Source organism: Drosophila melanogaster, chromosome X (assembly GCF_000001215.4).
Source record: "Drosophila melanogaster chromosome X".
Lineage (NCBI taxonomy): Eukaryota > Metazoa > Arthropoda > Insecta > Diptera > Drosophilidae > Drosophila > Drosophila melanogaster.
The window spans coordinates 3,979,553-4,209,361 of NC_004354.4; the positions used below are offsets into that span (position 1 = coordinate 3,979,553).

Genomic DNA, 229,809 nt, shown 5'->3' on the forward strand with positions numbered 1-229,809 from the left:
CAATTTGGATGTCTCGCCAAAAGTGATTGGTTAATAAAGTCGTTTTCCAAGCTCATCGAAGGAAACTCGTGTGCATTTCGCAAGTTCAATATTTGACTTTAAACAGAAGGACAGGTGCATATGGCCATATGGCCGTATGCCATAAAGACATTTGGTTTGGTGGCAGCAGACGGGAGACTACATCCAAGGACTGCCACAAAGGATGTTTGTTCCCTTTGCTGGAGCTCGTGTGTCTTTGAGAATTTTACTTAATTTTATTATGAAACCAAAGCCGGAATGGGGATTTTCGCTGGAAATTTCCCCTGCAGCTGATAAGGCAGCAGCGTCTTGTGACTTTGACTTTAATGACTGGATTTATAGGTCCTTGGAGATAATCTCGGGCAGCTCGGTGGCCCACACTCGCACACAAGCGCATACTACATATACATAGATAGAAAAATTTGTGGAGTGGAGTTCGGAATAGCTGCTGTTTTGTTTACCAACTGAAGAGCAAAAGCAGGCTGATGGGTAGTTGGGGTCGTGGTGGGTGGACAGAGGAAGACGTCGTCGTTGTTACAGGGTAATTAACATCAAAGCCCGACAAAGCTCATAAAAAGAAGCCAGCAGCTAGAGAGCTGGCGAGATAAACAAGCTCACATGAGAGACTTCGCCGGCGGAGGACAAAAGCGATTCTAGAGGGGGGGTATAAGTTGGTGGTAGTGGAGGTCATCAACTTGTCTGGAGTGACGACGTGAGCGTTTGGCGACTATTTCCCGGCTCCTGTTCCCCGATTTTCTCAACGTGAAATAATGTTGACAGCGCCAAAAAGGATGCCAGACACACACATTCACACACTCAGACGCACACACTTTTATATACATTTATACACACACACACACTGAGAGATAGAGAGACAGATGTGCGAGGTAGTGTGTGGGTGCGGGAGAAAGGACAATGATGTGGCACGCACATGTTTGAAGCAATTAAAATCAGATAAGTTATAGAAAATGGCCTGTCGTCGACATTTAGACATGGAGCCGCTCCAAAAAGGAGCAGCACCGTCGTAATGTATGTATGACGGAATGACACTGATGGGGTATATCACAAATTTCGGAGTTATATGGCAAATCTAGTGGCTTAGTATAAATGTAGTTGCCTATAAAGCTGTGCTTAGTATACATTAGAATAAGAATTGTGAAGTTGAGATCTTTAAAAGATGGCATATCATCAGCAAGCAGTGCAAGTTGTATGGTTGCTAACATAACAGCATAATCAGTGCAGTGTTGTGCAGTGTAGTGTAGTAAAGTATAGTGATGGGTAACAGCGGTCCGGTTCCTTTCCCTTGCTTTTCATTCGGATATCTGCTCCAGTCACACGGGTCTGTCCGTCCGTCCGCCTGTCCGTCCATCCGTCCGTCCGCCTGTCTGGTGTCTTCCGTTACGTTACGTTACGTTTGTCACGCTGCCTTTTGTCCGCCCAACGCCCACATACCGCCCCGCTTCACACCGAGAATGACAACCGCTTCTCCTTGCCTTGCCATAATGAATTTCAACGAGAGCTGCGAACTGCAAAGTGCCAGCGCAAAGTGACAGCCAAACGAGCAATCCACTGAAGCACATACACATACAGCAGAGGTCGAGAAAATAGCAGTCGAATTTTTCAGTTGTACTTAAATATGCCTTTTGCTATGATCATCATATGCGCATAAGCTTTCTAGAATAGGTTGCAACATACGGTTAATCGCTCAAAAAATGTATTTTTATTATAATATATTTAATATATTGATTAATAATATATTTATTATAATAATATACATAAATATGTTAACATTAACTAATACCGAAACCATTTCAAGACGAAAATATTTAAGCAATGCTAATAACTTGGCCGCTACTGTGTATATCCAGGTATAAATCAACTTGCTCTGTACGTGTGTGCATAGGTGTGAAATATTTTTCGGGTTCAAATGATGGTAAACATGGAGACATGGCATTTGTGCAATCCGCACAACACCCCCAAAAATGCCATATCCCCCAAACAAAAGCAACTCCCAATTGCAGACTCCAACTCGAACGAAAGGCTCCAATTGGAATTGTAGCGACAGTGGGCGGGCCGGTGGGTGGTGAGTGGCGCTGTGATGTATTCATGGCCTTGACGTTAACGGAGTGACAAAGTTCGCACCCTTCACTGCAGATGAGAGTGCGAAAGCAGCCGAGAAAAATAATGGCAAAGTGCCAAGCAATGCGAACATCGAATGCTCTTCATTGAAATTGAAATATAGAAATATTGAAATAGTTGTTTCAACTAGTTTAAATCCATTTCAAGCTGTGTGCTTATAGAGGTATGTTATAATTCCGAATATATTGGTAAATGACTATGACTCTAAATAGGCTAAAAACTGGCAATAATTATTAAATTGTCTACCTTGGCTGCTTTTTAAGTTTTTTTTAGACGAATTGCACAGCCCAGCTAATATACCCCACATGAGTTTAAATCTGCGAAAAGCAATAAAAACAGCCACCTTCGAAAATTCGCACGCTTTTTTGTGTGTGTGTGTGTGTGTGTTGGTTGTACTGCCCTCTCAACAACATTTTTTTTTAAGGGGGTCATAACCAAAGCCAGAATCCTTAGGATTCCTTAGTGCGCCATTTGGTGCACTGCGAAGGTGAGTTACTTTTCAATTTGGTTGGCCGCTAAACGATGATGTTCTGTTTAAAATGGTGTCCTTAGATTCGAGTTTGTCATAAAACTTCGGAACGGAGAAATGGTAAATCCGTTTAATAAGTAGTGGAATTTGTCATAAAACATAAAACCGATTCTATGAAATTTTTTGGAAATGTAGCTTGCATTTCCTGATCAGCAAAAGGGACAGCATTTATATATTTGGATGAATTTCTACCAAAAATAGTACGAATGTGGTTAATTATGCCAAGGACCAAATTAGTTGATTGGGTGATGGATATGCAAATATTCAGTCGAGTGAATAGCTGCATCCCCAACTGTATCCGATGGGGAGGCCAATCATTTCAAGTTCTTTTTTTCCCGCAGTTCAAGTTGCCAGACAAGCAGGATCCATTCCACCTCCTGAGCTGAGTGCATATGTGTGTGTGTGTGTGTGGGTGTGTTATCCTTACAGTCCTGGTTTCCATCTGCCGACTGCATTTCGCATTTCCATCTCCATTTCCATTTCTGCCACTTGAGCTGCATCGCCATCAGTGTTATCCACATTCGCTTGTTGGTTTTTCCAGCTGCTTAACAATTTTTCGTTTCTTTTCCAGCTTTCGCCCGACGAGCCCCTCTCCCATAGCCATTATCCTGACAGGCTTTTGTTGATTTCTAGCTGACTGGGTCCCCAGTTCGTTTCTCTTTTCGTTCCTCCTTCACTTCTTTTTTTTGGCCCCTCGGCTACCTTCTTTTTTCCTGCCGTTTTTTTTTTTGCTTTATTTGTGCCTGTGCGTGTGTGTTGTGTTTTTTTTTTGTCATTCACACAAACATATCCTGCGGCACTGAAAGAGAGAGAGAAGGACGAGAGCAAGAGGGATCTGCAAAGTCCCGACTTTGGCGAATGTGTGTGTGCCTCGATTCTGATTGGACACATCAGTGCGACACCCACACACATGCGACACCCACCCACATACACACAGACACACACTCACGCAAATACATATATCCTGGCCATTCGGAGGCTCCACCCACATCGGTATAGGTCTTGCCTTTATGTACAACTCACGCGTTCGGTATATAGGATCCACACCCCCTCGGCAAGTGAGGGGTTAAGGGGTGTCCTTCCGCTATGACGTGTGTGTGTGTGTGTGTGGAATCGTGGTAGGTGCTCCTCCTCCATACCACCATCCTGCAGCCCAATAGAACAGATAAATCGATGCCGTTTTCGGGCTTTAGCTGCCATCATCATCATCATCATCATCGCACTACATATATGTATGTAGTTTTTGTTTTCACATCCATGCGGTTGATTTGTAGCCAACGAATATAATCAAAAGCACATAATGAAATTAAACATATAACATGCGGTCATGGCATGCCATTTTGTTTTAATTAAAGTTGCAAACTTTTCCTCTTTGTCACAAAAGCCTTTCAGATATGAAGAGTTTGACTAATAAACGAAGGTATTTCATTCGTTTCAAAATAGATGAAATTGGTCTATCTATTGCATTAAACATAAAGTGTATTAAACACTTTTTTCCACCAGTAAACAATGAATGGAATGAGGTTACTTTACTTGCAGCTAAGTTTACGGCAGGATTCGTCATATTCTTACAAGAGGTTTTTCGAGTACTCCTTGTTGGCTGGCAGATCCATAATGAGTAGGATGGCCGCTGATGGCTGCCTTATGGATTACATTTCCTTCTTTGTCTTTGAGGGATGCCGCTGTGGGGGATATTGGGAGCACTAAGACTAATTTGGCATTCCGCTGGCAAACGCTGGCAAGTGGAGCACGAACACACAAAAACACACGGAGCATTCGGCACGAACCGAACTTAATGCGATCATGCACCAGAAGCCCAAGGTGCGATTTTGGACTAAGGAAACTCGACTGACTGGTGACTGGTAACTGGTAACTGGTAACTGGGATCTGGGATTGCCTTGGCCCCTCGGTTGCTGCCGATAATCCTGGTGAAAACTTGAAAAGAGCAAAAGGAAATGATTTCATTACCAGACACGTCCAGCTGCACTTTGAGAAACTAGAGTAGCAAAGGCTACTCCAATTGCGAAATGTGTGACCATGGTTGTTTCGCACACTCTATACATCTGAGGAACTACGAGCATGTTCTGAATGCATTACATGTATATTTCCATTTGTTTTTCTTCGAGTGCATCATTGCGAAGGGCGAAGTGTGTGCGAAAAGTCTTAGAACTGGGCGGCACGTACGCTTTTATTAAGCCCGTTGCGAGCTTAGCGGCATTGATTACCAATTCAGCGGTCATCTAATCACGGACGGAACGGCGGTCGCCACCGGAACGTGCCGCCTCCATCTCCGGCTCCATTGAGTGTATATCCTTACCGCTACTACCTGGCCCGATGGCAGCTAATTAAAACGCACTAAAGCGGCTGCAAAATGTCTTGTTGAGGGGGGGAGTTGGGGGGGGGGTTGGATGGAAAGAGGCAGAGAGCTGCGGCGTGTTGTGGCATACAAAGGCCAAAACTGTTTCAAATTTCGTCGGGGATGGGATGCGAAATGGGAATGGGTAGCAGCAGGGTGGTAGATAGTCGTCACACTACCCATGCGCGAATTATGAGCCATAATTTGTGTTAGCGCCAAGTGTCGCCCATCCCCAACACCACCACTCCCCCCTCTCCCCCCCCCTGTCAGCTGGCTGGAGAAGCGCAATCCAAATCCCCGATCCGAGCTCCTTTTTGGATGCGCGAGCAGCGAGGAGCGACAAATGCGGCGGCAATTTAGTTAATTGCCTGCAATTATCCTAATGAGCGCCTTGCCTTTAGCCGATGTCGCCGCCGCTGCCGCACCCGCCCCCCCTAAGACCTCCAACCCCCCCCTCCCCGCAAATCCCTCACCCATCCAATCGCTCGTATATCTTCCCCAAGCTGACTTATTGTATTTATGACCTTATGGCGTTTTGCCATGCATAAAACAATTAGTGCAACAACAACGGCGCCAGCGAGGGTACAATTACACGGATAACGTAAATGTCTGTTCAATAAGATCGAATTCACATATATCTCTAATAGTAATAGAGTGCATTTGCATCATATTTTTGGGTATATATTATATTGGCTAATCTAATCGGCAAATAGTAGTTCTTATCATGGTAATTAGCTATAATGGGTATGTATGTATGTGCCTTGTATTCAGTATGTACACATATTTTTCTTTCTGTGTACTTTCCTGACTCAGTCTGTCACATATTGCCCATAATTAGATAAGTTATGTCAGCACTGAATAGCATTTTGATTGAACTGGCATCAATCAAGTGCGGGCTAAAATCTGGCGCTTAAACTTGGCGATATATAGTGTCCTAATTTATATTCGCAGATCTGCATATTTTGTACTACACTATATACTATACATATATATATACTATAATAGTATTATGTCGATTTTTGTGCACTGTCCTTTGTACAGGTTTTCCACCTGTCAATGGCACGAGTAAAGCCAATTTCTCAGACCCGCGCTCAAGTAGTTTCCAATCGCAGTTCGAACAGCCAGCTGAAAATGCAATTTACTCGAATTTGATGATGTGAAGGAAAACCATTTAAAAGACACACACACACACGCTAAGTGGAAGGACATAACCGCATGGATTCGCATGTGCTCCTGACATGCCGTTAGTCATGTGTGTCGGCGGAGCTTCGTCCCAAATGACATGCCATTTAATGTTAAACTTTAATGTTTTCTTGTAAGTGAAGTCATAATTTTGTCAAGCGGTTGTGCCAGCCGAGAGCTGCTCCTCCTTCTGCTCCTCCTTCACGCCCCCATACCAAGCTGCCACCCACTGCCGGCAGCCTCACATTTGCAGCCACATCGAAGGCTAAGCACAGGTGGCATTATTTACGCAGTTCGCTTCCTGCCATCTTACACTGAAAAAAAAGGGTATACTTCAAGGCGCTCAAAATTTTGCCTTTCGGCTTATATGGTCATGTATTACTAGTACTAGTTTTTCTGAGTGCCTTCGCTGTTTCGTCTGAAGTCGGTGGGCTGTTGTTATTTATATGTTGGCAGTTAGTCCATTTCGTGGAGGTGTTCGGTGTTCGGTGTTCGGTGTTCGTAGTTCTCCGGAGGCCGGGGGGAAGAAACCGGGACGCGTTGACTGTAACGACCTCATGAAATAATGCGCCAAGTGGCGTCCTCGTTTTTTGTTTTCCTTCGGCGGCAAAGTGTTTTATGCCATAATATTTATCTGTGCGCGTGTGCCCCTCATTATGGAAATCGTGGATTTGCCAAATGCTTGCACGATCATTTGTCATTCTTTTTTACAGTCTCAGCCAGCTACTGCTGACATGGCACCGGATTTTTATCCGTACCTCATCTCCCCATCCAGCAATCTTGTAAATTATTGAAAACTGTTGGCTGGGCGATTCGGTGGCGGTAGCATCATGAATGAAATATAAGCCAAGCCACAGGCTGTCATAGCGGCTTTTGCCGTTAAGTGGCGAGTCCTTGTCGTCTCGATTTCCAGGGATTTGCAATGTATGTATGTGACAATGGCTGTTTTTCTTTTCTTTCTTTTTTTTTTTTGTTTCACGCTTTCCTTTGAGGGTGCACACAGCACACATGTACGCTTTTAATGGGCAGTGTGTGTGTGTGTGTGTGTGGGTGTTTTGGGGGAAAATTGCAATCGAGTGATTGATCAGGCGGGAAATGGCAACGGAATCTGTAGTTTGGGAATACACGAAATATCATTTCATGTAATGATGAACTCCAATTCAGAACACAAGTCCGTTTTAAGTTGAAGGCAGCCGTCGGGCTGACATATATTTATTCAATTTCTTCTTTTGATTTTAGAGTAGGCAGAAATGGTTCTGTCAGCTCAACGTCTACAGAGTCTCTCTGATTTTACAGTTTTTTATATATTTGGACTTAGGCTAATCCGCGTAGCTGCGCTGCCGGGTACGCCAGCAGCGGAGCGGCGTTCTTATGTATATCTTATATATCTAGGCTTATCGGGAGAGCGAGATATGTATGTACGTATGTAATATGTATTTGGTCGGCGTGTGAATGCTGACCATGCACTTATACTTTTTGCCTTCGAGTGGGCAATGCACTTATACTTTGTGGCTTTCGAGTGGGTGATCATGTTACATCTGCCCTGGCCTAACTGCGTGCATAAACATAAACATAAACATAGCAACAAAGTGCTGCCATAAGTTAATATGCTATTTTATTTAATTGTTCTTAATATTGCATAGGCACATACTACATCTCCCTCCTTTTGAAAAATAACGTAACCTAGTGAAGTTATTTTGATTATTAAATGCAAATTATTTTATTTTTATTTTTATTTTGTTTGTGTTTTTGTTTGAACAACAATAGTTGATTTTATAATGCAAAGATAAAAATATACGTAGTGTATGGAAAATTTGTATAAATGATTAAGGAAAATATAAGTTTAAATTCAATCATGAATGAAATTTCTTTAATCTATCTTTATGAACTATTTGTTTTTTGTTTTTATTAGTAAGTAGCGTAATATTGTTATTATCTCCTATGCTTTCTATCTTATAGGGCCCCGTATATTTAAAGTCTAATTTATGACCTACCTCATTTCTTAGTAAAACTTTATCTCCTACTTCTAATTCTATGTCTTTTACTTTTAAGTCATAATTTTCTTTATTTTTTTCTTTGTGTGCTTCAAGAAGTTTTCTTGCTCGAGCATATGCTACCTCTAACCTATATTTACTCTCCTTAGCGTAATCATCTATGTTATATATTGGTTCTATGCTATGTAGTTTATTAAAATGTTTTGGTAAATTACTTGTTCTACCGAAAACTAATTCATATGGACAATAATTATGTACCATAGATTGGGTCGTGTTGAAGCAGTATACGAAATATTGAAGCCATACGTCCCAATCGGTTTTGTCCGTCGATATGTAGGATCGTATATACTCGTTTAAAGTTCTATGACTTCTTTCTACTACTCCAACTGTCTGGTGGTGATGAGCTGTTGATGTTATATTTTTTATTTTCAAATATTTACACAGGTCAGTAATTATTGAATTCTTATACTCTGTTCCCATGTCCGTTATGAACGTCTTCATTGGACCGTACTTTAGAATAAAAGATTCAAATATAGCTTTTGCGACTGTTTTTGCGCTTTTATTTGCTATTGGTATGGCAACTAAGTACTTGGTTAAATCACATATGAGAGTGACTGCGTACTCGTTACCATTTTCTGACTTGGGTAGTGGACCAATTGTGTCCACAACAACTCTATCGAAAGCATGTTCTGGTGTTTCAGTTATCGTCATTGGAGTCTTTGTGTGCTTTGTTGTTTTTGCTTTTTGGCATTTTTGACATTTTCTTACGTACTCTTTTATGTATTTACTCATATTTTTCCAGTAATAATGTCTTTTGACCTTGGCCAAGGTTTTTGTAATGCCTGTATGCCCTCCTTGTATTGGATCATCATGTAATGTAGACAATATAGCTTCTTTTTCTTTTTCATTATTTATTTGGGTCACCGGGTTAAGTAGCGCTACTTTTAAATTCTTTAATATTTTATTGCCCATATTTTTAAATTTATCTATTGAAACGTGTTCAAAGATTTTTTTCCACGGTGCCATTTTGATTTGGCTGATATCATATATACCGGCCTGCAATTCAAGCCTTTGGAGAAATTGATCTAAATCAAGAATTCCATTAGTATAAAGATCACCAACATCATATCTTGCAATAATTTTCTTTCCATGTTTAAATAAACATATCGAGTCTTTCAATTGCAATGTCACTACTTTTCGTACCTCGTCATTTGTTATGACTTCGTATACGTTGGGCTCTGAAGCTATTTCTTTGGTTTGCTTTTGCAAATCCAATTGTTCTTTTCCTGCGCAGGATTTTTGTCTACTTTGAAATCTTGTAGTGACTTTTAATATATTTCCAGTTATATCTTTTAGCTCTTTGATGGTTATTCTTGATAACGCATCTGCTACATGATTGTCCTTGCCCTTTAGATACTCTACTGTAAAATTATATTCCTCTAGTTCAAGCCTTATTCTAGTTAATTTAGAGCCGGGGTTCACCATCGAGAATAAATATGTCAATGGTCTATGGTCTGTTTTCACAGTGAAATGTTTTCCGTAAATGTATGGTCTGAAATGTATTATTGCCCAATGAATTGCTGCTAACTCTTGTTCTGTTGTACTCTTATTGCTTTCACCTTTCGTAAAAGCTCTGGATGCATAAGCAACTGGGAGTTGGTGGCCATTATGGTTTTGAGTTAAAACTGCGCCACACGCTTGCTTGCTTGCATCTGTTGTTATGCAAAATTCTTTGCTGAAGTCTGGGTACTGCAAGAGTGTTGGGTTAATTAGCTGAGATTTTAAATGTATGAATGCTTTTTGACATTCATCTGTCCACTCGAATGGAACATTCTTTTTACATAATCTTGTTATGTGCCGCGAATAGTCGGCGAAATTTTTGATAAAACGTCTGTAGTAATTGCAAAATGCTACAAAACGTCTAGCGCTGTCCGCATCATGTGGAACTGGGTAGTTCTGAATGACATCATATTTTTTGTCATCCGGCAAAATTCCTTTGTCTGTGCATTTGTGTCCCAAAAATGTGACTTCATGCATGAAAAATGAACATTTTTCAGGATGTAACTTTAGGTTGTATTCCCTGCATTTACCAAAAACTTCAGTGAGGTTTTTAAGCATATGTTTTTCGGAACAACCTATGACTATTAAGTCATCCATATAAAGGAATGCTTGAGACGGTTCTATTCCGGAGAATGCTATAGTCATCATTCTTTGGAATGAATTAGGCGCTATTTTTAAGCCAAATGGCAATCGCGTGAAACGATATGAGCCATTGCTGGTTGAGAAAGATGTTATATCTCTCGAGCCTTCATCCAGTTCGATTTGATGAAAACCTGACATTAAATCAAGGCAGGAGAAATATTTTGCTCGACCAAGTTGGTCCAAAATATCATCTATTCTCGGTAGTGGAAATTTGTCAGCTAAAAGTTTCTTATTAATTTGGCGATAGTCTATTACTAATCTCCATTTCTTTTTATCAGAATTCGGGCTTGACTTTTTGGGTACTAATAGCAAAGGGCTATTGTACTGTGAAACTGATGGTTCAACTATTTTATCTTTTATTAATTTCTGAACTTGGGCTTGTATTTCTTCCACTTGACTATGAGGACTTCTATAATTTTTCGTGTATACTGGCTCATCATCTTTTAATCTCAACTGTTGTTTATAAAAATTATTAACTGTTATAGGTTCTGATTCTAATGCAAATATATCTATATATTCGCTGCATATATTTTCTAATTGTGATTTAAACAATTCGGGGAAATTTTTCTTTAATTGAGATAAGACAGTTTTATTTCTGTGTTCACTATTTGCCTGAACTACATTGTAGTTCGAAAGTGGCTCATATTTTAGAGTGTCCATATTGACTAATTGGTCGGAATCGGTTGTATTTAAAATTCGGACAAATGTATTACTTGATGTTGCGATTGTATTTGCAACATAAATACCAGTTTGAATTTCCTGGTTTGGAATTAAAATGTTATCATCTTTTGATGATACTATTAATCTTCGGACAACTTGGGATCTTGCTGGTAATAACGTTGTGTTAATACCAGAGCTGTATGCTATGGGAATATATATTGGAAATTTCAAATTGTTTGGTCTAATTATAAACCAATCTTCTTCTTGGTTTAAATCGATTTGGCAATTATATTTTTTTATGAAATCTATTCCGATTATTCCATCACACGGTATTGGAAAGTTTTTATCTACTAAATGAAAATCGTGTGGGATAACGTATTTACCTGTCTGTATCTCAATAAAAGTCTGTCCTCGAGACTGAATTTTCTGTTGGCCTATGCCTTGAATGTTTATTTTATTGGTTATTTGAATATTAGAAAATTTGTCAGAGTTCTCTTTGAGAATAGAGATATCTGCACCTGTATCAAGTAGAAAAACTAGTTTTACGCCTGTTTTGGCATGAATGAATGTAGAAAATATGTTGAGATTATAATTGATGGTGTATACTCTACGATCTTGATATATGTTGAATATATGTTGAATATGTTGAGATTATAATTGATGGTGTATACTCTACGATCTTCTTCTACTGAGTACCTAAAGGCTGTTGCGAGTTTCCCTGTTCTTGGATTACTCGTACATTGGCATTGTTTCTGTTGTAGTTGTTCTGACTGTTGTTACGGCCTCTGTTTCCATTATAACGGCCTCTGTTATAGCTATTATAACGGTTATTATTTCCATTATAGCGGTTTTGATAACCGTTATTCTGGTAACCGTTATTTTGGTAACCGTTATTTTGGTAACCGTTATGGTAGTTGCCTCTAATACTATTGTTATTAAAGCCTCTACCGCGGTTACTACCTCTATTGGCATTTCCGTATCCTCTATTGGGTCTGTTACCTCTAAAGTACATCACTTTATTGATGTCACCGGTAACTCTTGTACTCGTTCTTATGTATGCGCTTATCGCTGCATCCATAGTGGTGCAAGTCCCTGCTTCCAGTACTGTTTTGATACTTTCGTGCTCAGCACGATGTATCATGGTTTCAATTGCCTCTTTGGTGCTTAGACCAGTGGCATGTTCTAGAGGTATACCCTCATCGATATAGGAAGCTTCTAAAAGTTTTCTCAGGCTATCAACTTCAGCGGTAAATTGCGTTGCAGTTTTACCTCTCTGCTGAACTGTTGCTAGCTTTGCTTTGACATTACTGGATGTCTCACCGACAACTACTTTCTGCAATTTGTTTATAATTGCTGGAATTGTCGTTTCATTGTCAACTGAGTTCAAAATTGTGCCAACTATTTTTGACTTAATGACCTCAACTGCAATGTCTTCAAATGGTCCCTTAGCTAGGTCTACCAATTTGATTGCCTTAATGAATCTTTGTAAATGGATCTTTTGCCCATCAAATTCTGGCACTGTGCAGGCGACTTCCCTAATGTAAGACCTAATGGCAGCTGCTTCTTCTGCCATGGTTAAGTTATTTTCGGAGTCGGCTGCGTTATTTGTTTTATCGTCGTTCTTCAGCATTAATTTTGCTGGTATAGTTAGATCGTGAAGATCTTCCTCTTTAATGTCTTCCTTGACTATAGTCCTATCTTCCTCGTCAGAGTTAGTGCTGTCTTCATTCAAATTTATTCTTAGTGGGGTGTTTACTATGGTTGGAATTTCTATCTGGAGACTGAATTTATTTTTTATAAATATTAATTTTTCTCTTAATGTCACCAGTAGGTTCAAAGCCTTAGCACACTGTTTGCGTTCCAAATTCTTTCTATTTTGTTGGATCAACTCTCTGATTTCATTATAACTATTTACCAAGACTTGGGCATTCCTATTGATTGTTACAGCTTGTGTTGATCTGTTTTGCGTTAAGCACTTATAGGATTTTCTGAAATTTTCATTTTGATCTTTTATCTGATCAACAAGCTTTTCCCAGTCCATGCTGTGGTATACTCATAACTTCAAATTTATTCATTTGTATATATTTTTTTTTTTTTTTTTAATGTAGATAAATTCAATATTACGTTTTATATTTTTTTTTATTTATTATTTTTTTTTTTATATAATTTTTCTCATATTTTCATTCATAATTGACTTTATTAAAGATCTTCCTTAAATATTATCTATACCGTTAGCAGTGCTACGGTATCGTTTCTTAAGACACTTGTTATGCAGTTTGTATATTTTTATTAATGCATTGGATACCATAATTAATGCAATTACAATTAGTATTATGGTTATCCAGAACAAGTCTGCATTTTGGACTTCTACTTTATTTATTACATTGGCTGTAGAGTCCACAGTTTTAGTGTCTATTAGACCCATTTTGGGTATACTAATTTTATATTTTGGAGAATAGAATAGAAAATTTCCTTTGTATATACTTTTATTTTCAGTTTTACTTATTTCATTTGTCTCTATAGACATTTATGTTTGGAATTATCTATTTATAAAATCTTTCAATGTTCGCAAGAGTAAAAAAAAAATTGTATTTTACATTGTTGCCTGCCTGATTCTAGCTATGGCTTCACGGGCCATATTGGGTTAACAGGGCATAATAGTATATGCTCCGTTTTACAATATTTCTTACAATTTTTCTTATCTATATATATTTTATATTTACTTTATATTTATATATATTTATTATTATATTCTGCTGTTGATGATGCTCATCAGGTGTCAGCTGGGCGTCGCCGGGGGTGGCACGCTGACACTCCCTCGCTGCTGTCTATTTGTTCGCCGCTGAAGACGTCGATGGTCGCTCACAAGTCCCCAGGCAGTGGGGACTCCAGATTCCTTCGCAGCCAGGGGGGCAGGACTTCTTTGGTTTTGTTAATGCTGGTGCTGATGCTGGACATGCCTGGTATTTTGGAACTTCATTAATTGTGGGTATATTTTTAATATTATCTGAGTGAGTTTTCTCGAGCTTATGGGTCTTTAATTCTTGCTGATATTGCAACAAGTGGTCTAGCTCTGCATGTAGCTTTAGAGCTTTCGACCAAACCGGTGGCGTTTGCTGACCGTATATTAGCCACCTTACGTGGGCTATACGTTTATTCAGCTTAGTTTTCAAACCGCCACGGTGTTTGCCCATACTCAATAGAACTCTACTCACTCAGATTTTTCCTTGGTTTTTGCAGTTCCATTTAATTAGTCCAGTCTTCTTCCAGTCCAGTGTTCCTTTGTTCCTTTGTTTTCACCAGCTTTGGTCAATTCGTCCAGCGTTGGACGACTGTCACGGTCGCCATGTAATGATGAACTCCAATTCAGAACACAAGTCCGTTTTAAGTTGAAGGCAGCCGTCGGGCTGACATATATTTATTCAATTTCTTCTTTTGATTTTAGAGTAGGCAGAAATGGTTCTGTCAGCTCAACGTCTACAGAGTCTCTCTGATTTTACAGTTTTTTATATATTTGGACTTAGGCTAATCCGCGTAGCTGCGCTGCCGGGTACGCCAGCAGCGGAGCGGCGTTCTTATGTATATCTTATATATCTAGGCTTATCGGGAGAGCGAGATATGTATGTACGTATGTAATATGTATTTGGTCGGCGTGTGAATGCTGACCATGCACTTATACTTTTTGCCTTCGAGTGGGCAATGCACTTATACTTTGTGGCTTTCGAGTGGGTGATCATGTTACATCTGCCCTGGCCTAACTGCGTGCATAAACATAAACATAAACATAGCAACAAAGTGCTGCCATAAGTTAATATGCTATTTTATTTAATTGTTCTTAATATTGCATAGGCACATACTACATTCACTTGAAAGTCCCGTATTTCACCTAACAGAGTGGTTAAATAATGCATGCTGAAAAATTGTTGTGTTTCAAACTAATATTTTTGTAGTATACCACTTGGGATGATACACTTAAGCCATCTAAATTTGTAACGAATCCAGCGTTTATCTGATTAAAATATCTCTTTAATTTGTTGCCCAACACTTACGCACTTTCCGCCAAGTCATCGACTTTTATTGATTTTCTGCTGTGAGAACTCTCGCCGGGAAAACCCTTTTCTGATCCACGCCCCCTTATCTCTGGCCGCCCACTTTCGGGAGTTGTTGTTTTGCCCGAGTCGAGTTTGAGGCACATTGAGCAACTTTTCAAAAACACAAACACAAAACTTCTGAGGTCTATGAAACCATTGCCGTCGTCGCCGCCGCCGTTGAAGAAGTTAAAAAAAAAAAAAAACAAAATACAAAAAAAAAAACAAGAAACAAAAAGTGCGGCGAAACTTTTGCGACGCACTAAATGTTATCATTTTTGTTGCTGTTCTTGTTTCATTCGCGGCGGCGTCTAAGCCAAGCATAGAACCAAAATAACAAAAAAAAAAATAGGCCACGCAACTCTTTAAAGCGCCACGCCCCCTTTGGCATCCGCCATCCCCTGCGATATCAAAAAGTTTGCAATTAGGTATTGTCAAAAGTTTGTTCTTGTTGTTGTTGGCAACTTTGGCGACGGGTTCGGCCTAATAATAATATGGGCAAAGCCAACGCCGAGTGTGCTTAAGTTTCTTTTTAAAGCGAACGAAATGAAAAACGAAAATCAGCTGATCAGCCGCCATCAGTGGTATCATCAAAACAGCTGTTCGCTTGGGCTAGGTTCGGTTTTGGATTTGAGTTCTGTGGAACATGGAATGGAATGAAATGATGCGATACGGGTACGCGTGGTAATGGAACGGCGGCGAAAAGTTATATCAGGAGAGGGGGAGGGGGGGTATGCCCCTGCCCATCGGGTCGGTCGAAACTTTTGTCTCAACGCAAAGTTTGCAGTCGATTGGGGACGTGGAACTGGGATAAGAAGATGATAATGGGCGCGAAGTGGGAAAGAAACAAGGAACAAGAGCCAGAACAATTTAAGCCTTTCACTTTTACCATTATAATCACAGCTGGTTGGGGTTAATGGAATGGGGTTTACCAAAATAAGGCGGTTCCACAACATACTTTTCAAGGACTTTCGTTAAATTTACTAAGCTGAAAGGGGGGCGAACTTGCTCAACATAAAGTCTGATCAGTTGTAACAGTAAATTCTTTATCTCGAATTTCTATAACATTATTATTATTATCAATGATCTGAAGGATCATTCTAATGACCGTGAGCGATCGCATTTCGAAGGGTATTTACTGGCTATGTATGTGTGCGTTATATCGGGTACTTCCTGTTTGGTTAAGTCGCTCTTGTACGTTGCTTTTTTTTTTTTTGCGGCTGGCAACTTTTTGCCGGGTCAAAGTTCAATGCTCGACGCGACGTCGTCGGCACTTTTTGTTATTTTGTATAAAATTTTGCTTAAAACTGGCGTAAGTTTAATTTTTTCTTGCCCAACTTTAGAACAAAGTTTCCGCTCTCTCTCGCTCTCTCTCTCTTTCTGTTCATCCTGCTCGCACGCCAAGGCAGCAGCAGTGAGTCACTCAAAAGTTACGTCGTAGGGGGCGTGGCGGTTGGGTGATTCGGTATGGAAGGGGTTTTTGGCACGCCTTAAAGTTTAGTTGCTGGCCGCCGCCATACGCAAAGTTCTTTGGGATTTTTCTTTTACAGTTACTTTTCCCAGTGTCAAGGTCATTTCGAAGTTTTGTTGTTGTTCTTCTTCTTCTTTGACTTGTTATCGCTGTTTTTGCTGGCGCTGCTCATTAAATGCGTAGCAAAAACAAATCCAAATAGAGGCGGAAACTTTGCTTTTGCTTTGGAACACGGATCAAGGTCACCAGAGGCATTATAGCTCCCCAAACCCATCAAACTTTCACCATTATCAACTTTCTCTCGAAACGCCGCGAATATTGCACAGAGGTAAAGTTTGCTACACGCATAGTGAAACGGATGGATAGTGCATGGTGAATATGGTGATGAAATGTGCATGAAATTACATTCGAATAATCGATGGAGTGTACTTTAAAATGCCCATTGATACGTACGTAAGGCATTGAAGCATATTAAATCTTTAAAGTCTTTATAGAAATTGACCTGCTCGTATTTACACCCCATTTTCATTCGCTCTCTGGCTGCTAAGAGGACCAGAGATTAGCTGGGAAAGCAAAGGTTTTTCATTTCAGCTTTTGTGGCTGCTGCTGATGTCCTGCGACATTTTCGCCATGCTCCACTCAACAAGTTCCATTTGCTGGCCCACCAACAACAATAGCAACAGCAAGAACATCAGCATAATCAAGAGGAGATTATGTAATTAGTCTGCAGCTGATTGATGAGTCCTGGCAGCTGTGAGCTAAAAAGTGTCCTCGGCCCACAAATCCGAAGGCAATCAGGGGTCCTTGTGATAAAATTTAAATATAGAAAACCCCCTTACAGCCGACGTTCATTTTGCGGACGGTAAACAAACAAATAAAAACAAGATTTTCCCTTGGAGTCCTGGAAGTCCTCGGAGCCCTTCACGTCCTTCCCGCACTGCCCAACTCCTGCAGCTCATCAGCAGGGCATCAACCACCAAAGGCGCTGATGATGATGCCAGGCAGGTGGGGAAAAGGCATTGGCTCATCCACTTGTCTGAGCGAAATGTCACAAAGGACTCGTCCCCCCGTCCCCCCGCTCCCCAGAAGTCGGCTTTTGTGTCCGGTAAAACTTTATTAAGGATATGCAAATATCCTTAATTCGAAAATGATTTTTAATAGGATCGAATGGAATTAGTTTATTACTTTTAATGAATTTTTTATGTTCGGCCTTCGTCCGTCGTCCTTTATCGTCCTCGTCGAAGGAACTCTCAGCTTTTGTTGCGCATGAATATAATGCTTTTCATTTGGCCATTCCGGGCGGGGATATAATTTCTAAAAGCCAATCACGTGGTTTTAGCCTGCGAATCGGCCAGAAAAGGAATAAAAATCTTGAGGGTAAGAGAGCTGGCAAGGACAACTTGGGTCGAGCCGTGTCCAAGCAAGACTAATGGTCGGTATTTTGACCCACCACCCCTTTTTTTGTTTTTTTTGTTTTGATTCACCCACAACAGTCACCCAACTAATTTGCTTGCAGATGATTTATTGATTTAAGAGCCGGGCCACATTGAAAACCACCCACCCCACATCCCATCCCATTCCATCCCATCCCATACCATTGCCTCACATCTCATCATTTGAAAAGCCGGAGCCTTTGTTTATCTTGCTATTTTTATTTCTATGTGGATTTTTTCGTAGGCAGCTAATTGATTTTCCCTGCCAGCTAATTTCCATCCAAAAGAGTTTTTCCCTACTCCTATTCCCGGTTTTTCTGTCGCTTCTGTGGTAATTAAAATTTTTGCCGCAATTCGATGGTTCGTGACTCTCAAGTCGAACGAGTCAATGACTTTAAAAGAGCACTTGATATTATTACAAAAATGTAGAGAACACTCGAACTTAAATACAGTTTAAATACTAACTGTTGGCGAAGATGGACTAAGTATTGTTTTTGGCTGTAATTTCGATTGGCAATGCGACATGTTTACCATTTGATTTATAGCAAACCCATTAATATCCATCAGCAGGTCAATTTTGCATCGATTGTTTTTGAATTTCCATCGAAAGTTTCAATTTCCAAAGAAAATAGGGAGCCATGTGGCCCGCCTTTTGGTCTGCTAGTCACAAATTGTTGGCTCATTTCGATAATGGCCATACTAACCTAACCTAAGACCCTCCCCCCCCCCCCCCCAACCCCCAACCCCATCATCATCATCATCAATCGCAAGAGCCTTATGCTATTTTTGTTGATTTTCAAAATTCATTTGAAGAAATTACGAAATTTATTATGCCCGGGCCGTGGCTGAAGTGAAATTTGTCAAACAGAAATGTGGCCAAGTCGCTTTTGGCCCAAAGCGGATGGAAATTGGATCGGCTGGGAACGGTCCCTTTTAGCCAGGTCCACCCACTCCTTGTTGTTGTTTTTGCTGGCAAGCAAATGCCGCTGTCCGCAAAAACCCAAACACGTATTTTCAATTATTTCCGTGCCAACGTCAACGTCGTTGAGGTAGACACGTAAAACTCTTGGCCACCGCGGCACTACCACTCCAAAAACTACCAGAGTTGCAGTTCAGTTCTCCTGGACTGATATCGATGAAATGGCCGGGGCAAAAGTGGAGAAGCCATCGCCGGGCTTATGGAAATTTCGTATGCAAGACATATTTGGCCAAGAAACAAAAGCCAACAGGACAAGGCATTCAGCACCAACACGCAGAGAAACGATCAAATATATATTATAATTATATTATGTATATATAATTTTTAAGTTTTTTATTCATTAGCTGATTTTGAAACATTTCATTGATCCCTTTTGGATTTGCTATTTTAATATATATATCCCCATACATGCTATCTGGTTTCTCTGTGTACTTATATACTTACTTTCCATTCCATCGCCTCGAACATCTTCGCTGTCCTGTTGTCGTGTCATCAGCCTGTCGTCTTCTTGGCCAGAATTTAGTCATTGCAATCTACTTAATCATTTTCGAGAAGCAGCCTCGGATGTTCGATGGAATGGGGGCAATGCGACGGTGGCCTGGACAAATGGGGCAGACAGTTCCATGTGGCATTCGTAATTTGGTAACTGCAGCTCCGTGAGGACAGTTCTGGTTTGGTACTGGGCTCGGGTCCGGGTCCGGGGAAAATTCCTTAATTGTTCCGGTTAGCCGCACAATCCATTCTGTGCATTTTACATTTTAACCTCAGCATCTACGACAGCAGCAGCCGCGTCCAGGTGCCACTGACACTACTGACACCACTATGCCCAGCCAGTGATACCCATTCCCGTTTCTCGATTACCTCCCATCCAGTCGAGAAATGAAAACGGAAAATGGTAAATGGGTAGTGCGGCGAGACGAGGCGGGGGCAAAGGTAAACCACAGAAATACAAATCAAATTTTGTTGTGCGGCCAAAAAGCGTTTGCTACGTCGCCTCGGCAGCTCCTTCCATTTCCACTTCCTCTTCTAGTTCTTGTCCTTGTCCTGGTCGTTGTCCTGACGCTCCTGCTAGTTGCTGTGGCTTTTTCAAAACCCATCCAGGCCAAGGGAGCGGTGTCGACTTTTGAAAAGAAAACTAACATATTAGAATTAAATATTGTATGAATTTTTAAGTTCCAATATCGTATATAATGACGAAAGTGCGAAACATATATTATAGCATATTCTATGGCTGTCATGCCACTTAAAAGGATAACTATTAGTTAATGATTTATCTAACTTATTACATTTAATCCTGAGTACCCAGTGCTTCGAATCCCCATGGCAGCAACTGAATGGCATTTGGTTGCATCCTGCATATGTCCAAACATACGTGTGCTCGAGCTAACTAACTCACCTTTGCCCTTCCGGGAATGCGGTTGTGTGTAATATGCTGGGGTAGAATATGTTTTATGCTTTCGCATTTGGAATCTTATTTGGCTGCTCACCGATCTGGTTGGCGTGCACACAAGGTGTACATGTTTATGTAGTATGTTTTTTTTTTGTTTTGCTATTTGAGAGATGGCTTGCACTGGCCTTGGATGTTGTCCCCGCCAGCTAACCAAACCAAACCAAACCAAACCAAACCAAAACCGAACTGAACCGAAACGAAACGGGGACCGGGGCACCGAGAACTGACAGCGACTGACTAACGCACTGACAGCTGCCACCCGCAGATCCCCGAGAGGCAGGGCGTTTTTCGGGGACTTTCCCGGCAACGATTTTAGCGGAATTGGATGGTGGGAATGGTGGATGGTTGATGGAGGATAGTGGGTAGTGGGTAGTGGGTAGTCGGTTTTCACCCATCGACAGGAGCGCGGCTATAAAACCTCAACCTTAATTGTGCGGCGCGCATTCGGCGGTTAGTTTTACGCAATTCAATTTGGCTGCAAGTGCTGCGAGAGCCAAAATTTATGCAAGACGACAGGCAAAACAGGGTTTTGGTTCGCTTAAAGCGCTCTTAAGTGTATCCCAACGCAAGTTGTTTTGGCCTTTATGGAGCTCCTTTGGCTCGCAATTAAACGAGGTGCACATAGAAAAATAGGGATCCAATTAATAAAACCATTTTTTTTTTGGTTTTTGCAAAGTCAAAAGACGATTGAATGCGATTTTACATAAATATTCAGAGATTTATTTGATATGTCAGCGAATGTGCAATGCTTACTACTTATTTTTAGGCAAATATTTCAAAAAACTCATCGGATTGTTTTGCCAAGTGCATCGTAGGGGAGTCTTCGCTTGGCACCCTTTCTTTTACGTCATTTGCCCGTTGGCAATTGAAAATGTAGCCAGTTTCAGTGCTGGCCAACAGTTAGCGAGAAGAAAAAGGTCAGATAACTGGAAAATATTATTAAAAACGAGTGAAAAGACGCCGAGACTGAAGCTGAGGCGCCAATTTAGATTGGGTTCGAGTTGGGCAGCGACCTGGCTCGTCGGTTTTATCCCCGAGGAGTTTTGCTTTGCTCCCCAGCTCCCCCCCTCGCCCCCACCTTTTCACTCAACAAAATGGACCGGACTTGGCCTGGCCTATCCGCAAATGAATTAAATTTCAGTTTTATTATTAAATTAACTTGGCATGAACACCTAAAGATCCAACAACAGAAATTTTAACCCCATCAGCGGCAGGAAGTGGAAGTGGGCGGACCTGCAGGCTAAAGACTGAAGGACATTCACCGGACGATGGCTGGGGAAAGGGGATGGATTCTTCCTTCTGGATTTTAGATGCTGCCTGGTGTGGAATTGAATTTTGCCCAGAACTGAACTCATCTCCTGGCTCGCTCAGCTGTAAAGTGGAATGAAATGTAAATTTTTAATAAGCGTTTTCGCTAATGGCTATTTAAAACTTCGAATTCCCTCCTGCGCACCAACCCTACGCCAAACCCTTTCCATTTTGGCCGCCCGAGGTGGTGGCTGAACGGATTCGACTGATTCGACAGTTAGTTCCCGGGTTGGTTGAACATTTTTGGAACACCGAAAAAAAAAAAAAACAATGCTCTGTTGTCTTTTAAACATGATTCGAATTTTATTGGGAATAAAACTTAAAAATCTTACACATAAATTGTATACAATTTTCCCCTGGACAATATACTTTCGATTGCAAAATGAGTTGGCTTCGCAGACTTATTTTTTTTTTTTTCAGTGCAGCCAGCCAGCCAGTCAGCGTGCAAAAACTATAAGAAAGCAATTTTCTCATTTGCGTTCAGTTTGCTCAATTGAAAAACTGTTGAAATCATATTGGGGGTTCGGATGGGGCTCGACACGGGGATGTTGTATACAGGCAAGGGTTGCTGGCCATCAGGACCAACGGGAGCCAGGATCCTCTGTCCACTCCAATCCAAACCACTCCACGCTGACGCCAGTCCGGCAAATGCGTGCAAACAATGAGCGACTCAAAAATCCAAGTGGGGGTGTCGGAAATATGAAATATGAAATTCGAACGCCAAATAGTTTTCGCAAAAATTTTAATGGATTTCTAAAGTAAAATCACTAAAAGCATTCATATATAATACATTGGGGTGGGGCAGTTAATTTAATTTCGCTAATAGTATCATGAAGTATGCCCAATATTAAATACGTTTTATTTCATATTTCATTTCGGATAGTCAGCTTTAGTTTTTCAATTTCAGCCATTGTCCTTGGCAATTCTGTCTCAGCTGCTTGTAATTTAAAGTACCAGCAGATGTGGAGTGAGCATCCTTTAGACTGGAATGGGGCTGAAGTATTATCTCATTTCAGTATTTGCTGTATTTGCCGTATTTGCAAGCTCATTTTGTTGGAAAGGACCGAAAAGGACCAGAGAAGCCGAATAAACCGCGCACCCCTTCCCCCTCGATTTGCTGTTGACTCTGCTCTCTGGGATAATTTTAAATCTTTGGCAACATTTTTCATCATTTATCATTTCATCGAAAGCCAAACTCAAAATGACTGACAACGAGCTGATGCCACCGGAAGTGGCTGTGTGGTGGTGCGCTATGGTTGGGGAAGTGCTTTTGGGTGGTTTATTTGTGGTCGGGGGGGGCAACCTGCGGTGCGATGTGCGATGACTGACGACTGAATGGGAAGTGGTATGGGATCCCTCAACGTTTAAGCGCTGAAAAAAGTGTCGCGTATACTATGGCTACACAGTAAGAAAACAGGAAGTTTGGGGGGCAGATAAATTACCAAACACTTAAGTTGGATTTTCGAGATTTTTATCGCCCCTGCTATGGATTAAGTGACTACGCGGCATTGTCTGCTCCTTGAGGTTCAGGTTCAGCCCTAGCTTCGGCTTGAGGTTATATATTTCAGTTGTGGATTCGGATTCTGGGTTCAGATTTTGGCCCAAAGATTCCCGCTGCTCATTTGGGCTCCAGTTGCCGTCGAGCGGGAGCGGAGTGGTAAAAGTGAAAAATGTGCCAATTCATTTGGTTTAAATTAGCGACCTCCGTCAGGGGCGAGCAACAGTCTGTTCCGGATATATTCGCCCACCTTCAATCTGAAAAGCCGCTTGTTTTGTTATTGTTGGAGGTCGCGGCTCTGATAATGCCCATTCCAATGGTTTTGATTAATGCGCCCAGATAAGCGCGATAAATTTCATTAAAAATTGCACGGCAATTCATAAAAACCATCTACGAAATGAGTTGCAAATTATTTATCCTGCCACAGGAGGAGGTCGAGAGGCAGGGTCTAATTGAGGTCTGGCGTAGATACACAGGGCACTGAGAGAAAAGTTTCATGATCAATAGCGTAGGCTAACAATATAAAATAGTCGAAATATTGCGCATACGCCATGTAGTCTTCAAATAGTTTATTCTGAAATGCGAAATATCTTAATAGGCAAAGTATGCTGAAGATGTTGTGATTATTACTCATATATGCAGCAAAACTATTTTTTGCCGTGCACCTATACATACATACATGCATATGCATCACGTATAGGTGTGTTTTTTCGTGTGCACGTGTGCCTTTTGCATGCATGTGTGTGTGGAGCATTAAATGCTGTAGAGGAAATCAAATTTAAAGCCGAGCAGAGCGCAACAAAAGCATCAAATAAACTAGCAACAAAAATGCGATGCCCACACATACAAGAGCTAAATGAAATGCAGAGAAGAGAAAGGGGGAGAAAGTGTGAGATGGAGAAGTGCAGCCAGTGGGAGGAAACTCGGAGAGAAAGAGAAAGAGAGAGGCAGCTGTGCCCCCACAGAAAGCGACAGCGAGCGAGAGGGAAAGCGCATTGCATGCAGACAGAGCCATCGAAAGAGAGAACGAACTGCAGACGCAGTTGCCGTCTCTGTCTGACGGCATGCACCCCTCTCTCTCTGGACTGCATGCTGCAGGCGAATGGCCCGAAAGTTCCAACGTTGCGATAGGCGAGGCCAGAAAAAGAAGGCGGGTCCATTGCCACGGCAACGGGAAAATGGGAAAATGGGAAAACCAGAAAGTGCACAAAAAGCCGTATCAAAAAAAAAAAAAATAAAAAAAGGGAAGAAGAAAAAGCCAAGGCGGCAGCAGCGACGTCGACAGCAAAGAGCAGCATACAAAGAACTAAAAAAAAGGAAATGAAAAGAAAAGAGAATAGGAAAAAAGAAGCTGGCCATCTCGCTCTAGCCCCTCTTTCTTCTCTCTTCCTCTGCTTTCTTCTCGGGCGTGTTGGCCGCCATTTTGTGCGATTAGCGGTATTTTTTTTTTTTTAGTTCTCTTCGCAGTCCTGGCTTTCTTTCCACTTTTTTTTTTTTTTTTTGCCTCGCATTTCTTTTCTGCAGTGGTTGAGTGCAAATTGCAGTGTGGAGAGGGTAAAACGAATGGGAAACAATCGGGTAGACAGAGAGGCAGAGAGTGGGACACGGTGAAAGGGAGATAGAGTTTGGGGCTGATAAAATTAAAGCTTAAAAATTTGACAATTGAAAAACAATCGCCGTGATCGCTCGTTGCATGAGGGATTATTGGAATTTCAGCTTAGTGGACAACAAATCATATCTATCTCAATCTTTTTGTATATAGTATTTTTGCAAATACTATATGCTAGAATTTCACGGCCTAAAGTAAATTACTTTTCTACAACGTTTCCTCGACAATCATTTCAGTTGAGAAATCAACTACAATTAAGCTGCCCCAAAGTGTATGCTATTGTAAATGTTGAAAATTCCTGTGATTTTATTGATTGACTCGGCAGCTGCCAAAGAGCTAATTGTTATGGTAGAAAAGTGGAAAAGCCCAGGCGGCCCCGCCCCTTGACCCGCCGCCAACTGTGACGGAAAAGGGGGCGGGCTGGCGGCTGCAGAGGCACGTAAATCGCGCCAACAATTGCGCTGAAAAGTATGTCATAAATTCTGACGCTTTCGCCAAGAAAAAAGGGTGGGGTTAGAACGTGTGGGTGAGGGGGGGGAGGGTGCTCCTTTAGGGGAACGGGGTCCGGGCAACAACAATGGGGATAATAACTAAGGCCAGCCGAAGGACCAGGCCAGCAAAAGCAGCTGCGCCAACGACAATTGCTGGCAATTAAAATGTGGCGCGCTTTTGGGACAACAACGGAAAATTACACGGAACAAAAAAAAAAGTGAAAAACGAAGTGAATTTCATTATAAAACGTTTCAATGGCTAATATTTGAACAATCATAGGTTACCTACTTAATAAGAGTCAACTTTTTGCCAACTCAGTCAGAAATATTCCTGTTCAGAACACAGGTATTTTTCGCAGTGTACCAAAAATAAAAACAATAAACACAATGGCGATAAGCAGGACAATGGACAATGAAGCAGCGAGGCAATCTTTGCGAGTTTTGCCTTCGCCTTCGCCCATCGGTGGTTACAACACCACCCCCCCCTTCCCCCTCCAACTGTCCAAGCCACCCAACCACCCCCTCAAGGCCACACCCCCACAGTCCATTTTCTGTTCGCTGTCATTGCCATTGTTAATGAGAATTTCTTGTTTTAATGAAAACAAATCATTGAGTGTAAAAGACTTGGATTTTATTTTTCATTTCCGTGATTTTGTTTGTGCATTTAATTAAGAAAATGGAATTAACGCATTTGCCACTACTACTCTCGCTACCACTCGTTGCCACATTTCTACCCATCACCACCCCTCTGTTGCGTCATTCATTGAAATTGAAGTTCAATTTCGGAACAACGGAATTTTTCTTTTGCGCCTTTCGTCCTTTGTCCTGGTTCTTATTCTTTTCTCCCCGGCATTTCCCCTCAGTGTCCATTGTTTTTCCTATTTTTCGGTGTTGACGCGGGGCGTGTTGGCTTATTGGAACAATAGTGGGCCAATAAAGGACGAAAACCCCTCCCAGAAAGGCGGGTTTTGTGGTTGCAAGAGATCCGAATAGAAAAAAAATCATACAACACAGGCTTATAACATTCATGAGCCATTTGTTTATTAAACTTCTTGGTCTCTCTATTTGTAGTTGAATTATTTCCTAAACTCGCCTTACCTTAAAATAAAAGAAAGTCTTTAATGGTAAAATGTTTTTCAATGCAGCTCGTTACAAAACGCGAACTCCCCCAACCGAATTTGTTGACTCCACCTTGGCCGCCAAATGGTTTGGTGTAAAACGAGATTCGCGCATAAAATTTGAGCCGAAACATCTGCGCCGCGAGTGAATTAATTTGAATTAATTTAGCAGCGGGATAAGCGGTGGCAGTGCTCGTGAAGAAAGTGGAAGGGGTACTTAAGTAACTGCCACAGCACTTGTGCACCCACCCAACACATTGAGACACCCAGTACACATCCTTGGAAAGAAACTCAATAAAATCTGCGCTTTTTCGAGACTCGATTTTATTTGAAGAGGTGCGCTGGCACAATGGTACTATCCCAATGCTTGGAAACATGTTTGAAAATTGCATTAAGCAGAATGGAAATTTTCAAAACATAAAGTCCTTAAACTACTACTTGAACTCCTTGTTTGTGCCACTGTGCGTAATCCGCGCTTTTCTTAAGTATTTATTTTCCAAATGCGGTAATTTGGTTTTTCTTTCCCCTGACTTTTTTTTTCGCCAGAAAAAAAAAGGTGGGGCAAAAAAACAAAGCAGATGCAAATGAATAAAAATCCAGAGCAACAACAACTCGAATGCGGCACCACCTGTCTGAAGATTGTTTTTGGCTGCTCTGGCTTTTGGTAATAATTTCAAATTGGCAACCGAATGTGTGTGCATATGTACGAGATTTATGTCATTAAAAAAAAAAGAAAAAAAAAAGTGTGGCGGCAAAATCGCAAATGGAAAAAATGTTAATGAATCCCAGAAAACGAGACACAAGTTCGGTGGAAAATGTGGGGGCTTGCCAAGTGGATTTGATGTGCGTGTTTGTGTGGAAAAACAAATGCCAGACACATGAGGCAGCAAGGCAGATTTACACTTTGGCTTTTATAAATGAGTGCGACTTACGGAGGAAAATGTGCGGCTGGAGGGGCAGGGGAAACACCCAAGCCATGCAACCTCAATCGAGGTTTTCACGCCTGAACATTTCGCACAACTGCAGGCGGTTTTTCAATTTTCGGTCACTGAAAAAAGGCCCCCTTTTCCCCCATTTGCTGACGCCACCCCCCCCCCCCCCCCCCGTCTTCAGCCACCCTTTTTTTACCACACGCTGCGTGCGTCCCAAACTGGAATGAAATGCGAATTTGAATAAGGGGCTCTCTCTATTCTCCGTTTGCATTGTAAGTGTTACTTAATTTGTGTCTATGTGCCTCCAACGCCCAGAAAGCTGACCAACATGGATTTCGACCGCAAAACAGTGGCAGTACCACCCCCAAGTCCACAAGCCCCATGCCCCATGCCACATGCCCCATGCCCCAGGAGCAGGCGGGTGGTAAAGGGATGGTGGGCTGGGGTTCTCTGGCCACAACCAAAGTTAAATGCAGCATAAATAATGTGCGTGAGCCCGCCCGGCCAAAAGGTCAGGCCCCAAAAAAGTGGCCAAAAACTTGTCTTTAAACGTATCTCCGACTATTTTAAACATGATTGTTGTGTGTTCGAAAGTTATTTTAAATGTAAATTCTTTATTACTTATTTACCTTTTTTTTTTATATTACAAAGATGAAATAAGACCAAACGTAACTTGTTAAACTCTCCATCGTTTTTTGTATCTGCCCAAAAAAAAAAAACGTTCATTCGGCGTCTCGCCACAGTCCAGACACTTTAATTATTATTATCAAGGGGATAATCGATTTTAATCATAATCGCTGTGCCGCTCTCTTTAATGTCATGCAAATGTCTGGCTTAAATGGTAAGAAGAAGAATACAAGGAAGAAGAAGAAGAAGAAGAGGAGCAAAATGAAGAAGCTTTGGGAAAGTTGAGAGCCAAAAGCAAAGCAAACCGAAACCAAACCGAAAACTGAACCAAAACTTGACGGAGGCCTTGTCCCTGACCTTGCCCGATTTTTGGGCTATGGGTAAAGTCTAAGAATAAGAACCGGGAACAAGTACAAGAAGAACAAGTTAAAGTGGCTAGAAGAAGAACCAGAAGCAGCAGCGGCTTTCATATGGCAAAAACCCCAAAAACCTAAAACAAAGTTATACTTTACGGGCGTTTAAAGCGGCCAAAAGTGTGGCGGGGAAAATCGGGGAAGCGCCGAAAAACTTTGCTTTAAAACTTTGACGCTCCGGCCGCCCTACCCTTCACCCCTTTTTTACCCCGTCTGTCCGCTGTCTATCTAACCATCTCTTTCGCACGGCCCTAACTCTGTCTCTTTCTGTCTGTCGCCTTTTTTAAGTTTTGCGCCTTTTCGACAAAAGTTTCGTAGTTAATAATAAAAATTAAAACTTTCGCGCCGGCAAATAATAACAATGAAAAGAGACAGAGCACTAACATAGCAGGCAGAATGGAGAGTGCGAGCGAGAGAGTGAGCGAGGGGGAGCGGCAAAGTTTAGATGTGCTCACGCCATCTCTGTCGCACCAACTTGTTGGCCCAATTTTCGGGGTCAAAAATTTGAGTTTCCTTAAAGAGTCTTTGGCCGGGATATTCTTGATATGTGTGTGACTCGATTTCTTCGCAATATTATATGGAGCTACTTGTGCCATAATTAAAGTTTGCATATATGTACATACATACATATGTACATATGCAAATAAGTAGGAGAAGGAGTTTGTTTGTGCACACATAAATTAGCAAGAAGCTAAAGCGAAAGTCAGCCAAGCGTAGCGCCAAGTTCTCTGGTAAATCCCCCCCATTGGAGTGGGTTTCCTGCACCAAAACGACAACTTCCGCCTCTGTGTGCGCCCCTTACGAAACTGCATGCACTTCCGTTTCCGCTGACATTGTGACTGCACAAGAAGGATCCTGTACTCCTGTACGATTGCCCCATTCCAATGTTACCGATTTCGCCTCCAATTTTCCCATACCTAGTGCCACCGAATCCACCTGCGAACCGTTAGCGGATTCATCTTACCGTTAGTTATGGCGTCTGAAACAACTATCTCCCTCGCAAGAAAAACCCACCCCCCCGCCGTCTGGTTGGGTTGCATTTGCATGCGGAGCAAACAAACTGTTAAAATTTTGTATCTGCCTTTGCTACCTATATACTATGTACCCCCTCCCACATCTAGCGATGACATCGTGAGTGGGTCATGCTATCGTCTCGAATGCAGTTCATCATATATCCAAAGTCTAAGCTCGATTACGGTTTTCTTAAAGCTATATTCGCAATCAAATATCTAAGCATTGGAAAGGTACATAGTTAACACCTCTGCGTAAGTGCATATTAAACGTAAACTAAAACTACAAAAGCAACTTAGATCACGAGTCACGATTTCATATCCTCGCGAAAATCGCACAAACACAACTAAGAAAGCGTCGCTCTGTATGCGCATAATTACCCAATTAAACTAAAATTACGTTGCGTGCTCAGACATGTTAAAAACCTTTTGAATCAGTGCAGACAGAACTCGTGCACTCCTCCGGAAAAGACCTACACCCCCCCCCCCAACGTTTTCAAAATTAACTTTAGCCCAAAAAACACCATCCACTTTCCACAATTATTCGCTTGACAGCGGCGAAATGCAAAACACGAAATTCGTTTTTAGCCAGTTTTGGGCCAAAAAATGCCCCAAGATTAGATGGTAACAAAGTCGGGTGGAATGTTAAGGGTTGGCGACCGTTGCCATTAGCTGCAACTAATAGGAAACATAACTATAAATAATTGGCAATTGGAATGCGGTTGTTGATGGGAAGGGAAGGTAGTGGGTTTGCTTCCTTCGCAAAACTGCTGTAATTGTTTATTTATGAGTGCTTGAGTGCGTAATAAAATTACAAATATTTGCACACGCAATCCCCGCCGCGCACACATGAACATTTCTTTTCGAAGGGCCAAAGATTACGGACTAATAAAAAAATCACTGGACATGATTTCGTTTCCGGGCAGCAAGAAAGCCAAAAAAAAAAAAGAAAAAAATAACCACATGAGTGGATAAGAAAGTTGAGTGCGTAACGCTACATAAAGCACGATTACACATGGAGAAAAAATGGGGCGGTGGCCAAGTGGGTGGACATCGTGTTACAAGGACATCAAAGCGCATTTTGCTTCAATTTACTAAAACACCAAACAACAGCAACAATGAAGGAAAATCAGTAGCTACGACAGCAATATCAACAACAATAAAAACATGAGCCCCGCAGATACAACAGCAACAACAACTCAAGCAGAAAGAGAAAAAAGGGAAACCGGATAAGAATGCTTATAAAAAATACAGTGGATACAGTGGAGCTCGCTTAAATGCGATAACGGGCTTGAGTTCCGTTCTTATATTAGAGTACTGTCGAAGTCGAAATTTCTGCAAGAATGGCGTACTTTTTTTTTTTGTTACCTTATACGATGAATACCGAGTCTTCACTGTAGCATAAAAAAGGCATCCATTCGACGGCGCCTTGATAGAGCTACAACAATAAAGATGGACAGATGTTGGCGATATGGAGTACTCGTTGTACACAGGGATGAGGCTTATAAATATATTTGCCTCACTTAAAGTGACCAAATTGTTATCATGATGATATGTGTTAAGATTAAAAGGACTTTCTTGTCCCTGTCCGTTTGCTGCTGGCGGGCATGAGGAGGGGATTCAATGGACTTACCAGAAGGGCGACCGGCTCATCTTTTCTTCTTTTATTTATTTTTTTTTTTCACATGCTGATTCCATCTCTGAACAAGTTAAATCATCCCCAGACCCCCCCCCCCCCCTCCGAAAATTTGCCTTCGTCCTGGATGGACTTTTACGCTGATTTTTATTTCGTGGCAATAAATTTTTATGTGCACTGGGTCACTTCATAATTCGCTTAAGCGTAAGACACATGACCAAGTCGCCCTCTCGTTTTGGGTTGTTGCCTTTCGCTTGTTCTGTACCGAATGCACTGGGAGAAATATTATCATAGTAACGAAATCAATAGTAAACAACAGTAATTGGCCTTTGAGTTGCGAACAAAGCTAAAAGAAATATTTTCCCAATCAAAATCATCAAAATAGCACGAGACAGTGAAGCATCATTTCGCGCAGTGTACAAACCGCCTTTAGCTGACTTGTGCTTACTCTTGTGCCCTGCTCTCTCTTCACTTAAATCGCTGCCCGGCGGTCAAATGCAGAGTAGATTGGAGTGGGTGGAGATGGTTGGTTGGTTGGTTGTGTTTTGGGCGTATGGTCTCTGAAGTGGCGATGGTGTCCCCCCCATTTCCATGGACTGTTCTTTATCATGGGAATTTGCCTGCTTGAGTGTTACTTAAGGCAACAGGAAAATGCTGGTGGGTTTGCGTCGTTTCCTTACATTTTTCGATAGCCATATGCAAATGGCGAAGCGTTTAAAACTATAAACAGCTTGACGGTCTTATCGGGGTCTCAGTGGACTGAGGTTCTGGTATTAAGTGGTATGATGATGGCATGGCATGGAGTGGGCTGGGATGGGTCTACAGTTACCGGGATGCCTTGGCAAGTGTCATTCCACGCAGCTCGGTGCAAAACCTTCGCACATTTTCAACTTTTGATTGCTGTAAAAGCTTTTTAATTGCCAGGAAATTGGGAGGGGGGTTTGCATATGGGGCAGCTGCAAATGTGTGCAAATTTAATTAATTTTCGAGAAGCAGCGCGCATAGAAAACCGTGTGCATGTGTGTGTGTGTGTGTGTGTGTGTGTGTATTTGCGTGTGCTGTAAATCCTTTTTTACTCAGCATAATTAAAAAATATGAGTAGCACACACACAAAATTAAAAATCCTAAATCAAATTTCTGTACAGCACAAGGGTTAAGGGGGTGTGCGTGTGTGTGTGTGTGTGTTGATCTCAAGGGCATAATGTCGTCGGGGTTAAAAATAATTCAAATGCTTTTGCAGCTCATTACGAAAGGAAGTGATGAGAGGGGATTGGGGGCAAAAGAAAAAGAGGCGGGGGCGGTGCTGAAAAAAAAAAAAAAAAACAAAACCCCCAAAATTCAGCCCAGACCCGTAGGTTCGTTTAGCCTTAACCCATTCATGCCCCAGTCCCACACTTCTGCCATCTGCCCACCATCCCCAACCCTCGCGACTCATTTTAACATTTTCCAATTTTCAGAAAACCCTTATCATAAATTAAGAAGTGCTCGTCAAAAACTGTCTGCCCAGGATTCCCCAGAGGAGATTTTTCAAAAGGAGAAGAGCGGTGGGCGTTGGGCGGTGGGCGTGGCCCGCCCCACGCATGAGGCGTGCGTGTTGTTTGCTTTGGATGGAAAATTAAGATGCGGGCTCGAGGCATTGATGATGAATGTTTGAGCGTTGGCCAAAGAGGCCACGAGCAGGAGGCAAAAGTAAAATCACACACAAATCACAGATCACAGGAGCTCAAGATGAAGACGAAGATGAAGATGAAGCCGGGCTCTCCACACAGATACATATGCAAATTGTGGTATCTCTTCTGGTGGAAAGGGTTGCGGCCACGCGTGCCCTTTAAAGGGATAGGTTTGGATACACGTAGAAAAAAAAAAGAAGAAGAATTATATTCGCCATTGGAAGTTGTCTTTCAAAATTAATGGATATATTATGTTACTAAAGAAATTGTTCATAGTGAAGGTGGCAGACACGATTAACTTGTGAAACTTATTTCCGATACAGAGTGCATGGGTTAATTATGATGGAATTTTTTTTTTATTATCTCGTGAGGAGGGGTGACATTTTACGAAATAAGGGGTCTCCTGTTTGCCTTATGCTCGCTTGTCGCTTATCAAACGCCGAGATGCCGCTAATGTTGCTGCGGGTATTCGTGCGGGAGCAGAAAAGGGGTTTAGGGGAGGGGTAGTGAAAGAGGGGGGCAGTGGCAGTGGCCTCGTCTGGCGGTCTAATCAGGAGGCGAGCAAACAGCCGCCGCCTGAGATAAAGATACTCGAATACCCAGCCATCGCGCTGTCAGAGGCAACGGAAGCAATGCACTGAAAGAAATAGCAGTGCCAATAGTTGACATTTAACAGAGCCAAAACTGATGCTACGATCTAACAATCTTACTGGCATTTAATTGAATATTATAATATTATTTGTAATTTTCGATTTATGTGTATTGCCAGTATTGCTTCAGTGTATTAGGTCCTCACGCACAATGAACTGAGCTCCGCAAAGAGCCAATCCTTTTGTCTTTAAACAGCAAACAGAAGCTGAAAATGTTGGCAATGTTCTGGAGAGGCACACGCATAACCCTTATCGGGGCACCAGGCACTCCCATACCCACACCAAATCCAAATCGCTGGCGGGGGGGGGATGATGGCTGATGGTGGAATGGGATTGGCCAAAGAGAACGGGTTGTATTATTTATGAAAATCGTCGACGTTATCGGGCATTCTCAAATATTTACAACCAAAAGCTTACGGTTGCCATAATTAAAATTGTATCCGAAATTTGCAACCCCTCAGACCAGAGATTTAAAGCGCCACACCCCAAACCAAATTTTCGCCGGAGGGGGGGGGAGTGGGTAGTTGTTCGAGTGGCGGAGGTAAGAATAAGATTTTATGGCTTACTTTTCATAATTTCAAATGGGCTGCGAGTGCCAAGCATTTGAGCTGGATTGTGGGGGTTGCCTCCAAAACCAACCGCCCCAAACTCCAGTGATTTTTGTATATGTTAATCGACCTTAAAGCCTGTTTGGCCACGTTCCAGGCACAAATCCATCAATTCAATTAACCCGAAGGGTTAAAGTATCAGACACAGAGAGATTTGAAGACGAAGCACTTAATGTGGAATGCAAATTTCGCAGGGGGCAGCATGGCGGCAAGGGGCAGATGGTTGGCTGAGCAGCTAATTTAAATGCCGGCCGAAAGTGGACTACGAAAATCGTTTCTTGCAGGTGTCCGGCTTCGTCTGTTGTGGTCGTGGTCAGGACAAGGACGGAAGAGCAAAGGATGTCCTGCCAGCACTTGACAAGGGTTTTTAATGACTGAATGAAAACGACAAACTAAACCGGTGCAACAGGACAGTGCTGTCCTTGTCGTCGTCGTCGTCGTCGTCGTCATCGTCTGTGACTTTGAAGTTTTCCTGGCTTTCCAGGGCCTCAACTCCTCTCCAGGAAGCCATTGGTGTCAACAAAGGTCCAGTCCGTCCAGCCTGTCCCGCCGGCCTAAAACATCTTGTTCACACTTGTCCAAATGGACCACCACCGACTTGAGTTTTTACACTCTAGCTTTTCCAGGGGGCAAATTATTTCGGCAGGATGTGTTGTGACACTACAAGGAAAACAAGCTGCTCGGCCACGCTCCTTGCGTCCGACCATTTTCATTTACCATTTTCCATTTTCACCGTTTTCACCATTTTCATCGTTTTCCCCCCCGACCGTAAAGTGTCAAACATTCAAAGTAGTCAAATCAAGTAACCTTTTGTTGTTCACCGGTTTGAGGGGCCATCCTCTAAAATCCCACCCACAAAGGACTCCATGTTTGGACACTTAAGGTAAACTTTGCTGGCTAATTGGTTGTTTTGTGGAAATTAATTGCCTTAACTTGATTTTTCCACTGACCAGACTGGAAAAACCAGACCCCAATTCCTGCACTTTATGATGCATGTCCTGGCCGCAGACGCCCATACCATTTGGGCAAGCAAAAAAGCTGCCCCACCGAAAATATTGATATTTACTTGGTTCTCCAAAGCCGCAGACGCCCCAAAAATCAAAAGCAAGGAGCAGGGGCGTATGCATAGAAAAAAAAAAAGATGTTACGAGTATCTTTTTTACTTTGCACGGTATTTTAGGCAATATATTCTAATTCATCAAAAATTGAATAAATGTATAAAGGTTTTTTTTTTTTTTGTTTAAGGTGCATACCATGAAAGTTATCCATCCGTTGTTATGCAAGAGCAAAGCTAGAATTGGATTGGCACTCTGAAATGTAGGGTATTTCGAAGTCTCCACACACCCCACTATTGTTATTAGTTCGTCTTGTTGCTTTCGTTTTTTTTCGGCAATGGTCAGGGCCTTGCAAGTTATTAATATTTGCTTTGTACTTCTCCGTCGGCCCGCTTGGCGAGGCTTATTAAAAAATTGAATGTGTGGGCTGGCCGAGAAATTTTTTATTTCTACTTTTTGTTAGGGGGGGTGGGGGGTGGGATTGGGGCTTGGCCATAAAACAACGGCCGACGAAATTGAACAGCCACAAGTGCGCCGAGCGCCGAGTTTCCCCATACCGTTCGTCCACTTTTTGGCTTTTTGGCAGACTTTGACTTCAATGAAGGGACAGCCGTCGCCGGCTGTCAATATGGAAATTCATATCAGTTGCACTGCAGCAGTTGACTTCCAAGTGGGAGGGATTGGGTTTGATTTGTTTTTTTGAAGCATTTTGAGCATTCACCTTGACGAAGGTTCCGATCTGTGCGTTTGCGGCTTTAAGATGCTGGCACTAATTGAATTTCGTTGGCCTCTGCCAAGTCGGAGCACAAAACTAGATTAGTGCTCGAAACTAGCTGGCAAGGACAAAGTCCTGCCAGCAGCGGACGAGCACGTTCCACTGCCCCCACCATAATTTGACATTGGCAAATTTACTTTGTGGATTGATTGCCTGCTAGCTGAGTTCGTAATCGAAACTATTCCGTACTTTCAAGACAATACGAGTATGTGGCTTGAGCGGAGAATGGTTCAGGTAATGCAATTTAAAATTAATTGAAATTACGGACCACATTGATTGGCCATTCGCTTAAAACCGGGCTATAGACCAGTGTGCAAGATGCTTATGTTAGGATTCAACAGTGTCCTTGAATCATTCATATTTATGTGTAATGCTGATCATTGCCAATCGAAGACATACATGTATTTTACAATTTTACACAATATGTGTGTGTGTGTGTGTGTCAAATTTGTGTAAGAATTTGTAATTGAATATATGAAACCCATTCCTTCTGTACATAAAGGATATTTTGTCTTGGAAGAAGACACATTCCTTGTTCTCGCAAAACACACATGCTGTGCCGAACTAAAGTGCATTAATTGAGTAATCTTAAGGTTGAATGTAGACATTTACCTTTTAGCCCGAGCCACCAGCCTGGCTAATGCCTCTGTCTTCGTCCTGGCCACTTTGGCACTTTGGCAATGATGTGGTGGTTAGCTGTTGGGCTGCTTCAGGTTTGAACTTAAAGCCAAAGCCAAAGGCAGAGCCACTGTCATCTTGGCCACCGCAGTCATAACCATTAGCCCTTTTAGCCTTGGCGTGTCTCTTCCTAATCAGACGGCGAAAGTTGTCTGCCGAACTGCCAAAATCCTCCTGCCCGAAAACTGAATGGTGATCCTTTTTCTTTGGTCCTTGTATTGATTTTTGTTTTGGTTTTTAAACTGCCAGCCACATGGAGCACATTGCACAACAAATGACTTTTGCGGCTGCCAAAGGGAGAAATGGGGGGCGTGGTGTCTGGTTTACTGGGAGAGGGTTAATTTGCTTTAATGTCTGTTGTAGGAGGGTGTTGGGGCTATGGTACAACCATTAGTTCGCATATAACTCCTTCTGAGTACGGGCGAAACCCCGTCCTCCTTCCTCCTACCACCGCTTTTGTTCACCACTTTCGAAGAGAGCGCCAAAATTCAAGATGTTTACGCAAAGGAAATCCCACGTAATGACCGTAATAATCGCAGTTAATTAGTCGACGTTGTCGACGGTCTTTGCTGTCTATGCAAAACACACAACAGCAACAACAACAACTAAAAAGGGGCGCAGAGCGTCTAGCGAGGGGCGTGGCTGGTGTGGAAGGCATGGGGTTTTGGGGGATTGGAAGATGGGTGACTGGCAGCTGGAACAGACAGCGGCGCCGGAGTCCGGAATGCTGCCCATTGCCCGGAAATGGCAACAAAACGCACTACAAAACGCCAGCCAGCCTCTGTATATCGCCCTCTCTTTCTAGACTCCTTTCAGTGTGTGTGTGTGTGTGTGTGTGTGTGTGTATAATTGTGTGTGTGTGAGGGTCCTGCTAGTGGCATTCCTCGTGCCTTGCGCCTGCTTATGACTAACTGCAATCGCAACAGTGGGCTTAACGCCAAAAAGAAATTAACCATTTTTATTAAGTTTTAATCAAAGGAATAGAATTCAGTTTAGAGCTCTTGGAGGAAACTAAATATGGCAAGCAAGGATATAGATATAGATATATAATACATTTAATATAATTTTTTTTTAATATAATATCAGTGTTGTGTGAGTGTTTGACCCACTGTAACGCTGTTGGTGCCCCTTTTTTCTGGTCGAGCGCTTTCGCTGATGGCGCAGATAGTCCTGCCTCTCGTCTCCTGCCCAATCCGTTACTCCGTTCTCCTTTTCTGTGGCCAGGACACTATCGTATACCCCGTCCCGGGAGGAGATTCCACCATCGTCCGACTTCACGCCCCACCCCCCCCCCCCCCCCCCCGGGCGCTTTTCTTGCTTCGTTTCGTAGTTTCGCCGTGTGAGAGTTTAAAATTTTTCGGTTGCGTTTATTGCGTTCATTACCCGGGGGTTAAACTCTACGGCAGGAGGAGATTTCTGTGGGGGTAAGACTTTCAACCGATAGCTAACTGACTGTCTGTCCACACAGCACAGCACAGCACAGCACAACCCAACCTCCCCCGAAAAACAAAACTGCCTTTGATTATTTTCGAAAACTGAAAACTGAATGCCGAAAAAGCGAAAGAGCCAAAAATGTTGGCGTTATCTTGGGCGAGAATGAAAAGTCATTACCGCCATTCGTTCCAATGGGCTCGATGGAGCGGGGGTTGGGGGAGAGAGGTTTCTTTGGGTTGGGGAAGGTCCTGCCATTGAAGCGGAAACGGAAATGCGTTGGCCTAGAAAGGAGGGTGCGGGCATTGAGTGCGACAGCTTCTCGAGGGCTTTTCTCTGGCCAAGTTGCTGTGCATTAATAGATTAATGGTTTACCAGCCTGTAATTAGGGTTGGGGTTACTGTTTCGCTACCCGAGAACCTATTGAAGTACGCGCTCTAGTCCACAAAAACATCAGAAGCCAGAGGGATAGCACGATGAACGGTTAATAATCAGATGCGGGCCACATTTAATGATAGCATTCAGCGAGCGCCCATTAAAACAAAGTGGTCAACATGCCACGCCCACTCTTCGGTGTGCCTAAATGTGACTACACAGGAAAAAATCACAAGGGATATATATATATAGGGATATATTGTATTGCTACACTCTTTTATTTATTATTCGAATATATTTTCTTTTACGTGTGGGTAAATTTGTTTTAGAGTTCATTAAATTTGCTGGCGGCCAGTTAGCGTTTCATTATGGGCCAGGTACCGGTCCCAAACACACGCAGCATTACCATTTCCATTTACATTTACATACGTGTACATGCACATCCTTGCATGATGTCCTCGTCCACGGGTAATTACGACTTCCGCCAGGAGCAGCGAAGTGACCAGCGTAATGATACACGGACAAGGATATCGAACAGCGAGCGAGGCGGGGGCGATGTTTGCGGCACTTCCTGTCCGGGAGCTGACCTGTCCGGGAACTGTGGTGAAAAGTACGTCAAATTCGTAAACAATTTTGTATAAAACATGATTTTTGTACAATAAGCTAAGTTTGTTTCAAGCAGAGAATATGCTGGCCAATATACTTTGCAGATATTTTAGAATTATAAACCACGGCGCTCCTGTTTTGATCGGTATTCGATCGATACCATGACCAGTGTGCAGCGTAGCAGCTCCTGTGCCCAAAAGCAGGTCCTTCAAACATGCCCCCAACTTCTCAAGGACCAGTGTCCTTCGAACGTTTCGTTGGGGGGCGCACTCTATTAACAGCTGCACGCGCCGACTGACCAAAGGGTCCGTCGTATTATTGCATTTATGCATATCCTGTGGCCACCTCGTGTCCTTTTCACCGCTCCTTTGCAGTTTGTGTGTGTGGCTGGTGTGCTGGTGTGCTGGTGTGCTCTTTGTGTTGTATTACACATTGAAATGTTAATTGTTTTAAGCAATAATTAGGATTGCAATCAAATGGTGCTGCAGCCCCCTTTTATACACAGAGAGAAGTTTTCTTTGCTGATCTGCTTGGATTTGATATTGAACATACTATTCACACACATGGTTTTTTTCTAGTGTATCGTCACGGTTGCTGGCCATACACAGTTGTTGTTGTAATGTTTGCTTAGTTACCGTTGCCGTTAAGTAGCCACACATATGCACACATACACACGCTTTACAGCACAGGCCCATTAATTGTATTTGTATCAATTAACAAAAGGGTTAATTTATGGCGCTCAAGGGCTACTGGCACGACCTGTAACCGCCTGCCTGAAATCCCCGGACAGCCCCCGCATCTCGATTGCATTGTTTTTGGGGGCTCCGTATGCTGCCATTAACCCTTTGGCCCCTCGTGGGGCTCTATTTGTGCGAGTATGTTACCCATGACTTGGTGTGGGTGTGGGCTATGTGTGTGTGTGTGTGTGTGTGTGTGTGTGTGTGTGTGATGCCCGGAGGCTATTGCATGGGCTGTTGTGTGAAAGGGTTGAGCAGGCTAAACGGTTGCACGAGTTTGACCTGCAGTTACACTTAAGTTTGCCCCGACTATGTATGTGTCGATGATGATGATTGCGATTACGATGATAATGTGCTTTTATTATTGATATCCAACACTTGTCACCAAAAACGCACACACGCAAACACACAGAGAAGACATTGGATTATTAATGTTATTTGCTTGTTTACATGCACGCGAAATATATCAATAAAGGACTATATGGCCTCAAGGAAATAACCCTTTCTCGTCGCGTAGCCAAGAAAACAGATCATAAAAAATCTATTAAGCAACCACATGGGTAGCAAATGGGTTGCGTGGTGGAGTGGGGGAGTTTGCTGGCTTAAAACGGGCCATAAAAACGATAAAATATCAATCGTTGGAAAACAAGAAATCAAACAACCATCAAAGCAGCGTTATGCCAGAGCGACCCTGACTGACAAAACGTTAACCGTAAGTGCACATAGCCAACCCCTTTTGGTCGAACCACACCCACCATCGGCTTTGCCGTGCTGAAAGTGATTGAGTGTCCTGGTCGTACCCCTTTTTGGTTCTAGCTGTTGTGCCTTATTTTATTCCCGTTTTGTTTACCTCCCGCACTCATCTATCAATGTCAAATTATGAAGTGATCATATTTGGATTTATGCGGCCACAGCCAGTCGTCTGGCTTTAAGAATGTAAGCCAACCTGTCGCACGGATGTCCCACATATGAGCCGGCAATGAGATTAGCTCCCTTTAAAGAGTGCTTGCCAAGTGGTCACAGTGGGCTGGAATTGGATAAGCACAATATAGCACAGCAAGAAATATATATCATTTAAATGTATATAGTCGCATTAAATATGAAAAGAGAGACTGGTATAGAACGTATTCTGCAGAGTAATTTTTTGATTTTATTTGAATATTTTTTAATGATTTTGCACCCACTGTAAGAGCCGAAAAGACACACGAAGCTGGCATTTGTCAAAGGGGCAAACAAATAGCGAAAAAAAAGAGAAAAAAAGGAAGGAAGCGTGCAAAATGCGAAAGGGCAGGAAAAGAAAGCCATGGCTAAGCCCATAAGCGAACGTGTTCATAATATTTACAGTTATTGATATTTGAAAAGGCGGAAAATTTATAACGAGCGACATGTGTGTGACAACATGCCGATCCAACCGTTCTTCTACACGGAACGCGATATGCTGGCATATTTTACCGGCTGGTCGGTGGGCTAAAGGACATGGCACAGAAGGGTGCCAGGCGCAATATTCAATCAAAAATCGATTACAAGCGCTTACGTGGGCTACGTGTGTGTGTGTGTGTGTGTTGGATGCAGAGTGGGGGAAAGTCGGTTGAGTGTATTAGGGCGACCTCCTTGTGTGTTGTGCAATGCGAGGCCAAGAGCCAGCTCAGCTGGTTAATCTTTGCCACGGGCATTCCTTTCTCCTGATCCCTCTGAATTCCTTTTTTTTTTTCGTGTTTGGGGCTGCCACATGGCCATGACAATGAGTTACGACTGGAAGGGGATCCCAGTGGGTGGGTGGGACCTCGGACTGGCTCCTTTTTGTCAGGCTATTTTAAAACCTTAATTCACATGTGTAAATTGAAAGGTGCATCTGTGGCAGGACCAAGAAATGAGGTCGAAACGCAGCTGCACTGCTCAAAAAGTTTTCTACTCGCACCCACGAAAAATGGAACAGATTCGCCATTACGCTTTTATAGATTTTTAAATAAGTAAAGATAAATTTATATATTTTCCTATTTTTCCCTTGATTTTATAGCAATATATAGTTTTTCGTAGTGTAACCACACATCCTAACTTCCACTACCAATTTTTCGTCCTTCGCCCGAAATTTTGGTAAGCAGCCTGCTGCTGCGGCTGTCTATTCTTGATTTATGGCCCATGGGTGGCCAAATGGAGTGGGTGTTGGCTCCTGCAGATTGGGGGAGCGTAGATTTTTAGCTGACTTTAAGTTTTTTTTTTTTTTTTTTGTTCTTTTTGCAGAGGCATTGTCCCCCGTCGCGCATAATTCTTCATATTCGAGTGCTTAACTTCTCAACTGGCTGCAGTTGCTATTCCCAAAACCATACCCACATCCACATCTACACCCATTCCCGAACCGAACCGAGCCGTACCGGACCCTCATCCCGGTGCCACCTTGGGTGCCCAGCTGGCGTGGATAATTTGTAATTTAACCACTTTTCAGCTTCAGTAGCCACCTTCCATCGCTGTTCCGCTTCCGCTGGGCAACTTCCGGGTCGCAGGCGTACCTTTTCGCTGGCGGAATTTCGCGTTTTTTCCAGCGACCGCGATGTGTCCTTGTTGGTGGCGGTGGGCCTTTTTAGCGTGGGGAACGAGTGTTTGTTGTTTTTTTTTTTTTTCGTGGAGCTGGCAGTTCGGAGGCAGTTTGTCCCTGCCTTGGGGCCAAGTCAGAGTCGACTACCTGGCGTGTGTTGTCGTTGTTCTCATCGTGCTCGTCATCGCTGAGCAAATTAAATGAACATTTCTGCAGTGACACAAACTTGTTTATTTTGACATGCACACAGGCACAGGGACACATCCATGCCCTGGGGAAAGCGCGGTCTGCAGGCTGCGGCTGTTTAGCCATACTCTTTCGCAAAACGTTGACATAGGAATGCATGAAATACGAATGATTTAAAAGATCCTAGCTTGTCAGGATATAAATTCAATATTCTCGTGTTGTGGCGATTGAGTTTGAAGCGTTTTAAACTGATCCTTAAGTTAATTTCAAAGCGTTTTATGTTTTTTTTTTCCTTCTTATAGAGTATCACAGCTTCGGCAGTTATCGTTTCCTAAGTATTCAACCTATTCGCCTTTATCCTCCCTCAATCGTTAGCCGCGATTTTGTTTTCGTTTTGTAATTCAGTTTTTTCCGCGTCGTCCTTTGGTGTGTTTGAATTTTAATTCGCTTAGCGAAAAAAGCAAATTGGCAAATTTAATAACGACAAACAATGACGATGAAGGAGACCCTTCGCGAGTAGCAGAGTTATGGGAGTGCAAATCAAATCTAGCCACATATGCGTGAAATCGACCTACCCACAACAATCCCCCCACTCAGAAATATATATAAAGAAATATTTTTTTTTTTAATTTGCAAATTTCGCGATAATCAGTTTTTATTGAGTTGCGGTCTTCAGTCCTTGAAGGAATGCAAATGAGGAAGTCGTGCTACTGACAGCTGTGCTTCAGTGGGGTGGCAAATGGCGAAATGAAATTAGAACTGTGATTCGGTTAAGGGATTTCAATTCAATAATCCAAATGAACGCAAACAAATCAAGGCTGTGCGCAAATATAACCAAAATTAATATCGATTGGTGTCTTGATTGTTTCGGTTAGTACACTATACAAAAATTGAGATTTAAGTCCATCAAAACAAAAAAAAAATGAAAACTTTAACTATAGGTTCAAATTGTACCATTAGCATCTCAATCTCAAGCATATCTTCACGAATCCATCAAGCCACCGGTCATATCTGACCGAATCCATCAGCTCAGCAAACTTCTGGACTGCTGGCAACAATTTGTTAAATTGAAATGAAATTTAATCCTTGCAATTTGCACGGCAAATCTCAGACCGCACCGGATTGCCCTTAAAAATGTCTTAAGAACCCGAATGGAAAACTGCCCACCCTGTCATCCCATGTGTGGTCGGTGTCGTAATAGATGATGAAAGGGTCCTGGCCGCAGATGGGTGGGAAATCCAGATGGGGATGAAGGGGTGAAAGGTCCAAGGAACAAGGAACAAGGACCAAGGACCAAGGACTAAGGACCATGGTCCATGGACCAGAAGAAAAAACAAAAGACGACTGCATGCTAAATAGAAGGCGTTGGAGTTGAGGAAACGAGAGATGAGTGTCGAAACCCAAGAAAAGCCAAAGCCAAAGCCAAAATACATATTCCTCGGGTCCTTTGCATCTTTCGAGTCTTTCGTGTGGTTTTGGATTTCTTGGCTCAAAACTTGCCAGCCAGTTGAGGCTTTTGCCATGTGGCGGTGTGAGCCGAATGATGGCAGATTGGCATTGGTGTGGCCGCAAGTTGCAGTTTTTGAAGTGCTTTGTGGATGGTTTTTCTACCACCACCCCCCATCAGCTAGCTTCACCCTTCGCTCCTATGGCTTCCTAGAAAATTCTTTAAGATCTTCGACTGTGGTCGTTTTGACAACGAGACACGGAGATGGAGATGGTGATGAAAAGTGGGTTGCTGTGGGTCACCAACTGGACGGCAAATGCAAATATAAAGAAAGTCCACTTCATGCAATATTAAAAACGTGAATGAAACTGAACGGAACCCCTCAGTCTGCCAAAAAACAAATAAACCAAGACACACACACACATATGTGTGTGGCGACTCATCAAAAGAACTTCATTCGCCAGTTGTCAATTAGAGCAGCGGCCTGTCGATATATCGCTTTCCTATTCCGATCACGTGACTTGATTCAATTAACCGATGCCAAAAAGAGTTGTCGTCCCTCATTCCCTCATTCATTCTCAGCCCACTGTGCCACGGGCAACCGGGACGCCCAGGATATCCCCTAGACCATCCAGGAGTCCAAGTGGCTGGCCAACTTAATTGGAAGTGAACGGCCCCCGTTCGCAGAACGAACCCTTCCCTAATTCACAGGCTAAAGGGCGTTCGGGCCACTTAAGCTCGTGGCCTGGTTCTCCGCCCCTGGCGACGACCATGGTTGACCATGCCCGAAGGGACACGCGACTACCATTGACCATCGGTAAACGGAGACGTAAACTTTGGTGAAAAGTTGCCAAAAAAAAAAAAATAGAAACAATATTCAGAATCGCATTCCAGTTTATTTTAACTAATCATATAAAGCTAAATAATATGTTATATCCTAATGTATTTAAACATTTTGTTCGCACTACATTTGCTCCACTGTGCGTGACCAGTGGGAGACGGAGATCCACTGGTCGCTGGTCAGGAGTTCCTTTCTCACAGGGGCGCTAAAAAGGGTTATTAACTCGTCAGCTCGCCTAAATGTCAGTCAGGTGGTTGCGCTCGCCCGGAATCCCTGACAAAATCGTTTCTGATGCGTGGTCACGCACCATTATCGCTGACCCCTATGTACATATATATATATATATTTTATATGTATCTGTGTAAATATATGGTTGATGTGGGAGAGTTGGGACAACCCAAGTCCTGAGTGACCGGAACACTTGATTTGGCAGCCCTTTGGCTGCCGTCGCCTATCAATGAAGTTGTTAATTGTGTACTTTCAGCGTGGCCCCCCATGTGGGAGTGAAAAAAAAAGGGTTAAGGCTTAATTATTTCGTTGTTGTTCTTTCGGGTTAATGTGCATGGCCCCCGTGGGCAGGAACTGGACGACTTTAATCGGTGGAACGCTGGTGTTCCGGCGACCAAGGACTTAAAGTGTTTAATAAATATGAACGACAGCATTGGATAACTCTCTCATTATCTAAGCCCACGGTGCTTTTACAAGTTCTCCCATCACCACGAATCATTTGATTGGAATGCAAATTGCCCGGCCAGGTCATAAACCAAACTCCGGACCCAAAATCCCGGGTACGATAATAAATTTAAGTAACCAAATCTTAACAATTACAAAAGCGCATCCAAAGACGGGCTAAAGTCAAACACATTCACCCATGGCCACGTTTTCATCCACATGCACACATGGTAGAAAGGTGAACTGGCCGGATTTCCTAGCACCCTAACGCCATTCTCCAAGTCTCAGAAATTACTAGGACTAGGACTAGGACGAGGACAAGCACATGGACAGGGATAGGGACGGGGCATTTAGAACGCTTCGCAGGACCCAATAAGTCTACGGTAATAATCGAGCATAAAGCACAATTTATTTTCATAAAACCTCAGCAGCAGCAGCGGCCGTAAGCCGGGTGCTGATCAGACCATCTACATAGCATGCCCCAACTTCCAAACGGAATCCCTAAACTGCACCCATTCCATTCTGACCAGAAACCAGTGAGATTTTCAAGTGGCCAGATTGTCGACGACTAGGTGAATAGCCTAGATCCAATTAATTGCAATTGCTGTGGTTCCTAACATGTTGTTGCTCTAAAATTCAAATATTGTATATATGAAACATATCGTAATGCATGAAACGCTAATACTCCTTGCGTCTTATAACTTATAGGGTGCAGTCAGCGAGCGAAGGACACTCAGTTGGTCCTGCCCACCAACCCGTTCCATTTCGTTCCGCCCCGTGCCGTTCGTTGCCCAGCGTTCCGACTTTTGATTTTAAAACAGTGACGGCCATAAGTAGTTGTAATGGCAGTTTTGGCCAAAAGGTCTGAGGTCCGGGTCTACAAGACTGTCCCGTTGGACGCAAGCGGTGGCTGGCGGGGGTAGTCGAGTCTGGTCGGGTGCTAAATCAGGCTAACGCTCTCGCCGAGATGCTTGTCCTGCTTTTATAAATGTCTGGGTCCCAGTTCTGGGTCGCAGTTTTGCTACTTTCTCTGCTTTCTTTGCTCAGCTCTGGCACTCAGGAAAATTACACATGCAATCGTAATGGTAGCAGCTTTGATTTGAAAAGTATATAATGTACATTTCAATAATCTATAGAAAAGTTGACAGTTGGTTGGAGTTATTTCAGTTTAAAGCGAAACATGACATAACTGTCGAAAAATAATGATTTTTTTTTCCAAGTGCACAGAGCTCCTGTTTTTCCTCCTAGCTTATCCCCTGCCCCCCTGCCAATGGTTTGCATGGTTCTGCTGGTCTGGGCACAACTGTACAGAAACCGCATGAGCGCGACGACCGTCGCCATGTCCTCATCGTCGTTGTAATTTTATGGCCACCCACTATCCTGGAAAGCGCTCAGCTCCTGGTAAAATCCAAGTCGTGGCAGAGCTTAACGAACATTTTACAATGCCCATGATGCATTAATATCCGAGACCGAGACCGGCCGAACCTGTCGTCCCTCCACGCCATTTGTAGCCACCAACCTTCATTTCAGCAGGCCAGAAGACTCACCAGCCAGATAACAACAATAGTGGCGACGTACCTACCACCACCCACTACCCACTACCCACTTGCCTTTCATTTTCCACTATTTTGGATGTGCGCAAATGTGTAGCATACATTTTGGGGCCAAACTAAAAACTGTAGCGCTTCCGTGGGTTTAGTTTTTTGGGGTGGTGGTGGTGGTGATGGGGGGGGGGGTATGGGGCAGGACTCGGGGTTAGTGTCGTGCCACGAAGGCTTATCGTTGGAAATTAGCTACCCTTTTCCAAACAGTCACAGACACACCACACACATACACTCACACTCGTACACAAAAGCCATTCGCCTTCCTTCGCACATGGTCCGTATTTTTTCGGCTTCCAGACTCTAATTTTCGTTGTCTGATCCCACTATTTATTAAATTTCAATAAATAATTTCGTTGCTGGGGTGCCACCCAAAAACGAAGGCGGGTTGTAACACAGGGACAGGAAGCCTTTAAACACTCGTATCTCTTCTTCAATATAATTATATACATATTTTTTAAATATATTATAGATATATGTATTTTGTTTTTCTCCAAATAAAGTTTGAATTAAACATTTTTCTAAGTGAAATTGTAATAGATCGATCATATAACATTTTGTTTCTCCTTCTGTTGTGTGTGTTTGTATAAACCTAATTGTAGTTGGCCCACAGATTTATGATTTCGGCAACGAAATGTGGCCCGATGTCTGGCTAAAAAGGTTACTGGCGGTTTGTGGCGGGGGGGCTGGGTCCTTCGGTTGGGCCATCAATGTGCACATTGATTGCCATTTGGGCCTGCTAACTAAGCGTCTAACATTCTGCCACGCCCTCCCCCAAACCGACTACCCAGCAACCCTCCACCCATGCGAAAGTATACGGGTTTTCCCGCGTTTTGCTGTAACCGCAAACAAATCAACAAAGCAATCAACTTCTATTTGTATTTTCACACTCGCACATGTGAGTTTCCAAAAAGTGCAAATCAAATTCTCAGTTCCTGGCCACATTTTGCACCGAAATGAAGCGGGTACATAAGCCATTTACCAGAATGGTTGGGGTTCATTTTTTTCTCTTTTTTTTTCAGTGGCAAGGGAAGTTTGTAGGTGCCCATTTTTAGGACCACTCCCCCAAAATTCTAGTCAGCCTGTGCATTCCGATAAGCGTTTAATTAGTGCGAAACAAATGAATTGGCAAACTTTTTCTGCTCCAGCGAGAAGTTGCTCAGTTTCTAGTTTTGGATCGAAGTGGAAATATGGATAGATATTCGAGTATATACGGTATATAATCTATAAAACTACCTAGAATACATTGTGAAACTAATTTGTGGTAAATCGGAAATTGGTTCAGAGTATTTCAAAAATTCAGCAAAAATATTTATTCTTTTGAGATGATGAAATGCTGAAGAAAGCACTCATAAAGTTGAGTATTTTTCACTTTAAGTTGGATTTTCTTAAAATTATATATACAATAATAAATCTTAACTTGCCACCACCATAAATCACATATCTGCAGGCCAGACTACAAAACGCGATGCAACTTATTGAGTGTGAAAATATGCGGGGAATTTCCTTTTGCATTTCGCCTTTACTCCCCTGCCGCGAATTTTCCGGGGATTATGCCTCTATTTGTGCGAATCGCCAGAAACCAACATGAACACCAACACCAGAAGGACAACAAAAGGACTACCCAGGAGCAGAAGAAGAAGAAGAAGATGATGAAGAGGCTGGTGGAGAACAATACAAATTATTTCCGTCTTATTACGCAGCGATTGCATAAGCCAACCATAAGCAAGCTCATGAGGCTTTGTCCCCTTCACCAACTCCCCCAAAAATCTATATATACATATATGTGTGTATGTATGTTTGTAGTAGTGAGTGTAGAGGGTGTGGAAAAAATCTGAAAAAATAACAGAAATACAATAATAATAATTCCGCAGCTCGATAAGGGTTACGATTGCGGAGGGGCGATTATCTGGGCTTAGTTCGCTGGGGAGGCAAATAGCCGCGAGTGTCTATTCAATTCGAACCAATTGAATGGATATGGATGGAGCCACACATCCACAATCACACTCACATCCACATTCATATCGACATTCACATCCACATTCATATCCACATCCAAATGGTCAATGTCGTCACATATCCTTTTGCCCTGTCCTGCCCGTTTTCGCTTGCGATTCCGCAGTTGATGTCCCGCTGATGTTTTTCTGAATCCTTGCGGACTAGGGCGGAGTATGGGTTCCAGAGATTACGTAAGCGGCGCGTCATAAACTGTTGTTCAGTCCATTCAGTCCACATCTCACACACCCATTGAAGAGGTCGTATTGTTCGCCCTGCCATTGGTATTTCCATTCGCTTATTTATCTGCAAAGTGACATACCGAGGATTTGCTACACTTACACACGGATATTTTCCCTATTTTCCAGCTCTAATTTCGATTTTATATCGAAGCAGGTGTGCAACTAGCCTAAACCATCGAACGTAAGGGTATTCAAGGTCGTTATTCTTGCGAATATCTCTGCATTTTATAAATATTTTTTTATTATGCTGCCTTTTTTCCGATTTCTCCGACTTGTTCGAATTGTTCGACTTGTTCTCCGGCTGCTGGACACACTCGACATTTGACAAAAGCGGCGGGCAAACAACGAATCCGGGCAAATAGGGTCGGTACTGAGTGGGCGGGGATCCAGAATTGAGTCGTCCTCGTCGTCGTCGTCGTCATTGCCGGAAACACAATGAAGTGAAAAATATGATGGGGCGTCCATGTAAACCATTCCCGTGTATCGATGAACGGAATGCTACCTCCCCTTTTTGCTTTTTTTTTTTTTTATTATTTATTGTGATTTACAGTTGAACGCTTGATTTGATTTTCAAGTGGTTCCCACGCCGCCAAATCTGGGGGGTCAGCTCAATGTCAGCAATTTGTTTGGCAACCCGGGAACTGGAAAATAGCAACCCGGAGCGAGAATCCATGCCGGCTTAGTTAATTAGTGGCCATCAGTCAGTCGAAGTCCCGGGGTATTCATTGCGCCATCAAATTTTCTGGGTATATTAGACATCTCGGTTTCGAGTCAAGTGAACGGAAAGTGGTGGAGTGTCTTTGCTAGACAGCTCGTCGTTCTTCAGTAGAGAATGGATTCTGACTAACTGAAAAGTAAGGCATACAACTTTTAGATACATTTGGAATCCACCAGATAATCTATCGCAGTCAAATGAATGACATAAAGTCAAGGGTGCGAGGTATCAGCTCCACCGATCATTTTCCCCCATCTGTGACATATGATTGGGCCATTTTTCAGGCATTTCTCCAACTCTTGGACCTCCGATTCTTTGTCTGGCAACTAAAGGGCAAATGTCGATACAATAAAGTTGCAAATATAATGCGAACTCTCGATTTTTCGCAGGTTGAGGTGGGGTTGGCAGGATGCTGAAAATGTGTCTGCAACATATTCGTAGTGAATTTGCATATGCTTTCGTCTCTGGTGTGTGTAAATGTTTTCGCTGGATTCTTCTCCATAAATGGAATTTTCGAATTTTTGTCATTCACCCCAGAATGTTATATATCCCCTCCCCCCCCTTCACACCTCTGGTAGCATTTGGATTTTGGATTTTATCGATGGCACCCTGGGGACGCATACGTTAGGAGCAAAATGCCTGGACAACAAATCATCGATGGCAATGTGGAAATGTTGTGTGTGCCGCCAATACAACATTTTCCTTGGCTCTTTATTAGCCAAGTCTGGTTTATGCCGCTTTGATTGTCTCACGTGTGGACAATTTGTTGGCAACAACTTTCGTCGCTCCATAAATTGCAGCGCATTAACCTATAATTTTTTAATAGATTTTCCGACCCTTACTCTTCCATTTCTTTTCTTCTCGTTTTTTTTTTTTTTTTATCCCGTTAAGAGCGTCACAAAAATGCTTCTCACGTAGCGGCGTTCAAAGTGAATTCCGTTCAGTGTACAAGGACGAATGCATGTGTGTGCGTGTGTGTGTGATAAGAAGCAGACTTATTGGCTACGCGGCACGCACACTATCGCACACTTAATGGCTGGAGTGAGAGGACTCTTGAAAATATTTATTGAACATTTTAATTCGTTTGTTGTTGCGAATAAATTCTGATTTATTGGCAATAAAGCCACCAAATAGACAGGCAGCCAGTGCAAATAGCCAAATGGCCAAATGGAGGCAAACAATATGTTTCAACTGCCAGAGGAATCCCCTTCAACGCTCCTGTTTGTTTTTTTTTTTCCTTCTTTTTTCTATTTTCCAAATGGTCAATGGAAAAAGAGGAGAAATGAAAACATGTGCGGAATTTTGAGTGTTGCTATCTGTCCAGCCGGAATCCCAGTCCCATACCATCTTTAAAGCAAACTTTGGCTTTTTTGGGGGTGGCACTGCCATTAACCCATGGTCGCCACTCGTTTTGTTTACTTTACAGCCGAGTTCTTAACTAAAAAGAAGCTTGGTAAAAATGGTACCTTTGATTACATACGAGTAGTGCACTTTAATACCTTAATTCTAGCTCAAAATCCTATTTGAAATTCAATAAATTGTGTTTGGCTCAGTGTACGAGTGCACACACACAGAAACACATGTCGCCCATCAGTCATCGCACACCCACACTAGCACTAACACAAACACCACACACTGATGCAAAGCGTCTGGCATTGTCAATGCGGCACGTCGATTGTTGTTTCTGCCTTTTTTGCATAAGTGCCTAACGTGTGCTGTTCGCCGGTGTGTGTGTGTGTGTGTGTGTGTGTGTGTGGCAGGTTCGTCAGGTGTATGAGTGTGTGCTGCTGCTTCCTTCTTTTTGTTTTGTTTTTTCATACCACCTAATGCTTAAAAAGAAGGGAATATTCTTTTCCTTGCAGTTTTCATTTTTTTAATATATTTTACTTTGATTTAAAAGTATAGTTTCTGTAAATGGGATGTATTGAAAGTCCTGTAAGATTCACTTGCAGTTTAAATGTTGTTTGACAACTCTGAAAGTTTATTTTCTCCCAATAGGGTATCTTGTGGTCCTTAGACTTTTTCGTTACATTTTGATGCATGCATATTGTTGGCAACGTCTGCTACAAAAGCGGTAGCAGCGAGCACAGACAACAACGAATTTTCGAGGTTGTTGACGTCAAGAGCCGACGATGACGACGACTACTATATGATGATGATGATGATAATGATGTTAATGATAATGATGATGATGACAACTGCTGCCGCTGCTTACCTTAATGATAAGGCGCTTGTCACTCATACGGCGACGAAAAGAGACAGGTATACGGGGTGGGCGATAGAGACGGGGAGTCATCGTCAAATGTTGCTGCGGTGCTGCGGTTGTTTTATGCCATTTGAGGGGGATTTTGAAGACCATGGAATGGAGTGGTTCTGGTTTTGGTTCTGGTTCGGGGGTGTCAACATGTGTGCTATGCTCTGCCGTGCCGTGCTGTGTTTTGTCAAAAAACATATTTGCCTTGTCTCCGCAGGTTTCGTCCTTTTTTGTCCCGTGGCAGCCGCATCCGCACAACAAAAGCACATTCACAAAATATAATTATTAAACATGTTGCCAATTTTGCGAGCGCTTTTTAATCCTGTTGTCTGCGCTCTCCTTCCATCAAGGAAAACAACATAACACAAAAAAAAAAAAAAACGCGAAATTTATAATACAGTAGGAAGATTGGAAGGACTTCCTCAGCGGTGGCATATAAATAAAATTCTATTATGTGGTTGTGGCTTATATATGCTGTGATCGTTACCAAAATTTTCCACTACGCCAGCGAAATGGGAAGGATTTTTGCCAAACTGCGGTTTGGTTGGGTTTGTCTGCGGAAAATTTAGTAATTGGTTGGGTTTTCGGTTCCAGGTAAATCCATTTAGGAAACCCAATGGATGATAAGTTAAACCGAATGGGTATTCAGATTTTTTATATCCTAATAATTGCTTTGAATATTTACTCAACTAATATATTATTCGTGCAATTAAAAACAAAATATAATGTATATAAAGTGTAATACATTATCAACCACCAAAAACGGTGAAATTTGTAGGAATCCCTTTGGCATTCCATATAGGATTTCCCCTTTCGACCAAATTTTCTTTGATTTTGTACCAATTTACATTTGTTTTCATAGCAGTACATTTGCCGCTGCCATCATTCCAATCCAAAATTCCTCGAATTCCGTTGACCTCTTTGTGGTCCGGACAAAGCATTATATCAGTAGGGGGGAGTAAATAAAGTTGAGAAGCAGGAGAAAAAGCAGGGTGTTTATAAGGCAGCAGGAAGCATTAATTTTAATTTCTATCCCAGTTCTCTTTGTAACGATGTGAAAATCTCTTAAGTACTCTTGTCATTGACACTCAAACCTCCATTTTCCTCTCGTTGTCTGTGTGCCTGTGTATGTGTGTGTATGTGTGTGTGTGTGTGTGTGCATGGCAGTGTATTGGTGAGGGTAACCCAGGGCTTAACCTTAGTTAAGCTGTCGCCCGTCGACTGGCAACTCTGACACAATCTCATCAACAGATCACAGCGATTTCAGCGCTTCCATGGCACTGAGAAAAAAATGGAAAAAAAAAATCATAGAGAAAGCTTTGCTTTGCTTTTCCAACCGATCTATGGATGTTTACATAGTTTTTAAAGGTGTAATGGATTGCTATAACCTTGTTTAAAAATTATTTTAATAATTATGTTACATCTACATCGTGCACAATTTTATTTGCTCTCAGTGCAGCAGCATCTTGTTGCGCCACCGTCGTTGACATCTGTGGCATTTGGAACGTGCGACGTGACCGGCATAGCAGTACTTTCAGTTTCTATTTTTTTCCATCTCTCGTGTTTTGTTTTTTTTTTCCCTGTGACTTTTTTGGCTGACATTTGACACGCGCCGTGTGGTGCGGCCTTCTTAGTATGGCGGTCAGCTCTTCACGTTGGTCAGCAGCCCCTCCTCAGCTTCTGTTACAATATTAATTTTAGACTCTGGCACGTCTAAAACACACACACACACACACATGTGTGTGTGGTCAAGGGGTATCAGGGGTTAGGGGTCAGCGGTGCATTTGCCCCTTTTCGGCGCTTCCAGAATTCGCTGGAAATTGCCCCAATTAGCGCAAAACACAACAACTCAATTTATCACGCACAACTAAAGTGATTTGTTGCCAATGCCAACGATGCTCCTGCCGCGCTCACTATCCCTCCAATTTGATAGCAGAAAGTACATAAAATCCCAATTTGCGACTATCGAATACCCATTACTGCAATGCCAGTGGAAATTAAATCAGCTAAATTCTTAATGAATCTAAACATTATAACGAGCACTTAAATTAGATAAAGCTGATATTAATATGTATACCATTTTACATGCATTATCTATAGCAAATATACCCGCAACGTAGTGAATACCGCGCTTATGGGTGAAAAAAAAAACCAAACGAACAACGAGGGTAGGAAATTGTTTAATCAATTCATCATCAGACACAACCTGCCTGCATAGATGTGTGTGAAATGGCGTTTTTCGCGGCAATAACAAACAGGATATTAACTTGCACAACATTACCGAAACCTCCGAAGCCTTGACTTTGCCGCCCAAAAATTGAGCTATTTGACTAATTACCGCGACTGGGGCAGATATCAAACGTACCGTGCCCCTCAGAGATTTATACATACATACATACAGAGTATATGTGTTATGGCCGAGTTTACAAGCAATCAATTTGTCAAATGCAAATAGCCAAATAAACCCAAACCACAGGCTCTGCCAATTGAAAAACGATTCGAAATCAATCACAGCTGGCTACCCCAGAGCCAACCGCAAAAACCATCGAGATGGAGTCCAGTTGGGATAGCGACAGAGATCCATTAATAATTCCTGTGGCGTGTTTTGTTGTTGTTGTGGTTGGAGATGACGAAAGCGGGTGGACAGGGTAGGAATCCTTTCGAAGGACTTTCCATGCATGCAAACGTGACTTTCAACTGCTGACCGCGTGCCAGGCCAAAAAAAAAATAAAAAGGGAGGGAAGAGGGCACAACGGATGGATTTCGGGGCAGGAGCAGATGGATAAGGACCATGGATGACCATTTATTGGCATGTTTGTTTCCCGATGGGGCGTTGGGGTGATGGGGCGCAAGGTCATGTGGGCGGGGCGCCAGTGCTATCGCGCAGGCAAATTGATGGCCAGTCATCAATTTCACTTGTTGTTCGGCGAGCTCCATCTCCATATTTCCCCCCCATCATTTCGCTGGGCGTGCCAACCATTTGTCAACGCTGGAGTGCCAAAAGTGGCCAGAGCGCCAAGAGTGAACGCCAAGTGCCGGAGTGTGCCGAGTGGTTCGGTGGTTCGATGGTTCAATGGTTCAGTGGGTGTGTGTGCACTCAATTAAAGGTCAACGGCAGGTGGAGGTGGAAATGTGGCCCCCAATGAATGCTAATTCCCAGCTCATCCCCGGATAAATGAATTGATTTGTTGACACACAACCACCAGTGGCCGGCCAGTTGACTTCTGTGGCCAGACATTATAAAATGTTAATTTCGAATGATTTTTTTTACCGAAGGAAAGCAGAAATCCATTACTTTACTTTAAGTTTGAGTTTCCTGTTACCCAGTGAATATACTTAAACTATCGATTGGGCTTCCCGTTCGCAAAATTTCGTACACATTTTCCGCAGAGCCCTGACTTTGCCCCGCAGTCAGATTCGCATTAACTTGTCAAACCGCGGAATGCAAACATATTTTGGGCATTTGCAGTTCACAGTACACAGCGGGGTTTGGGCGGTGCATGTACATCAAGTCTTTTTTTTTTATTCATTTTTTTTTTTTTTTTGTTGGTGTTTCACTCTTTGCACGATTTGCGCACGATTATAAAAGCTTTTCGCGGTACGACCCCCATAATTCATATGATGTCGACTGGAAAATGTTTACAACACCAAAAATATGATTGCCACCGTTCGCGGGGGTGGCGGCATCCTTGATATCCTTGCCATCCTTGCCATCCTTTTGCCATCCTTTTGCCGTCAGCCTAATGCAGCGGCGCCCATTTATTTGGGCCCGCCTCATATTGGAATCGCAAACGCAAAACGTAAAAGGAGCAAGGCATAAGGAGCCGTTGGCAAAAGGGGATTTTCGCCAAGAAGAAGGAGACAGCGAAATATTCAAATGAAAATTTATGTTTGCATTATGAATTTTTATATAGTGTTGCTTGCGCTCTCCTTGTAGGCATTTTATGGTTCTGTCTATATTTGTGTCTGTCTGCGTGTTCACAGTGTGTACACTGCAAGAAATCTATCCGGAATCTATTCTCTATGTTTGCTAAACATAAACGAGCATCTTTAGCTGAACTTTCGTTTTTTTTTCCCAATGTATATGTGAGGTTTTTCCCTATACCAATCACTGCTTTCCAAGTTCGGCGAGACGGCGGCGTGTGGAAAATTATTAAAATGTCGTATATAATGGCGATGCTTGCGCCTCGTAAGAAAATTTATGCGTTTATAGCTTTCATAATTTTCGAATTATTATTGTTATTTTCTACGGCCGCGCCATCATCAGAGCTAAGTGCGTACACCCCATCTACAACCGCTCCATTACCCACACCCAGTTTTCTTTCGGAAAATGAGCCAATATGTAGGCAACGTCGGTGACCAAAAAAAAAAAAAAAGGCGAAAAAGGAGCCCAATCAATGAGGCTCCCACTGCCACTCCAACTCCACTCCGTTTCATTTATTTCAGCCCAATCCCAGGCACATGTTGCATAGTCGTAAAAATGAAAGGAAATCCATCCCCCAGCCATTTTCTATTCATCCATCCAAATTTTATTCCCCAAACAACGGTCCGCGAAAGTTCATTAAGCGGAGTTTGCATTGTCTGCGGATTTTATGACGTCCGATGCGCCATAAAGCAGGCAGGTGGATCTCTCGTCATTAGTCCCGAATTTAGTCGAGATACTTAGCCCGCAAAATCAACGAACGAACTGCCACTTCAACTGAAGATACAATGTTAGCACTAAATTTATGAAAAACGCTGCTTAAAGATGTGAGTTTTCTACAATAATTAGCGTATGCCTTTTCCAGCGAGAGCGTACATTATTGCTTAAGAATTAGTTCAGTTTTAGCTCAGTTTTAGAGGTGTTTTGGTTCGATATGGGATTACGCCAGAAATTTACCACCCTGATAAAATCTTCTATCGATGCACTGCACTTGGCAATAGATAAATCTTTCAGGCGAAGCAATTTATTTGTAAACGGAATCGATTAAAAAGCAATCGGTGCAGGGAGCAACCGCTGTCACTGAATGCCGCCCGATATCCGGCTCGAAGGACGAAATCCTGTAGCGAAACCTTTACCTACACATGCTGAATCCCCGAATCCGCCAGACGACACCTTTGTGGCGTCCGTTAGTCACGTTGGAGGTCTCCGAAGCAATTCGCCGAGTGACAACAGCACGGAACAGCAGGTGGCCCATTGGTTATTGGATGGATGGCAAGTGCTTGTGAGGAGTGGCAATCAGTGCCTCGAGATGGGACACCAACCAACACCCCCCGCTCGATGATTACATCATCTTGTGTGCTGTGTCTTTGGTAATACAAATTTCTTATCGAATATATTTTGTCGATTACCCCCTTGGGTAAAATTTATTTGCTTCGACTGGCAAAAAAAAAAAAGAAAGGGGGTGGGCCAGCGGTAGGGGAAGCGGAACGTCGAGCGACAGTTAAAGGATTTATAAGTAGACCAAACTGGGTTACGGCCCCATCCTTACCAGCGACTTGCCTTCCCTTACCATCACGTTTGGGTGAATTTATTAAAAAATAAACGCCCGGCTCGGGAGGCCGGAAGTCGAGTCAAGTTTGGAGTTTCCGCTACCCAGCCGGAACATCTTGTAAACATACTTAGCTGCAGCTCAGGTGTAATAAGTACGCCTTCAAGTGGTTTCTGGGGCGGGTCGGTCGGTCGTTCTGTGTTCCGGGATCCTGGGATTCATGCTGGCCTGGCTTTTTGGGCTCTTTTTTTGGGTCCAGAGAGTGGAGTTTCGGTCACGCTGCTAATTTCTTTCATGTTCGCGGTTTGCTAGCATCCTCGATTTACCGTTTCCTGGGCTTCTTGCTCACGCATTACACTGAGATGTAAGTTGTAAATGTAATGCACTCGTATAAAAATGAAGAAAAATGATATAAGAATATACTCCCGTGGTCCATTTCATTTGCACATCTATGTTATTACAGCGAAAAGCAAGTGAACTCAGTATTTTTTCTCAGTGCAGCGCACTTTGTCGTCTATCTCTCACATTAATTGTGAATTGAGAGTGGCAGTGGAAAAGCGGGAAAAGCGAACTCAAGGAGGTACTCTGCTTCCAGCTGAGGCCGCTGCTTTTTGAGCTGCTTCCTTATTTTTCGATTTTTTTTCATCTATTTTTTTTTTTTTTTTAATTAACTGTGTACATGGCAAAGTTGTGTTTGCCAGCGTGAGAAAGAGAAGAGGAGAGAGAAAAAAAGCAGGATAGCGACGCATTTTACCGGTTGCAGCAGCTCAGGTGGTCCACCACCCATCCAAACGACCATCACCCATCGAGGTTGTTTGACTCGGTTTTTTGGTTTGCATTGCTCAACAGCGCGTTAGCCAAGTGGCGCTAAATGAACAGAGTAGGTAATTAAACCCTTTGCCAGCTAATGAACTCGCTGTTCACTTGAGGCCACCCACCAGCCACCACCCACTTTCCATCTCTTACACCAGTCACCCACTCGCCCCTCGACACGTGAAAATCCAAGAAGGTTGGTCTCTCTGGGCAGCACGCGCACACTTTTATCTTGTGAACTGCAGATATAAATGTAAATATTTAAGTGCGCTGCTATAAGGGGGCATCCTGGAATTACTTAATTACCTGGGCATCCTTTGAGCAGAAATGGGCACAAAGTTGAACCGACCGCTAGTTGAAATCGTCGAAGGAAAGTCAAGCATATGACTTTGACTCTGTCTCCTAGAACTCGAGACTCCTTTTGTTTGCCTGTCATTATAATAATTTCTTAGTGCCAATCACTTATGCCAAAGATTACGTAGAGATTGAATGAAGTTACAAATTTGAAAGCCAATTTACGGAAGGAAAGGCGCTTTAAGGCGGCTTTAATGTTCCGGAGGGCGAAATGTTGAAAAGGTGGATGGGGTTCATTTGCAGTGGAATGGTGTGGAGTGGAGTGGAGTGGAGTGGAGTGGTTGGGTGATTTTGGCTGCTAGAGGACGAGAGTCATTTGTTTCCAAAAATTAGTTGTGAGCCCGTTTTCCATATCACAAGCGATTGTTGCTTTGTTGTTGCCTTTTTCTGTTGTGCCCATGGGTTGTTGTTGTTACTGGCAAACGTGTCTGGCCCATCGTCCCAATGCTTCCTGTGACCCTCACACACACACACGTGCATGGCAACAATGGTGGCCACAACAATAGTTACATGATTTATGCTCAGTCAAGACTTATGCTCTTACCAATTATAATCCTAGTTCTAGCTATCCATATTCCCGGAATACAACGATATAGAAAATATTCGGTATTTCATTAACGCAGCTATTTATGCGTAGTCGATTGTTTTTTCAAGAAGCTATCCCATTTTGGGACTCAGGCGACGTAATGAATGTGTGCGTGCCTGTGTGTGTGTGTGTGTGTGTGTGTGTGTGTGTGTGTGTGTGTGTGTGGTTAGCTACCAGTTGGATACAATGCGGCCCCGGACACTGCCACCACCACACACCACCCACCAAACGCCACCCACTAGGCAACCCCATCCGCCTTTGGCTCGCATATGAATATGAATTTTATCGAGATTCATGGCAGATGATAATTTTCCCTTGATAACTGTAAACTCGTCTATAGCTCGAAGCGAGGTTGCTCGGTTGGTTATACCAAGATTTTGCCATCGTCTGCGTTTGGGCCAACACACACACACACACACACGCGCACTCAGTCATTTGGTGTTGAATTTTTTGGCTACCCACACACACACATGCGAACACATGCCCGTTTCGTTCATTTCCTTGTGCATTCATTTGCCTTCATAAAATATAAACAGCGTATTAAAATGTATGAATATCTCAAGCGTCGCCCCCTGACCCCCTGACCCCCTCCCCCCTGAAAAGGACCCCATTGGCCCCATCGAAGGAACCCCCCACGCCCAGCCACGCCCCTGGCAACAGCTAATGTTGATAAGTGAAGTTATGACTTTGCCCGCCAGACAAACACACACCAGTGAAAAGTGAACTAAGGATGTGGAAAAGGGGCCGGGAGACTAGTGTGTTCCGAATTCTGGCTATAAGGGTTTGAGTTATTAGATCTATGCTGCAATAGTCGTCCTGAGATATAAACTTATACACATATGACTTAGCCAGCTAATGAAAGCCCGAAAATATTTGACAGAGTTCCGTTTAAATTATACTCTTTAATATTGATACAAAATTAATAAAATCCTTCTTGGTTAGTTTAATATTAATTTCTTGGCAATTTTCCGTTTTTAAATGCCGAGTGAAGTGTGCAAACACCCCTATCGTTACTACTACTACTACTACTACTTTACCCCTTGGCTGTCTGCTATTTCCATTAGCATAACAGGCACAAGTTTTTGATAAATTAAGTGTTTATCCATGGCCTGAACTCTCGCTGAGCTAAGCTAATCTAAACTGAACCGAACTGGCATGAATTGGACGCGACGGGATTGGATTGGATTGCCTTGGATGGAATGGGAAGTGCCGGCGCACTAATTTGACTCACTTGGCACACACTCAGCCCCCGGAACTTGGGTTGCTTTTTTTGCCTCTTCCGGGGGAGGTGTTGACAGCTCAAATATGCCCAGGATCCCCAGGATCCCAAAAACACGGTCCCTGGCCAACAGCGTTGACCTTTCACAAAAAAAAAAACGAAAAACGAAAAAGCCAGCTACAAAAGGTGGGACCGCATATGCAAATCAGCTTGGTTAGGGCCCATTTCCATACCCATTTCCATTCCCATTTCCCGACGAGTGCATGCGGTTAGCGGACTTTGAAGTTGAAACTCAATTACGCAAAATTCTCACACGTTGGCGCCTCGGAATTGGGGATGGTGACCGGTTGGTTCGACCCACTGGTGATGTGGGTGCACCTGGTTCCCGTTAAATTGCAAGCGGCCATTCACGACTATCAGGAATCATGTGCCCTCATCCCTAAGTACTAAGCTCATTCCGCAGCAGCAGCAGCTTCGGTTTCAGTTACGTTCTTCGCTTGCTGGCCATAAAAACAATTTGGCTAATTGGCCGAGCTTTTTTGGGCCGTGACTCAGGTGTCGCGAGCATCTGGTCCAGAAATCGCGTTATTTCACGGCTGCCAGCAGCCATAATCTGGCTTATTTTTGTTGACTGGGCTTATTAATGCGTAAAAGGATTCCAGTTGTGTGCCTGAGTTGGTTTATTTCAGATGAATAATTTCTAAAAATCCTTGATACATTTTAGCTTGATGCTTTTAACGAATTCATAGTTTCAATAGTTCCACTTGAAGTATATATATTTTTAGAAAGCAGTTCATATATTTGCATCACCTTTTTCCCCGCTTTCTTGTTGGCATTAAATATTTTTCTAGATAAAACCAAATCAGATCTGATTCTACTTGTTGAACCGCCGTCACACATTTTCTCCCAATCAGTGGGTGCTTAACCATTTTCTACCCCGCTTAGTGCCCCACTAATCTCCATCTGTTCCCGACTTCCAAACACTCCACTTTACATATCCAGCTAATTCCTGCGATGAGCACACACAATGGCCCACTTTGTGCCGCAGCAAAAGTGGAACGTGCCCGGTGAAAAAAATCGCATATCTAAAAAGGCGTGAAAATAATTTGCATAAATTTATGCCCTTTGATCGCTTCAATTGCTTCAGAGCCCGCGAGTTCTGGATGCTGGGTGGCAGCGTCGAACGGGGGGCAGTGGGGAGTGGGGTGTGGTTTCTGGGATGGCACTGAGTGCCACCTAATCGACGGCCGTCATGGGAACAAGACCAGCAATGGACGAAGGGGGCGTTGGCATCGTTTAGGGATGCGCTCGTTCTCAAGTGTTTACTCTACAGCTGCCACGCCCCCTTGGGCTATTGCAGTCGCAAAAAAAAAAAAGAAAAAGAAGTGAGAGAAACCTTGCTGCACGTAACAAAAATATTCCCTTTTTTAATTGCTATGTATTATAAAAATAGTAGATGTATTTTCCCAACTTCTTGAAATTTATGTATGTATTGGTAGAGTGTTGACCCAGGTAATTTCTTCGAAATTCTCAGTACAATTTTCCTTCAAGTGTATCGTTCTACATTCTAATTTGTCGCCGACTGCAACTTTGAAGTGCTGTGAACGCTGGCTGCTGGATTCTGGATTCTGGATGGGTCGCCACTTGAGCTGCCTAAAATGGCACTTTAGTGCCTTTTGGGGCGTGTGAAAACAAAGGCGCCAAGTGTCGTGTAGCGTCATTGAGTTTGCCGACACTTGCACACAAATACCGACAGTGCCGCCCATCTCATACTACTCTATATATAAATATATATGCATGTATATATATATATATATATATATATAAATATATATATTTGCCCCCTGGTCCCGGGGTTCCTGGCAATTTTCACGTTTAAGCATCTTGAAAATTGTGTCAATTTGTTGAAAATGTCGCTGGAGAATTTGCTGTGGCCGCCAGCTTTAGCCCCCCCCCCCCCCTTCCACTCCCTCTTCCACACTAAAGTAGGCTCATGGGAGGAGTGGGAGTGGACAACCTCCCCCGGACACACACACACACACACACACACCCACACATTGTCCGGTTTTTGGGGCTGGCCCAAAAAAGTATGCTACAACAAAGTAAATATCAATCTAGCCCAAAGTTTGTGGCGAACTAAGGGTCGGGGGGGTGTTGGTTTAAAAACGGGAAGGGAGAGTGGTTGCTGCAGAGAGAAAAAAAATATAAAAGATGTCTTTCAGCTAGATTTTGGATTTTCAATTGTAGCAAATTGCAGTTGCTTAAAACATCTAACTTCCAGGCAATCTTGGTGAAGATTCCTTTTATGAAGTAACAATTTTGTTTAATTGAAATGAGTTTTTTGTTTCGCTAGCACCGCAACGTATCCTTTAAAGTGGATGTCATGTCTTTTTGTCGAGGCATGGAGAACTCGAATTGGAAATGAGTTTAGATGGGTGGCTTTTGCTCCTTTATTTTATTTTATTTTTTTTTTGGAATCTGCCACGCCTCGAAAACAAATTCGGATAAGGGGCAGGAATGCATAGATGGAACAGCTGTGGCCATTTGCCTTCGACGGCTTTCGGCTTTTGCTCTCCGCAACATCATCCATCCCAAACGAAGGACAATGAACGATGGATGAGGTTGACGCACATTAACACACATTGTACTTAGCAATAAAGGATTGTATGGCGAGCATTCAGTCGACTTTGAGATACCTTTTATTGTCGTGCATATCTACGAAGTCTAGACCGCTGCAACTCTTAAGACTAATGTAGTTTTTAACATCAATTTGCAAAAAAAAAAAAAAAAGTCCTTAAAAATAAGTTGTAATCGTACCACAGATGAGTTATGCCAATCTAAAAATAAGAGGTACATAGTTCACTTTTTACCAAGTTCCCAAATGAAAATGTCCCAGAATTAAAAAAAAAAGAAACAGAAGCTGTTTAAATGCATATACGTATAAGGGGCGAGAAAAGGGGTGCTAACGGGTGGGTGTGTTTGTCCTTTTTGCGAAAATCTGATTAAAATATTTGAGTTTGCCTTTTAATGTGATTTCTGAGCATAATAAAAAGCCAGGCCCAAAGTCCGTTTCTATTTTTTGGATACCGAAAAAGAACTGTTGCCGTGTCCGGCGTTTGGTCAGCACCGGATAACGGCTGCAAGGGGTTGCTCTCCATCCGGACAACGGACACTGGTCTGCGGACACTGGACTGCGGACTTCGGACTGATTTAGTTGCCATTTGGCTTGCGGAATGGCCAGCCCTTTTCTCACCCAACCATCCAACTGTCCATCCTTTTTATTGCTAGTTCTTTTTTGATGACTCCAAATTGCCGTTTGGGCGGCTAAAGGGACAAAGTAAAATAAAACAAAGTAATTTGCGTGTAATGAGGGACAAATGAAGCCCTTCAACGATCGATTGCACTTCGATCGATGGGGAAGAAACGCCCATTTCTGCATCCCATCACCATCTCCACATCCCACCTGCTGCCCGCCGCCTCTGGTCATGTGAACTTAATTAATTAAGGCCCTCGGTCGACAGCTGGTCCGGAGACCCAAAAAAAGCGGTGGATTCACTCAAGCGTTCGTTAATGCAAATCAGTGCCCATGTCTTCTGTCTGTTCCTCTATCTCCGCCCCTTAATCGTAATGGTTAAAAAAAAACACTGGGAAAAAATCCCTAAAATTATTAATTATCCACAAATTTAATTACTTGAAAAGTACTCTCTCTCATACAAACTCAATTTAATGCAGTAAAAATCGGAAAATGCATTCCGCTGTTTCAATTTAATCACTTGAAGCCTATAGATTTCATTTGATTTAGATTTAGATTTCGCAGTGCCTATTTATTTTTTACATTTTACATTCTCATATTTTCTTTGCCAGGGCCTTTTCCTTTGGCCAGCTTTTCCTTTTCACTTGATGGTTGTTTGTTAATTTGCGAAAGCCCCCCCCACCAGCCATTCGAAAAGTGAAAGGGGGGAGGGTTTTTGGGCTGTCCGCCCATGTGGCTATAATTTGTTGACGTTTGACTTTGTGCGTCTAATTGTGAGATGGCCGAGTTCTTTGGGGAATGCACCACTGGACGGTGGCTTGGGGAGGGGAGCTTTAGGAGATTGGTCACTTTGATGTGGCGCCGCTGTGGGAAACGCGTAATTTACTTGCCCTCTTTCATTTTTTTTTTTTTTAGCTCTTCACATTTCTGGTTTTGCCCCTCGCTAATGAAGTGATTATGCATTTTTCAGTGGGTAGTGGTGGTTCTATATAGATATGTATATATATTTAGATATTTATATATTTTTATATAAAGTATATATTTATATTTTGTATATGTATAGAATTTCGTTGGGACTACCGCTTTCGGGTGCTCCAGTATTTACGGAGCGTAAGTAAGTGCCAGAAGTGGAATATTAATTTCCTCGGACGATCTTAGCACAAAGCTAAGGATGGCTAAGGCAAGTCCTAGTCCTTAGCCCAAACCGCTTTTCCCGTGGGCAGTCATGCGTGTCCTTTCGTGTCCTGGACAGTTACCAAAAGGGGGGCGTGGCAGGGATGTAGTGGTGGGCGGAATGTACATAGTTGAAAATTCGTTAATGGTCACTGCGCAATGTGAAGTTTCAAGTCAGGGGCAGTGCAAATGAATCTTGGGTCCACACAGAAACACCCGCACACACACACACACACACACTTGCACACTCGAAGGACTCTCTCGCACACATGCGTGTGTGCACATTTTGGCAAGTTAAAGTTCTTAGAAATCCTTGAGTGCACACAAAAACAAATAAACAACGAAATAGACAAACAGCATGAATGCCACCCCCTCCAAAAAATGTGGGCGAAACGGTGGGGGGGAGGGGGCGGTGTGTTCAGTGGGTGGTGCTCTGCCATGTTCTGTGGTTAATTTGTGTGCTTAAAAGCGCTTTACGACTTTGCTGCATTTATGCCCCAAGAATAAGTGCAGAAATATGGCGAAGGGGTCTTGCTCTGGGTGGAAAAGGATGACTTCTCCATGGAGTTTGGGATAGTTCGGGGGTCACGAGGTCGGTCAGCAGCAGTGACAGTGTCCAAAATTTATGTGCATTGCAAGTGTCAAACTATTTCTACTCACACGAGAGGAGCACATGCAAACGAGTCTCCAGATGTGTACATGTGTTGTGCTTGCCTAGCTAGAGATGGAAAATAAAATCAAATATATGAGTTTGAAAATAATTTCGAAATCGAAATGGATTTGAACGGGAATTTTAACTCGGCTCATTTAAGCAAATTGTGTTTCAATATGCTCTTTACTTTGAAAGTAAGTTACGCATAGATTTGACTATTTTCCAGCTTAAATACTTTCGGAACTGCGCAACAACAACATGACTTACTTCCGATAGTTGCCGACTGACTTTTCGACTTGGCCATCTTTAGAGCGACGTATGCCATGGAATTTTCAATTTTCTTAGCCAACCCATGTGTGTGCGTCTTGGGCGTTTTGGCTAGCGCCTGTTGTTTGGCCAGCATCTGAATGAATGACTTTAAATTGAAATGCGATTACATGACCAGGACACGCACTTAGAGCCGGCTTAGGACAACAGAAACAGAAACAGGCAGCAGAGGACAGGACACACGGAAAGGATAGGATAGGACTGGATAGGACACTCTGGCTGGTCGGGTGTGCAGGAGGTCAAACGTTTTGGGCCAACCAGAAACTGCAAGACGGATGGGAGACTTAAGAAAGGAGTCCTGGACCCGAGGACTCTAAGACTCGAGCCAGGACCAGCTCTAAGGATTCCTGCCCAGCTGCTTCGGCTGGCTGAATTGCTGGTATTTGTTGCCAAACTTTCAGCCAAGACGTGTGTGCGTCTCGAATGGTTTTAAATTTCATTAAGTTTAGTTTTATTGCACACAAGCCAGAAGCAAATTGTGTCCTGCCCGGGGTCTCTACGTTTGCATACCATTGCCCAGCCTCCACGGCCATCAATTCATCTTAAAGATAACTTTAAGAAAATCAAGAAAAATATAAAAGAAAACAGGGATAAATACCAAAAAAAAAAAAAAAAAAAAATGGGGAGGAGGGAAAATGTCTCGGCATAAATCGAGGGCGCTAGGGCGTCATGATTAAGGGGTTTGCTGCTTGTCGCTTTTAATTTTTTATTTTCGTTCTCATTATTCGCGTATTTTTTTTATTTTTTTATTTTGGTCCCAGATTCGGATCGAGATCCAGATATCCTGGGCTCCTTTGGCCGGCTGGTATCCCGCGGATACTTCCGCTTAACGGTTACATTTATAATTACATTTTAATTAGATTCATTCGGCTGTAAAGTGTCCCTTTGTGTGATTCTCTCTGGCTGCTTAATGAATGAGTCCTGCGCATCCCGCGAATCCGCGGATGCGAATGCGGATGCGAACGCCTCTCCTCTGTTACCCAGATATCTGGCCACAGCTTAAGGCGACCGTCGTCCTTTCATTCGATTTCCAATTTGTATTTTACCTTCACTCGGGCCAACCATGCTTCTTGATGAAACTTCTTGTTTGTTATAGCTAACGAAATAATACATTATCAAACTCATATTTGATGTCACAAATTTTAGTTGCAAGCTATAAGAAATGAGCTGAAAACTCGTTAAATTTTTAACTCGCTTTCCTTATTTTTATAGTCATATATTATAAGTCTAGCTTAAACTTGTAAATGTCTAAAAGAGTGTTTTTTAAAGAGTATTTCCAGTTCTGCGTTCTTCTGGCGGCGCCAGAATGTTTTTTTCCTATTACTTCGTTCGCTGGCCTTTTTTCCATTCACTGGCAGCTGCATTTTTAATGACTCTGATTTATTAATGGCGGCCGGCTGATTAAGGCCTACAAGCCCAGTGACCCCCCCAGCTCCCGGTTTCTGGTTCTCCATAACCACTGAGTCGTGCCCGCACTCCTGGAATCGTTGCTAAATATAAATTAGACAACGTTGGCTGCGTCTTCGACCTGGCAGCAAACAAAGGACCCCGGACCAGGACTTAACTCTTCCGCCGTGGATACGTGGATCTTCTTCTATATATACATATATATATATATATATATATGTATATAGTTATATATGAAAAGGATAAATATGTGTGTGAGTTAGCTGGTAAATCTCAGACTTGGCCGACCAAAACGCGACGACGTGCGACGCCGCTTAACTGTTTAATAACATTTGGCTGCTTCACGGACCCTTCTGGTCCTTGTTCTTATCCTGGCTCTTGGTCCTGCTGTCTGCCCTTGGTCCTGCCGATACCTTGTTTTCTCAGATTGCAGGGGCATATTGCGCTATTTAGTAGCTCGCACTTTTCCTTGTGGCAACTACTATTACATTTGGTTCATTTAATTAATAACTAATGTTTTATAATTTTGCTTTAGTATAAAGCGCATTTTAAGGGATATATAACTGCGATTGCTGGGTATATCTGCGTTGGTAAAGTCAACCATATCCTGGCGACTTGTTCCGGTTGTGGGAGCTGCATGTGAGACGTCGCCGGTGCCGCCGAACGACGACTCATTGTCTCTGGCTTTTGCCCTACTCCCCATTTTTTCTGGGCCGGTCCATGGGAACGGCTTGAAGTTCCACGTCGTTGATTTTATTAGTCTCCAGCGAACAATTCGAAAAATTTGTACGCTCTGCCCGAGAAAAATTTTGGGCTCTGGTGTTCTTTTATTTAATTTTTTTTTTTCTCTTTTTTTTTTTGTATTTTTGGGTTCTTTATTCGTCGTTCTGGTTCTGTTTCTGCCGCCTTTTGGTTTGATTTTATTTTATTTCTCTGTTCCGGTAAGCCTTTGAGCCTGGGAGCCTGGAATCCAATAGCAGTCGATTTTCTTTGGAATTCTTTGGCCTTCGTTGCTGTTGTTGTTGTTGTTGTTGCTGATGGTTTGGTTTTGGCGGCTCAGGCAAAAGGATTGCGAATGGCGGAGGACCAAGGAGCAAGGACTAACGACTTGCGCCGGGCGACGTCGTCTAATGGCAACTTGTTAAATTGTAAAATTGGAAAACAAGTTGTTTTCGTTCCTTTTATTAGGTTGCCGCCTCAATGCCTCAGTCACTCCCCCATTTTTCCGCCGAACATCAATTGCATTAGAGGAAGCAAGCCCATTCGAACCGAGAGCCAAGAACCCAACGCAACCCATCCATCCAGCCATCCAGCTATCCATCCAACCACCCATCCATCGTCTGCCGTGTTCCACGGGCCATTTAGCTTTAACCCGAGCACACGCACTCGCCTCCAACATCCGATATCCTGGCGAGGAGTAATGGAGTAATGGAGCTGATATGCAGATGTGTCTAAGGTATTTAAAGCATCAAAGTGAGGACATTAAGTTCTTCTAACCACTAGTTCTAGTTCTTTAAGCACTTCTTTAAAATCTATGCAAGACCGAACGAATTACATTAATTGGTCAACTTATGCAACCAAGAAGTAATATTTGATTATATCAAAAACAATAATTTACTTTACTTTAATCAAACGAAGCAAACAAGTCGCTGCAAGTAAGTGTACTTACTTGATTAATAAAGTCGCCAACGAGGTGTTCTAGTTTGCTCATTAAACCTCATCCGCGTGGCATCTCCAACTACGGGTTGGTCGTCTCCGGAACTGTCTGCGTTGTCCATGGCAACGGGCCGTGACAATTACGCCTGGGAACTTCAAAAGAGACATCCTCTCGACGGCTTTTTAATTTCCAGCCGTGTGTCAAATGGGTCGCCGTTGCTGCTCATTTACTGATTTACTCCTGGCTTTTGGTTTTCGTTCTTATCCTCGCCTTATCGCCCCGAACATCGCCCATCGTCGTGTTTGATTTCAAAGTATCATTGGAAAGTCCTTTATCCGCTCAAGTGCCAACTACGATGGACTACGATGGAAAGGGGTTAATGGTTGGGAGCATCGTCTCCACAGCCTGAGCTCATTTTCGTCTTTGAGGGCCGAAAAATTGAGGAACGCCCCGGGCGAAGTGAGATGTGCCCTCCAAGATATCAATGCCTTTTGTTGGCCATCCTTCAGGCCGGAGGATATTGTTGCTTTCGAAATGCTCTTCTTGTTGTCGATGACACCTGAAGGTCCTTTTGGTTACTTAAATGCAGCCGGGCGGCTTGTTTTGATCCCCTCCACATCAAGTGATGGCTGCACGTAATTAACTCAGGTAAATAAAGGCCAGTGGTGAATGGTTGGATGGTGTTTTTGGAGGGGATTCTCTTGATTCAACATTTTGTTTCGAACGCTTTCATTTCTTTGATTGTTAGCAAACGCCTACGTGTTTCCTATGTTGACAATGAAACCCCAGTGCACACAGATTGTGCGGCTTTTAATGATTAGTAAAATAAAGCCATAATGTGAGATTGTGTGCTTGGCTTAAAGCTTGATTTTATGAGTTACTATCTTTTTTTTGGGGACTGCCAGGCATCAGTTGAAAATTCGATTAAATGCTGCAATTTAATGCCGCACTCACACACACACACAGATGATGCGGTGCAGACACTCGACATTTGAGATAAGAACTTCTGCCAGGTGAAAGGGGAGCGTGGTTGGGTTTGATGCTGGGAGGGACATGGCCAAGGACGATGAGGGACGCTCCCCGGCAAAGTGAACGCATAATTAAATTACGCAGCGAGAGGAGCAGCAGGCAAGGCGAAAGAGTTAGACAAATAAGCTCAGGTATTAACCTCTGGCACGCTAACACACACACACACACACACACACACACAGATACATAGAGAGAGCAGCAGACGGAAGCCGAAGGAGCAGCCTCCAACCAACACTTCCCCTGGCCACCGTTTCGAGGTCGCCTCCATTGTGCGCCACAGCGTTCATTAATTCGATTTCCATAACAATTTATTCATAAGACAATGTCTGGCACCGTTATTTTATCTGGCGATGTGCGGTAACGGTAACGCCACTTAGCCACCCCCAACCACCCAACCCACGAGCCACCCATCGAACCGCCCAAGGAAAACCCAGTGCCGTCGTCTGCAATCCTTTCTCGAGAGGAAAGCGCCATAAAATATTTTTATGTGCGAACACTCTATAAATGTGTTGGGAGTCACCGATGGGAAAAGCGCGGGGAAATGGTAGCTGCAAATGCGGGAAAAGCGCCAAAAGCTGGGAAACCGGCAGCGGGAACCTTTTGGCTACCGTTGCTCTTTGCGGTTGCCATACACACGGCAAAAGGCGAAATGCACTGTCAGAAAAGTGCATCGATTACGATCCAACTTATAATTAAACAAACAAGATACTATCGGTATGAAAGTTTAGTTGTCTAAGCTAATATGCTTCAATCAATTCGAGATATTCATAAGTTCTCGCATTGAAAGAGTCAAACTAATTAACTGACATTTTCTGACAGTGTAATTAACATCATTTATGTGTGTGCGTCTGAGCTGGGACGGTGTAGTAGTGTGGGTGGTGCAAAAATTATCTTCAACACCTTCGAACTTTAAAATTAAATGAGGATTAGCGCCGACAACGCAAAGCTCCAGCTCCAGCCCCAGCCCCAGCTTCCCAACTCCAGCTCCAGATTGGGTCTTACCTATGAATCCAGGACGTGGCTGGTCCTGCGTGTGTTCACCCTTCCGCCGTTGCCGCCGCTGCTTTTCATTAAGGCACTTGGGATCCGGGATCTTTGCTGTCTGCATCGCTTTCTTTCGCAGCTTCCACTTCAGTTTTATGCCGCTCATTTGCATTTTTCGACTGCAGCACACAGTCACCAGGTGACAGGTGGCCAGCTGAGCAGATGGGCAGGTGGGCAGATGGGCGCTTAGAAGAAGGGACACAAGCGGAGAGTAGCTGGGATCTTTGGCCGGGTTAGTGCGTGCCGGATTTATGACAAGGAGCTTCACGGGTTTTCTTAAAGCACTCACCTACACCTTCGTTCCATTCGATTCGTTGTCCTGGGCAACCGGGACATCGGCTGGCTAAATGGAAACAAAAAGGCGAAACCAATTACCTGCATATCATTGCCACGCCCACCGTAAATTAACAATATTATGGGGCGGCTGGTGGTTTTGCTTGCTTTTCTTTTCCTTTCGTTTCGTATTTCTTGCAAAGCGCATTTCTGTGGCCATCCAGCCGCAAGTGCCTGGCACCGACAGGCAGCACCAAAAGTGACTTTATTGCGCCTGTCGATTGCGAATATTTTGGTTTTTGGTTTCCTGTATTTTTTTTTATTTTTTTTTTTTTTTTTATTTGTATTTGCCACTGTTGCATGTTGACGATGGGGACGCGGTGGAATGACGGTTGCAAAAGGAGGCGGTTTCGGGGCAAAACACTTTGCCAAATTGGTAAAGAAATGCAAAAGTACAATGTGCCCTTTATCGAAGTACCTAATACCCTGTAATATTGCTGTGTGCTAGAAAAAAAAAAACGCCTGCCAATAAATTATTAGCATTTTTCCGTAGCGCAGACAACACTTTGTAGTATCGCAATCGGTTTAACCTTTCGATTTTCGGGCTATTATGTCCTTGCTACCCTCAGTGAAAATAAAAATCAAGACCCCAGACATCGTCGTCGCGATTTTCCCGTTTGCCCTTTTCCGATTTTGGCATTGCGATTGTAAGATTGCAAAACAACAGGACGACCTTAGCTCCATTAGCCCGATCATAGTTGTAGTTGTAACTCATGTGGGTGTCTGTCCGCATGTCCTTTAATGTGCCCGTGTGTGTGTGTCTGTGTGTGCGAGGATATGGCTGCAGGCGCTGGGCGATTGGCTTGCGATTTGATTTGTTTGTTCAGCTGTTGCCGCTTTCCGTTTGTTAAATAATTAAATTAAAGTAAACGAAACAAAACGAAACGAAACCTGTCGTCCTCATCATTGTCGTTGTCATCCTGGTTGTCTTTGTATTGGATTGGCTTCACTGCCTTACATATGCGCCACATGATTCCACGAACTTAAGCAAACGAGCTCCTCAAGTTTCGCTGGCGAACCAAAGACGTGGAAACCTTAAAGACAAGATAGCCATGGATATCTAATTAGTTGGCCTTTTGAATACATATTGTTTGATATTATGAATATTCTACGCAATCAGCAATTTCACTTGGCTTTTCTAGTATAGTATATGTGTATCTGCCGCTGATTCATGCAAATGTTCCGCGTTCAGGTGACCATATCCATGAAGTCGTCCCCCAAGCGACTTCCATGCGAATCCTTTGTTATCCAGTCCGATGGACACGGGATAAACATGTTGCCAGACCACCCTGTCCAGCTACCACATTCCCCGATGGATTCCATTCAGCAGCCGAAAAACAGTAACAGTAACAGTAACAGAAACAGAAACATTGGCCAACGCGACGTCCGCTTCCTTTTCCGCATAGCTGCGATCCTTGACGGTCTGGCCTGTGTCCCAGGGAATTCTTTGTATTTATATTGGGTTCTCACTGGCTTTTTTTTTCTGGTCCGTGGGACTCTGTGCCTTTTGAAGCCTTTTCACAGCATCGGACAAAGGGAATTGCTGACAATGTCTGCACTCACAAGCTACTGGCTGGAATGGGAATCTCCAGTTTTGCTTCTGGTTGGGATTGGAGCTTAACAAATTTCAATTAGCAACCAACTGACGCATCTTGACCAAGTCAGTTGCTTTACTTCTTGGCAGGAATTTACTGGAATTCCTCTACGCTCTTCTTTTACGCTTGTGTTTATTTGGCAAGTGCTTAATTTTATTTGGGGACACCCATATTACACAAAAAAACGAAAATAGCTAAAGAAAATAATAAAAAGGCAGCTGTATTTTAATGCACTACTCAGCAGTGGCTTTTCCGCTCGCAGCGGGCGATTTTTCGCCAGTGGCAAAAGAAAGAAAAACAAAAAACGTATTTACCTCAAATTAAACATTATTATGCCAGGGGAGGCTGGTCATTTGAGGGTAGCCGCAGGGGGTGGCAGGTGGGTGGTTGGGTGGCTAGGTGGCTGGAGGTCGCGCGCGCTCTGGCTGACCGCAGTAAATCACGCCGTTAAATGGCGGCGACCGCTGGGCAGCGAAGCTCCCACCTCTGCCTTCTGCCCCCCATCCATCGACCTCTCGTACTTGGGCATATGTGAACGCTTTGAAGCACGTCCTGCTGCCGGTCCTTATACCCTTTTCATTTTGAAGAACTCTGGGTATATGTTGCATACACAACATATATCGGAATGCAAATTTTTATACAAATCGCTTTTAAGAAGTAATCCCTAAGTTTTCACTTGTAAATTGTTATTAATCGAACTAATTATTTGCGCTAGACAACTGGGAGGTATCTGCTAGTCGAGTTGAGTTTATATCCGGCGTCCAGGTCTGCACTTTTGTCCCGGCACTTCCTGCTGGTCAGCGAGGCGACGCAAATGTGTGCTTTGGGCGGGTCATTCGCAGCCATAATGACATCCCCCCACCGCCGTCCATGTCCGAGTCACATTCACACAGGAGTTTATTTTGTAATTAACGCCTGCCGACGTCGCCTGTTGCGCATTGTGCCCCTAGGAAGCAGAAGGCGTCGCTGAGAAGCAAGGTGGATAGGTGAGTGGTCGAGGGGTGTCGAGGGGTCCAGGGGTCACACACATGATGGGTGGTGGTTGGATGGTTAATGTGGGAGACGACTGACCCCGCTTTGTTCTGGCTTCAACCGCTGCGCTCCTTTTTCTGGTTAATGACGTTGACAGGGACACCCACTTACTTTGCCCCCTTTTTTGTGCACTCGCCGCCGCTCTTAATCAACGCCCCTTTGCTGTTGCTGTGTCCTTTCAACCGAGAACTGTCAACACCTTGCCACTACGACCACGCCCCCGCCCTCAAGTCATTAGCCGGGAATGGCAGTGCCGCCATGGGAATGTAAGGATCAGATCCTTGAATATCAATCAAATCAGATCAGCATTGCTCTTTAAAGATTTTAATATAAATCTACATTAATTCTCTATCATTTCTTATTCTATTTATTGGTTTCCTGTCGCAAGAGTAAAGAAGAGCACTATTAGATCTTACCACGCATCCTGCAGTGCTTTTGTCCTTATTGTCCCATTCTCTTGAAAGTAAGTTTGCAGCATATGATGTGAACATGAAATGAAAACGAACGAAACGCGAGGTGGCTGTGTCTGAGTGAGTGGGTGGGATGGGTGGAAAAGAGGCTGTTTCCAGCGTCTGGATGCCGCCAACAGGTGTAAATGTGAATTAATTAACCGCAAACACTATAAACAACACCTCAACTAGGTGTGGGTATATGTGTGTGTGTGTGTGTTGCCGCACGGCTTACAAATTGGCTTGCCGTTTCACTAAATTGAAATGAAATTCATTAGGCGACGACACGTTTGAAAATCGCTGTTGTCAATACACAGTACAAAAGCAGTTGTTAAACGAATTCAATTTTGTGAATTCTGCGAAACAATATGATTTAAAAGTTCTATTTGTGTGACCACTTTCCATGGCATTTAAATTGATACACATATTTCTGTTTGTGTAAACAACAGCGACACAAAAGGCAAACAATATGTCGCAAAAGTCAAACTTCAATAGATGGCAAATGAAAAAAAAAAATGAAGCGAATGAAGTGGTGGGAAATGAGTGCGGCTTGCCTTGATTTCGAGTCAATTCAAATCAAATCATTCGGAAGCAAATCATTTGATATGTGGGTGGATGGGTAGATGGAGGAACACACATTTACAATTGCTCAATTCGATTTCCGTTTGAGTGCGTCGCCATCATCCTCATCAGGACGTTCTCATCGTCGGCGGTTCAATGGCAACTTGATCTCTTGTTGATGACGGCGGCAAACTGTCGCAAAATTGCCGAAATTGCCAAACGACGTCGCGCTCGGAGTTTTCGAATTTTCCGGCACACAGGTGAGTGGCTTTAATGGGCTCGTTATTCTGGGACGTGGATTACGCGATTCCGCCAATTCGGCCAATTCCGCCGGTTCCATGCCTCCCAGAATGTCCTTATTAAATGGTCTAGCACTTGATTTGCTACTGCTACTCATTGAAATCAAAATAGAGGCCTACATGCAGCAATGCTATTCAAGCTTCGGCCTTTACGACTTAGGAATTCCTTTTTGTGACGTTCCTTTGGATAAAGTTTAGTTTAGGATCGTGGTAAGAAAACCCCTTTCACCAATCGATTGATTGATTCAAAGCGATTATATTCTTTGGTCTCAGAGATTGCTAAGATAAATTCTTTACGGCTTTACTGCTATTCTTTTCATCTGCAGCATTTTTAAATAAATATATGTAATTGCAGAGTATTAGTTTGTTGGCTAAACGAAATGCGTTGCCCAAATGTTATATAGCCCTTTTTGGGATCTGTTTGATTGTCATGCCATTGGTGGTCCTTACCAAGATGGAAAGAAAAAAATACCCTGAAGTGGCACTGTTATTTTTATTATTGGATAACATTTGCCCGATTACGCGCACTTGAATCGATTTATTGTTATTGAGGTTCCCATGCCAGGAACCAGGAACCAGGAGCCAAAATCGAGAATCCAGCTTCTACGCGCCGCGAAAGGAATTCGTTTTGCTGGCCATAATTACAAGTGCCAAGGGATGAGGAAGTGGAAGTGGAAGTGGATGTGGAAGTGGATGTGGAAGTGGTAGTGGAAGTGGCAATAACAAGGAGCACGTTTCAGGTAAAACCGCGAGGGGCTTTCTGTCGAATCCCATTCAGTTTGGAGCTGAAGAAGTTTGGTCCGTTGGTTGCCAATGCCAATGGGATGATTCGGTTTTCGCTTATTATTTAATTATTTGCTCAATGGCAATTCCTTTAGCGCATTATTTCCCTTTTCTCTATCCCTGCCCCCTCTAATTATATTCCTATTTCTAATTTAATTTCCTCTGGTTGCTGCCTGCCAACCTCAGGAAAAAATCAGCTGGGCAGGCGGAGATTCAATCACATTTGCGCCACATTTCCAGTTCATCATTAGCGTCGGACATTGACAGCATAGAGTGGGGTTATAATGCCTTCGGCCTCATCATAGTTTCGCAATTATTAGCACCACCACCCCCCCTGGTATCAATCAATCATAATTACAGTGAATTGCAATTATTGTTGCATAGTTTTCGTGCCTCTGACAGTAAATTGCAATTGACGCGTGTATCCCGGCTAATGGATTGAGGTGATTAGTGCACCCAGTTCATATAAAACCATTACGGATCCAATAGTATCGGTAATGAAAGACAATGTTTAAGTTCGCTTCTTTTAGTATTTAGATTAAATACGTTGCTCTACTGAAGAGTATTTCAGCAATGCAAACGTCTTTTGCTGTGCCTTTTTTCAAATCTAGCGTGTAGCAGGAGGTCAAGGGTCGGCCTTGTAAAAGGGATCCATAGATCAGATGGGGCGGCATATCGCCAATCGACTTGGCAGACGGCTACTGATACCGATAATACTTGGTATGCAAATTTGATTTGTTGGCCATCCAGTACGTGAGGGTCTCCCGTAGCAAAGGAGCTGCTAAGTGATGGTCGAGGCCGGGTGGCTTCTGCACTTTGTAACTGGTTGTGTAAACACTCCCAAAATGTATATAAAATGTACGCAAAAGTCTAAGGCCGTAGGACCGTAAAAGGATAAAATATAAAAAAAAAAAATATAAAAAAAAAATAAGGCATTGAGGACAGAAAGGGTCAGGATCCGTCAGTCAGTGGAAGTATTCGGGTCGCAAAATCAGCATCCAGAGCGCGTCACATGGAGCGGCTTGTCGTGGTAATTGCGTAGCATTTCCATAGATTAAGGGATTTACCCAGACTACCTACCGCCCGGCTGGCCCTTTGTGAGCTATATTACCACCAGACGGGGTCCAAGACAAAGAACCAGAACCAGAACCGGCACCAGCCGGAGCAGGGAGGAGAGCAGGCCCAAAGATGAGCAACTGAAACCAAAACCAACAGCAAAGAAACCCTCCGCTTTTCTTTTTTTATTTTTTTTTCCTATTTTTTCCACGTCGAAAAAGGACAGCTGAGAAAGAAAAAATAATGTTGAAGTGTAGTAAAACGCTTGTGTTAAATACTTTTATTGAGATGGTAAGCCTTTTTATTAGCTCAGACCTAAATAAACAAGCTGAAAAGCAGGGGGTTCCTTTCTTTTTTTTTTTTTTTTTACTTGGTTTTGGTTTGGTTTGGGGGCGCGCGCACGACTTTTATCTGTCCAAAGGGACCGGCGGTATGGGGTTAAGACCTGTGGGATGGTCTTAAATGGGGACTTCGCCGAGGTCGCAGCCTCATTTAACATACTTTGAGCATGTTATGGCAGCCCTGAGAACAGATCTAGAAAAAAAAAACGAAAAGAACGACACAAATCCCATAAATTCGCTAAGAAAACAGTGAATAATACAATGGGGAAATATGCAAATAAAAGAAGGCACAAAAAAAGTATCATTAAATTACCATTGGAAATTAAGCAATTTCCACTCTTTCACAACAGATGAGATTTGCTCCGAAATTGAGGTGATTAAAGGTGTGGGGCCTTAAATTGAATAATTTAAAGTGTTTCGCACTCAATTGGATTTTAATTCAAGTAGATTTACCATTTTTTTTTAAAGGATCTTCATTTGAATATAATTCAGAAGTTATTAATATATATAGTATTAAATCTTAAATATTTCACATGCAAGACTTTATGTTCTATATATGTAACTTCTCCGCCCGTGAGACCATTTTAAATTCAATGTTCAGTTGATTAGGGGTCGCACATGCTGGGCCTCCAAAGCTGAGATTTGCACACACACATGGCACACACACACACACAGCCATACCAACACTTAAGCAAATCGTATGGAGGAAAGTCATAAAGTGTTGTTTAATGGTATTTTTCTTCCATTACTTACCGTTATTATGCTAATGAGGTCGTTACGCGTATTTGTGCGTATATTTTATTTATGTATTTTGAATTGTGTGCGCCCGCGTCTTGTTTCGCATTCCTCTCCAGCATACACGGCAAAAAAAAAAAAACAAATGTATGAGAACACTCCACACACTTGACACTCGCATAAAACTCGAACTTCATAACTTTTTCGCACAGTGCCTGCTTGGGCTGTATTTTACATACTCTCGCATGTACTTCCTGGCATTTAGACATCAGCATCATGAACGAAATCAGCATAACATCCTTCTAATTCGGGACTATTTCATATAGCATTTAGTCTCAATCAGCAAAGAGCAATGAATTGTAGTCTGGTTATATAAGGTATACCTTGGTCTAGTCCTTAGAATTTTGGTTTCCTTTTTTTTCTGCATTTCTTTCTCCTCTGCTATGTTGCTGTTAAAGTTTCGCGATGAACTGGTGGTGGTGTGGTGGCAGTTCGCCAGCGGCAACTAAGACGACGACAACGCGTTATGAAGACGACAACTTGCCACTTGCCGCAGCAGCAAAGCCAAATGCGAAATGCAAACACAATGGGCACAAGGGGCATGGGGCATGGGGCATGGGGTATGGGGCATGGGAGTAGCTAATTCTAAGGGTTTGAGGCACGAATTCCGAGGGGGAGGAGGGGTGGTGGTCTGGGGAATGGGTTCTAGGGTGCTCTAGCCTAGCCAGTCGACAACAACCGCATTGACGGTGGCAGCCAGCAAACGCGAAGCAACAAAACTTTCCTTCTGAATACGTAAAATGTTTTTGCTAAATGTGTCCCAAATGTCGGGCGGGTACCGCAAACGATTTGCAATGGAGCGGGCAAAACGGAGGAGGAGGAGGAGGGTTCCCACTGCGGGCTGCGGGCTGTGGAGATAGGAGTGAGGAGCGGGGAGCGGGGAGAGCGCGACTTTTCATTCGATTCGTGGCTAAATAACTTGGTTTTCCAAAACAACCTTGGTCGCTGGTCGATAGTCGTGCGGTTGTTGTCTATCGCAGCTGTTTGGATTGTTGCGCTGCCTGCTGCCTGCCGCCTGCTGCCACTCCGCTGCTTTGGGTAAACCACCCAGAAGACCACCCAACACCACCCACCACCAGCCCCTGCAAGGGCACTTCTTAAGCGCTTTCTTGTCCTGCGGTGGTCGTTTGTTTGTCGTGCACATAAATCCTGGCGCGAGCTGTCCCAAAGGCACTGCCACTGGCAGCGGTGACAGTTGTGTACGTCTCCTGGCCCGCGTCCTTCGTCCGCAGTGCCGGTGCTGCTGCCCTGCCCTGCTGCTTGTGCTCCTCCTTTGCTCCACCCAATCCCACACCAACCCATCCTGCTGCACATCGGTGTGCGTGCTAACCGCATACTTAATTATGAAGCCCCAGTCGAAGGCAAGCCCAAAGGAATGGTATATGGAATAGACCGAAAGCCACCTGGACGGCATAGGGCTAAAGGACCAAGGACCACGGACCAAGGAGTCCCAGCCAAGAGGACGCAGCTGCGGCTGACTTTAAAGTCATTTTCAATATCTCGAAGTCCAATTGTGCACGTTTAGCGTGGTCTCAGGTGCACTGTGAGAAAATAGCTTGCCATTCCACGATGAGTGTACTATAGGAATTAAGGAATTAAATAAGCTCCATTGCATCGTAGTATGCTGTATTTCTTCGCCTGTATCTTAAGGATTGCTCCTTTTGCAGCCTCTTCAGCTATTCGAAGCCACTGGGCCTGTTGCTTAACAAGGCTAGGAAATCCACTTCTAGAGGAGTGGAGGAGGGGTGCAGCAATGGTCTTGTTTTTCTTTCTTTTTTTTTTTAACTTGCTGGCTGGCGTGGCGTCAGCTGCTCGACTGGAGATTTCTTAATCTGACGTTCTAATGAATGTCATAAATTTATGGCCAAGTGCTCTCGACTTGAATCTCGATTTTGGACTGTTTTCCGTGGGATTGGCTTCGTTTCGATTCGATTGGATTGCTGGCCAGTGATTTGCCCCATTGTCTGTGTCGCCATATTCCTGCTGCTTTTCCCCCGAGGCCAGGTTGTGCGATTTTTCGTGCCAGGAACAGGGTACATTGAGTGCAGGGAGCAAGGGTCCACGTCTGAAGTGGTCAAGTGAAAAGTTGAGTTTTGGCACTTGTCCGATCCCGGGACCCCCGAAGAATATATCAGCCCGAGTATTGTTTTGTTTTGCTTTCGCCTCTGACATCATCATTTTAATCATCGCCTGATGCTGGAATAACAGTTTACCCCCCCGGACCACGTCCCTTACTGCCTGTCAATTTGTTCGATAAGCCAGCGCAGAGTTGTCCAGTATCCAGAATCCTGAATCCTCGGACCGTTGTCCAAGTGTCCGAGTGTCCGAGATCCGGACTATACGTACATATGTGCCGCGGAATGAGGGGACAGACATGCGACATGGACATGCACGCTACAAGATAATCACATTAAAAAGAGAGCTTCGCCAAACCCGCACCCGAGTGTCCAGTCTGGGAATCGTTGACAGATAAGGGCGCTTGTCTCTGTCGCCATGCATCATCCATGCGAGGCAGGGATGCCAAATTGGCATCTTTATCAGAGGGCCCCGTTTGTACTTTAATGAATTAGAAAAGGCAACACAAGGGTATATTGACATCTTTGTACTGAAAATGGAAGATTTTTTGTTCGCAAAACTATGATAATTATTTTTCATCGATGTTTAGTGTTTAAATTTTCCGCAAGCAAGAAACTACCATTTTCTAAACTGACAACCATTCGATAGAATATCGAACTCGTTATTTAATATTCCCTTTTGTTGTGGGGGTTTTGAATAATATCCGAGTTTCTTCAAGTTTTGGCAGCACTAGTACTGCTCAGTCTTGACAAAAGTGGACACAGGGTGAAGTTCGCTTTTGTGTCCGTTATCTGGACAGCAAAATATTGGCAAATTGCTGGCTAACAATGCCCGATAGATAAGGGGGGCCGGCCAGACCCACTCGATCAAAATGCTTTTTTGCCCGCCCATCGAAGGGGGGCAGCTCCGCCCGAAAAGCGCCACCAGACTTCACCATGAGGTCCTGGCCCATCAGGAGTCCCCTGGCTCATTATTTCATTTAGGGTTTTTATTGTTTTTCGCATGCCATTAGTCAGTTTTGATTTACATGAACGGTCGAGAGGCTTGGGCAATAAAAATAATAAAAACAACTGTCGCTCAACTTAATAAGAAACACAAGCAGAAAGCCAACCTAAAAAAAAAAAATATAAAATCCAGATGAAAATAGGAAAAAAAAAAACAACAAAAAAATGAGAAAGCAGGGAAAAATGGGGAAGGAAATTCGGGAAAATTGTTCATTTCATTTGACGTTTTCTCGAGAGTGAGGGGCGGCCAGGAATCATTCAAAATAACTGAAAAAACAATGAAATTAGGCCGAGCCAGGGGACTCTAGCACTGAGAAATCTAATTATTCATCCCCTTGTTTTGGTATTTTCTTGAGTTTTTTTTTTTTATTTTTTTTTTTATACGTTGTTTACTTTTGAGTTTCTTTCGGGGAAACCCAGGCCAAAAAAGAATGAGGAGCCGCAGACATCTGCTCAACGCCTGTCCGTCTGCCACTGAACAGGATTCTCCGAAAGCGGCGCATTAAGTAGAACAGTTGGAACGTCAAGGATTCGGACTAGCGCGAGGTGGGGAGCTCCACCAACTGAAGGACCGGACCGGGGAATGAAAAACCCGATGAACGAGCCTGGCGCATGCGCGAATATTTCCCGACTTTGGTGACGCCTCCGCGCTTTTCCATTGGGAGGCGCCCCGTTTTTTGGCGCTGGGAGCTCCAACGCTTGCGCCTATGAGGCGATTGCCACGCCTGCAATTGCTACCGGGGGTTCACTGTACATAAGGCTCTCACGCTGCGCTCTTTCCGTCTCTTTCTGCATTCGTCTATTACATAAAATACCTTTTTGCAATCCATCAAAGCGGCCTTAACCTCACACTCTGCAAATCTTCGCTGCCCATTCTACCCAGAAAGAAGAATGAAAAAAAAAAAAAAACTAAAATAATCACCTGCAATCGCCTGCAGTCGCAGTCCGTCATCATTGATATTTGCCCGGGCAGTGTGGTTCAGCTCCAATTAATTAATAACCTGCCAGGGCTAAGCAAACCTTTCAGATAAACCGAGAACGATCTTAAAGTTGGCTCTTAAAGGCCTCCTCCACGTTGGGCGCCAAATTTTCAATTATGGCCTCAAAAGTTGCTTGGCCAAGGCGAAAGTTATCCGGAACAATTTCGGGATGGCAAACTTTGGAGCGCGACTTTTCTTTAATTTCTCTTTCGCAGTGTCTGAATGTGTTTGGGTGCCTAAACTTAAAGTTCTTTTACTTTCGGCGCTCGGAAAGTTGGCTCAGTTCATTGCCGTTGGTGGACAGGTGCAATGGCCCAATATATGGCGGTGGTGGGGGGGGGGGGAAGGGTTTTTCAAGGAGCAAGAAGGGCCATAAATTCAATCTAATATCGAATTAATCGATTATACTCGTATGTAGCCCTGTCGGCATTGCGTTTCCGTTTCCGCAACAGGAAGCCCCGGCACGCACACCCAATACTGTAGCTAAAAACAGTAACAGTAAGCAAAAACAGTAGCAGAAACATAAGGCAAAGGGTTAAAGATTTATTAATAACCTACCGTTCGGTGGGTAGAGGGTGCCCACTACGTAACCCCAACTCAATCAGGACTAACAGCACCGCGAAAAAAACAAAGCTGGCAAAGCTATTATTAGCCTTATTTTCAACCATTAGTTGAAACATTATCGCTTCAAAAGTTTCGAATTTAATTTGCTTAAGCGAAGTATGAAAATTGCAATTAAAACCTTATAAATTAAGGCGTCTTTGACCTTTCTCTTTCACTTCGAAAAGATTATAGTGTCATTTGCACACCAACCGCCTAAGTATTAAGTATGCGATAGAAAACTGTTTGTGAAAACTAGCACACAAATGCTTATATTAATTTTATTCTACAACCGCAAAAAGTTGAACGAAACTTTCGAAACTCCCACATTTAGTTTAAGTTCACACTACTCAGAAGTTTAGAGTGAACTTAAAGTCAGAAAGGTTATTTACTTCGCGAGGCATTGAATGTCGAACAAAAGATGATCCTCGTATTGAAATGATTGAAGCTCGTGCTCCGATTAAAAACATTTTATAATGTACAACAATTATTCTACCGAATCTACAATATTGGCAATTAGATACTGATTAGAAAAAGTGATATTTGTTTTTTCTATTTTTTTCGGTGCAAAACCGTTGACGTTGTCCTCATCACAACCGGAGTCACAGTCATTTCGTGCTGAGTTGGCGCTTCTGGTAACGAGCGGAACCAACAAATGTCCTGGAGACGGGGGGGCTGAGGGGATCGTTTCGGTTTTTATAACGTGACAACACGCAAGGTTGGGACTTAAACTGAGTATGGAACTGTGACTGAGACGTGGGCATGTCGAAGTGGGGGCGAACAGGAATAGCAGGACATGAACATGTCACCGAATATGCCGCCGCGAATTTGATGGGAGTGGAATTAAACCCTTGCACATTACCCTTAACTTCTTGCTGTTGCCATAAATTCGACGGGGACACAGAAATCAATGTATTTCATTAATGGCCCGAATGTGTGCCGGCTGTAATGGGCTTTATTGCCATTGTTGTTATTAATATTGGCATGCAACAAGGTCGATCAGGACACGCCAACTAAAAGCTATCAACGGAACACCAAGCAGATCCATACGGAATACGAGAATCCTTCCCCGGTCGCATTCGACGCATTTTGTAAATCCAATTAAATTCGTCTGGCAGCAAATCTTAATGAAATAATTACAAAAAGCCCCGTCAACAGAATGGGAAAATCAGGCGGGCTTCAGAAATAAAAAAATAATACTTTTTTGGGTAGGTGAAAGGAGGAAGTCCTTAAGAGCTTTGTTTGGGTGCACTATTAACTGATCTGTAAATTTATTATAAACATTTAGATTAGTCTCTCTGCTTATTGGATGTAATCCTTTCTTATAGTTATCTGATTTCATAGGATATTCCGCTACTCATATCCTTCTAGGGATCGAACTCCATATCTGCTGGCGAACAAAAATTGCCGGCCATGTCCGGTCATGGGTTGCTGCTTCATTGGGTTCCAATGGGGTCACAGGATGTGCTTGGCGATGGGCAGAAAAAAAAAAGAAGAAAAAAAAAAGGGAAAGGAGCGGGTTGCGCACTTAACAAACTCGTAAATAACCAGAACAATGAGTGTGGCGATCGAGTGACGAAGGCTCAGGCGGATGTACCACAAATTGAATAAAATGCAAATTGTATTTTTTATTTTTATTTATTTTTTCGCAACGCAGGCGTGTTTTTCCTGTTGTGCGCTAAACAAACAAAAATAACTCAATGTGTGACAATTTGGCAATGTCACAAACACTTATGGTGTGTCCGTGTGTGAGCACTAAAGAAAAATTAACTCACAAGTTAGTACAATTACCGAAGTGATCAGCTTTTGCAATATTTTCGATTGCGCTATTTAAACAATTGTGCTGCATTTGAGTAAAAAACCAAATAGTGTGAGAAAACAGCATTACGAATCATTTAAATTGTAATTCCTTTACAGTTTTGTAAAATCCATTTGTCACAGTGTCGGCCTGGTTGGCCTTTCTATTATTTAGATATATTTTATTCAATTTTTTTTTTTTTTATGGCCAGCCGACATTACGCCCGGAAATATTAACGCATGTGCGACGTCGGCAAACATCGACGACTGGATGGGTGTGTGTGTGTGGGTGTATTTGAATGTTTGAATACAAATTCAGTTTGCCATTTTGACACACATGAATGACCAGCGAGTGGACGGGGCCCTTTTTATTATATGTATATGTACGCTTGATTTTTTTGTGCGAAATTCCATTTCCAATGTCCGCCTCTCATATTTTTTTATGCGCACAATTTTTTTGTTTTTTTTTTTTTTTATGTGTCGCTTCTTTATGCTCGTATGAATAAAAAATTCGCCTGGCGACTGCAGCGAAAGGTCCTTGCGGTCCTTGCTAGACAAAGGACTATAGAAATAAATTGGAGTGGTGTTTGGCTTGGCTAGCTGGGTAGGTTAAAATCAATCGTTCCGTTTTAGCGAACGCATTTATTTTCATTTCGCCGAGATTCGGACCGCTCGATTTTCATCTATAACGTATTCAGATTCAGATTCAGAATCAGATTCGGATTGGTATTCCAGTTCCAGATTCGCAGATACCCCGATTTCGTATTCAGATTGTCCGAACCCTTGGCCTGCGGGTAATCCCCCAGCCTTTGGACCCCAGCTACCTTTTCATATTTGGCAAATTTGAGCATATTTTATCACCATTACCGAATGCCGTGACCCGCAGGCATGGGAAACCCAACCCAAGACAACCCCACCCAAACCAACTGAACAACACCCACTAGCCAAAGGACTCACCCACTCACACGGAGTCGCAATATTGGCACCCGCATATGAGGCTTTGTTTAGTAAACCGACAACCCTTTTGCCAGTCGAGCCCGCATCCCCACATCCCACATTCACATCCAATCAGGATTTTCGGGGTCCTTGCTGCCACTTAGGCAAATAAATAATATTGGACAGCCTGCCAAGGAGCAGCAAAAAATTTGTTTAAACAAACTGGGAAATTTATGAATATGTTGAAGTTTCTTGGTCGCAATATGGAGTGGCAGACGCTGGGATATACTTAGTCCTAAGAAATTGGTTAGAATCTTTAAGGATGAGTTAATATTGTTCTGAAGTATTCGTTATGTTTCGTTGTGAATCGCAGAGTTTAGTTTAGTTTAATCTGAGGGATTAACCTTTGAAGCTCTTTAAGGTGCGTTACTCACTTTTAAAGTACATATCACTTGAAAAATTCGTTGATTGACTTTACCCTTTCCGTGCCTGTAGAGCGACCTTTGATTGATTGCATCTCGTGAGGAGTCCAACCAGCGCCAAGAAATGATGGCAGTAACCTACTGCTTCACAGTCCCAAGCCAGAAAATTTTCCCAAAAAAAGAAAAAAAAAAAACAAAAAACAAGAACATAAAGTAATAAACACAGATTGGCTCCGGAGGACTTTGGAGCAGATGCTTTTGGGCCCAAGAACAATCTAAGGAGTGCTTTGTTGGGTCCACGGCAATGAAAGAAAAGAAATGTTATTTCATAATGCAAATTGTGTCTGCTTTCGTTTTGCCACTCCCCCCTCAAAAAAAGAAAAAAGGGCGGCGGGGGGCGATGGTATTAATGTCGAATGTCAAGCGAATGAAGTGACGTCCAATTGAGGCAACGAAGGTTATGGAAATGGGGCAGAAATAAGAAAAATGCGGTATTTAATGTGAATTACACCACTGTGACCACAAGGCTATTGCAGTGCCCAAGAATCGAGACCAAGACCCTCGATCATCGTCATCGCTGGCACAAATGTAAATTTTCAATTTAAATGCAAATATCAATTTGTCAATGCGGCGCTGTGGGGCGACTTCGAAGGAAAAAAAAAAAAATGGGAAAAGCGTCGAAGGAAAGGCGAAATCCTTGCATTTTAACTAGTCAGGCGTGGCCGGTCAGAGGAGAGAAATATTCCAGAGGTCTGGAGCGCTCAATTCCCACGTGGCCGTGACAGTCAGTCCTGGCATTTAGCCATCATCATAACGCCAGGAAGGCCCACGGACTCCATCCATCCATCCATCCATCCAACAATCCATCCAACAATCCATCCATGCCCATCCTCCCAGTGGATCCATCCTCGCTGAATGGCGAACAAACGGCGCTGATTTCCTTGTGGGTTGCTGCTGGTTGCCCATTGCCGCTGCTGTTTTGTGCCTAATTAGGAATTCACATCATTTTTTATTTGGGTTAAAATTATTCAAAAGTGGCAAAGACCCTGAGCCGCACTCGCATCTAGCCATCTTGCCATCTTCGAGGCGGCTTTTATGGCCAGTCGAGGAGCTAAATCTGCGTGCGGTTAGGACAACCACCCTCCTGGTCGACGGACGAAGCACCCAAGTTCTTTGCCCCTGGCCATCAAAGGAGCTCCTCAAATGAACTTCACCCAACTGGACGCGGCAGTTATGAAAAAAAAAAAATAATAACTGATGGTAGACCAAAAAGGGTATCTATTTAGAATTTAAGATACATCAATATTTGCTAAATCTATTGCGCTTGGCTTTCAAATAGTTTGCAGTTATTTGCAATATTATTATTAAAAAAAAAATATTTTTGTTCTAAACAGACCAGCATAGTCATGGTACCCCCGTTTCCTTCGCTAATGGGCCGATAAGAATATAGGTGGAAAATTAAACATATTAAAAGTTTTTACACCTTTGATGATGAATTTTTTGTTCTTCGGCCGCTGCTGGTGGGCAACCCTTTTGAGTTTATTTTTTCCACTTTTTCCCCCTCATAATATTTCGAAAACCTTGAAACCCTTCTGGCCGGGGCACTTAACAAACTGTCGCGGTGGCGGTCGCAACTGAGATGGTAGGAGTTCGTAACTGGAGGCTTGAGATGGAAGTTGTTGGCCTGGCCAAGTAATAAAAATGCAATTACACAGCCCGGTTAGAACGGCCAAAGACCACACTTAACCCCTGCCGCTCGCCTCAATTTGATTCACTTCATTCAGCAAGTAAACCGACGCATTAAAAAATATACCTATATATATATATATACAGCTTGCATGCAAAATGAGCCCCGGAGTAATAAAAACCGAAATAACCCAAAATGGAAATAAAAGGCGTTCGCTAGAAGCGGAGCGGAGCTGGAAAAAGGTGAAACCGTAACCAGTGGCCATTTCACAGGAGCGGGGAAGCGTTAATGAAAAGCGCCGAAAGGGTTAAGCCAACTCGCGTCGACCCGCCCACAGTATGAACTCTACCCTCCTACGGACTGTTCCGCCTTCGCTTCGCTTCTCATCCCTTTGTCAGTTGGACATGTGACACGCTCGCTTAACTTGGTCCAAACTGTCAACAGGTTGATGGTCGCTCCTCCCAACTGGAGCTGCAGGATTCAAGCAGCTCCTGTCCTGTCCTGTTCTGTCCACTCCGGGCCCATCGTCATCATTAACATTTCAAACGACGAGTCACGCAAGCGTCGGAAGCAAAGTAAAAAGTATATGAAAAAAAAAATATATATAAATACCCCCGGAAAAGGCAGAATTTGAATCTGTTTTTCCCGATTCGAGGTGGAGGGTGGAGTTACGGAGCGTGGACAGTCAGCCGTATCGCGTGTCAATTGTTGCCGAAAAGCAAAAGTCGTCAGTCAAAGTGAAAACGAAAAATTGAAAGCCAAAACGATCAAAAACAAAAAAAAAAAAACAGCGCACAGAAAGTTTGGCATTGCCGCAACGAATTTGTATGCTCTTTCCACAATATTGAAAATGAAAAGCAAAAATCCTTTTCAATAATATTTTGAAAATGCCAAAGATAATTTTCTAAATATCCATTTCGAACTAAAGCCTTACAGAAACAGTAAGAAAATTCTAACAGAACTTATAGTTTTTAAAAACTATATTTCCTTTGATTTGGAAAATGGAAAAGTGTTCATCCAAGGAGGATACCCCACTTAAATTGAACGTCATTGCCATGGGAGAAATACAAATAATTACTTGAATGTTATGCTACAGCTTTCACTTTTCACATTTCACATTTTCCACGATTTCCATGCATTGCGTGGGCAATTGCGTGGGCGTACTTTTCCAAAAAAAAAAGAGGCATGGTCGCGTTTTCATAGGCCACAGTAGGAGGAGGGTGGGTGGGGAATGTGGGTTCTGCCATGGACAGGTTGAGTTTCCCGCTTTTCTTTGCCCAACATTTTTCCGTTTATTTTTTGTAATCGCTGAACTTTTTTTTTTTTTTTTTGACTTCCGCTTGACATTGTTTGATTGTCGTTTAATTGAATTTAATTAGCGTGAGGCGCAGCAAGGACGCGGTCACCAACCCCGCCCCCACATTTTCCGTCCGCCTTAAGCGCTCCAGTTTCCCCCTCCTCTCGTTTCCACTTATTAATGGCAGTTTAACTTTTATGAGTATGTTGTGGCTGACAACCGCGATTCTTTGCTTCGCTAGTAATGAAACATTTTTATACTTTCGTGGGAACTGGCTGCGGTTGTCCAAGCCAGCCGCCACCCTAGTGTTAAGTATATGAGTCCTTTATCCTTGGACGACCCCATCCAGTTCGTTTGCCAGCCATTGAGATTGCAGCTTATCGCTTTTCAATCAACCGAAATCGCTTAAGTGCGTATTGTATATGCGCTTGCCACGCAATTTTCTTGTTACCGAAAGCTCCTACATACATACAATACAATACAATACATACCGCCCGAGCCTTAACCCCACAGTGCCCCCACACAGCCACTGGCGATGGCACTTAGCACCTTGGTGACTTAACCGCACTGGCGAACGCACTAAATGAAGCTTGGCACGCACCAACAAATACTTACATATGCCTTTTACTGAATACTGTGTACTGTGTACTCTGGCAGAACAACAGCCACCCTCGACTGAGGTGTATTTAAGTTTTAATTGCCGGCAATTAAAAGTACATAGATACAGTTAGAGCCGCCCAACCACACACGCACGCATAAAGGATGTGTGTTAGATGCAGATATGAAAACGCGTCCGTAAATGTATGCACTTGAGCAAAAAGCCATTCCCCTCCCCAGTTAATAATACAGAATTCATAGAGTATAACTACTGATGAAATGGCACAGCAATCGCCTGTTAACTATCCATTTAACTATATAGTTGAAGTTGCAAGTAGCAGGGATTTTCTTGCAGTGCACCTTCAGGCTTTTGTATCGCATTGAATAGCAATTGAGATCCAGGCAAATGTAAACACTCGATGGCAGGACTCCGCCAAAGTCGCTGGCAATTAACGTTTGCGATTATGACACTCCTGATGTGGGAATGGAATGGGAAAATGTGTTGGCCAAATCGCGTAGGTGTTGCCAGCAGTTTCTAAATTGCAATTAACCAGCTTTTTGCTTTAAGAGGAGAATCGAGCCCGCATTCGAGGGACTAATTAAAGAGCAGGCGGGTGTGGGGTAGGTGAGTGGGGTGGCACTTCCAGAACGCCCACTGCCAACTAACTGGAGAAGAACCTTGAACTGGAACTGAGATCGGTGAGGAGGAGCGGCGGTGAAGTGGATGGCAGGGAGCTGCGCCAGAAAGTTGCGACGACTTCCCAGACACAGATGCAGACACAATCCCAAACTCCCAGCTCTTTTTGGCCACGCTTGGCATATTAAAAATATGTATAAAGCACAAACTTTTGGCCGCCTCTGTCGTACTTTCACACTTTGCCTGATTAAAACGCCGCCAAGAAAAGTCGAGGCAAAGCCAAGCCGAAGGAAATGAAAGCGAGTTGGGGGAGTGGGGCAAAGTTTTTGGCACTGCCAGCGTTTGCGGCAGCTGCGAAAGGCTTTAACTACATTGCAAAAGCAAAAACCAAAGCCAAACAGCCGGTGTGTCCTTGAAAAAGTCTCGTAGGACGCAGGACGCAGGACTCGGGACGGGACACCGAACTGGCCTATGAAATCTCCGTGTTTACGTACCGACAACTTTCCGCTTTCATTTCCATAAAAATGCGTTTGTTAATTTCATAACTAAGTCAGCAAGTGCGAGGTACACCGAAAGAATTTCGAACAGCCTTAAGATTAACTGAGTGCCAAATAGATGCAGGATGATATCTTGCAGATTTTGGAGAATTCAGCTTTTAACAAATATTTACAAACGGGATTTTCTCCATAACCTGGCCAAAAATGATATCACCGCTTAAATGAAGACTGTTTTATACTGCCAATAAACATAGCTAACTATCCCTATCACTATTTTTATAATTATCAAAAATAAAAATTTTAACAAATTTTCGCATTTTTGATAAGGGGTACCATCATTAAAATTTGCGAAAAATGGCAAAAAATTTGACTTTCCATTTCTGAATACAGGTCGATAGGAAATTTTGTTACGAATTCAACGAGGTATGGCATTTCACTTTTGGACAAATATTTTTTATGCTATTGAGAAAATACTGATCCTTTTTAACCAAAAATAAACAAAATAAGAATTGCCAAAAATTTGATATTTACAAACGGGGTTTTCTCCATAACCTGGCCAAAAATGATATCACCGCTTAAATAAATACTGTTTTATACTGCCAATAAACATAGCTAACTATCCCTATCACTATTTTTATGATTATCAAAAATAAAAATTTTAACAAATTTTCGCATTTTTGATAAGGGGTACCATCATTAAAATTTGCGAAAAATGGCAAAAAATTTGACTTTCCATTTCTGAATACAGGTCGATAGGAAATTTTGTTACGAATTCAACGAGGTATGGCATTTCACTTTTGGACAAATATTTTTTATGCTATTGAGAAAATACTGATCCTTTTTAACCAAATAGTCGTGATGAAATATTTCGGAATTAATTCGATATTTTCAAATTTGGTTCTCATAAAAAAGGTGTCAAAATGTGCGATTATGCCCGAATGTTGTTCGGTGTACTCTTTGGGCAAAGCGGACAAACTAATTGGAAAGAAAATACATGAAAATCCTTTGGATGCGGACTTGAATTTGGATTTGGATGCGGATGCGGATCCACATGCAGAGACTCATTAGCTTTGCTTCAGTTAATGCAAAATCAAGTTGCCACCATGGTGGCCCAAATCCCAGTCCATTTGTCTGCTGCGTGAGCGTTAATCATCATCCTATACGCGTAATTACAGAGTCAGCGCGAAAAAGAAAGTGTGGGAGAAAGTGGTGTTCGGCTATGGAAAGGAAGAAAAATGTGGCAGCAGGGCTGGCGGACGAAAGTCAAGACGCAGCATCAACTGAATATTAAAAGGACTTTGAGTCGGAGAAGTTGAAAGGAGCTCCGGGTAGATGGGATGCTTCTTTACATTCGCCAAAAACCACTGCGGTTGCAGTCACTTTTGTGGCACTGGCCAAAAGCCGCAAATATTATTAACCACGAATCAGGCGTATTCAGAAATGCCATCCCCAGAAATCCCGTCCTCCCCGAAAAGCCACTTCATTAGGCGAAAATGGAATCCATTGAAGCGGTTGCGGATTTTCGTAGCATACTTTTTGGAGCAAGCGGCTTGGGGAATTGAACTACCATGGAGTTTTTATTTTTTCTTATTTTATTAAACAGTCGCTTAAGTTTTAAATGTTACTTTAAAACGAAGCACTATTCTTTTTCACAATCGACAAGCGGTTAGTTTTCAATAATTCATAGTAGCCAGCCTGTTCTAATTCGCACTTAAGCCCTCCGAAAATAACCCCATCAAGTGGCTGGGACTTGAAGTGCCTTTGGATTTAGAACGGAGTCCGTCCGATTGCAAGATGAGTAGGAGGTAGCGCCAGGACACGAACTGGAATCCGAGGCGGAATGTCAACTAAGAGTGTTGAGTGTCAAAGACGGATGCCAGGGCGCATTGCTGGCAATCAAAATCCGAAATCCGCTCAAAGCTTGAGAAAAGTGTGTGCAGATGGGGAAGGGGAAAAAGGGGGAGACAACTGTGGCGATAACACCGAATGCTCGGAACAGAAAAGCACTTAACTCTTAAAGGCGAAATGCTTGTAAAATTTAAGCCCTACTTAATTTGCGATATACTCGTAAACAATTGCCCGCGGCAATCTCATTGTGGCACTTGTCACTGCCCTCCCGCGGTGGGTGGGTGGTTGGTGGGCGTTGGGTGCTGGGTGCTGGCTGGAGCTGTGCGTGGTTTGGAGTGGCTTGAGAGCCATGCCGTGCCAAGACTCGCCCCCAGCCCTTTTCCCACGATTTTTACTAATTTTAATAAAGCTTGAGAGACAAAGGCGTCGCTGGGGTTGCTGGATGAACTGGCAAAGACGAAGGCGCCGCAACTCGATATCACAAGACAAAGGCTCACATCAAGAGGAAACCACAGGCTACGGCTACACCTATGCCTTCTGCTCCTTCTGCTCCTGCTCCAGCTCCTCAGACAAACTCCCACTTAACCCCCCAAAATGTGTGTGTGCCGCAAAGGGTTGAGGGTTGGAGGGGTGGCGAAAGGGGGGCTGCCACATAGCATTCCGGCTTATTTCTTTCAATTTCGGTTTTTACTCATTTCGCGACGCGGTTTCTCATTATGCAGACATAGCTCGGCAAATGCCGATAGAGATGGCAGTTGAAGACTTGCATAAATAGCAGGGAAAATTCCAAAAATATAGTGGACTGAAAAATGCATTTATTAATTGTAGATAAATAAGTTATTAAGCTATTATTTGAGATCTTAAAACACCATATTGGACACGAATTTTCCATCAGCGATCTGCATTTTGGCCAAGGCCACCACTAGCCCCAAATGAATTTTTCGTGTTCGTTGGTGGAAAGCTGGGAAAATCGAGAATATAGGATATGGGTTGGCGGCGAGGGATGTGGGGGTGAGGTTTGAACGGGAAATGTCTTTCTCTTGGCAGAAACCGCGAGTCCTCGCATCAGCGGCACATTTGTGTGCAGTGTTGTCGCCGCAGCCGCTGGGAATTTAACCCTTTACTTCCCTAAAAACCTGTTCACCCCCCACCTTAACCCCTTTCAAAACTCTCCAAAACCAAACCCCAGCCCCGTGCCTTTTTTGTGTGTGCCAGCCAGTGGATTACTCAATTAATTTAATTATGCGCTGTCAATCATTTCGTTGCCTTGGCCCAGGAACTTCTACTTACTTTCTCTGCGACTGTCTGCCCACCGGCGCCACGCCCACTCCTAGACGCCTTCTTGGGCCATGCCCCCAGCTGCCCACGGCCATGGGGTCTGGGCAAAAAGTGACTTATTTTCTTGTTGCCACTTAATTTTTGTTGTCCTTAGATTTGCGCCAACGTCTGTGGCCGCTGAGCCGCGGCCTTCCGCCCCCTTTTCCCGCCCACGCCACACCCCTTTCTGCATATTTTGCCTACACTTGGCCTGTGGCACAACTCAGCGGAGTCGGATACTGTGGAAAGAAAGACTTTAAAATCTTTGGGCAAATTGAATTCCCTACAAAATAAAACCAATAGTATTACATTTCTTTGCCCAATTTCATTTGGCCAAGCTTAGTTAATTACCAATATATGTACTGTAATTTTGGACAGTGCAGCACGCAGGAACGCAATTTTAGACGAATGGCAATCCTCCCCATCCAAGGTTGGCCCATCCCGCCCACAAAATAACCGCGACCGCTTGGAAATAAGAGAAATCATTTGCGTTTTTGCGTTTACGCAAGGCACGGGTTCCGAGCTGCTAATCCCCACCCCTCTCCACCGCCAGCATCATCATTCCGAAAAGAAACCCCTTCTTGGCGGCATACATATATAGAATCCATCCTTCCTGATCCCAAGCTGCAGATTCCCATCAGCTTTGTGCTCTGCACTCGTCTTGTCTTAATGTTGACTTTTCCATTTGCCTAGGCAATTTGTGGCACTGTTTTTTCCGCTTCTTCAGCGGGTTTTTTTCCTATTTTCTTATTTTTCTTTTTTGCTTTCTTTGAACCCGTCTTCTGGCGTCTTCTGCGAATATCCTGCGGGCTTTGTTTGCGCCTGTATTTGTTTAAGCTGCACATGTCTGCGTGTGCTGACTGTGTGTGTAAGTGTGTGTGAGTGTGTGCACGGTGTTTGCTTACATGTGTAAATTACTTTTCAATCTTGTGATTACTTTTTTCCACATTTAATTATTTTAATTACGACCCAGCGCACACAAGCAGCTTCCGCATCTTCGTTTGCGCCACCGAAAACCCTTTTTCCTGCGACCGGTTCAAAGAACCCGAATGGCGGCTCCCAAATGCCAACTTCCCCTCAACGTCACCTTGCTCCACTTGAAACTTGAACTTGGTGGAGCCTAAACTATTCATAAAGAAATTGTATCCCCATCAAGACGACTTTTGCTAACGAAATATTGAATAAATATTTCGTTTATTTGAGAACAAAAAATAACTTTTTGGCCAACTTCAAATGAATAAACTATCTAAATTCTAGATAGATGCATTTTATTGCGATCATTATAGCCTTGGCTGAGCTAAGTAACATGAACTCTTAGAAATAAAAAATCAATCCCTAAACATAGCTCCATTCAATATCCCATTGCTTAATGTTATTTGTTGACTTTGGAGTATCTTAATCACTGAACTGCAAAAAAAAAGGCACACATTCGCGCACTAAACCAACCAGCTGTGAATTTTCGGTTGCAGTGGTGATTGATGGATTGATGACGGCGGCACATGATGGATTCGCCGATTCTCGTTGCGATCGGCAGGCGGATGTGAATGTGGATGTGGATGTGACCTGAATCACCTGCTGGCAAATGCGTCAGATGGCGCTAATGGATTTGCTAGCCTGGATCGCAATCAATGCAGGTGAATTCTGGCATCTGGATCCGAATCTTCAGCGATCTTAGCTGGGCGATGGACGACGGACTGCCGTCCACGGAGCAAATCCCTGCACTTGAGTCGTCGACGGGATAAAGTCATTTGTGGGCTGCTGCCGACGTCGCTGCTCCGAGAGGATATCCTCGAAGTCCTCCGAAAAAGCCGCCCCGTTTCGGCCACGACTTTTCCATCGGCCTTTCGGAAAACAGGGGGGGTGGACGGCGAACAGGACGAGCTCCAGTGCGCCGACTCGTCAGACTGTTATACTGTCATACAGTGCTGGCCAGGGGATGAGTACATCGGCACTTCGGGTTTTTACTCCGAAAACGGCGACTGCGACGGCGACTGTGACGTCGACTGCAATTTTCAGTGCGTTCGAAAGTTCGACAACTTTGGAAAACTGTCAGTTGGCAGCGAACTTAGAACAGGTAGAGACGCACGTTCCGCCTGGAAAATCGGTACAGAAACGGAACAGGCTAGAAAGGAACATATATTGCCCCAAAACCTCAACGACACACCGTATTGGGAAAGCCGAACGCTTTTTTTTTTTTTTGTACCGTTTTGGCGCTCGGAAAACGTGCGTCGACGTCGACAGCGACTGAAAGACGGCGACTGAAACGGCGACGATGTAAAATTTTATTACCCCAAACGCATCGAGCAGTCGGGTTTTGGACGTCCGGACTTCACCGCCGCTCGCTGCGACGCAGACTTTTATTGCAGCTGCCATATAGAGTGGGTATATTCCATTGGTCTGGCCCCGGAGATCCCAAAAACTTTCTGAAGACGGACACAAACTTTTACCAGAGTGCGGCATAAAAGTGCAAAAGTTTTTGTTCGCAGCGCCCAACGAACTAAAAGCAAAACTTCCCAGCCGCCGCGCAAAAACCCCCTTCACAAATAAGTGAAATAAAAACAAAGTCAAACCCAGTGCAATGCAAAACAAAAGCCCACGAGTATAAAACCAAAAAACAAATGCGAAAAAAGTGCGTGATCTAATTGACATCAAGTATACGCCACGTTAGCCGGCCTAAGTTTACCAAAACAATAAACATTTTTCGTAGACACATCACCGCCGTCGCGTTGACAAAAAGTGAGTTAAGTGTTTGATTGTTTGTTTGATTTTTGTTACTGTTTAAACAGTTTTAGTTTCGTTAGTTTTTTGTGTTGGTGAGACATATCCTATATAAGAATATACATAAAACATATAGTGTTTGTGTGGAACAAGAAATCGCAACAGCAACGCTATCAGCCAGCAGCCACATCACATTATCAGCAAAGCAAACAAAAAGATACAAACAAAGGCCATAACCGAATGGTCAGCCAATAAGTGCAGAGTGTTTAAATAAATTAAATTAAATCAAAGCAAATTAATAACAAAATCGAAATCGATATCGATCGTAAATCGCAATCGTAATCGCTAAGACAACAAAATCGAAACAGAATTCGCCAAATAGGTAAAGTTCATATATAAGTATTTGAATCTTGTAATATCCCCAATAGAACTTGCAAATTTTCGTATCGAACTGATAACTGACAGTCTATAATTATATATAGGAATATATATAAATATATATATATACATAAATATTGTGTACACTATATACCATGCTGATCCTCACCCAGACCCGCCCCCCTGCCCCTGTGAAGGCATAAATTTCGAAACGAAAAAAGAAAGAAAAAAAACAACCAGAACGAGAAATTAAACAAATGAATAATAACCAAACAGGAAAACAAAAACAAATAGTATACAAGTACAAGAAATTCAATGCAACAAGAATAATCACATTGAGAATATGACTAACAAAATTGAAAATTGATCTAGCGCAAATCTCGAGTTTCGACTCGATATTATCCTAACCATTTAGATGGGAAGCTGCTTATGTCACGTACCCACCCACTAACTAAAAATCATTTTATTCCCATGCTTTATAGGCGACATAGAATAATGAATGTTTGCAGCGCGAACTTCTACGGCTTAATATTATTTTGTAATATTCTTTAAAATCATAAGACTAGCCCATTTTGTATAAAAGTTTTCCAAAGACATTATTAATAGTTTATGGATTATTATTTTATGTTACCATTAAGTTGAGCACAATTAAGCAGACGATTCTAGCAATAAACCAAATTTATGACGACAACAAAACATTAAGCAACTGACAAAATACTAGTAGTTTTTGCTAAATTTTAGATGTTAGTTGCAAAACGCTTAACGCTTATTATGATTTAAAAGGTGGGCTTGTAAACAAAAATTACTTTGGTTTAACGATATTTGTTTATCAAAACACTTTATTCTTTCCGTTGAAAACAAACTGGCGATGGTATTAGTTTTGTTATTATAGAGCTTGTTTACTGAAAATGGTTTCGATTTTGTTAAGTCTGGTGATATTGGAGTAAAATAAGTGTGGATTTCGGTTGCTGAAGCTGAAAAATGATAATGTTGCAAAGGTGGTGCATCCACACAAACGTCATCCACTTCTGCCTACAGAAAACAACCACAATATTGCTTACGTTTCGTTTGACTTTTCACCTGATCAGCGGAGCCAAAGAGCCGGAAACACGGAATAGCCACCGGGAAAATGGCGCTTTCCAAGCGGCCCCTTACAAAGGACACGCCGTTGTCCGAAAGCAATGGCAACCACACCAATGGCAATGATCACGAGACATCCATCAAGCGGCGCAAACGTTGCAGTCGTGACGACGACTCCAGCCTGATCAACAACAACAACAATAATAATAATAACAACAACAACAACAACAATAACAACAGCAATAGCAACAACAACAATTTGCCGCAGAAGAAACGCAAACAAGGCGGCCAGGGCCACATCGCAGACAGTCCGGAGAGCCCCACATGCGGTTCACTGCCCACTCCGCTGGCCAAAAGCAACACGGATGCGGATCAGGACGATGAGACACTCATCCGCGAAACACAGGCGGCGCTGAAAAGCCTATCGGGCAGCTGGCCCGACTCAAGGGGGAATTTGTATCGGCTGCAGGAGCAGGACGAGAATCCACCGCCCTTCCAGAATCTGTTCGAGGAGAAACAAAAGTATGAGGCCATTGGCAATCCCAGCCATGCCATACAAGCACAAGCCAGCTCACCAAATCCCAATTCCACACTCTTCTCACGTTTCCACAGACAAAAAGAGAACGACCAGGCGCGCCTGAATGCAGCCAGCGGTGCTGGTGGTGTCGTCCATCTGGAGGCACAGGGGCGCGGCAAAAAGACGCCCGATGAGGATCAGGATCCGGAACTGGAAGATACCTCATCTTCCGCCTCGGGACAAGGCGTTTACACGCAAGCGGCCTCGGCCTTTAAGCCGCCCATCGATATCATCAAACGGAATTATGTGGCCGCCGCTCATGCCCATTATAGTGCCTATAATGCGGCCGCTGCAGCGGAATCTGCCGCCGGATTGGCTTACTATGGCTATGCCGCTGCCGCCGCCGCTAGTCAACAACAACAACAGCAGCAGCAGCAGCACCAACAACAGCAGCATCAGCAACTGAGTACCGCCTTCGATATTGCCAGTCAGCTGGGCGAGAAGCAGCGGCCCAAGGAACCGATGGCCGATGGCAAACAGTACACGATTCTCCAGCCGGCGGGCATCGGCAGTCGGGCTGCATCTGTTATGCAGGACATAGCATCGCGTGAAGGCGTTGTGGGCGTTCCGCTCGTGGCAACGCCACCATCAACAGCGGCCGGCAGTCCGGCGGCAGCGGTACCAGCGGCAGGACCATCGACTCCATCGACACCGGCACCAAGTTATTCGCCGGGTAGCCAAAATCGCGGTAAGTGGTCAAAAATAGTAAGCCATAAACAAAAACCAAAACCAAAAAAAAAAGAAGAGAAAGAGAGTGAATTTCCCAGTTGATTGTGATGAGTTGGTGTGCCTCGCTGCTGAAAAGAATCCTGTGCAACTGTACTGTCTTGTTAACAGAACTGTTTTTCGGCGCGATAAGTGCTTTGCACAGATTGTGTGAACAAAGATTTGAGCAGTGCTGTAAATAGCACTACGATTCAAACATAAAATAGTGCTGTAAATGGTACTACGACCACAAACAGTTCTGTTAACAGCAATGTAAACTTGGTTTCAATAATTTTGAAAGATGCAGTACAGTAGTTCACCTGCGATTCGTTGTGGTTCGGCTGGGTTTCCGTTTCCGGTTCGATTGAACGATCGGTTGATGTGCGAGACTTCTTGTTGCATTGAGTTTACCGCTTCAATTGGCAAAATCTGAGTAAAGCCCCTTGTCCCTACCGCCCCCCCACCAACCAACCCACTAACCAAGCACTCCCTTAAGAGAGACAGAGACGGACAGAGAGAGAGAGAGAGAGAGAGAGAGAGAGAGAGATAGAGTGTATGTGTGAGTCTTTTGATGTGTGTCTGATCATTGAACGAAAGAAAATAAGAAAAACTAGCGAGAGACACTCAATTTCCCTCGGTAATAGGCAACATTATGACGATTATTATACCGCTGGTTTTTGTTGTCATTATTATTTGCACAGACTCCTGCCCGTGACTCCTGCCCCACATATCTAAAAATAAAACCCTTTTTGCAGCTCATTCAGCAGCCAAAAAGACATTAAGCGATTTTGTCGTTATGAAAATGGGATCGGTAAGGGGGTGTGTGCTGTACAATTCGGTGTAGTTGGGGGTTTCGAGCGCACAGCAACTAATGGCTTGTAAACCCTTTATGCCACACAACACAGAGGCACATGGACAGACATCTTTTGGTTGAGTGCCTGAGCCTTGAGCTTTGCCTTCTACTAATTTCGCAGTACAATTTCCACAGGCGACGACGATGAGGATGTATGTAAGGGTGGGCGGGGTAAGTGGGTGTGGCATGATTAGATATAAAGCATTATGAGCACGTTTTCCTTCAAAAACCACTTTTGCATATTTATTTTGTCATTATGTTTTGGCATTAATATGCTCAGCCAGAAGCTGGAAGCTACTTTTCCTGCTGTGCGTTTACTCGTATGTATGTCCTTGGTATTCATATAATTTGAATGACTTTTTAAATAGTTGACGCAAGCCGTAGATTCTAAAGCTCGCTGCGTATATGTAATAAGTCATTAGCGTTCGGCGGCAAGCCTTATGGTTATTGTTTTAGCCTCTTTGCTAATGTGGCTTATTAGGATTAACCCTTTAGAGTTTGTGGGCGTCTGGTTTCTAGACTCCACTCCTCTCAATCATTAGTTTTCGCCATGTTTCTTCCTCTGTTTTTTTTTTTTTCTCTACCACACACACACACACGGTGAAATTTTCTAATGCACAAACACTTTAGACTCCCTTACCGTTGGCTTTATTTTAATTAAATTCTAATTAGAGACGAGTCGGTCCTTTTACCTTTGCTCGCTCGCTTCTCCGGCAGCTGCAGTTTGACATTTTGTGCCCGGCCACGTAATAGACAAAAACAGGAGTAAAATATTTCGAAAAATATTTCATTAACCAACCCCCCCATATCACACACACACACACACACACACCATACGTATACCATACATACATCAGAAAATATCGGGGGGCTTGGCATTCTATCTTCGAGGAGTTGCGCTTAGAAAGCGACCAAGTTGCTTGGGTCTGGCTTGGTTTGGCTTGGGTTTGATTTTTGAAGCTGTCTCGAAACCCGTTCCCTCTCGACTTCCCCTCTGGCTGACTGTCATGTGTGCGTGAGCTTTTTAAAGTAAATAATGCAAAGCTGTTTTCCATCAAATTTTAATTAATTATTTAGGGTAAAAGAATTCGTGTTGCCTGCTGTTGATGATGATGATGCTGCTGCTGCTGCTGCTGCTGCTACTGCTTCTTTCGCAATACTGCTTTTTAAGGTTTTTTTTTTTCTTTCGGGGTATTCTACGTCAACTTGTCTCTCGCTGTATAATTAATTAGAAAATAGTCACCCTCCCACTCAATCCACCTGTCTCATTCTGGCATGTCTATATATGCCCTCTCGCTCTCGTTCCTCTTCATCGTTGAATTTAAGTTATACTGTTAATTGGTTAATTGTAGATGGCGTCAAATGCCCCACGCCGCATTGTACGGGCCAAGGACATGTCACCGGATTGTATTCGCACCATCGCAGGTACCCATCCAAATATGTCCCATGGAACTGTCCTTCGGTCAGACAATACAACAAATGTTCTTTTTCTTTATATATATATATATATCATTCGATCTGCCATTAATGGGAACTTGACAGTTTGTCGGGTTGTCCGAAGCGCGATAAAGTAACCACAGAATGTAAGTTTTCCCAAGAATACAAAAAGAAAATACTTCCGTTCCGCATGCCCGTGTATGCCTAGTAGTCGCTCTATCTCTGTCTCTGTCTCTGTCTCTGTATTTCTCTTTTGTCTCTCTCTAACTGTCAATCTGTCTCCTGCTCATTTCTCCCTGTCTCTGTCATCGTATTTCTTAGCAAGTCTTGAGTATGAATGTTTGATGTGTATGAGCGGTCTATCCTCTTCTTCTTTCAGATTCTCTAAAACTTTTCAATACATGCTGTGCTCTGAAATATGTAGTAGATCACTTTTTAAGTTATTTCACCTTGTGAGGTCACAAGTGAATTAATAGTCTGCCTTGCAGAAGCCAAGGTTTTGTAGAAACGTATTTGATTGCGTTATTTCTTTTAAAATATTCTAATTCGTGAAATTCGTGTAAAGGAAGTATTTCCAATTCTAGATTTACTAATATGTTTATTACTCCTATTACAATCCTTAAAGAAACTCATTGTATAACTTTTAAGACTTCCCCACGTCTATCCATCTCATTCCATCTTTGCATGATCTTAGATAGATCTACACGTTTGTCTACAGCGATAGAGTACTTAATTCTGTTGTTAGAATGCATGTAGCTAACCATTAGCTTTCGACTTGGATTGGATCATCGAGATCTTCTCCACTGGCTACAATGTAATTTTGACATGACCTGATAGAGGATCTTACTGCTCTTTCTCGACCTTTCTCTGTCTTTGTCTTTGTCTGTGTCTCTGTCTCTGTCCCTGTCTGTGGAATGCCTTATTGTCGTAGTCGTGCCATTACCGCTGATCATGCTGATCATCTGAAACTGATAATTCCCATGCACTTGCAGTGCTGGCTTTGCACGAGCAGATCCTGAAATGCCCAACGCCCGGGTGCAATGGTCGTGGCCACGTGCAGCCGCATCGCAGTGTGCACCGCAGCCTATCCGGCTGCCCGCGGGCGGTAAGGCGCTCGGGCGGAACCAGCCGCCGTCCGGGAGCAGCTCCACTAGCAGCAGCAGCAGGTGAACCATCCTAGCCATTCTAGCCACTCTAGGCACTGAGCTTTCAATCCAAACCATCCAATGCGGGTGACAGTGTGTGAAAGAAACTCCCAAACAGAAACAGAAACACTATTCGAAACTGATCTGTGTAACGCCCTTTCTCTGTTCTATCGCTCCATGTCTTGCTCTGTTCTATCTCGCACCATCTAGCCGATCTGGACAAACATGAGAAGGAGCTGCATCCACTGGACAAACTGAAGCTGGCGTCCAATCACTATTTGAACAATAACAACAGCAACTGCATCAACAATAACAGCTCCAAACTGAGCGGCTCTACAACGATGCCGATTATTAAATCGGAATATAGTCCTGTTGCCAGCATCAAATCGGAGTATAACAAGAGCCCCATGCACTCATATCTATCGGGGGAAGCGGCCGCGCCCGCCCCCGCCGCCCCTTCATCAGCGTCCGCCGTCCAAGCGCCGCGTTCCGGATCGGCAAGCGGTGCAACAGCCGCAAATGGAGAGAACAACCTGCATGCACCGCATCTGAGTCGCTTTGTGGGTCTTCAGAGTCCGCCACATCAGCCACATCTTAATCCTCACGGTCATCACCAGCAACAACAGCAGCAGCAGCAGCAACAGCAGCAGCAGCAGCAACAACAACAACAGCAGCAGCAACAGCAGCAACATACGTTGCACCAGCAGAGAGGACCCTTCATAGAGGGCAACGATGTCCCAGATCCTTCAGCCAATTATCACTCGGAACACCAGCAACAGCAACAGCAACAGCAGCAGCAGCAGCAGGCCGACGAGCGACAGCAGCAATATGAGCAAATGCGTTATGCCCAAAGTCATGTTAGCGTTGGTCCAAGCGGAGAACTAATGGCGCCCAATGGAGGCGAACTATCGCCGGGTACGGCGAGAAGCGCCTACGAAGCGCATCCTGGACACCCGCATCCGCATCCCGGACACCCACATCCACATCCGCCCGTCTCGCTGAGTTCCCTCAGCTCTCCAGCTTTTACGGTGGATGCTGTAACGGCAGCCAGTGGAGCGGGCTTCGAGCGTTACGATCCCAGCGGCGTCTGTTGTCCCAGCAACGGTCAAAGGGCAACCGCGGCAACAGCGGCGACGGCAGCGGGCGCTTCTGCGGCGGCGGCTGCCTATCATTATCTGCCCCAAACCACCGACGAGATGCAGGCCCAGCAGCAGAAATATCTGCAGGAGCAGCAACTAATGCTGGCCAAGGCGGAGCACGAGGAGTTGGCCAACGGCGGACAGCCTCTATATCCGCGTCCGATGTATCACTATGATCCAACGATGGGTCCTCTGCCGCCGGGCTTTTCGGCCATTAATCTATCGGTTAAGATGGCCGCTGCTCAGGCAGCAGCTGCAGCAGCCGCCTATCAAAATCAGCAACAACAGCAGCAGCAGCAACAGCAGCAGCAGCAACACCACCAGCAGCAGCAGCAGCAGCAGCAACAACAACAGCAGCAACAACAGCAGCAGCACGGCAAGCAGAGCAGCTCACCCGCACCCAATGTAAGCGGTGTGCCGGCGGTGGATCTAAGTGGTTCCACCTCGGTAACGAGTAGCAGCCCGCACGGTTTCAATTCGCCAGCCTCGCACAACCAATATACCGCCCAGCGTATGGGCAACGGTAGTCCGCAGCCGGGAGCTAGTCCAAACATTGCTAGTCCTCAGGTGCCCAGTCCCCAGGGACAGACGTTGGACCTCAGTGTCACCCGATTACCCCACAGGTGAGTCATTCCTTCAGGTAGTCCCTTCAAAACATATGTGTGAAAACCCTAACCAGACCTGTATTATTAATCACTTGACTTATACATCCGCAGCATTATTACGAGCCCGCAGTACGGTGCCGATGGCCTGGTGGTGGGTCATGCTCAGGGTTTTGTGAGTGGAGCGACAGGACCTCTGGGTCCGGGCAATGGTGGACCACCGCGATCGCCGCAAATGGAACCAGTGGATTTCAGCGGGCCTCCAAGACCCCTGGGCTTTGGTCTGGTGGGACACATTAGCGGTCCACGACCTTACAGTCGCGAATCCACGCCAGACAGCGGCGGATCACACTATATCGAAACGTACCGGGATCCCAGTGGTCAGTATTGAACCCAGAACCCAAACGATTGATTTTCGAGGCATATGTTTGATACCACTTTTTTTTTAAACCTTCACTCTTTCCAGGTTACTCACCGCACCCTGGCTATGGGATGGTGGTGCAATCGGACTATCCACCTGCTGGATACCACGGTTACGGTCCGGCTGCTTATCAATGCAGTAATCCGTACGCCACGGCAGTGGGTCCCGGTGGCTATCCCACGCCCGTTTCCGGCGGATATTCGCCCAGTCCGGCCACCTGCTACTCCATGCCACCGCCACAACACATCCCGCAGCACGACAAGTCCAAGGACGGGTAAGTCGTCACATTCACCACATAGTCGATTCTCCAGTTTGGCTAACGATTCATGTAATAATTGGATGAAAATTGTCCATCCATCTATGTTATGACCACCGCTTCATTTTCGCAATCCATCTTTGTCAAAAGAAATGTGTCTCCGCAACACCTGGAGCTCATATAAATGAACCCTTTACCCATTATCTTAGAATGTGTGCTTTAAAACTCAGAAATTAGGCACAGAGTTCAGCGGAAAAACTTTAATCCAAAACAGTCGACCTTATGTGTAATAGTTGCCAAAAAAAAAAAATGCAGTGCTTGGCTTGGGCATTTGGGTCCTTCGTGGACACTAAGGACGAGGGTCGAGAGACTTTAATATTTATGATTACGACTGAATGTGGCCGCAGAGCGGTCGTAAAACCATCCCCACAGCCACCCCGTGATTAAATGAAACTTTAAAACCGAAAGTTTCAAGTCCAAAGTCTTAGCCGCACGAACAGAAGCAGACATATGGAGTTCTCTTATCGGAGGGCGACCACTTGGCCTGGTTTAAGTTTCGGGAGTGGGCTTGGGTCACTCACTAATCCTTCGACTGTTCTTCTTCTTCTTTCGCCAGATTGACGGGCTGCTCGCGCTCGGACCGCAACCATCTACAGTCGCACTCGCAGGAGCTCAAGTGCCCCACGCCCGGATGCGATGGCTCCGGACACGTGACGGGCAACTACTCATCACACCGCAGCCTCTCCGGCTGTCCAAGGGCTAACAAACCGAAGAGCAAGCCTCGCGATGGCCAGGATTCGGAACCCCTGCGTTGTCCCATCCCGGGCTGCGATGGATCCGGCCATTCCACCGGCAAGTTCCTCTCCCACAGAAGGTAAGTCCTTGGTCTCCGTCGGCGTTTGTGGAACTGAAGCTAAAGGTGTTCTACTCCCTACTAGTGCTTCGGGCTGTCCGATTGCCAATCGGAACAAGATGCGAGTCCTGGAAGCCGGTGGCACTGTGGAGCAGCACAAGGCCGCTGTGGCAGCAGCCACGGCCATGAAGTTCGATGGTAAGTACATTATTTACTCCTCACTAATCGTATATCGTGAATTGCCTTGGTATTTAATTGAATTCTACCCTAATATCCATCACATTTTCATATCTTTTTTCCAACCAATATCTATAGCCTGCACCACGGTGGGGAGCCAGGGCATAAAGAAGCCCAAGTTCGATGAGGTTACCATGGTCTATCCAAAGGGTTATACAGGTGAGTGGCCCGATCTCAGACGCTTCATCTCGCTCTCCTTTTCTGTCGCTGTCTCTCTCTTGCGTGTATTTTTCTGTTATGAACTGGGCTTAAGGCTAGTATACCATATCCCACCTTTATCAAAAAGAGGGATTGGGTGATAAAGTTAGCAACAAACAAAGAAGAAAAATAAGCATCGGTGGTTACCTAATCAATTTCCCCCTAATCAAAATTATCCAAAATATCGTATTCTTCTTCTCAGTTGTTGCTCGCTTTTTGTCTTGAACGTTTTCGGTTGGAATTTTGTGTGCGTGTGCTAAAGTCAAACGAAAGAAAAAAAAAAGAAAAAAAAAAATGAAAGCATTAAATAAAATGAAAAACGGAAAGCAAATATTCAACAAGAAATAACTTTATTTTTGGTTTTGGTTTCGGAAAATGCAACACAAAATGAAATTTTAAAGCTAAATTTTGCAAATTTCCATTAAGTTTCGAAATCCTTCGAAATCCCTCAGCCTCCGACAACACCAACTCCCCCGAAAGCCAAACACTCACTCGAAATATCCTCTGAAAATCCTCCCGATAAACCCGGTACATAACAAGAACCCATTAATATCCAATACCACACACACGCACAAGTGCATCATCATGTGCATGTGTGAGTGTGTGAGCTACGAACAAGAGAAACAATGCAAAAGTAATAGCAACAAAGAAGCTGATCAAAAGAGAAAGAAACAATTAAATTCCTAGTTTTCTAATTCTAATTTAATTCTATGTTTCTTCTTTTCGTTTCGTTTCATGTCGTTTTTGTTGACGTTTTCTTTTAGATTACGCAACGTTTTGTATCGGTGCCGAGTATCTACTGTAAATAGAAAACGAAACCACTGAATCGCAGTCAAAACTGTCCGAATCGAATCGAATCGAATCGAAACTGAAACCACAACCAGCAACCAAAAATAAATGCAATGAAAATCGAAATGCAGCAGAATAAAAACCAAATCAAATACAATACAAATTTTAAGTATATGTATATATAACCGAAAGACAGCAATGCGAACAGACCACAAATTGTCATACCAACAAATAACACAAATCAGAGAATTAAATTAACAATAAAAATGTACATACAAAAATTGCCAGGGAGTCTGTCGATCAAGGTAAGCCCGAAGATAAGATGATAAAAGCGCCACTAAACCAACCGCCTACTAACACCTACCAAATCGCCCTACTCATTCACAAACACAGCAAACACATGCACACACACCCACATTGAGTCAAACGAAATTTGTCCTAGCATTAACCGATCCATTGATCTTCTATTATGCACAAGTGACTTAACTAATGCCATAAGCTGTGATCTAACTACTGTGATTAAGTTGAAAAAAAAAAAGTAAACGTTAAAATTGTTAAATTTAAAGTGCAAGTTGTTTATAAACGATGCATTGTCTGTTCCGCGTCAATGTCTGTTGGAGATTGTATGCTTGGCACAAACCGCTGCACCGTTTACAATTAGCTTTAGAAGTTAAACACCAGTGTCCTTCAGAATATTTGTGACTCAAAACCATCATCACATAACTTCACACCATACACACAACATCACACACCAACTCACACTAGTGCCAATTGAGTTGCTAGCACACGCGCACATTGACGAACCGAGGAATGCCAGACGATCCCCCGGATCAAAAAGAGAAAATACATAACAGCATAATGAGCATTCCATAGATCGTAGGACCGTATCATCCACTAACAAGCCTGTGCATTGCCCTTCTATTCAATTGGAACAGGCGGCAGCGGACTGGACATTGTCATGGGTGGCGTAGGAAGCAGTGTCGGCGTGGGACTTGGTCTCAATGTTGGCATCGGGGTCACCAGCAGCAGTAGCAGCAGCAGCAGCGCCGGTGGTAATAACAACAACAGCGGCAGTAGCAACACCGTCGTAACCGATAAGAATCCATCTGGTGGGGGCGCCTCATCGGGCGCCAATGGCAGCGATGACTTAAACACGTTGGAGGCCGAGATATCGGAACTTCAGCGGGAGAATGCACGCGTAGAATCGCAAATGATGCGACTTAAGTCAGACATCAATGCCATGGAGTCGCAGCTGAGCACCAGCGATCGGGTATGTAGGCTCAGGTTCGTTGACGGCAACAAATTATGAGACCAAGTCCATTTCCCACTAGGCTAAGCGCACGAACTTTGCAGACGATGGTCACACTGAAAGTTTTGCACTACCTCCCAAATAACACCACCTACTAATGCCCAAACCAAACCTACCCCGCCCTTAAACCTTTCGACTCAAACGAGACTTTGAGTGGAGTTCTTTTTACCCATAGTATATCGCTTTTGTTGTTTTGAGTTCGGTCTGTCGTCACCTGAGCGAGTTTTGTCTTGGCACTTTTCAAGGACGTCTCTAAAACTCGGCAAAAAAAAAAAAAACAAAAAACAAAAAAAGAAACAATGAACAACAAGTGAACGAAAGTAAAGTTAAGTAAAGTGAAATAAACTTAGGGTAAAGTTGAATCGAAAACGAGGGCGCGAACGAAAAGTTTTATCAGCCGCCGACGCAGACGTTAAATTACCCGGGATCTTCTGCTTTTAAAAAGCCTAACCACTCATATTTGCATGCAGAGACCAAAATATTTGCAAACGAGCAGCAAGTAGCGAGAAGATATCAATAGCCTTGACTATATCCAATCAGCTCATATGTTCATTTGAACATCAGTGTAACAGCATTTTCTCTTCGTGTAATAAATCCACCCGAAATGCAGTGCATTTCCACTCCACCCCCTGCTGACGTCAGCCAATCGGTGACGTTGCATCCTTGCTGCATCGGTCGGCGAATCAGAATCGGCGGCGTCAGGGGCAGGAGGTACACACCCCTAAGCACACACGCCCACGCTCACACCCACAGCAACATCCACATCCACATCCACATCCATGTCTCCCTAGAGCGCACGAGTGTGCTGGCGTGTGTGCGCTGGTCATGCGCAGGCCATGATGATGTTGCAGCCCAACAACGAGGCGCCAACAAATCGCAGGACGCCATTCGATTTGCTCCTAAAAGCTGGGAAATGGGGCGAAAAAAAATGACGAAGAAAAAAGTACAACAAAAACGAAAACAAGTCCGACACGGGGGCAACAGCAATAACTGTGCTACAAATGCGCCGGCAGCGACGTCGACGCAGCATTAACCTTTGTACTTTTGGGGCACCCCCAGGCCCCCAAAAACTCCGAAAACGCCACTCTTTCTCGCTCTCTCCTGCTCTCGCCAGATGTCGTCGTCCCTTTTTGCCTGCGGTGTTCGGGTTGACTTCGTTCAGGATTCGTCTCTGTTTTTTTTTTTTTGTTTTTTTGTTTTTTTTTCTGCCCTGCTCCCCACCCCATTTCATTTTTATTCCACTTTTGTGTGTTCTGATAGCGCGTTCTTATTGGAACTCCCATACACATATGTGGCACATGAGCAGGGATTTATGTACCCGGGGGAAACCCCATCCAATCAAGTAAATTGAAAACCGAATCGTGACCGTCGTCTGAATTGCAACACACTAACCACTAACCATATATATATATATGTATACATTTCTCTTGTGGCGACTATAGGAGGCTTCTCCATTGAGTGGTCATCAGCAGCAACAACAGCGTTCCTCGGTGGCTTTGGCCTCGCCGAGCGGGCAATCGCCATTCGCCAGCGTCAGTTCCACCAGTGGTGCCAGCTCCTCGGTCAGTGGCGCCACCACAAACAGCAACAACAATAACAGCAGCTCTGGCGGTGGCACCACCAATGCCAACGATCTCAACCACTCGATCAGCAATTTGGCACCCAGTTCGGGCAGCAATCCCAACCAGGCCATTGAGGGCGTAGGAGGAGCCCCACCCAATGCCAATTTGAACAATTACTATGAGAGCCTGAGAAATAATGTGATCACGCTGCTGGAGCACGTGCGTCTGCCGCCACCACCACCACCGCCTGGTGCGGCCACGCCCAGTTCGTCGGCATCATCGGTGGTTCATGGATTGGATAATGTTTGTGGTGCCGGTGGTCAGTTGGTGGCCGGTGGATCGCTGATGGGTGGGGAGCATGCGACAGCGTACTCCACACTCCTGCCGCCGCCACCACCACCGTCGTCGGGCGGTGCCGCTTCCGTCGGTGGAATGTACGGTGTTGGTGCTAATGGTGCCACCGGTCTCCATCAGGGCACTGGCTCAAGCAATGGTGGTGGACTAGGATCTAGCGGAGCCGTTGGACCGCCACCAGTGCCACCGCATCATCATCCCTACACGGTGCATCATCCCGTTAGCTACGCCCATCCACATGGCCATCCGCATGCACATCCACACCCGCACGAGCACTTCGACTCGTATATTTCCAAACTGCAGTCGCTATGCGTGCCCCCCGATGTTTATGCCCTGCCCGAAGATGCGGACCGGCCTGTCTACAACTCAGTGAAGCCCACCATGCACCAGGACTACGGCAAACTGATGCCGACGCCCATCTAAGAACTCTGAGAATCAAAAGCCCAGTAGTACTGGTGACCCCAAAATAGAGCCACATCCCGTCCAGGGCTCAAACACGTAAACATGTACATAAATACTTAGGCACAAGCAGTGAGAGGTAGGATTTAAGTGGTTAAACTGATGTTATCCATAAGCCTGACTTGAAGGCAGACTATGCAAATTGAAATTGGGACAGAGTGTCGGGGTCATCCGTACGTACTCGCTGCCCCATTAGTAGATACATAAAGCTAGTTCTTAGGGATAGAAACCTAACCTAACCAATTAGTTGGTTGGGACCATGCTAGTTCCAGTCTTAGTAATTAGAACTGTTCCACATCCTAGATCCTAGACGCTTTCGTCGTGTGTTGATAGTAATGATGTAAAAAAAAAACAAGAATGCAAAACCGAACATAAGTGTGTAATTCGATTATAAATTGCAATTTTTTTTTGTCTGTATCAAATACTACAACTAGAAATTATAGAAATCGATATATAATTATATGAAATAACAACTCCCAAATATGTTTAAATCTAGGGCATTTGTTTGCTGTTGATGTCTGGTCAATTTTTTGCATACGGAACGGAGCGCAAGATGTTCGCCACTACTTATTGTAATAGACCCTATCCAAGTTCCACGTAGTGACCCTCTAGCCCATATCCCCGCAGGCTAAGTTAAGTTTAGTGGCAAAGTCGAACACCAAAGTGAAGAAAGTGAAAGACGCAGTAAAATACAGCATATAAACACGTGCAAATATAATCAGTACTAAACTTAGTGGATGTAATCGAGACAATTTTTTTTTGTGTAACTGTAATATTAAAATGTAATAGTAATAACAAGCGAATATCTAAAACTATAAAGGGTAAGTGTGCGGAAGGAGTTGAGATCGTTGGGTTTGCGAGGCGGCCGCCATACATACATACATGAAATCGGTAAAGGACGTACGCGTACATATGCAGATTATATCGGTATGTGTGTATATGTATATGTCTGCTTTTCTGTAGGATCGTAAGTTTTAATGTTACCCCTTACGAAATCGGAGAAGAGGCATTAACGAAAACCCCTGAAAAAAAAAAAATAGAACGGCAAAATAGATTAAAATTCAGTGCAATACGTTCAACCGAATGAAAGCAACTCAAAAAACCAAAATCGTAATTTAGTAATTTACTTATTGTGTAAGCCTAAGTAAACCAAGTAGTTGAACAAAAAGTCACGTTTTTTTTTTTGTATCGTCATACGTCTAATCTTAAACTTAACTTTAACTAAATAAAAAAAAAAGAGTAAAGCGTAGATCGGAGATGAAAACCCCAGGCCGCAAGGTAATTTAGACGAATTTTAAAAAAAATAAAAAACCAAATGGAAAAAGTTTAAAACAAAAAAAAAACAAAAGGCACGAAGCAAATGTCGAAAAAGTACGAAAATAAATAGCAGGCTTAACGGAAATCATTGTATTAAGCGAAGTAAAACATTACGATGATTAATATAATTACACTAAACTAAATATAAAAACTAAAATATATATATATATAATATAATATTGTATTGTATGACAAGAAAAAATTCTGTAATTTACAAACGAAAAATATTTTATGTGATCATTGTCTTTTTTTTTAATATTACAAGAAATAAATAATTCGAATACCAAATAAAGGATATACACAATAACGAAATGGTTGTTTGTCTTATAAAGGCTAGTTTCTTTTTTAATTACCCAATAAATTATTATAAATTATAATTATTACCAATTTTATTACCAAACCGATTATTTAAATAATTTATTGTTTAATTTGAAGTATGTCTGTGAACTAGTTTTCAGGTTTTCTTCAAGCTCGATTGCCCATCCTAATTGCCTTGCACACAAATTCTCATTTTGTGGGCTTTGCATTAGCATAAATCAAGGCTAAATTGTTGTTTTTTTCTGATTGTTTTTTTTTTTTTTTTTTTTTTTGGTGTTATGCTCGGACAGTGGTAATCGAATGAAAAATGCGCAGCAATTTCTTGGCAATGTTTTTAATTTCAATTAGCCACTGGCACTGAAAGGCCGCCAAACGATGAAGGATGCTGGTCAAGCAAATGGACCAGCAGGAGCAGGAGCAGAAACAGGAGCGGAATGTGCTGCCACTTGATTTATGTGGCTTCATTAGACATTCCGCACATAGCTAGTGGACCAAGTGGCCGGGGGCTAAGTGATTGCCAAAAACTAAAACCGAGCACACGGCCAAACGCAATTAGAAGCGAACTTCAATGAGCGATAAACGAAGGGATGTGCCATGGTGGTCGGGAATTTGCCCTTTTCCGGGGAATTTGCTAGTTTTCCGATTGACCAGCATGGAATACTTTTGGTTGCCACCTCGAGCACTCAAAGTGCCGACGAAGGGCGGGCAAAAAAAAAAAAGTAGCTGGGAAAAAGGGTTCCCGGGTCCAGTTTTTGGTTTGTGTTTAGCCCGTGTGAGCCGCAAAAATATTTGCATAGTTACCTTTAATGTGGTTCGGTTTGGGATGGTTCAGGTCGGTTCAGAGTTCACAGCTCACAGTTTGCAGTTCGCAGACTCGATGCAAAGTTCTTCGAAAACAAACGAACAAAAGTTTTCTTTGCATAAACACACACACAGTTGCACAACAACTCGTACATGCTGGCATGTAATTTAAAATGAAAAATTCTATTCTTTTGACGCAATCACAAACACACACATGCAAACACGCACAACCACCCACACATACATACGTCACCGAGCATTGATTTCATTTGCATAAATAAGGAGAAAGGCGGTCTGGACGGGGGGAGTCTGGTCCCCAAAATGGTCGTGGCGAAGGCGGGATCTGTGGCGGATTGGGGCCAAAGCGAAGGTCCTCTGTGCCGCCGATAACGTGGGGCAAACGAAACTATTGCCTACTTACGGGCGTCGAACGAAAACAGTCGCAAACTCGCACAGTGGGACAAAATGCCTGGTGGAGCAGCTGAAAATATTTTGATTTTGAAAATATTTGATTTACATCACAAATCTACTGCCATGAAATAGAACTTTTTTGTTTCTTCTCTCAACACGCACATATTCATCTCATACGTATGATTGCATCCCCATTGAGTGTGTGAAATAAACTCGTCCACGGTGCCACGTACTGTCACTCCCCCACTCCGCCACTCGGAACCCATTCCCATTCGCCTTCCTCAACCCCTGCCCCATCCGCACCCACCATGCGTACGCCGAAGGGCGGCGGCAGTCAAAAATCGCATAAATTAAAAAACTGCACACACACTCACGCACAGACATGATGGCGGATGGGGGGTGGTGGAAGGCAATGGCAACCCTTTGTGCCCCCTGCCCCCTGCCCCCTGGTCCCCTTGCCCAGCTGTCGCTCACCACCAAGGAAGTAATAAAGTATCTCGAAAGTAACTTATTAACCATGCTGACAACGCTGCCAGCGAAGCTCCTGAAGCTCCAGACACACACCGAGCTTCGGGATACCAGGACTCCAGGATGTGTCTGTGCACCACACGCATACACACACACACACACGCATTCCTCCGCTGTGAAAGAGTGGTGCGGTGCGGTGGTGTGGGCTTACTTTGGAATGGGCCCCGTGTAGTCATGTTTCATGTTTGCTAATTGCAAGTCGATTTTTCATTTCGCATTTCTCTCCAGAGTGTCGTAGTGGACCAGGGACCTGGGACCAGGACCTCTGGACCTCGACAGCAACCTCAACCTGAAGCCAAACCTGAATCCCCATCAGAACCTGAGGTCCGCAGTATACACTGGGAAAAAAAGGCGGGTCTAGTGCTAGTAGAATCTTCTTTTTGAATGTGTGATCAGTGTTGTTTCTAGGCTATTTACCACAATATACATTTGTAACAATTGGATATGATTTTTGGATTGCATTATCTCCTTAATAGCAAGTGCAATTTTATTAACAAATAAATACCCATTTCAATTTTCTTTTTTAGTGCCATAAAGGAGCTGGACAAGGAACTGATTGAGTCTGTGGAAATTGTTGAGGTTTCCGCTGACCCACTCAACGGCGGAACCACATCATCCCGGAAGGGACTCACTCGAAAAGGCAAAAATATTTAATTTAAAGCAGCATAAAAACAAAGGCGACGACGACGAAGAGAATGGAAAGATGGGGTGAGGGTAGCCAGCAAATGGTTAATTTAATTACAAATTCTTTGCTTTCTTTTCCATTCGTATTAAATTTTCATGGGGTCCTGACATCAGCTTCCTGTGCGTGCGTGCGTGTGTGTGTGTGTGTGTGCTGTAGTGGGTGTGCGTATGTGTATGTGTATGCGAGGCACCTGCTGTCATTGCCGTCTTTGTGGCATTTTGGCCGCTTAAATACCCAGGGGACTTGAGAAAGAGCATCCACACACACGCACACACGCACTCATCCACTCACAATCACCCACCCAGCCCATCACACACACGTACACACAGAGACACACACACACACGCTGATTGTCCTTTCAATGAAAAATAGCACTCATTAATGTTGCTCATTAGCAGGACCACGCATCCTGCTTCTTGACTCTGTCCTGCCGATGACATTCCCTTACGAGTCTAAGGACCTTAAGCAATCCACCCCCACTCCACAGATGTCCTGTGACCACCTCCAGCCTCTTGGCCATTCAGCGAGTGTCAACTGGCAAATGATTCGCCATTATTTACTAATAAAACTCATCGAGTTTCGGGCCTCTGCTAATCGAATGTGTGCTCCGAACCACCCAACCACTTTGGCTTCTATGTCCTGGCAGGCGAAGGACTCTTAATTCGAAGCGACTCACACGTTTACGCTGGCAAATGACCTCAATCAACGCGGTCGAAGTATCTCAGCTGGGGGAAATTAGGGTACTTGAGTTGTATAAGAACAAATCCTCATCAAAAAAAAAAAATGAGATGTAGGGAAAATATCGAACCAATATCTTAGTAATTTAAAAAGCATTTACAAGCTGAGAAGCTGAGATGTTGATAAGCTATGGAAATTGCTTCACACAGTAAACAAATTGCGACCAAAACAATTCTTCCCCTTCGTTGGAACGAAGGTGAGTGTCATATTCGTAAGAATAACATCACTTTCCGGTTCCATTTGTCTGATTATATATATGTATATATTATTTTTTTTTTTTTTTTGTCCAAGCAACGACTTCGGTTGACCAGACGGGCGAGGGTGCGGTAATCTTTCATATCGATTCAATAGCCGGCTTCCGGTTCGATTCCGGTGCCTGTCAATCAGCAGAGGTCCCACATGGCTGACCGGAGTGCGGGGCTAAAGTCCCCGAGATCCTTTTGTTAACCCAGAGTCCTTACTTCGACTTCCACTTGGACTTTTGCCTGCCAGTCAAACTCTTTTTCGGCTGCCCAATTCTTTGCATTTAATTTCGTTTATTCATTCGAACGACCACAAAATGACATTTGCATTTGGGCGGTCAGCGGTCAGTGGCGAAACCCGCATCCAGAATCCCTAAACCAGGTCTCATATGCTGCCCTCCGGGGATTTTCGTTGGCCCGGCATGGGTAAGGTCTCTGGGGTTGCGTAACAAATGAATGGCTCAGTTGCAAAAATTTGTTTTGACAACTGAAGATGCTCGCAGCAGGCCAAGTGCAAAATTTATAAAGCGCACTGTGCGAAACTATGAAATGTCCAAGCGGCATGGTGCGGATCGCAATGGATCGCCAGTGGAGTGGAGTGGCATGGAGTTGAGTGTGTGTAATTAATTCTCTGCTGAGTCGACAAACGTAGGCCCAGCCAAAAAAGCACAATTAAGTGCACAACAAAAACAGCAGATTTTCTGGACGTGTCATGACCAACTACACTGGCTGCCAACCGAATTCCATTGTTTTTTTTTTCTCATTTCAAATCACTTTGCAAATATTATAAAAACTGCAACCTATCATAGCTTCTAGCTTCTTTCAAATATAAGAACGCACGCTAAATCCTGGTACAAAAAAAAATCACTTATATTTCGAACTTTAATGTGCATGCCAATTTCATTTGGTGTTTGATAGCTTAAGGTCCAGTGTGCAAGTCAGCTAAACTGCAAATGGATAACTACTATTTTTCGGATGCTGTAACTGTGGCCCGTTGCCGGATTCGTCGTCATATATATATATATATATATATATACGTAGTTCGAGGCCATCGTCATCGTCATCGTAGCCGTGGCCAAAAAGCAATTAGCAAAGTTTTTAGTCTCCAAAACACTCACTCCTCGAATGAAAGACGTACGGGGTGGGATGAGGTCAGGAATGGGCTAACGGCCAGTAAGGATGATAGGATTGGGGGCTGGCCAACCTAAGCCGACCATCATCAATCTGGTGCAGTTGCGCACCCAATCCGTACCATCCCGTTCCAGTTCCAAATAATGCCAATCTCCGCCTCGATCAGATTCCATTGCTCCAATGCTATTGCACCTAACCATCAGATGCCATGCACAGCGAAAAATTACCACTTCAAAATTCACTTGGAAAGGTAGCAAAACGCACATTATGGAAATCAAAATATACATATTTCGAACTACATTTATCATTTTTATGTATATGTATATACTATTAATTTTATATCGACATTGGTTTCGGCTTTTCTCGCTGTGCGACAGGCGCGACCAGCGCTATTCGCAATTATTCATGGGTAATCTAACCCAAAATGGGACGTTAATTACTGGCGCATGTCAGTGGCATTTGCCCCTGACCCCTGGAATCCTGTGCCCCCCCCCCTCACCATCGTCCACATCCCATCCTGCCATTCGCCAATGTGCGCCAAACTGTGCTGTGTGGCGTGAATCGCACAAGTACGGCCAGCAATTTGGTTTTTTGTTCGACTGGAAACAGTGCGGAATCCGTACGCCCAGATCCCCAGAAGTCCGTTCTACGGCCATTTACCGGGTGATTAATTAAGCTGCAAGGACCTGCGAATGCAACTTTCTGCCGCTGACAACACCCAGGGAAGCGAGGTGGCGGCGATGGTGGGCCATTGAAGAATTCCGCAAAATATTTAACTTCGTAACTCAAGGGAAGAGTTGACCCTATCTATATCAATCATATTTTTTCTTAATTAATTATATCTTATATATGTATAATAGTGTGGTTCAGTTCAATGCGAACCCACATATAAACTTGCTGAAGTGGAATTAGAAGTGGAAAAGAGTGCCAGTACCCAGAAGAATCCGGTCGAAATGAAACATCCTTTAGAAAATAAAACAGTTTCACATACGTGTGTATGATGTTCTATGAATATATAATAGTTCGTAGTGATGGTCGAAATAAATTTTGTATGTATGATTTAGGTCATGCGGATCGTCGAATACTTAAGTCGAATAAGTAAAATGCAGGGATCCGTTGTAAAACTTCCCGATGAATCCTAGGCGTGCGGGGTAAGTTACAAAAAACAAAAAAAAAAAGGAAATTCACATATGTATCCTTATGTATAGTTAATGTATAGTTATGGCTAAGTTGTGTTGGCCTAGCTGTGGCCCAACTTGTCCGCAATGAACTTGACAAAGTCGCTGCGGAACAGGATCTTTGGATTGTCCTCGGTGGCCAGCTCCTCCACCTGGCGCAGGTCCGTCCACTTCCAGAGCAGGCGGCACGAGAAGCTAAACCGAAACGAGGCGAAGATCTCGTCGGCCTTATTCCTGGGTATCTGATCCTTGTAGTACGACTCCTTATTTCTCACGTTAAAGTAGTACAGCTGACCACGAGACCGCGAGTGGGCGGATACATAATTATTGGTCAGCTCGCAGAACATCATTATGCCGCCGGGCACAAAGAACTTGTTGTCGTCCAGCGCGAATCCTAATCTCTGCGAGTTGTCCTTTAGCACATAATGGCGCATGTTCGCAAAGAAACTGCCCATATCCTGCAGGCGAAAGAGGGGCTTGCTGCGCAGCGCTCCAAAAGTGCGATCCTTGCGGTACGGTTTGTTTAGACTCCTAGCAAACTTATCGCACATGCTTACGCGCTCGCGGTACGGACGTCTACGGATATCGACGCCGCCCAGGCAGATACCATCGATAATGTGCAGGGCAGCCATTCGCTGAATGGTCCTGCCCTCTCCGTAGAACTCGTACACAATCTGGCCGAAGAAGATCGAGCGCGGCTGCACCTCAAAGGCGGTCTCCACCAGCTCCCACTTTTTGTGCTCCGTGTAGCGCAGCAAATTGCCGCGGGACTTGCACAAAAACAGACTGCATGCATTAATATTTGTCTCCTCGCGCCCCACAGGCACAAAATACCAGTCCGCAACGTTTTTGATAGTCGCATTGAGACTGGCCACGCCTTTCATTTCGGTGGCCGGCAGACTCAGCCAGCTGCGTTCGTTCGCCCAATCAGCAAGGAGTTCATCAAGCAGCCTATCCGTTGGCTTGTTCTCCGGTGCCTGGCGCAGTTTATCCGGCAGTCCCCAGCGCTTCAGGCACTCCTGACGCACCTCCGACTGCTTGGTCTCCTTCAGCTCCAGATTCTGGGCGAATGCTGCTATCTTGCGCAGGCCGACGATCTGTTTCTTGCCAATGGCGTTATTTGAATCGATAATGTAACGCAAAAAGTCTTCGTCCTCGGCCAACTCGTTGGCATTGAAGATTTCCAGGACGTCGTTCTCGTCCAGTTGCGATTCATCGGACAGCATCAGGTTGACCGTGTTCAGATAGGCTACGATGCCCGCCGTCTCCGCATCCGAACGTTTGTACTTGCAGACCAGGTAGCGCTCCGAATTTGCCGGACGGCTGCTGTTTGGCTTGATGATGGCAATCTGTTGGAAGCACTTGTACATCAGATAGACCAGGCCCACACTGAACGGTGTGAACAGGTCAAACACCTTGCAAACGAAGCTGCCGTTCGGCCGCAGTATCTTCAGGGCGGTAAGGAACTGACAGAGGTACAGTTGCTTGGACAGGATCTCCTGGATATTCTTCTGACCTTCCACCGAAAAGCCACCGTCGGCCATGGCAAAGTGAACGCCCTGGGGCGTATGCATGCGGATATACTCGTTCAGCGAGTCCTGGTTGCTTTCATCGAATATGTTGCCATCTTCCTTTACGCCGTAGAACGTGTCAAAGGACTCCGGCGAGGCAGCAAAGAACTTTTCCAGCTTAAAGTCGTTAGCGCCACGAAGTGTGAAGCCGAATCCTTTGGCCTCCCACGATTTGCGGTACAGCACGTACTCGGAGAAGCCGCCAGGACCTGTGCAACAACAGAAAGGAGATCAAGGTTATTACGTCTAAAGCGAGTTTATTGAGAACGATCGAGATTTGGAAAGCAAAAGCGAAACGCAATGTATTCACCTGCACACATGTCCGTGAAATAGAGAAGCTCATCGGGAGCCACCAGGGTCTGGCCAGCGGGATCGCGGGGATTGGTGAACATGAAGTTGCACATGGAGTCGATGTTGGCCATCTTGACGGCGGCGCGGTTGAGAAAGATGGAGCTGCGGATCGTCTCAAACGGATTACATCGGGATCTTGCCCGTCGTTTCTCGTTGTCGTTGAGATCATCGAATACAGTTTTGGCATTGAGGATGTGATGCAGGATGGCCGGATCGCAGTAGCGTGTCTCCCCGTCGAGGGTCAGCTTCTTCTCACCGGTGACCAAATGACCCATCAGCTGATCAAGACTGTATGCGTCCGCACGGCTGCCAGGATTGTGGAGCCAAAGCACCGGTTCGGGTATCTCGAGCTCCTCGCAGGCAGGATCCCACTGGCCAGCCGACGATTGGACAGTGTCCAGTTTGAGGCCGAAGCCACGGCGACCATCCTGCTGAACGGCGATGATGGGCTCCAGGCGACCCTGGTTGCTCTTTCCCAAACCCTTGTCATTCTCGTAGCCCATCTTCTTCATCATCTCCATGGCCTTGTTTGAGTAGCTCTTCACCCATTCCCGCTTGATCTTCTTGGGCGTGGGCTCCGAGTTCTCATCGTCCGAAGGTTCGTCCATCTTGAAGGCCGCGATGGAATCTGATCTATGCTCTGGAATTGTAGGCGGCGCGATGCTCGAGTTTGTGCAGCGTATTAATTGATTATATACAATAACAATTAAATCAGCTGGATGGATTTATAAATTAATGGGACTTTTCTTTCTGTGGCGATTTTTGTGTTTACAAAGATATGTGAGCGACTGTTTGGAATTGTTGTGCACAGGCTGTTTATTACACTAGATCAGTGTTATTGTAGTCCGTTCCCGCACCCGGATCGGGCATCTAGATGGCTAGGCCGCGTTCCGAAAACTGTTTGTCAAGCGTGATTCAGATTTAAGCACATTTAGAATAACTTTTAGGTCTAATTTTCAGCTGCAGCTGATTCGATAGGTGGTGCGATAAGTCCAGACAAATAACGCTTCGTGTTATCGATAACACGTAGTTCTTTTGAACCTACGCCGTATGGCGATAAATACCGTAGCAAAAACGTGGTTAAATATACTACAAATATATTCTCCGCGGGAAATTCAAAGTTTACTTTATACGTTCGAAATTATTATTTACTATAGCTATAGCTTTTATTGCCACTGAAACTTTTTTTTAAAGGTTGTCACTTTCTGTCTAGTTCGAGCATACCACACTTGGTCTAGAACTAGATCTCCACAGGGTAGTCACCCATTTCTGTCATTAGCTCGTTATTAGCTGTCATATCTCAGTCCAATTCACAAGGTGTGCTAAAATTCCTGGTCTGAAAATCCAGATTGAATATTATTATATACTACCAAAATGGAAGAACAGAATGTTGACGAAACGAAAACCAATCCGCTGTCGCGAAAACTAAAGTTCTCCGGTATTTGTAAGCTAACCGATGAGGAACTGTCGCATCTCTACAAGCTCGACGAGCTGACAGACGAGGAGCTGGCTTCCGTGGACCTGAAGAGAAGCTCCTTGATCGATGACTATCGTCTTCTGCACGAGGTTTCGATGATGAGGCAAATGGAGAACGAAGCCGCAAAGCCCCCAAATCCCCCAGAACCCCCAAAGCCCCCAAATCCCCCAGAACGCCCTAAAGCCCGTAAGCTTCTTCATGTGGGATTTGTACGAAAAGCTAGAGCATTGGGTTTACATACCCAAGAAGGTATATAAATTTAATTTGCTTAACAAGTTCGTCAAGGTCATGAGTTTCGAGGAGGAGCCTGGGACCATCTTCACCGAGGAGCAGTTGCGGCTCGATTCGAACTACATGGAGCTAAACAGCGATATATTCCGCCTGGAGTCCTTCTACAATTACCTGGACAGCATGTACGTCAGCGGCAATTCCAATAGAGCAATCGATTTGGTGATGTTTGGCATCCACCGTTTGAACATCAACATTCTGATGAATATCCATAAGTTCCATACGCCAAAGAAAGCACATCAGCTCCCGGTGCATTATGATTGTAACAAATTTCAAATAAAACTTTGCATTCCCAGTTCAATTTGTTGTTTAATTATTAATTATAACTGTAACTTTACTTCTTGCTTATAACTAAACTTTACTGCCAAATTCTAAATTTTTTGCCAAATTTTCGCATTTTTGAAACCATCATGAAAATGTAAAAAATGGTCTAAACTTAATGGCCTGTAGCCAAGGTACCGCCTTATATACCCTCGCGGAACGCCTCCAACCCGGGATTTCACCACCGATTTTTCCGGAGCACCCGGACATATCGCTATGTTACAATCAGTGTTGCTAGCAACTATCTTCCAGATACAATTGCGGGTGCTGGCGCCCTTACAACCGCGTAGGTTGAGAAAAGGAAATCACAATAGCCTTTAGTAGCTGTTGAATTAGTCTTCCAGAAGGCAGTCAGAAGTTCCAGGCATTCGAACAGCAGAACCTTACTGTTCACACGTTTAGAAGTTTTAAAATAGGTGGCTTAAAATTCCAGTAAAGCATCATAATATCCCGGCTTATGTGTGTCCAACATGGATAACATGCGCTTTACGGACGATCCCACTGGTGAGGGGCGTACAATTGATGGATTGAATCAGATCCCAGCTGAAAAAAAGTTTATATGGAACATACCCAACAAAGAGTACACGTTTAAACTGCTTAAGCAGTTGGTCAATTAGATGCGTTTCCATGTGGATCGCCGTCTGCGGTCGTTATACGATCGTCTAGAGTACATGTTCGTCGGTAGCGATCTCAACTTGGCCAAGCGCCGTCTTGAGATGTTCGCCAGATGGCAGAATAAATAATTCCACGCAATGTGAAGCCATATAAAACGCGACGTTATCTAGGAGAAGTGTTGAAATGCACCAGAATCTTGTATTTTAAACCAAATTCCAATCACATTTTAGCACTTAATTCATGCGCATTTGTGTTTAGTTCAATTACATAATTCACTTAGAATTCACTAAACTATGTTTTTAATGTAACATGAGTTTACAGAGTAAGGAACTTAAGATGGGGGCAAAAAAAAAAAAGATTTTCAGTTTTCGATGGCTTCAGATCCAGTCAGCGCTTGGAGGAGGCTTGCTGTGTGCTCTGCACATCGCCCTACATCTTCTCGTAGGTCTCGCTGTACGGACAGGTAATGCAGGTGTGGGTGTAGGTGTCCTCCTCTTCATCGTAGGTGTCCGGCCCGAACTCGTGCTCGTGAACTTCGTGCGTCTTCTTGGTGTAGATGCTGCTGCGCACCTCCATGCGCAGCTGCTTCATCTTCTTGTTGTACTTGCGCGCCTTGCCCTCCTCTCGCTTGTCCTCGCGCGCCTCGTGCTGGCGCACCAGCTCCTCCTCGCTACCCCAGACCTCCAGGGCGCGCTGGTGAATCTGCAGATGCAGATACAGCTTCATCTCGCCCCAACGTACGTTGTGCGGATTCTTGCGGCTTATGTACCGCAGCTTGGGCTCCCGCTTGTCGAAATCGCAGTCCTTCAGCAAGTACTCCGCCTTGGCCTCGGTGCGGGTAATCAGCGCGTAGCGCTCATCCTTGTCCCGGCACTTGTCGCACACCGAGTGTCCGAAGTTGTTGAACAAATAGGAGTCGGCGAACATGTCGCCGCACTCCAGGCACTCCTCGTACTGCACTGGTATAGCAATGGCGTCGTCCAGGATCGGCGGGGCCTCCTCCCCGGACTTATTGAGGCCCGCTGGGCCCACGCCCGTGGGCATAACAGGCTGTTCGAGCAGGAAGCCCCCGCCGGAGTCTATGTACTTGGTGCCCTGCACCTTGATCACAGAGCTTCCCTGGCTGAGCGCCGCCTCCGGATGGGTGCCACCCTCCTTGTTGCTGTCGGAGATTGGACTACCGGTTAGGTATAATCGCTCGGGAGTATTGGTTAATGGATAGCCCACCTGGCCAGCTCCTTGAATGGATGCGAAACCAACTTGGCCTCCCGCAATTTCTGCGCCTTGGCCTGGTTCCTTTCGATCCGCGCCTTTTGGGCATTGGTCAGCTTGGACTTCTTCTCCGCCGGCGGAGCAGATTCGTTGGTAGAGACCTCCGCAGACATGGCGATTTCACAAGTTTTAGTTTTTTGTGCGCGCAACTTCTCAGAAATTTTGTTTATAAAATGCTTCTTTTTGCCGATTTGTCATTCCACGGAAATTTGTTTGTTCAGTGCAGCCAGCTTTTACGCGGAGAAAATAACTGTTATTGGCGGAAATGTAAAAATACGTGAAAAGAGTTTTTTTCTTTTACATATAAATAAATCAATGTCACACTTCTCATTCAACTGTAAAACAATTTTTTAGATTTGTAAGCACTCAATTTGAATGCTTTTAGTCTTAGTTATTTTATTTTTCGTACGGTAGATGGGCGTTTAGTATTTTAACCGCATCACGGTCACACTGGCGGATTTGTTTTTATTTTGGTCGCCATGCAAAGTAAACACCGCAAACTGCTGCTGCGCTGCCTCCTGGTGCTGCCCCTCATCCTTCTGGTGGACTATTGCGGCCTGCTGACCCACCTGCACGAGCTGAACTTCGAGCGGCACTTTCACTACCCGCTGAACGATGACACTGGATCTGGGTCCGCATCCTCTGGACTGGACAAGTTCGCCTACCTGCGAGTGCCCTCGTTCACGGCAGAGGTGCCGGTTGACCAGCCTGCGCGGCTCACGATGCTCATAAAGAGCGCGGTGGGCAATTCGCGACGTCGGGAGGCCATTCGCCGGACTTGGGGCTACGAGGGTCGATTCTCAGACGTCCATCTGCGTCGCGTGTTCCTGCTGGGCACGGCCGAGGATAGTGAGAAAGACGTGGCTTGGGAGTCCCGCGAGCATGGCGACATTCTGCAGGCGGAGTTCACGGACGCCTACTTCAACAACACGCTGAAAACCATGCTGGGTATGCGCTGGGCTAGCGATCAGTTCAATCGCAGCGAGTTCTATCTTTTCGTGGACGACGACTACTATGTTTCGGCCAAGAACGTGCTCAAGTTTCTGGGCAGGGGGCGTCAGAGCCACCAGCCGGAGTTGCTGTTCGCCGGGCACGTGTTTCAGACATCCCCGCTCCGCCACAAGTTCAGCAAGTGGTACGTTTCGTTGGAGGAATACCCCTTCGATCGGTGGCCACCGTACGTGACCGCCGGCGCGTTCATTCTGTCGCAGAAGGCACTGCGCCAGCTGTATGCCGCCAGCGTTCACCTGCCGCTCTTCCGGTTCGACGACGTCTACCTGGGCATAGTGGCCTTGAAAGCGGGCATTTCCCTTCAGCACTGCGACGACTTCCGCTTCCATCGGCCGGCGTACAAAGGTCCGGACAGCTATAGTTCGGTGATAGCCTCGCACGAATTCGGCGATCCCGAGGAGATGACGCGGGTATGGAACGAGTGCCGATCCGCCAATTACGCGTAGCAGCAAGAACAGGCAGGACTGAAGAGCGCTGCAGATTGTACATATATACGAACGAGACAGCACCTAGACAACAGCCTTATAAAGTATATTAGGAGCAGTGGATGATACCTCAACCGTTCAGTGAGACTTTAAACCAAGCAGCTGGTGCTAATAGTGCAAGATCGCAAGAGTAATTCAATTCTAATTGTAAGCGTAATGATAAAGCAGTTGATTCAATTCGTATATATAGAGATTATGTGCAAATGTCGGATAACGTATGTGTGGTCTGATACCTTTGAATGCAATATAAAGTTGATTAACATAGGAAAGCGAATAAAAAACTTAAAATAAATGATTGGCTTGCATTTGAGCAAAGTTTAAAATTGCCGCGCTTTTGCATGGTGTTTGTATCAGCTAGATGTGGTTCGTGTCTCTGCTAAATGAATCGTGTCTAATTCACAGTGAATGTGTTGGTTGATACATGGTGGTTGTATCAGCTAGGCGTGGTTCGTGTCTCCACTAAATGGACTGTGCCAAATTCGCAGTGTGACCATATATAATAATACCACCCAGGCCCAGTGTGACCGTGCAACCGCCCAGCAAAAATGACACAGCCACGCAAACGCGATAGTATCGCGGCCGTATAAAAAGCGGCGCTCACCGCCGAGCGCCAGTATTAAATTTGTGACGTCAAGAGCTCCGCTTCGCCACCATCGAAGGCCCAGCTTCGCCAAGTGTACAGCTATACATAGAAACATATATCAGGCCGACCCCGCCAGCATCCCAGCTTAGTAGTCCGCTTCGCCAATCCAAAAAAAAAACTAAATCAAGGTGAGTTTCATTTCTACTTGCAGATTGAAATTTTTATTTTTGTCAATTTTCGTTGATTTCGTTAAGTTTGGGGGATCGCCGGTAATTTCGTTTTTGCCATTGTAAGATGCGGTGGGGGTAATGGGGAATCCTAACTGGTTTTTGTTGACTGCGCTTCTTCGTTGATTGCGAAAATGGCAGCGGATTTGTTATAAATATTTATTGTGCTTGTCTAGTCCGTTACTTTTTCATCTTTCTCCTCGTTTCCATTTCTTTTCTGCTACTTTGTAACTTTTTTCCGCAGCTGTTGAAGCGCTTTTGTCGTCGCCCCTTTTGTTGACTATTATTTTTTGTTTTTTTTTTGTGTGGCTCAAACTTTAGATTTGCGCGTGTGTGTGTGCGAGTGCCGGCCGGCATTTTTAACTTCTTTTTTTTCCGCCGTCTGCTTGCCGCTGTGTGTATGCATGTGCATGTGCATATGTGTGGGTACTTGGGCGGGGCGCATGTGTGTCTCTGCCCAATATCCTCCCCCACAGTGAGCGGCACGAGAAAAGTGTCCTGCAAATTAATTAATTCATTTAGTGCCTTGGGTATCGCAGACTACAAATATTGCAGTCGAGGAACTTGGAATTTGAATTGTTAAAGAGGCGTTGGCGAAACTCTCGCTACTCCAAAGTAGAGCCATTTTTTAAACAACTAAGTTCGAGCACTTCTTGCTGGCGAATTGGCAACGAAAAGTGAACTGGGAAAGATAGAAAGATGGGATAGATGTACATATGCACATTTCACAAGGATGAAGTCACTATCTGTGCGACCTCGACTGTGCGATGTGTGTGCTGGCGAGTGGCGAATTGTGCTGGGCGTGGTGCTGTGTCACTTGGATATCCAATATCCAGCGATTTTGAAATTGAATATATGACTAAACGCAGCCGCCTGCATAAAATGTGTATATAATGTGCGCAACAACAAAGTGCTTAAAATTCATTGCAAGTCGCCGATTGCGCCTCCCTTTCGTTCTGTCTACCCCCCTCTCTTTCTCATTGTCTATCACTAGCTACACACACACACACACTTGTGCATTTCTGCAGGAGATGAGGGTGTAAATGCAAAGCGGACGTGTCTGTCATTTCTCATTTCCCCATCTCTCCGGCGCTCCAGCTCCTTTGCTTTGCGCTCTCTCCACCCTTTCTTCTCGCCTCCTTTTTGCACTCCGTTCGTCGGCTGTTTGCCACGCATCAGCGGCTTTGACTCATTTTATTTTACATACATATGTATGTAAGTCTGTTAAGTACGTATGTACGTGTAAATGTGCATATTCATATTCTTATTCCCAAAAAAATTTCAGTGTCTTTTGTTTTTAACGGTCTCTTGGCGCCGTCTCACTCACACCCCCGAAAAGAGCCAAAAGATTTACATATGTATGTATATCTGTTAGGGAATTAACCAAAACAGGAAGAAAGAAAGCAAAAGAAAAGCTTACAAAGTCGGGCGAAGAAGAAGCACAGCTGTGTGGGCAACGATAAATTCACCAGCAAACATATGCACATATGTACGTACATATCTATGTTTGGATGTATGCAATGTGCGGTGATTCATCAACGGCTTTTAAGCGGGACGACCATATTTCGAATTTCGAAGTTGGAAGTTGATTCACGGCGAACTTCATTGCCCCCACCCCCGTGAAAATCACCCCCTCGCCGCCCCGAATCGCCATAGCTCCCACTTTGTATGTATGCGACGTTGTTGTTGTTGTTGGCCTCTCCTTTGTTCGGTGCAAGGAGCTGACTAATAAGACACTCGTTTACACGATGACCAATTAATCGAACTTTAAACGGAGCGATCTAAAACACCATCGATCTACGTATAGGAATAGTTTCCCAATGAGTTTACATATTGAATCTTTATTGTTCAGTTGCCGTTTTCTCATTATTGGCTCATTGCTGTTATTTTGGTACCGATAAAGAATTGTGAGCAATTCAGCAGCATTATCAGAACAAAGATTGGCGGGCCAAATAATGTTGAATTAATCATCATCACTTACTGCAAATCAATTGATTTTTGGATTGGTCATAGTATTTGTATCGGAGTAAGGAATATTTGTGGGATTGCAGCAAGTCAGGCCTAGATTCGTGATAAAAGTGCTGCATGAACCGAGCGGACTACGATACGATTTTGCGCCAGGGGAAGTGGAAGTGGGGAGAGCGGGAAAATCGGCGGCCGTTAGTCAGTTAGTCAATCAACGTGATTGGCCAGCCGCTTGAGGCGCAGCTTTCCGACCATTTATGGCCATAAATGTGCAAATAAATAAATATATAGATTCGCGATGCCTTTTCTCCGCTTCTCTGCTTCTTCTCCGTTTTGCTTTTGGTGCGGTCGCTGCCCTTGTACCGATTGCATTTTAGCGCAGCTGTTCCATCGAATGCAATGCAGTCCCAATCCGACTGATGACTTGATACCAATAAGATATCGGTGCACAAAGAGGATTCTTTGTCCGGCGCAACTCTGATTGGAACTCGGGGGGCATGCTATGTGGCACGCACACTCGAATTTCGCAACTAAAAATAAACGTGATAAAATGCAGTTTAACCGCTCGACCAAGTACACATGTCTTCTGATAAGAATGCCAGTGCTAAAAAACAAAGGCCAAGAACGGCAGCAAAGCGAATTGGAGTCTTAATCTGTTTCCAGTTGGAAAGGTTCGCTGAACTCCTCGCTCTCTCCGCTCCGGACCGTTTCCTCTTTCTTTCTCCCTCCTTCTGATAGGAACACACACTAGCATGACTCGTCCTTGCTGCGCCTGTGTGTGTGTGAGTGTGTGCGTGCCTTTGAGTCATCGTTATCGCCCCACATTTCTCCACATGGCTATCGCTTGAGAAATCAACGGTCAACAAAGAGATATTACGTTTCTGTTTAAAGAAAATGAATTATTTATTAAGGCGCAACACAGTATCAACAAAAGCAAACAGTGAAGAGCAACAAATTGTCAATCGGAAAGTTGGCTTCCCCTTTCTCACCAATAACATCGATATCCTCTTCCGGCTTGGCTCCAATTGGATTTGTTGTTTCTAACTTGAAATGTTTACATAGGGAATTCGTTTGCTTTTCAATTGTTAATAAGGTAACAAAAAGGCGATCCAAGCCAAACAGTAATTGTAACAGTAACTTTTTGTATGCTTCGTTTGTTGTATTCCTTAAATTCCTTTTTCCCATGAACTATTAATTTAGTATCAATATTCTTTAAGACTTTGCTATCTAAGGTGAAACCACTATCATAATTCCCATATCAATTGGTTGTGTCAGCAAACTGAAACGAAGATCTTAACTAGTGATCGATCAGCAATTAAAGCTACAAGAAAAATAAATGATCCCAAAGAATAGATACGTTTACTATCAAGGCAAGTAATTTAAAATTCATCAAAAAACTTTATGTGTTCAGATGGCCGCCCCAGCACCAGCACTCAAGGATCTGCCCAAGGTGGCCGAGAACCTGAAAAGCCAGTTGGAGGGATTCAACCAGGACAAACTGAAGAACGCTAGCACCCAGGAGAAGATCATTCTTCCCACCGCCGAAGGTGAGTTGGCTATTGTTGGTTGGTGAAAGGCCGAAACCATGAACACCGAAATCTAATCCCCCTGACTCACAGATGTGGCTGCCGAGAAGACCCAACAGTCGATCTTCGAGGGCATCACCGCTTTCAATCAGAACAACTTGAAGCACACGGAGACCAACGAGAAGAACCCGTTGCCCGATAAGGAAGGTGCGTTCATTGTAGGCCATCTAGTATGTTGCATATTGTACATACATATGGTCCGGCCATAAAAGGCAGCCTGCCTTAGATGGCCAATGCAGGCTCTATAATTGTGTTGTTATTTCTCTATTTCTCAACCTCAAATTGCAGCCATCGAGCAGGAGAAGGAGAAGAATCAGTTCATCGCCGGCATCGAGAACTTTGATGCGAAAAAGTTGAAGCACACCGAGACCAATGAGAAGAACGTGCTGCCCACCAAGGAGGTGATCGAGGCCGAGAAGCAGGCTTAAAATGGGGGCTCCAATGTGGTCCACTCCGATCCGAGATCCGAGATCTGAGATCCGATCCGATCCGATCCTCAGTCACCCCATCTCTCTTTTTCGACTCGCCGCATCTCACTCTTTATACGTATAAAGCTATTCCCTCTCATTTTTCAACTGCTACCAAGTTATTCGAACCGCTGCGCATGCGCGTGATAGCAAAAGTATTTTACTATTATCGTATTTCGGTTGTCCGTTTTTTTTTTTTTTGCAATATTTTTACACATATATATATATATTTTTTGTATTAACAAGCAAGAGAGCCAGTCTCATTCCTACAGCGTAATTAACATAAAATAAACATTCGTCTATCCCATATATATTTGTGCATAAATGTTTCCAAAACACACGACAAACACACACATCATCATCGGAGGAAGAATAAAACGCAGATACAAAGCAATACGACAGCCAACTCACTCAGAACATTTACACAAGAAAAGACAGCAAATATATGAGAAATACTTTTTAAAAGACACGCAAAACGTATGAAGCGTATAAAACAGAAAAACAAAAAGAAATACGGTAGAAAAGCATCTATATAAAGAGTATGTGTAATTTTTTAATGAACTTTTTTTTATATACTTTACATACGATATATTTATACTGGGAAAAATAAAAAAAAAACATAAATGTAACATTTTATAACAAAAACGTACTAAAACTGCACCGACTTTTGCTTTCTTCGGGGGCGGAAAACTCTCAAACAATAAAAGAAACACAAATGGTTGTAATACGGGAAGTATGAACTCTTGATTCGTGGTAAATATACAAATATTTGCTTAAATCAAAGACACTAGAATAACAAGATGCGTAACGCCATACGATATTTTTGCACACGATTTTTTTTTATTTATTCTATCGTCTTTGCTTAAATGCTAGATTTCATAGCTACTCCCGACAAACACTAACTGGTGGCCACCACTTCGGTGTCCATTGGTGTGCCTGTTGTCTCGGCGGCCACTGTGACATCAATAGCGCCACTGCCAGAGAATGTGGACTCCGTGGCGTCACCATCGCCGGAGGAATCGGCTTCGGCCTCGGCACTCTTGCCGACTTCAGCGTCCGCTGCAGCAGCAGCCGCCACTCTCGCGTCCTCGTACTTATTGGTCTCAAACTTGCTGAGATCAGCGCCCAGCAGTCGGAGAATGTGGATGGTCTCGTCCTTTTGGACATAGGCGCGCAGACTGGAGGTGCCGCGCCAGCCCACCGTGTACAACGTAAACCGCTGGTCCACGTACTTAAGTATGCAGCTGCCCACCCCTGAAATGGAACATCATTATTAGCCAACCGTCAGAGCATAGGAACCGGTTGAACTTACCCAATTCCTTGCAGCGCTCCTGGGTTTCCTTCTTCAGTTCGTGAGTCGACGGCGGCTGCGTGGGATCAGTGCAATTGAGCATCATTACCAGGTCCTCCCGCTCCACCTGGATTCTCCTGCTGGCGCCCATGAAGGCATTGGAGGTCTGGAGGCCCTCCTGGGCCAATCGGAAGGGATGCACCGTATGCCGGTTCTCGCAGCGCACGAATGTCTTAACGCCCGTGTTGATGATCTTAATGTTGTTTTCGTTGTTAAGCACCAAATCGCGGATGGGTTCAGAGCAGTAATAGATGTTCTTCTTTTTCTCCGTGACACAGCGAGTTAAGAGACATCGTTGACTAAGGGATTCGTCCAGCTGGTAGAACTCCTTGATCGCCTGGTAGTCAGGATCATTCTCGCCGAAGAAGACATAAGGATCTTCCTTGTAGCCATGCAGACGTCGCTTCTTTCGCTGCGGTCCCCACGGAACGGACTTCTCCTCGATGGGCTTGCCATCCGCGTCCACTTGCGGCTCAGCTGCAGGCTGCTTGGCCGTCTCGTTCAGCTTTACCAGCTCCACCACATCGTTCTTTTCGAAGCTTAGCTGACGACGCTTCTCCAACACGGCTACAAAGAAGCCGCCGCTGTCCTGGAGATGCGGCAATACGCGGAGGCACTTCTCCAACCCGATCTTGGCCATCTCGTCGGCCGGCAGAGGGAACATACCGGGCCGTATTATAGTGTGCAGGCTTTCAGGCACTTCCTCAAAGCGGGTAAAGATCTGGTCCACCTCCTTGGTGGCCAGCTTCCAGTCGGTCATGCCGGGCTTGTACTTAAGACCTGGCACCAAGTGCCCCGCATCCACCAGCTCCAATGCACCGTCGGCATCCTTTATGATCCGCTGCAGCACCGCCTCGTTCTCGATGGGATTCAGTGAGCAGGTGGAGTACACCAGCCTTCCGCCAACCTCCAGCATCTCAGCGCCACGACGTACGATGCGGTATTGAATGCCGTGGAGGTTGTAGGCCTGTGCCAGGTTCCACTTCAGCCAAATGTCTGGATTCTTGCGCAGTGTGCCGTCGCCGGAGCAAGGTACATCGCACAAGATCTTATCGAACTTAAGGATCGCCTTTGAGCCGTCCGGCTTCGTGGTCACGAGATTGGGAAAGACACTGCTGTCGTGGTTGGTCACCAACAGGCAGGGCGAGTTTAGACGCTTGGCTTGGTGAACCAGCATGTAGCACCGATTGTTGTCTACATCGTTGGCCAGCACAAAGCCGGGCGGAATCTTGTGCTCCTCGGGAGCAGCGTGCAGAGCCTCAATGAGCTGGGCTGTCTTCGAACCTGGCGCAGCACACATGTCCAAAACTTTGTCCGTGGGTCGGACATCCAGGACAATTGGCGGGATCATGGATACGGCCTCCTGCCTGCTGATGCCGCCCGCCGTGGTCTCCACAATTAGGAAGTTGTGCAGCCGGTAGAGCGGCTCCGAGCGTCGAATGTCCTTGCGGGTAAGGTGCAGCTGGTAGGCCAGTCCGTTTGGATACCACGGCAGGCACAGCGGACGTTCCACATCCTCGGGCGCCTTCTGGTGCAGCTCGGCCACCGCCCTCACATACTCGGTGAATAGCTGCGTCTCAATAATGGATAGCAGGGCTTTGGCCTCGTCCTTGAATCCTGTCACACGGAAAGTAGTGGGCAGATTGTCCCTGATGGAAGCAAGGAACTGCGTCCACTCCTCATCGGTGGCGCAGATCTTCTGCAGTTGGTAGTACTTGATGAAGAAGGCATTATCCCTTTTGATCTCCTCATACGGCTGGGCCTGACGATCGGTGCGCTTGGGACCCTTTAAGATAAAAAATATATTTAAGAATAAAATCCAAAAACGTGGAATGTTTCTCCTTTCAAATTGAGGTGACTCACATTCTCCCGCTTTTGACGTTTGCGAGCCGCGAAAAAATTTTGCTTCTGGTTTCGACCCATTTGTCAATATCAATACCAAGTTATCAGTCCACTGAATATGTTTAAAAAAAATTAGGCAAGCGTTGTGTGTTTTCTAAACGAAACGAATAGTTAAAACGTGTTCGTCGCCTAACTGGCAACGCTGTCGCGCGAGAGTCGCCGGACATTTGGTGCTTGGAAGGGAAGGTGAAATATGCTGCTAAAGAAGTGAAATTGAATTGAAAGGGAATTACTTTTTACAGTACTTGGTTTCCGTGCTGCAAGGAATTGACTTGTTTTTAAACGTTAACTTCATTTGCATGGCTTACATTTTTAGCCCCAAAATCAATAAGAGCTGGTTTCCCAACTATCGGTAAGCAAAATCAAACAACTTATTTCAGTTTTCTAGAAACTTTAAAAACCTGTTAGTTTATGTAAGGAAACCTACATATCTTGTTGTTATTTACATTTTCGAATTATTTTCATTTTTTTTTTATATAGTTATTAATAGCCAAATTTGACTCGAACATAGCTACGCGCCTATCGTTACAAAAATCTCCGTTAGCCGACTTCAAATGCTACCGATAGCAGCTGCGAAAGCGATAGCGTCGGCAATCGAATCCGAATTTCCCACTTTAAAAACTAAGAAGTTTTTGTAAGCCACTATGGAAACTCCACCCACTCCCACCACGACCACACCGCCATCATTGACAACTGAGGGCACCATGGACGACATCCAATACCTGCTGCACCTGGAGGCGATGCGCCGTTTTCAGGAAGACAGCCGCAATGTAAAGCGCCAGGTGGAGGAGCAAGTACGCATTTGGCTGGACGCCAAGTGTGAGTATCAGCGGGACTTTGGGCGGCTGGCGAGGCTCCTGAAGTGCGGAGCCCTGCAGGCGGCCGTGGATGCCCATCGTGTATCTGATGTGAATCAAGTCGACCAGGCGGCCAAGGATATCGCTAGTTTGCGATCCAAACTGGGCAGTGATCTGCGTCCCGCCATTCTGGACTCCAACGATGTGAAGCAGTGCCTGGAACATCTGAACACCACCCACAAACCGCGCCTAAATCTATGCCGGCAACAACGGGAGTTCGCCCAGAACCAAGAAGCTCTAAGAAGTTTGCGTACCGCCGTCGATGGATTGGAGAATGGTATGGAGATGGGCATGATACAGGCAATGGACCGCCTTGTGGAGGATCTTCTCCCACCGCGGGAAACAAACAACTAGCCGGTCGTCTCAAAAGTATATATAATATTGTATGATATAAACTAGTTTATAACATTAAAAACGGAAACTGTAAATGAAAACTACAAGCTACAACGAAGCCAGGATCATCCGATGAAGAATATTGGTAGCGGAAATCTAAAAACAAAAAAAAACGGATTCAAAGCTGTTTAAACTCAGTTATTTATACGGAGAAGATGAGGAGATTACCATTTGGAGCGCTTGGACCAGTCTTTGGGTGTCCAGTGCAGGCATTTCGAGTCGATGCGGATCTTGCGCTTGTCCATTGCTCGCCGGTGTTGCTCGATGATAACCCGGTTGATGCACACGATGTACTGGCCCTTGTAGTAGTTGATCAGGTTCAGGTTCTGCAGCGTTGAGATCACGTCCTCTTTTTTGATGGATGTGCATTCGCAGATGTCGCTGTGAAGAAAAATTTTGGGAGCATGATTAATCTATGTTTCGGCAATGAAGCACAATCTCTGTGGATTGAAAATTGTATTACTTTAAGCTTAGAACTAGCCATACTTTATAGTTATAGTGGGCTTTTCGCCGTCCGTGCTCGGGTTTTGGCTGATAAAGATCTCCAGTATGGTTTGCGCCCAGTACGATCGATAGGACAGCAAACCCAGATCAGACAATGGTTTCTCCGGCGATCCCGTCTTGCCCTCGAACTTGGACAACTCGTAGCTGAACTCAATGAGCAGCTTGCCGTAGCCCTTGCGCTGATACGGAGGCATTGTGAGAATGCAGGCCACGTTGTAGTCCTCTGTGCTCTCCTTCTCCTTGGAGAAGTACCCTACTATGTGGAAGCCGCGCGAGTCGAACTCTGTCATTACGTAGAAGAGAAACGGATCGGTATCATAGTAGAGTGTCTTGTGGTCGAGAAAGAGTTTGGCAAGCAGGCACAAGTTCTGGGCATACACCTTGTTTTTGCGTCCATCGATTTCAAAGAAGGAAATTGTATGTTTGCGATAGATCTCGTTTCCCGGTGGATGCCTAAGATTGCACTTGGACAGGTGCCTCTCCAGGCACTTCCTGCTCTTCCTGTACTTCAGGCAGAACTCGCAGATGTAGATGCAGGGCATTTGACACAGCTCTTGCGGATAGGGTGAGAAATACCAGGGCTTAATGCGATGCCTGCCCAGCTCGATCATCTCCACGTTCTTCATGCGGGTGACCACGTCGTCCTGGTGCGTAACCATGCTGCCTGATTGCCTCGGCGTGGGCGTCTTGCCATCCTGCGATCCATCACCATCATCATTGGCCGCTCCGCTTATTAAACCGTCGCCGGTCACATGCACGGGCGTAGCCGTGGGTGTCTGCGGAGTTGTAGGATGCGGATGTGACTGCTGCTGTTGACTGGTCAGACTGTGGTGTCCATGGGCCGAGCCTCCGTGGTTTTTTCGCTTGCGATTGATGCGTTTCTGAAGGGCTGCGGCCAGATTGTTGCCATTCACAAGCTCTCCCCCACTGCTTGGTGTTCCGGGTGGAGCCACAGAGTTTGGAATGCCAGCAGGGGGAGGAACACTGCCTGATGCACCAGTAGGAGTCTGGGGGATGGCTGCCAGAGCCCCGGAACCAGGGTGTTGCGGTGATGTAGGCCGAGAAACGCTGCCCGCTAGGGAATGGTGGCGCTGTGGCGTGGTCACTCCAGTGCTGGTGCCTGTTTGTGAGCCGTCTCTCCGCGGAAATTGCACCTTTCGCGTGTACAGATCCTCCTCGTTGACCCACTCGTCCAAGCGCTTGTTGACTGCGGATTGGCAGTTATACTAAATATGCTCCCACTGGACGACTTGGTACTCACAGTCCACATAGTGCACGTAAAACTGCCGGCGCCCATCCAACTCCTTGATGCTCACAATCTCCGCTAGTGGCCAGTCGTCCGTTTTGTGCATCCTGACGGGTAAACGACATCCCTCGGTTAGGGCGGCCTGCAAGTTTGCGGTTAAAACCATTAGAATGAACACCCAAAACACGCCAAGGCGTAGCGGAACCCACCGTTGACTCGCATATGGAGGCCACATCGTCGTCGAACTCATATTTGTGGTTAATTTTCATTTGTTTATATTTTACGCGTTTTTTTTTTCCTAAAACAGCAGTATTGCCAGATAGCGAAACGTAAATAACTATCGACCAATCGATTACCGCCACAGTGAATCAGCGGTTTAAAAATGTTGATGACATGGGCAGTGCTGCGCAGCGTCGCGTCGCCTTTTCAAAGTGCTGCACAACACAACAACAATTCCAGAGAGTTTTTCAATTCGGGTTCGGTATTTTTTCTCATGTGCCTACTGTGCAATTAAACAATTTCGCCCGCTTACAAACAACTGTAACATATTAAGCACAACCGTTCGACTCAATTGCAGTTGCTAGAACTTGAGTGCGCAGTTATGTGCTCCCTTCTTTTCAGTTGCCAAACCAAAAAATAAAAACGCTGAGAAGGTCAGAGAAATGTACACAGGCGTAAATTTGTGTGCGTGTGTGTGGGTGCGTACATTCGTGTGCGCTCGTGTGAGTGCGCAGAAAGTTATACAGCTGTCATCGACTGGCGTATTTATCAATAAATGACTACTGTGATCCGCGGAAAACTTCAGTTACTGGGTAATTGTGACCACAACTGCTGGGCAACTGTGCCGCAGTGCCCCAATGCTGACGAGCTGAGCGGGAAATTGGTGAAAAAGCTGTGTCAAAATGACGTGTTTTGCGATAGTGTTGCCACTGACAACAGCCGCAGGGCTGCCAACTCGATGGGCATATCCCACTAATTAGTTGCAAAACGGGCAGGCAATCTCGTGTTGATTAGTAAGATGCAAGCCTAGAGCAAACGCCGATTTAGCAATCTCAACGGCTTGCCCCTACAAACAACAAACAGCATTTGTCAACCCTGGCACGCAGCGTAGTTAGCAACACTGCTTTTTAGCCAAAAAAAAAAAAAAATAAAAAAAATGAATATGGAAAGAGACCAGTGCTTTTTAAAGAAATTCGAAGTCAGTGGGCCGCAAGGGGTCGCCAAAGACTAAACAGACGCACCTGCTACCACCCACCGCCCCTTGTCGCTCGTCCGCATGACCAGAACAACAACAAATGCTGCAAAACACCCAGTCAGTGGTCCAATGTCTCAGTTTCAGTTTTAGTCTCAACTTCATCCCCATTTCCCAATCAATTGCAGATCCGTGCGCACACATTTCCGTATTCCGGTCTGTTTGCGAGCAATCCGCATCCCCGTGCCCAGGAACCTACGTAAATGCCGCGAGCAAAGGTTTGAGCCGGAGGAGAGCTACTGACGACAGGCCTGTCAAGTGCAGCAGGAGTCCAAACTGATGCGCAATAGGTGGGCTCCCCTGTGCCTCAAACCGTCTGGAAGTCGAGAGGAATCGTTAGGAATCGGCGGAACAGCCTGCAGAGCACTTGCAGTCGCGGTGGCAACCACACGGCGGCTGGGCAGCTGGGCTACCTAGAAACATCGCGAAGAGAAGAAACAGTTTGTAAGCAGTTAATGGGAATGCGAGATATACCCGTTTACTAAAACAAACATTCCCCTCTTCTCACACGCCCTAACAGATTCGAGGAATTCGAATGGCATTTGTTTTTCTCCTTCGTTGCATGCCACCAAACGAAAGAAGATGAACAATGAACAAACGCCGTCATCATCGGACACACCGGCGGATCGTGTGGCATCTGGTGGAGCAGCTGCCAAACTGCCAACGATCATACCGGACACGCCCATCGTCTCGATTGCCGCTGGCACGATGAGCGAGAGCACCACGACGACCACCGTCACCAAAACAACGCCGACGCCGTTCCCACAGGAGCAGCTTATGACCATGATGTCAGACCATGTGGCGAAGGCAGACGCGCAGCTTGACGAGGCCTGTAGGAACCAGGGGGCCAAAGACGAGGACAGCCAAGGAGCGGCACCAGTGGCTGCCAACCATGTAGCCACCAGCGGCAGTAGCAGCAGAGGCAATGACCCCAAGAAGTCATCATCCCCTAGTAATAGCCATAGCTCTGGTAACCACGCAGCCACGGCAGACGCTGCCAAAGGATCCGCAGCAGAAGCAGCAGCAGGAGATACGTCCTTCTCGCAGGTCTTTGCCATGCTAAAGGATTCGCCCAGCGCTGAACTGTCGCGACCAAACCGCAGGGTACTCCAGTACGGAGCCACTGCCAAGGGCAAGACCCAGGACGATCAGAATGTCGGCAAGCGACAGAAGAAGAAAAAGGTAAGTGCGCTCTGGCTGAGTTGCATCTTAAGGTGGAAATATAGTGCATGTTAAGCAGAAACCGAGTTAAGATATTGTTTTATTAAGAAAAAGGTATAGTTATGTTTGTTACTCGCAAAATTTCACATTTGTGTACGTTCTGGAGGCTCCAAAGCTCTATGGTGTTTGGACTCCATATCTTATGCATGGCCAGGCTTGAATAGAGCTCTACCAGGGCGACTAAGTTGAGAAACAACTAAGTAAACGTAAAATTTGAAACTAATTTCGATTTTGGGTGGAATTCCAGTATTGGACAGCAAGTTGTCCGATCTTTACGTTACCACCAAAACCAAGGTATACATAAATTAGATATAAATATTGTTTATTTGCACACTAAGCTATAAACTAAAATAGATTCTTACGCTTGCGGTCCATTAAAGTTGTCGAAAATGAAAATGCCGAAATCCCCTTAAAACATGACCTTTGGAAAAAACTTTAAGTGAGCCGATTACTCACTCACAAACACTGTTTTATCGAAAACCGAATTTTATTAAAAAAAAAATAAATATTGACAGTCAAATTGCATCCCCCTAATGAATACATACTCACATACATACATATATGTATGCGAATAGAAGCCAAAGTACCGTTTACGAAGTTAATGGCAAAGAATTCGAAAATGATGTAGAAATAGACCAAGCATACTGTTATCTCGTTCTGACTGACTGGGATTGTGGCTTTCGAAATAGTGCCGTTACATTTGGTCCCATCAAGTAATCGCCACACAGGAACTTCAATTTCTGATCGCAGTCGGTTTTTTGACCAGCGCCTTCGATAATTATTGAAATCAAGACCCCGAATCGGGCAGAAGGAACGGATAAAACCGCAAAGCGTTTGTTTATCTTATAAAAGCATTGGTGACATCCGCGGCATTAACCACGAAAACTTCTCGCCTATTCCCGTTATTATTTCAGTTATTGTTTTTTTTTTTTTTTTCTGTTTTCTTGTGTTCGTGTGCAACACCATATAGTACACATGTGTGTGCGTATGTAGAGCGTTTACTTACTGGAACCGTGTGCCATTTAATACTTCTATTGCTCTGCGGTCGGTACTTCATCAGTTCGCATAAGGAACTCAGAAGGGCATGTGTTTGGAATAAGTGGAGCTCCGAATTCTTTTGTTTTTTTTTTTTTAGGTTAAGTCGCAGCGATTATTGTTTTACACGCATATGTGTTCGTGTTGATGACCCGAAAAATTGCAAAACTAATTGCCAAATATTGTTCTTCGACGCTTTTGCAGACAAAATACGATACCTGGGAAGATAGCGATTTTAATGATCTGGACGACGCATCATTGAAGAAACTTCTCGAAGAGGCCTACTGGTATCGAAATCCTGGCGACAGGAAGAACAAGAGCGAGCGATTTCTGGTAAGTTTTGGCTCATGTATGTGCAACATATATATGTGTGTATAAATATTTCTGCTTCACGTCTTTTACGCCTGCAGCAAATGCTCAAAAAGGCTGAGTACGACGAAGAGATCTCTTATCGTGCCATCAAATCCTGCCTCACAATCAACCCATCCGCACTAACGTCCAGTGCAGCAACAGGCTCGAGCGGCGGGAGCAGCAGCAGTGCAGGGCACAACAGCAGCTATAATTCCACCAATCACCGGTCAACGGATCCCGGCCAGCGGCACAAGCAGGGCGGCTCCCTGCAGGATCTCGTTGAGGCGGCGCACCGCAGCGAACTGGCCACAACCTCGGCGGCGGCGGCAGCAGCAGCGACAGCGGCAGCAACCCAACGTTTCAACTGTGATTACCAGCTGAGTGGTCGCTCCAATCGCCGGCAGCAGCAGCAGCAACAGCAGCACAACCAAAACGCCACCTCCTCCGCATCCGCATCCAAAAAGATCAAGAACTTAAACGTCTCGGGCCGGCAGCGCGAAGGAGGCAGCCTGCCCAGCAGTGTTAACTTTGAGCCGGCATCGTCTGCCATGGAAGCCAAGCAGAATAAGCAACAGGCTCAGCCTTCGACAGAAGCTGCAGGTGGCTCGTTTTCGGGGTCGGTCGGTAACAAGCACCACCACCGCAGCAGCACCGGCAGTTGCAGCAGCCTGATAACTCAATCGCGCGATACGGAGGCAAACAATCAGTTCGACTTGGACATGGACGATGCGACGGGTGTTGGTGCCAGCGCCGTTGTCGGTGCCAGCGGCGACCAAGACGACAACATGTTGGAGGTAAGCGATGCCAAGTATTGGAGCCATTTACTGTCGATTAGATAATCTTTCACATAGTAGATTGATTTCTATCTAAATCGACTAACGAACGAGTTTGTAAGAGACAAACTTCTTGCATCGACCTACACTCTGTGATTAATCTCGTGATTTTGGGATCCGCGCAGATGGGGCTGTGTACATACATTTCTAATTCCCCCGCTTTCAATTTCATGTACAGCAATTGGATCCTCAGAACCCCTCGATGAAGTTTCTGATTGACGCCCTAAACGACACGCCATTGGAGGCCAGGTACACCGGTGCCGGCAAAAAGTTCCTAATCGACGACCGGTTGCATTTTTCCGTCCTGGAGCTGTCTGCCAGGAGGAAGCTGCAGCAGCAGGCACAATACCTGGCCGCCCTCACCGGACAATTTGGTCTCGGCCTGGAGGAGGAGAAGCGCAAGGTAGAGGCCGGCTACGTGTCGCTCAACGACAACTACACGGCGTGCTCCTCAGTTTACGGCGGCGGTGCAGGTTCGCCAGCTGCCGTGGAGGGCAGCAAGCCCTCTACCTCCTCCTCGGCCGTGTCTGGCGGTAGCAACTGCGGTGCCTCCTCTGACGCACTGTCTAGCGATCTGCGACCTGCGAAGATTGGACGCATGGTCCCCGCCGCAGCGGCAGTGGCAGCTGCGCCAATGGGTGGCAAGACGACTACTGTGAGTAAACATAAGGGTTATAATTACAGAACTATAAGTGCAGCTTGTGACTCTTCTTTCGACTGCTAATACAAACTCCGAGAATTCTAATGTTTACAACATCATTCTTTATTTTTTTTTTGTTTTATTACAGCGACAGCTAGACGAGAATGGAAATGCATTGGGCGATGGTTTCGGGGGCAGTGCAGCCAGTGGCTCCAGTGGCGCCAGTGGCGCCAGTGCTGCCGCCAGCAGTAGCAACGGCAACGGTAACGCAAACCAGTTCACAGCTCTAATAACCCCCACGGTGGGATCCAGTGTACCCACCTCTACTGTCGCTCACCGTCAGAATAGTGTCTCCACGCTGCTCTCCACGGGCACCAACACTACAACAACGGCCATGGCAGCGGCGGCGGTGGCTGCATCCTACAGCCAGTTGCAACAGGCACCGGTCGGAGGCGCGGCTGGAACGGTTTCTGGGATCGGCATTGGCATGCAGCAGCCCACCAAGCAGAAGACGAAGAAGAAGTCGCAGCAGGAGCGCAACACCACCACCGTCGATGTGGAGTCGGTTGCCGGCTATAGGGGCAATGATCCTGTTGAGCAGCTCGTCAAGTACATTGAAAACGATGTCAACGGTGGCGGAAACAGTGCCGCTGGACAGCGCAAGAAGGAGCGCAAGAAGCAAAACAAGCTCAAGAAGAGCAACTCGTTGGAGGAGCTGCGCACCTGCTCAAAAATGGAGGTGGACGATTTGAAGCGCCAGTCGGCGACCACGGAGATGATGCGACATAAGAAGGGCACGAACAATGCATCCTCGGGCGGATCGTCGTCGACGGCCTCTGGTTCCTCAAACAGTGGCAAGCACAACTCGGCATCCGTGGCGGATATTAACAAAAACTGCAACAAGGAGCAGCAACAGCAATCGACGCCGACGGTGCAAGTGCGCAACAGCAACAATCCAGGAACGCAGCAGCGGAAGGGCGAGCGTCGGTCCTGGGGCACCGAGGAGTTGCAGTACCTGGGTGACCACCAGGAAATATCCGCTGCCTGGTCGGAGCTGGAGACTGTGGGCCAGAAGGAGCTGCCGCTGGCGCTGCCCGCCTTGGCGCGCATGTCCGAACTGGATGCCCTGAATACCGTCTTGTCGGAGACCGCTGAGTTCCATGTGGTTACCAAGAAGAAGAAACCAAAGAAGCAGCGTGCTGTTACCATGGACGATGCGGCGGTGGCTGCAGCTGCCGTCACGGGCGGCAACTTACAGCGCATGCAGCAGATCACCAAGTCCGCGTCCTCCAACATCATGTCCCAGCGGATGCACTACTATACTCCGTACAACAGCAACAATGGTGGAGGCAGTGTCAACTATAAGCAACAGCAGCAACAGAGCCAACAGTACCAGGAGCACTACCAGGCGCCACAGGGGCAGCACCACCATCACCACCATCATCATCACCACCATCATCACCATCACAGCGGCTCGGCGGTTTCGAATCAGGTGGATAGCTCACGGCGCAAGTCCACGTCGTCTATGCCCCCATCGGAGAAATCTGACTCCAGTGATCTCGACTCGGTCCACTCCCTGCCCATCCAGACGGGGAAGAAGAAGAGCCTAGGCGGTGGCAACAACAAACAACGGGGGGCGCCGTCAGCCAGTCAACGCCAGGCCAAGCAAAACAACAATGCTGCAGCCCCCATTTCGTATGCGGATATCGCCCGGAACAAGCAGGAGGCTCTAAACAATGCCACGGCCAGCGACACCGAGTTGGAGCTGGGCGACAAGATGCAGATCAAGAGTGGCGGCAAATCCAAGTCGCGACCCGATTTCCCGGAGCTGCCAGGTGCTGTTACGGCAGTGGCTGCCAGTGGAGGTGCAGCCAATCAGGCGACGGTTGTCAGCAGCCAAAATACGCCACCATCCTCGTCCAGTTCCATCAGTTATTCGCAGAGTCTCAATGCAACGCCGCCCAGCAGCAGCAGCGATGCGGAGTCCACCAACTCGCCGGAGCTGCTGGCGCAGGTGCAGATACCGGCTTACAGCATGATCACGCCAACTCTAACAGCCTCCATGATCAGCAGTGTCAGCAGTTCTGTCGCCAGCACCTCTTCCACATCCTGCTCACCGCCAGCTCTGCAGAAATCCAAGAGCGTGGAGCACGACACCAGCTACAGCTGCAATAGTAGCAACTTGGATCAACAGTATCCGGCACTAGAAAAGACCGTCAAGCGGCATAGCACCAACAACGTGTCTGTGGCCGTCGCAGCCTCCACCTCGGCATCGGCGTCCTCCTCGTTGTACAACTTTGCAGCGGCAGCCAAGCAGCAGCTGACAGAGAACACCCATTCGGCCGTATCGCCGCCGGCAGCTGTAACAACTACCTCAACCGCAGTCGCAGCCTCAGCTCCAGCTCCAACTACAGTTACAGTTCCAGCTGCAGTTACAGTTCCTTGTTATTCCTCATCCTCCACACACGGCTCGACTCAAACTTCAACTTCTACTGCATCGTCTGCTATAGCAGCTTTACCCTCGGGCAAGGCCAAGGCCAAGCCAAAGGAGCTATCTCCCAGCAGCAGTTGCAGCAAGAAGCCAACGAAGCCTAGTCAAGATGTGCCGTCAATCAGTCTGTCCATTTCCACCACGCCAAGGGCGACGACCAGCACCAGCACTACTACTACACAAAAGACCACGGCTGCCACGCAGACCGAGGGAGCCAAAAAGCTAATCGGCGGGATCCACAAGCTGCCCAGTAGCAGTTGTATTGCGAAGGGAGCCGGAGCCGTTTTGGAGGCCACCGCCGGCAGGCGTGCTGTTATCATACTCAACGATGATCGCGAAGCAGGCAGGAGCAACAATGAGTTCATATTCGGTGATTTCAACGAGGATGAGCTAAAACTCTTCGACGACAACTTGGATGATGAGGAGGAGGGCCAGCACAAGCAGTCTTCAAACAAGAAACAGCAAACTGAAGGGGAATCTGATGTGACCCAAGATGACACCGAAGACGTGGACCAAGATCTGGACAAGGAACTGGAATGCCTGGGACGACGACCAGAGAAGAAGCAAGAGCGACAGCAGGATATCAGCGCCAGCAGCGATCAGCATCTGAATGATTCTGGTGCGGCTTCGGATGCAGTCAACAGCTCAGCCAGCCTTGACATGCTCTCAATTTCTGCAGAGGCGGCACAATCGTCACCTAATGCGGGGGCAACCGCTACCTCATCCAGCGTCGCCAGTCCCATTAACTCGTCCACGCCCTCGGGTGCTTCGTCCGCATCGGCGAGCACGTCCACCTCATCGTCCTCGGTCTCGATTTCATCATCGTCGGGCGGCAACGGTGCCGCTTGTCTTGCATCCGTTTCCGGTATGCTTGGTGGAGTGGCCAATCAGTCCGGGGACAGCGGCATCTATGCTGCCGCCAACACGTCTATTAAGGAGCACGTTAACACTTTCCTAAGCAAGGCCAGCAGCAGCGAGGAGACGCTGCCGAGTCCCAACTCCATATCGATGCAACAGCTGGAAACATGCAACGACATCGAGGCGGCCATCATAGCCGCAGCCCGTGCTGCCGCTGCTGCCCGGAGCACCAGCTGCAGTCGCAGCAACTCTCAGGAGCAGGATGCCTTGCAGCCGCAGGTCAAGACCAAGGCGACTCCCAATCCGGAGGCGAAGATGGTTCTGCCTGTGTTTGTGACCTACAACAACAACAACAACGACGACGATGACGACGAGGAGGACGACGAGAGCCTGCAAGAACTGAGCTTCATGGCCGACCTTAAGGCGGATGCAGCCACGGAGGATATTGCAATGCAGCCGCCACCGCCTTCATGTCCGGCGATGATGACCAACACGGAACTAATCGTCGACTACATCGCCAAAAGTGAGTACTCGGGTTGGGGTTTCCTTTTTGGTTTTTTTTGCTATGCTATCAACTATCAGTATATCAGTATTCACACACCTTTGTGCGAACAGCAACTATTGCCTCATTATTAACATTTTGTTGTACACTTTTGCAGCCTGGAATGCCATTGCCAACAGTAAGTACGTAACGTACTACAACGAGCAAGAGCAGGAGCAGGAGACCTAGAAACCACACAAACAGCAATCGCTGCAGCGTCAGCGAAATCGAAATCAGCAACATCGGCGTCAATCACAATAGCAACGTCAGCAATATCGGCAGCAATCTAACGAGAGCATCCAACGTCGGCTGAAATCAGGAGAGCAGATTGGTTGGAATAGAGTGTTCTAAAAGTTAAAATTTTTTTTTTTTTTGCTGGGCTATTGTTTATATATCTACCGATATCGTACACACACTATATATTATTGCAATAATGATACGCTTTAATGCTAATTAATGTAACGAGTCGATAGCCGAACTATTGATTAACTTTTGCAAGCGCGGCAGCCGAGGATCAGGGTAGACATCTAACCCATGGGGTCACCGTTGTCAAGAAGTATCTTCAGGTGTTTCCAGTGTGAGTGCAGGAGTACAGGATCGTGTCGGCTAGGGTTCCGGTGCCGCATGCCTAATAGGTTAACTGTTGCAGAAAGAAAATTTTATAGAGAAGGAGAGCGTTCAGCTGTGAATAAGAAGGAAATCATAACTAAATGAAGTGATCTTACGAAAGCTTCAAGTGAATATTTATTTAACATAAGTTGACCGAGATTTAAACGTTTTTTTTTTTTTCGCCTCAAGAAGCGATGGTCAGATAGTGATGTTCAATCAAGCATTTGGATCTGCTTTTGTTAATTTACAACCTTCTGGATCCCGAAAACGCAACGTTTTACCATTACTATTACTATTATTGTACTTTAATAATTATTATGCAAACGTTTTTTCGTCATTGTTTCATATGCCCAATTTTTGGGCGCGTTGTTTGGAGGAAATCCTAATCCTAGATATTAAACCGAGTCAACGTCGCGTGTACATAGTGGACCAGAAGTCGTGTGGGCAGTTCGATCTCTGTGTTATGGATTAGTGGAAACAGAACAAATCAGAACAGGATAGAACAGAGCAAAACAGAAAGCCCCACGGAAGATATTTGATATGTGTGTATGATAACGACTATTTAAAGTAAACTATGTAAGGCCGCTTCTTTGCTCCGGCTAGCCATAAATAAGCCTCAAGAGGAGAGTATGTTAAACCGAATAACCGAATGCAAACAGAGAACCACAAAATACCGGCAAAAACACTATTATGCACTTACGAAAAATGCCGCCGTTTAGCTGGGAGAGCCTCAGATGGTCTCTCCGAGGGTATAGAAGTATAGATATCGTAACTATTTAAACAAGAATTAATTTAAAAGTAACAAACACGAAAAAGTTCGGCAGTGAAGAAATGAATTGGAGTCAAAGGCGGATACGGAGAAACAAACAAACAATAAGCGTTAAGTAAACTCGTAAGTATAAAGAGCGCAACTAAATTGCTATCAATAGGAATATACATTATATACGTGCATCTATTAACGTAACTTTTTTTTTTTTAAATGCAAACGTTAACCGTTTAAAATCGAGTATGTAACAGCAGGTAGCAGTTAGGTGAACAAAAGTCGGAATAAAATTACGGAAATAAATCATTAATTTAAAGTATCTAAAGTGCGAATCGAGAAAGCCTATTTAAAGCTAATCATTAAAACATTTAAAAGTCCCATTTGGAATGCCCAGAGGAAGTGGGCATGTCCGAATAAACAGAACAAACAGTGCGAAATGTTTTTTAGATATATGTGAAACTGTTTTGCTTCAATCGCTGTATATTTTGAAAATAAAAGTTAAGTAATATGCCGTAAAGCGGGACATGTATTCAACACCACTCAACACCCCGAGTCCTGACCCTTGAACCTTGACCCTTGACCCTCTAAAACTCCGCATGCAACACTCGGCCAGAGCTGTTGCTGTGCTGCTCTAAACCATGTTAGCCATCCGCAGCAGAATCAAAAGTCAGAGCAGGAGAATTTTAACTGAGTTGCTAGGAGGACGATAATATGGAATATATGAAATATTTGTATCTGTACCACACACATTAAGCAAACATTAAGGAAACACACACTAGTTTACAAATTTGGCCTTTTGGCGGTTACCTTAAGGAGCGTTATATTTTCTAATTAAAATTCTAAAGCGAATGAGTGTATCCGAACCCAGCTAACTGTAGGTTTATCATACGAATATTAATACCAACCTGCGAATGGAATAAACCTGTCAAAATATTGTTTAGTGAATTGTATTTCAAACAAATTATTTAAATACTACGTGTTTTATAGTCGACTGGTTATTATACCCGTTACTCGTAGAGTAAAAGGGTATACTAGATACATTGAAAAGTATGTAACAGGCAGAAGGAAGACTTTCCGACCATATAAAGTATATATATATTCTTGATCAGCATCAATAGCCACGTCCGTCTGTCCGTATGAACGTCGAGATCTCAGGAACTATAAAAGGTAGATGGTTGAGATTCAGCATAAAGATTCTAGAGACATAGACGCAGTATAAGTTTGTTGACCCATGTTGCCACGCCCACTCTAACGCCCACAAACCGCACAAAAATGTCACGCCCACACTTTTGAAGAATTTTTAAATGAAAAATGATAAAATTTCGCGTTCGCATTCACATTAGCTGAGTAACGGGTATGTGATAGTTGGGGAACTCGACTATAGCATTCCCTCTTGTTTTTCGCCAGTAAACATTACTTCCTTTTACATCCAACGCTCTTTTCGAAAATATCAAAACAGTTTTTCCGTTCTATTTAGAAAACACATGTTTAATTTCAGCAAACTCAAATTAGTCTAAGAAACGTGTTTTAAAGACGTACATCTTTCGTGTAAACTAGTGTTATATATGTACAACCACTAAGTCAAACTAAGCCAATGTACACTGCAACAATTTTAGACAATTGAGAACTAACGAGAAACAGAAACAAGATACACAAAACCGAATATATAAGGGTATGGAAAAGAACATGAAATTAAATTATACGATAGGCCAGTAATTAAACATAATACTGAAATATTATTAATTACTTATAAACAAACGGAAAAAACACAAAAAAAAAAGTTTCTTATGTGTGTATTTATGTAATATATATATTGTAGTTGTGTGTATGTGTATATAAATAGTAAATTGCGACTCGAGACAAAGAAAATCACAGAGGCATACGAAGAAGGATCAGTCAAGATAATCGGACATTCATTTTCCCCGCTTATAGTAAACCGCCTTTTTCGTAGGACGAGGGTGGCTCGAGCTTGGAGTTTGAAGGTCGAGACATCGGCCGACAGACCAAAACTAGGATCGTTTGTTTTAGTTTGGCCTTTTGTTTTTACGTAGCTAGCGTATTGTTCAATTTATCGGATATTAGATATCGGAGTAATCGCTCGAGTTGCGTACAGTTCAGTCTGCATTATTTCCGTCTTGCGTGCACTTGTTGAGTTTGAAATACAAAATAACAATAATTGGGAACGGAGTGGAGTGGCGAGAATTGAAGCAGCAGAGAGCACAGTGGGAACTATAATCATAGATATACATACATGTAACAAAGTCTACGACTAAGTCTATTTACTACTGATGAACCTACTAAGTAACCCCCAATTCCCGATCCCCCAAAATTCCAACCCATCCCTATATATAACTTATACATACCAATATTTGTACATGCGAAACAAGCGAAAGGCTTTAGAATTTAATCGTAATGGTCCGAAAATCGATTAACCAATCGAAGCAGAAGCAGCAACTGAATGGGAAACCGAAATTTAATTTATAATTTGTTTAAATTATCATATACTGGAGAGAAGTGTATTTCTGTGGAGAATCGAAATAAAATTTAACAAAAAAAAAAAAAGAAAACAGCTGCATTCGATTTACAATGAATTTCGAGGGTTGGGTACACATAGGATATTGCAGGTTTAAGTATTGATGAATGGAGCTGATGGTGTAAACTAAGGTACCAGATTTCCTGCATCAGATCTATCCCTTGGGCACCGGCAGAAGGCAACTGGAGGACATCATCGAGCGGAAATGCGACCGGCGTGTTAGAAATTAAGCTATTATTATTATTAGTTTTCTATTATTATTAAGACATAGGATATTATTTATACAATATAAGTGAATAAAATATTAAAAACCAAAATAGTGAGTTTTTATTTAATTTCTCGTGGTTTTGGGCAGATATCCAATTTCTTCGCACCAGGCGATCATAATTAGCAGGAAGGTGTCTGCTGGAAACAAATTGAGCGTTGGTCACTTCCTGGCATTTCTGTTTGCCTGGTACATGGGATCGTATTTTCCCCGATTTGCCTAACAAAATGAGGCCTGACTTTCGCGGTTTTGGGCAGATTTCCAATTTCTTTGCACCAGGCGATCATAATTAGCAGAAAGGTGTCTACTGGAAACAAAATGAGCGTTGGTCACTTCCTGGCAATTCTGTTTGCCTGGTACGTGGGATAGGTTTTTCGCCGATTTGCACTACAAAATTAGGACTGACTTTCGCGGTTTTGGGCAGATTTCCAATTTCTTTGCACCAGGCGATCATAATTAGCAGAAAGGTGTCTACTGGAAACAAAATGAGCGTTGGTCACTTCCTGGCAATTCTGTTTGCCTGGTACGTGGGATAGGTTTTTCGCCGATTTGCACTACAAAATTAGGACTGACTTTCGCGGTTTTGGGCAGATTTCCAATTTCTTTGCACCAGGCGATCATAATTAGCAGGAAGGTGTCTACTGGAAACAAAATGAGCGTTGGTCACTTCCTGGCAATTCTGTTTGCCTGGTACGTGGGATAGGTTTTTCGCCGATTTGCACTACAAAATTAGGACTGACTTTCGCGGTTTTGGGCAGATTTCCAATTTCTTTGCACCAGGCGATCATAATTAGCAGAAAGGTGTCTACTGGAAACAAAATTTGGTCACTTTGGCGTTGGTCACTTCCTAGCATTTCTGTTTGCCTGGTACGTGGGATAGGTTTTTCGCCGATTTGCACTACAAAATTAGGACTGATTTTCGCGGTTTTGGGCAGATTTCCAATTAATTCGCACCAGGCGATCATAATTGGAAGTAGGTGTCTGCTGGGAACAATATGATCTTGTTCGTCAAATTGTGAAATTCTGAATTTCGGACACTGAATGTCAGGGGTTGATTTTGCAGAATTTAAATTTAAACAGATAAATAAAACACGGTATAAGTTGTCTTTTTTGTTTTTATTCTTAAAGTATAGTAAAATACATTTCCTATAATAAACCTTAAGTGTAACCACACTGGAGACGAAGAATATCGATAGTTGCCCGGAACTTGATGGTGCGACCGTTCGTTCCGCTAGCATGTCGTTATTTAGGCACACAGCTCGCCGATTTGTTTGTTTTAACAAAATTCGGTTTTTACCAACTGCCGCAGGATGTCGGAGGTCCGCATTCGCCCGCGCCAGGTCCTCATCCTGATCATTGTCTTCCTCGTGGTGCTGATGATGGTGCACCGAAACGGGAAGCGCACATGCCAGGGTCCAGAATACCTCCAGGCCATGTTCGTCCAAGGCGACACGTTACCCACGATTTACGCCGTAACGCCAACGTATCCACGGCCCGCCCAGAAAGCCGAGCTAACCAGGTAGAGTAAATCATAAACCGCATACATACCAATACCTTTAAGTAACGCCCCGTATTCCAACAGACTATCTCACCTCTTTATGCTGCTGCCGCACCTGCACTGGATCATTGTGGAGGACACGAACGCCACCACTCCGCTGGTCAGAAACCTTTTGGATAGAGCCGGATTGGAGAAGCGTTCCACGTTGCTGAACATCAAGACGCCATCTGAGTTCAAGCTGAAGGGCAAGGACCCCAACTGGATTAAGCCACGCGGCGTGGAGCAAAGAAATCTGGCTTTGGCCTGGTTGAGGAACCATGTCGACGTCGATCGGCACTCTATAGTGTTCTTCATGGACGACGACAACTCCTACTCCACGGAACTGTTCGCCGAGATGAGCAAAATCGAAAGGGGTCGCGTGGGCGTCTGGCCGGTGGGTTTGGTCGGCGGTCTGATGGTGGAGCGACCCCTGCTTACGGAGGATGGCACTAAGGTGACCGGATTCAATGCCGCTTGGCGACCGGAAAGACCATTCCCCATCGACATGGCCGCCTTCGCCATCAGCATGGATCTCTTCATCAGGAATCCGCAGGCCACGTTCTCGTACGAGGTGCAAAGAGGCTATCAGGAGAGCGAGATCCTGAGGCATCTGACCACCAGGGATCAGCTGCAGCCACTGGCCAATAGGTGCACGGATGTGCTCGTCTGGCACACGCGCACTGAGAAGACCAAGCTAGCCGCCGAGGAGGCGCTCCTGAAGAAGGGCCAGCGATCCGATGGCGGCATGGAGGTCTAACCCGGGACCTAATTGTATATATAGCAAACTATCATCCTAGTGAATTTACTTAATGTGTTCCGTCTCCTCATAGTTTAGCCCCAATTTATTTAATACTTTTTACTTCATATTTTCTATATATTTTATAAAAACATGGTGTAGGCAAACATTTTGATGATTTAAGTTCAGACTAAGTCACTCTTTTTTTTTTTTAACCAGACATTTTCGGATTGAAATCAAATGAGATTTTTTCTAACTACACCGCGTACTTGCGCAAATTTTAAATATGAAAACACTACTAGTTGTATAATGCTCAAAGAAAAGTTGTATAATATCTTCGTAAGATAGTACCTAGTCTATCTGCACGAAGGTTATTTATTTTACCTCGAAAGGTAAACCCAAATGAACTAATTCTCTGTCTTTGTTGTACCTAAGCTATAAGAACGCTTTAAGTTGCCCCATTGTATTATATATAGGCCTATAGGTTTTGCAAATTGTTGGAGATTAGTTACATTAGATATACATAAGCTTCCCCTGTGTGCCTCCCAATTGACGCAAATAAAATTGGTAGTGTTATCGAAACCTATTTAAAAAAAAAATGTTGCTTCATTGACAAGGGATTGGGTCAATACTGGTTTATTATTACCGCCAAATGGGAATTAAAACTACATCGATTGGAATTATAGTACAGTAAATAAGATTTATTTCCCCCGTTTCAGTTTCAGTGTATAATTTTTCATCAATTTTGTTTAGTTCATATAAAAAGCTACACTCTGCCGCCGAACAAAGCTGCGTTCGGTTTCTTGCAAACATATTTCATATGCTCGAATGACCAGCAGTTTTTCAAACAATCGCATCCAAATTCAAATGTGTATATAGCCTCCTGTAATCTCGACTTGGGTTCGCTTCGTGGGTTATTCAATAGGTCTTTCATAGAGTATCGTGTATATTTATAGGTAAAAAGCTCTGGCAAGGCGCTTGACTTAATTGGCAACAGAAGGTACAAAGCTCATAGGCAACGAACTGAAAAGTGGGGGATCTCAGCGTTTTTAAGGATTTTTACGGCTATCAAATAAAAAATGCGTCTCTCATGGGGCGTTAACGTACATACATACATTCAGATCGGCGTGATAACATATACGTAGTTCGCTTTTGCTTTTCGTTTTGTTTTTTTTTTTTTTTTATTTTGTATTATCTGTTTCGTGTAGAAAAAAAAACTTACGAGTAACTTTAAATACATGTACATACATATATATATTTTTTTTAGATTTATATATCCATTAGATTAATGCGTTTTAGATCTCTTAACTACAATTTTGTTTAATTTTTACATACATAAGAAAATACTTTTAACACAAAACTGAGCGATTTGCAGTTGTTCGATGGAAGTGGGTTGAAGGGTTATGATAGGTTGTTAATGTTTGGCAATCTCGTAGTTCTCGGATAATTCTATGCTAAGTTATAGATTCTCTCATCAAGATTGATCTTGTGTGCTATGAACCGGATGCGGAGGTGGTTCGGTATGCTTATTTCCGTTGTTCAAGCAGCTAAGCAGTTTGTAAACATTTTCAAATATTCAATTTCTTCAACATTAATGTACATTGAGCATTATTCATTAAGTGCCGTCTGTGGGTTACACTTTCTGGTGGTTAAGTATACGAATTAGCAGTAGGAAACCAAGGATTTCGATATCAACTAAGTATGTTATTCAAGTCCATTCTTTTGCTGTTCTTCCTTTAATCTATCCAATGTCATGGTGTTGTGGAAAGAAATGCTCGCAAGTCTTTTGTTTAGCGTTTTAAGTACTACGAATTGGTGGGGGATGATGATCGGGATCAGGGTCAAACTTAATGTTAAAACTTATTTATGGCATGTTTAAGTTAGTTATACTAAAGAAATCGATCTCATTCCTTGCGGCTTACATGCATAAATCCCTCCTCTGCGCTTTAGCTGCTAAATAATTGTAATTTTTTGTTTGTAAGGCATTAATTTAAGATTTCTTTCTTGCATACATTCATATATATAACTTAGGCTAGGTCCTTTCCATATCATCTCTTGCATATTCATTTACTTCTCCTGCTTGGTTCATATCGTTATTTGTAATTTCTTGTGTTCATTTGTGATTTTTTTTTTTGGACTAAGGAAAAACAAAGCAAATGCAGCGATATAAAATACTTGTTTAAACTAGAAAATGAAGCGACATTGAGTTATTATTTCTTACTTCTTCGTATGCTTGCTTGCTGGTTTTTCGAGCTTAATGTGCTATGTTTTAGAAGTTAGATGTTGTTAAGATATCGTATGCGTTATAGTAAGACATTTAGTAAGATTTACGCTGTGTACGAAAGTAAATTAAAACCAACTTAGTGTGCCAATCGATCGATATTCAAGTGCTCTTCCCCCAGCTTTGGCTTTGGCTTGTTCTCGCTAGATCATCATACATATATGTGTATTTCCATATATGTTTCCCTCCTCATCGTTTTGTGCACATTGCGGTTGGACTCTGGAGTTCCAGGACACGGAGGATAACCTCCTTACACCGCCGAATTCTTCCCGATTATCTCGCCACTGCGCGAGTGCACGAATCGCCCGTCGAATTCGATGGTCGAGTTCTGTTTGATGCTGCCTGTTGGCGTGCGGAGCGGCTCCTTTTCGTCCCTGCGAAAGTCATGGGAAAGTTAGAATTGGTTAGTTGTCACTTGGAGTTTCAGTTTCAGTTTTCACTGCACGCATGCCAGCTACTCATGCATTCCAAACTAACTTTGCTCTAGAGTATGACACTGATCTGGTACAATTTCAAGCTCAAGTTGCATTGCAAAGCTAATGATTAATGTTTCAAAATAAAGCTAATTAAAATCATCAAATAAACTCTTGTGTCATACGCTGAGGTAACCTTAGCTATAGTTTAATGGCATGCAGTGCTAGCTGAAGATGACTTATGGGGTATCTATGACAGGATATACATAGTAGGTGATGACAGTTATCGAAAGGAGGAAATACAATATGCAACAGGGATGCACAGATGCAGAGATGCAGGCCATGCGGCGGCGGAAAGAAAGAAATGCAAAATGGAAAGCGCGAAGGGAACGGAAACGGAAATGAAAATAGAAACAGAAGCGAATCGAAAACGGATACGGATACGGTAGCGGAAGTCGGGGTACGTACAATGGCGTGCTCATGGGCGAACCGCCCAGTTTGACGGGCGGCGGCAGTGGCAACGGTGACGGCGGTGGCTCCTTTACCAGCTGGCCACTGCAATAAGGTAGCGGAAAACGCCAACCGTAAAGACTGCTTGGTTAGATGGTTTTGGGTTGATATTGTGATTTTGGTTCGGTTTTGGTTTTGGTTGGATTTGGTTTGATTTAGTTTGATTTGTTTTGGTTTGTTTTGGTTTGTTTGGATTTGTTGGATGTGTGATTGGATGATTGGAATAATACATGATGATGTTGATTTAGTATCGAAAAAGAGTTGAATACATAGATATGGATGTAAGTGACCAAAAATGATTAAGAAGATGAGAAGATGTATGTATAATTTTAAGTGCATGGTGTTGTGTTTCTTTTACATTGATCAAATTGCTGAGAAAATAACGCGAATAAAAAAATATAACGCGCTTGTTATTTTCTCAATCATAACGCTTAACTAGACATCTTAAACTTTTTGCAGCTGGGAGCAGCAGATAACTTTACTTAACACACACTTAAAACGTAACAATCTTGTACAAGTAGTCAACAAATTAAGCAAATGATGTGAAGCAAAATTGGGTGTTTCTGTGTTAACGAGTGTATAATAGTTATTTGATCTAAATTATTGACTGGGTTTGTGTTGTTCTGTTTTTGGTCTTTGGATTACATTGAATATTGCACTAAAAATTTCATGGCAAACGAAAAGTTACATAAATGGTAAACAAATTGAATGTTAAATTTTGTTAGGTCCCTCTGGACTTTCCGGACTTGGCGAATCGCTCAGACGGATATCAGGGAATTGCGATTGAACAATAAGGACTTGGGCCGCGCATAAACCCAATTGTATTCGAATTCCTGGCGAGTGTGGCTTAATATCGCAAAATAGGAGCGTGTGGGGGGGGAAACACAAGTAGAATGCAAAAAGCATAAGGTTAAATTCGAATCCGATTCTGATTTTTAGTGCAATATTTCATTCAAAAGATTTCCACTCAATTTAGGTAAATTTAAAACAAAGCAAAACAAAACAATAAGGTAACAGAACTAAGTGATTAGAACAGGTGGGCTTAGGCCAAATACTTCTCGGCTATATCACTTGGTTCTGTCTGCGGTATAGATTCTACTCATCGATGGAGCTTACCTGCCCAGCTTGGCCTCGTCGTCGATTTCGGAAGGCGATCGCTTGGCCTTGCGGCACATCGTGGCCATGACGCCCATGTGGACGGTGATGCAGCAGAGTAGGTCGACCACGAACAGAAGCAGGAGGACACCGCCGATTGCGATGCCCACGATGGCCGCCGAGGAGAAGACCTGTCGCTCAGCCACTTGGATGACGTCAATTCCTGAATTTTTTTTGTAGCATATTAGGGGGAAGCAGACGAAGGGTCGGCGGGGGGAAAACAAGTATACTCGATTAGTAAGTTCATTCATTAAGGTCGACGTATGTATATGGGGGAAGGAGTATTAACTGTACGTATCTCTAGGTGGTACGGTGCCAGCACCTGGCTCACTAGCCTAGGAAAACTCCTCCAATTAATAGCTAGTCTTACACATTTAACACTCGGATTCTTAATCGCTTAATCGTGGTTAATCGTTCAAAAGTTTTTTTTTTTACATTTTTGTGTGTGTATTAATAATTTGTGGTTGAAATTAGTCGAAAGGTTAATCATAACGAAATCATAACGGTAATAACAATAGTAGTAGCAATCATAAGATCCAAAAAAAAACAAGAGGGAAATCAATTTCAAATTGCACCAATTGACATAACACGAAAAGCATTTTCAAACAAAGCAACAAACTGAGCAATACAAATTTTCATTTCTCCTCGTCGCCGGATTATTTTCATTTTGCCGTATATCAAAACTGGGAGGATTACAAATAAAGCATGCAGCCGGGAAGGGTAAAAGGTGTAGAGTTTGGGGGGCTTTTCGCTCAGCACAAAGAGAAAGTGAGAAAGTTGGGCGGTGATAGTGAGAAAATTAAGCGTTGGTTGGTTGAAGTGTTTTAGTTTTATACAAATTGCAAAGTACATAAGTAGTAAGCCAATATGCAAAGTATACAAGCAGTGTTAAGCAGCTCAACTTAGAAATAAAATTCATTGATACCTTATGTTATACAGAGGTGTATTTGTATGTACATTTTGTGTGCGGGAAGGGGATTATATAGAAGGTAGGGGTATCGTTTGCCTAGAGTGCCTTGCTTGGGTTTTAGAAACTATAACATAATCAATCAACAATTAACAATTAACAGTGGGGATTTTATAAACAGAATTCTCTTAGTTTTCAGGTGTACAATAATGGCTTTTTCTGGTTATTTAATTGATAGTGTCTGCGGTTGTTCGTGTGCAGTGCAAATAAACAGGTTATTATACATAGATATATATTGGAGTTAAACACATCCTTTTTTTGTTACCTGGCGGCGTCCAAAATGCTGATGGCAACCCTGTCCCAAGTCACACACGCACGCACTGCTTCTGTTAAAGTTTTCTCTTTATTACCCAAAATGAACTGCTTAAGTGGTAGCCTTTATTTTCGTTTCCTTTTACCAACTTCGTTAGCGTTTTTGTGTTCGATTTCATTTGCTTACATCATTCGTGACAATGTTTCAATGTGATCTGTGTGAACAGTGAAGGGTCCTACTGCTTGCCCAAGGGCGTTAAAAAAAATCGATTTCCCCATCTCAGCAACGTTAGGCGGGCTGAATTATTCACTAACTATATGTGTATACGTATGTATAACTAGATATTGTAAAGGTATAAATTGTATTTATGTTTCTGATTTAAGATATATATTTGGCTAGAAAAATCGATTTCGCTTGCTAAAAAAACGTGTATACAGGAATATCGGTTCGCCTAGATCGAGTTGCATTCTAGTTTTGACTTACTAAACGCTATCAACAGAAGGTAAAACACTCGAGTGTGGAAAAATTCGTAATGGCTTTAACTTAGTTAGAGTTACTTATTGTCCCCTCTTAACGTTTACGTGCTCAAAACAGAACAGAGACTCGGATAACCGTTCGCAACTGCCTGAAAAAACAGTGTTGGAAGAAGCTTTTTGGCTAACTTTAGGAGTAAGGTATGTTGTAAATGTAATTGTAATTGTTTTCGTAACTTGTACTCGTATGCATTTGATAATTTCTCTTAATTTTCTTGTAGAATTTCGCTAAAATTTGGTATTTTTGGTGTTTTTTTTTTTCTTTAACTTTTTTTTTTCGCTTGGCAGTGTTGTAGAATTCACGTTGAACTAAGCGGAATGGGTGTACGGCATCGGAATATGTTCTATAAATGCTCTCGCTATACACATACAACTAAATAACAACATAACATTGGCTTAGTGGTAAAACAAGGTCTCTAGCGGTTAGACATAGGATTAAGGATACATATAAGTACATTTTTTTAGTTGTGTAAGCATGTGTTTCGGTTTTGGCATTTCGATTTCGTCTTTCTCTTTTTAACTAGGTACTATCATAGATTTTCGTTTTTTATTTGTACAGTTAATGGAATCGTGACCCGCCCTAGGATATATATTTAATGATCATATTCTCTACTTGAGCACATTTAACGTAATTATGTCCGCTTCTTCATGCTTGTTAGGGGTATGTTTTATTTTATTACTTTTTTTTTTTTGTGTTTTTTTCATTTAGTTTTCTTATTATTTACACATTGACACACCAAAACGGAAACAAGAGAAAGAAACCCATGATAATTTGTCAGCGGGAGGATCCTCCAAACACTGCTTCATGATGGCTGGAAGCAGAAGCATCGGCAGGTAAGGTCGTTTAAGCAGTGTGCGTCGTCGGCGGCAAAATCAGCAGCATTGTCGGCAGAGCAGTGAAAATTACAAGCAGTTGGGCCAGGGGTGCAGCGCCACTCGTCGAGGGATGGGGATTATCTGTTGGTTTTTTTCGATATTGGTTGTCGATTTTCGATATTTGAATGCATTTTGGCATTTGTACAGTTCGATTTGATTTGATTATAGTAGTAGGAGTTGTTGTTGTTGTGGTTTTTAGCACATACGCACCATAAAAGAGAGAAAAACAAGGAAGAAAAGTGGTAGAAGAAAAAGGAAGAAAAGGAAACACACAAAAGAACATTTCGTTGTTGTTGGTTGGTCTTGAATTTCTTTTTTTTTTTTTTTTGTTACTGAGAAAACGACGACGTTGGATCAAACACAATGTGCAAAGTGTTAGTTAGTTGTTTGTTAGTTTGCATTGTTTGTTTTTGTTTGGCTCGGTTTCGAGTTTGCGTGTGTTTGTGTTTGCTTTTGAGTGTTTGATTCTCTAACAAAAGGGCCACAAATGTGTTTGTTAGTAAAGTTCTGTGGTTGTTGTTGGTTAGAATAATAGCTATGACTAAATGCCTAAGTAGATGCACACACTAAGTTCACTGTTTAGCCAAAAGATCAAAGTTAAATTTTGGATTGGAGGTTAGGTTTCTAGGCAAAAGCTGTAGGAATGGGTAGTATCGGAAATAACGGTATACACAGAGAGAAATTGACAGCTAGAGAGACAGCGCACACAAACACAAAGGCTTTAAAAACACAAACAAACAGACTACGCACAACATAGATGTACTTAAAATTAGCATAGAAAGGGACATCAAATCAAGGAACAGAGACGACACAGCGAGAGCGACAGAGAGGACAAGAGTGTGAGTGGGGGTGAGCGAAAGAGATAGACAACGCAGGCAGAACGAACCGATAAAAAATGAGTACGACAGCAGTTGCAGTAAATTACAGTTTGTTCCATTGGTTTTCATTGAATGTTTTATTTGAGAAACGTTTTCATTTTCATTGCTTATAATTCAAAAATTTAACTAAAGAAGTAAGTAGTCGCAGTTTACAAACAAATTGAAATCAAATTAAATCAATTGAAATAATAATCGACGTAATAAAAATAATAATGAAGAGCTCTAGTGCGGTAGTAAACCAATTTAAAAACAGAAAATAGTTTCTTTTTGTTTTTCATTACATACTAGATTTACATTTAACAGGGTTCTTTTTTCGTTATACGTATGTGATGAATGCAGACACACACACAAAAATATAAAATATAAAATTATAATCATAGTTTTCGAGTTTTTCATTTCCATCAATTTGTGTCACAAAAATGTCATGTTTAGTGTGTTGGTAATTATAATTAAGTAAATGCTTAATAATGATAATAAAAAAAAAGAGCGTAAAGTAAGCTAAAATTCAATTCGGACGCACTTTTCTACATATCGTACAACGGCTGACTGGCGAGAGTTGTGGTGTGGTGTGGTGAATTTCGCATTTGAATGCGAATTATGAATGGATTTTGATCTCAGAGGGACGACAACACGATCTCGAACGAATTGTAATGCTTAGTCAAATGCGTTGCAGTACTTCTGCCATTTTTTTTTTTTTTTTTTTGGCTCAGTGGGTGTGTATGGTGTGGACATTGCGATTGGAATGTATACATTGTAATGGATCAAAGGATTGTTATCAATAAAAGAAGTTAATATGGTTAAGATGCTCGAGACAATTCAGAACTCACGAAAACATGCAAACGCAAAAGGCTTCGAAAGAAAAGACAATGAAATTAAGTCATTACGTTGAGCAAATTAGGTTAAAAACTGGAAGGGGGGTTCGGTTTTAGGATTTGGGTTGGACATTACAGGGTATGGGGGTATAACACTGAGTGTAAACGAAAAACAACAGTTGAAACGCAATTGAAATAAACACTACAAAAATGTATGCAAAAGTTATCGATTATATCTGGGATATTTGTATCATATTCATATATAAATATATATATATATATATATATAGAGCAGTAAAAATTATGTCTTTATCTAGATATCATGTAGATGATGTTCGTGTGTGAGTGAGTGTATGTTTATATAGAGATTTTTCAGTTATATATTTTGATCTTTTTCCTTTTTTACTGGGATCTTGTAGACTCGATACGATTCGATTCGATATTTTCGATTTATCAATATCGAACGATCGCTTAGCCAAAGAATCAGTGGTATCGTAAGATAGCTCTATGCTCACATTTTGGATTAGCAAAATGCAAGTTCTTGTGTACGAAGAAATCTATATTCCACTGCGTTTGGCTGATTGATCGATCGATTTGTTTTTTTTTTTTTTGATTTTTTAGGCTAACATTGAGGCTAGGACACTAAGTAATGTTATGCTTATTGTGGTGGCCAGCGTAATGATTGTTGTTGTTGCTGTTGTTATCGATGTGATTGTTGTTGTTGATGTGGCTGTTGTTGTTGTTGTTGTTGTGAACAGTCGTTTGTGTAGCGCACCGACACCGGAATTAAATCCGGCCGAATAGAGCAACGTGCCGAGATTGTTATTAGCTGAATCGGACTCACCTCGTGTCGTCTTCATGATAATGGAAGCAGGCGATGAATAGCCGATGGCGTTGTGCGCCTTCAGTTCAATGCGATAGTATGTGTTGCCCACCAGCTGGGTCATCTCGAAGGATGTGGTCTCCATCACCTCAACGGTGTTGCAGGAGTTCTCCAGTTCCGTCCAGGTGCCGCTGATCTTAACGCCCTGCACAACAGAAGAATGAATTAGTATGATTTCTTTTACGAAACGCCTCTGCCCCACCAATCCATTACAACGACATGGAAAGTCACCACACTTACCGGACAGTATTTGATCTGGTACCTATCAATAGGCTCTCCGTTGTCGGCGGGCACGCCCCAGCGCAGCTCGAAATGATCGGAATAGGGCGACACGACCACCGGTTCCTCTTTGTCGTGCTGGACGGGATTATGCAATGGCTTGGGCTCCTCGGGAGCCGATCGTCGTGGTGTCGACTGTTGCTGATTGACGCCCCAATTTCCTAATCCCACCTGGTTGCGGGCGGCAAATCGGAAGCTGTACTCCGTCTGTGGTCGCAGTCCCTCCACAATGTACGGCGAATCTGGTGACCAACTGCGGTTATAGGCCGTCGACCAGTCCGGATTTAGGGCCTCCTTATACTGCACACTGTACGCCAGAATGGGCAGGCCTAGTTCGGTTGATGGGCCGCGAATGTCGAAGGTCATCGTGGTGGCGGTCAGTTGACTGGGTTTGGCTTCGGACACAAAATCAGGGACACGTGCCTCCTTCAGTTGCATATCATGTTCAGCGGTTCCATGGATGTTGGTCGCAATGCACTTGTATCCAGAGTAATACTGCCTCGTTACGGGATGCACAATCAAATCGCTGCGGGGTCCAGTGCCGACAATCTTTAGATTGGTATCGTACAGATCCTTGATCTTACGACCATTCCAGTGCCATTCGATTGTGGCATTCGGAATACCCATGGCCAGGCAGCTGAGATTCGCCTTGCGCTGCTCCCATGAGAAAACCGGAGGCAGCTCCTTCATGTGGCTAAAGTCCGGAGCAAATTCAACGGTAATGTGTCCAGTCTTGTAGGCATCGGCTCCCTTGTTCCGGGCAATACACTGGTAAAGTCCATCGTCGGAACGCTCGGCATTGGAGATGCGAAGGGTGCCGGTGCTCTCGCCGCGCTCCTCATCGAAATTCGGCTCCAAAATGATGCGGGGATCGTCATCCTGCTGCCCGTTCGTGTACTCCTCCTGTGTTCCCCAACGACGGAAGGTAATCGCTGGTGCCGGACGTCCTTTGGCACGGCAGGTTATGGCAATCTCCTTGGTCCTGGCCCCGGTCACATTGTACAACTCATAGATCTGCGGACGCACCAAAACATTCAGCTTGGTCTTCTGATCCACTACACCGGCCCTATTCTTGGCCAAGCATGTGTATGTGCCATAATCATCCTGGCTAACGGAGCTGATGGTAACCAGGCCAGTTTGGGGATTCACTTGGAAGCGATCGGCGGTCGCCACGTTCAGTTGTGTGGCATCTCGAATCCAACTAATCTCCGGTACTGGTTTGCCTCTTGCTGTGCAGTTGGCTGCAAACGGCTTGCCCTCGACGGCCTCCAGATTGGTGGGTAGCGATATGATCTCCGGCTGAATGAAGACCTCCACGCGAATGGTGCGTTCCAATAGCTCACCAGTTTCGATAACGGCTGCACGGCAAGTGTAGATGCCTTCATCGCTCTCCTGGACATTTCGGATTAGCAGGCCATTGGTTTGCACCACATACTTGTCGTTGGTCGTGCGGATCTGCATTGATGAATTGATGTATTATACCAGTCAGTTAGTTGTGCATCTATACAATAGTTAGACGTAGACCGGGATCTACTTACCGGATCTCCGTTGCGCAGCCAGTCGATTGTTGGATTGGGATCGGCCTTTACCTCGCACATTACCACATAGTCTTGGCCAAGAGTGGGGTACTGATTCTCAGGGGCATTTGTCCAGGTGATGGCCACTGTGTAAAGGCAAGAAAACAAATTAAACAAATGAGAAATATGCCATAAATTTAATGATTATCTACATCTATTTGTGTTTCATGTTCTGTTCTTTTACTGATTGAAAAAAAAATACTGATTGTTGCTATGTGGACAATAAGACAATTGCCAAACGAACACAAGGACACAAGGATTGCAGTCCTAAAGTCCTTAAGATGGGCAACAAACAAATTCCTGAGCTAGGTGTGCGCAAATTGTTTGATTTCGCTTCGCATTCATTTGCACAGCACACAAACGTAGAACAAGAACAAAGAACAAGAGAGGCGAGGCTCGGAAAAATGCAAGCCAAGCAGGACACTATTTTTCTGGTCATGTTGACAATCCAAGCGAAGCTGTACGTGGCGAATACGTAATATAATTTTAAACAAACTGTCGGGCACATGAAAGCAATTCAAGCTTCAAGCGTAAAGTCCAAGGCATGTGCGCGGCATTTTCTCCCCTTTTCCCAAGGCTCCTCCAAGGGTACTAACGAGCTGGAAAGAAAAGGGCGGGGGGGCCGTTGGACGCCCTTGTCTGGTACTCTGCCAATAAATCTGCACTGGCGAGATGACTTGGAAATTGAAAAAGGGTAGCGAGCATCGGAAAAAGTGTAACGTGGCGGTGCATTGCAAAAGTGAAATTCCTAGATCAAATACTTGCAAACACTGTGCCAAGTGCCAAGTAATAAAAGCAACAAGAAGCTGATAAACGGGGTCGTCCCTCTCGGAAAAGCGGACTATTGAGCAGTAACTAGGTGTTGCGAAATCAAAGCCCAGACTACCAAATGAAAGCCAAGGCGTGAAGCGGAAGAGTACCTTAAATGTAGGAAATAGTCAAAGGGCCCGAGAGACCAGTCAAAGGAAATCCCGAAGGTAAACTACTGGAGCAGAAGCAGTGATTTTAGTTGGCAGCCTAAAAATTGATAAAGCACCATTGATACCCATAAGCTTTTTCACTAAATAAACAATTTATTACCCTGAATCGATAGCTTTGCATTTGAGATTTGCACTGGTCGACTTTTATTTATAGATCTACTTGCAAACAAAATTCCGTAAATATAACATATGACCATATGGATAATCCTCTGAAAATGCAACTCAGGGTATTTCAAATAACATGTTAATCAGAACATGAAATCTACCTGTCAGTTAAATTTCATTTCATATTTTATACTCGAAATCTGGCTTAGGTTTTGCTTCTATTCTTCGGGCGAGAAGAACCCGTTTGTCAACGGCATTCAGGTGGATGTGGATTCCACAGCCCACTTAAATATGCCATCATATTTTGCATTTGAAAAGGCAATCTTGGCCAAAAAGCTGTTAACCATCATTGGCAGCCTTTCAGTTCCAGCCTGTGTGTGTGTGTGTGTGTGCCTCAAATATTTACACTTTATTTATAAATCAGTGTAATAACAAGCCATCTATGTCTGTCGGCCGGCTGTCAAGCTTTCACATATCTATATGGTATATACATACATATATAGGATCGAAATCCATATATATACATATATATATTGGATGTCCGGCCAAAGGCAAAGCCAAAGCCAAAATAACGGAAAGTTGTGTTAAAAACATTTTCTATTTGCAGTTTTTATTGGCAGTGTCTGGCTATGGATGTCCTGTATCCTTCTTCGCCCTGCCAACCGAGTTCCTTCCCTGCTGCCTCCTTTTTTTTTTGCACCCACACAACATATAAAATAAATAAAAACTTGCTGCTCCTGTCATTTCTCTCCTTTCCCTAGGATTTTCCAGCATTTTTCCTACTTCGTCCCTGCCCCTGTCCATTTTATCCCCTTGCTCTTTTCTGTTTGGGCTGCATTGTCGTAGCGTGTGAGATTTTGTTGTTCAAACACTTTTCGCTAGCTGCGTTCGTTTCTGACGTCTGATGGGCAGCCGGCACACACACACACACATATATATATATATATATATATATATTTATATATATTTACCGATTTATATATATCCAGCCAAAAGGAGTGGGAAAAAAGATGAACTAGTTTACGATTTCATTATTAGTTTGAACAAGGACAAGCCTGAGTGCCCGAGTCCAGAAGTCCAGGCGTCTGGATCCGGAGCTTTCTTTGCAACGAACATGACTCACGACTTATTGAAAAAGTTGCTGCAACAACTTATTAAAAAAAGTATACAAAAAATAATGGATAAAGGCACCGAAGGTGGACCTCGGAGAGGGGAGCTGCAATTTGATTTGGGGCCTGTACCGGCAATAGGTTCAAATTACCGCTCACCAGGTCGAGAAGTCCGGTCCACAAAGTGATAATAAAATCGAACAGATTGCTGTACTTTCAGCGATTGAATGCAGCTTGTGCACACACACATGTATGTACATATGTTTGTATGTACATCATATGTGGTTGTGACTTTTTAGAAACATATTTTTAACACGTCACGTCTGCATTTTCATTTTAAATGCAAAAGCCCAATAGCAAAAGTTGTTTGTTACACCAATCTCAATTAATATAAATATTAATTTATCATTTTTGCCGGATCCTGTATAGTATGCTATAAATTCTTGTTTGTTTTTGTAACTGTGCGGCAGAAGGACGTGCACTTCCGTTGGAGAATATCTTTAAGTTACTTACAATGCAAAAAGCTGCATTCTTGCACACCGAAAAACAGGAACTAGCCAATTGGTCAGCCAGGGAAGATAAATCGAATCGAAGAATATTCATATGTTTGCCAAGTGCAAACTCTCTAATGCCTCCAATCAACATTATTAGTGGCAATTACATGGCTGACAATGCAAAGGATGTCGACCATTTGAGGCCGGCGGATTGAGTCTAAGTATTAAATTGAGATATGTATGTACGAGTACACAGGAATAAATATTGAATCAATGCATTGTCTCCATTCGTTGAGCTAATGCGCTTTAATTCCCCTAATTGCTAGCTGCAAATAACGAATTGCACAAGATAACTTAAAGTGCTCGAAAACGGAAGTAGATTCTATTCTGCTGGCATGCCACCACTGACTGTAACTGTAGTTTGCGTCTGTTGATGCTGTTGCTTTTCTGGCGGAAGTTTGTTTTGAGCATATGCATTTATTAAAAGCATAAATATTGAAATATTAAGCTGTGACTGGCACAAACAACGGTATGTAAATATGCCATTCCCATCCCCCCCTCCGGATTCCAACTCATGTGTGCCATGTTTTGTTACACTGAAAGTAAAGTCCAACTGCTTATCGGATTTACACGAATTATAGGTTCAAGGTCATACGGATTAAGTTACATACAAAAAAAAGGTGAATAGACTAATGAATTGTCTTAAGAAACAGGGATTATCCGATTTTCTGAATGCTTGATCACTTACTCTGACTATTTGCGTATGCTCTATTCGCGGTATAATATAAATATATACATATATATGTATTTTCCAGTGTAGCAAAAGTAAATCTTGCAATTTGCCTCCAGCTCTCTGGCTGTCTGTGTCGCAGTGTGTCTGCTTATTTGCTGAACTAAATGCAACTTGTGAGTTGTCAACACAATGCCAGTTACTTCTACAGAACCCCCCTCCGTATCCTGGCCACATCCTTGCCTAAAACCCTTAAGTTGCTCCTTGCTGGTGTTGATAACTAACTGCTGTTGGGCTTTGTATTTGAATGTTGGCAGGCTGGCCAACCTGGTTTCGAACTCATCCAAGGGAGCTGGGGCTCTTAAGACGGCTTAGCACAAACATTCCGACCGCAGAGTTGGAGAGCTCTTTAAGCTGCACCTCTGGCTTGGCATTTGTCAGCACTCGCGCTGACCAACACTGCCAACACTGTCCTGGCATTTAGTCAACACTGACTGTGTACAAATGCGAGACTGCAGCACTGGCCCATTGCAACACGCGTGTTTACCTGCCCCTCATTGTGAAGATGGGAAAACGAGACTCCATTCCGAGGCAGTCATTCCAAGTCAAACAGTTGGCCTTACATCGATCGAGAGTGGAGTGGAGTGCCAGCAATCGTATTGCTTCCATGCACTACAAGTACATACTACTACTCCTCTAGTCCGGGACTAGTCCGTGTGCCCATATCATCGGGCACAAATTGTTGCCCGGCAAAATATTTGATTTCATTTCAAACGCACCAAGCCTGGGCGGCCTCTCCATACGCTTTGCTCACTCACTATCGACTATCGCAATAAAGGGACGCAACTGCACGGTTAGAAAAAAAATGTCGGATGGCTTCGACTTGGGATCAAAGTATTTCAATACGGCTAAACAGTTGCATTTTGTAACAGCGCTGAGAGAACTGATGTTTGGCATCGGTTTTATCCTAATGCAATTACCTAATCCAGTTCATTTATTCCTTTTTTCGGTGTACTCCTGTCGTGCTCTTGCAACAGTCCAGAAATTCTCACATATCACAAGAACGAGTATTGTTGCCCCCCACTACTTCTTTACCTTGGCCAGTTACACCGTACCACCAAATGTGTTTGTGCATCCGGCGCAAGTAGATAGGAACAGTCAGAGTTGGGGGGGGTTCCAGTTGTTAGCGCCCAGTGGTTTTTGCTCCGTGTGTGCAATGAGTACGAACTTTAAATTGCTTAGAAAAATCAATCTCGTAAAAGTTTTGAGCTGCAGCGTCACTTATGTGCACTCGACTGCAGGAAGGTGGGTGAACAGGAGAAGGAGAAGGGTTCAGGAGCACGGGCTTGGGCAAAGGAGCATGGAAAGAGTTGCTAGAGAGTCAACGAGCCAGCAAAGTGTGTGTGTGTGTGTGTGTGCAGGTGAAAGAGGGTGTTGTGTGTGGCTGTGTGTTTTTTCTAGCTGCTTATTGAGGGACGTGTGCTGCTCTGTATTGTTGCTGTTTTACTTCTGATGTTTTTTTTTTTTTTTTTTTGGAGAGATGAAAGTGGGTGGCAGCACGGGGCAGTTCCTCAGCGATTGCTTTGTACTGAACGCATCCATTTTGTTTTAGATTCGCTTACAATGCTGCTCATGTAATGAAATCCCGGCAACTGTAATTTCTTACTGCCGTAACTCTGGGAACTCTGGCATTCTGGCATTCTGGCCGTCGGGCACTCTGGCACTCGAGCAATGTGCAGGGGACACAAATTGCTAACAAGATAAATGAATCATGCAGCAGAGGAATCACGTCGAGCTTTTCCGCTCTCAAATGGCGATTACTCACAGCATGCCGGACGACGAGGGGGAGTTCAGATGGTCCCTAATCGATGGCGACAACAAGTCAAGCATGCTCGGACATGTAATGACAAATTTCGTCCACCCGAACACAACTGTACTTGGGACGGAACAAAGCAAACAATACGACCTGGTCAGCCAGAGATTTGCTATTTCATTTGTGGCTCCAACGCATATTTGTCAAGATCGAATCGCATAAATACCACTCACTGATCTAATCGAATAAGACTGTTTGAATTTAATGGAGTACTCTTATTACATTACAATTCTGTAATTCTGTTTCGTTTTTGTAAAGCCATTTTAAAATGGGTTTATTTTTCCATATTACATAGATATGACGCCACACGCTTGCCTAAAGGTCAGGCTAAATAAATTAAACGAAAAACAAAATGGAAAAGGAAAACCACCGAAAACAATTTTCGGCCCTGCCCCGCTGGAGTGTTATTACATTCTGGAAGTGGGACTTACCGTAAGTTTTAATTGTGACGCCCTTCTCGAGGATCTCCGTATTTGCATAGGAGGCGGTGCAGTAGTACTTGCCGCCCATTTCCACCGACAGCGAGGTAATCATCAGGGCCAAACTTTCGCCGGGCAGCGTTTCCGTGTACATCGGCGGCTGGTTGCGTCCATTCCTTTGCGGCGGGAAAGCGCGGAAAATGCCGGAAAAGCGAGTGTGCGAGGTCGGAAGAGCGGGCAATGAAAGCGGGTTGAATGTATATTAGTAACGGAATAATATGCATTTCATTTGTACGATTACGAGTAATAGGAGTATGGGTGTCAGTAGTACACGGGTACTCGGTATAATTATTATTATTATTATTATTATTATTATTCATATTACGATGTTTTTATGCTTATGCTTATAACAATTGCCATTGCTGTTAGTAAATTCCCTGCTCCCCTGCTCATTTGCATGCCTCACCGAAATGTGTTACGCATTTTTCCCCATGGCAAATATACAAACATACATACATATGTATGTACATATATATAGCGCATTTTCTGCAAATTTGCCACACCAACTTGAATGGGAAATGTGAAAATTCTTTGGCTTCCACAGCAAGTGCGGTTCCTGCTTTTCAAAAGGGGAAGTGAAAACCCAGCTTTTTCTATGTTATTCGACCAAATCGAAGTTTAGATCTCTTTCGATTGCCCCAATTGCATGTAAATATTCGTTATTTTCTGTGCAATTGATTCATTTCGTGTGCACAGTTTTTGATTATAAAATATTCCATCGATCATAGCACATAACTTAAATCCCGCTAAAATAGTGAAAATATAAATGACCTAACTGCGCTGTGCGTGTTTAAGCGATATGCTATAATCAGACCTCGATTCGAATTCCATTTTCCCACCACCAGCATTCGCTTTTCTTTTGCATTGGTTGGTATGTAATGTAAGTGTGTGTGTGTGTGTGCAGTTTTCCGTGACTGCTCTCAGTTTGCTTGCTTTGAGTATTTGCGAATTAGCAGGAGTGAATCGCACAGGGCTAACAAATTACTTCGCTCCCCTTTCGACGATCCCCTCCCCCCGAAATGTGGGAGTTATTACCAAAAAAAAAAAAAAAAAAAACCTCCAACTATTTTCAAACTGCTGGCCATTGTGCGACTCACGTACTAATTAATTAAAAAAGTTTTCTTCGTGGCGCAGAAACTAAATATGCATAGAGGCGGTTATTATTATTGTTACGACTTTGCCAGCCAAAAAGTGAACGCAACAACTACAAAGACCAAGATACACAATGAGAAAAAAAAAGGATTGGACAAAGGCAAAAAGGATGAACAAGGGCGAAGATGCATTTTCCTTTTTCCCCCATTTTTCCGAGGGAAAATTGCAATATTTGGAAAAGCGGCAAAAGTCATTGAAGGCCTCTTACTCCTCTCTTTTTTTTTGTTTTTTTTTTCTTTTCGGCGTTGGATTTCAATTTTTGACAGTCGCTCGTCTTTTGTTTTTTGCATCTTTTGTTTTTACGACTGTAATTGGTTTTATATATTGCGCATTGCACACATGTGTGCGAGTGTTTGTTTGCATTTCCTTGTTTGTGTGAGCTCAGGCACAACCTGCGTTCGATTTGCGATTCGCAATTGTTTGCAAAAATGCAAAAACAGAGAAAATATTCGGAAAAGCAGAGAACGCTGCACGGTTTTTCGGTTGCCACACAGCTGTGTTCGCAAAAATAGCACCCAGTGCCTACTATGCAAATGCAAAAACGGTCTCCACTTTGTCAACCGCACTTTTCGCTTTATACACAAGTTCTAAAGACATTCTATTGAACAATTTTCATGTTATGTGGCCATCATTATAATGGATTTCAAAAGCAAAAAAAATCTATTTAAGCGGAAATCGCGAGCCACTTGTAATTTGAACCGACTTGTGCGCATGGAAAAGCCGTCACTGTCGAGCCCAAAATTATGCTAACCAAAGTTGTTGACGCAGAAAAAAATACGACGCCTCGCAGGAAAACCGCAGCAGTGGGTGGAAAATGGAAAATGTGCGGGGTTGGGCGGAGTGGAAATGGGCGACTCTGAAGACATTGTGCAAAAATTTCGCTGCATATTTGCGTTGGATTTTTAATATTGCGCCAAGCACCGAGAGCACATTGAAAAAACGATGAAAAAAGCATTGAAAGCGGAAAAATAGAAGGGAAATGGAAAAGAATAGGGATGAGCAAACCGTTACGCATACGTAAAAATCACATTTCATTTTGATTTTTTTTTTGTTTGTGTGTTGATTGTCTCTCGAGAGAGTTGGCGCCTTGGGGACCCGGGCCATATAGAAATTTCAACTTTTTATTGCATTTCTTTTTGGCGGGCCCTAGATGCGAATAAAGATGTCGCTGGCTTTCCTGTTGTTATTGCTATTTTCGCTGTTATTGAATACGCAATGCAGGTGGGTGGGTTTTCTTAGAAGTGCCCATGTTCTCCGTGTGCCCATTCATTTTCTAGGAAAATGTCCTGGCATTTGTAAACGAGATCATCGGAAAAGCGCCTTTCCACCCCATCCATAATCGTAATTACCAAACGAAACTGACTTTCCGTTGAGATGCACACAGATGCATCCTGTTGGCACCGGGCTTCCTGGAATTATGCCTGCAATCTCCTTGGAAGCACCCTTGCACTGCAAAGATGCTAACCAAAAATCAAAAAAATAGGCACAAAAAATGGCAAACCCGAAACGCCGCCAAAGGCCGTGCCCAAAAATGCGAGCCATGCTCGGCCGCAGAACTATGCCGAACTTAATCGTTTTAATTAACTTGGCCCCGAGTATAAACGGAACCATGGGTCCTACCATTTTCCACCGTTTTTCGACGCGCGCGGATGGCGGCAGGAGGCTTGTCGGTTGGTTTTTGGCAGCTTAATTACATTTCGCGCCTGCAAGTATGTACTGCATACTATGCGTAATGTGGGCGGGTGGGATGGACGTAGGCGTGTCCAACAAACTGGCCAGGAACAACAACATACTGGCCACAGAGTAGGAAAGAGGAGCCGCCAAACCAAACCAAAACAAACCAAACCAACACAATACAATCGCCAGTTGGCGAAGAGAAGGGGTCAGGTCAGGAAACTAAAGGAAAAGCGATGGAAAGCGAGGTGGGGGTTGTTCGCTAGTCCAGAGTTGCCACAGCATCGTTTGCAATGAAAAACTGCATTCACTTTTGCGTGAATGGAATTGAAAAGCCGGCTATCTAGCCAGAGTTGCCGCAATCATAATTAAAGCGGGCTTTGCCAAAGCAGAATTGATGAATGAAATGGCCTAGAGTAATAGAGGAATTGGGGGAAAAAAATCTATTTGTGCAGAAGAGCACAACAAAAATGTGCATAGAATTTAAGTTTTTACAATTGGTCATTTCTTAAAATCAATTGAACCAGCTGCTGGCCAAACTATGAAACCTTTTCGCAAGGGTATACAAAAACAAAAAAAATATATAGAATGCGCTGGAAAAAATCCCCCTTCAAAACTGAACCCAAGCCAAAACACAAATTTCCACTCGCCTAAGTTTGAAGAGGAAACGGGGCTAATTGGCACGCAATGGTGGGGCGTAAAATGTCCCGTCCGGCAAAAGCCCCTTGAACCCTTTCACGGGGTTAAACGGGGGTCAGGTGTGAAACGCTCTCGAGGGACCAAGAGTCCTTTTCTTGTATTTTCCGTGTTATGCTCTGGATTTCCCACTCTGGTCAGTCTGCAGGCAAATTAATTAACACGATTTCGCTTTTCACACGCACACACAGCCACTACTGCCACACACACACACCCAAAAAACTGGAAGTTGAGATTTCGATCTGAATATTTGACCTAAGAATTCCCATTCGAATTCGCCTTTCACATTCCCTTGCGCGTTTTTCTGCAGCATTTTCCCTTTATTGCAATTTCGTCCTTTTTTTTGTAGTCAAGCAAAGCATTTCACTTGATTTCGCAGAGAAGAACTTTTGTTTAATTTTATTTTGTGTGCGAAACGAAAACTTCCTTGGCTTTTCATTTACCTGCTCATAAAATATGCTTTTAATTTATCTTGCATTTTTATGAAACGACAAGCTGATGAATATGAATAGGGTTAAGCGAGAGCTTCAAAAAGTTTGACAAGTTAAAAATATGTAATTACTGGCAACAGCCTTTGGTTGTTCATGTTGGCCAAAAGTGTCAAGCTGGGAAAAATAATTTTTCCTGAAAATATGTTAACACTTTCGGTACAGTGACAATTATCATAGTGATAGAGAAGCCGAACCTAAACGTTTCTTTTAAATTCAAAATGAAGACTCAGTATGAAGAAATGTTAGTACAACAACTAATAGGGGGATATTGCATGAGGAAATGGGCGTGTGTGTATGTGTGTGTGAGTGCTATTGTGTCAATGTCGAATGGAAAATGGAAACGGGGAAAATGCTACTCTTAGTTTAGGCTCTCGAAAAAATGGGCCTGGGCAAAATGCAGCGAGGTGAGTTAACAACAATCAAGAACAAAACAAACAATTAATCATGCCAAAAACAACCACGGGAAGTGGGGGATGGGCGGAGGCAAAGCTAGAAGTCTAGAACTTTGGTGTTTCAGTCGCAGTCGATTTACCAGAAAATACAATAGCACAAGTGCCCGTCAAAATTACCAGCTACTTAACAATGTCTATGTGGCAGTCGGACTTTAAAAGTTTCGTGAGCAGTTATTGTCGAAGGTTTTTGCCAAATTTTGGTGCTTGAACTTTTGATGACAATGTCACAGGGTAAAAACACAAAGTATCTTTTTTGTGAAGTTTCCGATTAAAATGGCCTTTAAAGTATCGGTTAACTAGGGGGTTACTGTCTCCGTTTCCGTTGCAGTTGTCCAATTCTAATGCTTGTTGCAGTTGCATTTACTGATTACTGTTGCAGTTGCAGTTAAATTACTGGTTACTGTTGTATACTCTTGCAGTTGCTGTTACTGATTTACTGTTTTACTGTTTGGTTTTTTAATATATGCAGACGTTCGCGTCACTTACTCTTTCTTTCTATTGCCCTTGGAATCATACAGTGGATCGTAATTCCTACAATACGATATACGATACAGAAGTGAGTGTTGTGGTGTATATTCATTGGTATGTGTTGCGTGTTCGTGTGTTTTTGTGTTTTTTTTTTTTTTTGTCGAAAAAGTCACCAATAACCGAAGGTTAGAAAAATACCCTAGATGCAATACTTACGGCTTGGGCAGAATGGTGTTGTTCCGATTGTCCTTCCATTGCAGATCGGCGACCAGGGACGGCTCGGGAACTGTGGGCCGGCAGGTGAGGATCAGGGGCTTGCCCACTGGCTTGCGCTGGACTTCTTGTTTGGGATAAATCTCCAGGATGGGGGACTGCGCACGGGTCAGTTCTGAAAAGGATAATGCGAATAAAGTGGGTAATTATTAGCAGGGTTGCACTCAGAGAAAAGCATACGATAATTTCACTGAACATTTTATAATTATGTTAATTCTGTTCAATATTTTTTTTAGATATTTATGATGATTACAAGAAAAGCTATGATGGAAAAACTATCTGAATCTGAATTGGCATTTTTCTACTGATTGAGTGCTATGGTCACTCAGTCTTTGTTTTCATTTTATCTGCTCGCTTTTTCCATGTGACTCATTTGCACAGGCGAGTAAATTTTAAATTAATTTTAATTGCCTTTGCTGGTGGACGCTCACAAAGGGCGGCGCTTTTTTGGGGGGCGGGCTGTGGGGATGGTGTTGTGCCAGCTGGGGACCTTTGCAATGTTTGCCCCCACTCATTATGCACGAATATCGACGCGAGTGTGTGTGTGTGTGTGGGTTTCTCAATTAAATGAAATTATTCCAGCGAAATTCCAAGTGAAATAGAATCGACATTTTATAGAAATGTGATGGAAATTAGGCGAGCGCACTTGGCATTGGAGTTATTTCATCAAGAATTTAATAAAACTGCATGCAGCATTTTGCGCTGGAAAATTGTTAAATGAAAGTTTATGACTTTGAGAGTCGATATTTCAAATTAAATTTGAAAAAAAAAAAAAAACTAACTGTGTGTCGATGTAAGTGAAAATAATTAAGTGATGTAAAACTTGTCACCCAAACGGAAGCTCAATTAAAAATGTGCGCAGGCACTTATTGAAATTTATTGTGAGTTTATGCATAAAACTTTATTTAATATTGCCATTAAAGCGATTTAAATTATAGTTGTTATTATTTTCCTTCCATGAATGCTTATTGGTTGCTTTCATGTGAAGCCTGTTAACGATTTTAACGACAAAATGTCCGTTGATTGCGTTTTATGTGAAATACTGTAACAATTAAAAATCATCAATTTTCCTCTTTTCGAAAAGGTTGCCAAGTGGATGAGGGAGATATGGATGCGAACATTCAACGAACGGTTCACAGTTTGATATTGTTATTAAAAAATTTCAGTCGAGCTAAAAAAAAAAGAAGTGAAATATAACAGTTAACCCTTCTGCCCGGAACTTCACCCAAATGGGTAGTGCATCTGCTTTATACTCGACAAGTACTCCATATCCTTTACTTATATAAGCCAGTTACCCGTTTTCTGGGGCCAGCTGCTCTTTTTGCTGTTTGCTGTCCCTTGGAAACTTGCTCCATGGCGACTAAAAGTTGGCCATTGTTCATCTAGCTAATTACCGACAATTAAACGCTCATGAAACCCTTTGTTACGAGGTCGTGGACTGCTATATGGATGAAGGAGCTGCAGATCCTGCCAAGGAGTAACCAGACTATCCGAAAGGCAAGAAGTTCTTACATTTTCATTTTCGCCCTCGTGCCCATTACAATTAAAAGCCTTTCTGGCCATTTTCTTTGACATTTTATTGGACAGTCTCAGTTGACTTGGCAGGATGGCCAATTTCGGGTGGCAAGGATAACTGCTTAGCCCTTTGGCCAAGTTCAAGTTGTGCCCGCTGCCTAATAGCCAAGTGTCTGCACATTTGTTGGCCAACTTAATGTGTGTGGTCAAGATTAAAGTGGCCCGAAGGCACAAAAAAAAAAAAAGGAGAAAGGGAGGTTGTATTCAGTGGGGTTTGGGGGCTGTGTGCAACCCCCGCCCCCCACTGACAGTGGCAGCTGTGATCAGTCCTTTTCTTTTTTGTGTTTTTATTTTTTTCTTTTTTGTCAAGCCGCAAGTGGCACACACAGTCGAGTGCATAAATAATTTAATGTAAACGAATCCGCTCAGGGGCGTGGCTGCAAAAGGGGCGAAGGGGGGTAACAAGGAGGCATGCAACAGAGTGCATTAAACTGCCCCCCAGCTTCTGTTGTTTTTTTTTTGCTGCCCCAAACGTCCGTGTCTCCGCTTCCATCTGCAGCTCAGGCGAAATTAAATATGAGAAATTTATGCGACGTTGCCTTTTTGCATTGCAATTAATGCAAGGCAACAAAATGGCGCCACCAACTATCCCGGCAACAAAAACAAAGAAAAGCGCCGCAAAAAAAAAAAACACACACACACGCACACACAAATAAAAAGTGAATAATAATGAAAAGCTGAGGGCGAGTGGCAAACTCCCACCAACTTGGGCAATGAAACTATCAAATGCCCTTTTTTTTTTTTGCTCCCATCCAGGGGAAATACTCATTAAAAATAGAGTTACTCATTAAGCTAAAATTGCTATTCGTTCACGGGGAAAAAACATTGCAAATATTCATAGTTTCTTTCTTTCTAAGTGCATCGCGGATGCACTGTTAAAAATATATAGTATAGATTAAGTTTCAGTGTTTTTCCACTGTGCATGCTAATATTTGTTTATGTATATTTTTTATTTGTTGTAAATTGTGTTGTTTGAATAAACTGTTGTATTTTGTATTTTGTAAGGAGAAATGGAGTGTGTTGATAGCGATTAATGGATTTACTTGTTTATTGATGTTTTTATTTAACACCCATAAATGTGAGTATTCAGTTTGGCTTAATGCCAAGCGATAGCGCATTGATACTTCAAACATCCATTTATTCTCTTAATGCGTTTTTTAAACGTGTAAATCGGATTGTTGTCTATGGCGATTATTTAATGCCGGTATTTATTACATTTTAACAGCTTCATCAAAGTCCCCTTTAAGTTCGCCATTTTTTTTTTTTTTTAAGAGCCTTTGTGGAGCGCAGGGCATTTCCTTTGGGACTCGGGCTATGCTTAATTTATATTTATTTTATTTTAAATGCATGCTGCATAAATAAAGGCGGCAGGCTCACACATACGAATGCACATTATCTTTCTACCTCTTTGAGCCCCCGACTTTTCCCGCTTTCCACGATTTTCCCTGGTGAATGCGTGTTGCTTTTCCGGCGCCGCATAAATAAACAAGCGGTTAAGAATTATCGCGAGGCTCTGGGGGAAAGAGAGGGCCTGATGTGAGCCGGAAAGAGATAGGGTGGACGGTGTGGGCAGCTGTGTGGCAGCTCCTCCTGGACAATGCGCCCACTTCTCGAGCAATTAATTCATTTCGCCCGGCCAGAGAATATTGTTGAAAAACAATTAAAAATTGCACAATAAAATGGGCAAATTAACAAACACACACGCGAGCAGCCCACATACATATACATATAGTGACGTATTTGGGTGGTCCAAACCAGCCACTTCCATTATTTCAAAGAAATCAGTAATGCACTCTAGTAATTTTCCATAACGTATCCCAGCTGCGCAGCATTCGTTTATCTTTGGCAGCGCAGCCGTTCTTGTAAACATCCTAAAGCCTGACCTAAGCAGATTTGACTGCCCTCTTTCAACGCTACCTAATCTTAAGAACCCAAGAGCGAGGCTCTCCCGAAATACAAATATTGTTCAAATACTGAGGCTTCTCCTCAATCCAATTTGCATTTGATTTTTAGTCTTAAGCTGAGATCCAAAGAATAAAGTCGTGAAACTATTTCTCCTAAAAACTATTTTTTATTTCTTGGCGTTGTCCTTAGTCAACTGACGGGACATTAGTTCGACTCATAAATAAAACAACAATTTTACTGGCGCAGTCGGTAGGATACAAAAGTATCCGAAAAAAAAGAACCTTCGAGTGGAAAATAAGTTAAATTTTATAGTCCAGTGCTCGAAACATCTCCCAAAATAAATTCGTGAAAACTCTTCAACTTGGATTATAATTCCAATTCGGTTATCCAATAATAAGTGGAAGTGAAATACGAAACAAAAATATTAAGTCCAAAGGCAACTAAGTTTTAAAACCAACATATAAAAATAAAAAATTAAAACAATATAGAATTTTAATAATACAACACAAAAATTTACAAAACAAAAAAAACAAACAAGTGAAACTAGAAAGCTTAAAAATAATAATAACATTGAATCCGAAACAAAACAAAAAAATAAAACACAAAAGTTAAAAATTTTACAATAAAAATGTCACAACCAATTATTGCGCTGAGCGACATAAACCTTGCCGAAGCCCGTCGGCAGCTTAAAGACATTATGCCATTCAAGGGTGATCCAGAAACCCTTCACACCTTTATCAGCAGAGTGGATTACGTAATTTCGCTCTACCAAACAAATGATGTCCGACAACAGAGGATTCTACTGGGAGCCATCGAAAGGAACTTGGACGGACAAATTACACGATCTTTGGGACTTCCGAACATCGAAGATTGGCCTACCCTTAAAGCAAGACTCATCGCGGAATTTAAAATTCAAACACCAAATTACAAACTTCTGGAGAACTTCAGGGAGACACCATACAGAGGAAGCCTAAGAGCATTCTGCGAAGAAGCGGAGAGACGACGTCAATTACTAATTTCGAAACTACACCTGGAAGGTAACCAATCGGATTTTCTTATTTATATTCAGGGTATTAAAGAATCTATTAAGATACTGATAAGGAAACTACCAATACAATTATTCACTATTTTAGCCCATCACGATATTACAGACTTAAGATCCTTAATTACCATTGCACAAAATGAGGGAATTTATGAAGAACACATTAATTTTGAATTTTATGAAAAACCAGAATATCGTAATAAAAATTCAAATTCTAACCGGAATTCGAAAACACAAAAATTCAATACAAATGTTCAAACTCAAAATCGACCAAGTTACTCACAATATTCCCAACCCTTCCAACCTAATTTTAATCAATACATTCAACCATTTAGACCTAGCTATACACAGCAGATAACTAACAACCCACCCATGTGGCACGCACCTAATTATTTCAGACCCAACCAATACATAAACCCACAACCCATTATTCAAAAAAATCATTTCCAACAATATCCCAACAAAGCCCAATTTCCCCAAACAACGCATTTTAGAGGAAACACATACCCTCGACTACAACAACCCTCTACATATAAAAATACTAACTTCCCGATTACTAAACGACTAAGACCATCGGACAGTGAACAAACTAAAATGTCTATTGACGAAATTAGATTCCAAGACGCGCATGAATTCGAACAAGTCCAACCTAATTATTACGAGCAACAGTATTTTAACCAAAATCAATACAATCCGTATCAAAATCATAGCTTCATTAATGAAGGGCAACAACAAGTCCAATCTGTACAAATTAATAACAAACAAAACCAAAATAATTCTGAACTAAACGAAAATTTTCGGTTAACAGCCCCGGAAAATACGAATACATAAAAATAGTATACAAAGGGCGCTCATACAAATGCCTTCTAGACACAGGATCAACAATTAATATGATCAATGAAAATATATTTTGTCTTCCCATTCAAAATAGTAGATGTGAAGTTTTAACATCAAATGGCCCTATTACCTTGAACGACTTGATTATGTTACCCAGAAATAGTATTTTCAAAAAAACCGAACCATTTTATGTGCACAGATTTTCTAATAATTACGATATGCTAATTGGCAGAAAATTGTTGAAAAATGCTCAATCAGTTATTAATTACAAAAATGATACAGTTACCCTTTTTGATCAAACATACAAATTAATTACTTCAGAATCCGAAAGAAACCAAAATTTGTATATCCAAAGGACACCAGAATCAATTGCAAGCTCAGATCAGGAATCAATAAAAAAATTAGATTTTTCACAGTTTCGATTAGATCACCTAAATCAGGAGGAAACTTTTAAGTTAAAAGGCTTGTTAAATAAATTTAGAAATCTTGAATATAAGGAGGGAGAGAAATTAACATTTACAAATACAATTAAACACGTACTAAATACAACACATAACTCCCCAATTTATTCGAAACAATACCCACTTGCGCAAACACACGAAATCGAAGTAGAAAACCAAGTACAGGAAATGCTGAATCAGGGATTAATTAGGGAAAGTAATTCTCCATACAATAGTCCTACTTGGGTCGTACCAAAGAAACCGGATGCTTCTGGCGTAAATAAGTACAGAGTAGTAATTGATTATAGAAAGCTAAATGAAATAACCATACCTGACAGATATCCAATTCCAAATATGGACGAAATTCTTGGCAAACTGGGTAAATGCCAATATTTTACAACGATCGATCTGGCAAAGGGATTTCATCAAATAGAAATGGACGAAGAATCAATTTCTAAAACTGCATTCTCCACAAAAAGCGGTCATTACGAATACCTTCGAATGCCATTTGGCCTTAGGAATGCACCCGCTACTTTTCAAAGGTGCATGAATAATATCCTTCGACCGTTGCTTAACAAACACTGTTTGGTGTATCTGGATGATATTATAATTTTTTCAACATCCCTTACAGAACATTTAAATTCAATACAATTAGTTTTTACAAAGCTTGCAGATGCAAATTTAAAATTGCAACTAGACAAATGTGAGTTCTTAAAAAAGGAAGCTAACTTTCTTGGTCACATAGTTACCCCTGATGGTATTAAACCAAATCCTATTAAAGTTAAAGCCATAGTTTCATACCCAATTCCGACAAAAGTAAAAGAGATAAGAGCTTTCCTTGGATTAACAGGTTATTATCGCAAATTTATTCCAAATTACGCAGACATAGCAAAACCCATGACCAGCTACTTAAAAAAAGGAGCAAAGATAGATACACAAAAACTTGAGTACATAGAGGCATTCGAAAAACTTAAGGCTTTGATAATTCGTGACCCAATTTTACAATTACCTGATTTTGAAAAGAAATTTGTTTTAACCACAGATGCAAGTAACTTGGCCCTCGGGGCTGTCCTTTCTCAAAACGGTCATCCTATATCTTTTATTAGTAGAACACTTAACGATCACGAATTAAATTACAGTGCTATCGAAAAAGAATTACTTGCCATAGTTTGGGCCACAAAAACTTTTCGACATTATTTACTAGGACGACAATTTCTCATTGCCAGTGACCATCAACCTCTTAGATGGCTTCATAACTTAAAGGAACCGAATGCTAAGTTAGAAAGATGGAGAGTTAGATTAAGCGAATACCAATTTAAAATAGATTATATTAAAGGGAAAGAAAATTCAGTTGCCGATGCATTATCAAGAATTAAAATTGAAGAAAATCATCATAGTGAAGCTACTCAACATAGTGCAGAAGAGGACAATAGCAACCTTATTCATTTAACAGAAAAACCAATAAATTATTTCAAAAAACAAATAATCTTTATTAAATCCGATAAAAATAAAGTAGAGCATTCAAAAATATTCGGTAACTCCATTACCACAATTCAATATGATGTAATGACACTTGAAAAGGCCAAACAAATTTTACTCGATCACTTTATCCATAGAAACATTACCATTTATATTGAGAGCGATGTAGATTTTGAAATTATTCAAAGAGCACACATAGAAATTGTTAATACCACCTACACAAAAGTAATTCGCAGTCTTTTCCTATTAAAGAACGTTGGTTCATACGCCGAATTCAAAGAAATCATACTTCAATCACATGAAAAACTTTTACACCCTGGTATACAGAAAATGACAAAATTATTTAAAGAAAATCACTTCTTTCCAAATAGCCAACTATTAATTCAGAATATAATAAACGAATGCAACATATGCAATTTGGCCAAAACAGAACATAGAAACACCAAAATGCCTTTAAAAATCACACCCAACCCGGAACATTGCCGAGAAAAATTTGTAGTAGATATTTATTCATCTGAGGGAAAACATTACATCAGTTGCATTGATATTTATTCTAAATTCGCTACACTTGAGCAAATTAAAACTAAGGATTGGATAGAATGCAGAAACGCATTAATGCGCATTTTTAATCAACTAGGTAAACCCAAATTATTAAAGGCAGACAGAGACGGAGCTTTCTCCAGTTTAGCTTTAAAGCGATGGCTTGAAGAAGAAGAAGTCGAATTACAGCTCAATACAGCAAAAAACGGGGTAGCAGACGTCGAAAGATTACACAAAACAATAAATGAAAAAATTCGTATAATCAATTCATCTGATGATGAAGAAGTAAAATTAAGCAAGATAGAAACAATCCTCTACACATACAACCATAAAATTAAACATGACACTACTGGACAGACACCTGCTCAAATTTTCTTATACGCTGGGCATCCCATATTAGACACTCAAAAAATTAAAGAGAAGAAAATAGACAAAATAAATGAAGACAGACAGGAATTTAATATTGACACTAATTACAGAAAAGGTCCACTACAGAAAGGCAAATTAGAAAACCCATTTAAACCAACCAAAAATGTAGAACAGACAGACCCTGACCATTACAAAATCACTAATAGAAATAGAGTTACGCACTACTACAAAACACAATTCAAAAAACAAAAGAAAAATAATAAACTCTCAATTTCACAGGCACCTGGTACCCGATAACACTATTGTTTATACTGATCACAGCTGTTCATGGACAACAAATTCAAATTAATAATATTGACACCAACCACGGATATCTCCTTTTTCTGATAAGCCAGTACAGATACCATCCTCCTTTGAACATCACTCCTTAAAAATCAATTTAACTGAAATAGACATCGTGGTTGACTATTTTGAGCAAAGACTACGAACCGATTACCATGCACCCCAGATCAATTTTTTATACAATAAAATAAAAAGAGAACTAGCCGGAATAACCCTGAAACATAGAAACAAACGGGGTCTTATTAACATTGTGGGTTCAGGTTTTAAATACCTATTTGGAACACTAGATGAAAATGATCGAGTCGAAATACAGAAAAAACTTGAAATCAACGTCCATAACTCAGTAAAATTACATGAACTCAACGACGCCATACGATTGGTAAATGACGGAATGCAAAAATAACCACACCATCATTGACAGTCTTTTGTTCGAACTAATGCAGTTTACGGAATACATAGAAGATTTGGAAATGGCTATGCAGCTTTCCAGACTTGGACTGTTTAACCCCAAATTACTAAACTACGACAAACTTGAAAATGTGAACAGCCAAAACATTTTGAACATTAAAACATCCACTTGGATTAACTACAATGATAACCAAGTATTAATCATATCCCACATACCCATTTACCTTTCACTAATAAGCACAATTAAAATAATTCCTTACCCAGACTCCAACGGCTATCAGCTAGATTACACAGACACACAATCATATTTTGAAAAAGAAAATAAAGTTTATAATACCGAAAATAAAGAAGTAAAAAATGAATGTGTCACCAATATTATTAAACACTTAAATCCAATTTGTAATTTTAAGCCAGTACACACGAACGAAATAATAAAATACATAGAACCAAACACAATTGTAACCTGGAACTTAACCCAAACAATTCTTAACCAAAATTGCCAAAATTCAATTAATAAAATAAAAATAGAAGGAAACAAAATGATAAGAGTAACGCAATGCAAAATAGAAATCAATAATATAATTTTAAGTGAAAATCTGTTAGAACCAGAAATAGATTTGACACCACTATACACACCACTTAATATAACAAAAATAAAAATTGTAAAACACAACGACATTGTTGAGATGATTTCAGAGAACAATATTACACTTTACATACAAATGATCATTGTAATAATCGCACTAATTTTGTTGTACTCATATTTAAGATATGTATCATTTAAACCATTTATGATGCTGTATGCAAAACTTAAAATAAGAAAAAATCAAAATCAAAACACACCACAACAAACAGAAATAGAAGAAACTCCATTTCCCACACTATATCCATCAATCCCAGCCCAAGTATAGGCTTCTCTTTAAGGGAAGGGGAGTGACGTATTTGGGTGGTCCAAACCAGCCACTTCCATTATTTCAAAGAAATCAGTAATGCACTCTAGTAATTTTCCATAACGTATCCCAGCTGCGCAGCATTCGTTTATCTTTGGCAGCGCAGCCGTTCTTGTAAACATCCTAAAGCCTGACCTAAGCAGATTTGACTGCCCTCTTTCAACGCTACCTAATCTTAAGAACCCAAGAGCGAGGCTCTCCCGAAATACAAATATTGTTCAAATACTGAGGCTTCTCCTCAATCCAATTTGCATTTGATTTTTAGTCTTAAGCTGAGATCCAAAGAATAAAGTCGTGAAACTATTTCTCCTAAAAACTATTTTTTATTTCTTGGCGTTGTCCTTAGTCAACTGACGGGACATTAGTTCGACTCATAAATAAAACAACAATTTTACTATATATGTACTTACATACAAACGCGTACATATGTGCACATACATACGTATTTGTAATGGCTTTAAGTCTTGATTTCCTTTTTTATTACGCCACTTTTTGTAGCTGTATTTGTTGTTTTTTTTCTGTTATTGCTTTGGCCGCGCAAAAGTTAAAATTAATATTTGTTTGCTTGAAAGTTTCTGGCGCTTTTTCGGCCAGCAGAAAATGTTGATTTATGTAATCCCCCTTTCTACTACGAAAAGTTAGTTTTCTGAATTATGGCTGCAAAATAGTGGCCATCTCCGTCTCGCTTGCACGCAAATATTGTCCAGGCCCTTCGGTTACCAAACAACCCACTGCCACGCCCCCTCCCTACCTCCCCCCACCCTCTTTACCTTTTGGCCAGAGGCGTGCTCAAGTGGCGCCGACCTGAACCCGGCTCTAAAAATAGCATCTATTGGTTATCGAGAGCAGCCTAAATTTACACAAGCCACTCGAAAAAAAAATGCGAGATCAAAGGAATCTCGCGACGGGCTGTTTGCTTATGGCATCGTAGTTGGTTGCTGGAAAGGGAAAGAGGGGATGGGGTTGATATCCTTTTGGATAATTAACCCTGGTCCTCCTTGGTCCTTTAAAATACATTTGATATCACCTGAAAAGTCAGCTTTCATAATTTCCCAGTTAGTTTTTCGCCCCACAAGTGCGAAGTGAGAAAGTGGTAGTAGTAGTAGTATATGCGCGGCAGCATCGTACATTAGACGCCATTTTGGGCAATTCAAGGCCGAATTTATTTGCACAATAAACATTAAAGGGCGCCAGGAAGGCGGCAGCAGCCAGGAGACAGACCCTCTGGGGCGCCTCTTCGTTTTGGCCGCAAACATGTTTGGCATACTTGATGGCGTTTCCTTTAGGCATGCATGCGTGCCAGCAAACGATTGCAGACATCCTCGACATCCCCAGTGTGTTTTATTTGCACTCGTTATAATATTTCCACTTTATGTTTGCGCTCCTTTCTCGCATTTCGCATTTCTTTCTTGCGTTTTGTTCTTCTCGCCGACATGTTGCATACTTTTGTGCGCGCTGGCGACAGGAAACTGGAGCAGCCGCCTCAAGTGGTCGTCGATGATGCCGCCCGCCCCCTAAACAACGACGCTACACCCGCCCCCATTCTAGAATGTCAGCTGAAAATCCAGGATGCGTTTGGTTTTTCTTTTCGGGCACGTGTGGTATGCCTTTTGAATTTTTAAATAGGCCACAGGAGTTGACAAGGGGGCGCGAGTCAGCAGCGGCATTGACAGTCGGTCTTCGTTTTGAATACCCATTAGGGCTAGGTATCTGGGATTGTATGGGCTAAGAGGCCAGTTTGGAATACCAAATGTAGGTTGATAATAATCAGAAGCTAGCCTCACTAACTCTGAGCTGAAAGTGTGTTCAAAGGCATTGCAAGGGTATCCCTCTTGTCTGAACCCTCAGCTTTGAGCCGCTCTTTAGTTTGGGTTTTTCTGATTTTAACTTAAACTCGCTTTTTTCGTGCGCACTTCGGGCCAAACTCAAGTGGAGCTTTGAAATGGCCAAGTGGTGCAAAGTGGGGGAGGGCGGTTGGGTGCTTGGCATTCTGACGATTGTCGCCGTCTGTTGCTGTGGCTGCACGGTAATTGCTGCCATTTGCACGCCTCAGATCTTGCCATATTCTATTCCAATGTGCTGTGCTGCCGAATTGGAGCCCCAACGATTGCGCCAAATGGATGCATTAACCAACAAACATTTGCGTCTGTATTTGAGTGAATGTTTACAAACAAAGTTGTTAATTGAAAAGCCCGATTTATGAAATTCGCCATGTAAAGTAAATACCAGACCAGGCCAAGTGACTCATTCGATTCCACGCACTTTAGCTGCTGACCGACCCCTTCGAGCGGATTGCGATATGTAATGATCATGATCTTTATATCCTCATCTCGCATCACCAGTGGCAGTAGATACAATTTATTGCTGTTTAAATTGGCGCAAACTGTTTGAGCTCGGTCGTTTTGCACTTGAAAAAGTCAGTGACCCAGAAACCCAGTAGCAAGTGAAGTCTCTTGGCCCCACCCAAAAATTAACCCACCCACACCCACAGTTGCCCGCCAATGTTTAAACAAATGAGGTCATTATGAGAGCAACGGAGAGGCGAATGGCGAATGGTGAATGGCAAATGGCGAATAATGGCAGCAGCCAAGTGGCGACAAAGTAGTTAAAGTTTTTATCTCCCTGAAAAAAAAAAACGAAAAAAAAAACTATAAAATGGCAAATGAAAAGTTGATGAGCATTGAACAAGGCAACTGCGACTGCAAGTGCGATGCAACTGCCAGTGCAAAGTGCCAGTGCAACATCCATTGCAATTGCCCCTGCAACTGGCAGTTGTTGAGCAACTGAGTGGCAAACTGCTAAGTGAGTACTTGGCACTTGGATGCACACGCTCCTCCGAAAGCGGCGAATAAAGGGATAATATCTACCCGAAAATGAAGGGGGAATTGCTGGGGATGATGGTGACATCCAGCACGTTCGCGGCCTTCCAAAGATGCAACTGATTTCTGGGGCAATCGGTGGTAATTAAACGGATTTATGGCAGCTGTCTAAGAAAAAACTGTGCGAAAAGACCCCCGAAAATGTCTAATTAATGGGGTAGTTTTAGCACAGACAGCTAATACAGTTAATTTAAAAACACAGAAAGACGTGCCAATTAAATGTATTTGAATAAAGTCCCCATCTATATTTCCATTATAAGTTCAAGCTCGCTCCATGGCTGAAATATGTACATTAAAAGTTAAGTTAATAATTTGGGCGTATATGTATTTATCAAATAGCCGCATAGCTATTTTCCAAGTATTTTCCAAGACGCGATAATGCGAGTATACGACTGGCACAAATCGCCGCATAAGACCTCTGAATGGTCCCGAATCCCCTCAAGCAATCCATTATAAGTAGCAGATCAAACTCGTGACTTTTGGTGGCAAGCTGCCCGTGGAAAGTTTTTCAATCACTGCAACGAATGAAGAATCAGGTGCGAGGCGAAAAGGACGAAAGTCGGAAAATATGAGTGCAAAGGAGTCAAATTCTCTGCGGTGGACAAACGTTGCATATTAAAAGGAACTTTCCAGCGAAAACAGAAAATGCCCAACAACAGCAACAGCTAACAAAAAAGGCATTGCGGTGAAATGCTTGGATATTAAGCGCTTGAAACCGAAAGTTGAAAGAAAGGAGGGGGGGGGGGTGGCAAAATAAAAAGTAAACTACGAGTACACGGAAAAACATCAAAAATTGCATATAGAAGTTGAGCTTATTATGCGCGTAAAACTTTTGGCCGTCTCCGTCATCGCCGCTTGCTTTTAACTTACTTTGCGTATTAAGTAAACTTGGCTGATAAAGTTCCGACGACTTGGGGTAGGGAATACAAAAAACGAAAAATCCAAAATCCCAGAAGAAAAAGACGCGAACGGAACCACGCGCAATGTGTGTGACCTCTGAAGAATCAAGAAGAGTGCGCTTTCACTGCTTCTTTCGGCTGCATCAAGTCACCTCAGGTATAAGTTGTGCATAGGAAGAAATTCCCAAGAACTTGTGGCATGAGAATAAATTATCAGTTTGCATATAAGTGCATAAGTGGGTGGTATTTGGCATTGGGCTGAAAACAGTCTCATCTATAGTGACCTACCTAAGCAATCATATGTTTTTGATTGATCAAATCATACATATGAAACATATGAATACATTTTGCAGCGCCTTTCTCCAGCTGCTTGAAGAAATTCTACCCAGCTATATCGTCCTTTTAACGCACTTTTTTCTACCGCTTCTCTCCCCTGGCGTTTTATTTTGCTTTTAAGTGCTTGAATATGTCTTGTTAAGTAAGCAGTTAGTTTTTTGGGCGCACGTTGTCCCTGTCCCTCCCCTCCCACAAAGCCCCTGGCATGAAATGTTTCGCAAAGTGTTTCCACCACCACCTCCCCCCCCCCCGCACCCTCGGCACCGACAACCCTCAAGGCCTACGAATTTTCCTGGCTAGCAAGTTTCAACTCCTGCACCGCCTGCAAGCCAAAAGTTACAGCGTTCACTCTCCATTTTTTTGCTCCTCGCTTTCTTCAACTTTTTTTTTTTGTTGTTTTACTACTATTTTTGTTCTCTTCTTTTTGGCCAAAAGTTGTGTTGCCTCTTATTTTTCTTGGTTGGCCCTTTTCTGGGTGTGCTGCTGTTCTTTTTTATTTCTCATTTGCGGCGCTAGAAACTTTAAACAAACCCGAAAAGTCAGCTTGGTTAGGAGCCAATAGGAGTAGGGCAGGGGGTTAGGGGTTAGTTAGGAAAGGCAGGAGGGCCGAGTAACGAGAGATGAGTCGACATAAGTAAGCCTAAGAGTGTTTTCCCATCCCAATTAGAGATGCCAATGCTGGGTGAGGGGAGGGTAACGAGGAAAAGCAAGAAAGCCTGACTTTCGATAAGTTCGAAACGGTAAGAGCAAGTGGTTAACCGGTTTCATGTTGGCAGCGACTTGGAGAGGGATTTAAAGTCACTTCAGGGATCAAGAGGTAATTCCCGGCACGATGAGAGTGGGACCACATCGTAACTAATTGATGTGCATGCATTTCGTACGATAACATATCGATTTGTTGCTATCGATCATTCTAGACATTCGATGATAAGTGGAAGATTCGCTTAATCCATCGGGTCCTTTTATTTTCAAAATCAATGCACGTAAAGTGAGCAATTAAAGTTCAATTTGAAAGGGTTCAAGCAATCGTTATCGATGGCCCTTGACCAAGTATTCTTCTCGGTTTTTTCGCTCGCTCTTTTCATTATTTTCCCTCTATTTTCGTGCAATTTCCCTTGATTCTTGCGCTATTGCTTTTTCTCTGTGGCGCCGAACAAAAGTTCAATTGCATAAATTAACCAAAAGCACACACATCTACACATATATTTCACATTCCACATTCCACGTTCTGCTGCCACAGCCACACAGCATTTGCTACTTCTCCATTATTGATGCATTCAATGACAATTCGTTGGATCTATGGGGAGATTGGATGGCGGGTTGGATGGATGTGGAAATGGCAATGGAAAGGGTTGGAGTGGTTTCGCTCGCCAGTGAACTCATTAAAATGCCATTTAATTAATCATCGCAGCGACGACGGCAGCGAAGCCAACCAAATGCTATAATTCAACGCTCTCCTCTAATTGTTATTGGGGTTCCAAAGGCGCGAGGGGCTGTGTCCAGAGGGAGGTTCCGATGGGCGGGTGTGGGGTGTTGGCTTCGTGGACTATCTATGTATATGTATATGGATGGCTGTATCCCGTGGTCGATTGATTCATTCTGTGCTGCTCTGCTCCGCTTGTCCGCTCATTAAACATTACAGCCCATTGCAGCAGCTGCGGCATCATCAGCATTATAATCATCAACGCTGCATATCATCATCCTCATCAAACGGGGCTTATCACCGACATATATACCCAACCATCAACAGTTACTCAGTTTTCCCCTTCTTGGCGGCCACGGGTCACTCACATTGTGATTTCAACGAAGCGCACTTCTTGTTTTTCACCCAGAAACTTATTATATCTTTTCTATCGTCTTAGGCCATCCCGTTCCATTTTCCATAACTTTCCCGTGCACGCGGGACGCGGACGTGGACAATTCCAATTAACCGAGCAACTTTTCGCTCAATTGAATGTCTTCGAACTACACTGGGAGAAAGCAAGCAAGCTTTCTACGGCATAGATTAAAATTGGTACTAAGAAATATATTATATACTATATAAACATACTTTGAAAGCTATTTTCGATTTGGAAATATTACATTTTATTTTCTGTGGAGTTTTGCTGCACTTTTTTTTTGCAACGTGTACTCTGTAGGCTTAGCCCATGGGCAGTCAACACATTGCACTGGCCAGTTGAAGTGTCCGAGAGATGAAGCGAGCTATCAATCAGGTTATCAATCAAATCCGCTGGCCCATTTCTCCCCTTCCCCTCTCCTCTGATGATCGATTTTGTGCTAGACAGTTAGACTTCTGGGCTACCTGCCCAGTGCCCCGCCCACTTTTCCGGACAGCTGACGCTAGCCACCGCCTGTTCGTTCCACTGGACTCTCCCGGGGGAGTGGATTTCGTCTCTCTAGCTGCAAATTATGCAGCCCGACGGGGCCATCGATCAAAAATCCGTATGCAGGGAGCAGCTGGGTCGGATTCCTATCTGCGGCACATATTTTTTGCAGTCATCAATTTGGTCTTTGATTTGCCTCGCTTCTCGCTCCTCACTCCTCACTCCTCACTCCTCACTGCTAGCATTCCCTTTTCTCCACTTTTTTTTTCGACGTATTTTGTTTGGCCGGTTTTAATTCTTGGCTGCAACGTTTGCATTTGGGATTTTAGGCCTCGAAAAGGGGGCGGCCGGTATTCGATAGTATATGCTCAATTGAGCCACCATGATGGATGGATGGTGGTGGATTGGTATAGTATATTGCAGGGGCCATAAGTCGGCTAAATATGACAGATGAGCCCCGTGCCCCTACTGATTTCGATTCTCGCACTCGTGTGTCAATTTGCATTCATAATAATACCATTTGGAATGGTATAATAAACTGATAAGTTGGCATTACTCAAGAGGGAATATAATCAAACATTCGATTTATATATATTGTAGTAAGCATTATCATTGTGAAAGTGCCTTCTTGGCATTGAACTTGCTTTTTATAGCCGAATAAAGCTAAAATTATATTCTTAAACCGCCCATAAATATGTACATTCCAACACAAAATAGTAAATAAACGCTTGCAACTTAAATTCGAATTCAAATTCAGGCGACTGAAAGAGCGATTCGTTTGATTGATTCAGTTATACCCGTGGCGGCCATATAATTGCTTATCAACTCGGTGGATGGCCAATAAAAACCAAATCGACGACTATCAACAGTGAAATGGCCAAAACAATGAGCGGCGACATCGTATGCATTAACATTAATGTCTTTTCATTTGCATTCACAAAGTTGCAGGCGGAAAGAATGGTGATGGCTGAATGGGGTTAAGTGTTTCGGTACAGAAAACAATGCGAGATACAAAAGTGAAGCACTCAAACTGAGCGTAATAAACACGATTTTCTTACTGCCGCCGGGCCTATTCTCAATTGATCGGAATATATATAGTGTACATAGAGCGTTTATGTTGTCGTTCTATGACTTGCCCTGCCTCTTTTCCCATAGAACTAAATTAACACCATCACACAAACTAATTGACTTCAATTAAAACAAATAATGCCAGTGCAGACTGCAATAGTTGAATGCTCAGCGTTCAATGCTACATAGATGTTGAACGGAATCCGAACCGCAACGAGTAAATATATCTGTTCCATTTATGCATACCCTGTAGTTGGCCAGGTGAGTGGGGCATATTTTAGAACAGGTTCTAAAGAAAGATAAAAACCATTTCCGCTTTGTCCGTCTCACGTTTAAATATCCCAAAATATTGTCTTATTTCTTTAGCTCAAACTATTTTGAAATACTAGGGTACCTTTCATTCGAATGATATTTAGCATCGAAGCTCTCGTTACTTCTCGTTTCGAACTCGCAAAAACATAAACATGTAAACAAAAACTTTTTGAATGCCCCCAGCATTGTTTACCCCCCTTTTTTTCCCTTCTCATCATTTATTGAACTATAGTGGAGCGCAGAAATATAGATGGTTTCAGATATAAACGCAAACAATTGCTCCTGCTACCCATTTGTTCATTTGGAATTCATTTAATTTGGTGGCGTAAGTTAATATAAACAAGCATACATATAAACACGAAATGCAGGCCACAAATCATGTAAAATGTGAACAATATGTTGCTCCAATTCGATTCCAGTGCAGATTGCACTTGGTGAGTTGCAGCAAAGGTTGTGGGAGTCGAAATGAATTCAATTGTCCATTATAATTAACAATTTCATGTGGTTTTCTTGCGCCTTCTCGTTTCCATTGAAATGGCAAACTTAATGAACATTGAACATTGAACATCGAACATCAGACATCAAAAACGAATGTGGAAAATTAGTTCAAGTCGGTAATGGCATTTGTCAGTTTTAGTTGACGAATTTATACACATTGAAACGAGCTTCAAATCGATTGAATGCCATTTGTACGGAAATAGTTTGTTTAATTGAATCGCAAATTGAAATTGATTGGGTAATGTAAGTGGAGGGCATGATGAATATTGCAGGGAAAGTTAAATGTATAGATATATTAGACTGCTGCAAATTGTTGAGAGCAGCAATTGCTGGCTTGATTGACCGCGCAAGTGTTTGTTATTGTGTAATTGTGGAGATGGAAATTCAAGAATTAAGAAAAAAAAAAAAATAATAAAATAAAAAACAAAAATGCAAGTGCCCTTCAAGGCATTTCGGCATTGAATATGTGTTTGCAATTGAAGAGGGGGGGCGTTGACTCCACCCAAAACTCTTGCGGTTTTCTGATGCTTTTCCGGTGGGCCGTGTGGGCGCATTAAATATTTAATTAAATTCGGCCAAAAAGCCGCAGCAACCGTCTAAGAAAGTAACCAAATGAAATGCCTTTTGTGGCTGCCATTGAAATGAAATGAGCGGGCGACTTGGGGACCCCGAGCCCTCCGAGTCTGAGTCTCAGTTTGGAACTCCGACATGGAGACCCCGACATGAAGACCCCGACATTCGACCCCGAACTCTGCAGAAGAAGCACTTGAAAATGCCACTGACAACCAAAGGAAATTTATAGCAAAAATTTATGTACTCATTGTTGCTACTGCTGCTGCTGTGGCAGTGGCAGTGGCAGTTGCAGTTGCCGCCGTTGCCTCTGATGTTGCTGCCGCTTTGCGGCTGATGTTGGTTGTGTGGGAACGACAGCCGCCGCATTTGCAGGCGCATCAGTGCATTGGGCAGGGGACCAGCTAGCGTCTACGCAAAATATTTGCATGCTGTTTATACTTTTATTGCAAATATCTCATTCGCCAGTTCTCGCTCCATTCCCGGTTTTTTTTCTTTCTTATTTTTTGCCTGACAGCAGCCCCCAAACAGACATGTGTCAAAGTTTGGGACACTGGCTGCTGCCCGAGGGCCGTTTTTACACCGAGCACAAACGGAGGTCGATTGAAGGCAGTATGTATTACTTTGATTAGTAGCTCTTCTATATGCTAACTCTTTTGCTAAACTAAATGTATTATAATCACGGATTGTTAATATAGCTTTCTTTATTTGTTTAGTTTTGCATTAGCCAATTTTTCAGGCAACACATTTTGCAGTGCAAATATATGTGTCCATGTTTTTAAACGTTGCCCCGCTATGAGGCTCATAAATCACTTGGCAAAATGTTCTGCGTCTGGTCCCGGATTCGGATACGGATTCGGGGTCTGGGCTTTGGGTCTCCACGGCAGTTCCATCTGCAGAGCAGCCCCAACTGCGAGATCCCCGCCAGCTAATTCCGCCTGATGCCTTTGCACCGAAGCATGGAAAAGGAGGAGGGACTTTCGGTTATGCCTCATTTAAATGCGGCAACTCTGACACTTTTTCAGACCCAACTCCGCCTAGCTTCCCCCCTTCCCCTTACCCACCACACGCCCGCAAAAAAAAAAGGGTAAAACTTTAATTGTAATAAATTTGCCACATACTTGCGTGCGTCGGTCTGAAGTTTTACCTCCCCAGTGTAATGAAATGCTAAACAGACAACAGACACTTGTTGCCGCCCCCTCTTTAGCTTTCGGCCACGCCCCTCGGCACACACATGGCAGGCGCAAAAGGGGGCGAGAAGACAAAGGATATGACAGTTCTATTTTATGACACATTTTGGGCTGTTTGCGTCTGTATTCTGTACAGTCAAGTGCGGAATAAACAATTAGGTCTTCAACTTGATAGAAGGCAGTCATAATTGAAGCCAAGTTGATAGGCAATTGAGTGCGTTGAGTTTTTCATGCGAAATGGAAATGAATGATGGGAAAAGTGTGGAAATACCCCATATTTACTTCACATTAATTGCTTTTAATTGAATTGCAAAACAGATTATGGAACTATGAGTATTTATTTAAGTACCGTTTGGTCCAGCGAGTATTTACAAAATTTGGATTTGAAAGAACCCTTTGGCCTGCGACAAATACCACCACTAAGTAATTAATTAAAGCCATTGAGACGTAACTTTAGCAGATTAAAAGCAATTTTATATAACAGGCAGGATTGCAATAAAAACAATGGTTAATTTTCGAAATCGGCTTACGGCCTTATGGCTTAATTAATTATTATTTGATACCATTTACAAACACAATGGACCCGCTCCATTCAAACCGGTCTATTGATTGTTATTATCGCAAGGCAGCAGGTTAAAAGCAGCTGGAAACGGATTGATTCGAAGGATAATGGCGGCTCTCCGCAAGTTCAGTACTTTGGGTACCAGTTTCCCAGCTCTCGAGTGAGTTGCCTTTCAATTGGGCGATTGAATAGCGCAGATAGCTGGCATTTGAGCCATTGAAGCCATAAGCACCACATTATGCCGCCCCTCTTATCATCGCTGGAAAATCTCGCACTCTGGGGGAGTCCATTAATTGGGCCACACACACAAACTAGCACACTCTCACACACGGCTCGGAAAAGTGGTGAAAAGCAGCGTGAAAGCAGGAAAATGTCTCATACAAAAGCTTCCATCTGAATGCAGACGCTGCATGGCTTAATGGCATAAGCGCAGCTACCGAAGTGCTACTTAAGACGCCTCTGGATGCCTTTCGCCCATCTCATACCACCGCACAGCCACTCCCTCCTAGATGCATAGATAACTCCTGGATAGACCTCTACCCCCTACCAACACCATCCTGCCAATCCAGGCATTGAGCGAAAAGGATTTGCCATCGTGAACCGACAGCTTCTGTTCCTCTTGCCTTGAATTCCCACTCTGACTTCGACGTGCCGGCGTCAATTGAGGAAACAAAGTGAGAGAGACCCGAGGAAGTCCCCTGTCTTGACATCCTCCCGCCTCCGAAGGACAGGACCACGTGTGTGTTCTCCAGCATCCAGTCCCATGCACAGCGAGAAACGTATATGAGTTATTATGAATTTAAATAATCGGTGTGAAAATTCTCGATAACTTCACATTGTATGACTCTTTTCAGTGTACTTGCCACTGCTTATCCTGCTCATGCATCGCTACTCTTGCGTTTTTTTTTTTCGCCCAACTCGACACACTCGCTTCCTTTCAATCTTTTCTTTTAGCTCCCTGCTTGTATTTCATCAACAGCGCCTGCATAATATGGCACTGCATTCATTCCGGTTTTCTCGCTTTTTGTTTTTTTTTTTTTTTTTTGGTTTTTTGCCCCTTTCGATGGGGATGTGCCGTGATGTGAGTGCCCCATGCAGCGTGTGGCGCTATTAACACTTTTGTCATTATCGGGCAATGGGCTGCTGCAGTGGCAGGCTTCAGGATCTGCAGTTTCACTGCTGGTGTGGGAAACACCATGCCGCACACCAGCCATCCATTGCCTGCTTAAACGTTGCGTTACGGTTAATGTTACTCAGGTGAGAGGCACGGAAAACGGAAGTTGAGACTTCCGTTTGTCGCTTCTCGTTTCTCGCTCCTTCCCCTCGATGATGAAGCCATTCGATATAAATGCTGGTGGCCAGCCCTTCAGGACCCCGGCATCACCATCGGAAAGTCCCCCATCGGACTCCCCTAACCCATTTCGCATTCATGTGCTCCTCTGGACGTGGCATGCGTATTCAAGTGTAAGCGAGTTGAAGTGTCATTTGGAATTTGGAGCACGGTTTTCCACGACTGGGCGTAATGGAGGCGGAGGAGGGGGTTCTATGGATTGGTCCTCTGATTAGGGTTGCTGCACCGCCTCACAATGGCCATGGAATGTGACATGACGTGTACAAGTGCTGCCATCCCAACGGAAGTAGCGTGCACAGATACTTTTCAAAGGGAGTTCAGATACCAATGGAAAATTTAGGTTACTTTACAAGGGCCAGAGAAAATGGATCCTGGAGTTGAGGGCGCAAAAACGCTGATGCTGACAAGGATTCGATTATTTGAGCAGCAATTTAATAGTATTTACTCAAAATGGGATGCATTAAATTAGGTGTAAATGCTAATCGCAAATCAATCGAAGCAATTGAAGTTAATTGATAACCATCAATGTTTTTTAACTTTTCTCACTTATGAAAAATATTCAATTCTTCGGAATAAGGTTATAATACTGATACTGATACTTTGAAATGGCGAATGGCAAAAAATTTAAGTCTCTCGTCTTGAATACAGATCGAAACAGAATTTTATTTCGAATTTAACGAGGTATCACATTTTACTGTTAAATAATATTTCAATTGTTATAGCAAAAAACGAATTATTTTTTAGCAAAAAATTTGGATGAAATGTGTCGCCAAAAAATTCGATGTTTTCAAACGTTGTTTTCATCAAAACTTGGGCAAAAATGGATGCAGAGTTAAACTAAATATAGTTTTGTGCAGCTAATGAACATATCTAACTATACCTATCACTATACTGCTGATTTTTAGAAAAAAATTTTTCAACCATTTTTTTTTTACTTTTTATCATCATAAAAATGAGCAAAAAATTTTCAAAAATTTAAATTTCCAGGCTTGAATACAGATCGATAGGGAATTTTATTACGAATACAACGAGGTATCACATTCCACATTTGGATAATTATCTTTTTTGCCATTCAAAAAATACTGATATTTTCTTACCGAAAAAACCAAAAATATAAATGTTTTCAAAATTGTTGGCATCGCTAAGAGAGAATGACTGTTTTCTGCGCCTTTTGAACAGAGCTCACTATCTGCAATATATTCAAATATGCTAAATGAACTGATAACAAATACAAGTGAGGCTGAAAAGCCGCCTGCAATCGGACTTTCAGAAAACCAAATGCATTCGAATTTGCATCTGTTTGCTAACCACTGGCGATATGCAGATGCATATCGATATCCGATATACATACGTACAAATAACCACTTCCGCGTTCGAGGACGCCGGGAAAATAAGTGAGAGTGAGCCACATGAATTATTTATCGATTGTCTGCCCACCGCACTCTTCCGTTCCCGCTTAATTTCATATGTAATCGGATTCTGGGCACGGCCATCGGACTTAAGACCCCCAAAAGCAGAAAGGGAATCGTTCACGCACAATCGATATTTCATATGCATGGCGTCTGTTTTTTTCTCTGAATCTGGTTTCCCAAATGGTTATACACTGCCAAAAAAAAAAAAAAAAAAATTGGTCAAGTAGTGGATGCTGCGAATACAACTGGTTATAAGTTGTGTGTAAATGATCTCAATTTTAAATAAAGAACAATTTTTATTTGGTTTGATTATGCATTTCTTTAAACAGAATCCAAGAAATTGAAAAACAATTTGAAATTCCATAGACTTGGTAAAAATGTCTTTTTTTGAGAGTCCCCGCAGAACATTCACAGCATACTGTAATTCATTTTTGACTTTTTTACGCTCGGAATTATCTGCGCTTAAGATTTATGCACCGAAATTGTGTGTCAATTTACTCCGTCGATTCCTCATGGACCCACTGCGCCGCATCCGCCACATTTTCCCCTTATTGTCCCTACCGTTTTTCCTCCCGCTCCAGCCCCCATCACACATGCAAAGTAGGGAGGAAAATTGCCGGCGTCGTTGTCGCAGCGGCCCAATGATGTGGAAAATGTGAATTTATATGTGAACAGTAGCGAGTACGCGGCAGCAGCATAAGTAATAAGAGAAAAAAAAAGGAAGGGGCGGTGGGGGTCGAGGAGCTGTGGAAAACGACAAGAGTTCGCCCTGGTATCCTTGTCACTGATGCCAGTAAAGATAATTTTAACGATGTCGATAAACTTCAATTTCCATTGGCAGCCAAGGAGAACTCTCGGACCGGCCATTTATGAGGAACTTATTCGCTTTTCTCAGCCTGCTTTCCTTTTTCCCGGACATTTTTCATCATTTTTCGAATGGCGTTTAACTGTGTAATACTCGGTAAATGCGAGGACAAGACCGATGACGGCAAAAAGAGGTGTCACACCATTCTGATTGAGTCCCCGGGCGGTCCAGTCCGGACCACTTTAGTCCACTGCCGTCACCATTTCGATAATAATAATTCCTTATTGCGTTGCCACCGAATGGCAATTGGATTATTACGGGTATGAATGCGGTTGTCATTGGACAAGGGAAAATCTGCAATTGGAATGAATCACTGGGATCCTTGATCTCTTATGCTGTGTAAAAGGGTATGGATGCTGCACTGCTGTTCAATTTATAATTCATTTTTGGGAGAACTCAAATTCGCTTTGCAAATATAACTCAATCCGTTCGCATTATTCCCATTTTAATAAAAAAAAAAAAAAAAATGGAAGTAAAATAATACAAATTCCTAAATGAAATACATAATACACATGCCCGAATTAGTTACAAATTCTCGCCTACTGACACACAAATTGATACCTTTGAACGTTCGCATTTTTGCATAACGCTTTGAATCTGTTTGCAAACGAAGGATTTTCTCAATTATTTTCCATTTTCCGCACTTCCATTTTCGGCTTATCAATTGCATGCGAATTCAAAACGACAGTGGCAATTAAAAGTGAACCCAGTAGAGCTATGAAAAATCACGGCCAACAATTCGTTGGTGGTTTGCAATCAAATCAGATTCCACTTTGACCAGGACTACAGGACAAAAAAACAAACGAAATGGGACTTCAACATTCCGTAGTTATTTAATGGGTGCCGTTTGCGTTGTCGTATTCAATTCATAACCACGTTCCAAATGGAATATGCATTTGCTCGTGTACACTGTACAAAAATGTAGGTAACAGAGTGGACACTACAAACCAAAACAGAAGTCGTCAGCTTATTAAATCTCAAGTTTGTAAGATTTTCTGCTAATTTAATTATAAGCAATGTTTAGTTGGCAAACTAAAGATACATCATCTAAGTCGTTTAGTTTCAGTGCTTATTTATGCTGAATGCACGTTTATCTGCCCACATAACTGTAAGCCCGTTGGCTATTTGGGATTTTTTTTTTATTATATATGCGCCACTTTTTTGCGGTCAAATGATTTTTATTTCGATTTCAGCAAAAAAAAAAAAAAAAAGCCGGTGAAAATTGAAGGATCACAGAATGGCAAGAGGAAACAGGAGTCAATGGCAGAGGATGTCTGATGATGCCGACAATATTTTCAATAGCTTTTCCCCAGCGGTTCATTTCATTTTGATTTTATTATTTAGACTGCATGAGTCCTGCTCGATATATATTTTTTTTTTTTTACCACATCCCTATCTCTTGTTCTCACGACTCCTGCTCCTTTTATTTGTCTGTATTGCACATTTTTCATGTCACTAAAAAGGTTTCCTCGATTTTCCCCTCGAACCAAAATGCCATTGCACAAGCCGTCTGTCTGCCTGCTAGTGGATAACAATTTACCCTATTTTTGCATTTTCCATAACTTTTCTCCACTCCCTTCTGGGATATTGTTTCCTAAAATAGGTGTGTTTGTTTTGGGGGAATTCAATTTATGTCCTTTACTTTAATGTGCTTAATTTTTTTTGTATTGTAACCACACAGTTTGCATAAGATTTATATGTGGTATTAATATTTGCATGGGGTTAGTTAGATAATCAATTTTCTCTTCGTTTTATTTGATTGGTTTTTGCAGAATATTTTTAAGCAATCCAGAAGCCATATGCATTAATGTGCATGGGACTGCAGAAAAGCTAAAGCTCTTCGGAAATGTTTCAGGGATAGGGTATTTCTGCCACACTCCTTCTTTCTGGCTGAATCTAACAGCATATAAATATTGGATATATTGAAAAAGCAGAGAAAACGGCCAGAGAAAAAAAAAATGAAGAAAAACAATGTGTATGGAAAAACATATTCCCATATATGCGCTCGTATCTGTCTGCTTTAGTTTGGAGGGTCGGAGGCACCTCGATTCCCGGGAGAGACGTGCCCCTGCCCCACTTTATTGCTCCCCCATCGCCACCGACTGCCATTTAATAGCATGTGTCAAGTGCATTGAAAAAGTCTATTTACGTTGCAATTGCAACTGTGGCAGTGCCACTGTCAGTGGCAGGCACCACCCAACCCCACCAGCCCCTTCCGACGCCACCGGCAACACTTTGCACCACCACCACCACTACCATCACCACCTCCACAACCACTTCCAACGCCCACAACCCTTTTCCTTTATGCCACGCCCAGCCATTCCGATTTCTGTTGATGATTTTGTATTTTTAGGATTTGCAGCCAGCAAGAATAGTTGCAAACAAAAAATAAATTCAACGCAAATACATAGATAGCCGAAAAACAAAGGAGGCATGAAAAAAAAGGAAAGAAAATTAAATTTGATGGGGAAAATATTGTTTTTGCGGTTTGGCGAAAAATCATTTTATTTCGAAATGGTGGAAATTTGTGGTCGAAGTGAAATTTATATTTCATAAACAATAAAGGTAGCTGCATCAGTGATTGCCGGTGGCAGGGGTGTATGCGCGCGATTTATCGATAATCGGACGGAGTTGCCAGGCACGCATATGAATAATGGCTGTCGTCCCCCGCCTGCTTTTGCTCAAACACATTTCGCAGTCCATTTAAAGAGCCCTGAAGTGGAGGAGGAGCATAGGGTGTTGCTGCAGCTGGCAACAATTTTGCACTTAAGTGAGTTTTCTTACCCCAGCCCCAAGTGTGTTTACGAAATATAAAATTGAAAATCAAATTATTGTACGAACTATGAGAACATTTTCTTAATTTCATTTTGTCGAGGGGAAAAGTCAAGCAGTTGCCAGCACGTACCTGCAAAAGAAACAAAGAGAGAGAAAATGAATGGGTTAAATTGATTAATCGAGCAAAAGTTATGAAAATCAAAGTAAAAGCCAACGCACAAAAAGCACAACCAGCGTCCTCATGATGTCATCGCTAAATGGCAAGGACGAACTTTCACTTTTTCCCTTCCCGCAATGTATGCTGTGATTTCGTTTTCCCACTCAGCTTTTTTTTTTCTTATTTGGTTCCCAGTAATTGACAGTCGTGATTCAGATGCAGTCGGGAGATAAAAACTTTGCGCGCTTCCCCACCAAAAACAATCAAGACATAAAGTCACCCAAAAACACCATCCACCCAACAAACAGTCGCCCGTTACACACAACTTCCCCTAGTTTTCGGCAAGCAATGTTCGTTATGAAAATTGAAAATTTATGGCCAAAAACCAAGAAAGGAAAGTTGCCTTGTGCTGTCACTTTCCCTTACCCCCCGCTCATTTTCCTATAATGTAACTGAAATTAAATTGTATTAGGACAAAGTTTGCATCGCTCTTTCCACTTTTTATGGCCCACTTAATGTTGGCACATTTTAGAGCTTAATGAGATGAGATCACATCTTTGGCTGACATATCATTTGTGTTTTTGTAAATTTAATGCCCATCATTGGCACACAAAGAAAATGCATTAGTTAAAGTAAAGTGTATCCCCGAGCCGAGTTTAGTTATTTGTAGATACATAATGTAGGATCAGCTTTTGAGGGCACAACGATTTCAACTGCTTATGAATTCATGACACTTCAAAGAGATGTCAACGCCATTTGCTCGCTTGCCTCTCATTGATTCGAGATTCCGATGCGGAACTTGCCACTTGCCACATTGCAATGCCTCCATCCGTATCCTTGTGAATCCCTCTGAAAGACCCACACCCAGTTCCCCCCCTAATTTCGCCATCAAGCTCTGTGTATCGACCCCTCATGGCTGCCACTAAATGGGTCAACTTGTCTCCTTTCGCCGCACACACAAAACGGCCAATTGTCACCGAGTTTGGGAACAGTTTTGTGGCACAACGGCAGACGGGAACACAGCCAGAAGCTCTTTTCGACGCCAATCGGAGCCCCACTTTTGAATGGTTTTTTCAAATAAAATGCTGTCTCAGAACCTTACTTTATTAAATTTATAAAAGTTGGGTTTTAAAAGAGACTGATTACTCCTAAATGTTAAACAATAAATTATATATAATATGACTTCTATTCCATTTTCGTTGCTTAAACAAAACGACAGTTTCCTCAATTCTTTCAGTGTTCAAATATTCCTGAACAAATATATATATTTATATATATATCCCGTTTAGATAGTTATTTTCCTTTTTGCTGACTTTGCATGTCATCTGACTGCAGCAGCTGAGGCTGCTCCTCCACTTGATTTTCCCCAACTCCATTGTAGAAAACTCGGCAGCGCGTTTTAAGCGGAGCAATCAACTTGTCCGGAAAAACAGACAGCCAGACAGACAGGGAGAAGGACCTACGGAGGCCTTGACATTCAGGAAGAGACTCAATTATTTTCGGAGAAATCCTCTCCGCTGGCAGGAGATTAAACTTAAACAATCAGCTGAAAAAGTTTTGGAGTCGTTGTTGCCTATGCTTTTTTGCCTCTTTTTTTTTTTACTTGCTCAACGTTTTTCACAAAAGAAGCCAAATGAGCTTTTAATTAGTCAGAGAAGAAGCCTTCGATGTGCTAATCAACTTTGCCTATGCAAAAAGAACTACAAAGATTAAGATTTAATGAGATAGGCCACAATAGAAAACCATCAGAATGAAGAAAAGTGGGAAAACATAGAGAAAAAACCTGGAGACGGAACACTAATTTTTTTTGTTGTTATCTAGGTACTTTACTCATTAGATATAAGCGGCTATGATTAAATATCAAGATTTTAACTTGTCACAGAGATGAGTTGAATTAGATGACCATATTTAAGCAGGAAGTACTGGTGGCAGCTGTTCGTCATCATCGTTGAATTGAAGTCAATTGATGAGGTTGCTGATGCATGGCTTCATATTGGAACGTCCCTCTTTATTCCCCATATGAACACACTCCCTACTAAAAAACAAAGTTGAGACCAAAATACCCCATACCACAATTCCTCAGATGTCACTTTGTCGGCATGACTTTGAAGCAGGTTGTGGCCCCCTATTTTATCCATTTTCCGACTGCCTCAAGTGGGTGAAAGAAGTTTAATTAGGCGCCCAAGATAAAAGGAATAAGAATATAGGGAGCGAAAAGTTCAAGCTGCCACAAGAAATTTCGATTGTATTGTCATGGTAAAATAATCTTCTATAAAAATCTTGTAAATGTTTAACATTGAATTCAAACAATTCAAAAACTGTAACTGTGTATTTAATTGCAATGTTGTAATAGTAGAAACTTATATTATATGAAAGCATATCAGCAAAATAAACATGTCAAAACAAATACATATAAGACAAAGCTTTTAAGCGTGCAACATCATTTTGTTTTATGAATATAAAACTTTACAAAAATAATGTTTTGCACTGATATTAAATGTATGCCAGACTCGTTGTTATAAAAGTTATCAAATCTGATTTTGAAACAACTTCATTAAATTCGGCTAATTGAAGAACAGTGACCGCAAAATCCAAATGCCAAAATTTGACTAATCGGTCAAAGTTGAAAATGGACATGAGATCGGATTCCAAGTCCGAAGCACTGTGCACAATGCAACGTAAAACGAAACATTTGTAAATTAATTATGCAGCGTGTGTGGGAAGCCCAGTCCCTATGGCTGCAGAATGAGCAGATCTAATTGAGTTTTGAATTACCCGAAAAGGGATTTCGGTCGGATTTTGAGTTTACAACTTTTGTGACAAACGCGCCCCAGAATTGTTGGTCATTTTAGCCACACAACACACACATATCACTCACATTAGATTTTAGGGCAAAGTTTCCGTGCAACTCGAATGAAATCGTATTATTTTAATAATGCTCTGACAGTTTGCAAAACTGTCAGCGGAAACCGGAAGCCGCAACTGCCAGAGTTGCCACACCTAACTGTGTCGCAAAAATGACTCGCAGCAAAATGCGACACATTCTGGACGGTTATAAAGGAAAGCTTACAAAGTCAGTGATTAAACTATTTATGACAGCTTTTTAAATGGCCCCTGGTTCGCGTCATTTCCACTCTCAGTGCGGCCATAAAAGTTGTGCCCGCTGCCAGGGTTGCCAACGCGGTCAGCGAAACTTTGCAGTGGCAACAAAAACCCGCAAAGGGCAATAAACATTTTCTGGCTGGCAAGGAAATTAAGAAAATGAGCTCGAAATGGGGCAACAAAATAAAAGAAAAATAGTGAAACATAACAGGAAGGCAGAAGAAGAAGTTAGCAGATCCCAACGTGCGGTTGGCAACACTGTTGCCGGTGCTGCCACGCCCCTAAAATGCCTTCACGACCCAGACACATTGTTGCTGTTTTTCGTGGCGCTTTCGCTTTGGCTGCGTTTGATTTTGATTTCGAGGCCCTTTTCCCGCGAGAGCTGCCAAGTACAGTTGTGCATGGAAGATTGTATTTAAAGGCTGAATGCAAATTTAAAACTGCAGCGCATAACATCTTTTTGTTCGAAATTGGATTAGGGCTACTCAGTCGCAGTTTCCTGGCCACCAAAATGAATAGTTCATTTTTATTATCTACTAGCCAAACTTCAATATTCAACCGATATAACCATTATTTGTAGGTACGATATGTAGTGCCTCTAAATGCCCAAATAGCACTATTAATATCTGTTGAGCTTAATTCGAGACCTAAATGCGCCATTAACACGAAAGGCCGGGGCCAGGCACTCCGTTTTCCTTTCAGTGTAGTCGCGTGTGTGGCACATTTTTGCTGACACCGAGTTGCGTGACTTGACAGTGAGCAATCGATGTTGGATGTTGCAGGTTGCCCAACAGTGATGTTGTTCGCCGGCAGCGGCAGCAGTAGCAGTAGCAACATGCAACAATGACTGTGTGTGTCGTGCCCATTTTCTTCGAGAGTTTGTAACAGCGTTTTTTGTTTTTCGTTTTTGTATTATTTTTCTACTCGACAGCGGCAGAATTATTATCACAAATTGACCTCGTGCCGAAATCGAATCGAGAAACTGCATCAATTTATGACCCAATTGTGGCATTTACCCTTCGAATTTCAAGGGGGGATCATGACTGTAAAACGGCTTGGTCGCCGTTGAATGCCATCTGCATAAAATTGACATTTTGCTATGACTTGACCTTTGATCGCTTTAAATGTTGTCCTGACTCCGACTGCTATGATTTGCAAATTCACCCGAAGCTAATGACAAAATCGATGGCAATCAGGTTTTAGTCACTAAAACACAACTAAAACGGCAAGATTCTAAAATGCTGAGAGACTACTGCCCTCCTCCTGGCAATTAAAAGGCAATTAGCTGGCAAATGCTATCCGGCAGATGCACAGATTCAAAATGCATGAGGTCTTCTGGTGTACAGGAAAAACAATTCGATTCACCCAGAACAATCAATCTGAGATACTCGAATCGAATCGAATCAAATCAAACCGAATCGTTTCGATGCGAGTCGAGTCGAGACGTACCTGATGATCTTTTAATTAACACATAGCCTGTTGTTGAAGGAATCAGGGCATTGCAATTGAGGGCTTAACCCATTGATGGCTATGAAGGTAGCTGTTTATTCCGCAAAAACACAAAATTGATTTAAAAACAGTTGCGTTATAGAAATTTTTAAAAATTAGCTTTTATCACATTGAAATGTCCTTGTAATTCGGGAATACTACTTAGTGGGTTAACCTTACGCCTAAAATCACACAGAAAAGAAAAGGATTTCCCGAAAGAGAACTCGTCTTTGAAATTGAGTTATTAAAGACGAAAGCATTTTCATCGGATTTGAATTTTTCCCATGCTCCAAAAATCAGACAGACGATGATGCGGAGAAATCTCAAATGAGTTATGTGTGTCGGGCACATGCACATATATGTACATATATCATCTACGAGTATATATCTGTCCGCACTCGGCACTCTTACAGCTCGTATTTCGACAAATTGATTTCACACACAATTCAGACGGTCGGTCGGTTGGTTGGTTGGTTGGTTGGTTTGTTGGACCATCACCAGAGCATCATCTCATCTCATCTCATCTCGCATTCTACATTCTACAGTTCTCGCATTTACTCCAACGAGCTTCATCAGCAAAAAGGCATCCGAATCCGAAAGCTGCAAGAACAATTATAATGCTGATGTTGCTGCTGGCGTTTGCTTCTTTTATACCATTTAATATGCATATAAACAAAACGCAAACCAAAATGAAAACAGAAATGGGGGGCAGTATAGTCATTATGAATCTCATATCCAAGTCATGGGTGCCCCATCGCATCTGTCCATCTGTGCCAGTTGTTGTGAGAAAGTTGTATAAATTTTGTTTCGGTAAGGGGAGATGATATGAGTGGTAATGTGACCCGACATTTGATCGATGTGGCAAATGTTGCCCAACTCGCAGCTCTAGGCGATTTCCTGTGAATTGCGGCAGGGAACAGCTTGCAAGATCACAAATCACAAATCATAAGAAACTGCAGATCAGCAAAATGTGTCAAGTTCGAATTCAATTTTAAAACTGATGAGTGGATTTCTTTAAGTCACAGCTCCAAAGCTCCGAAAGAAACCTCAAGCAAATATTTACCAAAGTTTCCAAAGATACAATCAAAGCAAGTCGAAACTCAATTTTGAGCCTCAAATTCAATTAAGAAGTGCAAACAAAAATTCAATAACTTTTGACTTGGGCCATTATGGATGGCAACAGTGCCACAATTTTGTTTATAAGAATCTCTTCGAGACGCTTGAAAATCCCAAAATCCCCAAATCCCAAAAACCAATCCAATCGCCATCATAAACAAAGGATAAAACTGAGGGCGAAACAATAGAGTTTCGCTTTTGTGCAAATAAATTTCATCGTCTAAACAATGCAAGTTGATGTGTCAATTGAAGACGGAAACTTTTCAGCCATGGAAACAACTCTGTTGCAAAAGTGCAAAGAACGAAACGAAAACAATAATACTCCTTCGTTTCATTGGGCATCTCAATAGCAATCTTCCATCTATATATCCTCCTCATCCGTCCATCCATCGACAGTTTTAATAACTTTTTTTTTGGCCATGTTTCCGAGTTGTTTTGTTTGGACAGCGATTGGTTGGTTCTCTATCGTTTTGTTTGCCTAATGGTAAATGGGCAAATGGCAAATGGCGATGGCATGATGAACCAAAATATTTGATGGCTTCCTTTCTGCGCTTAATGAAATTCTCTTGCGGTTTGTTTACAAATCAAATTTGACTAATGTGGTTTGATTGATTCTGAATCTGTTGTTGATGGCTTTGGCAATGTCTTGTTCTCTTTTCCTTTTTGTTTAAGGCCGTTTAAAGTTGGCATGCCTGCGAGAAAATCTCTAAATCTCCAAAGATACATTTGCAAATATTTCCTTTTCTTTTTATTTTTTTGGTTTTGCATATCCACCACCCTGAGCTATTTTTTTTTTTTTTTTTTGTACCTCGCGTTTTTTTCGCCCGGCAATTATACAAACAACCCGTGTGCGCAAAAACACAGATACAGATACTCTTACTTCGCATGCTGTGCAAACTTTTCAAGCGTATAGTTTCACCCCCTTGCTCCAAAAAAAAAAAAAAAAAAAAAACGCCGACCACCACTGTGTTTTTCGCACAGTTTGGCAATCCGTTGGATGCGTCGAAAGCATTTAGATATTTTCCCACTTTTTTATAATTTTTTTTTTTATCTCGGCCAGCAGAAGCAAAAATCGCAGTTAACACTTTCTTGTTCCCAACCGAGAGCACTTTTCGCTTGAATTGGCGATCCATTTATTGTTTCCTTTATCAGTGGAGTGTGGGCTAAAGTTACTGCATGGTCCACTAGGTAACTCTGGGGCACGGAATAATCAAAGCCTCTTGCCACTTAATTGAGGAAAAACTCTTCGTATATTATAATATACATATAAATTTGTTTGGTTCATGGTCACTACATTCTGCACAAGATATAACTAGGCTTTAGGCAACAACAACTTGCTTTGCTTGAACTTACAAATTGAGCTACTAAATGGAAATCTACCCCAATCAACCTTTTTCTCGAAAGATACAAATGTTTCTAGCCACATGATTGGAATTTGGGCATACATCAGCATCTGATCTGGCATTTCCCAGGCAGTTAATGAGGCAATAGGGCACTGGCTAGACGCCCAGTTGATTAGTGGCTTCCTTTCAAAAAAGAAAAAGCTGAGAAAATAGCGGCGAGAATTCCCAAGACTGGCGCCTGACCTTTTCATAATGTTTTCAATCAATAAGACAAACACAAAATTGAGCCGCTAAAAGAGCCAACAAAGCAAATTCTCACCGGCTTGACCCAAAATGCTATGAGTAGGCCCCAAAAATATCCCCCCATGTGCGTAGATACTTTTGGGTCAGAATCGAATTCAAGTGGCGAATGTATACGCAACGCAACATTTATATTTTTGGCGACACCATCGCACACCAAAATGGAAAATATTTTTAGCCGCAACGAGAAAATCAATTCCAGAATGAGCTGCAGGCACTTTGAAGTCCAACGGATTGTGAATGGAGAGGCGATATATATCTATATATATACATAGATATATACATAAATATATAGATACATATATGCATACATATATGACGTGTAGTGTCGTTGCCCCAGCTGCCTTAATACATATCTAAATCTGACTGAAGCTGATTTAAATGCTCTTCTTGCTGCTGTTGTTGGGGCATAAACAAAACTATAAAAGTTCTGTTTTGGTTTTGCCAAGGCGCCACAAAAAATTGAGGGGGGTTTCATGCCACCCGGCATCTGTGTTTGCGTTTGACCCGATTTATTTATAAAGAATGCAAAGCGAAGCACAAAGGAGGAGTTTCAGTTTGAGTTTGAGCTTGAGCTTGAGATTGGGATTCGGGTTTTTTGGGTTTTGGGTTTTGGGCTCAGGCCCAGATAGAAAATGCTGCCGGGGCCTAATTGCATTTGTTGCGTGTCAATGAGCAGCAACAACTCCCAGGGGCGGTGCTTTCAATTAAAGAAGGGCTAAGGGAATATCAAATAAAATCAATTAGGAGAACAGGGCCGGGGGCCTAGATTTGTTTCTGAAAAGTTCCCGATTCCCCGGGGTGAAGTTGGGCTTAAAGGGGGTTGCCAAGGCAAATGCAATATACCAACGTTATTTGCCCCCAAAAGCTTTACCTACTTGGAATACATTTTGAATGAGTGTAAAACTTTAAGCCTTACACATGATGCCATCTAAGTACAAGTAACTAGTATATTCCATTAATATTGGGAGTCTTAGCAACGACAATTGAAATGTATCTGCCAGATACATTTACACATACCTATGCCCAGCCGGAGTTTCCCAATTCCCGTTCCCATTCCAAAGGAAAGAACACCCGAAAACCCATTTCAATGTCAATGCAGCTGTTTGCCATTGACAAAAACAAGCCATCACCAACAACTGGAACATAATTGTGGCAGAGGCACACACACACACACACACACACACACACATGAGAACGTGTCAAATTAATTGCCACTTTTAGTTGCTCGCACCTCTGAAGAGCTGGATATTTCTTCTCAGGAACTCTCTCCTCAACGATTTTCCTAAATATACTTATGGCTACCTAGTTTCCATAAATTCCCATTCGTGTATGACAGGCAATTAGAGGGCGTGGCAGTTGGGCTGTCGCCACATTTGCATTGTCACCTTTAATGAGTTTTTGCCGGCACACGGAGCATAAACAGGCCATAAAAACGCGACATATACATTCTGTTTGTAATAAAGAAAAAAAAAAAGAATACCGAACATGTATAGAACCCAAACCTGGAGGTGTGAAATCATCAATCATGACTTACGAGCCGCTTTTTGTGTTGTGCGTGTGTTTGCTTTCTTGCTTCTTTTTTCTTTTTCTTCCTTTTTTTTTTTTTTTTTTTTTTTTTTTGATTTTTTGATGGCCATTGACATTGACACTTACCTGGAAGGAGAAAAGTGGAAATGGTGGGAAAGAACATAATTAGTGAGGTGATTTCGTATATGGTTGGTCGGTATGCTAACAAAGATTTGCATGATTGATGGCTTAACTACCTTAGGATATAAACAATATGTACTTTTCAATAAATTTTGGCTTAAATTTGATTTGATGCCCATAAAAGCGAAGAAAGATTATTCAAAGATTTCCTAAAATAATACAATTTGATTTCAGATTGCTCACCTCCGCTTAAGTACAAATTTCCGGCATCCTGTTAATTGAATTGTTTATTATTTTAATCCCAACTTAGAACCTAATGCCGGAATTGCTTTGGGGCAAACCAATTTGAAAATCCCCCGGAATAATCTTTGGACACGTGACAACAACCACTTGATGGCATTTGTAATCTCCTTCGACTAATCCACTTCATTTCCGCACTTTGGCGTGGTGTTGTGGAAAATTGAATTGTAAACAACAATTATGGAATCGAATGAGGAGAAGTTCGAAAAGAAATCCGGCCCTTAGAGAGCCACTGAGACTGATGATGACAAAGTGACAGCCACCCCTTAAAAGCAACTAATTGAAAATACTTGGGCTGCTGGAATGCCGAATGCTCCTTTTTTTGGTGCTGCAGTATATGTATCTGTATCTGTACAGATATTTCAGCTTAAATGAAGTGTTAACAGGCTGCCAAGAAATGCCTTTTGGGCCGCATAAATCACATTCGCAATTTGGCAAAGTGCAGCGGCGGTTTTCCTTCATTCATTTTTATTTTTTTTTTGTTCGGGGGTGGATGGGTTTTGCCGGAAAATATCGAAATGGAGAAACAAAACTTGAATTTTGATTTAGAGACTAGACAAAGCAAGGCGGGCGGGCAGGCAGCCAACCCTCAAAAAAGATGTCAAGCCGCACTCTGATTTATGTGGCTGAAAAACAATAATAATAAAAAAGAGGAAATCAAATTAATATGTTGGCTAACCCCCTATAGATAATGCTACCAAGGCGCAACGATTTGGCCCATCAAGAACTATGCCAAAATCGCAGCGGGTCATAAATAAGTGAAATCTATGGAGACTGGGTAAAAGCTTTTCCCTCCCACACGCACACACACACACACACACACAGACATAATCCAACCCCCAAGATGTTGCGCCTTTAATTGACATATTATGTAAACAGGATAGTTAACATTGCTCATTTCATTTGGACTCATTTATTCGCAGCTGTATTTGTTCAGATGCCGTTCAAAAGGGGGCGGAAATTTGGGGGGGGGGGGTGGTCTACAAAGTGCTCCGTTGTGTCCTCGATTTATTCCAATTGTTTTCGAATTTGCCAAAATCCTATGGATAACCTGAGCTATCAGAGTGCTTGGATTAAAGAGCAAGAAACTAGGAAATGACTTAATTATATATTGCCGATTTATTAACTTATCTTTCTCTTCGTTTCCTAATTGGATAGTTATGTTTCCTGTGCTTTTTATGCTCTCTAAACCAATTGAAATTTGTTGATTGGGGTTGGCATTCCAACTACTTTTTTACTCTTTTTTTTATAAGCTGTTATAAGCTGTTAGCATGAAAAAAGTCAGGGAAAAAGCCAAGAACACTGCACCGAATTTCCCTCATTCACTTTTCCACTCTTTATCGGTGTGTGTGTAATTAAGTTTTTGGAGAATGTTTTGTCAGTTGGCTGTCTGCGAAGCGATTGAAGCGTTTGATAAACTGCAGCTGCAGTTCGAAATTCATTAGATGCGCTTTCCTATCTGCTCGAATAATTAAACCAAACAAACTGCCAACTGTCGCCGAGGCAGAAAAACTTACACGAATTTCCATTCGGCGATCAAAAAGTAGTAGGGGTTTCGGTTTTGGTTTGGATTTCGAATTGGAATCGAGTAGATCGATCGTTTGTCTAGTTTGCCGCGTTTGCCACTGTTTCATGCTATTTTTGAGCACTAATTGCGGAGAGAGCATGAGCATAAGCATGAGATAAATTTTGTATCCACGACCGCTCTTTAAATGCCGTCTGGGGAGCAGCCGTCACTCGGATTTTCCTTCTGTATATGGAAAGTGGGAAACCCAGACATGGGCCCCCTCAAGAAAATCGGCTTGCAGCATAATTGGCATCCCTAGAAGAAAAGCCACTTGCGGTCCATATATCATGGCAGATCCGTATAGTTTCGGGGCTGTTGGGGAGTGTGGGAAAAGCGGGCGGAATCCAGATGGAATCCCATAATATCTGTTTGTTGTCGCTGGCACTTTTTAAAAGCAGCTCTAATGATGTGATCCTGGTGTTTGTTTGTGATTTCTTAAATGCTCTGTGCAACGTTTCGTTCAATTAGTTGTTTTATATCTAAGAAGCGAGCGTAATAAGATCCTAATGGCATCTGTTCTTTAATTTATTGTCACTACATTGTTTTTGACTCAATATGATTAATATGTTTTGTACACTTACTAGTTTACAGCCAGTTTCGCTTACTTTCGCTTCCCATCAGAGTGAAACTTCCTGTGCAACCTTATACCCTATCAACTGTCGCCATATCCATACCAATATCGAATGCCTATCCACTGTTTTCACGCATCAGTTGGCACCGAAAACAAGGCAAGTCAAACACCTGTTGGTTCTTTTCAGCGGTAACAACTTTAAACATTGCACGCATCGCTGGATGCATTAAAAGCGAATTGAATTTAATACACGGCAAACAAAAACACGCAGAATTAAAAAAACATCCGAGTGTGTGAAAGAGACTGGGAGGATAAGCAAAAAAAAAAAAGAAAGGGAAAAAACATTTATGATTCATTGAGTGCAAAATGTCATGCTCGGTTGTACGACTTCCGGCCAAGGGGGCTCCAAATAACGAGTACGAAAAAATATAAACGAGTATTACGTACACAAAAAAAATAGGTAACCATCGAGTCAAGAGTCTTGTGTTGACAAATTGACGACAGCGAAAAAAAAAAAACGGCAAAGGAAGTCGATTCAACATCATTAGGAGGCCACACAGAGTCGGCCACGCCCCCAACTGTCAACGCCCAGATCTCTGAAGCGACAGTTGCTGGCCTTTTCGAAAGGGATCAGAGGGTTACATAATCCAGGAGAATCGCTAAGGAATATAAAAATTAATGTTGCACTAATGGCTGACAAATAAAACTTCAGTATTACACTCGGCTACATCAGTGGAACCCCATACTTCTGTCAGCAGCACACATGTATTTTTGGACCCACTACAAGTTATTCGATGTCATAGGGAATATTTTTAGCTATGAAGAACCATCTCAAATGGGGTGAAAATTGAGGGGATGGAATTAATACTAAAGGTCGTTAAGAGATAGTAATATAGATAAGCTGATTACGATGTGACGCAAAACGAAAGAAGGTTTAGAAAGTTTAGAATAGAGTATAATAATTGGGTTCGATTTTTTTCTTTGCTTATTGAATGGTAAATCGACATATTTAAACTCAAAAACTTCCCCTCAGCGACACAGTTTTCTTTTTTTTTTTTTTCGTAAACAGTTGGCCAAAATGAAGCCGGAGGAAAGTGGAAGCCAGCAGACTTTCCGAAGGACTCTCTGGACGACTGTAATTCCCGGAAATGATCCACCAGGGAGAGGCACTCAACAGTAAGCACTCGGCACGCGTGACTACCATAAACTATCTACGGATGGCGAAAAAAAAAACTGAATAATTAATAAATCTAGAAACAAATTAATGAGGCCGCAACACGCGCAACGCATCTAATATTTTCCAAGACCCGAGTTCAGGGCATTCACGGGACTCACAGGGGTTAAGGCGGTTAAGGGGGTTAAGGGGAGGGGGTGGTAAATGGCCCGGGCGCATGACTGCAGTACGTTAAAATTTTCCGCCTATTTGTTTGCAACAAAACAGAATTAAAACAATCGTAAAAACAAAAATAACCAAGTAGCAGCGGGCATGTGGCACTCCTCGTTTGAACCCACCCCGACCCCCAACCCTCTTAACCCAATGGTGCCGCACAATATTTCGCTGTCGTTAAAACGGCACGCGTCAGAAATCAAATGTCAAGCGACACACAATACACGACTAGAATGGCGAGTACGAGTTGAAGGGAAGAGGGCTAGGGAATATTACACAGTCGAAGGCATTTGGTCATATCCTGGCAGGCAGGCTCTACATCCCCCCAGGCACCTTTTAACGCTGGCAAATTTATTCACTCCGATCGAATATATATACATATGTATCTGCGGAATTGGCATTGTGCAGCGGCCAATTGCCAATTGCAAGGCGACGACCGACAGCCGTCAACAATGTCGCACAATTTCATTCGGGGATTCCGGAACCAGGAGAACTAATAACCGAAACGCGAGGAACAAGCTGATTTGGCCTGGGCTAAGGCACTTTGAACTGTTTCATGCCTATTTTTTGGCAGACAGCTTAGGCTAAGTGCTGCACTTGCACAGCATAAAATTCGAAAATTTTTTTTCCCGATTTCGGGCTTAATCAAACCAAACGGAAGCAAACTCAATTTGCTTTACATTCGAAAACAATTTGAGGCAGCCCCTCCACACACATGACGATGGTTTCAATAGACCCAGGCCATAAACCAAAGCAGGAAAAAGAAACCTGGCTCAGACCGAAGAAAACTGAATCACCGGAATTTAATCATCAGTCAGTCAGTCAGTCAGTCAGTCAGTCTCTCGTCGTTTTGGTCCGAAGTGGTGTGCGGATATCTGTGTGAAAGAGTGCTTTATCTTTATGCGCTTTACTCAGAATTTGCTGCAGAGCTTAAAACATAAAGTCCGAAAGTGACGACAGACATTGGCAGCGCTTTCGCCGGCAAGTGGGAAATCCGAGGCTGGGCCTCTGCCAGTCCACAGATAAAACTTCCTGAGTTATGTGAGTGTGTCCAGCGCCTCGACGTTTCGCATAAAAAAGGAGCAGAGCACACAGGTACCCTGGAATAGCTCCCATTTATATTATGGACAAGATCATTTTGTTTTTTTTTTGGTTCAACTCCCCGCAATCTTAACTGGTTTTCTTTAAATTTCCGCTTGAAAAGAAAAAACAAACTATTCTTTGTTATTTTCGCTACAAAGAAAGCTGATCCTTGATTTACCACGTGCGCAAACAAAAAAAAAAAAGCGAGCAAAGAAAGGTGATTCACTAACAAAGTTTTCCGTTCTGATAAAAAAAAATGATAAAGCCCTAAATCAAAGGATATAGCCAAAGATGAGGGCGAAGCAGCAGACCAAGAACTTTGCCTGCAACAAAGCAATGTGAATGAACTTTTACTTTTAGCAGACATCAAATCGCCCAGCATCGCTTTCTCTCCATCTCTTTACTCGGGGCAAAGGTAAAGGCCATCATTAATCTTGGCTGTCCACTGCTTTCCCTACTCCGACGTGCTCCTTCCATCCACTCCACTCGACTCCTCTCCATCGCCCGATCCCTCGGCACAGATAATGCCCGTTAGCCGTATCTGTATCTGGGTTTGCTGACTCAGTTTCCCACTGCCGTGTTGCAACATTCTTGGATTATTAATGGGTTAAGCTAATTATTGACAAAGCTGTTCGCCCCCCCGCCCCTCCCCTCCCTTCGCCGCTGGCGGCTTTATAAGTTCTGGAATCTGTACTCTGTATCTCTGGTTTCTGGATCCTGGATACTAAATTCGGAATTCTCCACTCCCGACAACTTTACTGACTAATGTCCGAGTGCATTATACATCCTTTTGCAGCACCGAACAGAACACAACGATAACAATCAATTTAAAATTCTTTCCAATACATTTGCTGCTCAAATTATGCATGACAAATGCTTAAAAGTTCATGACTAAAATGCAAACACAATGAAGGGGGACCAGGGCGTCGAAAAGGGAAGTGGGGGGGGGGAGGGAGGTTCTGAGTTGGCCTGACTTGATTGTTGTTATTTTGGTCTTTTCTTCGCTCCTTTTGTTGGCCGCATTGCGAATGCGCATGTGAAAAATTGCCATAAAATTATGAAAATTTACGCTAAACTATGCCCAGCGCCAGAAGAGGGGGTGGTGGGGCAAGGGATGGTGCAAGGGGTGTCGAAAAGGGGTTTTCTCAGGCCCCTCCTCCAGCCAACTTGGCGTCGGCTACAAAAGTTTTCGTAACTTTGGGAATGGGATAATGATGAGAATGAAGCCGGCACACGGCTCAGTCAAGAGGTTTCCACAGGCGCAGGAGTGAAAACGAGGGGCCCTAAAAGGGTGGAGTTCCCGTCAAAAGAACTAAGTTCCCGAACTAGTTATTTTCAAGTCGCGGAACTAGTTTATCAACAAACTCCTTGAGAACTTTTGCCCACGATACCATATTCTTTATAAAAGCAAGGTTTTTCAACAGCGAAAAGGGGGTTGTTATATACATACATATTTCAAATAGCCATTAGCACTTTCGATTAATCAGTAAATATATATAGTAGCTAACTAAACGAAAGACCGACCATCTCTTGGAAAAATGTATATAAGCACCGAATTTCATTACCTTAGCTTAACTAGAGAATCCAGATGCCATAGCATTCCAATACAAGAATGGGCTTAAATATGCATGCGCAACGTTGGAAAAAACAATTTGGATACCCAGGTGAGTCTGAGTACCTTCTACAATCCCAATCCCAATCCCAATCCCAATTCCAAACCCCAACCCAATCCCATTGCTATTGCATCGCATCCCATTTCAGTGGAACCGAAGGGGAACGGGAAATAACCGACAGTGGAACATGGGAGACGATGTTTTGGGGACCTGGACCTGGAGATCTAGTGGCGAGCGAATGGTGGCGTGGGGGTAAACGTTGATAATGACGCGGGCAGCCACTGAGCACATCATATGAATGTCAGTGAGGCACTGGCAAATGGGTGAGAAAAACTGAAGCGCGCATAGAGAAAAACTTGCACGGTCCTAATCCTTTTAGGAATTTTTTTTTTTTTTTTAACGATTTTCGAATCAAGTTCATTAAATAACTGGAAAATTGCATTGCTTTTAAATTGCTTTAAATATATTTGTTATATATCTCTTTAGTTTGCAAGCTCCGTCCCATTTGGCTGAGTGTAAGCAGAGGGCAGAGAGCATGCAACGCTGCCGGCAGAGGTTTATTTGGTTAAATGCTGAAAATTGCCAAAAGCAGCGGAAAGTGGCGGTGTGCAAAATGGGGCAAGGGGGAGGGGTTATGGTAAACCGAGGGGAATTGCCTTATGCTTGCACTTTTTGCAGCTTTTCGTTGTTTTGTGCACATCTTGATGAGCTGCCGCCGCTGATAGTTGAGCCTTAATGGTGGGAAAAAAACAGAAAACAAAGCGGCAAGGCAAGATAAGTGCTGCGGATGGGATGGCCTTTTGAGGATGAAACGGAATGGGATGGGGACTCGGATTGGGGGGACGAGCTGCGAGGCTGCGAGGCTGCCAAGGGCGCAAGGTGCATGGTGCATGGGAGAAGGTGGAGGTTGTTGTGGGTGGGAGATTCGTGGGAGTGGAAGTCACTCAATTTGCAGTGTGGGAAAATTAATGAGTGGCGCGAAGAGCGACGATTGCGAGGATCAAGGGTATGCAAAGTGGAGCACGACTCCTTACAGAAACCCAAACGAAGACAATTTAACCTCCGACCACCAACAAGCAAAAATCATGTGCAGTGGGACACTCGCCAACTGGGAACTGTATAAGCAAAATTTCACACAGAATTCTAAAGATGCAATCACAAATCGTGTTTCTATAGGCACAGTTCACTCAAGTTCTTCTTGGCCAAACCATTTTGTCCATACATATTGTACATACTTTCTGAGCGGACATCTCTCCCTTTAACGGACAGTAAACGAAATAGGAACGAATTGATTAAAAGACCGGGCTACAGAACAAAGACAAAAAGCGAGACAATAAAGGGTGTGGCTTGCGGGGGAATGGACGAAAGGACCCAAAACCCATAACCAAACGGGCGGTTGGGCAGACAGGCGAACGAACGGACAGACTGGAGAAGTTGGAACCTGGCCATGCACTTTGCATTACCAATTAGAAGAACTCGACGAACGGACGACGAGCACAGAAGGTAACAAAAATTGACAATTGACGCCGCAATCAGGAAGGCAAACACACACATGGGCGGCGACGAGAGGAGGGTGGTGTCTCATTGTTATGCAATTGCAATGGGGCAAGTCAATTAAAAACATTCTATTCCATTGCAGCAACAACCCTCGGGCTCGGTCTGGCTACCGATGACCGTTTGGATTACGGCCAAAGGCGGATATCAATGACCTAACCTCACTTTCCTTATTTCCCTATTCGACCATGTGTATCTCCCTTTCTTGCCGATGACCAAACCAAACCAACCCAAACCAAACCTCCCCCGATCAACGGCTCTCGTTCGAGCAAGACATAATCCAATTAGCAATTAGTTGTGTATGCCGGGGCGTCATCGGGTTACCTGTTCACCTCCCAGATGGTTCGGTTCCGATAGGATGGAAAAACAGGTAGGAAAAGACCGGGGCCCTCAAGGAATGGGTCCCAAATCGAATGCCTGCCAATCGGTTATAACTTAATTTTGGGCTAGTTATTAGGCCCAGCACGTCTCGGGACGTCGTTTCCTGTATGCCAACGTCTGCGTTTGTAGGATCTTTATCTCAGCAATTCTTTAATAATTCAGTAACGTCAGGTAGCATTGGCAAATACGTACGTTTTTGAAAAGATAGTGTACATTTTGGGGGAAAATTCAAGATTTTAGTGAATAAAACGTGCTCGTCATATTCGAAGTAATAAACTTTTGGCTAAAGACTTAATGCAGCGCTACAGATTGGTCGCGATGCGGGCGGTGGACCGGTAGACACATGTGGCCCAATCATTTTTTTTTTTGTGTTTCGCCTGAATTTTAATTTAAAATTCATTCATCATACTTGAAGATGATAAAACACAAGTGGCGGGGAAAAGCGAGGGTCGTCGGTGGCTTAACAACAATCCTTCATTTGTATTTTCTGTGCATTCTTTGTTTGCTGGGGCTGTCGTTTTTGTTTTATACATATACTATATGGAATGTATCTTGTCTTGCTCCGCTTCGACTCATTGTTTAAGCTTCATTGGGATTATGCGGGCTTAACCCCTCTTTTTTTTTTGGTCCAACTCTCTCTTACCCACTCTCACTGCATTCCATAATAAGTAAGAGCAACTTAATGTCTTGCCATATTTTCACACTAATTTAATTCTTTTATTTTACCTCTTAAATTAATGTTTTCATTTTTTCTCAGATTATTTGAACATTTTTGTTTTTGTTTGTAACACACGTGGGTCTGCGATTATAATGCTGGTTATATGCAGTGTTATGCTTAGGTTGCTGCTTTATATATTTACATAAATATTGTTAAATGTATACATATACAAGCTACCGCTTTTATTTATGCTTTAAGGCGCTCTGTATTTTTGTAAAGGCCTTTCCAGCTCATTTGCAGTTAATTTAAATGGTTTGGCCTGGGTTTTTCTGCAACAATGCCTGCTAATTATGGTGAATTTTTTTCGGGTTCACGGCTGCATTGAAAAATCAAGCATCCATAAAGATCTGTAGAGAGATTGCCACCTATGTATATATGTATGCAGATATAGGGAGATATATGTAGAGAGATATAGCACAGCAGAGCTCATTATCATTTCTGCAGTCCACTCGAATCCTTTTGTTTTGCTGTCCCATCCGAAATGTTTTGTTTTATTAATTAAAGCGAAATGCAAGGCTTTCCGGGCATTACTGGATTAAAATTAAAACAAGGGAAAATCGTGAAGAAAAGAGAAAAGAGCCGGCGAGTGAGTGAGTGAGAGGCAAACAAGAAGCGGCAACAATTCTTTTCTACGCACGGCCAGACTTTGCAACATAATTGGAATTTCCTTTTTCCTGCCCATCCCCATTTCCCCTTTCTTTCGCTCCAGGTCCAGCCCTCTCTTTCTGCAGCATTGCTTCATCTTTGTCTTGTCAAGTGGCACAAAAGACAAGAAAAGAAAGAACTCAAGAGTTGCCCGCTTGACCATAAGCTGTCCCATTCAGGCAACAACTTGAGCAGCAACCTGATGTTCCCTGTCCCCTGAGTTCCTCTCTTTCTATAGTCATCTGCCCGTCCCTTTCTCCGCGCTCTAAAGGTAGGCAAAAAAAAAAAGAAAAAAAAAAACAAGGAGGGTGCAGGGGGCGTGGATGCTGGGCGTGAGAGACTGACTAAGAAGTCAAAGAGCTATGAGTCAGAGTATTCTGAGAATGTCCTCAGTTCGAGGAAGAGGTATTAAGTCGAGTTCATGGACTTGGGTTATAAACTGAAGACCCTCTCTGAACTTACAGCTTCCTCATTGGATCTCCATGTTATACTCTACAGTGAACACTTTATGCGGTATGCAAAGGTTTGGAAAGGGTTCTTAAAGCCCACTCATTTATCTTAACAACTTGAATGCGCATTAAACATTTTCAAAATGTGAAATGCAGACAAAGAGCACATGATTGTGACGCATTAAATACGAACCGATATTAAAGTCAATAAACCAGCTAAGCTTCAAATTTATCCTAAAATATATTGCAATACATTTGCCAGCACTTCCGTTTTTGGGTCATCTTTTGAAATACCCGTGAAAAGATGAAGATGAAGATGAAGTGCAGTGCTCTCAAGATTCTGCTGCCCCGTTTCTGTCCCCTCTTGGATTTTCCATTCATCTCAAGGCCCTCATCGTCCATTAATGGTATGACGAACTGTCTTACTGGCAGTTTTCCCAGGCGCGATGGCCGAAGTGAAAGCGCCACCCAATTAAGCCAGTTTCGGGCTTAGCTAATTAGGACTGTCCACCCTTTTTCACTATTTCAGATCTCCCTCCACCCCCCTTCCACCCTCCTTTCTTCAGCTTTTCTTCAAAGTGTTTTTCTCACACAAAAATATGGAACAAGCTCCCGTTTGGAGTTTAGAGCGCGGCAAACAAAAAAGCGAAAAAAACAGCTCAGTCAACAACATAAAAAGTTTTTAGTTTAGTGCTCGAAAATTAGAGCCCAAGTGACCACAAAAGAAAGGGGCGGGGGGCCTGGATGTTTTCTCACTTTCTACAAAAGCGTTCTGAGCAAAGAAAAGTGCTTAAACACTTATTTCCAACTATCAAATTCTTGATCACCTACCGACTGAGTCATCTTGCAATGATTTAACCAATTTTTTACTCTTCTCTGTAAGAATTTTATCACTTCTTTGGACGGGGGGGAAATTGTAGAAAGCGCTGCGGAGCACAAGGGGCGAAGAAACTGAGTTAATTAAATTCGACTTTCTGCGGTATTAGAACATTTTAAGAGGCCTCGCTGAGAAATTCTCCGCCAGCATCAGCTTTTGTGGTCCAAACCGGATGCGGTAATTGCTGGGAAGTCGACGCTGGACTCTTCTTGACTTTACCAACTTTGCCAAGAAGTTTGCGACGCAACAAACTCTGTCTGAGTTATGAATCTTCCCAGTCGATATAACTAACTTCACATTTGCTGCTAGTCAGTCCGGTTTAATGGGTTTAAAGCTAATTTCAATCTGCGTTTCTATGTTCTATCTTTTGGTCCATCATTTGTTAATCAGTTAATAATTATATAAGCTGTGTTTGCACCTTGTTTTTTTTCTTTCTAATTTTTGGTCTTAGGCCTAATTAGCTGATTATTTTCAATAGTTTCTTTACTCATTTCAGGAAATGTTCCCAAAATCCAAAGAATCATGGCAACCAAGTCTTATTTATTATTTAACAGGCAACTCTTGCGCAATAGTTATCAGCGTTTGTTTGTCCCAATTTTACGGCTCCAAAGTCAGGTGCCGGAATTTTAGGAGTATCTGCGATTGTAATTCCCTCATGTTAACTGAAAAATTTACGATATTTGACCAGCCACGGATATGGTCTGCTCTAAGGTAAAGTAAATATTGACTCTAGTCTCTTCTGGGAGATTGCGATAAGGTAAAAGATGATTTTAGTTTTCGTGGGATGTTATTTTCTTATATTTCCTTAGGTCTCTATTTGCTTAGCGTTCGTTTCAGGGTCGCCTATCATCAGGTACATAAGTGCAAGTGCTCAGGTAATTTGTCTGCCTAAATCTTGTGCTATCTATCATATAGGGAAACAACAACGATTTGATATGACCCTCTCGACTGATAAGCGGATTTAAGCTAAGTCAAAAGACCTCTGGTTAGCCATAATTGTGGCTTTATAATACAAACGCTTGCCGTTTGGTTACATTGGTATATTGCCAACTAAGCTAATGATATGTCAATTTTTTGGAATGATAGTTACCAGCCAGGTGGAAAATTTAGGGCATCACAAAGGTGATGATGTGACACAACTATTGAGATTAAAGGTGTTAATTCTATTTCTCCGGCTTAGTTTTTTCTTTTCAAAGGAGAAGCGGCCATAAATTTTCGACTTTAGCACAATTCGTGCGTTTGGGTTCTATTTCTAATTATAATACCAAATTGAAAAGCACATATTGGGAATTCGGGGAGCGTTTTTATACCCGTACTCACCTATTAAAGAGCAGCTGCAGAGGAGCAGCGCCAAAAAGACGCCGACTGAATTTGGCGGCAATTCACCCATTTTTATCGCTGTTTTTGCAGTTGTAGTAGTTTTCTAGTTTTCCCCGCTCGCAAATAGCTCTCGTTTTAACTTCTTTGGTTTGTTTACGGTTGCACACGAAAAAAATGTTTAAAAAATTTCAGTTTGTTTTCGCTGCTCGTGATTGCACAAATTATTCTATTCTGATTAACACTTTGCGTTCGGTGTCTTTTGTTTTTTTTTCTTTTGTCTGTTTCGGTGTGTGAATCTGAAAGTATATTGATAATGAAAGAAAGATGAATTAGCTAAGCTTTTAATAGTAATATAGATAGGGTTTTTTTTTAGTTTAAATTCATGGTAACTGGCTTTTGTGGTTAGTCAGATTGGGCCTTAGAAGTTCATCTGCATTTGATATTTGTCATAACTTTAGCATTTTAGCTTCAAATGGCAAATGTTGGCATTTATGGGCGAGGAGAAGAGGAAGAAGGCAGTGCAAGCGAGACAGCGCGAGCCGATGTTGTGTGCGTGTGTGCCTTGTCTCTTTTGCATTCTCTAAAATCGGCGGCGGCAGCGAAGAAGAAAAAAAATGAGAAAGGAAAACGAAGAAAATAAAACTTGCTGCGCCGCCGACTTCGCACATGTTGGCCAGTTTTTGTAACGGAAATTACGGTGCTCTCGGCAGTCGAAACACGTAGTGCAGGGGAAATATGGTAGGAGCAACACAGACACAAGGGGTAAGGGAGGGAAGGGGGGCTTTGGATAAGGTAGGAGAGGATTGCTTAAGCTGAATTTTATCTATAAGTTTGTGTTCTCAGTAGATCGTTATCTTTTGGGTTCGAGAGCGAAATGTATATTTCTTATCGGCACATAAGTTCGTGCGTCTCTCCAATAATTCATGACTCAAGCTTTGTCTCTCTCGCTCTCTTTCGCCTTCTCTCTCTCTCTATGTCTACTGAAGTTGCACCTATGCTGAGTGTCCTTGAATTGCAACAAGTTCTAAAGTACAGTTATCGCTCGCTTTAGAGAATATCGTAAACCAAATAAAAAACGGTTGAGTTATAGAATTGAACGTGACTTCAATGCAATGACTAATAATAAAGGTAGAATAAGTGATCAATAAAAGTTAATTTTCATTTACAGTGACGCCTTGCAAGCAGTGCTCTTTTTTTTTTTTTTTTGAAAACTCATAACAGTCCTAGCAACAAAAAATATTTGCATGCAGGCGAGGGAAAACTGTAGTTACTTCCTCGCGAGCTCGTCTTGCCACTAATCCCGCCCACTTTGCACAGCGGAACTTTCCCACCGCACCCCCTCATTTGGCTTACGGTTATTACAGTTACTGGATAATCGATATTTAGGGCAGGCCTTGACTTTTTTTTTCATAGGAACCGCGCGTATGTGTGTCTGCGGCACGCGAAATATTCTTGAGAATATTTCGCTTTCATCTCGCTTCATTCTTGCTTTTGGCAAATTGAGACATTGTTACAAAATACCCGCGAAGCAGTTTTAAATATTCATAAAGTTTCGAAAACGCTAATTATAATGAGAGACTTGGCCAGAGGGGAAGTTCTGGCAACGGTAGAGTTTTTGTGAATCTGTTCAAGTTGCACAAAGTTTAGAAGTTTTCCACTTGATATTCGTGAATTATTAATGCTGTCAAATGATTTGATTTTGACTTTCGGCGCGACCGACAAATTGTAATTACATCTGCCGTTTTGATTGCCTAGAATTGGACGAACTCAATAGGATTTTGTAGTCTTAATTAAAATATGGCTCGGTTAGGTTTGATAAAACGCAATAAACTAATTTATTAATGCGAAACTAACATCTTGTTCGAAAAACTGCCAAAAGTAAAGCGGCAAAAGTTTTCAAATAAGCACTCTATGAAGTCGATGAAGTTAATTTACCAACTTTGAGTTTATTCCGACTTGTTAACAGTTTAAACAAATATTTTTAATCACATTAAAACTTTTGCAGAAAGCCGCAGCAAACGAAATAAACTTTTTGATATGCGACATAAAGGCAATTTTGACAGACAAAGGAAAAACGAAACCGACTGAAATTGGTCGTGAAATTTGAGAATCTATTCTTTTCTATTTTTTTTTTTTTTTGTTCTGTGGTTAACATTCCAGATTAGTTGTGGAATCAATTTGCCCGGCTTTTCCTAATTCTTAACGTGTTTCTTTTTTGTATGTTTCATATTTCCTATTTGCCAGCTGCAAGCGTGAGTCAATTTCCAGTGCACACTGTTGGTAGTAACAACAATAAAGTTGGCAGCGAAGCGGGCCCAAAAACCTGTTTTCCGTTTTATTTTTCTTGCTTTTCAGGTGATGTTGCTCTTTTTTTTCATATTTGTTGTATGCACTTTTCCAACTCGATTATTGGGTGAGTTTTCAAAGGGTTTTCATGGAGGTTTTCATTGAAATAACTTTTGCACGTGACTCATTGGAATCTTGGGCTAAAACAACAAAACAGCATAGACTCAGCAGAGCGAGAGAGATACATTTGTGTATTTTTTGTCACACGCTAAAAAAAAAGTTTTGAAAAAAAAAATATGTACAAGAATGCCGCCAGTTTATTTTTGGTTTTTGTGGAGCTGTCTCGACATGTTTTTTGAGTTCTTCTCATGCACGGCCAAATAATGGCTGTTATGAGCAGTTATTATTATTATTTATTATTACCAATTTCTCATTGTTTAACTGGCACACTAACACACACGCACACGACGCGCCACGACCGTTAACACATACGGTGAAGAGAGCGCGAGAGAATGCGAGTATGAAGAAGAAGAACCACTTCTGTTGTCTCTATTTGTGTTTTTCTTTCTCTCAGCAAGCAGAGCACTCGACGCGTTGGCCGTCGAAACGTAACTGAAAGCACCGCTAGCGCTGCCGCCGCAAAATACCACAGCTATTGCCGCGCCACAAGATCTGGCAACCCCAAATGTTGCCAGCCGATGCGACGCAGCATGTTGCCAACCGAAAGTAATCAAGCAAGGGAGATGGTAGAAGTTTAAGAAGTAAAGTGCATAGATAATAGCAATTTATAAAACCGAAAATCTGAGCTCTTTTAAAATGAAATTAATTTACATAAATAACGTAATAAGTGCACAGGAATATTAATATCAGTTATTGGCCAAATATGTTTTCAGTGGAGACTAAAAGAGATGGAGAGTGTCTACCGTTAGGCGGCGAAGAATTCAGCTCTTTTCTTCTCGAGTGTCAGCAAGGTCAAACGACAATGGGCGGAGAAACTGGGCGGTGGCACTTAAGCCCCATTTCGTCACTTTTACGAGCGACTGGTGTCAGGTTTTTTGACACGTTTTTGTTGCCCAATCTTTGTGGAGCTTTGTCAACAAACTTTCAGAACGAAGCATTAAAAATGTAACTACTTTATTCGGGGGCACATTTAAAAGAGCTACACGTATGTACATATATTACGCAAAGTGTGCTATCGCGAGGAGATGATGTCTAGCTAAGGTTTTTCCGATTGATATGCAAGATGAAAATCTCACACTTCGATAAGTTTTGTAAGAATATTCGGGAACACTATCTAAACATCCTTCGAAGTTAGCAGCATGTTGCCGAAACCTCTTGCAACATTTCGAAATGAGGAAAACCAAAGTTTAACGTCTTATTTTTCGGCACAGCATTTTACGATCTTGCTGTCGAAGTAACCGACGAATGCTGGGGGGAAAATCGGGCGGGTATGCAAGACGAATTTTCCGGCTGGCAACATTTCGGATATTTCGGAGACGGCCACTTGTTGCCCGCGCAACATCGAGATTCGATTCCAAACAAAAACTTCTTTTATTTTCAATTGCCGCGCTGTCAATTAAACCAGCCTGCGGAAAAATCGTGACGAGGGGGGTGATTTTCCCCGGTTAAGTGGAAACAAAAAAAAAAATCGCAGTTACGTTTGAATGCGCTGTGTGCAATTTACTAAATGAAATTGCGTATAGATGCCAATGCGATGTATTCTGCAGTTATCATTGTTGTTTTGTTTCGTTTGTCGTTTGTGTGACGGAGCAATTTATCACCGTATACAGAGGGGATATATGTACCTACATATATCTATATACCAGCGACACCCCTCCCCCGCCAGAATCACCAATAAGTGATTTATAGGATTGTTATTTTGTCGTTGATGTCGCACTTTCGCTGCGCTTTATTTATTGCTCGGAATCTTCCTCTATCTCCCACACACAAAACAAAAACCCGATACGCCCGATTCGCCCGATTTGGAGTGCGTTAATTTTATTTCACAGCCGGCCGAATTTTCCGAACTTTTCACAGATGAATATTGAATTGATCGGCTGGCTGTGGGAACTATGGTGACAATCGTTCTTCACGCTTAATTTGCTAATGCGTTCGACCTTTGACCCATGATGTGCCAACGATGTGAACATTTTGGCTATCAACAAATAGGATTTAACACGATTGCATTTAAATGTATTGGCGATTTAAAAAGCAAGAATGTAATATAAAGAAATTAGAACATAAATATAAATAAATAAGTAATTATTTTAAGAATCTTTGGTCTTGGCACCAGTAATCTGATGTAAAAACAAAGGAAATATGCCCATTTCCCGCCGAGAACTGCAATTATTTAACAATTATGGGAACCAGTGAACAATGGCGATAGTTTATATGTTGTTCAAGCCTACTTGAAATGGTTTCGCCTGACCTGTGACCCCGAAATCCGACTATCTGCTACCTGATTTGAAGCCAGCCAGCCAGACAAATGAAGACGTCGATTTAGTTTTCGGATGGGTGGTCCTCGAATCAATCTCCAGCTATCTCGGCAATTCTGTTCCAATTTGTAGCCCGGATTGAGTTCGTTTTTTTTTTTTTTTTTTTTTTTTGTTGAACACCTGCATTTTTTGGTGGTGCATCGAGAATAGGTTCTCAAATGACGGTAACCGCAGCCCGAGATCATTAGAAAATGTTTAATAACTCTATAAGCAATTAGATACGAAGAGCTCCCCGCGCAATCCGCACCATTTCTGACAGGTTTTGTCCGCACCGAAGAACCAAAACTCAATTCCAATCTCGTTCTTGGCCAGAAACTTAAGCTGGGAATCATTAGTCCACAGGAACGACAGCCATTGAGCGGCCAAAATGATGAATTATGTTTTCAAATCGAACTCACAAAGCACAAATGTCGGGTACAGATACAAAGTGCATATCTATAGATACACTGCGGCACTTACATACAAATATGGACCAAGGGCCGGAGGTGCTAACGTCGGATGCCCAATAATTAATTGATATTTAAGCATTCGCATCATGAGTTCATTTTACCACGACTTGACGGCAGAAATCAAAGATGCACTCGGCCTGGAGAAAACAAACAAAAATTTATGGTATTATGCCTCTAACTTGGATCAGATTGATTCTTGAAGGATGTTGGCCCCAACTGAATGCCATAAATTATATTATAAGATAAAATCTTATTTACTTTATAATCACTTGTTTTACATTAAAAGAGTTTTAAGGGATCGTTTGTACTATTTTCGTAATGACACTTCTGCTGTTTTTCTAGGAGTTTATTACATTTAAGCCCTCGGTTGCCACAAATGGGTTAATGAGTATCTATTGCCATGGACATGGAACATGGAAACCCCTCAACTTTTTGGAGTGCGCCCACCGAACCCTTCTGTTATTATTATACCATTAAATGGCCCACTCTTTTCTCCAAATAACCCTAGACCCCAGGAGAACCAAAAACAAGTCGATGAGCCTCATCGCTTTGGTCTTTTCAAAAAGCAGTCTCATTAAACCATCAGGACAATAAATGGACACGAAATATTTTCACAGTTGACCTTTAATGGGCTCAACCCTGAACCCCAAACCCCTCGCAATACGAAAATTCCCCGCAACGTTCTAAACTTTCCAACTTCCGTCCGAATGGCAACCGCAAAAATCCGAACAACTATGCTAGGTATTCGATTGCTTGCGATTTGATGGCACAGACGACCCTTATTTTTCAGCACCCCCCAAGCCGAGTTTTATTTCTATTTTGCTCGGACTATGGATTGTTTATTTGTTTGTTGACCTTTTAGCTCTTGGCGCGTGACTGTGACCATTTGTCTGCTTTTCTTGCGCACGCGTGCCCCGATATTTGTACTTCATACATACGTC

The 229,809-nt window shown here is 43.1% G+C and overlaps 12 protein-coding genes and 4 long non-coding RNA genes across 49 annotated transcripts, besides 4 other annotated features; 7 read left to right on the forward strand and 9 right to left on the reverse strand.

The window, feature by feature from the left end:
- Positions 1–7,365: 7,365 nt before the first annotated feature.
- Positions 7,366–14,941: a mobile genetic element.
- A 6,716-nt stretch (positions 14,942–21,657) lies between these two features.
- Positions 21,658–22,055, reverse strand: lncRNA:CR43298 (long non-coding RNA:CR43298). Its single transcript, NR_047752.1, has 2 exons — positions 21,955–22,055; positions 21,658–21,872 (listed from the first exon to the last, which is right to left on the reverse strand). It is a non-coding gene; the product is annotated as a long non-coding RNA:CR43298 (long non-coding RNA).
- Positions 22,056–68,043: 45,988 nt separating this feature from the next.
- Positions 68,044–69,652, reverse strand: lncRNA:CR45482 (long non-coding RNA:CR45482). Its single transcript, NR_123786.1, has one exon. It is a non-coding gene; the product is annotated as a long non-coding RNA:CR45482 (long non-coding RNA).
- A 13,654-nt stretch (positions 69,653–83,306) lies between these two features.
- lncRNA:CR46247 (long non-coding RNA:CR46247) lies at positions 83,307–84,954 on the reverse strand. 3 transcript variants are annotated; one of them, NR_133509.1, is made up of 2 exons: positions 84,895–84,954; positions 83,307–84,570 (listed from the first exon to the last, which is right to left on the reverse strand). It is a non-coding gene; the product is annotated as a long non-coding RNA:CR46247 (long non-coding RNA). The 3 variants fall into 3 exon arrangements; NR_133511.1 differs by having other exon boundaries at positions 84,344–84,570; positions 84,879–84,954; NR_133510.1 differs by having other exon boundaries at positions 83,307–84,954.
- Positions 84,955–95,408: 10,454 nt separating this feature from the next.
- On the reverse strand, positions 95,409–95,876 carry lncRNA:CR46349 (long non-coding RNA:CR46349). Its single transcript, NR_163200.1, has one exon. It is a non-coding gene; the product is annotated as a long non-coding RNA:CR46349 (long non-coding RNA).
- Positions 95,877–96,190: 314 nt separating this feature from the next.
- On the forward strand, positions 96,191–112,685 carry CG43689 (uncharacterized protein). Of its 7 annotated transcripts, none has more exons than NM_001297921.1 (11): positions 96,426–96,874; positions 98,323–98,836; positions 98,927–99,579; positions 103,242–104,793; positions 104,887–105,152; positions 105,239–105,467; positions 106,066–106,323; positions 106,388–106,500; positions 106,618–106,698; positions 108,462–108,796; positions 110,278–112,685. In NM_001297921.1, the coding sequence occupies exons 2-11, from the start codon at positions 98,364–98,366 to the stop codon at positions 111,172–111,174; spliced, it is 4,857 nt and encodes a 1,618-aa protein (NP_001284850.1). In that variant the 5' UTR covers positions 96,426–96,874; positions 98,323–98,363; the 3' UTR covers positions 111,175–112,685. The 7 variants fall into 7 exon arrangements, with proteins under 7 accessions (NP_001356932.1, NP_001284850.1, NP_001259230.1 ...); NM_001272301.2 differs by adding an exon at positions 102,879–103,052 and having other exon boundaries at positions 98,323–99,579; positions 110,278–112,601; NM_001272298.2 differs by adding an exon at positions 107,502–107,831 and having other exon boundaries at positions 98,323–99,579; positions 110,278–111,188.
- Positions 112,686–118,039: 5,354 nt separating this feature from the next.
- On the reverse strand, positions 118,040–121,479 carry Cmtr1 (Cap methyltransferase 1). Of its 2 annotated transcripts, none has more exons than NM_001297922.1 (2): positions 120,441–121,479; positions 118,040–120,339 (listed from the first exon to the last, which is right to left on the reverse strand). In NM_001297922.1, the coding sequence occupies exons 1-2, from the start codon at positions 121,087–121,089 to the stop codon at positions 118,622–118,624; spliced, it is 2,367 nt and encodes a 788-aa protein (NP_001284851.1). In that variant the 5' UTR covers positions 121,090–121,479; the 3' UTR covers positions 118,040–118,621. The 2 variants fall into 2 exon arrangements, with proteins under 2 accessions (NP_001284851.1, NP_572148.2); NM_131920.4 differs by having other exon boundaries at positions 118,366–120,339.
- A 286-nt stretch (positions 121,480–121,765) lies between these two features.
- CG15375 (uncharacterized protein) lies at positions 121,766–123,443 on the forward strand. The gene is made up of 3 exons (NM_131921.3): positions 121,766–122,158; positions 122,235–122,541; positions 122,912–123,443. Exons 1-3 carry the CDS (start codon positions 121,856–121,858, stop codon positions 123,001–123,003), a joined length of 702 nt encoding a protein of 233 aa, NP_572149.2. The 5' UTR covers positions 121,766–121,855; the 3' UTR covers positions 123,004–123,443.
- Positions 123,403–124,645, reverse strand: Xpac (Xeroderma pigmentosum group A-like). The gene is made up of 2 exons (NM_057518.4): positions 124,410–124,645; positions 123,403–124,344 (listed from the first exon to the last, which is right to left on the reverse strand). Exons 1-2 carry the CDS (start codon positions 124,565–124,567, stop codon positions 123,612–123,614), a joined length of 891 nt encoding a protein of 296 aa, NP_476866.1. The 5' UTR covers positions 124,568–124,645; the 3' UTR covers positions 123,403–123,611.
- Positions 124,646–124,789: 144 nt separating this feature from the next.
- On the forward strand, positions 124,790–126,239 carry brn (brainiac). Its single transcript, NM_057553.5, has one exon. It carries the CDS (start codon positions 124,934–124,936, stop codon positions 125,909–125,911), a length of 978 nt encoding a protein of 325 aa, NP_476901.1. The 5' UTR covers positions 124,790–124,933; the 3' UTR covers positions 125,912–126,239.
- Positions 126,240–126,560: 321 nt separating this feature from the next.
- Positions 126,561–131,429, forward strand: cib (ciboulot). Of its 5 annotated transcripts, NM_001297923.1 has the most exons (5): positions 126,561–126,721; positions 129,943–129,957; positions 130,137–130,272; positions 130,345–130,458; positions 130,600–131,084. In NM_001297923.1, exons 3-5 carry the CDS (start codon positions 130,137–130,139, stop codon positions 130,737–130,739), a joined length of 390 nt encoding a protein of 129 aa, NP_001284852.1. In that variant the 5' UTR covers positions 126,561–126,721; positions 129,943–129,957; the 3' UTR covers positions 130,740–131,084. The 5 variants fall into 5 exon arrangements, with proteins under 5 accessions (NP_001284852.1, NP_726908.1, NP_726909.1 ...); NM_167001.3 differs by lacking the exon at positions 129,943–129,957; NM_167002.3 differs by lacking the exon at positions 129,943–129,957 and having other exon boundaries at positions 130,611–131,084.
- Positions 131,430–131,557: 128 nt separating this feature from the next.
- Positions 131,558–131,618: a mobile genetic element.
- Positions 131,604–134,182, reverse strand: Nsun2 (NOP2-Sun domain family, member 2). The gene is made up of 3 exons (NM_143750.3): positions 133,993–134,182; positions 132,091–133,915; positions 131,604–132,032 (listed from the first exon to the last, which is right to left on the reverse strand). Exons 1-3 carry the CDS (start codon positions 134,050–134,052, stop codon positions 131,677–131,679), a joined length of 2,241 nt encoding a protein of 746 aa, NP_652007.1. The 5' UTR covers positions 134,053–134,182; the 3' UTR covers positions 131,604–131,676.
- Positions 134,149–135,377, forward strand: dgt4 (dim gamma-tubulin 4). 3 transcript variants are annotated; one of them, NM_001272303.1, is made up of 3 exons: positions 134,149–134,217; positions 134,274–134,383; positions 134,512–135,318. In NM_001272303.1, exon 3 carries the CDS (start codon positions 134,676–134,678, stop codon positions 135,240–135,242), a length of 567 nt encoding a protein of 188 aa, NP_001259232.1. In that variant the 5' UTR covers positions 134,149–134,217; positions 134,274–134,383; positions 134,512–134,675; the 3' UTR covers positions 135,243–135,318. The 3 variants fall into 3 exon arrangements, with proteins under 3 accessions (NP_001259232.1, NP_001259231.1, NP_572150.1); NM_001272302.1 differs by having other exon boundaries at positions 134,149–134,383; positions 134,512–135,377; NM_131922.3 differs by lacking the exons at positions 134,149–134,217; positions 134,274–134,383 and having other exon boundaries at positions 134,590–135,318.
- Positions 135,248–137,935, reverse strand: Tip60 (Tat interactive protein 60kDa). 3 transcript variants are annotated; one of them, NM_131923.4, is made up of 5 exons: positions 137,241–137,935; positions 137,047–137,173; positions 135,768–136,992; positions 135,450–135,662; positions 135,248–135,377 (listed from the first exon to the last, which is right to left on the reverse strand). In NM_131923.4, coding segments are annotated over exons 1-5 (1,626 nt in total). In that variant the 5' UTR covers positions 137,301–137,935; the 3' UTR covers positions 135,248–135,376. The 3 variants fall into 3 exon arrangements, with proteins under 3 accessions (NP_572151.1, NP_001259233.1, NP_001259234.1); NM_001272304.1 differs by having other exon boundaries at positions 135,745–136,992; positions 137,241–137,890; NM_001272305.1 differs by having other exon boundaries at positions 137,241–137,397.
- On the forward strand, positions 137,468–150,464 carry tyf (twenty-four). Of its 11 annotated transcripts, none has more exons than NM_001169186.2 (8): positions 137,468–137,729; positions 138,412–138,727; positions 138,804–139,465; positions 140,744–140,872; positions 140,950–141,684; positions 141,902–142,378; positions 142,512–146,235; positions 146,372–149,395. In NM_001169186.2, exons 3-8 carry the CDS (start codon positions 138,866–138,868, stop codon positions 146,440–146,442), a joined length of 5,736 nt encoding a protein of 1,911 aa, NP_001162657.1. In that variant the 5' UTR covers positions 137,468–137,729; positions 138,412–138,727; positions 138,804–138,865; the 3' UTR covers positions 146,443–149,395. The 11 variants fall into 11 exon arrangements, with proteins under 11 accessions (NP_001162657.1, NP_572152.2, NP_001162658.2 ...); NM_131924.3 differs by having other exon boundaries at positions 137,468–137,684; positions 146,372–147,190; NM_001169187.2 differs by having other exon boundaries at positions 137,468–137,843; positions 146,372–146,704.
- Positions 148,624–149,023: a mobile genetic element.
- Positions 150,465–151,658: 1,194 nt separating the features above from the next.
- Positions 151,659–153,281, forward strand: GlcAT-I (Glucuronyltransferase I). The gene is made up of 2 exons (NM_167003.3): positions 151,659–151,942; positions 152,006–153,281. Exons 1-2 carry the CDS (start codon positions 151,734–151,736, stop codon positions 152,715–152,717), a joined length of 921 nt encoding a protein of 306 aa, NP_726910.1. The 5' UTR covers positions 151,659–151,733; the 3' UTR covers positions 152,718–153,281.
- Positions 153,282–153,334: 53 nt separating this feature from the next.
- Positions 153,335–226,541, reverse strand: Fas2 (Fasciclin 2). 7 transcript variants are annotated; one of them, NM_001272308.2, is made up of 10 exons: positions 226,348–226,541; positions 223,639–223,934; positions 175,033–175,204; positions 174,835–174,879; positions 169,836–169,999; positions 164,075–164,199; positions 162,498–163,991; positions 162,219–162,402; positions 157,017–157,218; positions 153,335–155,351 (listed from the first exon to the last, which is right to left on the reverse strand). In NM_001272308.2, the coding sequence occupies exons 2-10, from the start codon at positions 223,706–223,708 to the stop codon at positions 155,228–155,230; spliced, it is 2,580 nt and encodes an 859-aa protein (NP_001259237.1). In that variant the 5' UTR covers positions 223,709–223,934; positions 226,348–226,541; the 3' UTR covers positions 153,335–155,227. The 7 variants fall into 7 exon arrangements, with proteins under 7 accessions (NP_001259237.1, NP_525066.1, NP_001284854.1 ...); NM_080327.3 differs by lacking the exon at positions 174,835–174,879 and adding an exon at positions 155,859–155,945 and having other exon boundaries at positions 154,831–155,351; NM_001297925.1 differs by lacking the exon at positions 174,835–174,879 and adding an exon at positions 155,859–155,981 and having other exon boundaries at positions 154,831–155,351.
- Positions 178,395–185,372: a mobile genetic element.
- Positions 226,542–229,809: the final 3,268 nt, after the last annotated feature.

Coding starts and splice junctions, on each gene's coding strand:
- CG43689 (NM_001272301.2), top strand. CDS start 98,364: ATGGCGCTTTCCAAGCGGCCCCTTACAAAGGACACGCCGTTGTCCGAA. Junction 105,153..105,238: donor AACGTACCGGGATCCCAGTG/GTCAGTATTGAA, acceptor CACTCTTTCCAG/GTTACTCACCGCACCCTGGC. Junction 106,324..106,387: donor AAGTTCCTCTCCCACAGAAG/GTAAGTCCTTGG, acceptor ACTCCCTACTAG/TGCTTCGGGCTGTCCGATTG.
- Cmtr1 (NM_001297922.1), bottom strand. CDS start 121,089: ATGGACGAACCTTCGGACGATGAGAACTCGGAGCCCACGCCCAAGAAG. Junction 120,340..120,440: donor TTTCACGGACATGTGTGCAG/GTGAATACATTG, acceptor GTTGTTGCACAG/GTCCTGGCGGCTTCTCCGAG.
- CG15375 (NM_131921.3), top strand. CDS start 121,856: ATGGAAGAACAGAATGTTGACGAAACGAAAACCAATCCGCTGTCGCGA. Junction 122,159..122,234: donor AAGCCCGTAAGCTTCTTCAT/GTGGGATTTGTA, acceptor TTGCTTAACAAG/TTCGTCAAGGTCATGAGTTT. Junction 122,542..122,911: donor AATAAAACTTTGCATTCCCA/GTTCAATTTGTT, acceptor TTAGTCTTCCAG/AAGGCAGTCAGAAGTTCCAG.
- Xpac (NM_057518.4), bottom strand. CDS start 124,567: ATGTCTGCGGAGGTCTCTACCAACGAATCTGCTCCGCCGGCGGAGAAG. Junction 124,345..124,409: donor CCATTCAAGGAGCTGGCCAG/GTGGGCTATCCA, acceptor AATCTCCGACAG/CAACAAGGAGGGTGGCACCC.
- brn (NM_057553.5), top strand. CDS start 124,934: ATGCAAAGTAAACACCGCAAACTGCTGCTGCGCTGCCTCCTGGTGCTG.
- cib (NM_001297923.1), top strand. CDS start 130,137: ATGGCCGCCCCAGCACCAGCACTCAAGGATCTGCCCAAGGTGGCCGAG. Junction 130,273..130,344: donor CATTCTTCCCACCGCCGAAG/GTGAGTTGGCTA, acceptor CCTGACTCACAG/ATGTGGCTGCCGAGAAGACC. Junction 130,459..130,599: donor CCCGTTGCCCGATAAGGAAG/GTGCGTTCATTG, acceptor CTCAAATTGCAG/CCATCGAGCAGGAGAAGGAG.
- Nsun2 (NM_143750.3), bottom strand. CDS start 134,052: ATGGGTCGAAACCAGAAGCAAAATTTTTTCGCGGCTCGCAAACGTCAA. Junction 133,916..133,992: donor AACGTCAAAAGCGGGAGAAT/GTGAGTCACCTC, acceptor TTTATCTTAAAG/GGTCCCAAGCGCACCGATCG. Junction 132,033..132,090: donor GGAGCGCTGCAAGGAATTGG/GTAAGTTCAACC, acceptor GTTCCATTTCAG/GGGTGGGCAGCTGCATACTT.
- dgt4 (NM_001272302.1), top strand. CDS start 134,676: ATGGAAACTCCACCCACTCCCACCACGACCACACCGCCATCATTGACA.
- Tip60 (NM_131923.4), bottom strand. CDS start 137,300: ATGAAAATTAACCACAAATATGAGTTCGACGACGATGTGGCCTCCATA. Junction 137,174..137,240: donor CCTCCATATGCGAGTCAACG/GTGGGTTCCGCT, acceptor GCAAACTTGCAG/GCCGCCCTAACCGAGGGATG. Junction 135,663..135,767: donor AAGCCCACTATAACTATAAA/GTATGGCTAGTT, acceptor TTTTCTTCACAG/CGACATCTGCGAATGCACAT.
- tyf (NM_001169186.2), top strand. CDS start 138,866: ATGAACAATGAACAAACGCCGTCATCATCGGACACACCGGCGGATCGT. Junction 141,685..141,901: donor AAGACGACAACATGTTGGAG/GTAAGCGATGCC, acceptor TTTCATGTACAG/CAATTGGATCCTCAGAACCC. Junction 142,379..142,511: donor TGGGTGGCAAGACGACTACT/GTGAGTAAACAT, acceptor GTTTTATTACAG/CGACAGCTAGACGAGAATGG.
- GlcAT-I (NM_167003.3), top strand. CDS start 151,734: ATGTCGGAGGTCCGCATTCGCCCGCGCCAGGTCCTCATCCTGATCATT. Junction 151,943..152,005: donor CAGAAAGCCGAGCTAACCAG/GTAGAGTAAATC, acceptor GTATTCCAACAG/ACTATCTCACCTCTTTATGC.
- Fas2 (NM_001297925.1), bottom strand. CDS start 223,708: ATGGGTGAATTGCCGCCAAATTCAGTCGGCGTCTTTTTGGCGCTGCTC. Junction 170,000..175,032: donor AACACCATTCTGCCCAAGCC/GTAAGTATTGCA, acceptor CCCGCCGCAAAG/GAATGGACGCAACCAGCCGC. Junction 155,982..157,016: donor GACGAGGCCAAGCTGGGCAG/GTAAGCTCCATC, acceptor CTAACCAAGCAG/TCTTTACGGTTGGCGTTTTC.